Below are 288358 nucleotides of genomic sequence, written 5' to 3'. Positions count from 1 at the left end.
GTTATACAATAAATGTAAAAAAAAAAAAAAAATGAAACTTGTCATGTTAACATGTTTCATCTCTCTGTTCTTGTAGATGTTTTGGCAATAAAATTTTCATGTTAGAAATGAACTTCACCCTGAATGCACAGTATGTAATTTATCATCTGATAAACTTAAACTGATTGTCTTACTGTAAAATATAAAAGCTTTTTTCATTGTAAATTTGTACAAACTTAGTACAAGAATATGCATCTCACTTAATTATTAACAATTCATTAATTTTCTTTTCGGCTTAGTCCCTTTATTAATCTGGGTTGCCACAGCAGTATGAACCACCAACTTATTCAGCATATGTTTTAGGCAGAATATGCACTTCCAGCTGCAATTCGTCTCTGGGAAACATTCATACACACTCATTATGGAAAATTTAGCTTACCCTGTTCACCTGTACCGCGTGTCTTTGGACTGGGGGGGAAACCAGAGCACATGGAAGAAATCCATACGAATGCAAGGAGAACATGCAAACTCCACACAGAAACGCCAACTGACCCCACCGAGGCTCGAACCAGCGACCTTCTTGCTGTGAGGCGACAGCACTATACTGTGCCACTATGTCGCCAAGTAAATAAGTTGTACTTTTTAAATGTATTGTACTAGAAGCACACATGACATCATAATCCTATTTGTATTAGTGTCCCAAATTTAAAGTAAAAATTTAAGTTAAGTGTTCTTAGGAGCTTACCTTTTATAGACCTTTTATGCTCAGAAAAAAATGTATATGATACAACTGAATGTAAGAATAGAGCTGTGTTACATTGTTGTTTTACTTTCAACCCAAATAATAAACATTGGACATGTTATTTTTTGCACTAGACATTTTGTATATAAACTTATTTAATATTCTTTATACTACACAACCAACAAAATCACAGCATTTATGTGATATCCCTGAATTCATACAGACTTTTCTATTCCCCAAATATCTCTTTTTGATATCCAAATCCTGAGCTGCAGTAAGGACCCAAGTGCATTGGGGGTACTGTTGTGGGTGACATAAAATACACCAGCGCTCACTGCTAATCCTGCCACAAAACACAGCCATGACAGAGTCCACAGAGGAGTACAGGCCATTCGCAGCACAGCTGTCCAATGTTTACCTCACCATCCTGTCGCTCTTCTGCTTCAAACTTTTCGTTAGAATTACACTTAATCTCCTCACACATTTCTACATCATCAAAGGCAACCGCAAGGAGGCTGCCCGGATTTCAGCTGAGTTCTATGACAATGGTCAAGGGCACGGTAAGTAGAGCATGTGTGCACTTACATCACTGCCCAACACTCGCACAGCAGGAGTGTGGATTTAATGTTCAGTTGCCAATGTTTGGGCCTGTTTGCATGGATATACAGCTATCAAAAGAATTGGGAGACCGCTTGACAATTATCTGGATTTACTGGCTTGGTTAGGTGTGAGTTTTGATAAAATGTTAATGCTTGCTCTACAAAGGTCTGATAGTGTTTATTTAGTAAAGTAAAACAAAAATAGATTTAAAGGGCACCTATTTTACCCTTTTTCCAAGATTTAAGATAAGTCTTTTGTGTCTCCAAAAAACAAAACCCCCATCAGATTATTTATTATAGCTCTCAGAATATTGGAATGTTTTACTCTGAATACATTGTTTTTGTTGCCTGTGCCTTTAATTCTACCTTCCCACCATTCCCACGTGCCTGTCAGAGTGTACCAATCAGATCAGCTGCATCAGATAAACAGCACAGTGACAGACATGAAGAAAGCAGATCTCACTTATTGTTTGTGAGAAATACCACAGTAAGAACTTTCCCAATGATTATTTGATGTATTTGTTGTGGAGTTAATTCAAGCCTTTCTGCAACGATGAGTCACACACAATTTAATTACAAAGTTTGTGCAAACACACACACACACACATACACACACACACACACAGTGCGTGCATAACTTTTGCATGGCAAATGTGACAGAATACACATTAATATCCACTGCTGTATGGATATTTATGATAATATACAAAATTAACCTTATTTATCATCCACAAACTGGGATTGAAGCATTTTCTTTTAAAATTGTTCTGACATGCGGCTGTGGTGATAAAGAAAACATGCTAAAATTGCTATAATTCATTACAGACATGCTCTATTTTAAAAATGTTTTTAAACTTAGCTGAACAGCTGAACAGATCTTTTTTAATCCCAGTTGCTTTGTGCACATATTGTCTTACTGATATGATTATACGTGTTACTACAGAGACATGTCGATACGTGGCTGTCAATCAATTGCGGTGGGCCTCAAAATGGTAAGGATTTATTGTATTATATATTGTATTTATTTGGTAGAATAACTCTGATTTACAATCACAACAAATTAAAGTATTTGTTATTCTGACTAACTGTCATTTGCCAAAAAAGACAATATTTATATCTGAAATTTGGAGGAAGCATTACCACATCTTCATACAACAAAATAAATAGTAACATTTTCCATGGAAAAAAATGTTCCCATGCCATAATATATCCAATAAATTGACAAATGACTTTGTTTCTGAAAATAAAGGCTCGAAATGGCAATATTTTTATATAAAATTTGAAAGAAACATTATTACACCTTCATACAACAAAAAATATTAACATTTTCCTCAAACCAACATATAAAATCCAATAAATCCAGAGAAACAGAAATATTCAAGTGGCCTCTTCATTTCCCCCATAGCTGTATACTGTATATGGAGCATGGGGAATGCTATTACTGCACAATGGTTTTCCTGCAGCGTAACCATAATACCTGTCACTGCATGTGACAAGAACCACAACAGTGATTCCAATTCTGCTTCATACTATTTTAAACACACTTTCAGGACAGCTCTTCATATGCATTCCTAAAGCGTGCTCTTTAAGATTCACTTTTGTGTGTTTTGCATCACAGCAGGCATCCTACAATCATATTACCACACATACAACATCAAGCACACACACACTCTAAATATGCATGCATGCGACGCAAATCCAGGAATGGCTGCCAGGCTGCTGTTTACAGTGTTGTATAAATAGAATTGAGGCCATGCACCCCCTCCCCCTTTTTAACTATACAACAACAACAACAAAAATCACAGTCACCGTCAGTCTATCAAGCATTTGTGAAGGCAGACGCTCGTCTACAGGATCCTGAACGGTGCAGCCGGGCCTTATAAACAGCAGAGAAGGCTTTGGTGTAAACAAGTTGTCTCGCGGAGCATCTCAGAAAACAGCTTCTCCGAGTTTAAGATCAGGGCGAGAGGAACAGTCACAGGGGATTGCCATAGTCTGGCATTTACTAAGCAACTTAAGTAGGGCAGTGCAGATATAAAAAAAAACCCAGACAGCTTCAGTGACTCTTCTTTTAAGGCCTTTTTTTTTTTTTTTTTTGAAGAGAATGATATAAGGAGGAAACATTTTCCTGAAGGGACACAAGCTTTGTCAAAGTGGAAGTCTTGCTGAGCTGGTTAACCAGCCAAGGTTGGTGCTTTGATATGATTCGTGCGTACGTGGATTGACTTGCAATATCTTGAGTGTGGAAAAAAGAAGAAAAAAAGTGGATTCTTAGATTGATTGTTTTTGATTGCGAGGATAAAAACTAAGAAGGGACATTGAAAGGTGGAGGTTTGTAAAGTGGTTCTTCAGGGAAGTTTGTTCTGGTTGTGTTTTGAAGGTTTTACTGTAGTTTGTGATGAAGGGAGGTCACGATGATGATGATGATGTGTGGAACGCATCAGCTGTCATTCTGGATATTGACTCAGGTGTGTGCAAATATCAGCTTTTTGTGATGGTGGTGTATTGTGTGCATCCCGAATACAAAATACCATATACATCTTCAAAATAAATAACTATATACAAATGAAGTCAGAATTATTAGCCCCCCTGAATAATTAGCCCCATTTTTATTTTTTCCCCAATTTCTGTTTAATGAAGAGAAGATTTTTTCAACCATTTCTAAACATAATCGTTTTAATTACTCATTTCTAATAACTGATTTCTTTTATCTTTGCCATGATGACAGTACATAAAGTTTTATTTTCAAGGCACTTTTATATAGCTTTAAATGCCATTTAAAGGCTTAACTAGGTTAAGTTATAAGCAAGTTATTGTATAACGATGGTTTGTTCTGTAGACTATCGAAAAAACAAATAGCTTAAAAGGGCTAATAATTTTGACCTTAAAATAGTTTAAAAAATAGAAACTGCTTTTATTCTAGCCAAAATAAAATAAATAAGACTTTCTCTAGAAGAAAAAAAATATTTTCAGACACACTGTGGAAAATTTCATTTGGGAAACATCATTTGGGAATATATATATATAAATCCTTAGTTGTTATATATAAACACTCACCAGCCACTTTATTATTAGATACGCTTTATTAGGTACACCTTTCCAACTTCTTTATTTGGTATACATGTCCAATCACATGGCAGCATCCAATCATACTTGGTCAAGACAATCTGCTACAGTTCAGTTATATATATATGTATATGTATATATACATACAATTACATTTTGTTAATGTCTGATAAAACATTATAATGACTAAATGAATAACAAATATTTATTTAAACAAATTTAAATGGAAAACTCTAATGCTTTTAATATTGTATAATATTGTTTATATTAAGTAATTTTATAGCAAAGCATAAATGTATTAAATGAATAATAGATATATTATTCTAAAATACAGTATATAAAAATACTGTGTATTGTGTAGTAAAGTTATGAAAAATGCTTTTATATATTTAAACATTTCATATAGGCTATAAAATAGGGCATATTTTAGATTGTTTTATGATGAAAATACAATGTGATAGAAACAGTGAATGTCATAAAATAAGGTTTATATATATATATATATATATATATATATATATATATATATATATATATATATATATATATATATATATATATATATATATATATATATATATATATATATATATAATAATAATAAATTAACACCTGTAGGAACTTTCACTGTTTTTCTCAATCGCTAAAACACAAATCATGAAACAATTCACAATGTACTCACAACTACAGTATAGACAAAATCTCTACACCAACTTGTAAAAACCTTAAACTTCCAGCTCAAAAACAAATGTTTTCGTCAAAAATCTTTTCTCTTCAGTCAAAATCAAATGGGTCTCCGATGATGCACAAACCTGACAAATACACAGACTACTGCACTGCCTAGAAAACACCAGTGAGATCAGTTCAAACCACTCTTACCAAAACCTCTTACTGGAGGTCAGGAATCAGTAAAAGGCTTGTAAAATACAAGGAGATTGATTTAGAATTGTTAACATTTCTAGAATACAAACACTTTCCAAAAAAAAAGTAAAGTAATTGTGAAGTTACACAACTGTAAACTGAAATTGTAAAGAATTTATTATGCGCTGGATGGGCCGGTAGAAGATTTTGATCACATGATACCCTTGGATAAAAATATCACTGTATTAAGATATTGTTATTATTTCTCTAAAATAAATTGGATGTGTTATTTGAAGTGGTTCAGTGGTTAGCACTGTTGCTTCACAGCAAGAAGGTCGCTGGTTCGAGTCCTGGCTGGACCAGTTGGCATTTTTGTGTGGAGTTTGCATGTTCTCCCCGTGTTTGTGAGGATTTTCTCCAGATGCTCTGGTTTCCCCCACAGTTCAAAGACGTGTGCTATAGGTGAATTGGGTGAACAAAAATTTGTTGTTGTGTATGAGTGCATGTGAGAGTTAATAGTTGTTTCCCAGTGATGGGTTGTGGCTGGAAAGCCAACCGCTGCATAAAACACACGCTGGAAAAGTAAGCCGAAGAAAAATGAATGAATGTAATTTGACAGGAAAAGTAATAAAACAAAATATTTATTTATTATTTACTTTTAATATTTAATATAAAAAGTAAAGTACTGACATAAAAATAATCAATGACAAAAAACATTAAACAGAAGCATTTCCTCTTGATTTTCTTTAGATTTTTACACCAAATATTCTTTTAATTTCAATTCTTGATTTTCCTTTTTGATAAATGACTGTTTTTATTGTGTTTCAGGGTCTTGGGCAGACCGATCGGCTCTACATGATGCTGCAAGCCAAGGACGTCTGCTGGCCCTCAAGACCCTCATTGCTCAGGCAATCTCTCATTTAAATGACCTTTTCTTGAACCGTAAGATAAGACATCTGTAATATGCGCAGTATTAATAATATCATGCTCTCTGCTGGATGAGCAATGAAATACATATTTGGTGTAGAATTGAATGCTGCAGTCCATCATACATTAGTGAAGGAGCATTGCTGCCATCATGTGGAAAACAAAGATCCTGCACATCAGTGAGTAAATGAATATTATGTTAATGTGTCCTCAGGGCCACAGTGTGAATGTGCTGACGATAGACCACATTAGCCCTCTTCATGAGGCCTGCATAGGGGGCCATGTTGCCTGTGCCAGAGCGCTGGTAGATGCTGGAGCCAACGTTAGTCTCTGCACGGCTGATTGGTAACACTTTCATTTCACAGGTCTTGATTAGCAATGGCCTAGGCTTTTTTATTTGTAATTTATTTTTATTTTAGTTTCAATTTTTGTTTTGTTTTATTTTGAACATTTTAACAGTAAAAGGTGCACATTTGTTATTTGCTATATTAAAATATCTGTTCATTTATTTTCTTAAATTATATTTTAAATATGTTTTTAAATTTTTACACACTGAAAAAAACTATTGATTGAATTTACAAATTTTTGTAAGTGGTAAGTGATTGCAAACATTTTATATGGGCTGAATTCAAACATTCATTAATTTTCCTTCGGCTTAGTCCCTTTATTCATCAGGGGTCGCCACAGCAGAATGAACCACCAACTTATCCACCATATGTTTTATTCAGCTGATGCCCTTTCAGCTGCAACCCAGTACTGGGAAACACCCATACACTCTCATTCACACACTTATTCACTAAGGCCAGTTTACCTTATTCAATTCACGTATTCGGATCACCCTGAGGAAACCCACGTCAACACGAGGAGAACATGCAAACTCCAGACAGGACTCATCTGGCCCAGACAGGAACCAACGACCCTGCTGTGAGGCAACATTGCTAACCACTGAGCCACCATGTCGCCTGAATTTAAACATTAATTACTTAATTAATAACTTAATTTGTTTGTTTATTTTCAGCCCATGTAAATTGTTTGCTACCACTTACCTTAATAAAAATTTGTAAATCCAATCAATCATTTTTTTAGTGCAATGTAATAAAATAAAATAAGTTTTTTAATAATTATTAATAAATATATTTTCTAATTTATTTGATCTGTTGTATTTATTTGCTATAGCTTTTATAACAGTAAAACTGAAATATTTCCTTTGTCAGTGAAACTCTGTTTATTTATTTTTTTAGAGTTATGTTTGTTAATACATGATATTTTAAATCACAATAAAAAATATAGTATTTCAAATATAAAAGGACATATATTTCATGATAATTAATACATATATTTTAATAATTAATGTTACATACATTTAATGTTTTCATTTATTTCATCTATTTCTTTTTAAACCAAAAAAGAAAACCCAACATGTTGAAGTACAAATGCTAATTCAGAATTTTTTTACCTAAAAGTCAGATGTTTTAAATTATAAATAATTTATTTCTCAGTAAATTTTTCAGAATTCTGACTTTTCTCACATTCTACACAGTTTTTTTTCCTGTAACACGGGATGTCTGTAGGGTCTTAAAAAGTATTAGACGTTTATAAATCAATGTAGAGACATTTAAGGTCCTTAAAAAGTATTAAAAGTCTTAAATGCATTCAAATTTTAAATAATTTTTTATTATAAAATGTATAGTTGTATGCTAAAGTTTGCCTGAATTGAAACCGCGAATATCAGGATGCTGTGTAGTTTATGAAATCAATAAAATCCTGCTAGATTTGACATGCTGCTTTGTTTACTGCAGTAACTATAGGCGCCAACCTGCTGAATTAGGTAGATTTAATTGATTTTTATTCAGCATATGAATAATGTTTTAGTTTTTATTTGTTTCTTACATTAATGTATAGTAAATATACTTTAAGTTAAAATCTCGCCAGTGTTTCTGGTAGAAACCTAAAGTGGACATAAGGGGTTAAAATGTGTGGAAAGAGTCTTGAAAAAGGTGTTAAAATGTATTGAATTGTACTCTTTGTTTCCTGTATATTCCTGTATAGAAATAGGCTTCCATAAAATACTAATAATTTCTATTTTAAAAAGTCATAGATTTTTTAAGATTGTATCTTTTGCTTTTAAATATATTATATTATATTATATTATATTATATTATATTATATTATATTATATTATATTGTATTGTATTGTATTGTATTGTATTGTATTGTATTGTATTATATTTAAATGGTAAACAGTCCCCAGTTTTACCACATTCAATTTGATAATCTCTTATGCAGCATGAAATGTGAGATATACAACACTTTCTAAAAATTAATTTTCTTCTTGTCAGTTTTGTGTCAAATTTTGTGAGTCATGTTTTATTGTCAGTGTTTTATTTTCTATCTGTGTGTTCAGGTGAATGTGACAGCTATAGATGGAGTGACTCCATTGTTTCGTGCCTGTTCTGCTGGCAGTTTGGCATGTCTAGAGCTGCTTTTGCAGAGCGATGCCAGACCACAAGCCCTGGCCATATTCCAGCCTTCACCCATCCATGAGGCAGCCAGCAGGGGTAGGTATGAGACTGGCAGTGGAACCTTGCGAAGTTCTGCACAAATCACAATGAGCCTTAATGAGCTGCTTTCCTAATAGACACTCAAAAGTTTTTGAAGGAGACGTACAGTATTATGCCCCTTTTCATAAAATGTCAAATAAATCTCAGATGTCTCCAGAATTTGTCTGCACTGTAGAAAAAATTCTGGGTTCCACACAATGGCATCATGTTGTCCCAACACAAATCAATTAAGTTAACTTAATAATTTTTACAAATATTAGTGGATTGAAAATAAAATAATTAAGTTGTCCATAATAATTCAGTGTGTCAAAATTTTTTAAAAACTTGTTTTTAAAACTTAAAAAAAAACATGCAGCACTTGAGTGTGTGAAGTTTCAACTCAAAATTACCACAGATTTATTTATTTATTATATTTATTATAGCATGTCAAATTTACCCCTGAATACTGCAAAAACACTGCATTTTTGTGTGTCCTATTAAATGCAAACAAGGGTAAAATCTAAAAGGGATACAGCTGTGGATATTTTACATGTGCACATCAATATAACATAATGTTTGCGACAGTGTACAGCAATAATAACTATTTTTACATTACAGTGAGAGGTAGGTTTAGGGTTGGGGTTGACAATAATAAAATCAATGTTATAGATAATTTAATAAATAATATGAATAATTCTAATTGATTTCATATCAGAGTTGTATCCCTTTTAGCAACAATTGTGGATAAACTGCTGCTGCTTTCCAGAACAGTGACAGCCTGATCACAAGAGGAAACTATTTACATATTGTCAGAAAAAGTGGCTAATTACTATAAATTCATATGATTTAATACATATGAAAATGCACAATTTTTTAAACGAGGCGTGTCCCCAAAACCCACCCCTAAACCCATCCATCATCCACAAATGAGATTGGACAAATTCATATGAATTAGACTCTAAAATGTTACAATTTGCCATGGGATTATATTAACAGTGCATATACAATGCATTATAAATGTGCATTTATGAGTTACACAGACTGTGTTACAATAACCATGTACAGTAGCTCTGGTCTCTGTGAATCCAGTAAGTGAAAATTGGAAACATTCTCCGTATATAAACTGATAAAAAGTACTGCTCATTCTTCAGAAACAGTGTTAAACTGTATTAATCTGACCTTGGTGAAGCTGTTCAGTGAGCAGCATTAAATATATTCTGTCCATAGCAGTTTTTAAAAGCCAGTAGCGGCAAACATCCATTTGTTGCAGATCTGGTGGAATGATCGGTCCTTATATGAAGTTTTATTGCCAAAGCACAAAGGGCTGCTGAAATAGCACTATTTAAAATTTGATGGTTTAATCCCTGTGTTCCTGGTGTAATTTTGAAATGATAAAGCATTAGAGAGTGATAGAGCAAAGCAATGATGTGTCCATCCAGAAAGTCTATCATGGATCTTATAGGCTTTATTGTGCAGTCTAGCTATTAGCTCCAAGATATCATTTGTTGTGAGTGACCAACCAGGCAAACAGGATGACAAGGCGGACAAAATGATGGCATGAAGATAAGTTTCAGAAACAGAAAAAGACAAATATACATTTTACCAGCATTCTTCGGAACATTTCCTTTAAAAAAAATAAATAAATTTAATTCAATTGTAAGTGGATTCAGTTGTAATAAGAAAATGTTCAATTGTAATAAGACCCCCTTCGCGCATGATTAGGAGAGCCAAATCTAAAGAGTAAATTTGTCCTCATGCTTGCAGAGAAAGGCTCAAAATATATACCAAAATATATTTCTGTGTTGTTCTTTTTCACATTTTTTGGTTTGGTAGATGCACTGGAGACTTGATTATAGCACTTAATTTGACATGGTTTTATGGTCTCATTTAGGCCACAGCAAGTGTGTAGAGGTGCTGGTTTCATGGGGTGTGGATGTGGACTTTGAAATCCCTCACATGGGGACCCCTCTCTACACCGCCTGCCGATGTAAAGAGTTCCTATGTGCCCGCAAGCTGCTTGATGGAGGTAAACATGTCTGAGCACTTTTAAAATGATAATGTGTAATGAATTTTTTGGTTTCTACACAAACAAGTTTTAAGTGTAAGTATATGTTAATTTTGAGATGGCCTTTTCCTTGATAAATTGAGCTTCAGTAAATACGTCTGATGACAGTTACTGGTGATTCAGCAACTGTTATGACAGATTTGATAGAGTTGACATGGCCCAAAATTAACAGTTACAATATTTTCTGTTCTTTCTATTTTAGTTGATATGCAATGTGGTAATTAAAAAAATTTAATTAATTAAATAAATTAATTTCTTAGTTTATTGATGTTTCAACAACTTGCATCAAATCATGAAACATGTTTTATTTTGACATTGAAAATTATCATTAACTATTTAAGTTGTCATAATAAGTTACACATATCACTGTGAATGAATACAGTTTGAAGGAGCCAGTTGTTGCAAATTATTCTTTATATTTTTTATCTTATTACCAATAATCAATCGATCAATCAGACTAAACATTGTAAGTGCTTTACAGGTGTATACACCTCTGAAGAAAATACAGCACTGTAAAAAAATCCTGGTTCAAATTAACCTTATGAGTCCATTGAACTTATATTATGTTAACATGAATTAAGACAGCTTGCATAACTTATTAAATTAAGTTAGAACATGATTAACTTAGTTTAATAAGTTACAATGAACTAAAAACATGCTGTCATGACTAAATGCTTAAATAATTTTTTTACAGTGAAGTAAATGAAGACAATGCTAAAATTATTCAGAATAAAACAGCTTTTACAACTCTTACAATGGATTGAAACCAATAATGACATTATGATCAAGGAAAATGGAATTATATATAAAATAAACAAATACTTTGAAGACACTGCATGTTTTAGAAGATTTGTCATTTATATTTAAAAATATAAATATTTTGTATCTCTCACTTGCTCTAGGAGCTTAAAACCATTAAATCTTTTAGCTCTACAAATGTTAACAGCTACAAAAAAACTTACAGCTCTACAGTCTGATGCAAGACCAAGTAGTGCTTTATAAATTAATAAAATAATGTCGAAATCAGTTTCCTAAAATCAGCTATGAAACTTAAAGTGTATTGTGATTTTCTTGTGCTGTGGTGGTGGAGATCCATTGCTGAAGATAACAAATCATTAACTAAGGCTCCATAAAGTACTTATTTGCTGCTTATTACAGTTTTTCTCAGTCGCTTTGGTACATTTCTCACAACACTATTTACATTTGCACAACAGTTAATGCATTTCTCAAAACAATTAGTCATTTGTGCACATCCTGGTAGCAGTTTCTCATTCCTTCCAACACATTGCAGATGCGTTTGAACATGCATCAATTGCTTACAACTCTCTGCTGTTTATAACATTATCATTTGCTTATGTCAGTCAAAATTAACTAAACTTGTAAATGCTGAATAGTCATTCCATATAAAACTAATAGTCTTCATTTCATTACTTGAGTCATTACATACAAAAATGTTGAACTAGTTGTCAAAATCCTGCAAGCTAATTTTATAAAAAAATGTTTAAATCTTTATTTTACTGAAAATATCTTCTAAATTGAACAGTGTCATGAATGATTTACAGACCTGTGTATGTATGTTGGTTCAGTTCCAATATGTGCTGCAATATTGTTTACAGCTGTGCACAGTTCAACCCAAAGAAAGTTTATGTTTGTTGTAAATAAGGGTGTATTTATTCTTCTGCACACTGCTGTGAAAAAATTCAAATTGTAAAGAGCAAATGCAGATAAAATGTGAAACATACATATTCAGTGTCTTGTACTAGATACACTCACTAAATGCAGTAATGTCTAACTTTACTGTAGTTTTCTATTGGCTGTGCTAATAGTATATGGTACTATCTTGAGCATTTTCACGAAGTTTTATCAAAATCTGACTTTTTTGCATTAAAAAAAATTTACAGAGTAAACTGACATAATGAAAACATGACAATCTAATCTCAGCTAGGTTTTGCAGTTTGTACTAATTGTTTTGAGAAATGCATCAACTGTTGTGCAGAAATGCACTGGTGTTGTGAGAAACGCACCACAGCGACTGAGAAAAACTGTAATGTTTGTTGTAAATAAGAATATTTATTTATGTATTTATTCTTTTTCACAATGCTGTGAATAAATTAGAATTGCAAAGAGCATATGCAGTAAAAAAATGTGAAACATACATATTCAGTGTCTTGTACTCAGATACCTCACTAAATGCAGTGATGTCTGACTTTACTGTAGTTTTCAAATGGCTGTGCAAATAGTATCTAGTGCTTTCATGAGCATTTTCAAGAAGTGTCACCAACATCTTACTTTTTTGCATTGAAAAAATGTACAGAGTAAACTGTCATAATGAAAACATGACTAAGCCGTTTGACTATCTTGTTCATAAACAATGGTGTCAGGACTTTACATCTTGATGATACTGACACTTTGATTGACATGAATACTTGCTTTTGAGGAATGAACAATCCATTTTGAGCAAGTGACATGCTTTTGCACCAAAGCGACTAAGAAAAACTGTAATAGTTGTTAAGGCATGCCGAATCGTAACATATTTTATAAGTGCTATAAACAGAAAATATCTTAATAATTACCCAACAATAAGCCAGTATTTAATACTGGGAATTGTTATTAATATGTTATAATAAAAAAAAATATTCGAGTTAACAATTTTATCTCTGTATTTAATTTTTCTTTCTTTTTTTAATAACCTCTTCTGGATGAGCCAAAATCCTGGGCAGATTATTTCTAACTAACTTATTTCTATTTTTTTTTCTTTTTCTTTTTTTTATTGCTATTTTTTATAGATTTTTTTTTAGTTTTAGCTTGTTTGAAGGATAATTCACACATTAAAACATTAAAATTGTCTCTCTGGGAACTGTTTGAGCACCCCATGACTTACACTGGAATACCATTTTATTGCGTTTTCACCATCACAGGTGCAAATGTGCAGAGAGGTTCATATATGGAGACTCCTCTTCATGCGGCATCTCAGAAAGATTGTCTAAGCATTGTGAAACTCTTGCTGGAATTTGGGGCAGACGTAAATGCACGCAACCTGCAGTATAAACGGGCCGTTGAGGTTGCTCCTCCAGGGAGCCTTACAGAGGGTTTCCTATTGATTTATGAAGGTGAGTTAAAGGTACACCAACACTGGAGGCTTAAAGTCACCTATGTTTAGTTTTGACTTGTGATGTTTTACTGCATTCGCATTTATCAGTTGTGTCTGTTTTGCAGCGACACCTCGTTCTCTGAGTCAACTTTGCCGTCAGCAAATCAGGGAGAGGTTGGGACGTTCCCGACTGCATCTTCTACCTCATTTGCCTCTCCCTAAAGCAATGAAGAACTTTCTACAATACAGATAATGTCATTATGTTCACTGTTGTGGGTTAATAATACTATAATGAGGTTAAATCAGAAAAGCAGTTTTACCTTTTACATGTAACCACAACTACCTTATCTCTGTTGTCTGATTTTAAAAGAGAATGAGCCAATAAAATGTCCTTGATATTTAACTGTTCAAAAATTCAATAAACTTGACTAAAAAAAAATCGCATCTTGTTTTGCCTTGAAAATTTAAGAAACAGATGGATTATGAATGAATGGATGGATAGATGGATAGATAGATAGATAGATAGATAGATAGATAGATAGATAGATAGATAGATAGATAGATAGATAGATAGATAGATAGATAGATAGATAGATAGATAGATAGATAGATAGATAGATAGAGGTATTTATATGTGTATGGATAGATAGATAGATAGATAGATAGATAGATAGATAGATAGATAGATAGATAGATAGATAGATAGATAGATAGATAGATAGATAGATAGATAGATAGATAGATAGATAGATAGATAGATAGATAGATAGATAGAGAGGTATTTATATGTGTATGAATAGATAGATAGATAGATAGATAGATAGATAGATAGATAGATAGATAGATAGATAGATAGATAGATAGATAGATAGATAGATAGATAGATAGATAGATAGATAGATAGATAGATAGATAGATAGGTGGTGGATGGATGATGCACAGTGCTTGTTAACGAGATACATAGACAGACTAGAATGACTGTGCGGCATTATATTACATAAAATGTCGATAGACTGAACAATAATTGATGATCTGGCACCAGCAGGTGGCAGCACTTCAGCTCCCGAGTTGTTCTCACGCCTGTTTCTATGCAACTGTAAACAATGAAACAAGGGTTTGTTCTCTTCACCAAACTCGTTTTTCATAGCAAGAAATGGCCTATTCACTGTCGCCAAAGAAGGCTGGTCTGCCACGAGAGGTTTTGAAATGGCTGCAAAGTCTTGATTTATCGTTTTTCCCAAAAAACGTTCGCAGGTGAGTAACTTAAAGAAGATAACAGCGTCTCCTCACAAACCCATAAGCTGAAGACATTTACCCTCTATTTGTACTTGTATTAAAGTTTAAAGACGATATACACCTGGCTATTTTTACATTTTGACTCAATTTAGTCATTCGGTTCAGTTCTTTTCGGTAATTAGTTAATATATTTAATTTAACGTCACGTTTCAAGCGTGAATCAAAAATAAAAGTTTCAAACATAAACACCTGCAATGCTCTTTATTTTGTCCAAAAGAGACTTTTCCAATGGATACCTCGTGGCAGAAATATTTTCCTGGTACTTCCCAAGGGATTTTCAAATGCACTCCTTTGATAATGGAACTTCATTGGCTGCCAAACAATCAAATTGGTCCCAAATTGAGAAAGTGAGTGTGGTACCGTGCAGAAATAATCTCCAAGCGAAATAAATTGTTTCTTGTTGTCATTCATAAGTACATTTTATACAGATCTAACCTTAAGACCCTTTTATTTAATTGGTTATTCAAGTTTTTTGTGAAGCAAAACATCAGTCTGGTCAAGGAGATGATAGATGGCACAATCCACTGTAAACCTGGAGCTGCAGAGCTTCTTGTACAGGAGATTTACACCATCCTGACCAACAGAAGGTGAGGTTTTTTATGTACTTGCACTTTGCTAAACAGAGTTATGTAAATTTTATAGAACCAAAATATATTACCAAATCTTGCAGAAAATTCTGTTTTTGACTGAAAGCAAGTAGCTGACTTAGCTTGAAATATGTTGAGCTTTAAAAAAAACATTAACTGTATTTATAACTTAGTGTATTTCATTTTTGCAAGTTAAAAAAACCTCATCATCGTTCCCTGCAATGCCTACGTACCTTTTTTAAGTGTATAATATAAATATGCATCTGGCTTGCAGCTATGCTTTTCATAATGAGTCACACATATGCTTCAGTTAATTTCACACCTTGTCTTCATTTGTCTGATTTTATGCTTCCTGTAGTATCCAGGCCATCCAGAGGGTGGAGCAAGGCTTTACAGATAAACCTTACCAAGACCAGTTGCCTATGGTGGCCCGAGCCACAGCCTCAGTGTCCATAAAGAGCAACCTGAGTCTCACTGAGGTTAAAGCTGAACCAAACATCATCACCAATCAGCGCAAGGTCCTCGCCATCATACACAGGCACTTAGAGCAAAGAAAAGAGGAGAGAGTCCAAGACCCAAGTGAGTAACACTCAATTTTTGCTGTTTGACTTAAGGTGTGTGTTGTGTCTAAGGATGTATAAAAGTTCATTTCTGGCTCTTTTCTCACTTGTGTGATTTTTATATCTCACAGTTTATATTTCAGAACTGCTCGACAGACTAATGGCAGATGATAGAAATCAGATTTCTAAAAAAAAAAAAAAAAAGCAAAACGATAAGATTAAATAAAATTTTAATCTAGTTCATATTGAATTTTTTTTAATTTTGAGGGAAATAAGTGAAAATTACAGGATACATACTACTCAGAATTTCAAAATACATTTGCAGAATTGCAATATATAAATTTGTAATTGGGGCGGAACGGTGGCTCAGTGGTTAGCACTGTCGCCTCACTGCAAGAAGTTTGCTGGTTTGTGTCCAGGTTGGGTCAGTTGGCATTTTTTACTTTTTTTTTTTTTGTTTTTTTTTTGTTTTTTTTTTGGGTATTCACCTTTAATTGATAAGACAATAAGTTTAGACAGGAAAGCATAGGGAACAGAGAGAGAGGGGGAGGTCAGCATAGGACCTTGAGGCAGGAATCGAATTCAGGTCGCTGTGAACACAGGAGTGGCATGTGTCAATGCACTAACCACTACGCCATTGGCGACGACTGTCAGTTGGCATTTCTGTGTGGAGTTTGCATGTTCTCCCCGTGTTAGTGTGGGTTTCCTCCGGGTGCTCCAGTGTTCCCCACAGTCCAAAGACATGCGGTATAGGTGAATTGGATAAGCTAAATGGGTTGTAGTGTATGTGTTTGAATGAGTGTGTATGAGTGTTTCCCAGTACTGGGTTGCAGCTGGAAGGGCATCTGCTGTGTAAAAAATATGCTGGAAAAGTTGGCAGTACATTCCGCTGTGGCAACCCCTGATGAATAAAGGTACGAAACCGAAGGAAAACAAATGAATGAATAAATAAAATGTATAATTGGCCAAAAATAAACATTTTAGATCGTACATAACCTTAAAATTGTGAGAAGTAATTGTTCATTTGTCCAAATTGCAAACTAATAATTCAGAATTGCAAGAAAAATAAATTGCAATACAGTCTATAAATTTGGAATTGAGAGAATTTTAAGAAAAAAGTCAGAACTACAAATTTATGTACTCAAAGTGTGGGAAAATTCATTCATTAATTTTCTTTTCGGCTTAGTCCCTTTATTAATCAGGGGTTGCCACAGCGGAATGAACCACCAACTTATCCAGTCCTTCCATCCACAGCACAACACTAGGAAACACCGACAAACTTTTGCACACACTCACATACACTACGGCCAAATTAGCTTATTCAGTTTGCCTATACCACACGTCTTTGGTCTGTGGGGGAAACCGGAGCACCTGGAGGAAACCCATGCCAACACGGGGAGAACATGCAAACTTAACACAGAAACGCCAACTAACCCAGCCAGGCTCAAACCAGCAACCTTCTTGCTGTGAGGCGATTGTGCTACCCACTGCGCCACCGTGACGTCCCAATGTGGGAAAAGTAAGCTCAAAATTCTTAGAAAACATGACAAGTTAGAATTGAAAGACAGCTTATAAACTCCCTAGTACAACAAACAGCTCTAATTTTAAGAAAGAAGTCAGAATTGCAAAAAAATATGCACTCTGAATTGAGAGATATAAATATAAAGTTCAGAATATAAAGTTCTGAATTCTCATTTTACATCCCACAAGTGATGATTACAAGACTTTCAATCTAATAAAAAAAAAGTTGAGATACTGTAAGAAATGCAAGACATAAGCTCAGAAATTATATATAGAAACTCAGAATCAAAGCAAAAACAATTATTCTGAAGTCTGCATTTGTCTTGTAAGTCAGAATTATAAGTAGTTACAGTTCTGAAAAAATATACAATACTATATAATATTTTAAGAATTAAGAGGAAGAAAATCAGAACTGGAAAGCCACAATTGCTTTTTTATTTATTAATTTATTTAATCCTGTGATGGATTTGGTCTGCATTATTGTAGCTATGGATTATTGTAGAGTTCATGACGTTTTCAGTAAAACGTGCATTGAGTATTTTTCCTCCGCTTCTTCATAGAACGCTTCAATGTTAAGCCCACTCTTGGAGAACAGGCTGTCAGGTTGTTAGCCCACCAGCATGAGCCAAATCTACAGATGAACACCAGTCAAGCAGCTTGTTAAGTGCCTGCCTTCCCAACAAGAGGATGAGACATATGTAAGCCAGCAGTCTAAATAATCAATTGGAAGAAACCATGTTGCCTTTGTGTTTTATTCTGCCACAGAACAGTCACAAGTACCCTTTAGAGAAGCAGCTACTGTAGTTATCCTACAAGCTACACAAGGCAATATGTCAAACTGTATTATTAAGTCTTCTACTTAACTTAATCAATCAGGCACTAATCACATCTATATAGCATTGTCAATGTTTAACTGTATGGTATTTAGGGAATGCTTGTTTTTACTGTATGTGCAGGTTCAGTGGTGTCTGGAATCAGAAGCGAATGCATTGCAGATATTGGATGCAAATTGTGAGACCGTTTGAGGTAGATATCCAACAAAGGTCTTCAAAGCACATTTCAGAATAAGGCCCTTGAGTTTTGAGCATAAGGTTGATTACTGCAATAAAATATCTAGTTTAACAAACATACACGTCAGTGGGCTGCCTCTTTTGTTGTCATAAAGTATCTAGATAAAAATAATTCCATATTTATTTATATGGTTCTAAAAGTTTGTAGTTGAGTTTGAATGAACAAATCAGTTAGATTCGAATACTTTCTCTCGTAATTTTCTCATTAATATTCAAAATGTTTTATGTTTTTTCAGAAGAACCATTATTCAGTATTTTTTAAAGGAATTGCTCAAACATTGATTTGACTTGGACGTTAAACATTACTTTCAACATGAAAAATCAATCAAATAAAAAAATTAAATACAATTATTAGGCAAAGCAAATAATACAAGTCAATACAAAACAAGTTTCAACTCATACTGTACACTTGCTTATTTAATCCTACATGAGTCCACTCTACATCGATGATAAATAACAGTTGATTATTTTTCTCATCTCTCGTAAAATCACTTACAATTTGTTATTCCTAGTTCCAATCTCACACTGTGTCCTAACTACACACAATAAGGTAAGATTCCACTAACAAGCAGTTTGGCTGTCTGCCCCAAACGGACGTGACATGACAGAAACATTTAAATACCACTTATTTAAATACCAGACACTGCACTCCTGCTGAAATGGTAAGGGTTATAATCTAATTAATGCATCAAACATTTATAACATTATTAAAAGTACATACTGTAGGCTACTGGTTTGCACTGAGTCACAGTTCTAACTTTCATTTACAAACCGTTTTATTTTCAAGATCTGAGGTGAACTATCTGCTTCTGCTTTCAGTAGCATGGTAATAAATGTCACGTAAAACTCACATTTATGGCATTTAACACTGAATAAAGCACATGAGGTGTACCTGAGGGGATCATTGTCATTGTTTATGCTGTTCTGTTGCAACTTCACATAAATAGAAAGTATTTCTTAAATAGTAATTGTGCATGTCACTGCTGTGGATGGTTAGGAAACAAAACTCATTCTAACTTGGAAAAGATAGCTTTTATCATGTTACAGTGTCGCAACACATGTAGTTAGGACACGGTGTCATGGTTTAGAGCTGTTTTGTGTCATTTGTCTGTTTCTACATATTATAAGACTATGGAGGTTGGAAAAACAATTCATAAAAAGCTATCATTGAAGTTTTCAGCAGCGTTCTCAAGCTTCTTGAAAGTACTTATAAGTACTTGAATTTCAGACATGGATTAAAGGCCTGGAAAATACTTTAAACAAACACAGGTCCTTGGAGTTGCTTGAATTAAATTTAGTTTATAGTTTTTTTTTAACAAATAAATTGTTGTACTTAATTGTCAAATACAGAATGAAAGAAATGACAAATTCTTAAATAAACAATCTTTAGTTTAAGTCTTGTACAATAACACTGACAAATAAGGCACATCTGATCAATCTTTAATTTTCTAATATTTTAAACATTTAATAATATTTGAATATCACCAGCATTGAATTCAACAAATTGGATAATTTTTTTTTCATCAAGGCTTTTAAATGCTCTAACTTTTTAAAAAATATCTCAGACATTTTTAACGTAAATATTAAATGTAATTGAATTAAGTACAGTAAGGACCTAAATGGAGCTAGATAAGCTGGGGTATGAATTCCAAAGGTGCTTGATTTAAAAATTAATGGTGCATTAAAAGTCCTTGAATCTGGTGTCCATGAAAGCGTGGGAACCCTGTTTTAGACATTTTCAGAAGTTTTTCTTTCACAGAAATGTCAGAGGCACTACAATCTTACAGGCTCATTCATTTATTCATTCATTCATTTATTCATGTTCTTCTTGGCTTAGTCCCTTTATAATCAGGGGTCACCACAGTGGAATGAACCGGCAACTTATACAGCATATGCTTTATGCAGCCGATGCCCTTCCAGCTGCAACCCATCACTGGGAAACATCCATACACACTCATAAACACACATACACTACACCCAATTCAGTTTATTCAATTCACCTGTACCGCATATCTTTGGACTTGTGGCGGAAACCCACAAGTAATTGACAGTAATTGCTGGTCAGTAATTGCTAGAATCTAATAGGGATAGAGGATCTCTAGAGGACTGTATAAAACATATTTTATTATAAGCAACAAATCCAAAGCATGGAAAGAGCGTACTATTATAAACAGTGATATTTTGTGGTACTGTACATTAGGAATCAAGTGACTAAACAGACTAAACAGATAATTTTTTTTTCATGTTTAGGAAAAAACATTGGAGTTTGCATGTTCTCCCCATGTTCGCATGGGTTTCCTACGGGTGCTCCGGTTTCCCTCACAGTCCAAAGACATGCACTATAAGTAAATTGATTAAACTAAATTGTCCGTAGTGTATGACTAGTAAGTGTGAATTAGTTCCCAATACTGGGTTGCGGCTGGGCATCTGCTGTGTAAAACATAAGCTGGAATAGTTGGCAGCTCATTCCACTGTGGCAACCTGTGAAAGAGAGACTAGGCAAAGGAAAATGAAAAAAATGAATGAAAAAACATGATCTTTTTTCCAGTCAACACATGTTTGGATAGCATCTTCAAAAGCCCCTTTCCCATGATAAAAACAAAACTCGGTGTAGATAGAAAGTCAAAACAGAGTACCTTTTTAAATCTAAGCAGATACACCTATTATACTTAATGGAATAAAAATAAATCACATTGTTTTTAAATGCCATCTTTTTGTACCGAACTGGAGCTGGCATCATAAAATAGCAATTAAACAAGCATGATGTTTGATTGTCTTTTGGAAAAGCAATAAAAACTTCTCCAATCATAAATTCAGCATTTATTGGTTAACCCCAGCAGCTGTTGTTGAATCTGTGGTATCTCTCTGCATTGAGATGGCTGTGTTTTCTTTGAAAGGCGCAGCATGCTTCGCTCTTCCCAAGGCCTGCTGCAAATTAGACATTCATTTAGCGAACTCACTGTGAGACAGGCAGGTTTTCGGCAAGCTGCCCAAGTCCCTGTTTACCCCCTCTGCCTTTTTTACTCCGTTTTCTCTAGTACACACAGAAGCACATAGTATCACACAGTCTCATTCACTCTCACACAGTCGCTGCCACTGTCAGACATAAAGAGAGTAGCTGTTGTGTTTCCATGCATCTTTCAGACTCAATTCATAGCATAAGGTTGCCATGGATATCTAAAGCAAGCATACTGCTTTTCATGACCGTGCCCAGAAAATAACTTTTTCAGACCACCTCGTCTGTCTCACGCTCCCTCTTTTTTCCTTACCCTCCTCCCTATTACATGTTTTTTTTTTTTTTTTTACTAAATTGAATATTTGCAAAACCAAATAATAGGCTTTGTGTGGAACAAAATGCCATGAGGTGTGAATAGTATGACCCTCAATGCAGTCATCCAATCAATCAAGATGTTATTAAAATCGATGTTACCTGTTACTGATTTGACATATTTTTTTATGGTTAGTAATAAAAGGAAATAAAAGTAGAAAACTGCATTAATCTAAAGTGTCATTTACTTTTCTAAGGGATTTTTCTGAGGGATAATTCACCTCAAACCTGCATGACTTCTTTTTTTATGTGAAACAAAAGATATTTGGAAAATATATTACTTTGTGTACTTCAGAATAAATGAGGCCATACTGGTTTGTAACAACATGACGGTAAATGGAGCGCAGCAGTCAGGTTCCAGAAGAAAAACCCCATTCATTTTCTCCATTGAGAAATTTGTTTCATTTTAAACACAGACCTCCGGGGTAGTTAATTGATCAAATGTATTTTTTTTACCCATCTGAGTCCATTATTTGAACTTTACTTTTAAAACAATTATGTTTAATAGTGGAATTCATGCAGAAATAAAATCCACCAATAGTATATAAATATATGAATATACACTCACCGGCCACTTTATTACGTACAGCTTACTTGTAATGCTCTTTTGCCTTCAGAACTGCCTTAATCCTTCGTGGCATAGATTTAACAAGGTCCTGGAAATATTTCTCAGAGATTTTGGTCCATATTGACATGATAAGATCACGCAGTTGCTGCAAATTTGTCAGCTGCACATCCATAATGCAAATCTCTAGTTCCACCACATCCCAAAGGTGCTCTATTAGATTGAGGTCTGGTGATTGTGGAGGCCATTTGAGTACAGTGAACTGAGTTTCATGTTCAAGAAACCAGTCTGAGATGATTCGCGCTTTATAACATGGTGCATCATCCTGCTGGAAGTAGCCATCAGAAGATGGAACAATACCCAGGTAGGCTGTGGCTTTGACACAGAATTGTAGCCTCAGTTTCCTGTTGTTAGCTGACAGGAGTGGCACACGGTGTGGTCTCCTCTGCTGTAGATGTGTTGTGTGTTCAGAAATGCTCTTCTGCATACCTCAGTTGTAACAAGTGGTTATTTGAGTTACTGTCACCTTCTTATCAGTTTGAACCAGTCTGCCCATTCTCTTGTTACCTTCTAGCATCAACAGGGCATTTGCGCCCACAGATCTGCCGCTCACTGGATATTTTCTCTTTTTCAGAGCATTCTCTGTAAACCCTAGAGATGGTTGTGCATGAAAATCCCAGTAGATCAGCAGTTTCTAAAATACTCAGACCAGCCCGTCTGGCAGCAACAACCATGCCACATTTGAAGTCATCTAAATCACCTTTCTTCCCCATTCTGATGCTGTTTGAACTGCCACAGATTGTCTTGACCATGTCTAAATGCATTGAGTTGCTGCCATGTAATTGGCTGATTATACATTTGTGTTAACTAGCAGTTGGACGTGTACCTAATAAAGTGGCCAGTGAGTGTACAGTATAGTCGAAGGCACAAAAATCAGCCTTTAAGCAAAATATTAATGATTTATCAAATATTTAATAACTAATTTCTAAAAGATTTTTTGTCTTTACCATGATGTCAGCACATAATACACTCAAAAATGTAGTTTTCTGTTTGTTCAAACTTCTTATTAAAAATGAGCTGAAACAACATAATTCTTGAGTTATTTGGGGGGCAAATAACTTAATTGTTTTATGTTCAATCTACTTAAATTAGTAAAAAACTGATAAGTTAACTTATTTCCTTCATATTATTACAATACAAATCGATCAAATGGAACCCAGCATTTTTACACTATATTTTACTAGTTATATTGCAATATACTAGCTTAAATTGTGATTCATAAGTTTTATTTACTAGTTATTTTGCAAGATACTAGCTTAAATTGTGATTCATAAGTTTTATTTACTAGTTATTTTGCAAGATACTAGCTTAAATTGTGATTCATAAGTTTTATTTATTAGTTATTTTGCAAGATACTAGCTTAAATTGTGATTCATAAGTTTTATTTACTAGTTATTTTGCAAGATACTAGCTTAAATTGTGATTCATAAGTTTTATTTACTAGTTATTTTGCAAGATACTAGCTTAAATTGTGATTCATAAGTTTTATTTACTAGTTATTTTGCAAGATACTAGCTTAAATTGTGATTCATAAGTTTATTTACTAGTTATTTTGCAAGATACTAGCTTAAATTGTGATTCATAAGTTTTATTTACTAGTTATTTTGCCAGATACTTGCTTAAATTGTGATTTAAAGGCTTAACTAAAGCTGAATAAAAATATATTTGCCTTTAACTCTGTTTATACAGTATCAGCACATATTTATCTTTCATCGACAATCAGACTTGGATTATTTACAGATTATAGAGTGATAGAATTAGTTTCAGCCTCTCTGATATTCCCTTTAAACTATAGTTGACGTTTATTTGTTGTGTTCAAATATACCAGTGATGCACAGGTGCTGTACAGTTCAGCTATATTTAACAGAAAAAATCTGATATATTAACAGCTCAAAATTTGACATTGCTATGCACCACAGTTGTTTTCTCCCACATTGGACTGTAATGTAGAGTAATTCAGGCATTATCATACATTAAACTCCTTTAGAGTGATACAAGACCCTGCCGTGAAGCACACTATATCCCTGTGGAGGCTGATTTTGCCTGAACTTGCATATAAAACATGGCGTTCGCTGCTCTCTGCTCATTGTGTGCTCTGTGCATACAGTACATGTATGTGTGCTTGCGCTGCCGCCTCGACAGGCAACATCTAAAGCGAGTTTCCATGGCAACAAGTCAGCCGGAGCTACAATCGAGCAGGAGATGGCAGCGCCTCAGATTCACAATGCACCGAAACACATTTTGTGCAATGCTTTCCAGTGCCAACTAACTGCATGTAGACGGCTAGATGCCCTTGTAGAGGCCGCTATGCCATCTGTTGTGTGTTTTTTCATCTGGGCCTGCAGCGCAAAAACAGGGAGGATGCATGTATTGGAGGGCTGTTTGGATTCATGCATTTAATCCAGACAGGAACATGATTAGCCAGAAGGGGGATTGGGTGTTAAAGTATCGCTCATTAACTTTGGATTTCCCCTCCAAAAACCCATGCTCATTGCCTATGCATCACACATTAACACGTATGAACATATGAACACACACATACGCACACTTGGCGGTGGTCTGTCTCTCTCTTTCTCTCTCTTTTTCTCTCTCCCACCACCTTCCCAGAAAAGCATCATCATCATGAGGGATCAGGGTGTGGCTGTTTGTTTTTGCACAGACTCCATGACATGTGGCAATCACATGCAAAATTATTTTCCTTTAGTAAATGCCTGAAAAGATTTATTAGAATATAAACATTTGTATGGAGACATTTAGATATGTGAATATACTGTATGAATATAGAGTTTATTATATTAATGTTTCTCTTTTTTTCTGTGTCTGATAAGAATTTTAATAACAATACTAAACGAATGCACACACTTAGATACACAGGTTGGTATTATGAGGTTTATGAGCACTTGTAGGCTTAATGTATTTTATACCATAAAACTGCTCATATACGGCCCTACACCACCCTTTTCCTAAATCCCAACCAAGGACACCTGTGGCAAATTTAGAATTTCAGAAGACCTTTAAGGGTGATTTCTACTCATTTTGAATTATGACACATACATTATATGTATTTCAGTTCTTGTAAACCACCAAAACCAATGCACACACACAGAAAACAGATTCCTCTGGAAAGAAAATGTATTCTTTGAGTGAAAGAGAAATATTTACATATTAGATTTTCCATTTTTCAACTGAAGACCTGTTAAAATAGGTACATTTTGAATGCAAATTTTTTTCACCTAATTTGTCGATGGATTTTCAAGTGAAGATGTCTGAAATATGCAATATAAATACCCCTGACCCAACACTTAAAATAAAATAAAATAATTAAATAAATAAACTAAAAAAAATAATAATTTATTAGTAATCAAAGTATAGAAAATAAAAACATCAGTAATGATGATGATGATAATTTTATAGGTATTAAAAATGGAGTGTTTGTTTAAATTTGATCTGAAACAACCCAGCATTCTGTAATAATGACACATTAAATGAAGTTTTATAAACTGATTTCAAGAGGATCACGTACTATGATTGATCGCAGCTAGTCCTGCATCAACAATCATCGTTAAACCAATTAGATGAATCCAAGCCTACAATAAATATCCCATTTTGTCTTCCCTTATCTTCATTTTTGAAGAATGCCTCATTCCTCCTTTGCCAGTGAGAGCTCTCAAGACCTGATCTCGGATCCCCTTCTATGCTATATGACCAGGCGGTAGTATCTCAGAGTTCAAGGTTCTGTCCTGGGACAGCATGCCAAACCTGCAGTTAGTGTAAGTGTGAACTCTTGAAATATAGTTAAAGTGACTTCTAAAAAATGAGCTATAATTTATTCACATGTTTGAGCCATTGACTCTGACTGAGTATTTATTTTATGTATTTTTACTACAAAATTGGGGCAGTTATTGACCATTGACATGAACCAGGCTTTCCCGATCTTGTCCCAATTTTGGATGTCTGTCTTATATGGTCAACCCTTGTAATTTTTTAGAGTGAAGCATCAAACAGATGAGTCAAAATAAGAAACTGTATGTGTGAAACATTTGAGAAACAATGTCTGTGATAATAGAACACAACACATTGAATATTACTATAATTGATGTCAATTGTAAGTCTGCATTTGGTGTGTTGTGCCTGTGCAAGGATGCTGTTCCTGAAATAGAGCCCTATATATATGAGTACTCAGGGCAGGAATGTTAAACATGGGCCTGCAGTATCAACACACAAGGCAAATTGTTATTGTCAGAGCACATTTATTTGAGGGGTAGAGTTAGGGGTTGTTCAAACTGAATGTGTTCCATGCAAGTGGCCCCCAAGACGCTTTCAGGAACAACTGTGCCTTAATGACATTAATGCTATTCTTAGATTCTAAATAAAAGAGCAGGTCAGCTTTCACAATCATTTTAGAATTTAACCCTGTCTGTAGAAAGTAAATCAGCATTTTAGCTTGGAAATATTGATGTATCTTTCAAAATGTCTGCAAATCATAAGCAAACATTTCAAGAAATGGGTCAGAGAAAAGCATGGGTTTTTCTTCAGTATTAACCATTGTACACTTGTGATCAGATTGAGAAACTCACACTAACTATTGAAACAGACAGTTATTCTAGATTAAAGGTAATTTTCAAAATTTTTGCCTGGCATTGCTGTAGTAAAATCTATTTTAAAAGTTCTGTTTAAAACACATTATTTCGACATCCATTTTAGTCATACACACATTTTTTTGCGTTGTAACAAACCAGTGTTGAGTTGACAAACAATATCGTCCATGGACATAATTGGATGTCTTTATGCTGGTTAATAAATCTAAAATATTTCTACAATTAAATAATAACAATAATACAACTGTTCTTATTTTAATAGGTACATATTTTAATTTCTGAAGGCCAGTGTGCAAAAGAAAAAGGAAATTAATTATGATTTTAAAGTTTGAACGGCAATTTCAAACTAAATTACAGGTTCCTAACAAAAATATGTGCCTAATTAAGCAAAAGTCAACAAAACAAACAATAATTGTATGTTTCTGTCACCCCCTGAAATGAAACTGTGAATGTGTTTCCACACACACACATGCATAAAGTTTCACTTGAACCCACTAAATGATGTTATATTCATCATATGCCTCTATATTTCATATGAATCAGTCAATTTCAATGAATCTAAAACAAAAATCTCAGTGTCATCTTTCATGACCTTATATGTAGTACTATATAGTGTATATGCAAAGAGGGACAATGGAGAATCATTGGCGTAATCCCATGTACTTATAGTAGTCCATAAAACGGGTAATAACCCATTGGCTGATAATGAGTAAACCTATACCCAATATATTCATTCATTCATTTTCCATCGACTTAGTTCCTTATTTATCAGGGGTTGCCACAGAGGAATGAACTACCAACAATTATAGCATGTGTTTTACGCAGCAGCTGCCCTTTCAGCCCCAAGCCAGTACTGAGAAACACCCACACACACGCACACTACGCCCAATTTAGTTGATCCAATTCACATACACAACATGTCTTTGGACTGTTGGGGAAATCGGAGCACCCAGAGCAAACCCACGCAAACACAAGAAGAACATGGAAATTCCACACAGAAATACCAACTGACCCAGCCGAGGCTCAAACCAGTGACCTTATTGCTGTGTGCCACCATGATGCCTAGTTAATTTAAATAAACTATTAATTTCTTGGGTAGGTACAATGTAAGTTCACATACTTAACATACAGTGCAACCACAAATTCACTCCTAACTTTACTTAAACTCCTAATTTACTTCTTATTAATAGTAAGGTAGTAGACGCAGTAGTGGAGTTTAAGTATGGTATATGACAGATGTATAATGATATATAGCATGAGGAATTACTCTATTCTGTATACTCTAAGCATAAATAAACAACATGCAAGCTAATAAACAACAACTAAAAAGGGAGAATTATTTGTGATAGTAATGTGCAACCTGTAGCACTTCGCTCTGGGAAATAACTATAGAAAAGGGGGATTTGATTTTTAGCAAACTGGTACTTCTTACTAACAGAGGAACTACATTTAACGTGTTGATAAAATTATACCAGTCTGTCTAATTCTCACTTCAAATTTCTGTTTGGTGTTATTTACCTGCAATGATCCAAGTGTCTTGCTACTTTATCTTGAGCTCTCATTCACCAGGGATGTGTCTGCTCATTTTAGTCAATTTAGACGTCTACTTTGGCATGAAGCTTCAGTCTAAAGGCATGCAGGTGAGCCAAAACTCCTGGCCTGATCACTGAAATCATGTTAGTCAGATCCAGATATTAGCTCACAGTTTCAATGGCACCTGTGGATTTGGCAGAGAGGGAGGGCTAGAGTTCAATTTCCCAACTAGGGATGTGACATAATCTTCATGATCGTGTCCTTTTTATCAAAGTTCCCTTAAGGCAACTCGTGGGCCACCTTTGAAAGGCTACTCAGACATGCAATTGAGTGGGGAAACATCAATTTCTCCAAATTGTTTGCCCAACTTAGAATTGAATTTTATATTTCGAATCACCAATGAATTCTAGCATTAGAATCATGACAAAAAAAAACTGCTTTTGTTTTTTTATTTTACCAAAACACATTGTTCTGTTGTATTTATGAATGTAAACAATAAAAATTTACTTCCATTTACAGTTTTTAGATGACAAAAAGCTGCTATTTTTAGGACGATATTGCTAGGAACTTTACTCTCATTTTGGTGTAATAAGTCAAGGGAACTATGTCTGTAGCAGGCACAATGATATTATGCAGCACCTGAAAATAGCTACGTAGGTAACGTTTAATAATGGACAACTGGCTTACAAAGGGAGTGTATGCCAGTCATGCTATTATCTAATTTTGCCTGCTGCAGCCATGGCACGGCAGGAAAGTTCTTTGATTATTAAGCCAGAATGAGAATATAATTCCTATCTATAGTGCCCAAGCAACAAGCAATAGCAACTTTTTATTTTCTGTAAGTCTTAGGCTGCATCTGAAATCTCTTACTCGAGTATGTACAGTACTACATCTGAATTAGAATTTACTACACAACTGTTGGAAAAGCACGTTCTATATAGTACAGGGGTGCTCAAACCTGGTCCTGGTGGCACATTGTCCTGCATATTTTGCATAGTTTGAACCCAAATTAGACACACCTGAACCAGTTAATCAAGCTCTTTCTAGGTATACTATAAACTTCCAGGCAGGTGTGTTGAAGGAAGTTGGAGCTAAACTATGCAGGACACTAGCCATCCATGACTGAGTTTGGGCACCCCTCATATAGTATGAATTTGAAAAGTATGAATGGAATTCGAACGTACTACATCTACCATTTGTCATTATCATGTGACCTACCTGTGTTAGTTGTGTGGCTTCTCCCATTCATGAATTCTCTCGCGTGGCATTATGGGATAGCATAGCGTACTTTGGATGTGCACTTCAGAATCTTACCAGAAGTAGTAGGTCATCTACTTTTGACATACTGTTTTTTGAATACTACGAATTCAGACCTACTACTCTGCCTGCAAACTGTTACTATGTAGTATGGAAGTATGCAATTTAGGATGTAGACTTAGGGTGCTTTCACATCTGTGGTTCGGTTCATTTGGTCCAGACCAAGGGCAACAAATAATACATTGTTGCATTTTCTGTCGTCTTTTGGTCCTTTTCACACCAGACTGGTTGCTTTGGTCCAAACCAGTTCAAAAGAACCAAAATGCAGATATGTGATAAAATCTGCTTTTAGATGTTCTTGAATGTATTTCCTGAATTGCTTTTTTCAATTGGTCAGAATTAACGTTCAGGAAAGTGCCAATGGAACTCCCGCATGTAAATAAACCTACAGACACAAAATGTCGCTTTTGACTATGGATGGACGACTGCGCTGGCTGATTGTATCCCTGCTTAATGTATACTAAATAGTTTGCATACATCACTTTAGACAAACTATAGATTTCGGGAATAAAGCGCGGCTGCAGCTGGAAAACAATGTTTTGATGCATTGCAAATGGTGAAGGCACATCGCAAGTCACTTCAGGAGTTAATTAGCTAAAGTGAATTAATTTAGCTAAACTGCGACATGATCATCTTCTGTAAATATTACCAACAATCATTCGAGTAATGTTTTTCCAGTGTATTTAAGTACCATTTTAAAAGTATCAATTCAGCACCCGGTATCAAAATAATCCCAAACGAATCCCAACCCACCTTAGTACACAATGTCAATTCTTTTTTTAAAAAAGTGGAGTGTTGCTTTAATAACTTTTTAAATGGCAGAAACTGCCATAACAACTACTCAAGTCTCGACTCCCTCCTCTCTGAGAATGGTCAGTCCATAGCAATCGATTATGGGCTATTTACTAGAGGGCAGCAGGGCTTCCTACACTAGACCATCACATTTTTCCCATTCAAAACTATGTGAGTGACATGTGTTGACCTAGTCTCCCACCTTACCCAGCGAAGAAACAAACTTAGCTTCAAAAGGTAAAGATTTGTGTCGGAGGATGGTGTCATTCATATTTCAGCTAAAACAGGCAGCAATACAGTCACAGTTGTCAATACAGTTTGATTTTTCCCAGTGTTAAATAATCATACTTTGGCTAATCGGTCTTTAATTATTGTATTTAATCTTTACAAAAGCTAATTGAGAGTAATATGGATTGTTAAAATGTCAATCAGTAAAGTTTAATCCAATAGCTGTGTCACTTTCAATGCAAAAGCTGTTCTATTATCACCTTCGATAATGGACTGTTTCCAAAATCTGGATATGATTTTTTTTGCGTGCTAAAGCAAATCTGCAGTTTTAATTTTATCTTTTAAGCATGGGAATGCTTCTGGCTGCTTTGTGAATCTATCAACAGTAACTTGCGTACATTCAAAACTGAGCATTTGGCATGTGTGTGAAGTTTATTTGTTAATGTATTCTAGTAACAACGCCTCTGTGCTGAGTGGTTTACTGGCTGATAGATATTCATCTTTGCACAGACTAGCATAAATCTATCATTGACTTGGTTGTCTTACAATATAAGCATTGCCTGTGTTATTTTGGCAGCACTAGCACTGTGACAAACCATGATAATGTCTCACAAGAAAGCACAAGTGATTCTCTGGCTGACATCTTTTGAGGCCCATTTATCCTAAAGGGATAGTTCACCCAAAAATGAAAATTCTGTATTCTTATTTCTACCCTTGATCCAATTGTTTTGACTTCTTTCACCTTTTGAACAAAAATGAAGATATACTGAATGCTGCACTGTAAAAAAATCCTGGTTGCCTTAATTATTTAAGCTAAATCAAATTAACTTTGAATCCGTTGAACCTATATTATGTTAAACTGGCCTAAAACTGCTTACATAACTTAAAGAACCTGATTAACTTAGTTTAATAAGTTACATTAAATTAAAAACATATGCTGTCATGACTAATTGATCATATAACTTTTTACAGAGTGAAAAAAATAACCATCGACTTCCATAGTATTTTTTTCCTTTATGTATGTCAATGCCTGACTTTTCCAATATCCTTTTGAACATTTTTTTTTTTGTGTGTGTGTGTTCTACAGAATAAATAAATATGATATTTAGAACCATAAATCATAAGTTTAGAACCACTTGAGTGTGAGTAAATGATTAGGAAATTTAGATTTTTGGGAGAACTATCCCGTTAAGCTAGACTCTGACATATTTGAAGATTGGTTTGAATTGCAGTTTGGTTTGAGACATACCTTTTTCTGTTTTCTTTGTGCACTGATTCAGCAGCTTTTAAATACCTTTTGCATTTGTCAGTCCTGTTCCATGTTTTTCCCTTTGACTAACAATGTAGGATTAGTGATTGACAAATATGCATTTTAATTCTTAAAGTAACAGAAATAAATTTATTTCTGGGTTACAGAATAACTGTGTTTACCTGGCATTGCTGAATTAGTTAAAAAAAACTGTTTACGTTTTCTAGAGATTAACAATCCACAAATGATCAATTACATATTGAATATCAGTGTTACTTACATTTAGTTTATATACTTATTGTAATTTAGCACATTTTTTTTGGTAAAAAATAAATTCAAGTGCGTCACGGGGGCGCAGTGGGTAGCACAATCCCCTCACAGTAAGAAGGTTGCTGGTTCAAGCCCCGGCTGGGTCAGTTGACATTTATGTGTGGAGTTTGCATGTTTTGCCCGTGTTAATGTGTAAAACATATGCTGGATAAGTGGTGGTTCTTTCCACTGTGGCGACCCCAGATTAAATAAGGTACCAAGCCGAAAAGAAAATGAATGAATGAATAAATAAAAAAAACATTCAAAAATTTTTTTGAGTTGACATGAAGAACTTTTGGGTGGCACGGTGGATCAGTGCTTAGCAGTGTCGCCTCACAGCAAAAAGGCAGCTTGTTCAAATCCCAGTTGGGCCAGTTGGCATATCTGTATGTTTGTGTGGGTTTTCTTCAGGTGCTGTGGTTTCCCCCATAGCCCAAAGACATTTGGTATAGGTGAATTGGATTAACTAAATTGGCCGTAGTGTATGAGTGTTTAAGTGAATGTGAGAGTGTATAGGTGTTTCCCAGTACTACGATGCGGCTTAAAGGACATCTGCTGCGTAAAACATGCAGGAATAGTTGGCGATTCATTCTGCTCCCGTGACCCCTGATAAATGAGGGACTAAGCCGAAGAAAAATTAATGAATGAAAGAAGAACATTATTGACAAGTTGGAAGTCTTAGATTATGGATCATTAATTATTCTATACATTTCTGGTTGCATAAAAGAAGAATTACATTTTTTGTATACTTTGTATATCACGATTTGTATATTCTGAAGTGAAAAATGGATTTCTCACTGGGTTATATCGTACAATCCACCCAGGAGCAATCAAAAATAATTATTTTAAAATTATAGATAATTAGAGTGTCTGTGCAATAAATGATGTGGATCTTACTGAAACTGGGGGGGAAATTATTCCACAAAAGTTTGTAAAAGCTATTGTAGCTTTTATTATAAAGGTATTAACAGCTAATAATGATAATTTCTCCCAGAACCAAGATTTTTTTTCTGTTAATTTACCAAAACTGAACAGAATAATTAAGATTTTAAAGCTTGAATGGCACTTCTATAATAAATTGCAGGTTTTAACAAATAACGTGTGTCTGATTAAGAGAGCAAGGCTTGACAAAACAAAAATGACTCCTTTGTATGCCTTTTATGTTGTTGTCACTCCCTGAAATGACACAGTGAATATGTTTCATCACACACACAGACACACACACACACAGAGAATCACGTGAACCCACCATATGATGTTATATTCATCACATGCATTTATATTTCATCCATGTTGTGCACTGAAGCAGTCAAGCTGAAAAAAACCCACTCTAGATGCCATCATTACATTCCACCTCTTCAGATTTACAACATGCATACACAGTAATTATCAGAATAATCGAATATGTCTTGTTTTCATCCTTAATGCAGCAGAGATGCAACCAGCCGTCCCCATTCTTTCAGAGCAGGGGTGTAAAGTGGAGGCTTATACCATATTTCTGCTCGACTCCCCCAAAAACCCACCTCTGTCTTTCCACCCAGTGTGCCGACCCATGTTTTGGGTGGTTGTTGTTTTTTTTTGCATCCCACATTTGAGCTTTGTTACATTCTATAAACACAATATCTGTAAATGTCTTAACACTCAATGGTTTGCACAAGCCTGCACTGAGATGCCACACTGAACCTCCTCACACAAGGCAAGTGAACTGAAAAAAATGTGTGTTGACAGCAGCTCTTCTCTGTGAGGAACAGGGTAGTAGCAGGAGCGAGAGAGGGAGGAGGGAGTGAGAGAAAGAGAGAGCGAGAGAGAAAGAGAGAGAGAGACCAGCCTCAGCTTCTATTGTGGAAAGCAGGCAAGAGAAAGGCGTTCAAGGAGCGGACTTTAAACCCACAGGCACAACACTGGTCACCGCCGTCGAGACCCCCGAAATCACAGGACAAGGCAACATGGAGGAGGACATGGATGAGGGACAGACCCAGAAGGGTAAAGAAATCTTTTTTTGTTTCATCCTTCATTGTTTCCTCCCATCCATCTTTCTGTGTTGTTTACCTTTGTGCTTAATCCCTCGCTGCTTTTCATTGCGTCTGATCTTGTGGATTATAAAACGAGGCTAGGAAAAGAACCTGAATATGGGTTGGAACGCTGGATTATTTTCCCCCATTTTTATACAATTTAGTGTAAATCCAGTGATGCACTGCCTTTATTTTTTGTCTCTGGCAGTCAAAAATAGCAGATAAGCAAATGTGATCCCAAAAAAAACCCAAACAAACAATGAAAAACGGATGAATTTTAGATCGCACAATGATTTTGTTGAGGGGTGTGTGCAGGGGATGGATCCTGCATGAGTGTGTGTGTGTGTGCGTGTGTGTGTGTGAACAATCTGATGGGTCTGTCTTTGTTTGCCGCGCATTTCTGTCAGTCTGTCTGAGCTTGATAGGAGATCCGTCTTTTGCATGCATTGGGCATTTAAAGATGCACCCATCGTTCACCCAACTCAATTTTCCTGGTGTTTGTTCGTTTGACACAAAGCCTTTTATAACACCACCATTTGCTGGGGCTGAGGTTTCTCAATCGTTGTTTATATTTTTCTTTCTTTTGTTGTGTATATAGAAAATATTTGCATTTGACTGTGTAGATTGAATTGAAGGAATATTCAAAATATCAGCCTTCGGAACTCTTTCATCCTCCTTTAGCTCCATCTATGACGACTCTGTATTTCAGTGATTTTTTTTCCCTCCTCCTCCCTTCTGAAGCAGTGTGATAATAGCAGCCATGTCAGGTCTGCTGTGCTTAGACTGTCAGTGGGTTTGTGTGATATTTAGCACATGAAATGTATGAGAGGATCACTGGTTTATGCTCAACCTGCTGGGGGTGGGGGGTAGGGGGGGTGTTGCTGTTTATCATTCTTTTTAATGTTTATTTGATTTCTTGAAGCAATGGATGACATGATTGGTGGGATTTATTCATTTAATCTGAGAATCACCAATGCATATCGACACATAGCAATTTTGTTCTAGATTTTTAAGCTGTTTCGCAATTTAATGTTCCATAAAGTGTACCTGATGCATAACTATTTTATATATATATATATATATATATATATATATATATATATATATATATATATATATATATATATATATATATAAAAATTATTTATATATATATGTTTGTGTGTGTGTGTGTGTGTGTGTGTGTGTGTGTGTGTGTGTGTGTGTGTGTGTGTGTGTGTGTGTGTGTGTGTGTGTGTGTGTATAAATTCTTTCCCCATGTTTTTAAAAGCTGTTTTTTTATTTAACAAAAACATATAGATGTTTTTTAGACAGTGATCCTGTATACATTTCATTTAGAAGTTTTTTTTTTTTTTATCGCCCTTGTTTATAGTATTTTTTTTAATGTTTTGGTTTAGGTGAGAATAGCAAAGAATAGTGAATAGGTGAGAATTGCTCCTGAATATTGTTTATTTTTGGTAATTATTTTGGTTATTATTGTTTATTATTGGTTATTAAATCCAAAAATGTTCTTTCTATAAATATTAATAATAATAATAATAGTAATAGTAGTAGTAATAATACTAATAATAAACACATTTATTTAATAAATGTATTAAATAGTATTATTAAAAACAAAATATTACTACTAAACTATTATACTTCATTAAATCATTTTATTTAATAATATAATTTAATACATTCATTAAATAATATTATTAATTGAAATAAAGTATTACTACTAAAATATGATATTTTATTCAGTTATTTTTAGTAGTAATATTTTATTTATTTTATTTAATAATATTATTTTATGAATGTATTAAATTTTATTATTAAATAAACTATATTAATAAAGTATTACTACCAAGCTATTATACTTTTTTATTTTATTTTGTAATGGCAAAATAAGAATTGTAAAAATAATAACATTTGAGGTGATCATTATTTATCAGTTTGGCAGTCTTTTATCGAAAGCAATTTTGCATTTAAAATAAACTTAGTCTTTTTTTATAAGTCCTAAATTCCCTAGAAAAATGAACCCTTGACTTTTACTGTTTCTAGAATTTCGCTTTACTGTTAGAGCCTCAAGAGTACTGTACACTTATGGAAAAAAGACATTGTTATCATGCACAATTCCCAAATTCAGTGACCTAATGCATAATACTTACTAATTATACACTAACCAAATTTCCTGAGTCCGATAATCAGATGTAGTTTATTTACAGACGTGCATTGACCAGTGCGCTGACCCAGCTGCTGCACAATAGATGAAGTGGAGAACTAAGCGGCCTCATGGGAGAATGGACATTTCATTACCTCTCATGATTATTGGATTAGAGGACATTAGGCCGTTAACACACACAGATACCGTCCCACTCCTCATCTTTTATTTATGGCTTTTTTCTGCAAATATCTGTCATCTCTGCTGTTGACAGAGTAAAGTCTGTTGGATGGGCTCTTATCAGTGCCTATTGACTGTGCAACATCATCCACTGATAAGACTCTGATAAGAGATGTTCATAAAGTGAGCGTTCTGAATCAGACTCTTATAGGATCTCATGAAATGATAGAGTGTGATGGCATAACGGATGATTTGGCAGACAGATTATTTGCCCATTACCTCATAGATCTTTTACCTGCCAATTCAGCGCCCATTTTTTCTGCGCATGTTCTGACATAAAGGAGCAATTCTAAAAATCCATGTTAATATTTTCTTGCTGAATTTTGAGAGTGACCTGAATACCTGTACCTCACTGTAAGTTGTTATGCCTTTTGTGCTATATTTAGCATTTCAGCATGTAACAAACTCCTGTTTTATTATTAATATCCCAATGCAAGTTGCATTACGCAAGGATTAATAGCAGGGGTTGTATTTTTTGGATGAGTTTTCAAAATAAAAGTTCTTTGTTGGCACTAATCTTCACTTTTCATTCCACAAAATGTTATTTATAGTGGAATATTATTCATTCATCATTGCATTAATAAAATATTCTTCATATAAAGAAACTAATGGTAAAGAACTGTTCACTTAAAAGGTTGTGCGATGAACTCGAGATGTTTTTTCTTTCTTTTTTTATTTATTTAAATCTTTATTTTTAAAGTTGTGTGGTGTAAACATACTGTAGGTGTCTTGTTCTCTAAAAAGCACCGCATTGTCTTAGACTAGGATGTTGAAATGGAAACAAGTGTAATTGAATTATATACCTCTGCGGGATGCAAGCAATCTGGCAATCCCATTTCCTTCCTATTTTGTCAAATACACAACCTTGTGTGAGTCCCTCGAATATGGACACTCTTATTGTTCTTACACTCTGGTCAAACCTCTCAGGGACACTAAGTTTCACTAATTGTTCTCAAAACTGAGTCATGCCTTTTAATAGAAAGTGATCAGAGTGCACCATTGTTCTCCCCATTGTTTCAAACAGGCCAGACAAGCTTGAGAACATGCATGTTCTTCAGACGATGGAACATTTAACGAGAATGACATTTTCTCTACAATTGGTGCGTTTGAAAAGTACATAAAAATAAAGGATTTACGGTCAAAAGAACTGAAGTAGAAGCAATTTTCACTCTGAAACTGAATTTTAAGATGGAAAGAATACAATCAGTACTGTCCAACTCTCAGATTTTTTTCTGAATTGCAATGTTCAATTCAGTCTAAAAGAGTTCCTTTCTGCTGAGGGAAGATGCTCAAGCAAATCTTCTAGCAGCGAGGTTGGATGAAGTCATGTAGTCTTCGCTGTTCCTACTGTGTTCAGCGCTGGACTGTGTTTTTCCCCCCCTGTAATCCTTGTAAAAGTGTCTCCCATTCAGCCTGTTTGCCGCTGAATGTGTTGACACACGGCGCTGTAAGTGGGTCATGGAGCGCACAGGCCCGGCCCATTCTTAGGGCCCGCACCTCCACCACCGTCGCCATGGCAACCCTGCTGGTTGATTAAACATGCGCAGAGAAGCCGGTGATAAAAAGCCGCTCGCCTACAAGGGAGGGGTCAGCGATTGAGACACATCGCCTCTCATGCAGCCACTTGATGCGATGGAGTTCAATTGAATTTGAATTCTTTTCATCTGAGGAGAAAAACGCATTCGGGGCTAATGAAATGCTAATCACGTTAAATCGACAAATTATTCAAATCCGTTTGGATATTATTAAAACAAAGGGCGAATTGAGCTGGTTAAAAAATTACTATAGTGGTTAAAAAATCCTGCTGAAAAAACAATGGAAACCATCACAGACGATCTAATGGTTTCCACTACGAATACCATTAAACATTACAAATCATCCAATTTTAACCATTAAAGCTAGTTCATTTTAAAAATGTCTAGTTTATTTTGGAGAATAGCCTACAGCATTAGACCCAAAGGACCAATTTCATTCCCATTATAACCATTTAAACCTTTTATTGGAATCACGATAACCAAAACAGTATCTATTTTATCTCTCTCTTTCTTTGAGTCCTACTGTCTACTTCTTTCATCTGTCGCAATCTCTTATCCCTTTACTCTCCCTTTCTCTCTCCTCTGTGGTGCGGATTAGCGTTAGCAACTACAGCCTTTTGTTGCACTGTCTTTGAGAACCCTGTGAGAACGTTTCCCTTCCGAAATGCGTCTGGGTGACCAGTGGTTCACAGTGACCCCTCAGTGGCAGGGATTAATTGGAGGTTGGGGGTGGGGTGAGTGGGGCGAGGCAATGCAGGAGTGGCACTGTGGCTGTCAGACTGACAGATGGGCGTTGGGGTTGGGTTGGGTTGGGTGGGTGATCGAGCGACATTGGGGGAGGTATATGGGGGCGACAGGGTGGGAGTGGCTATTGCTTTATTATTAGAGAAGCCTTCAGGATAGTGCTTTTGTTTATGATTTGGGGGTTTCTGTCTTTTGTTTGCATTATTTTTGGTTTAACATTTGGAATCCACTGCCAAACACCAATTCATTTGATTTATTTACAGTCTAAAAACTTATTGTTTTTATATATTTAGATATATTTTATATTGTCATTTTCTGCCAATACATGATCTACATGATTTGAAAGTTTGAAGACAGGTTATTAGTGGTTTATATTTCAAAAAATGCATACTTTTATAATGTTCATTATTAATTTCATTATTAATAATCTAAATAATTATTTAAGTTTTGTTACAACACAGATTAATATTAATAGAATGATTATTCACTAGGGAAAATATTACTAATGATCATTTTAAATAAAACAATGTATTTATCAATCCAGTTTACAAAGAAAATCTAAAAGTTAAGTTTAACATCAAAACTAATGCTAAATGCATTAAACCAGGGATTCTTAACCGGTGGGCTGCAGCACACTAGTGGGCCTCAGCTATCCTGCAGGTGGGCCATGTTAATAAAATTAACTCTCAATATTATACTATAATTTTTGGATCTCATTAATAATATGCTTTATTTTAATGATTGAAGTGGACTTTCTCCTGTTTTTTGATTGATCACTTCAAACTCGTTGCAAAACAAATAATAAGTCTGAAAAAAAAAGAAATAAGTCTGAATAAAAAGAAATAAGTGTGTTCATTCACAAACTATGCGTGAAGTGAAGGTGAAAGTCTCTCTATATATTAGTGTATTTTTGTATGAACTGTTTAATATATCTGCAAAGTTGTCCAAATGAATGTCCTGTGAGTGTTTAATAATGGACATGTGCCCATACAGGAGGATCTAGCGAGGCTCAATGGGCTTTCTGCCTTAGGATGTAAAAAAAACTTGCATATAAGCTTCAGATTTGATCACTGTTCCTGTCAGTGATCTCCCAATAATATCCGGCTGCAAAATCAACCGCCATAAGATCCACACATTTCAACAGATTTAGGGTGTTTTACTGTATTTTACATTTGTCTGTATATTTTTAAATAGTAGATATTTAATAACAGATATTCAGTCAGTCTCATTGAAAGCAGAAGCTGGTCTTATGCAATCTCCACATTGACCCATGGTTCTCTTTGAATCTGTGTATGTTTTTTTTAAATAGTGTATATATAAAAAATCATTATAATAGTTTATATACAGTATATTTTATAGTTTTACTTTTATACATAATTAAATTTAAGTAAAATTGGTGGGCCTTCAAAAGTTGATCAGAGAAAGAAGTGGGCCACTAAGTGAAAAAGGTTGAGAAGCCCTGCATTAAACTGAAGTTCATCAGAAAAAGATTGACTTCTCAAATGTTAATGTTAAACTAATTAATTTTAATGTTAAACTTATAATTTTAATATACTAATCCCCTGTGTTTATGCAATCATAAAATTATTATTGTTTTATTATTGGCATAATATAAAATCTAAATGCATATGCAAAAATCAATGAGTAGTTGCACTGGTAAACCGTGTCAGTCCAGTCATACCCTAATTTTACAACAAGTGCCTTCAACAAAATGTGTTGTGTTGTGAATCTTGCCAGTGAGTGATAATGTGTGCTGTAAATAAGATTCAAGATCCTGTATTAACTAAGTGTGCATTTTGCATGCGTTTTTATTACCATCATGGTCTAACACCCTTCGAGTCATGAATATAAGGCTGCATTGTAATGTAATGCAATTTGGGGTGGCTTCAGAAAATGTGATTAATCTCAGCCAACCAGCAGGCATGCAGGGGTTTCAACAGCTCAAAGAATCTCATAACAGGATCAGAAGGGCAAGTTGTATTGTGTAAATGCTAATACCATTATGCAGTTCAGTAAAACTGCAGGCATACGAACATTTATTGGTCATTATAATAAGAACTTAAGGATAGTTCCATAAAATCAGTGCCTTTTTACATTTAAAAAAAAATGCAATATAAATTTTCTTAATATTTGAAATTTTTAAAAGCCACCAGGTTATTTATTATCTTATTTTATGTTTCTACTTCATGTTTAGCTGTTTATGTCATCCCTGTTACAGGAACTATTACTTTATTTTTATTCTATTAATACTATATTCTATGGTTTTAATCAGAACTTTGCAGTAGTTTTCACATGCTGTACATTAGCATTACGTCCCTGAATCTGAAATTTGAAGCAATCTCATATTTGTCATTCAGATTCCCTAATTTTGACTGGTGATTACATTTCAACTAAGAACAATACCAGTTTTTAAAATAGAAATATTTAAACAAGGGCCAATACAGTTAAATCTGGAGAGCCATATGAGGTATAATCTATATGTCATTTATATCATATAAATCTATATCATAAATACATGTCAAACAAAGTCATAGAACCATAGAACCCTAATATATATAATAAGTTACAAGTCATAGAACAAAGTAACACGCATGATAAATACTGTAAATAAAGTCAGTCAATCCTGTTACTTGCATGTCAACAGAAAAAAGATACAGTTATTTAAAAGAAACAGGGCTGACAGTAACATGTTTGACTATTTCAAGCTTATTTGCTAATTGTTAGCTAATAGGTTAAGTCGCAAAAGCACGTTGCACAGTTTGAAAAGATATTAGATATTTATTTCAGTTAACTTGAAATTGCATGATTCCAATCAACCCCCTCTCCCAAAATATTTCATGCAAAATCACTATTTTAAATCCAAAATAAAGCAAACCAGTAGATCGATCAAACCCTACAAAGAACAGTCTATATTTGCACTCATTGAAAAGCACAGCAGTTGCGATGGCAACAGGTTGATCCCTTGCCAACGCCGCTGTAAGTCCAGGTCTGAGGTTCATTACAGCATCATTACCATAGCCGTGTTTGACAGTATTCAATAATTCACATTCAAAGGCTTGAAACCGGAGCATTGGCCTCAACCAAACCGTGGTCATAACTCTCTCACAGTGTAAATCATGTAAGTTCCCGCACTCGTTTTATAAGGACTGGCAAACAAACACTGAGTGGGAACATATGCGAGCTCAATCAAAGTTTGTTCTTCCTCAGGAAGCACAAATGCCAAACTTCCCACACTGCTTAAAAAACACAGTTTGGAAAGATTCCGCAGAACACAGTAAAATACAGTTAATTAATGAACTGTAAGTGATGGAGAAGACAATGCATTTAAATGTAAAAGATGATGCATATATAAGTGCACCCCTCACATATCTATCTTTTAAATGAAGATTTTTAATAGGAAGCTATACAATATTATTTTTGTGCATATATATTAGATTAGTCAGCCAAATCTAGTGTTTATCTAACAAAATAACTTACGATAATGGTCCAAAAACTAGTGTACCCAAATTTATGTTTTAGGGACAAAATTAAATACAAATTTAAAAAGAGCAAAAATAAAAAGAAGCAATTTTTTTATTTAGTTGAAATTCTGTTGGTTGTAATTTTTTTTGCAATAATTTGCTTAAATTTAATTAGATTATCTTTAAATTTCTAAATATGTTTGGTGACAAAACTATTATATATCTGTTTAATAAATCTGTTTTGTTTAAATGTACTTTCCTAGTGATGGGTTGCAGCTGGAAGGGCATGCCCTGCGTAAAACATGTGCTGGATAAGTTGGCGGTTCATTCTGCTGAGACGACCCCAGATTAATAAAGAGCTAAAAAGAAAATGAAAGAATGAATGTTTAAATGCATCAAAATACATTGCCTATGTTCACTGAGAAATGGATAAAAATGTCATTTTCAAAATGGGGTCGACTCAACTATATGCTGAGCACTGTACATTTACTATACTATAGTACAGTGATTATGTATAACACATGAATTATTGCAGCATATTAGGTTTTTTAATTGTCATATTTACAATACAGTAAAACAGTGTTAATGCTTTGTTTTTGTCTAATGAAAAAAAATTAATCTATAGTGTTGCCAGATTTTCAGTTGTTTCAAAAGATAACTGAGTATTTAGAAAGTTCTAAGTGTATAAAAATAAACCCATTACTAAGTTACAGATAACTGAGTGCCAAGTAATACATAACCGAGTACTAACAATATTAAAATAGATCACAATTATCATTCATTCATTTTCCTTTGGCTTAGTCTCTTATTTATCAGTGGTTACCATAGCGGAATGAACCGCCAACTATTCCAACATATGTTTTATGCAGCGTGTCATCTTTAAATGCATTTATTGTTATAGTAAAACACCTGCTAATATTCCTACCTTATAAATCAGTAATAATTGTCATACTCTGCATTATTTTAATAGATAACTGAGTATTAAGTAAAAAACAGATACTAAATCAATTCTATTTAAGAAGGCACTTAAAACATGATCAACTTCAAGTGAATCAGAAGATTGTTTGTTCTGAACAACACGCACTGGTCACCACGCTTGCTGATTTGTGAAATCTAAAGTAATGAAGCTTTGAGATGAAACACACAAAGACAATCATTTGGAAAAACTCAATCAGAATGACTAAGTGTCAAAGTCCATTCTCGCATCCTCCCATCCATTTTGTTATTCATGAATCACAGTGTTATGATTCACTCTGATATATGTTGCCAAGGGCCGAATTTTAAATAGTCTGCCATGGGGACAATTTTGCAAACCATTGGAGAGTAACAAATACATGGACACACACACACACATACACAGACAGAATGAACTGGACCTCGCTGCGCTCACAATGAATGGACTGAGGATTTACTTCCAACCGTCTGGGTACTTGTTAGTCTTGTCAGGCAGAGGCTACACACCAAGAAGAGCGCAGAAGACCACTTACACTAGCTTTGCTTTCTGTGTAGGAATTCTGCTCTGGTAAAACTTAAAAACTACACAGCTGAAATAGAGCCCAACCACAGAATCAAATGTGATTAATAGAATCAAATATAAACACACAAAAGATCCTTATTAAAAGGCAAAGTTATCTCTCCAACTGCATCGTTCAGATTGATAACATTGACCTCTCTCTACTCTCAGGATCTATTATTTCGGTTATCTTTTGCTTAGTTAACCATTATCTGTTACTCGGTGCTTAGTTATCTGCTGCTAAGTGCTCAGTAATTTGTTAAGGCTCTGATACTCCAAACAAAGTTCTTTTTCATTCTTTGAGGGCAAAAAGAAGTTTAAAAAGGTAATATGATGGCATACTGTTTTTTAAAGGCAGGGATTTCAATGTTTCACTCACACTGATCATTATATTTAGATCAGTTGTCATGCTTCTTATGTGTACCCTCTAAACACAACAACGATTGTGGCTGTAAGAGGAACAGTTCATAAATGTCTGGCAAAAATATCTTTTCCAACTTGTCCTAGACAAGAAGAGCCATCTTGGTCCGCCACATCTTAACATTGGTTTCTATTTGCTCCCAGTAGACACTGAAGTGCACCACTGGTGTGTGTACAGTAAAAGAAAACAATGTTTAGAACGTATAAATATGTGACGCGACGTGGTGGTTTTCATTCAGTGTGTCACTTCATGTTGCGAACTTGGTGTTTTTTGTTTTGAATATTATTCTCCTGTCTGAGCTCAGTGGATATGACATATGAATCAAAGAAGAAAGCTCCGGAACACCGATTGTGTAATCGTCTTGGAGTAATGGTAGCTCAAAGGTGTTTAGGTGGCAAATCAAACTAATCAAAACAAAGTTTTCTTGGTTGAACTTTGTCTAAAATTGCCAAAACAAAATCAAAATGAACTTTGCTTTAGTTTCAAATTAGGTCATTTTAGTTCGTTATTTGTTTTAGTTTGAAGTACAGTAGTCGACATTTGAAGTGGTTTTAAAAAAAATTCTAAATCACCCTAAGACAAAAATGGATCTTGTTTAATAGTTTTAGGACAAATTTGGTGAAAAGTTTTGATCCCCTTCACTGTATATCGAGGCCTTTACTCAGTACTTCCATAGCTATCTTTTACTTAATACTTTTTAGTACACCAAAAAAAATAATGTTTCATTGAATTTACTAAATATTTTGAAGGTAAGTGGTTGCAAACTGTTTATATTGGCTGAATTTTAACAAACAAATTAAATTTAGTAATGTTCAACTTAATTTTTTTTTTTTTTTAATTCAGCCCATATCAATTGTTTGTAACACTTACCTAAAATGTATCCGTTATCTGTTACTCACTACATCTTAGTAATCGCATATCTGATACTAAGTACTCAGTGAAAAGAACTCAATATGATCAACAGAATCAAACCCAAACCCAAAAAGATCCTAATTAAAAAGCAACTTGTTCATTGACTAACATACTGTAGGTTCATTCTGAAAATGAAGCCCTATATACGTTTTTGGAGATCACGAATTATGTAGCCAGAAGTATGTATGGCTGCATTTCATCTTTAAAACGAACGCTACAGGGCGGTATGACGCTGTTTGTTTTCGTGCTCACCCGCTGACCGCTTACCTCCGGAAGAATGGCTTTCCTGCTGTAATTAGTCAGTCCAGTTAGCTTGCCATGTACGTCGGCGGACTTGAGATGCAGAGAAGGATCGACCATGACCATGGGGTTTGAGTTCGGCAAAGAATGGTTCCAGAAAGTGGGTAAGACGAAAACAGAAGCCAAAAAACTAAATTAGCCAGTAAATAACAGGGTGAGAATGGAGTAAAATCTGAAAACATGGTAAAAATCAGACGAGGGCTTTCCTTTTTGTCAATCGGTGCTTTAGAAAACACTATTGGTTGTGTTTAGGGAAGGAGGAGGATGGATCAATTGATCGGTCAGTCAGTCATTCACTCAGTTGACAGCGGCTTCTGTTGGATTTACGTGAGAACAGCAGGGACAAATGGCACTCTTTCAAGAGAAATTTGAGATCTGAAAAAGCTTACACAGCGGCCTCTGGTGGATTCGCGAAAATAAAAACAGAAAAACAACTTACCTCCTGGGACTTATTTGGTGCTCTCCAGAAATGTATACAGCGGTACGTTTTCAGAATGAGCCTGGGTTGTCATTGACATTGGTGTTTTCTTTTTTTTCTCTCAGGATGTATGAAGTACTTTCTTAGTATACAGTTATCTGCTATTTGCAAAGTATTTTGGTATCTGCTACTTAGTGCTCTCCTTTTTGTTACTTCGTACTATTTTGTATTCTGTCATCTGTTTCTAAATTCTTTTCTGATACTCAGTACTAACTTATGATCAACAGAATCAAAAAAACCCACAAAAAATTCTTGATTAAAAGCTTCTTGTTCTAATCAAGTGTATATTTTAGATGAGTATGGTGACGTGTGTGTTGTTTTCTCTTCTCTCAGGATGTATGGAGTGCTGTCTGAAATGTCTAGGAGGAATCCCTTACCCATCGCTGATTGCCACTATACTGCTGTATGCTGGAGTAGCTCTCTTCTGTGGATGTGGACACGAAGCTCTCTCTGGAACGGTCACCATCCTCCAGAACTACTTTGAGGTGATCAGGGGACCTGGAGATGGTCTGGATGTGTTTACCATGTAAGTGACAGCAGCACATTTAACTAGCTATTTTATATAGATCTTCAGATATATGCATTTTTAATACATAAATACCTTGCCGTAAAAGATCACATTTATAAGTTATAAACAGTGTTGGGGTAATGCATTACAAGTAATGTGAATTACGTAATAATACTACTTTTCCAAGTAACGGGTAAAGTAAGGCATTACTTTTAAAATGTTAAATAGTTATATTAGAGTTACTTTTTTAGAAATGCAATGTGAGTTACTTTTTAGTTCAGTTATTTTACTTATAAAAAAATAAATAGCTGAATCAAAATTAGGTTAGTCATGTTGAATCCAGCACTCAATGAGAGAATGCAGGATCAGACAGAATTGAAGATGGCTGAGCCTTACATTTCTGCAATGGAAAATTCACATTATTTTGAACATATTTAAGGAAAAGAGGATGTCGTAGAAAAAAAAAGAGAAAAAAAAGGATTGTCTTAGTGGACAGTGATTTTACTTTTCTCTGAAGATAACATTATCCCACATAGAAAAAGTAACTCAAAAGTATAACGCAGTACTTAATATAAATAGTAACTAAGTAACATAACTAGTTACTTTTTAGGGAGTAACTAAACATTGTAATGCATTACTTTCAGAAGTAACTTTCCCCAACACTTGTTCTAAACAAAGAGTATTGATGTAATTTTTACAAGCAAATAGTACTTTTAATAATCTCTATCTTCATGCATTGTACTGTAAATGCTGCACATAAAAGTCAGGCATCTTTTATTAAGCACTTAGCGATCTGGTTAATTACTACATTCTGAACAGTAAGTTATCTGTTAGTATTTAGTTATCTGTTATTTAGTAGCCAATTATTGATCACTCACTTATTTGTTTTTTTTTTTAAATGTTTTTAGTACTTTACTGCAATGTAAAAAATGCAGGGTTCCACATAACTCGTTCTTGTTGTCCCAATACAAATCGATTAAGTTAACATAATTGATTTTACAAATTTTAGCAGATCGGAGATAAAGCAATTAGCAATTAATTTGAATTTTAAAAACTCAAGAATTGTATTAATTTAGCTCTTTTTAAATTAGTTTGAACAAGCAGCAGCTCTTTTTTTGAGTGCAATTACTCACTTATCTTTTATTCACGATTGTCTTAATAGCTAATTATCAGTTATATGGCATCAAGAAAGCTGAATTTTGTGGCACTAAAGCAAAAACTCTACTTTCAGGTTTATTTATTAGTAAAGATTTAACTGGTTTATGAAAATACATTTTATCTTTGAATTTGGCACAGAAAGAATGAGTACATGAGTGTATAAGCATGTTCATATGCAGCTTAAACTTACAATTAGTCACTAATTAAGTACTTAATTAAATAAATGAACTAAATGTTCACTAGTTTCCGCTATGAAAAAAAATGTTCCACAATTTTTGCAAGTTTATGTGCATTTGGGACTTCATTTCTAAGCATTTTTCAGTTTTTATGTCTTCATGAGAGTCCACATAGACTCAAAAAATAACTTGTGCAGCTTGTTCAAACTACTTAATTAAAATGAGTTAAAACAAAACAATTCTTATGTTTTTGGGGGGCAACCTAATTGTTTTATGTTCAATCTACTTAAATTGTAAAAAAAAAAAAAACAATAAATTTAACTTAAACAATTTGTGTTGGAACAACATATAGAATTGTGTGGAACTCAACATTTTTTTCAGTGTACTGTACACTTGAAGCCACACTACAAAGGGAATTTAGGGGCAAAAATCCAAAGAAATCCAACAAGTACAACACCAAATGAAAACATAAATACACACTAAATGACTGAGGTCATTGTTTAAAATAATTTGCACACTATAAAAAAATAAGTGCAATAATTAAATGTTATTGACAGTGTAATTTTTGGACTTAATTTTTCTCCCACAGCATTGACATCATCAAGTATGTGATCTACGGCATTGCTTCAGCTTTCTTCGTCTACGGTATTCTTCTGATGGTGGAAGGCTTCTTCACCAGTGGAGCCATTAAGGACCTGTATGGAGACTTCAAGATCACCACCTGCGGACGCTGCGTCAGTGCATGGGTGAGAAATCACTGGCAGCTTCATGCATTGTAATTTAGAAAAGGGCAACTGCAAAGCCACTAAGAGTAACTGCCTCACATAAAGATGGCATCGCTTTATGGGCTATAAAAGATTACAGAGTGAATTCTGGGAGTTATTCTCCACTCGTTTGTCCCAAGGGAAACATGAAAGATATTGTGTGGTTGCAGCTATTGTAATTAATTTATAGCACTGATGGCTAAACTCTGCACAGTGAAGTTTTGTTAAAGAAAATGGGATTTGACAAGCATTCTTTGCCTTCAATTAACATTTATGGGAGGAGGGGGGGCAATGTGTTAAACCTAATAATGTATTAAAATCTTTACGATTATTTATTTATTGTATACGCTCAACTACTTCTCATTAATGGTTGAATGTGGTACAAAACGGATTTGAATGTTCACTTTTTACAGTATTGATATTTTATTTTGAATTATTATATCATTGCATTATGGGTGGTGCAGTGGATAGCACTATTGCCTTACCGAAAGATTTGGGTTTGAGCCCCGGCTGGGTCAGTTGGTATTTCTGTGTGGAGTTTGCATGTTCTCCCCGTGTTCTCATGGGGTTCCACCGAGTGCCTCGGTTTTCTCCACAAGTCCAAAGACATGCGCTATAGGTGAATTGGGTAAGCTAAATTGTCCTTAGTGCATGTGTGTATGTCCTGGTCCCCCAGGTTGGGGGTTGAGTGTTGGGCTAACGACCCACCTCGTAAAAAATAGATGTTATGAAACACCTACATGGTGCGGCTAAATATCAACTTCGATATAAACGGCCCTGAGATTAAGTATATCATTGCATTAAATCAATGAGAACATTTGAAAACATTGAATTAATGAAATGTAATGAAATTCATATCAATTTATAAAGCAGAATTACTCATTAACTGTCCAAATTTATGAAACATTTCTAACAAAACAATATAAAAATAACTAAATGACCCTAAAAAGGTTTCAAACATAATAAATGAATTTAAATTGCACAAACATTTAATTTCATATATGTATCTCCAAAATGAATAAAACACATTTTGTTTCATTAATGGTTACATAAATGTATACAAAATTGAACAGAAAAAAAAAACTGCTTACTTTCTTACTAAAATAAAGCTTTTTTATTACGCTGGAAAAAAGCTTTCATTCATCCAATAAAAAAATAGGGTAATTAGGGTAATGGTTCACATCTTAATTTTATATAACCTGGTACAAAGCATATTTGTCTTGTTGAAGAGAGTCAATTCATTTAAATTCTCTTTTTGTTCTAAAAAAGAAGATATAGCTTTAATCAAAACAATTCCCATAAAACGTTTATTTATCCAACTAAAAAAAAATAGGGTAATGGTTTTACATCTAAATTTAAACACTTGAGCCAATGAAAAATAAAGAATTTGCCTTAAGGAATATATTTAAGTCCATGAAAGTACAAAGCAAATTGAGCTTTTGTTTAATACGCAAGCACTGGCCTGTTTGAGTAACCTTCAAATTTTACATTGGACAAACCAAATATTTCCTAGTTGAGTTGAACTCTTGATCAAAAACATTTATATTCAACTATGTTTTGAACTTAAAATATATTAACTGAAAAATTATACAAATAATATGAAACTGAAACGAAAGACAGATTTTTAATCTTAAAAAAAAGTTCAACAAAGACTGTGACTCAATGATGACACTGATTTATTAACAATTTATTAAATCTGTTTTATTTTTCTGCTTTGCTTGGTACAGTAATCTGAGTTTGTCAAATAAGAACAGGTTAAGAATCCTTGTGAAGGTGGCAGGCAAAGTCATCGGTTTTAACCAAATTGGTCCAAAGGTAATTTACCATAATTATGTTTTAAAGAGAGCTCAGGGTAACCTCTGCACCCCCGGATCACCCATTGTGTATCAGCTGCTGCCATCAGGGCAGATAGAATTAGAAATTCCTTTATAATGGTGGCCATTAGGTCCTTAAATGAGTCCGGGGGGAGGGTGATGCACCTACAAAATGATGTATTGTATGTTGTGTGGTAATATTTTGTTAATGTGTACATGGAACTTCGCCTGTGTAAGGGCACCTTGCTGCAATTTTAGTTTCTCTAAATGAGATAATAAAGTTGAGTCTGAGATAAATTTTTAATTAAATGAAATACTGCTTGAAATTTTTTCTGTGTACCTTATATTAAACAAAAATGTCGGCACCAATAGCCTAGGGGTTAGTGCGTCGACACATAGCACCGAGGTGCTCACAGTGACCTGAGTTCGATTCCCAGCTCAAAGTCCTTTGTCGATCCTTCCCCTATCTCTGCTCCCCACTCTTTCCTTTCCGTAAATCTTCACTGTCCTATCAATAAAGATGATACAAAATAAATAAATAAATAAATAAGCATAAGTAAATAAATAAAACATGTTTTATTTATCCAGATCAAAATGGACTTGAATGTTTTATTAGGAATAAACAAAATTAACTACCTACTTCTACTATCAATCTATACTTAAATCATTATTATTTTAATGGCTTTGTTAAGTATACATAACATGATCGTGTATTAAAAATATTTACATTGCTCAGCATAATTGAGTACACATTTTGAAAATGAATATTTTTATCCATTACTCAGGTAATATAGGCAATGTATTTTGGTGCATTTATAGATTTATTCAACAGATATATTTATTAAAGTAATATTTTAGTCACCAAACATATTTAGAAATTGAAAAATTCTATTAAATTCAAGCTAAATAATGCAAAAAATCTAACATATGATAATATACTTAAAAGTAATATACTTTTTTATATATATTACTAGTTTTGGACATTTATTGTAAGTTATTTAGTTAGATAAGGTCCAGATTTGGCTTCAGTACTGACTAATCTAATGTATCTAATGCACAAATATAATATTGCATAGCTTCCTGTTAAAAATATGAACTTATAAGATTTGTGAGGGGTGTACTTATATATGCTGAGCACTGTATGCATTACATTTAAGTCATCATGAAAAGCAAACATATTCATTTCTTTATGCCTTTAATTGTGCTTTAAATTAAATTTGACTATATTGTAAATGATATTCTCATTTGATATTCTCATGCAATTTGTTTGATTTTGCAGTTCATCATGCTGACGTACATCTTCATGTTGGCTTGGCTTGGTGTGACAGCATTCACCTCTTTGCCTGTCTTCATATATTTCAACATCTGGACCATTTGCCAAAACACCACTGTTCTGCAGGGAGCGAGTTTATGTCTTGACCCGCGCCAGTTCGGTATGTTACATAATCAGAGAGTTTTCTCTGCCAGATGTTTATTTGTGTTCAGCTGTGCGTGGAAAGAAATTCCAGCGATTCATTTTAGTTGCTGTAATTAGATTCAGTCTTACTGGTAGTCCTGCATTCCTATAACCTCATATACTCCGAATGCTTTTGAGGACTGACAGAGACTGTTTATTTTAGGTGTTGTGCCCATCGGAGAGGAGAAGACTTTATGCGTAGGATCAGAAAACTTCTTCAAAATGTGTGAATCAAATGAGGTGAGCAAACAGAACATTATGAAGCTATTATAATTACATCTCTTTTTTGTTGTTAAAATGCTTGCTGGAACTTTTGACGCACGATATAATATTATCACAAATTTAAAATAAGCTGCAAAAATATTTAACACTTTTTTTAGCATATATATTTATTATTTAGTACGTTTGTATAAGATTTAGCAGTACCGTATTTTCCGCACTATAAAGCGCACCGGATTATAAGACGCAGTCTCAATTACGGGGTCTATTTCTGTACTTGACCCATACATAAGGCGCACCGTATTATAAGGCGCACGCTAAAATACACTGTCTGCAAAAAAAGGTAATGGAAGCAAAACAGTTAACATAGTTTAGTTGAACTTTATTGTACTATTTAACAATACACTCACATTATTATTTTTTTCAATCAGTCTTCTCCCAAAAATCCATCAAAGTCCTCATCTTCTGTGTCTGAATTGAACAGCTAGGCAGTTTCGTCATCAAACACGCCGGGTTCTCTCTCATCATTGTCGGAGTCAGTCTCATTGCCGGGTGGCTGTTCCGGCTTTTGCGAAAGCTCGGACAAAAGTTAAAGCAGACACCCTAGCCCAGGCATCCACAATCCATTCACATATGGTGGCGTAACTCGCCCGGCATGCTTACCAGTCTTAGTAAAAGTGTGTTCGCCGTCTGTCATCCATTGCTCCCACGCAGCTCGCAACTTCACTTTAAACGCCGTCTACACCAATATCCAGCGGTTGAAGTTCTTTTGTTAGTCCTCCCGGAATGACAGCAAGCTCCGAATTCATTTAAGTTGGTCTTCTAACTGTCCAGATTAGACAGATTTTTGAACTCCGTGCACACATAAAGCGCACCGGATTATTAGGCGCATGGCCGTTTTATAACAAAATTTAAGGCTTTTAGGTGCGCCTTATAGTGCGGAAAATACGGTAATATCTATAATGTAATTTGTATTTATATAGTGCATTTATCGTGTATGACCATACAGCCAAAGCACTTAACAGTCATGAGAGGGGGGCGGGGTCTCTCGACACCACCACCAGTCTGCAGCATCCACTTGGATGATGCGACGGCAGCCACAGGTCACAGCCACAGCTCTCCACGCACCAGCTATTGGTGAAGTGGAGAGACAGTGATAGAGCCAATTCGTTGGATGGGGATGATTGGGAGGCCATGATGGGTAAAGACAGATGGAGAGAATTTGGCCAGAACATCAGGGTTACACGCCTACTCTTTACGAGAAGTGCCATGGGATTTTTAATGGCCACAGAGAGTCAGGACCTTGGGTTAACGTCTCATCCGAAAGACGGCGCTCACTGACAGTATAGTGTCCCCTTCACTATACTGGGGCGTTAAGACTCACACAGACTGCAGGTTGAGTGCCCTCTGCTGGCCTAATTAACACCACTTCCAACAGCACTAACAAAATATATTAGACATTTGTTTATGTATAATATGAAAACATAGTATGCTTTTTGTTTGTTTTTCTTTAAATAGCAATAAATGAATTTAAATAGCAATAATTGTTACAGAAGTTATGTCGATGTTCTGATGATCTTTAAATGTATTAATTATTAGCTCTGTTGAATAAAACAGATGCACATTTTGATTTGAATGAGTTATTAAACAATACCTAAGAAATTAGCATCATAATGTAGTCATTTTCAGGATTAGCTTAGTGTAATTGGTAACACGTTATAGGTAATTGACTAATATGAACAAACAATGAATAATACAATCATAACAGTATTTCATGATCTTTAGGTAATGAAACTCATGTGGCAGTAACTAATTTTAACTTTCTATTATTAATGAATTAGTCAATGTAAACTATTATAATACCATACAAGTATTGTTTAATCTTAGTTCATGTTAGTAAATACTTAACTAACATTAGCTGATGGTTGTACAGTGTGACTGTTTAATTTATTAACTGTTCACAAACAGAACTTCAATCAATATCTATGATCAAGTGAAAATGTTTGTATTTCAAAGAATATCCTATTAACCCAGCAAGCATTTTTTGTTTTTCAAAAGATGTCTAATAGATGTCTAATAGGTGTCTAAACATATTCGTCTTGGCTAAAACAAGGCTAAATTTGAGCTGCCAGTGAAAATCTAATAGAGATCTAAAAATAGGCCAAAACTAGACTAGTCATCAAATAAACAGAAATGAATGACTACACATATAAAGTCTAATCTGTCTATTTGACGACTAGTCTAGTTTTGGCCAATTCTTAGATGTCAATTAGATTTTCAAAGTCTCAAGTTTAGCCTTGTTTTTGCCGAGCTGACTACATTAAATTATGTATTTCAGACGTCTATTAAACACAAAATTGTTTGCTGGGAAGTCTTCAAAAGGCACTCAAAACTTAAATAAGAAATACTCATTCACTAATATTTTGAAGTGCTCAAGATAACACAATGCATGTTGGTTATCACAATATACCCTACACTGTAAAAAAGTAAATGATTCAACAAAAAGTCTTGACAGCAAATATTTTTATATTACTTTAATACATTACTCAGGATTCAACTTTTTTTTGTTAAACAGTTTAATCTCATAACTTTAGTCAGTTTGATTGATGCAAGTTTAGATGTTTAGTTGATTCAACTAAATCATTTAGGCAGCAAAATAATTGTACAGTGTATAACTGAATATCAGCACATATGTACATGTGCAGAAGAAAAATACATTCACAAAAGACAATTTTTTCAAGTCATTATAAAGATCAAGCAGCACAAGATTCATTTTACTTTTTTTTTTTTCCTGAAAGCTGGACATGACCTTCCATCTGTTTGTGTGTGCGTTGGCTGGAGCCGGAGCAGCAGTCATTGCCATGGTGAGTTTGATTACTCCTTACAATTATAGACCCAGTATATTAGCTGTGAAGTTAGTTTTATTTAGGGGTAAAAAGCAGTTTGAATTGAAATGCCTGAGCTTTTCTCTCGCTCAGAAACATAATAAAAATCATAAACTAAAATGACCTCGGTGACATCTGATAATAGCGATGTGGATGTTTCGGAAATTTGGCCCTGGTCAAGACATCAACAATCATTTATACTGCTGTAGTTTTTTGAAGGAAGCAGCCTTGCTATATTAAACACAAAAACAGTGCCATTGTTGCTCTCACTTAGAATTACACTGTAGTTTCTGCTATAAAGCAGAAGTGTTTCTGTTTTTACTCTCGGGTGTCTGACTTTGGCAGACTGAATAGGAGAAATGAACTGAAGATGATTTAAAAGTCTCATGTTTACTTTCCGTAAGCTTGACTTTGGCAAGCTGTTTTGAGCTTCTGAAATTAACCTGAGTAATGCGAGAGTAGAATTTAGTTTGAAGTATACCTGCTCTTTATGCTGCAGAAGTTCACATTGAAGAAACACCAGGCGCCAATAACTTAATAATTAGGCAAATTTTGATTTAGAAATAATTATGTACCTTGTGTAACATTGATTTAATGACAAATTAATGCTAAAGAAAATTAAGTCTATTAACTATATAATATGGTACAATATTAAGCTGACATACAAAAGAAGAATGAACATACATTACTAATCATGTTTTTGAGTTAAAAAAAAAAGTTAATATTTGTTTTATTCTAAAAGATCTAACATTCTTGCAAAATTCAAGTGAAAAACAATGATTTAGTTTCTTTTAGGTTGTGATTGGAAATCAGTTTCATTAACTCTCCTAAGCTGGGAATTGTTTTGTCTAAAAATAATTGAACACATTTCTTTCACATACTTTTTTTGTAATTGTGTGGTAAAAATGACAACATTATTTTACACTTGGAAGAAATCATCAATAACTTACAGAATAAATAAAAATAAAAATGTAACTCTAACACAAGTACACTACCTGACAAAAGTATTCTAATCAATTCCAGTTGTAAGAGCAACAAATAATAACTTGACTTCTAGTTGATCATTCGGTAAAATGGCAAAAGGTTGATTTTTCTGATGAATATTTTCTTGAACTGCATCCCAATCATCATAATACTGCAGAAGACCTATTGGAACCCGCATGGACCCAAGATTCTCACAGATATTAGTCAAGTTTGGTGAAGGAAAATCATGGTTTGGGGTTACATTCCAAACCACAGGAGAGGGCAAATTCCACAGCATGATAGCACTCCTACTTATACTTCTGCCTCCACATCAAAGTTCCTGAAAGCAAAGAAGGTCAAGGTGCTTCAGGATTGGCCAGCCCAGTCACTGGACATGAACATTATTGAGCATATCTGGGGTAAGTTGAAGGAGAATTGCATTGAAGATGAATCCAAAGAATCTTGATGAACTCTGGAAGCCCTGCAAAAACACTCTTTGCCATTCCAGATTTGAGTCACTGCAGAGATATATGGATGCAGTCCTCCAAGCTCATTGGAGTCATACACAATATTAAATCTCTTTTCACTGCACTATGGCTTTATATTCTATACTGGATATTATTTCTGTTCAGTGACAAGACTTTTGTCTAAACAAAGTCAGACCTTACTGTCCTAATTAAATACTTCAAAATAAAGGCATGATCATATTTTATTTTGGTAAAACAAGCGTAATCTAGAGGCCTTTGCTTTTCATATAAGCCACTTTTGGTATCAAATGATCAACTAGAGGTCAAGTTATCATTTCCTGTTCCTAAAACTTGAATAGGCGGCAAGACTTTTGTCAGGTAGTGTATACACTTTAAATCTAGACAAATTTAGACTATTTTTGATTTTAATATTTTAAATTGTCTCTTTTTTTAAGTGATAAATTTGTTACAACAAATGATTCAGTTGCTTGCTTATTTGTGAAAAATGCACAATAATTGACACATAAAAAAAATAATGCAGTTCATTAAAAAATTTTCTTCAAAATAATTAAAATCGTTTTCACAAAAGTCCTGAAGCCGAAAAAAACCATTGAATTTCCCAGTTTTGAAGCTAGCAACAGTGTGTATATTTGTGTGACAAAGATGAAGATGTGAGCTGAATTAATGACATCACCTGCTTCAGCTCCTTCATGTGGATCAGGGTTAAAGTCATGAATCACTGTCACTGCTCTCCCAGGGCATTCTGGGGGGGGGAGAAAAAATTGAGCATTAGGGGCGTTGTCGACTCTTTCTCATTGGCTTTCCTTCTGTTGTTATTTAACATCATCCTTTTATCTTTGAGCTTGTTTTCGTTTTCCTCCCTCCCTTCTCTCTCTTTCTCTCATCTCGCACACACACACACACACACACTGAGAGACGCTGGGCATGTCGTTTTGTAGTCATGGAAACTGGAAGAAGAAAGGCCCTAGAGCTTGTACAAGCAGCGCTCAGTAATTTGCGAGGAACCATTTTCTGAAAAAGAGAATGTGGATGTTAGTCTGGGATGATGTAGCAAATTATAGAAAGAGCTTTTCCATTCCCTGCTGTGAATAGAGCAAATTTAACTCCATGTTAAACACAATGTGTCCTCAGACTTCAGCCTTCCTTTTGTTAGGAGAAAAAAAAAATAGGGTGTGGCCCTATTCAAATGAGCATGCATAATGTAGATCTCATTTGCATAATGGGGCATTGAAGCAGAGCTGCATGATTAATTGTTGAAATATCACAGACTTTAATCACAAATACATCATCAAATCTGCATTTGATTCAGAGAGAGCATTTGTCATTTATGGTTATGAAACCTCTTATAATCTTTTCGCTCACTTTTTTTAAGGTACAATTTTCAATCAGAATCAGCTTTCTTTGTCATTTCACCTGACTGCTCTGTTGACAGCAGAAAAGACTGGAAAGAAACACAAAATCAGAGTTGACTAAATAATGCAGCACCACACAAAATTGAGAAGAAATCTGAAACTGAATGATTTAGAAGCATTTTTGACATTAAGATGAAATGTTAAACTTTACATTGTTGAAAAAGAAACAGGAACTAAAAAATGTGCAATATTAAATGTGAAATATTTTTATTTGTGTATAAATAGTCAGTGAAACATTTATCAGAGTTTATTAAACTCATTTGCTCATTGTCTGTTTTCTTTTAAAGTCTTTACATTTGATATTAAACCTTGAAGGGCAAGTATTTAATTCATGGGGCATATAATTCAATAAAAATAGTTCAGAAGTTCATATAAAGCTTAAAATTCAATACATTTTACCATATTAGTTACAGAAAATGAACAGCTGCACTGGATAAAATTAGCACAACCTTGTATGCTTAATTTGAAAAAAAAAATTATTAATCCTATTCCTAAAGCATTTAATAAATGTTATAGAAAGCAAAATTTTTACTTTCTCAAGCATCAACATGTTGTTACAACACCAATTTTGATTGTTTTGTGATTGTATATGTTGCAAACTAATGCTTCAATTAATGACCTGCCAGATACCAGATAAGAAGGAACCTTATAATTCCAAGCGGAAAATGTCCTTTTTAGATAAGACGGTTCTATCTGCATTTGCCCTGTTTGTTTGACCCCAATTTGCAAATTTTATAGAATTTTGATAATTTACATTTAGAGAACATTTAGGGTCTCTGTCATGTTAATGTATGAAAAAGAAATGTTACACACATACTGTTTGCTATATGGAATGCAAAAACCTTTGAAGCTCAATATCTCAAAATCATTCCGAACGCAGATAGAACCTTATAATTCCAAGGTGATGAAATGGTCAGAGTTTCATTGAGAATTACCAAAACAAACTTCTTTCAAGTGTATTAATTTGCTAGGACAAATTGTTTACAAATTTACAAACTTAATACACTGGTTTTAAATTATTGTTATTTTTTAAATTTTGCACCCACTTCGAATGTTATCACTCAATTGAATGGACGTTATTAATCATCATCAGCTGATATGGGCCAGTAGGGGCCTTCTGCGCATACTGCTAGACGTCACCAATGTCCTCATATTTCACCTCCTTTTGGTAATACCTGTGTCATACCCATGTCATTATACAGATTTGTTTCCTGATATGTCACAAAAACATGTACACACACACACACACACACGTAAATCCTACGCTAAGTTACACAATGAAACGTAGAATAGGGGTTGATGGAGATATTTTTATATATTTTTGCAGTGAACAGCAGAGACTCGTCTGAGGAGTCTGGCTGCTTCACACTGCTGCCTCCTGCTGGTGTCACTGCTAATAATAGAGTGACAAACATGCGTCATCACAGTCTGCTGTGAACACACCGAGATCTGTCTCTCTTACTCCAAATACACCTGAGAACAATGTCTGTCTGTCTGTCTGTCCGTCCGTCCGTCTGTCCGTCCGTCCATCCATCCATCCATCTATCATCCATCCATCCATCCATCCATCCTCTGTCTGTCTTACTATCTGTCTGTCCACATATCTGTCTGTCTTCACCAAACTTGAAATAAATTGCTTCTATAGGTGCAAATGAATAGTTTCCTTTTTCTGTCATTTATAATTTGGTTGCAATTTGCAATGCTTCATGGGATTGTAGTTCTTTCCCTCGTTAAAGCTAAGCACAGTGTTGTTGTTTTACATTTGTTCCTCTGTCTGATTTTTATATAGTAATTTGCATTCAAAGATGGTAATTTAAATCCCTATTGGGAAAAAATAATGTGAGAAACATTTACAGAACCAGAACTGCTTAAAAAATGAACAGGCAATCAATGGCCTACATTCAGGTTAACAATAATATATTTTCTTAACATAATGCGGCTCTATATGCAGGGGAATTACAAGGGGGATTGACCCCCCTTATTAATGCTTGATTCTCTCCTGAAGGACGTCAGTACAAGATATATGGGGGGTTCAGCCCTTTAATTTTCAGAAATAGTTTCATCTGATCTGCATCTTAAGTAATTCATTCATTCATTCATTCATTTTCTTGTCGGCTTCTCTGGGAAACATCCACACACACACACACACACACTCATACACTACAGAAAATTTAGCCTACCCCAATTCACTTGTACCGCATGTCTATGGAATGCAGGGAGAACATGTAAACTCCACACAGAAACGCCAACTGAGCCAAGGCTCGAACCAGCGACCTTCTTGCTGTGAGGCGACAGCACTACCTACTGCGCCACTGCTTCGCCCTATCTTAAGTAATAATATTAATAATTAAAATAATGCATAATGTAAATCTACATTTGACCACCCCTATAACGGTTCATACCATTCTTAATGCATAATTGCACCAATCAGTCTATGCAGGAAAATATTCAAGTAGTTTGAAACTGGCAGGTGTAAAGCACCGATAGACATTGTGAGTGTTTATGAGACACTTTTATCATAAAATAGGTGTTTGTATCTACATAAAACATAAAAGTTGTCAAGTTAGATGCATAGTTAACCTCTGAAATAGCTAATCTGTAGGTCAGAATACGCTAAACATCCCTCAAAACACTGAAAACTTAAAATACATTTGATTAATATATTAAATAAATATATAAATTATTTTAAACATTACTAAAAAAGTTTGAACGCCAGTGTAAGATTTGCACCCTATATATTTAAATAATTATAATAAAAGACGTTTTATGAGTGTGTTTTATAAGAAGAGTTGTATTGCAGTAACATGAATGCAAATGATTACTTCATACTAATTCACAAATACTGTTTTTTTTTTTTCAGATCCACTACCTGATGGTTCTGTCTGCCAACTGGGCCTATGTGAAGGATGCGTGTAAAATGCAGAAATACGAGGACTGCAAGTCCAAGGAGGAGCAGGAGCTGCATGACATCCACTCCACACGCTCCAAGGAACGGCTCAATGCCTACACATAAGACAGGAAGCAGCAGCGAGGCGAGAGGACCCTCAGTGCTGTCACTTCCTGTTGAGGGAGTTTTGGCACTGGTAAAGTCCAGGTGGTGTGTCGTATGACCAACCCCATGGCCAACCCATTACCTCTCGCACAAACATTATTATTATTATTATTATTATTATGATTATTATTAGTGATAGAAGTAGTGTTGTAGTTTTTTCACATTGTTGTGTTTCATTTTTTTCAAGAATCTGTGCAGGTTCGGTTCCACGACATGTTGCAATTTTTTCAAAATATTTCTCTTTTTAAACTCTTTTTAAGCATCGATACATCAATCATTCTTATGTAGAGGGTCGGTTATTGGGGTGAAAAAAAGCACATTTTTCATGTGTGTCTGTCTCATTATTAAGGACTTAAAAGCATGAAAAAAAAGAAATTTTGGTAAAAATGAAATGAATAATTCTTTCTTTCTCTTTCTTTCTCTCTCTCTCTCTCTCTCTCTCTCTCTCTCTCTCTTTCTATCATTAATTTTTTTAATCATCAAAAGGTATAGAGCCTGATACCAGCAGATGACCTGCTCATTCTGCGTTATTTTGGTAAAAGAAAACTCAAAAAACTGAGGCAGAAAAGACAAAAAACAAAATTAAGATATAACAGATGTACCATAAAGTGTTTATTTATTATTTTTCTACAGATGTCATTGCATAGCTTATCAAGATGATTACAAGATGACAGAATGGTTATTATTTGCTTGCCGTGCTAATTCAGACACGCATAGTCCCAGTAGGTGGCATTGTAACTGCTCTGAGAGGGAGAGCAACCTTCTTACTACTTTTAGATAGATGGTGAAGTCCAAAGTATACAGAGTTTGTTTTGAACACATTTGTTAGAATGCAAAATTGCTGCCTTTCAAAGTGTACTCCATTTGACAGTGTACCCAAACACAGGTGCTTTATCACTGGTAAAATGAATTTGAACGCGTTTAAATTAGTGTGTATCTTCAGATGATACACTTGTCAACACTAGTGTCCATTGTTTTTGCAGTCTCAGTAGTTTGCTGGTGTTGTTTATTATGTATATCCCCTCTCACAAGCACTTGTCGATGTTGGCGTGAGTTGTTTATTCCGCCCTTCAGTAGTTTGCTGGGGTTTTTTTCTGACCGTGAATCAACGGCCCAGTTCAATGTTGACACCTTGTGGACAAACTAGGTAGTGCAAAATCAATTCAAAGCACATGTGAGTGCATTGTCACATTTGCTGTACATGTAAAAAGTGAAGTATACTTTGGGATTAAGCCCTTTTCTGCATTCTATTCCATCACAGCTTTCGAAGTATTAGCTACACTTGCGTCATCTCAAAACTACCATAATTTCGAGACTATGACATGCTATCCTGAGCTGTTCACACATTCACAGACTTGGAATTATGCATTTTTTATGACAGCTTTATTAAAGCCTAACCAAACTCAAATCTTTGGCATAGCGTGTTCGTTATAGCACTTAAGACATAAGCGCTTTCTTGTGAACTCGTTCTGTCTCTGCATTCGCCATCTGTGTGGTCAAACAAAAATAAAAGAGACAAAGTCATCTAATAATAAAAATGACATCACTTTGACTGGAAATGAAGATGGCTGAAGTATACTTTGGGCTTTAAGCATTAAATTAAGCCCAATCTCACTGGAAAACGTACCTATTTTACGTATTGCCAAAAAGGTGGCTAATTCGTACAATGTCCATTCTTTAAAAGGTACGATTTTTTTCCAAATAACGCTCACTCCTAACTACTAACTCATTAGGAGCGTGACTAAATTGTATTAAAACATACAAGTTGGCATTGTAAGAATTAGCCAGTAAAGTAAAATAGTTACGAATTGCTACAGAATTGCGCTGTTTATTTATTTAAATTGTACAATAGTATGAACGACCCCCTCTCTCTTCGGCAAACAATGCAACTCCCCCTTAACTGGAAGCAAGCGACACAAGCACAAGCCTACAGCGTTATAACCCCCTCTTTTTTATTTTCCTATACAAATAGATATAGACACAGGGTTTGTTTGTTTTTATTTGACGCGTTTTATTTCCAGCTTTTGTACATAGTCATTCTGTAAATGTATGTACTGTACGTTAGCACTTAAAAACTTCAGGTGAATTCGTAATGGATTAAAAAGAATAAAACACACATTCCATGATGGGATAGGATGGGAGGGGGGGGCGGAGGGAGGGTGTTCTTTTTAAAACCTAAGAAAAATAATGTTAAAAAAGACCAAGGAGAAGCGAGGCTATCGTGAACAGATCACTGGGCTGTTTTCTTTCCAAAGGAGGAAATGTGAGGATGAAAAGGAATATTTAAAGAGCTTATACTACTATTATCTCGATGACAGTTACTCGTTGTCTTGCTAACAAGTCATTATTATATCGGACGATGGAGACGTCTTCTCTTTCTTTTAATGCCTGGCAAGTCATGTTCTGTCAGTGTTTCTAAGAGCTAGTTTTGTGCACTTATTTGACCATTTTGTGAGCTCTTTCTTGGTGTAAGTGCATCGGGGCGCCGGCTTTGTCAAGTCAGACCCCTGTAATGTTAGGTAAAGACTGTGAACCTAAGTGTTATTTGTGGCATGGTCATGCATTCAATGGTAATCGTTTTACTGGATCAAAAAATAAATAAATAATAATGATGATAATAATAATAATGGAGAAAAAAAATCAAAAGAAGAAAAAAAAAACAAGATAAACAGTTTTCATTTCATCTTTTTATGAGTTTGTTCTATGCGACTGTCTTGCTGGGTCATCCCCTTCCTCATAACGTGCAGTAATTTGAATCCTACGCTGAAAAAACATTGCGCTGAAACTCCTACTCTTCGATGGTAGTGTTTGATTTGTGCCTGTTTACTTTGTGGTGATCTCTCTAACTCCTCCTCTCACCTTTCTATTACTATTGCTTGTTGAGCCCCTGACTTTAATGCTTTCTCTGAACCCTCACCTCTCTCTCTCTCTCTCTCTCTCTCTCTCTCTCTCTCTCTCTCTCTCTCTCTTACTCTGGCTCACTCTCCCTGTCCTCGTATACTAGTCTTTTTTGTACTCTCACTAAAGAATGCTTAGTAGCAAGCTGTACCATTAATTTGTTTTGTACATAAATGTGCCAACCGCTTGACAGTGGCTTTTCTGATCTGTAGGGACAAACTGCTTGCATAAATAAACTACACTGGTGTACTTGTTAATAAATACTCGACGGTGGTTGTTGTTCTTAATGGTCTGTGTAGCATGTTTGGTGTTATTCACTTCACTTCATACACGCTAAACTCTTTACGGCAGTTCACTTTAATAGAACAAAATGGGTTTGCGCAAGTAATAAGTAAAAAAGAGCTGTTTATGTTTTATTATATATTATGTGTCATTTTTTTCTGTATATGGCAAAACAACCATCATCTTCAGTGTCATATGATGCTTTGGAAATAATTTCAGCATGCCATTTTATTGATTATTTTAATTTATTTATTTTATGATAATTTATTTTTTAACTGTATTTTTTGATGAATAGAAAGTTCAGAAGAACTAATAAAAACAAAAGGGAATCAGATTGACTGTATGTATCCTTGTGGAACAATAAAATAATTAAATAAAAGCTTTTTTTTTACTTTACTGATGCCAAACTTTTGGCACTAGAATGTAACTACTGGCTGGTAATTTTCTTTTGAACCACATGGAGGCAATCTACTAAAGAACATCTCTCTTTGGAGCACTGAAACAAACTTGGTATGTAGTCCTTATCTACATGGCTTCAGTTGCTTAAACCTGAAATATGTCAATCCCATTAGAATTTATCTTTTTTTTTTCTTTTTTTGTAATGGAGATCAAGCTTGGAAAATAGCATGAAAAAGTCATAAAGAAAAGAAAATTATAAATAAATAAATATATATATATATATATATATATATATATATATATATATATATATATATATATATATATATATATATATATATATATATATATAATATATAATTAATAAATAATAATAAGCAGTTTCAAAATAATCTTATTATAAAAAATTATTCAATAATTATAATTAAATATATCAAAATATAACACAATAATATAATTAAATAACATTCAAATAAATGCATTCTGAATTATTTCTCTTTCCCTCTCACTATATGCAGTTAAAGTCAGAATTAATAGCCCCCCTTTTTCTTTTTTAAATATTTCCAAAATTATGTTTAACAGAGCAAGGACATTTTCACAGTATGTCTGATAATATTTTTTCTTCCAGAGAAAGTCTTTTTTTGTTTTATTTCGACTAGAATAAAAGCAGTTTTTATTTTTTTTTCCTTTTAAATTATGATCAAAATTATTAGCCCTGTTAAGCTAGATTTTGTTGATAGTTTACAGAACAAACCATCATTATACAATAACTTGTCTAATTACTCTATCCTGTCTAATAAACCTAATTAACCAAGCTGGGCCTTTAAATGTCACTTTAAGCTGTATGGAAGTGTCTTGAAAAGAATCTAGTAAAATATTATTTACTGACATCATGGCAAAGATAAAATAAATCAGTTATTATAGATGAGGTATTAAAACTATCATGTTTAGAAATGTGTTGAAAAAATCTTCTCTTTATTAAACAGAAATTGGGGGAAAAAATAAACGGGTGGGGTGGTGTGGGGGGGGCTAATAATGCAGGGGGTTTAATCCAATCTGATTGCAACTATATAAAATACAATTGGGTGTCAACTGACTGTATTCAGTGCCAGCCATCCAAAGGCAAAACAGTTGGCCACCTAGGGCCCCACCTTTCATGGGCCTCGTGGACACCTCTTCAACTAATTTATTGGGATCATGACGGTGTCAGAAGCAAAGAGCCAAATAGTATGTCTGAAATGTCAAAATAAATAAAAGTGTAATTTTGTGGAAACAAAAAGATACATAAATAAGAAATGAAATGTAAAATACTGTTATAAAAACTAATATATACACACATGCAACGTGGGGTTGGGGTTCTTCGTAGGGGTTGGACAATTTAATGCCTGGCTAAATTTGACCAGCCTGGTGGCCAATCTTCATTGATTGCAAATTCCACCAGTAAAGCTGCGGTCACTGTAGAGTTTGAGCTTGCGCAATTCTGTAGTATGAAGCTGCAAAAAGGAGCGGGAACAAGATGATTAGGCATTTAAAAAGTGCACGATTGGTCCATGTTTTAAATTCCTGTCCAGAGAGGTCATGTTTTAATCCTTGATTGGTCTCACACAGTCAAGTGATGCGATTTCACAGGTCAGAGTTCACCAAGCTTGAACTTTGCAACACAGCGAACTGCAAAATTTGTCGCACGAGCTTGCATTTCCAGTCTGACGCATTCACGTGCGTATGAATGGAAGTCTATGGGGAGAAAAGTGCAAATATGACCACAGCTTAAGAGCAGAGCATGAAGGTTTAATTATCTGAGTAATAGCAGTTTTGCTTAAAATATTGCAATGCACATAACATTATGGGTGTGTGACATATCAGAGTTCAAATAAGAACAAATTGTTTGTGCGCATCTCACTGGTGCATCTGAGACCAAGACAGTAAGTCATTGTGATGTAGCAATAGCCACAGTATCCAGGGTAATGTCAGCATACCACCAAGAAGGACGAACCGCATTGAACAAGATTAACTGTGCATGCAAGAGGAAGCTGTCTGAAAGGGATGTCCTGGTGCTAACACAGATTGCATCCAAAAAACACAAAACCACAGCAGCCCAGCCCAGTTATAGCTAAACCTTTGGTCACTTGTGCCAAGGGTAAATGTTGATAATGGTGCCAGCAGTGAAAATCTTGGGCTGTGGACAATCTGAAACATGTATTGTTCTCTGATGACTCTTCACTGTCTTTCCCACATCCAGGGGAGTTACGGTGTGGAGAACCCCCAAAAAAGCATAGCACCAAGACTGCTGCATGCCCAGAGTAAGGCATGAATCAGTGATGGTTTGGGCTGCATTTATCATTGCATTTCCTACGCCCAAAACTTGTGCTAGATGGGCATGTCACTACCAAAGGCTAAACCGAACAATTCTGGAGGATTATGTGCACCCAATGGTTCAAACATTGTATCTGGAAGGTGGTGTCATGCAAGATGATAATAGTGCACCAATACACAAAGCAAGACTGGTGATGGAGTGGTTTGAAAAACATGAAAGTGATGTTGAACATCTCCCAAGGCCTGCACAGTCACCAGATATAAATATGTTTGAGCCACTTTGGGGTGTAAATGAATGAGTCAGAGAAACGTTTTTCTTCATGGACAGGCCAATATTCTGCAAGACAAAATGTCTCAAATCCCTCTGGAAACTGTGCAGGACTCATTCCAAAGACGAACTGATGCTGTATTGGGTGCTACATCTTATTTATTGTGGTCTAAAACCAGGCGTTTAGTTTCATTGTTTAACCCTTATAATAATAATAATAATAATAATAATAATAATAATAATAATAATAATAATAAAAAAATAATAATAATAATTACATTTATTGCACATTAAAACATTTATTCACATATTTCTATATTAATCGGATTCAGATTTCCATAAACGGCTTGTCATAAAAATCAGTTCCGCGCAGGATGGAAAAGTGTCTAACAGCGGTCACGTGATGATGCCGAGAGAAACTTCTTCTTGTCATTAGCCGATTAGCGTGTGCCTGCAGAGCTTATCCTCCTCCTCCTCCAACTCTCTCACACACACACACACACATACACAAATAAACTCATACACACTTCCCATCCCACCCTGTTCAACTTTAGTGACCTACTCAGCCTTGAGAAATCCTCTTTCTAATCTCGGTTCCCCCTCCCGGTCCCCGCGCTGCTCAGCTTCCTGCGTCCCTCTCCTCTCACCTGTTAGCATGCTAGAGGTGATGCCTGCCGGTACGGGCTTTTCTTGCGTTTTTTCGTTCTCGTCCAGGACTGATAAAGGGTTTTTTGTCCACTGATGTTCGAGTGGGGTCTGATGTGTGTGAGTGCGAGGATCCGTGGCTGTGCTTCGGCTGACTGAAGGATGTATCGTCTGCTGGTGGCGCAGGTTCTGCTGGGCTGCTGGAGTGTGGCACAACCTTTCTGCCCTTCCCAGTGCACATGTGTCTACCACGGCCGCAGCGACGGCACTGGCAGCAGGTACAGTAAACGCACTACTACACAACAGCATGTAATAAAATTGTAATAAATACGAACAAAAGGGCAATAAAACTACAAATGTTAATAATAATAATTTAATAAAACTTCAACTTTTAATTTAATTTACATTCATTGTGTAAATCATGGTGGTGGTTCATTCCGCTGTGGCGACCCCTGATTAATAAAGGGACTAAGCCGAAAAGAAAATGAATGAATGAATGCATAAATTCAGGAATAAAATAGTAGACAAGCTATTAGATGGACATAAAGAAGAAATACAAGAGCTAAACAATATTTGAAAACTTTGTAGCTACAGATATTGCCCGTATATAGATACAATACATTAAAATAATATTTCCCCCATAAATATTAAACAAAATAACTAGACTAGATGTTGTTCAAAGATAAGAATGGGTAGACTACATTTCATATAGTTAGCTAGAGGTTTTAATTTTGCATGGTTCTTGACACTTAAGTTATATAATTTTGAGCAAAAAGCTTATATAAACATGTTCTTGCCTAATAGCCTTGTGCAGATAAATCTATTTATTTCCATTCACTCTTTACAGTTGTGTTTTATTTGTTAACTTTAATTATTGCATTTCTGTGCACTTATATTTAAATAGAATGTGACGGCATTTTAAAACGAAATTAAATGATCAAATGAAAGGTATTTAAAGCATTTAGCATTTAATGCATGATTAATTTTGATAATATCTGGTAATGTTAGGTAATACAAATGCTGAATTCCATGTTAGTTTACGGTGCATTAACTAATTCTCAGATTCTTGACCTTTAAATAAAGTGCACAGTATTATTACTGCGAACAATAATAGCTCTAGAAGTATTTTTGTAGATACTAATGTAGTTAATTAATGAAACCTTATTGTGGAGTTTTCCTTTTTTCCTGCGGACTACTTTACATAAAGTGTTACATTAATAGTTTTATATTCTCTTTATAATAACAACAACATTTTAAATAATACATACTTGAAAATAAATTAATTAGGGTAGAAGTCATCCACTGTAATAAAAAATAGATTTAAAACTATCACGTGGGGTATTAGCTTGTGTTTATCTTTAGAGCTTAGCCCTAGAGTGTGAACATACACGCTAGGAAGCCATTTTTAATCATTTAGTAATTGAATTGTAGTGCAAGCGTAAATTATACATGTAAAAAACAAACAATTCCCTTCCTTTTACTCAGTGTTGTTTCAGAGGCAGACATTCCTCACATAGACAACCAAAAGTACTTGTTCAAACTACTTGTTTAAAAAGAGCTAAAACAATACAATTGGAGTGTTGTTGTTTTTTTAATACTTTATTAATTTTATTTTCAATCCACTTAAGTTTGTAAAAGAAAATAGTAATAATATTAATAAAATAAGATAACTTAATCATTTTATGTTGAGACAAAATGAAGGAATTGTGCTTGTGTAACTACATTGTTAAAATTACTTTTGCTGTTTGTTCAAACTACTTATTGAAAATGAGTTGAAACAACACAATTCTTGAGTTTTTTGGGGACAACTCAATTTTTTATGCTCAATCAATTCAAACTTAATAGATTTGTGGTGGGGCAAAGTGAAGGAATTGGATGGAACCCTGCATGTTTTACAGTGTAGCTCTTGGGTTCCTTTTGAAATAACACAATTCAAATGAGTAGAAATGTGTGTCGTAATTAAATGGATTTACACCAATGATTTAAATTTTTGAGTGCGCTCAAACTGGCACTCAAAATTATTTTAAATAATAAGAGAGGTTATAAATATTGATGTAAAATACTGAGAATTTTTACTTCTGTTTTTTGTTTCTTTACTGTTTTTACTTCTGCACTGTAAACATTTATAAGTCAGTACAACAACAAAAAACATCATCCTTATTACCTTTCACTTTTTCTTGTTCACTTAACTTTTGAAAACATCAGCTGCACTGACCTAAAATTATTTGTCAGTAATACAAAAAACATTTAGTTGGGTTAACATAAGATTATTCGTTTTCTTGAGAGGTGAACTACTCTCTAACAAAACTTTTTAAGTTGTGCCAACTAAACATTCCTCGTCTACTGCATTGAAATGCCTGAAGTTGAATAAACCAAAAAAAACAACAACTTATAATCCTAATTTTCTTTCTTGTGTATTCAACTTTTTTTATCTTTATTCGAAAGGACAGTAGAGAGTAGAGAGGAAAGAGTGGGGAGAGAGGAAAGATCAGCATAGGACCTCGTGGCAGGGATCGAACTTGGGTCACCGTGAACACTGGAGTGCCATGTGTCGACACATCAATCATTACACCATTGGGGCCGTTATGTACTCAACTAAAGTTGAGTGAACAAGTAACAAACAAACATAGTTAAATAAAAAATAAAAAAATAAATAATAAAACGTTAACAAAACATTTATTAGACACAGAATTAGAAGCAGGACATGAGGTAAAACAACAACAACGGTAATAAAGACAAGGATCAAAATATGGCAGGACAAACAGGGAAAATGCCTTGTATAGCTTCACATGTGAAGCATGACTTCCCGTTTTTTTCCAATTGAACAATGTTTGTTTGTTCTGATAATGTATTATTTTTTTGTACCGATTTCCACCAGAGTTTTTTTGTTCACTCAACTTCCAATGGTGCCAATGGTGTAGTGGTTAGTGCATTGACACATGGTATTCCGGTGTTCATGGCGACCAGAGTTTGATTCCCGCCTCAACGTCCTATGCTGGTCCTTCCTATCTCTCCTCTCCACTTGCTTTCCGGTCTATACTCTCTACTATCCTATCAATTAATGGTGAAAAAAATATGTTGAGCACACCAGAAAAAATAAAAGAAAATAAGGTTATGAGGCATTCCAGTGCTGCAGACAAGAAATGTTTAGTTGGCACAACTTAAAAAGTTTTGCTACAGAGTAGTTCACCTCTCCAGAAAACTAATAATCTTATGTTGACCCAACAAAATGCTTTTTGTATTCCTGACAAATAATTTTAGGTCAGTGTAGCTGATGTGATGTTTTCAAAAGTTGAGTGAACTAGAAAAAGCGAAACGAAAGAAGGATTATTTCTTTTGTTGTAATAGCTTAAAAATTCTTACAATGGGTTTTACTTGAGTGTAAAGTTAAAATGCAATAAGATATTAATAATAATAACAATAATAATTTAAAATGGTAAACTCTGAAAATCTGCTGCAGGTCTGTTTTATGCAATGACCCTGACATGTCTGACATCCCCGTCAACGTTCCGTTGGACACAGTGAAGCTGCGGGTGGAGAAGACAGCAGTGCGTCGAGTGCCCACCGAGGCCTTCTACTACCTGTCCGAGCTACGCTACCTGTGGATAACCTACAACTCAATCACCTCTGTGGATCCGGGCAGTTTCTACAATCTGAAAGTTCTCCATGAGCTCCGGCTGGATGGGAACATGATTGCTACTTTCCCCTGGGAGTCCCTGAAAGAAATGCCCAGTCTGAAGACTTTGGATCTACATAACAATCGCTTGACTAGTGTTCCTGTGGAGGCAGCACCCTACCTGATTAACATCACCTACTTAGATATTTCTAGCAACAAATTAACTACTCTCCCGTCAGACCTGGTGGACATCTGGCCTCCGTTTTCAGGCATCCAGCCCAGTGCCAACACTTCACAGAAGACTGTTCTTGGTGGGTAAACAATGATGATTGAAGATTTTCTTTTAGTTCAGGCCATCCAAGGTTATGCATTAGAATAGTATCTATTGTAAAAGAAGAATTTGGGCTGACATCTTATCAAGAGCCATGAGTATTGATTTTCTTTTTAAACGTTTTTTACTCTTAAAGTGGTAGTAGTTATTGGTTATTCCTATGTCTCCTCAATTGTAAGTCGCTTTGGACAAAGTGTCTGCAAAATAACTAAATGTAAATGCAGTAGAAGTACTATTTCATATAATGAGTCATCTAGGACAACAGTTTCAGCTTGAATCTTCAATGTTCCGCAAAAAAAGTAACATTGGATGGCCATTGGGTGAGTAAATTGACAAGGGTGAATTAGAGTGAAGTTAAATGAGGATTGTCAAGTATGGTTACCCATACTTAAAATTGGTGCACGCACAAGTTAGAAGTGAGAACACACTCACACACACAGAGACAGTTAGCATTCATCTGGAGCATTGCTTCTAGGGCCCAGGGAGCAATTAGGGCTTAGGCCAGGGATGTCCTAACTCGGTCCTGAAGAGCCAGGCTGCGTCCGAAACCGCCTACTACTCAGTAGGTACTGCATTTGAATGTAAACGTACTACTCGGCCATTAGAAAAGTACGTTCTATACAGTATGAATGTGAAAAGTATGAATGAAATTCGGATTTACTATATCTGCCATTTTTTCATGGTCATGCGACCTACCTGCATCATTTGCGTCACTTCACTCCCATTCATGAATTCTCTCGCGGGGCATCATGGGATAGCGCAGCGTGCATGGGATGCGCACTCCAGAATCTCAACAGTACTTCTTGCATACTGATTTTTCTAATTCTATGAATTGGGACATACTACTCGACTTGCATACTGATTTTAGCAGTACTAAATAGTATGGAAGTATGCGGTTTCGGACGTAGCCCTCGTGTCCTGGAGAGTTTAGCTCCAACCCTAATCAAACACACCTGAACCAGCTTATCAGGCTCTTACTACTGTAGATATACTAGAAACCTTTTGGCAGTTGTGTTGAAGCAAGTTGGAGCTAAACTCAGGGCAAGACACCGCCCCACCAGGACTGAGTTTGGACACCCCTGGCTTGGCCCTTAATTTTTGTCTGGCTCAAATGCACTTCTGCTGAGTATCAAAGATGGAGAGAGGGTGTGGTTAGTTTCATTCACTCCCCCCATCTTTAATTCCTCCAATTCCTGATTACAAGTCAAACTCCTTAACCATTGGCTCACAACTGCCCCAAATACATTTAGATATGCTTTTAATAGTAAATTGTGACATTGCAAGAAGTCTTTTAAGATGTTGAATTACATTAACTTAATTTGTTGGCAAAAACTGTTCCAACAAAAAACTCACTATATTTTAATTGTAAAGATTAGTTGACCCAAAAATTAGGTGACACTTTATTAGTTGACCCATTTGAGTATTAGTAGACTGTCTGCTTAATATCTGTTGATTCTGCTCCTTCATCAGACATTTAACTGACTATAAGAAACTTTGCAAGTACATGTCAACTTACACTAAACCTAACCCCGACCCAACATCCTACTTATAATCTAATGAGAATTAGTTGTGATGTAACTTAAATTCAACAAACGGACCATCAAAATAAAGTTTGACCACAATGACAATTTTTTAATTAATTACCCTTAAGTCATTCCTACACCCTGAGACCTTTGTTCATCTTCAGAAGATATTTTAAATGAAATCTGAGAGCTCTCTGACCCTCCATAGACAGCAATGATACCGAGATGTTCAAAGTCTAGAAAAATGAGCCAAAACACTGTCAAAACATTCCTAACAGGATTTCTAAACACAAATTAAGATATATTACATAAAATCTTAAAGCTCTCTGACTTTTTAAATACAGCAACTTTTGTGTCGATAAAAGTCCAGAAAAGAAACTAAAAGCATTGGCAAAACATTGCATATGTTGTCAGAGGTTCAACTGTAACCACACACAGCTCCAAGAACACTTTTGTGCTCTAAAAAACTTGAAAAACAACCAGTGTTTTTTCTTCCACATTTGGTTTCGCATTTACATTAGAGTACATTAGAGTATTTAATTGCTTTTATTAAATGCGCACTCAGACCTGATGTGAAATACATTTACAAACAAAACTTATAACAAAAGTATTCTTAGAACTTTGTCTGATTACAGTTGAACCACTGAAGTCACATCCATTGTTTTTAGTTCCTTTTCTGGACCGCTAATCACATGATCCTTGTTATTTATGGAGAGTAGGAGAGCTCTCAGATTTCATCTAAAAATTCTTGAGCTTGTGTTCAGAAGATGAATAAAGGTCTCAGGTTTTTAGAACAACATGGACATGAGTAATTAATACTTTTTTTGAGGGTTGGGGGTGTACTAATTCTTTAAAAATATCCTTAATTTGATGAGTTGACTAACATACTACATGTTAAGTACTTGATTATAATTCAAACTATTATTCAATATTGCATCTAAATTTAATCTGTTTTACATGTCCATAATCTCAATTTTACAAGTACCCTTGTGTAACTAGAATATGCAGTTAAATGAATTGTGGCATCATCAAATTTGACACATTTGAGTTTCTTCAGTTGAACTCAACAGAACATAAGGTAGCCATTGATTTCCATAACATCACCTTTTTTTTCAGAATTTTGCCTAAATTCCATATGAAATGCATAAATGTTTGAAACTATAGAGAGCTATACCTATAAATATCCAGCTGTTTATGGAAAAAAGTTCTAAAGTATTTTATTTTTGTAGTAAGTACTCTTTTAGGCTAAAGTTGACTTGATTTTTCAGAAGGATTGGTTATTCTTAAGCCTTACATGCAAAGATCCTGGATAGATGCATGTGAAATAGTCAAGAATATCCCGCTCTTCTTTTTATAGTAAGTCCAAGCGTGATCTTTAAATAAATCTAAATCTAGCCTGTGTCTTCACGGGCTCTCCCAAGTTAAGTACAAGCTAATCTTCTAATGGGGCTTTCTGTGAGTGAGGCTCTGAGATTTAAGTTTCTTTGAAGCGCTCATCTGGGAAGAGGATGATTCATGTGTCTGCTACCAGATCCCTGCTCAAGAAAAAGTTAATAATGTCATACATTTTTTGGGCATCTTTTGAATGTATACAATTTAAAAGGGTGACTTGATATAATATAAAGTCTTCTCGTTCAAATTCAGTTTTAGACTACAACACTGATCCCGTGAAAGTGGATTTTACACCAGTTCTTTCTGCGGATCAAAATTAGGAAAACAGCTGACTTTATGAATGAGTCGCTTGAATTTAAAAAAAAAACGTCAACTGGCATTATTTAATGGGACCGCAGTGTCTAAAGTTCACTCCTTCGATCCCATAAAGCATCACAATTTCAAATGTCAAACCAACATACACTCAATATCCATAATGTACTTTGTCATTTGTCATGCTGAATGTATTATGTTGGTCTAGAGGGGCGACACGGTGGCTTAGTGGTTAGCACTGTCGCCTCACATTAAGAAGGTTGCTGGTTTGAGTCCCGGCTGGGCCAGTTGGCATTTCTGTGTGTAGTTTGCATGTTCTCCCAGTCTTGGCATGGGTTTCCTTGTGGGTGCTCTAGTTTCCCCAACAGTCCAAACAAATGTGCTATAGGTGAATAGAATAAAACTAAATTGGCCATAGTGTATGTGTGTGAATGTGAGAGTGTTGGTGAATGTATTGGTGTTTCCCAGTACTGGGTTGCAGCTGGAAGGGAATCCACTGCATAAAACATAACTGGAGGAGTTGGCAGATCATTCTCTTAATAAATAAAGGAACAAACCCGAAGGAAAATGAATGAATGAACTGCTGGTCCAGTATATACTTTATACACACACATATACGTGCATGTCGGTATTTTTAGGGACTGTCCATAACTTTAACACAGAAAACATGTGGTAAAATATCAAAAGACACTGTTATGTATGATTTTTAAGCATTTAGAATTACAAGGACATCAGACATGTTCTCATAAACCACTGCAATAGACTACAACTTGGTCACAAAAATCTGTACCACACCAGTACACACTGCACAATGAATATTTCTATTTGGAAATAGTTTATCATTGTTTATCAATAGTTTATATGCTTGTTAAGTGTGACTCTATGCAAAGTAGCTTCCGGGTCCTAGCGCTCTATTAAACTGTATGGTGAGACTCATCAAATGTTAATAATAAACGTTTACAAAGTGATTTAATACTTTTGAAAATCACAACCGCAATATTACTTATATATGTACACTATGATTTGGTATAAGATTCACTTTAATAATGTGTAATATGAGGCCGTAAATGAATATTTTCTCAATTCAAATGAGTAGTGGCTTGGACCCGGGAACAGTATTCCATACGTCAACGATACATCCAGCGAACTTATCCACACGGCACTTATCCAGCATATGTCTTACACAGTGGATGCCCCTCCAGCTGCAACCCATGGATTCCCAATGGGAAACATCCATACACACCCATAAACTGAGGACAATTTAGCATACCCAATTCACCTGTACCGCATGTCTTTGGACTTGTGGGGGAAACCTACGCAAACACGGTAAAAATGCAAACTCCACACAGAAACGCCAACTGACCCAGCAGGGGCTCGTACCAGAAACCTTCTTGCTGTGAGGCGATTGTGCTACCCACTGCGCCACTGTGCTGGCTAAGTGACTCAAAACAGTGACATAAGCTAACTCCTGGACGCAGCTACGATAACTGCTACTCAGCGTTAGCACATTCAATTATCCCCAACTGCACATCCTAAAAGAACATTTACACTGTCCAACTTTCATGAATCTGCATTGTCTGCTCGGAGTGCACGCCACACTTCCTCCTTGCAACTGCCGCTCCATTCATAAAGACAGCTCATAACAGGAAATGACTGTATTTCACCAATTTTGCTCCATTACAGTAATTACTATAAAGTTTATGGCCATTACACAAATACACACACACATAGTTGGGTGTAATTAGTTAATTAAATTACTTCTACACCAAAAAAGTAAAGTAAGGGATTACCTTTAATTTTAGGTCATTTCATTAAAACTACTAACAATATTCGTGCCTTAAATACTGTACCTAAATTTGAGAGTTCTGCAAAAATCAATTCAGAGAAGCAGAATAATTGAATATTTTTCGTGTTATATTAATATATTTTGCAAAATAATTCCACTTTCAACTATAAAGAAGGGTACAGAGAAGCTGAGTAACTAAGTGTGTGCACATATGTGTGTATATTTATTAACTGTTTTGATTTGTTGCTATCGATTTATCTCATTTAGTGCAACAGCTCATCTGCTTATGAGACTGCAGGAATTGAACTGCGTGTTTTATACTTCCACCAGGTGCTTTACAAGTGTAAAGATGAGCCCAAATGCAGAATCTGAGCCAGTGTCATCAGGATATTAACAGTTGCTTCCATCCAGCTGTTGAGTTGCATCAGTGGAGCGTTTAATTCCTAGTTTACTGTCAACCGATCTTCATCCTGCCGTAGACAGAATTATGGCTGGACTGTGGTGTTAATGTCCAACACCGTTGCATGCAATACAGACAAGACATCCTGGCTTTAGGATTTATGTCAAGATTTACAACTCACTGATTTGATGGGAGTAAACTGGTTTACAATGTAGAGCGGAATATGAAATCCTGGGGTCTTTGTTTCAGTTTAAGCCGTTCATTGAGTAAAACATTAATGAATCTGGCAGATGCTTTTATTTAAAGTGACTTGTATTACATCGAAGGTTTGCAGGTTATTCGTTTATGCATTTCCAGGGAATCAAACGTGATTGTGTTTTCTTTAAGTTTGGTAGGAAAGGATTAAAGGTATGGATTTGAATGTTTGTAGACCTCACAGTAGATAAATGAATGGGTCAAAGACAAGGTGTTCAGTTTTGGTGTCCACATCGAATTAAATGAACAAAATAGATTTTTTACACTATACATGAAAAACATATTAATAATCATTTGGTGTAACGTATTTATGTAAAAACTGAAATAATTATTAAAATATAGAAAAGAATGCATGATCATACTAATTTGTAATATATTTTAAATGATTAAAGCATTTTTACTGATTAATGGGGCCAAATATGGGGTTTTAGGGTCTATTATTTTATTTGAGGAAAAAAAAACTTTATTATTATTATTATTATTATTATTATTACAAATTAACACAATAAATAGCGACATTTTATTAAAATAGTTTTGAAGAAGCAATAAATAAAAATAAATTAAGCAAAAAATTGAAAAATAAATTAATTAATTAATAAATATTAAATTAAGATAATATAACTGTAATAATTATATAAGATTGATTTAAAAGTGTTTTATTTGTATCTACAAATAATCTACTATTATTTGTTTAAAATAAATGACAATTTGATTAAATAGATGATTAAAGATAATACAACTTTAAGCAAACACATACAAATTGAATAAAATAAAATAAATAAATAAAAATAATAATACAATTGTGCTTATAAGCAAGTAAATAATAAATTAATTAATACGTACTTTACTACAGAGTCTGTGGAAATTTTTTTTGATTAATTTTATAAAAAAATAAAAAATAAACAAATATTTTGGATGATTCAGTTTTATCAAATTATAAAGTATAATGTTTATGCAAAAATAAAATAGATCACATGTTAGACATGGGGCGATTACCAGTTTCAAAGTTTATATCGGTTTGGAAAAGTCAAGATTTTCAAACCGCTAAAAAATTTTTACCGCTAAAAGGACAGGGCAATTAATTGCAAAATAATCGAAATCGACATTCAAAACCTATAATTGACCCAATTTTTCAAGGACGGTTTTTTCATTTATTTTCCCTCCACATGTGGAGTCACATGACCGCACTGTTAAAGGCAGAGGCTGATTTCTGCAGACTTTTTTCAGCCACATCTGATGAACCTATTCTTGAGTCTTACTTTATACTACACTGACGATGATTGGAAGCCACACCAGAGATGCCTTGAGATGGCATATTTGCATTACATTAAAACTATTATTCACATTAAAATATTTGTTTACAGAAAAAGCAAAAAATGCACAGTTAAAATATTATTTACAAGTTATACAAGAGTTATTTTATTTAGAAGAGATACTGTTTATTTTCTACTTTTAATATGAAAACACAGAAAATTATTTACATTTAGGCAATGTGTGCTTTAATTTCAGTTGTTCAACGTTGATGTTCAATAATTAATCATAGATAATAGATAGTGAGTACGTTTCTTTCAATTATTTTTAAATTAAGCAATGCACCGTTTATTCGAAAACTTCTCACTTGTAATTTGTGGGCATATTTAATGTACAAAACTTGCCAGTGAACTGTGAGCTCAAAAAAAAAAAAAAAATTTAAATAAATAAATAAATAAATAAATCGTTCATAAATCATAATCAAGTTAAAATGTACAAGAAATCGATCAAATCGGTCAAATCGCCCAGCCCACCATTCCTAATGTATATGTCAGGGTTTTTTCATATATCAGTTCTTGTTTTTTCCCAGACATTTAAAAAGAACCTATCTGAGAGTAGTAATACCATGACATCGTGAAACCGTGATATTTTTATCCAAGGTTATCATACCATCAGAAACTTATACTGGCCCATGCCTTCTGCACATGATCATATTTTGGGTTAGCATCTAAAACAGGGGTGCCCAAACTCAGTCCCGGATGGCCAGTGTCCTGCATAGATTAGCTCCAACTTTTTTCAACATACCTAATTGGAAATTCTACCTAGTATACCTAGAAGTGTGGTTTATCTATAAACTAATTTCGAGAGGATCACATGCTTATGATCAACACGGCAGGCACCTCATTAGCTCTGTAATCTGCCCGATTCGATGATTATGAAAGCATTATAAATAACCAGAGTTTTTCACTCCAGTTATCTTCGTCTAGAAGTTTTCCCCCCTTCCACCCCTACCTTCCACCCTTTTTTCCGATAGGGCAAAACGGTGGCCCAGTGGCTAGCACTGTTGCCTCGCAGCAAGAACACGGCTGATCCAACCTCCTATCAGGCCAGTTGGCATTTCTGTGCGGAGTTTCCATTTTCTCCCTGTGTTCGCATGGGATTCCCCCGGGTTTCCCGATTTCCTCCCTCTGTCCTAAAACATACACCATAGCCAATCGACTAAACCAAATTATCACCCAAGACAACCTTAGTTTACACTTTTCACACGGCCACAAGCAGAGGAGTTCTCGAGACCCACCTGAGCTCGAACTCCCCTCTCGCCCTTCTAACGGGAGGGAGCCCTGGGCTCGAGGATATTATGAGCTCAGGGCTCTCTCCCAGGACAGCATGCCAATTACGCTTTATTAATTATCAGCTAATTGTGGACTCTTGATAGAGCTTGACTAGCTAGATCAGGTGTGTCCTATTGGGTTTGAAACAAAACCTCCAGTTTGGGCACATCTAATCTAAAAGAATGAAAATGCCTGTTTTAAACGATAGTGGTAAAGATTTTGAATAAATTACATTTTATTTGGAGTCATTGTAAAGCATGATCAAAATGTATGATAGATATTATTTTATTTATTTTATATAATTTTTTTCTCTGAAAAAAAAACCTGACTATTTATATATGTTCTGTATTTAAGAAACAAATTCTAATGAAATATGTTGATGTTTGCAGGTCTGCAGGACAATCCCTGGTACTGTGACTGCCGGATTTCCAAGCTGATCGAGCTGTCGAAGATGGCCAGCATACCGGTGGTGCTGATGGATCAGGTCTTGACATGCAGCGGTCCAGAGCATTTATCTGGAGTTCTGTTCCAGCGAGCTGAACTGGATCAGTGCGTGAAGCCGACAGTCATGACTTCAGCCACAAAGATCACTTCACCGCTGGGAAGTAATGTGCTTCTGCGCTGCGACGCCAATGGTTACCCTACACCAACCCTACTGTGGACCACAGCTGATGGATCTGTGGTCAACAACACAGGTATGGGCCATTAGAGAAGGTTTAGGTGGATGCCGCACACTGGTGGTGATGAGGAGAGACCACTTAATGTGATTGTAAAGCTCTTTAGGTGTATGGCAAAACACAGTAAATGCACTACATAAATGCATTCATTCGTTAAGTTTGTTAGTGTTTTACTGTATGTGGCATTTTTTTTTTTTGTGTGTATTTGAATCACAGATTTAAGTTCACTGAGGGAAAATTATGTAATTCCATGCATCAATTACATAATTCGATGTAGTTTTTAAAATGCTGAACCATTTTTTCACATCTGTGTTTAAACATGTAGTTGTTGGGGACCGATTAAAGGGGCAGTTTTCATTATAGTAAAAAAAGGGGGAGCAGTAATTTCCTGTTAATGGTAGTCCTCCTTCATTCATTCATTTTCTTTTGACTTAGTCCCTTTATTTATCAGGGGTTGCCACAGCAGAATGAACCGCCACTCCTCCTTAATGCATCCAAAATAAATGTACAAGTAGAGCATGTTTTGGTTGAAACTGTTGTCCTTGGTGATGCATTAAAAGCAAATCAATAGATTCAAGTCCTTACAGGTCAAATAAAATTAATATCTGTGGCTCCTCATCATTCATTGAGGTCTTGTAAGCTTGATCAGTCAAACTGAACTGCATTTACAACATTATTACATTTTGTTTTGACAGTACTGAAGGAAAAAAGTCACTTACAATTTGAATTATCTAAGAATGAAAAAAATCAACATTACATTTTTATTTTGGGATGAACTTTCCCTTTTACATGTATACATTCTGACATTTTCAAAGTATTTTATTTCTTTAAAGTATTTCTTTAAAGTACTTCTGCTGTATTCATAGTTGATATTGAATTGTTCATGTGCATCTCCCAAAATTTATCTGTTACAGATATCTCTTTATATTTAAAAGTTGTTATAAATAGACATCTTGAATTTTTCTGAGCCTGTTAACAAAAACAAAACACAAGCACATACAGCTGGGAATTTATTTTATTTTCTTACTTCAATGATAGAAACTTGAATTTTTCTTTACCCAAAACCATTTACAAATTGCAGTTCAGGTATAGTAAAATCTTCTAAAGTGTTCATCTGCTGCATGCAAAATATTGCAGTATATATATATATATATCGTGACAATGTTCAGCAATATTCAGTAATCAATATTAAAGTTTGCATTCAATTTGTTTACAATATTTATTTTACTAGTGCACATTGTTAGTCTTAAAGGGGTTGTTCATTCAAAGAATCTGTAAACTTTTACTCACCCCTCACTTGTTTCATACCAGTTTGTGCTTTTGTGCACAAAAGAAGATATTTTGAAGAATGTTGGAAACTGGTAACCACTGACAAACATAGTGACAAATACTGAGGAAGTCAAGTGTTACTGGTTTCTGTTTTGTAGCATGTCAAGAGTGGGTAATTGATGACAAACTTTTCTGTCTTTTTTCTTTACTTTACGTTTGTGTGAACTATTTTTTAAGTGATCAATGAATCAATGCAAGTTAATCCACTGAAGAAAAAAACAAACAAGCAAAAACGTTTGATATGGTAATCTGTATTCAATATCTAATAATTTGTTTTCCATCTGCTCTGAAATGGTAGACCTTCACTGATGGTGTCAGTTTGACAGCTTGGGCTAGATATGCTTAGCCGAACCCTTTCAACCGTTACTGTATTGTGATTGAAAGATCGGAGGAGTGCAATAATTAAACCCTGCCCCTTACACAATAATATTCCCTTTCATTTGGAAATACATCATCCTACTGGAACTAAAGTGTGCAGCAACTTCCAGTTCACACAGACTGTAATATTGGTTTATCCCTAGTGTTATAGTACTTCCAATTGAAAAAAAATATTGAGTAGGGGGCGGGGCTTTCTTTTTGTGTATCATTCCTTAGTAGCAAACTAATGGTAAGAGCGGCGTGGTTAAAAATATTGTGGCTGAAGCTTTCAAGCTCATGTCACCAGAGAAGGACAGTCACTCCAAACGTGAAACCAAATGATAATAATTCCTCACATTTTTATAGCGCTTTTCTGGACACTCAAAGCACTTTACACATTTTTTTTCGGAGGCGGGGGGATCTCCTCATCCACCACCAGTGTGCAGCATTCAACTGGATAATGTGACGGCAGCCATATTGTGCCAGACCACACGCCACACACCAACTGATGAAGTGAAGAGGAGACAGAGTGATGAAGCCAATTATGATATGATGATGGTTAGGAGGCCAAGATAGACAGAGGCCAGTGGGCAAATTTGGCCAGGATGCCTGGGATTAACCTCTACTCTTTTTTTTTTCTGACATCCTGGGATTTTTAATGACCACAGAGAGTCAGGACCTTGGTTTAACGTCTCATTCAAAAAACAGCGTTCACTGAGCAGTATAGAGTCCCCATCAATATACTTGGGCGTTAGGACCCACACAGACCAGGTTGAGTGCCCTCCACTGGTCTCACCACTTCCATCAGCAACCTAGCTTTCCCATGTGGTCTCCCATCCAGGTATTGATCAGGCTCAGCCCTGCTTAGCTTCAGTGGGTGACCATATGAGAGTAGGGAGTAGGGATTGATTAGTTTTTATTACCAAAACAATCTTTTTGTGTGTGTGTGTAGATTAACTTGCTCACTGAAAGAATAAGAATGTGCGCTAGCAAAATAAACATTATACATTTTGAAATCACACTGACTTTTAGCACTTTTATTGTTATTTATTTTCTCCTTATTTCATGTCTCTGTATAGTTGTACAGGAATCTCCAGGCGAAGGCGTACGCTGGTCCATCCTCAGCTTGCACAGCATCGTGTTTAAAGACGCAGGCGACTATCGTTGCAAAGCCAAGAACGTTGCGGGCAACGCAGAGGCCTACATCACCCTGTCTGTGGACGGGGTTCAGCCCACGACACCATTCCCACCCATAAACATCACCAAGCAGCCCGAAGACCAGCCCACGACTACTTTCACACCCACTAAGATGCCATTGTTTACCTCCTTAAGCCCAATCACAATCACAACCAGACCCGTCATGACCACAATGCCACCGCTAACAACCAGAAAGAGTCCGATCCCGGGCGGAGGAGTCCAGAGGTCCCCACCTGCCGGAGACAAACCTGCTAAAGTCCAGCAAAGCAAGAACGGGAAGGGCTCAATAAAGAAGTCGGACATCAGAGACATCGAGGTAGTAGAGGAGACCACTGAAACGGCGGTCTTATTGTGGAGCGCCGAAGGTTTGCCAAGCGACACGCCACTAACAGTGGTTTACTTCCCATATGACGCCAAAGACGATAAGGAGACGGTGGATACAGAAGTTGGTCAAGGGAAGCTGCTTTTGGAGTATTTGATGCCTAATCAGGTCTACACTGTGTGTTTGGTTACTAAGAGTTCTGGGAAAGAGCAGTGTGTGGATTTCAGTACTTTGGAAATTGGTGGAGAAGAAGGCCAGAATAAAGTCTTGATGATCGCTAGCGCGATTGCATGCGCTATCACGGTGCCGCTCATCGTGGTGTTGCTTTACAAGATATTGTGTCTTTATTGCAAAGGAAACAGTAGCAGGAATAACGGACCAGATGAAGACCTTTCCAAAGACACCTACGTGAAGTTCGAGACGCTCACCATGAAGCAGAGGACTCTAAACGGGCAGGCCAATGATCTGTGGGCACGAAGACAGACTCAAGAGTCGGAGAGGATGTTACTGTGTTCGCGTTCGAGCATCGACTCGCAGATGACATACAAAAGTGACAGCTCTAGATCTGAGTATCTGTGCTAATGTATTGACCATCGGCTTTGTGTGTTATCTTTCCACACTTGGTGTTAGTCAGGCTGTGGTAAAATTAGTTATAAAAGATTAGCACTTGGTGTGCAATCAAACTCATTGCCTTACAAAGACTCATCTTGAGCCCACATTGTATTATCTTTTTATTCATTTATTTTTTTAAGAGCCATATTCTTCACCCAATCTCGCACAGTTCTGTATTTCTTTCTATTTTTTTGGTGAAATGCAGTGTACAAAAATGAAAAAGGTTTTTGTGTATGCCAATGTATGATGAAGTAGTATTATTTAGAGTTGTGATAAATGTTATTAAACATTTTTATTACCTAAAATGTTTTTTCTCATTAGTAAAAGGTCTAACATTTAGGGCTCTATTTTAACAATCTAGGTGCAAAGTCTAAAGCGCATAGCACAAAAGCGTTAAGGACCTGTCCGAATCCACTTTTGCTATATTAAGGTTGGAAAAAAAAAACTGTGACACAGCACATGGTTTAACAGGGTTGTGCTTATTCTTAACTAGTTCTGTTTGTGTTTTGAGCATAACATGCTTTAAACCATTCAGAGTCTCATCCTCAATTCCCTTATAGAGTCAGTTGCGTTATGCCCTGGTGCATTTGTTATTTACATGGTGGAATTTGTAAGTGGAAAAACTGAATGGTTCACTAGTGAGAAATAAAGTTAAACAGACCGTGTGCAGCGTGAGGATAAAAAACAAGGCTCCTCCATTTGGCCGCTTTACTTTGTCTTACTCTTTACTCTTACTATTAACTTTACTTCTTTACTTTAGTGGATAAGGAAACGATGTTGTACGCACTCCACTAAAAACATCCATTAGCCCACAATTATTGTGCTTTATTGCGTGGGGTATTTGATAGGGCCCTCAGTCTTTCTGTTACAAGTCAGAGATGCAAATTAAGACTCTTAATATTTGCTCTTAATATTTTAGTATATTTTTAATGTCAAAAAACAGAATACATATACAAAAACACTGGTTCATGATTGTAAAAAAACAAAGTACAAATTGTGACATTTAGGTAATTTTGGTCATTTTAGTTCAATTTGATGACATTTTTGCAACAAGCTCTCATTAACTATACATTAAATGCAACAGGTGTTTGAAGTTTCTTTCCAGTTCTCAAATTGTGTATATTTCTATCTTTCGAGCTCTCTGTCTTAGCATGTGTTTAATTTTATATTTCTATGCACTGTTAGTGAGAGCATGTGTGTTTTCGGTGTTATATTTTGTGTGTGTTATGCATGGGAATGAACATATTCCCACTTTAATGCCAAACCTGACTCTAAACCTTTGAACCTATAAAGCAATTATTATTCAGATTAATCTTTCGTTACCTTCAGGTCAGAAATGCAACATAGGATCCTTTGTCTGTGAAAAAAATAGTCTAAAATGTAAATAGTAATATATCAATTCACAACAATAAAAAAGAAATGTATGAAATTGGAGTTATCAAGAAAAACGTTGGTGCCACTTTATATTTAGTGGCCTTAACTAATATGTACTTACACTGAAATAAATCCTTTGTCACAATCAACTTACTGTGCAAATGCATGACCTTACATTGCACTTATGATTAATTAAATACATGCATGTAATTACATCTTTAATTACACAGTTGACCATCCCTTACACCTTTACCCGGCTTTAAACCTATCCATACCACCAAACCTTTGCCTAACCTTACCTATATGCCACCTCAAGAGCACCAGATGTGTTCTGCAATATACACTATGAATACAGGAAGTACATTGTATTTATTTTTTGGTGTAGTTAAGGCCACTTAATATAAAGTGGGACCAAAAAATGTATATCTATTTTTAATTTACATACCTGTATTGCAATTTTTCCCTCTGAATCTTTCCTTCCCAAATGCAGGTTTATAATATGCATATATTTTTTTCATAATTTGTATTTAAATTCTTTAAAAAACTGAGTTTAAATTGTCCATTTCTTTCTTTCTCAGAAAATTGTCAACATTGAAACAACATTCTATGATACAAACTTTAAACTGAAAGGAAAAAGTCAGAATTTATATCTTGCAATTTTGACATAAAAAGACAACAAAAATGCAACTTGACCCATAAACTCATGTTTAAGAATTTTTATTTTTTTAAGATTTATTTTTGGCCTATTCGCCTTTATTAGATAGGACAGTGTTGAGACTGAAAGCGAGGTTGGAGAGAGAGAGGGATAGGGAAATGTCCTCAAGCCGGGATTCAAACTCGGGACACCCTGACATGTTACTGCACCATATGTGAGCGTGCTAACCACTAGGCTATTGCGCCAACCATTTGAGAATTTTTAAATAAAAAATATACCAAACATATGTAAAACACATGCCAAAATAGTTGGTGGTTCATTCTGCTGTGGCGATCTCTGAAATAGATACTAAACCAAAGGAAAATGAACGAATGAATTACCATGCTAACTTATGAAATACAAATTCTTAAAAAACAAATCCAAAAAAAGGATGGTATTTATTCCATAAAGGACCAGCTTCCATATTTATTTCAGCGTGTCTATAACAACTTTAATTATCAGCTCATTCACACTCATACAGTGAATTCTGTAGCTTCGTATCCTGTGTGTGTGTATCAGAGCCGACATTATACCGCATTTCCTCCACCAACACTGAATCAATTGTCCCAGCACTGCTGCATTTTTCCCAGAGCAATACCACTAATTCTTGCCACAATATGACAGTCATTGGCATAATAAGATTGCGTTCGGCGGGGTTAATAGCAAACATTACAAGCCCCACCTTCATCGCCAACTCCATTCACTCACAGAGACTATGCAGACACAACAACACTAGTTTAATAGCTTTTGTGTGAGGGAACATCCCATTACTCATGAACAGCACACACACACAGACAAAAAAAACCTAAAGAGAGAGAGATAGACCAAGAGGTTGAACCTAGGGTGACTTTTTAAATTGCAGAAGTGTAGTTTTTGTTCAGCCTCAAAGTCCTACACCAGGGTAAGCTCTTTTCTGAGCTCTCACCATGTGTCAAATTTACCATGGGACTGTCAGGAATTTCATACTTTGCTTCCAAAACAGCTAGAGAGCAGAAGGAGAGGAGAGATTGAGACTTTCTCTGTGTGTGTGTTTGTGTGTGTGTGTGTAGGGATCTGAACCAAACCGAAAGGACACCTCTTTTTTTCTGCTTCTTTTTTTTGGAGTCTTTTCACCCAGGTTTTCATTAGGCTGGAGTGGCGTGTGTAAGATGTTTGGGGGTTATGGTTGTATGGTGTGGTGCAGCGATCGAGGAAATACCTAAGAGGAGAGGCCTGTGGACATTGAGATAAGATTATGTGCTGGAGGACGATAGCGCTCACTTTTGGATTGTGGTCGTGGATGGTGAGTATGGACCCCCCACGAGCTTCAGGCCCTGCCGAGGAGGCTTTATGTTGGGGTGGACGAGCCTGGGCTGCTGGAAACTTCAACTGTGTGGGTAAGTGCATCTGAGATGTTTAGAAATGTTGAGGATGTAACGTTAAATGTGTTTAGGGGTGTCGTTTTGCTGAGTAGAATGCAATACTGGATTTCATTTCATGCATTATGTTAATCTATTCCCAGTACTGGGTTGTAGCTGGAAGTGCGTCCGCTATGTAAAACATATGCTGGATAAGTCGGCGGTTCATTCCGCTGTGGCATTCCCTGATGAACAAAGGGACTAAGCTGAAGGAAAATGAATGAATGTACTATGTTAATCCTGGAACATCATTCCTGTTTGAAAATGTAATCCATACCTATACTCAATTTCCAAACCTAACTATAAATTATTCCCCAAAACAAGGGACATTAATAGTTAATAAACTAAAAGCTTATTGAATGGCCTTTCCCTACCTCTACCACTAAACCCAACCTGTGGCAAAATCTAAATGTCCAAAGACCCTTTTAAGTATTATAGTACTATTTTTAAGCCTTTTAAATTATGAGGACGGAACATGTCCTCATAAACCAGCTTACATTTTCAGTTGTACACTTGTAAACCACATAAACTAGAACACACACACACAGACACACACACAGGGTTGGACAAAAAAAAAAAAAAAAACATTAAAATGTATTTTAAAATAAAATACTAAATACCTTAATTTTAGGTGTATCAAAATAAACTACAAAATACATCATCAAAATATATCAAAAATAAATGACTATTTAAAAAGTACTACAAAATTCTTTTACAAAGGAGCATGACATTTCTTTGCAAATCTTCCATCAATTAGACTTATTCGATTAATCCCTTCCCCGTTAAACTGACTTAGTGGAGTAAGCAATGTTTGATAGCGAATGTGGCCAGTAAAATTGCCATCATTTCTGTACAATTATTTTTGGACCTCTTAATATTTTAAACGGGTGTTAAATAAAGACTTAATTGAATTTTTTTGTTTACACAGAATTTTTCAGAAAGCTGTTTTTTTTTTTGCTATTGAACTCTTCAAAACTCAATTTAAACACTATTATGAGTTTTGGATTATTAAATATTAGTGTTTCATATGTTGTGACATCTTAAGGCTTACATCTTTCCTCTTCATTAACTGTAGAGTGGACCTACTGATCAACTACTGGCATTTAAAACAGCCAATGAAGTATTGTAGGAATCGCCGCTCTAGGACTTACTTTTATGTTGTTTGCTTTAACAACAAACATTTGGCATTAGCAATCCATCTAAAACTACTATTATTGGTACAGTAAACTCTGTCTTCTGAGATTTTTTTCAATTTATTTTTTAAATGGAAGAGTCAATAACATCCAAAGCACAAGTCATAGGGTGCATTTATGTGATGTAGATTACTTACAAAGTATTTTAAAAATATAAAAATACAAGACACTAAAGTATTTTGATCCAAAGCATTAAGCCATGCTCATCAGTCCTATCAAATACAAATTACAAAATACTATTTTGTATTTAAAATACGTATTTGAAATACATGTATCATAAATACTGCTCATCACTGGTAACACACTCTCAGAAATAAAGGTACGTGAGCTGTCACTGGGGTGGTACCTTTTCAAAAGGTACACATTTGAAGGGTTCATATTGGTATCTCAAAAGTACATATTAATACCTTAAAATTTTAAGACAAACACGTTTGTACCTTTAAGGTACTAATGTGTACCCTTGAGGTATTAATATGGACCTTTTTGGGGCAAATTTGTACCTTTTGAATACCACCCCAGTGTAGCTCACGTGCCTTTATTTCTGAGAGTGCACACATTGAAACTGTCATAAAAATGGATTACAGAATTGCTCAGTTGTCCTAATATTGATCAGGGAACTGTTAAAATGCAAAAATGAGATCGCATGTTTACATCTATTAGCTCAAAAACCTCAAATGAGATTTAGGAATTCTGAAAAGAGAATATTTGCAAAACTTATCAAACTGTGTACATGCTCATTGCAAGCTCAGTGGTCACATTTACTGTTCAATTTAGTGAAAAAGCTAAATAAAAATAAAAAGTGTTTCCCAAAGCCATGCATATAGCAATATAATGATGAGCACAAGAACTTTGAATGAGTTTGGGTAAATTGTTATATAAAAAGATGGTCATTTGATGTCTGTTAAGAGATAAAATCTTATTTAGAGATAAATAATTATACGAACTACTCATTAGTTCTGCTAGTAAGAAAAAAATGACCCTCCCTTCATGAATCATAATCATAACATTTACTGAATATGCAGATGAATATAAATCTCCTAAATCTCTATTACATGACAGTGTATTTTGAATATGAATAAAAAAAAAAAAGATGTAATGTTTTCATATGTTACTGTAACATACTCATACAATCTGTTGTTAATTAGTGTCGGATTGTTCATCTCTGTATTTTTCATTATTTTTCTCATCTCATCCAAGCAACATGTCTGTGTGTTTGTGCAATGCTCTGTATTGGTGTGTGTAGGTTGCTAGGATACAGTTGCTTTAGTTCTCCAGGCATCTGTGAGATGGATGTGTGAGTCTCTCCCCATTAAAGCATGAAAAGACCCGTCACAAAGCCACACCAATTCACGTTCCAAGTGACATTATAGCTGATAACACGGGTAGGGCAGAAAAGGAAAATAATTAGCAATTTTATGAGCATGGAAGAATGCATTTGTTAGCTGACAGGCCTCGTTTATCAAACAGCATTGGTTTAGGGTCACACCATTAGGTTTCATGGAGGTTTCATGTTAATGCTATTTGATTTCATTTAGTGAATACAGCCTCTGACATGCAATAAAATCAGCGTAAAGCTTTCTTCCTCAAAACAATATATTGCACTTCTTCTCTTATATGAAAAAAGAGAGCAAAAAAGTGTGAGAATCAGTTAAATATTAAATACTTCAGAATGGAAATTTAATGAGAATAATATTTCTGCTGAAATCTGTTTATTGCATTAACACAAACGCACATACACACAATGTTTATGAACATCAAACCTTTTTTTTTAATATAAAGTGTTCAGAGGCAAAAACCTCTAAATGTCATTTGAAATCTTCTACTAAAATGAGCATTTTTCTCAGCCTCATATGGTTATGTTCAAGTATTTCACTCGAAAGGCAATAAAAAAAAACTTATTTGTAAATATAAAAGTAAAATTACTGAGCCTCCACACAGGAGTCAGAGAAAAATGCAAATTTTTAGAAAGAATATCAAGTGGCTTTTAGAGGTTTTTGCATCTAAACTCTTCAACTTTAAAATTGCAGATGAACATCTGAAAATAAAAGTATCCCAGTTATGATTAATCTGTTCAATATAACAAAAACACTAAGCAAAATGTTAAAAAAAGAAAAATAAATGAATAATATTTCTCTCACTCTCTACAGAAAATATAAAAATATATCATTTGTATGGTAATATGATAATTATATATACTATTACATAATTATTATATTAAAGAGCAACAACAATAGTATATATACACACACAAAATTATTAGCCCCCGTTTATTTATTTATTTAGTTATTTTAAATATTTCCCAAATTATATTTAACAGAGCAAGGACATTTTACAGTATGTCTAATAATATTTGTTCTTCTGGAGAAAGTCTTATTTGTTTTATTTCGGCTGGAATAAAAGTCGTTATTAATATTTTACACACTGTTTTAAGGTCAAAATTATTAGCCCCTTTAAGCAATTTTTTTTTTACTTTAATAGTCTGCAGAACAAACTATCATTATACAATAACTTGTCTAATTACCCTAACCTGTCTTAACCTAATTAACCCAGTTAAGCCTTTAAATATCACTTTAAGCTGAATTGTCTTAAAAAAATATCTAGTCAAATATTATTTACTTTTATCATGGCAAAGATAAAACAAATCAGTTATTAGAAATGAGTTATGAAAACTATTATGTTTAGAAATGTGTTGAAAAAATCTCTCTGTTAAACAGAAATTGGAGAAAAATAAACAGGGGCTCTAATAATTCTGTAGTAGTTTTAAAAATGTATACTTTTACTTTCACTTGAGTACATTTTTAGTGCTGTAGCAACCTGCAGCACTGCTTTTTTCCTTGTCTATAGTGATTGGCTAGTAGAGAAGAAGTAGAATTGAAGTCAGAATTATTAAACCCCCCGAATTATTTGCCCCCGTTTATTGTTTTCCCAATTTCTGTTTAACGGAGAGATGATTTTTCAACACATTTCTAAACATGATAGTTTTAATAACTCATTTCTAATAAATGATTTATTTTATCTTTGCCATGATAGTTCATAATATTTTACCAGATATTTTACAACACACTTCTATACAGCTTAAAGTGACATTTAAAGGCTTAACTAGGTTAATTAGGTTAACTAGGCAGGTTAGAGTAATTAAGCAAGTTATTGTATATCGATGGTTTGTTCTGTAGATTATAGAAAAAAAAATAGCTTAAAGGGGCTAAAAATTTTGAGCTTAAAATGGGTTTCAAAAAAATTAAAAACTACTTTTATTCTAGCCAAAATAAAACAACTAAGACTTTCTCCTGAAGAAAAAAATATTATCAGACATGCTGTGAAAATTTCCTTGCCATGTTAAACATCATTTGGAAAATATTTAAAAAAGAAAAAAATTCAAAGGGGGGCTAATAATAATAACAATAATAATAATAATAATAATAATAATATATATATATATATATATATATATATATATATATATATATATATATATATATATATATATATATATATATACTCCTTTTATTATGAAACAACATTTTTACCATCCAACCAATCAAGCCTTGACAACCACGCCCCACAATTTAAAGCACTTTGTAACTGGCTGACAGAAATTTTAAATTTTACTCCAGGAAAGATGAAATACTGTCTGTAAGCTCGAATAACTTACCGTGTTTTATGGTCTAATAATTAGTCAGCTATATTTTCAGGATTTGTTGCAGTGCAGTTTAATTTAAGTTGTTTTAGAATCAGTGTGATTTTAATTGAGTTTTTTTGTCATTTTGACAGTTTATCAAAGATTATTATTATTATTTTTAAGAACCTGAGCCATATCTAATAGTCGGCCTCGGAAATAGCATCCAGAGAATGAACCTCGACGGAGGGGACCGGAGAAGAATCGTTTCCAGGGCGGGAAGGTCCATTTTGTTGGACTTTCACTTAAGTGAGTGGACGATGTTTTGGGCGGACACACAAACAGGACAAATCAGAAGAGCAGGACTAGATGGAACACGGAGACAGGTAACGTTACATATTTAACGTTACATATGTTACCTGTGTGTTTGTATGTAACTTATGTATGCGTGTATGTAGGTGGTGTGTAACGTTAGTGCTTTTCATAAAAAAACGTTTTCAATATTTTTGTCATTTAATGAAGTATGATGTCCCCTGCTAATGTTTCGTTTGCTTCATTTATGCCTTATGTTAACACCACACCCTTTCTTTTAAATATTTTTGTCAAATGGGAGAACAAATGTATAATAGGTCCAAAATAATATAGTAGATAATTGTGTTAAAAAGAGCTTTATTTAAAGTTTGGAACCTCTTTTCTTCCTTTCCTTCAGAAGCTTCTCTCCTCAGTGAAGGGAATCACGGGTCTGGTTGTGGACTGGATTGAAAACTCAGTCCTCTGGAGCAATGCAGATGAAGGAACAATACAGAGAATGGACACTGATGGCAGGAACGACAGAGTTGTCTTGAGAAATCTGTCTCAGCCTAGTGGTGTTGTTGTTGATCCAAATGAAAGGTAAGTGTAATTAATATCTTTGAGAAAAAGGAAAATTTCAAGCCCTCATTAAAATTAAAATAATAATACTAATGGTAATATTAGAAGACCACTTCAAAATTCTCTGGATTTTCTATGTGTGGTTTTGATTAAAATATAAATATTTTTAAGTAATTTATAAAATATAAGAAATGTAGACAAAAGTTATTATGAATACGTCTACATGAAAGTACATGGACTTCAATGCTGGCAATGAAAAAAGAGTTGTCATTACATTGAGACATGGCCTGTGGTGCAGTAGGTCAGACGTGTAACCCGCAACAACATGTTTGACATTTTTTACTCTGTTCTCTCAGTTTGTTGAGTGTAGGGGAGAATCAGGATGACTAAAGGCTTTGTCATTTTCACAGTTCTTCTCATGACTGTGTTGCTCCACTCCTAGTTTGCTCTCTAGCTATAAATGCTGGAGCTTTCAGATGGACACATTCTTCGAACATGGCTGGCACATAAGTGTAGATCTGACCGAGTGTCTCAAACAGCACGATATAGATGAACACTGGTCAGACTTATCTTTCTGAGGACTGGTCTGTGAAGAGAAAATCAAACTTGAGTTTAAACAGCAGCCAGTTTAGTGTTAGTATAAATATATCTATGTTAGGATATATTCCTTGAGGAATGTGGATAGAAATTAGTTTCAGTAAATATTAAAATATTTATATTGTAAAATTAACCATTTAACTAATATCTTATAATTGTAAATACAACAATAAATATATATAATACATATTTATAAATAAATATGTTGAAACAAATAAACAGAGCAAACATTTTTGCAATGTTACCTTAATTAAATTCATTACAAAATTGTAATGTACAGTGTGAAAAAACAGATTCAGTGACTAAAAAAAAATCGGCTAAATTTAAAAAAGCAAGTTAAGTTGAACATTACTAATTTTATTTGTCTGTTTAAATTCAGCCAATATAAACCGTTACCTTAAAAAAATGTAGTAAATACAATTCATTTTTTTAGTCAGTGTAGAAAGCAAACATCTTTATGCAAATTAAACTTTTTTGGTCAGTTTTAATGGGCTCGTTTTACTTATTTACTTATTCAGCAAGGAATATTGAAATAAAAATATTGAAATGAAATAGAATGTACAGTAAATGACAGTACAGATATTTATCATATTAAAAAGCTTTCTATTTTAAATAAATGCATTTCTATTAACTGGATATTTACACATACATTCACCACACACACACACACACACACACACACACACACACACACACACACACACACACACACACACACACACACACACACACACACACACACACACACACACAAATACACACAACAAATGTGTATTTATGTTTATGTTTAACATTTATAATATTTAATACACCATAATGTTTATATCTATATTTAAAATAGTATAATTAAAATTCTTTTTACATTTGTTTTGATACTATTGTTGGGCGTGAAAATATTTTCTCGAAATGAATGCTTCAAAATCTTGTCGAGTTTTTTTAGGGTAACAGAAATGAATAAAATTGCTGTCACAACTTTTTTCCAGATATATTTTCTGGTTGTCAGATGGAGCGACTTCCAGCATCCAGCGATCAGACATGACAGGTAAAATGATGAGCACAGTGCTGAAAGTAGCGGACAGACTGAAGGTTCTGGCTGTTGACCACCGGGACAGGAGACTTTTCTGGGTTCAGCAAGGCCAAAGAGGACACACTGCTATGGGCTCCTGCAACTATGATGGAAACATTATCAATGTCTTTAATCAGCAATTCAGGTATAACTGAGATCTATAATTCATTTAAGGCTAACATTATTTTGTTATAAAAACAACGAGTGAAGTTAACATCAAGAAAATTATGCAAAAATGTGTACGCAATTAAAATAAATGAAAAAATGTTTATACAATTAAATATTATTCAGAAATGTTTACGCAATTAAAATATATGCAAAAATGTTTATGCAATTAAAATTATGCAAAAATGTTTATGCAATTAAAATTATGCAAAAATGTGTATGAAATTCAAATATATGCAAAAATGTATGCAATTAAAATTATGCAAAAATGTTTAGAATATAGAATGTGATGATTGACCAATCAGACTCAAGTATTACGGTCATGCATGTAATTTTTTATTTGATTGTTAAATAAAGGTTATCTTAAAATAAAAAAAAAATTAAAAATAAATAAAATAAAATAATAATTAAATATCCAATCCTATCTACGGATATAATTAATTTTAAGCAGCAATATTAAGCAATATTTTGTGCCTATTTTATATTTGTAGTATCTATTATTGTTGCCATTATGCTATAATTGTAAAGACAGAAGTGTTTTGTGGTTTAAACGTCCTCTGTGTTTTACTTCTAGACCTCAATCTCTGAGAATGACGATTTTCTTGGATTATGTGTATCTGTCAGACTCAAAGTCAAAAACAATAACTCGATTGAACAAGTACACAGGGGGTCGACAAGAGAATGTCAGTTCTCAAAGGATGCCACATTCCCCTGCTGATGTTAAAGTGGTGCATCCCATCAATCAACCGGTGGTGGAAACTCCTTTTACACCCGGTTAGTTATATGATTATACATAACTGTCTTGATAATATATGCTGTATTAAGTATTTCAATTCAGATCATCTAAACAAAACATTTGAATAAGTCATTTTTAATTATTTGTCACAGTTATTTATGTTGCTCCTATTATTTCACCCCTCTACTATGTATAACCAATCTGTGGCAGTCATTTAATAATTTACTTACAGTAAGCATTAAATTACAGCAATATAAATCTTCATTGACTATAATTAATTAACCTTCACTATCTGCTAATATAGTATTAAAAAAATTATTTATTATTTTCATTTATTTGTGTATATATTAACTTTTTTATATTGAATGCAATTAAGTTATTAAAATTATCTTAAAGCAGTCAATAAATTATTGTGGAATAATTACAGTCAAAAAATCTAAACAAAATATAATGCAATATTTATCTGAATTATTTATTAATTATTTATATCCAGAAAAAAATAATAATTATAAAACAAGTGTATAGTTCATAGCCAATAAGTGATAAAGCCATAAGTTTCTGATGTGGCAATAAATAAACAATCAAAACATAAATGTGTATAACATACAAAAACTGCAATTAAGTATTTACATCCACAATATGTAAACAAAACATTAAAAAATCCATATTGTAATTACTATTTATATATATAAATTATATAAAATATATATTTTAATTATTATTATTTAGCTTTTATAATAATAATAATATTTATAATAATAATAATAATAATAATATTTCCCAGGGATGGGTAGCAGCTGAAAGGGCATCCGCTGCGTAAAACATACAGTATGCTGGATAAGTTGGTGGTTCATTCTGTTGTGGTGACCCCAGATTAATAAAAGGACTAAGCTGAAAAGAAAATGAACAAATGAATGATTGTAATAATTTTAAATACAAAATATATCATTAAAAAGGAAATAATGATCATTTTAATTATTATTACTATTATTTATCTACAATGATAATAATTTAGAACAATACATTGTATCTCCCTAATGTATTGTAATAAAAAACATGATTAATTGCTCCAATAAAATGAGTATTTACACTCAAAATATCTAAACAAATCATAAATTAGATCAAGATTATAGCGCATCACAGGATTGTGCATTGGATGAGATGCTATTTGCTTTTGTTCAGGCTGCAGTCGACACACAGGAGAGTGTGTGAAAGTGTGCTCCAGTCACACTGACACTGGTCTCTGCGGCTGCAAGGATGGATTTACCCTCAGTAAACATGGAAACATCTGTGAAGGTACAGCCTCGGTTTCTCTTATAAATCAGAGTGTAGAAATTTATAGCTTTCATATTCATTTGTTCAAACCTCTGGTTGGATTTTAGATGTCAATGAATGTTCCCTATGGAATCACGGCTGCTCTCTGGGATGCGAGAACGTTCCGGGCTCTTACTTCTGCACCTGTCCTGAGGGTTACCTGTTACTGCCCGATTTAAAGACCTGCCAAGGTAGGACTGAAGAAAATGGAATGAATAATGAAACACTAGTGCTTCAGCATACAAACAGAAGTTATGGGTCAGCGAGAGAGATAAATCATTATAAAGGGGGACATATCATATACAACTTTTTCTTCTTTAAGTGCTGTAATTAGGTCCTTTTATCTATCAACCCAGAAAAAAAGGACAACCCAGTTCCTTTGTTTTGGTAAGACCCTTTATGCCCTAAAAGATATTAAAAGATATTATATAGGTATTTATATAAAGGTATTATATAAAAGGTATATATGTTCGGCTAATCTCCTCCGTCCGGGAGATGTTACGTAATTTGTAACAAACACAGGAAAGGTGATGTGACGCTCTCCACATGTAGCGAAACCATAGAGCGAAACAGACAGCAAAATGGGATAATGTAAGTTTGCGTACTCCTGGTTGGTGAAAGATGACTTTAAACAATGGCTGAAGCCTGTTGCTGAAAACAACCATGCAATATTAACAACTGTTTATTATGGTAGAGGTTTGATACTGATTCAAACTAAAAGTGGTGATGAGGTCTTAAAATATTCTAAGAATGTCTTTAAAAAGTCTTAAAAGGGCATTGAAATTACCTTTAGGATTCCTGCATATACCCTGTTAAAAATTATTATTATTTTTTTTAATTTAATTTTATTTATTTATTTATTTATTTTGAGGCCAAAAAGAAGTTTGAAAAAGTAATGTGATAGTATACCGTTTTCCAACCTTCCAACACCACAAAGTGGCAGTATGCGGGATTATAAATGCACCACATTGCTTGAGTGGACTCCAAAACACGACAACAATGGCAGCTGTGAAACAATAACAGTTTCATATGAGGCAAACAGCCTTCTCCAATGAGAAGCACCACTGCGGCACGCTATTCGTCATGGCCTCTGAGTGGAATCAAGTTGAGAACTTTATCAAACTATGTGGTTGTACTTCTCAGCTGGTGTGTGATGCTTTAAAATCGCTCAGCGTGTGATAGTACAGGTGTGGATACAGCTCTGCTACTCGACCCTCCAGTATATTCATGTTGAGTGTTACTGTGTTGAATGTTTTTTTTTTGTCTGACTCTTAACTGTGTCAATACAATGCACATTAAAGAAGGCAGCTTCCCAGGACACGCCTACCTATTGTGTAATCACCACGGACCAAAGGCAGCTTAAAGGTGTTTAGGACCAAAATGAACTTTCCCACAAAGTTTGCTTTAGTGAGCTGTTTCGAACTTCTGAAACTAAATGTAATGTAATGTGTATTTATATAGCGCATTTATCATGTATGGCCAGACACCCAAAGCGCTTCACAATCATGAGGGGGGTTTCTCCACACAGGATACAGGACAACGACATGTGCTCACCACACACCAGCTATTTGGTGAAGTAGAGAGACAGAGATAGAGCCAATTTTGTAGGGGAAGATTGGGAGGCCATGATCAGTAGGGGCCAAGTGAGGGAAATTGGTCAGGACACCAAGGTTAGACCCCTACTCTTCATGAGAATTGCCATGAGATTTTTAATGACCACAGAGGACCCTATCATACACCCGGCGCAGTGTGGCGCAAGACGCAGCGCAATAGTCTCTTGGTAGTTTCAGCTTGGTGCAAGAGTCGTTTTGAGGCGTTGCGCTACGCTGTTTAAATAGTAAATGCATTAGCGTTCATTTGTGCGCCCATAGGCGTTCTGGTCTAAAAAGGAAGGCGTTCTGAGGCGGACCGCTGGCGCGTTGCTGTTTTGAGAAACTACAATAGATTTTTCATTAGACCAAAACTAACCCGGTCTAAACTCCGGCGCAGAGTTGCGCCTCGCTTACGCACTGCTTAATACGCACAAGTGAGCAATAGGCAAATATCTTTACATATGAAAAAAAATAAATATTAAAGATATATATATAGGATATAATAAGAATAGATATAGGATATAAATATAAAGGATTAAAATATTACAAAACATTATTTTTTAGCCTACATAAATATGAAAAATCACTGCTTTTTTGTCTTCTTCATCTCGGGAGGCTTTTTCAGTTCATTTATAACAATTTGCTTTTGTATAATGTTATTATTATTAGCAGCATTATTTAATATATCCATATTTATATTTGTTTTATTAAAAACAAGCTTAGATTTGCCCACCTGTCAGGTTTTAGACCATATGGGGCATGGCAGGTGTATTTGGAAATAACTCAGTATTTTGACCACACTTGGTCATTATTGTTCATTTATTCGTTTTCTAGAAATTATAACTGAATTTAGAAATAGTTTTGAAACAAATATTTGCGGTTAACAAACAAAATTAATTATCTATAGGCTAATTGATGTCTGTGCGTAAAGGTTTCCCTATCCAAGAGCGAAAGTGAAAGTAGATCATTTATCTCTCATTCTCACGCAGATGCTCTGTTTAACAGTTTTCTGTTAAAAACTTTCAACTGTTAACTGTTTGCTTGTGAAATGCTCATTTTTTCCACTTAGACTTACTTTGCGTCCTGTAAATAGTGAATGCGCTCTTGGCGCGACACAGCTGGGTCTTAAAGGGAATGGGAGATGAGACTAATTAGTTTATTCTCTAAACACACCTATAACTCATTAAGAAAATAAACTCCACACTTTTAGCTCATGCGCCTTGGTGCAAAGCGCATTTTCCCGTCCGTAAATTAGCAAAAATGCGCTCTGACACGCCCTGAAAGCGTTTGTGCCCTGCGTTTTGCGCTCTGCGCATGGACCGTCAAAATAGAGTATGAGAGTCAGGACCACGCTTTAACGTCTCATCTGAAAGACAAAATTAAAACAAACTTTATTTTTGCCAGATTTAGTTCAAATGACATTTCAGTTCTTTTTTTTATTTCATTTGAAGTATATCAGGGCCTCCTGATCACAAGTGAGTGCACACTCATGGGCAAACAGAGAGTGCATCGAAAAATATGTTGCTTCAACCAGATGGAAGTCAGATAAAATATATGAGAAAGGCGAAAGTAAATGAATCTTGCTTTTAGGCATGGTGCTGCACTTGTATCCAGTGTGTGGCTCGCTCATGTGGCGTTATCGCAATGCACATTTACCCAAGCCTGCTTGAACTACTGTATGTAGGTTATGTGTGTGTTGTATCAATCACAAAACGTTTAACTCATGACACAGATGTTATCATAAGCGTACTCTCTCTCTCTCACACACACACACACACACACACACACACACACGCTCTAAGTGGCATAATTTCCATCAAACAACACAGGGAACTTAGTATTTACTTTTAAAGCGTTGTTCAATGTTAATCTAGACTAAACATGACAGAAAGAAATTTGCTCTGATTTTCATTTAGTATATCATTTTAGTCTAAGACAGGCTTTTAATGGTCCAATCTAATATACAGTGGTCCCATATTATTCGTGGGAGTTACGCTCTAAAAATAACCTGCAACAGGTGAAATCCGCAAAGTAGTCAGCTTTATTTTTTACAATTATTATAGATGTTTTATAATATTTAGTAATATTTAGTGTTTCTCAGACAGCCATTAACATTTACACACATTTCTCTCTTGTTTAATCAATCTCAAAATTCAAACATTTGTAGAAAAATAAGCCCAGTATTACAGAATGAAACCAAAGATCAAAACCATTTGATCTTCATTTATTCATTCCGCAATGGCGCCCTATAACTTCCACCTTTAGCCTGTGCAGAAGTCTATCTTTTTGTGTGATGGTTAGCATCTTTCTCTGCCTTTTCTGGTGTCTTTGATGGTGCAGAGCATTTTGTCAACATCATGGGGTGAAAACTTGCAAACATACAGTTCAGCACTACAGAGTCACACTGCTAGCAATCAAAGATTTATGTTAATTTGGCTAGCTGAACGCATTTTGCACTGTACAGAAGACACGGCACGAAGGAGGTTGATTGACAATGGTCTGCAGCCAGTCAGGATGCAGAACAAAATGTGCTAATCAGGACGCAGAACACAATGAGCTAATTTGGATGCAGAACACAATGTGTTGTAGACAAAAAAAAGCATACCAAATTGCACTAAAAACTTGAATAGAAAATTGGAGAATGCAAAGGAACTATATTTACATAATAGTATATAAGACTAGTATAGAATAGAATGCATATAAATATAATTTATTAATTAAATTAAATTATATTTAAAAGGATTTCAATTTTGAGATACAATGCTGTGAAGTCATTTTAGTTAGCAAGAAATCTGAAAATCCTTCTGCAGTCTAGAAGTGGTCACCTCTTCTTCTTTATCATTGTTTTGAATATGTGATGCTACACTTTAATATTGGTAATTCCTGCCATGTTGTGGTGGGAGATTCCCTTGTTCGTTTTTTCTGGAGTGTCAGAGCAGTGTGTAAAGTCTCTGCCCTCTTTTGGAAAGCAGCTCATTTGCATTTAAAGGGCCACACACAAAAACTCCTACATAGGGGTAAACTTGACAAGCTGTAATAAATGACCAGTGGTATATTTTAAACTGAAACTTTATCGGAGACCTCAGAGATTTATTTAAAATCTTATGAAAAAGGGTTTAAATGTTTCCTTTGAGGAAAAATGCTAGCAAGAGACAGGCTCCATTGTTTGTGGTGTAATTTTGCAGTGAGGCAGAGGCAGACTGCGCAGCGCGATAGGATAATGAGGTGACATCAGTAATAAGGAACATATTTAGTCAGCAGCTTTGCCTGGCTAAGCAGGTCAAGAGCAAAGCAACAGCGAGATTAACCCTCACTACAGTTCTCACACCTGCAGACACTTACACATACACACGCAATCAAGCTTGTCGTCATGTTTTCTGACTGTCAAAATGATTCGTGATGGGGAAATAACTAAAAAAGGAAGACAGATTATGATAAAATAAATTAAGCAATATCTTTTTGTATTTATTTTTTGATATTAATGAATAATGGATAAATAAACACAGTACATGGACAATTAATTTAAGTCTATTTATTTTTCAATTTATTTCCAGATTCCATAATTTATCAAAAAACTAATTTTTACCAGTAAAACATTGAAGAACGCTCTTAAAAATACATTATTGTTACTACAAGAAGTGCATATTGCAGTAATATGTGATACAATGAATGCATTACTTGTTCATTTTCATTTAGATTAATCTCTGATTTATCAGAGGTCGACACAGCGGAATGAACTTCCAACTATTCCACCATATGTTTTAGGCAGTGGATGCGCTCCACCCACAACCCAGTACAGGGAAACAGCCACACATGCTCGCATTCACACACACACACACTCATACATATTTAGTTCAATCAATTCACTTATAGCGCAGGTTTCCTCCGGGTGCTCCGGTTTTCCCTCACAAAGACATGCGGTACAGGTGAATTGGGTAGGCTAAATTGTCCGTAGTGTATGAATGTGTGTGTGAATATGTGTGTGGATGTTTCCCAGAGATGGGTTGCGGCTGGAAGGGTAAAAACTGTAAAAAAAAAAAAAAAAGTAAAAACTTGCTGTATAAGTTGGCAGTTCATTCTGCTGTGGCGACCCCGGATTAATAAAGGGACTAAGCCGACAAGAAAATGAATGAATGAATGAGTAGGTAGTGCTGTTCTACAGGATGCATCAATGTCAGGGCGAGGCAGTGGCGCAGTAGGTAGTGCTGTCGCCTCACAGCAGGAAGGTCGCTGGTTCGAACCTCGGGTCAGTTGGCGTTTCTGTGTGGCATGCATGTGTTTGCATGTTCTCCCTGCGTTCGCATGAATTTCCTCCGGATGCTTTGGTTTCCCCCACGGTCCAAAGAGATGCGGTAGAGGAATTGGGTAGTATAAATTGTCCGTAGTGAATGAGTGTGTGTGGATGAATGTTTCCCAGAGATGGGTTGCGGCTGGAAGGGCACCCGCTGTGTAAAAACCTGCTGGATAAGTTGGCGGATTAATAAAGGGAATAAGCCGAAAAGAAAATGAATGAATGAATGCATCAATGTCGTTCTGCAGGTTTATCGGAGACATTCATAAATTTTCCTAGCAAATCTAATAAATGTTGGAGACATATTCATTACATAAATGTACTAAATCGCACTTCAGCAGTGTTTATTTAAGAGCGCACAAGAAAATCTGCGCTTGAGCATGCAAGAAGTTTTGTCCACAGAAAGAGGAAATTGGTGTGCAAGCACAGAGATTTGCATATTACATGAATGCATTCCTGACTTGTAACACTGCGCTCAAGACATTTGTCATTGAAATAACGCCATAGCTAGTTGGAAAATCTGTGTAAAAGGCACATCACAGCTTGAAAAAATCCCGAAGGAAACACTGTAGCTTAAAATTAGCAAATAGTTGTTGAAACTAAAACGTTTTTATCTTTACTTTGGGTGTACCTTTTTAAGAACTACCTAATTAACTAATTAGATTTTACAATCTTTATTTTCTACATTGCAGAAATCATGGGTTGCTTTGTAATTAGTGTCACCAGTGTGTATTACATAAACTTAACCCAGCACTTATTGTTCATGCATGCACATATGCACATATACCATACAAGACACTGAATGTGATTCACAGCCCAGCTATACCTACAGCAGTTATCTTTGTTCAAAAGCAAAGCAAATGCCACCAACATTGCTCAGTGTCTTTCAGATGAACATATAAATACAGGTGAAGTCAGTATTATTAGCCCCCCTGAATTATTAGAGCCCCTATTTATTTTTCCCCAATTTCTGTTTAACGGAGAGAAGGTTTCTACAACACATTTCTAAACATAATAGTTTTAAAAACTCATTTCTAATAACTGATTTATTTTATCTTTGCCATGATGACAGTAAATAATATTTTACTAGATATTTTTCATGACACTTCTATACAGATAAAGTGACATTTAAAGGCTTAACTATGTTAATTCGGTTAACTAGGCAGGTTGGGGTAATTAGGCAAGTTATTGTATAACGATGGTTTGTTTTGTAGACTATCAAAAAAAATAGCTTAAAGGGGCTAATAATATTGCTGTATAAGTTGGGGTAATTAGGCAAGTTATTGTATAACGATGGTTTGTTTTGTAGACTATCAAAAAAAATAGCTTAAAGGGGCTAATAATATTGTCTTTAAAATAGTGTTAAAAAAATAATAACTGCTTTTGTTCTAGCCGAAATAAAACAAGACCTTCTCCAGAAGAAAAAATATTATCAGACATACAGTACTGTAAAAAATGTCTTTGCCCTGTTAAACATAATTTGGGAAATATTTAAACAATTAAAAAAAATCAAAGGGGGCTAATAATTCTGACTTCAACTGTATGTACTGCATTCTTTCCTCTCAATAACATAATTAAATGACAGCAATGAAAAAAACGGCAGTTAAGAAAGCATCTAATCACAGTGATTTGGACATATTTGCACAAGCTCTGTAATTTACGAGCATCATTTCAACAGATGAGGTTATTAAAATTACACTTATAGGAGTTTTATTCTAAAATATTTTATTTAAGACTCAACAGATCTGGCTATATGAGTATATAGTTTAATAACTGAACACTTTTGTATGACACTTTGACTGTACAGAACACTGAAATTTTGGTAATGTGACAACCCTACTTTCACATTATAGTACACAATGGTGTTTCTGCATTATCCTAAACTAATTTGTTTCTTGGGTCTTATATAATTGAAGAGAGGTTTTTAAGATCATGTGTAAATGTCAGACACATTTGATGTTCCTGGCAAAAACATACTCCATTAGTCCTTCCCATAAAATCAGTGTAAAGCCTTTACATAGGTAACATAGGAATGTTGAAGAAGGTCTAATTCTCTAAGTTTCATTACATTTATTTCTTATATTTCTAATATTAATGCAAATAATGCACAAAAATCTAAATGTACAATGTAAATGTACACAACAAAAATAATTATTTTAAGATGGTTTCGAGAGCGAAATGTGATGTAATCCTAACTAATGCTTCACTCCAGGACCCCTTGTGCACTTTCACCTCTGCGGGTGGGATTATGGTCCTGACATCATAACGGGATTGTAGAGAGTGTCCCGTTAAGAAGGTTGAGTCCCACCATATGGCTACCTCAAACTCAATCATCAGCACTGGTGATGGAAGGGTTCACATTTCAACATAAAAACACTTCTTTTTTTTGGAGGTGTCTGGATTTAGGTCTATATTCATATCTTCTTTATGTAGTGTAATTAATTTGATGCGAATCAAAGCACTATAATTGTTGTTATCCATCTGAGTAAACCTGTTGTAGACAGTCTTAATTGATTTCAGTGCTAGTGTTTTGTAAATATAGGATGATTGGATTTGGGATTATTGGGTGTCAGAATAAGGACTGTCTAACAGGCACATGGCCACGACAAAGAGGTGTTCATGGAAAAACTGAGGTGACTATTGATCATGTGAGGACAGGGCGTTTGGAAATGAAAGATTGAGGCCGTTGGCTTGAGACTTTAGACCTGTTTGCGTTATCTGGTCATCCGGCATCAGGCTGTTCAGCCAGCATTTCACAATCTCCTGAAATGACCATACCATCCTGTTAATGCTTGGTTTAAGGAGGATACTGACCCTGAACGTCGTCAGCAAAAACAGACATGTTGTTAAATTGTCATTGAGATACTGTTAAAGACTTTCATACAGTGCTACTAATTCACAAGCATACAATATTTTATATTGCAAGAAAATATATACAGTCAAGCCCAAATTGATTCATACTACAACTGATGAAATTTAATAAAGCATCCTCTTAAACCATCTTTAATTTCCTCATTGTTGTATTAATTTTTGACATTTTCACAACATAATAGTTATGGAATATAAATTCTATTTACTTTATTGTAATTAAATTAAATTAAAGTAAATAATATTTTTTTCTTGTATTTTAATTAATTTTATTTTTTATTTATTTTATTTTATTATCTAAATTTATTTTATTTTATATTATTATTTATTTTATTTTAATTTATTATTTAATGTATTTTAATTAATTTTATTTCAATTTATTATTTAATCTATTTAATTTATTATATTTTATTATTTAATTTAATTTAATTTAATTTAATTTAATTTAATTTAGTTTAGTTTAGTTTAGTTTAATTTAATTTAAACAAATGTAAGTCAGTGGTTACAGGTTTTCAACATTTTTCTAATTAACTTATTTTGGGTTTAACAGAAGAATGAAAATAATAGTAAATAATGTAAATAATGTAAATAATTTAATAATAGTAAATAATAACATAATTTCTATTTTTGGATTCAATATACCTTTTAGTAAATATTGTTTTGTTTAAACTTTTAAATTATAAAATACAACAAAAATGCTTTAAGGGGTATCAAAAAAAGGAAATAAACTACAACATAATACATTTTGGTGAGTTTGTTTGTGTCAGAACAAATGGCCTGTCTTAATTTTTATCTGCATGTGTCTACAGAGAACAAGCCTTGTGTGGGGAAAGCTGTGGATTGTAATCATGCATGTGTTCACACAGCACAAGGAGATATGTGTGTGTGTCCTGAAGGATCTCTACTCAATCCTGATGGCCAATCTTGTACAGGTGTGTTTTTTTCTTCTTTATAAAATATGCTGCAATCCACATACTGTACTGTGACATGACAGTTTCCTTAACATCATCTGTGTGTTTCAGGCTGTTTGTCTGCAGATCGTGGCGGCTGCAGTCAGATGTGTGTGACTTTATATCCAGGCCGGTGGGTTTGTGAATGCCATCCTGGATACCAAATACAGCCTGATGGAAAACACTGCGCTGCCACTGGTGAGTCCTAGTCCTACAAACTTACTATCAGAGATCTTGATTTTTTTATGACCGTGTCCGATTGCAGATTTTTTACAAGCAAATTGTTGAATACTGTTTTAAATTTTTTATATAGCTTAAAATGAGTATATGAACAAAACAAAACAAAACTTTATGTTTGGCTGAACTTTCAGCAGTGAGTACATACATTAGTTTTGAGCTTAAATTAGATTGTACACTTTCAAAGTAATGCAAAGTCTTGATGATCTAACTTTACCTTTGTGAAATTATGCCATAGGGCTGCACAATATATCGTTTCAGCATTGATATCGCAATGTGAACATCTGCAATAGTCACATTGCAAGCGTGTGCAATGTTGATTTTATATGTTGGAATTATAGTTGAGCAAGAACCACAGTTCAGAACACATGAGATTTGTGGAGTTTAACCACAAAAGAGTGAAAGTGTATTATCTCTCTGTGTTTTTAAGGCCTGTGACTGTAAACATTCAGGCACAAGAAAGTCTAAAGAATTCAAGTATAAGAAATTGTACAGTTTATACCTTTAAATGAAGAGTTATTTTACTGAATTATTTATACAATAAAAACCTTATATGATTATTTTCCATTTAATTATTAATGTTGTATTTGAATACTGTTAGACTCCCCAGAAAAGCTCTGTTTTTCACTTTCATTTTTGCCCTATTGTATTTATCTATGCTTTTCATCCTAACCATGACTTACTTTTTTGCTTGCTTACATGCTACTTTTAATTTATTTATTTACATGCCATGCATAATCAATCTGTTGAATTAACTCCAAACAGAACTATTAAAGACATCTAGTGAAATTGTATCATAATAAATATATTGCAGAAAAACTAAATATCGCAATTCTAGATTTTTTTTAACATCATGCTGCACTATTATGCCAAATGCTGTGAAACATGCCTGCACAGAGCAAAAAGAGTAGACATGCTTGATAATAATGCAAATTTGCTCCCACCAAAACAAAAACAGTAGACAGGCTAAATAATAATGCTGATTTACTCACTACAAACAAAACAGCAGGAATATTGGTGTTTCCTTGGTTAATGCTTGTCAATCATATTGAGCTGTGCTGGTTTTTAACATGCGTTAAATGGAGAATCCCAAAAGAATACAATAAATACTTTCTAAAGAGATTTTTATAGATACCTTTTTAAAACCTCAAAAAAGTTTAGGATTTCCTCCAGTATTTTATGCATTGGGAACAGTTTGAGCTGTTCTGACCATCATAGCTGATAATTATTGATGCTTCAATTCAACTAAATAATCCACACGATATAAAAGATAAAGATAAAGAATAAAGAAGATAAAATTAGCAAATGAACAATTAAATCAAATAGAGACCATGTAAAGTAAGTTTAGACATTTTAAATAATTAATTCAATAAAACTGCCCAAACACAGAAGTGCTGAAATATGAAATAAGCAATGGCTAATATTTGTTACATCTTTCAAATCTGCTGCCACTTTCAGTCTTCAACGTCTTGTAGAAATCTGATTCATAGAAATATATGTAAATTCAAAAAATCAAAATATGCACTCATATGTCATATATATATATATATACATATATGACATATGAGTGCATATTTTGATTTTTTACATGTATAAAATGTCATATTTAAAACATATATATCACAATATTACAAAAATGACTATTGAAATTTTAAATATTTTTGCTAGAATATGTTTATATTTGGTTGTATGTGAACATATATAACATTATTACTAATATATATGAACATATACTTGTAATTCTAATAGTTGAAAAAATATATGAAAGTGGCAATCTTGGCATCTTCTGAAAAATTTGGAAAGACTTTATATTCATGATCCTTACTGCGCATTTTGTTGACTAGGCCTGTCATGATATTTATTTTTGGTGGTACGATATATATATATATAGCAACAATATTTATTGCGATAAACAAAATCATTGTCTTTAGCATTGGATTCAGAATGTGAGAACGGATACCCTAAACAAATAAATAATTATAATTAATGTTAACATAAATGTCCAAGGTAAAAAGAACTAAAAAAGTAACACAATCTAATTTAACTCATGAGGCACCCACATGAAAATATACTATTGCAATTTTTAGTAAATAGTATAGTGTTTTTTTTTGTTTTTTTTACCATACTGACACTGACACCTCAAATAGAGATAAAGAGGCTGCGCCATCAGCTAAAATGTGGTAAGATCTGTTTTTTTTTTTTTATGTATGGGCGATATACATTACATCACCAAAAATTATTAGGACATGTACATGTGTTGTGCGATAAGTCGATATATTGATTATTGTGAAACTTTGCTAGTACATGTCAACTTACTAACCCTAACCACAAGATTCTTCTTATAACATAATGCGAGTTAGTTGGCATGTAGATGCAAAGTGCATTTAAGTGACCATCAAAATAAAGTGATACATAAAATTTGCATAAAAAGTCCTATATCATATATGTGAGGCATCTCTGGCATTGTTTTGTAGTATAAAAATATTGCAGTGTTCTGTAAGTGTGCTAATCGAGAAACAGATCAACCAATTTAAAAACCAAAAACAGCCAATTCTGATTTCCAGCCGGTGCGTCTTTGTTTTTGTTGTGACGACTCTTCTGCCAGGGTGCCTGTTTGTCTCCCACATTTGGGCAGCTCGAGTTATTGGGTTAAGCATGTAGTTAATCAGTATTTAAGTGCATTTGCTTGCATTGACCTAGAACGTCTGGAATCTCTTTATTTTGAGCAGGACCTCCAGCAGACCTGTTGTTTGCCAATATAGTGGATTTAAGGAAGATTAACACGGATGGCAAACTGAGCATAAAACTGCTGGAAAAACCAGGAGGCAATATTACAGCAGTGGACTATGATCCAGTGACGAACAAGGTAAAACACCACAAATGCTCAATCAAATACATGACTGAAAGATTTTATGGATGGCTGCTAGTTATTATGATGTGTTTAAAACTGCCATCTAGTGGACATAAGATGTAAATAGACATGATGTTAGGAAATGGGTCTTTCAGTGGCTCATGTTGAAAACGTTTAAAAGTGTATCTGCTGCTATCTAGTGGGCAAAATATATACGAGCAGGAGGATACAATTTTATTTTCATGAACATTTTGTTCAATATATATTCTGGGGATTTCTTGTGCATTCACAGGGTTTACGCTGGCATGCGGAAAAGTCTTAAACTGTTTAAAATTTTAAATAGTAAATAGTCCTTAAAAACTCTTAAATTCACTTACATATTGCCTTATAGGATTTAAATCTTTTTAAATGTCTTTTATTAGTTTTCCTCTCTCTATGTAAGACTATCCAGTCACCAACAATCCATCTAAAAAATTCAATACATTCAACCAAAGTCTGTTTATACAGTGGTGCCTTCAGAAAATTTTCTTAGGGGTGGCCAAAAGAGGCCGCACCAAATCTTTGAGTGGCACACACACACACAAAATTATGAATTCAGTGTAATGTTATATTTTTGTTTCTGGTAGATAAAATAATGTGGTTTTAATTAATTTAATTAATTAATTACTCTTGAAGGGATTTAGCCGAAAAAAATGGATGAATGAATATATACTCTTAAAATATCAAAATTAATTCCTAAAAAAATCAGTAAATTAAAAAAAAAAATCAATGTTTAGTTAAAAAAAACTTTATTATTTTTCACATACTTTTATTGTACAGCATACGGTATATGCCATGTCTAAAATAATGAAGAATTTTTGGATAGGGCAAATAAACCTCTGTTCAGCAGGACTAAAAGAAAAAAAATGTAGTATTTAGCTCTGTATAGGTCTGAAATTTCATTTAATAATGGCTTAAAAAGGTCTTTAAAAGTCTAAAATTTGAGTTTGTGAAACATGCAGAAAACCTGATTCAGGATTTCTCTGTCTTAAGCTTAATAAGTGTGAAAGACAAAATGTGCTAATGTAATAATAAATGAATCTATTAATAAATAAATCCATAACAAGTAAAAATTTAAATAATATTTATGGGGATAATATATACTGGTAAATCCACAAAAAGATATAAAAATAATTCAATAAATAGATACATAAAGCCAAAATAACGCAGTAAAATAGAGTTAAATAATTTAGTAAATTCAAAACATAGTTGATTTATAATTCTGTATTTCTATATTTCTGTATTTTAGTATACAGTGCTCAGCATAAATAAGCACACCCCTCACAAATCTTTTAAATTCATATTTTTTAATAGTAAGCTATACAATATTATATTTGTGCATATACATTAAATCTGGAGCCTAACAAAATAACTTACGATAACAGTCCAAAAACTAGTACACCCAAATTAATGTTATATAAAAATATTAAATACAGATTTTAAAAAGGGTGACACAGTAGTTCTCCCTGCGTTCGCATTGGTTTTCTCCGGGTGCTCCGGTTTCCCCCACAGTACAGGCATGCAGTACAGGTGAATTGGGTAGGCTAAATTGTCCGTAGTGTGTGAGTGTGAATGAGTGTGTATGGATGTTTCCCAGAGTTGGGTTGCAGCTGGAAGGGCATCCGCTGCATAAAAAATATGCTGGATAAGTTGGCGGTTCATTCCGCTGTGGCAAACCCATATTAATAAAGGGACTAAGCCGAAAAGAAAATGAATTAATTGAAAAATCAAGAGAAGCAAAAAATTTTAAATTTAGATTTTTGTTGTTTGTAATTTTTGTTTTTTGCAATATTTTTCTTGAATTTAATTGGATTGTTTCAATTTCTAAAAATACTTAGTGACCAAAATATAATTTTAATAAATATATCTGTTTACTAAATTGCCTATATATTCACTGAGAAATGGATAAAAATATTAATTTCTAAAATGGGGTGTACTCAATTATGCTGAGCACTGTACAGTTTATATATTATTTTTAATTAATTGTATTAACTCTAAATTATTCCTTATATTTAAAATATATTTTATTTATTTATTTAATTGATTTCTATATGTAGTTTAATTTTTGATACATCTTGCAAATTGCAAAACAATCGGTTAAAAATACAGAATTTTACAAATCAGAACAAATGCTTAGGTTTAATAAAAAAAAAATTATTTGGTCTATTAACATATCCTTATCTTTTTACATGGTTTTCTGTATTATTTGAAATTGTGATCAAGTAATGGTAATGTTGGTGTGTGTTTGTTTGGGTTTAGGTGTATTTTGCAGATAAAGGCCTGAAGCACATTGAGAGAGCTTCTCTGGATGGAGGATTCAGAGAGCTGCTCGTCTCTACTAGACTGAACTCCCCTGAGGCTCTGGCTGTAGACTGGATTCACCACAAGCTCTACTGGACTGATAGTGGGTGAGCCACACACACATACACACACTTCCTCAAAACTGTAACTTACTTGCAGAACTGAATTCAACATTCTGTGTTTCAGATTGTCCTCGATTTCCCGCAGCAGCTTAAATGGTCTTGACAGAGAGATCTTTATTAATGAAAACATCCAGAAACCCAGAGGCATCGCTCTTCATCCTCAGGCACAGTAAGACTTATCAAACTGTATGTTCATCGCTTTCTCTGCAGTCTGTCTAGTTCTTAATTCGTGACTAAAGAAAATCAGTCATATTAGTGTAGAATTATTCATTTATTTTGCTTCGACTTATTTATCAGGGGTCTCCACAGTGGAATGTACCTCCAATGATTCTAGCATATGTTTTACGCAGCGGATGCCCTTCCAGCTGCTACCCAGTAGTGGAAAACACTTATACACTCTCGCATTCACACACCCACAATCAAACATTATGGTCATTTTAGTTTATTCAATTCACCTATAGCGCATATGTTTGTACTGTAAATAAAAATAAATAAAATAAACCTGCCTTACTGTGGGAGAAACCAGAGCACATAGAGGAAACCCACACGAAAATCGAGGAGAACATGCAAACTCCATACAGAAATGCCAAGTAGACCAGCTGGTACTTGAACTCTTGCTGTGAGGCGACAGTGCTAACCACTAAGACACCATGCTGTCTAGAGTACAATTAACATTTTATCATTATTTGTCATTTTTTATGAATATTGTAAAAATAATCTGGTAGACCTAAATATTGTAAAATAAATATTCTAATACTGTAGTTGACTACACAAAGTATTTTTTTATTATTTAAATTTTATGCAGAAAAAGGAATAAAAATATAAGTGTGAAACAAGCTGACAAAAATATTGAGGCTTTTACAATAAATCATATTTATAACTGACATACTTGAATTATGTTTCTCATTTCTCTTGTATTCGGCACAAATCCAAAGCCTTGTAAACACCTGGTATTACAATGCTTTTGGTTGAGCTCTCTTTTGACCAGTTTTGCCCTTTTTGGCTATTCAAACTCATTTGAAGATATGGGAACAATCCAGTCAAATGTTGTTTTGACCCTGTTTAGACCTGGCACCAGGATATGTTTTTGTTGATCAAGTTCAGTGAACAAAAAGCATTACTTTTCTTTGTCATTTTTTTTGCACATACTGTGTAGCATAGCATATATGGATAACATTGACAAATTGTGTTTTTATAGCTGTTACGAATTAAATAAAAATCTTTAAATCAAAAAGAGGTTTAACCAAAACTTAACAAAATAACAGGGATTAAAAATATCATCGCTGGTGCCCCCGCGCTCTCTTTCCCCAAAACATAAACCAAAAACACAACCACTGAGAATTAACAAGAAAATATAATTTATTTAGAGAAATTAGCAAAAATAACTTAGGTAGGGGTTCAGCCAAAATAAATGACAATAAACCAAGCTAATTAAGTTAGATCAAACTTCCATAGAAAACGGATAATAAAATAAAATACAGAAAACTTACCTCCCTACTAACAAACACAGAAGAAAACGAAAATTACAAATAGAAGGCACCAAACCTCCCTACAATGCTCCAAGCCAGACAGAGAGACAGAAAACCGGGTTTTTCCGGTTAGAATTAAAAACGTCACATCGGCATCTCACAAAACGCCACAAAAGAGATATAAGCAACAAATACTCATTTGATCACTTAAACACTACTCTCCACTGAGCATACGCGGGGAATCGAGAGAGAGCAAGGAGCCATCGAATCCATGCTCTCGGAAGGGGTAAATACAGCCGCTGCCAATCCAAGCGCCAATCATGATCCGACCCAACGTGATCCGCTGCACCTGCGAATACTTTGAAGTGAGAGAGAGAGAAAGAAAGAGAGAGGGAAAGAAACACCACACACAAGCCTACACTTCACTACAAATGCTTGTAACATAGCATTTAATATGAACTTTTTTTCACTTGACAGCATTGGGCAGAGTGTAAATATTGTATAAAATTATTATATAATATAAAATATAATACATAATGAATGAAGATACGCCATATGTATCTCAATTCAGAAAAGAAAATACAGATTTATTGGCCATATCACACAGCTCTAATTCACTCAACCAAATGGCATCTTGTAAAAAGAGTCCTTCACTATTTCTGGAAGTCATGCATTGCATAAGTAAATTTTGAAGTTGCTGCTCTTTTTAAATGCTAAAAAAGTGATGTATATTTGGCACATTTTTGTGAGTATTTCCTCTGTGATGAATTGCTTGATGTCTTCCTCATTCTACATAAAAGCATCTGCTAAATGACAAAATATAAATGTAAAATATAGCATTTGATTTTTATCATGCCATTTCAAGCAGCTCTGTTCACATACTGTATATATGAAATATCATGGATCTTGTACTATAATCATGAAGCTCTCCTCTGTGTGTCTGGAGGAAGATATATTGGACAGATATGGGTGATCGTCCTGCAGTGGAGCGGTCAGGTCTGGACAAAGACCTGCGTGAAGCAGTGGTCAGCACCGGTCTGGTGTCTCCCAGTGGACTGGCTGTGGATCACGGCTCTCAGCGTCTGTACTGGTGTGACATGAGCACAAGTGTGATTGAGTCAGCCAACCTGGATGGTTCTCATCGCCGTGTAATAAGCCAGAACCAAGTAGGTGAGGCTCCTCTGTCAAAACCCACTCACACACACACAAACACACACACACACATATTGGTATTGGTGGTTTGTGAGGACTCTCCATAAGCAAAATGTATTTTATATAGTTAAAAACACTTTTTATATGGCCCTACACTACTCCACCGCTAACTCTAAACACAACCCTCATGGGAAGCATATGGCAAATTTTGACTACTAAAAGACAGAGTGTTAATTAGGGCTGCAAAATATATTGTTTTAGCATCAGCATAGCAATGTCTATATCTCTGCATGAAGACTATACCGTGTTAATATGCAGTGTATATTACATTTGATTATTCAATTTCTGTACCTGAACTCTTACAAATAGATCTATTTTAAGTCATCTGGTGAAATTGTATTCATATTGCAAATAAATATTGCAGAAAAGCAATCAACCCATCGTCAGATTTTTCCAATATCGTGCTGTTCTGCCGTTAATTATGATTTTGAACAGTATTGAATTGCGAGGACACAAGGCTTTTTCTCACGCACCAACTTAATAGAGCTCAACTGGGTCATACGTATGCCATTATACACAGTTCTGTCCTTGTAAACCACCAAAAACAGTACACACACACACACACACACACATATGTTGTGTCTTCATCCTTCATGGGGACCTCCCATAGCCATAATGGGCTCTATTTTGACGGTTTATGCGCAGAGCGAAAAAAACGCAGGGCGCAAACGCTTTCAGGGCGTGTCAGAACGCGTTTTTGCTAATTTAAGGACGGGAAAACCTGCTTTGCGCCATGGCGCATGGTCTAAAAGGGTTGAGTTTATTTTCTTAATGAGTTATAGGTGTGTTTTAGGAATAAAAACAATAAATAATGTTTTGAGTCTCATCTCCCATTCCCTTTAAGAGCCAGCTGTGTCGTGCCAAGAGCGCATTCACTATTTACAGGACGCAAAGTAAGTCTAAGTGGAAAAAATGAGCATTTCACTACCAAACAGTTAACAGTTGACAGTTTTTTAACAGAAAACTGTTAAACAGAGCATCTACTGCGTGAGAATGAGAGATAATGGATCACTTTCACATTCTCTCTTGGATAGGGAAACCTTTATGCACAGACATCAATTAGTCTATAAATAAATAATTTTGTTTGTTAACCGCAAATATTTGTTTCAAAACTGTTTCTAAATTCAGTTCTAATTTCCAGCAAACGAATAAATGAACAATAATAACGAAGTGTGCTCAAAAACCTGAGATATATCCTAAAACACATGCTGTGCCCCATATGGTCTAAAACCTGACAGGTGGGCAAATCTAAGCTTGTTTTTAATAAAACAAATATAAATATGGATATAATAAATAATACTGCTAATAATAATAACATTATACAAAAGCAAATTGTTATGAATGAACTGAAAAAGCCTCCCGAGATGAAGAAGACATAAAAGCAGTGATTTTTCATATTTATGTAGGCTAGAAAATAATATGTTTTGTAATATTTTAATCCTTTATATTTATATCCTATATCTATTCTTATTATATCCTATATATATCCTTAATATTTAATTTTTTTCATATGTAAAGATATTTGCCTATTGCTCTCTTGTGCGTATTAAGCAGTGCGTAAGCGAGGCGCAACTCTGTGCCGGAGTTTAGACCGGGTTTGTTTTGGTCTAATGAAAAATCTATTATAGTTTCTCAAAATAGCAACGCGCCAGCGGTCTGCCTCAGAACGCCTTCCTTTTTAGACCAGAACGCCTATGGGCGCACAAATGAGCGCTAATGCATTTGCTATTAAAACAGCGTAGCGCAACGCCTCAAAACGACTCTTGCGCCATGGGGAAACTACCAAAAGACTATTGCACCGTGCCTTGCGCCACACTGCGCCGGGTGTATGATAGGGTCCAATGAGTTTTTAACTGAACAAACTCTCACAGAAAATATTCTGCAGTTTATTCTGTATGAATTATAAGCTGTTTTACTTATGGGGACCAAAAAATAAAGAAAGAAATTTCACTCATGGCACTAGTATTGCTATACTGGTGGGGACATTTGTTCCCCACAATTTGATAAATACCAGAACAACACACACATACACAATTTCAGTACACTAACATATACCGTATGCATGCATGCATGAAAATGTTACATGAATGAACTCTGTGTAATATGTCCTGCGTTTGTAAATTTGTCTCAGATCGTCCATTTGATATCGCAGTATTTGAGAACGTGCTCTGGGTCAGTGATCTGGAGAATCACCTGATCTTCCGGCTGGACATGAGATCTGGTCAAAACCCTGAGCGTCTACTTGTTGACTCCATTCAACCAGCTGCTCTGGTTGTTGTCCATCCTCTTGCCAAACCAGGTACAGATGCTGTTTTCTATTATCATCCTATTGTCTTGGTGTTTTCTAATGTTTACAATCTTAAGAGGCTCAGAACCCAACAGGAATGAGTTGACTGCAGTGCACTGCATGTTTCTTTCTCTTAGGAGCAGATGTTTGTCTGGATGGAAATGGAGGATGTGCTCAAGTGTGTGCGAGCAGACTGGGACTCCCTCACTGCTCCTGTCACACCAATCACGTTCTTTCAGCTGATGGCAAGGGATGTCGAATGATTAATGCATCATTCAGTGGTCAGTGTTGTGGGAATGAAACTAAAGTATAAAATCTGTTGTTCACATTAAAGCTTCAAAAAAGTTCAGAAATCATCTCATTAAAAATAGTTGCGTTTTCCACATAGAGTCCAGTGAAGGTGGATCAAATGATGGTCTAAGAAACAAAACCCTGAATGATGAGAGCACACCACTGGCAATGCTTTACACAGAGAAGATGGTTTCAGGTACAACATCTATAGAAATCTTTTTTATCATATATTTACATGATAAAAGACCATATAGACCAGGGGTGCTCAATCCTGTTCCTGGAGATCTACTTTCCTGCAGATTTCAGTTGCTACCCATATCAAACATACCTGCCTGTAATTATCATGTAGTGTTCAGGTCCTAATTAATTGGTTCAGGTGTGTTTGATATGGGTAGCAACTGAAATCTGCAGGAAGGTAAATCTCCAGGAACAGGATTGAGCACCCCTGATATAGACCATATATTTGTTTCTCATTTTAATTATGATGTTACAAAGGGAGAAATGCGCTCCTTAAGAATAGTGTGCATTTACATTTAAATTGCTATAGGCATACATGAAAACTTTTTTTCAAATTCACTGATACTACATTGTAGTTTCAGTCAGTATACAATGCCAAATTGTAAAAATTATGTTACATTGTGCAATATAGAAATATAATTCAGTGTTTATAACTGGATTCTGCAATTATGTCCATATATACTACATTATAAAATCCATAATGCCCGACATGCATCTTACTTATTGGAAATCCTATGATTTTTTGGTGAAACCTTTTGTCCCTTTACACCATCAGTTGGCTAAAAGTAGCTTTGCAACCATAGATATATACACTAGATGTCGCCTGGCCTATTGTTGTCTATTGGACGGAATGCTTCAATAGCGCCGCCATCTTGCTACAGGGTAGCGCTCCTTTGAAAAGAATGCGGGACCAAGGTACAGTGGAGGACTGTAGTCATGCAAAGCCAGAGATATACACATATACACATATATCTGTGATCGGGAGTTTTCCTGGATGTTAGTATGTATTTTTTTTGTCTAATTACGAAAATTATAATTTTACATCACTTTTTTACATTGATGGATTAGTGACCGCACGGGCATTCCTGACAAAAAGCTTGCGTTTGTGTGTGTACAGAAATTTACTATTCACCCTCCCTGTTAAATTTAATCTAATCCGTGTCCTGAAACACAGCTCCTCTCCTGCTTTCACTTCTCATACTGACAGAGAGAGAGCGATTCGTTTGTGAATGAATCCACCGAACAACTCTTTCACTAACGCTAGTAATACAAGTTTCTGGCAGCGCAGCATCTCGTTGTCATATTTCTTTTGCATTGTTTGCTGATTTTATTCAACAAAACTAGCATAAGCCGAGTGTTTAGTGCGAGTTGGAGCTGCTTTGCCGTATGGTGAATGCAGTAAGTGACTGTTATCCTCAATAACGTTACCTGATTAGCACAAAAGTTCAGAACATACAAAAAAAGAAAAAACTTAATATTACCTATGAAATGTTCTGCCTTTGTGCTTTGTTTTCCTTGTTTGCTCAAAACTACACCCGTAGACAGCGCTAAAGTCCCGCATCTTCACGTAATAACACTGTCTTGACTAGTGCGGTTGAATGACATTTGTCCTGGGAGCACTGTACCAATGTGGCGGCGCTATTGACGCATGCTCAGGGTCCCTATGCGATATCTAGTGTATATATCTATGCTTTGCAACTACATGTCCACTAGCATTCTTTAAAGTATTAGTAGACTGTCTACTTAATATCTGCTATCACTGCATCACCAACAGACATTCTACTGATAAGTAATGTTGCAATAAATTACACTAACCCTAACCCAAAAGCCAGATCATACTCTAAAGTTAGATGTACTTTTAAGTGTTACTTAAAAGTGTTACTTTTTTAACCACAGATTACTGTAATTGTTCATATTGAAGTGTCAGAATGCTAAATTGTGATTTTTGTCTCATTCAGATCAGGATGACTGCTTCTCTCTCAGCTGTGTTGTGAACGCTCAGTGTTTTCTGCAGGAGGGCCGGGCTGTGTGTCAATGTGTGAGGGGTTTCACTGGTGATGGGGAGTTATGTGTGGGTAAGTGTCAAGTCACATCAAGCCAATGTTCTTTCTATAGCATGTTTACACAGGTTAAAGTGTAGATGCCTGGCGTAATCGTAACAAAATATATGTTTTATGAAAACGCAGTACTGTAAACGTCACCTCAGTTCCACAGAATGCTGGTTTTGTTCTATTCAGTTCAATGATAATTTAGTTCAATATGAATGTCATTGTTGAATGTCATGTGATTCACTAAAGTGCAGCTCTACTCAAAAACAAATAGAACAACTTTAGAGATCAAGGCAATAAGCATGTCATGATTTTGCGATCCTGTATTAACACCTATGTTGATCCTAGAACATAATTTTTGTTAGAAAATGTAATCCATACCTGTTCCCTACCCCTAAACCCAACCATAACTGTAAATTATTCCAAAAAGTCAGATGGGAACAATAGTTAGAAAACAATCATATAGAAGTGCATAAACTTAAACTTAAGCCTAAACTTAACAACTAAACATGTGCCTTAATTCTGATTGGCTGATTGGAATGTTGTTCCAGGAACAACATAAATGTTAATACTGGAACCTGTCCTACTTGGTGAAAGCAGGTTAGGGAAGGCAATAAATATGAATATTAGGCATTATTATACAGTATAAGTAAGACTCCACTATTTGGAAATAGGGTCATTTTAGAAGTCACCTAGAGAATATATATATATATATATATATATATATATATATATATGAGCGATATCACACTCATAGCAGTGCGATATGGCTGTATATCGGCACTGGTGGGAGGCGTGCATTGCCATGCCTTAGTGCTCCCACCAGTGCCGATATACAGCCATATCGCACTGCTACGAGTGTGATATTGCATTTATACAACAGTTTGTCGACATAATTGTGTATATAAAAACAAAATCTAACACAGAAAGTCTCAAAAACAACTTTTGTATGAGGAATTACTTTCTTCCGCGTTAGATTCAAATCATAAGCTGACAGTTAAACAGCTGAACAAGCATCTTTTAAACTAGATCTGTAATTTTAGATCTTACCTAAATATATTACGGCTATCAGCCAATCAGATTCGAGAACCAGACAGAACTGTTGTATATATAATTTGCATATCTCTAGTACAAAAGTGTTAACATTGAACGAAGTCAGGGTCAAAATTTCTTGTCTCATTTTTTGGATATACTAACTGAAGTCAAAGGTTGTTATAGAGTTTGTGTATGTTCTTTTATCATTTACTTTTTCTGAAAATATTGTGAACAGCCGCCAGAAAAAAAAAAAAAAAAAACATAAAACTTTACAATGAGGTTCCATTTGGTAATGTTAAAGGTTTTGTGGAGTGCTTTAAAATGTGCATTTTTTTACCCAGTGTTTGACTCAACTGAAAAATGAGAAAGGGTGGGACATAAGTAGCTCCTCCACATCCAATAGCATTTCATTTTTGTATCACAGCTCTGCCAGCAATTGTGGTTGAGATCAAGCACATCAAATGAAAAGCAAATGAAAAGCAACTTGAACTGACACTGCAGACTGTGGATGTTTATATCAGTTTCATATTTTGTAAATGTGAATTTTGTCACTGTTTTGGAGCACACCAGCTATTAGATTTCCTAACAGAACTAGCTACTAGATATCCTAATAAAATCTACCAGACTGAAAGTTTCATTTAAAATATTTTATTTTAATTTCACAGGACCTTAATGTTAATGTATTTGCTAATATGAACAAACAATGAACAAAACTCACAGTGTACCAACTAATGTTAACTAGTACAACTTTGAATATTATTAATACATTAATTAAAGGTCCCATAAAATTAAAATAACGTTTTTTAGATGTTTGCATCAGTATTGTTAGTTTTTTAAGAGATCTACAAGCTGGTCTGCTCCAAAACAGGGACAAAACTCATGTTTAGAAGATGTACACTGATATAAACATGTAAAGTTTGTCACTTCTGCCTAAACGGATCTACAGTTTTATTTACATCACCTCATACTTCAGTTTCTCATCAAATCATAACCAATCAAATGCTCTCTAGTGTCTGACATGCCCCGCCCCCTTCAAGACGCTTCTCATTTGCTTTTCATTTGATGCACTTGAGCTTAACCTCTCTCATTTGCACAGCAGTGATAAAACAAAATGCTATTGGCTGTTTTTAAAAAGGGGGAGGAGCTACACTATGTCCCACTCTTCGTGTTTTGGTTGAGATTATGTCAAACATTGAATAAAAATGCATATTTCAAAGCACTTCACAGGATGTTTAAGGTTGAAATTAACATTAACTACCATTAATAAATCCTGTAATATTGTTCAATCTTAGTTCTCAGTTCATGTTAGTAAATACAGGATATAATGAAACCTTATTGTGAAATGTGGCCTAAAAAAAAAAGATCTCAAAATCTGAATGCCAAAAGCGAAAGTGGCAAGTAGCTAAAACTTCACAAACTGATGGAAATAAAGAAACCAGGCTCAGTTAAGGGACCATTTGTCCTCTGGCCAAACAAATGAAGAGGTAGAACTGCTGTCTAATCAGCATCAACATCCTTCTTGTTATTGGTGCAGGTCCCAGACATCCCAGACAGGTTGTGTTCAAGAGGGCCTCATGGATCTGTGTTGAGGACTTGAGTGTTTACTCTTGAGGCCTTTATGTGCATGTCTGTGTGTGTTTGCACTACATGTCAGATGGTTTTGATTCCACATAGACTCAAGCAGTTGGTTGCTGATGTATGTGTGAAACTGAATTTGAGTGTATGGATATTGATATGTGTGTGGGTGCAGTATGCTCCTGTTATTGGATGCATTGATCGGCCTTTATGTAAATTTGGGCTTGTTTGCATGAGTGCATACAGTATTGACAATATGTGCGTGTGTGTGTGTGTGTGTGTGTGTGTGTGTGTGTGTGTGTGTGTGTGTGTGTGTGTATTTGTTTACACAGACGTTGATGAATGCAAAGCAGGCCTGGCAGATTGTAGTGTTTCTGAGGCTGAATGTGTGAACACAGCGGGCGGATATTTCTGTCAGTGCAAAAATGGATTCAGCGGAGATGGCCATCACTGTGTTGGTATGACAAAACGCATTCATTTAAACACTATTTTACGAAACTAATTAGTAGGGCTGCATGTTTTAGAAAGATTGAACATTGCAATATTGTTATTCTGCAATATATGTGGCGTCACAGTGGCGCAGTGGGTAGCACAATCACCTCACAGCAATAAGGTCACTGGTTTGAGCCCTGGCTGGGTCAGTTGGCATTTCTGTGTGGAGATTGCATGTTCTTTCCGTGTTTGCGTGGGTTTCCTCTGGGTGCTCCGGTTTCCCCAACAGTCTAAAGACTTGTGCTATAGGTACAGTGAATAAGCTAAACTTGCTGTAGTGTATGAGTGTGAATGCAAGTGTATGGATGTTTCCCAGTCTTGGGTTGCTGCTGGAAGGGCATCAGCTGCGTAAAACATATGCTGGATAGGTTGGCGGTTCATTCCGCTGTGGTGATCCCTGATTCATAAGGACTAACCCGAAAAGAAAACGAATGAATGAATGAATGTTGCAATATGAATACAATTTCACCAGATGACTTAAATATCTCTGTTTGGAAAGAATTTATCATTTTAAACTGATTTGGAAGATTCTGTAAGGTAGTGCATCTGTATAAAACATAATAAACAATTTACAGGCATAGAAAAATACAATAAAGGAAAATGTACAAATCAAATAAACAATAAACAACTATTTTGAGGTATACAGCAATTGAATAATCAAATGTCAAAAATATGGCATAGTCTTTGTTGTATAAACCATTCAATAATTATAATCATTATTCAAGTTACAAATGTTACAATTTCCTATGCCTGAATGCTTTTAAAATCTTCATACAAATCACACACCTAAAAAAACACATGCAAATATTCAATTACAATCCAGACTTAACACTGCATATCCTCCCAGCAAGCATTTTTTGTTTTTAAAAGATGTCTAATAGATGTCTAACAGATGTCTAAACATAGTCGTCGTCTTGGCTAAAACAAGGCTAAATTTGGGCTGTCTAGACTAGTCATCAAATAAACAGAAATGAATGACTACACATATAAAGTGTCTAATCTGTCTATTTGATATATTGGGCTATTCTTAGATTTCTATTGGATTTTTACTGACACCCCAAGTTTAGCCTTGTTTTAGCCAAGACGACTACATTTAGATGTCTGTTAGACGTCTATTAAACACAAAATTGTTTGCCGAGCTGTGATGTAACTATTGCGAATGATCACATTTCGGTATTGAGACTGAAACGATATACAGTATTGTGCAGCCCTAGTTCCCATCGCTACTAGCACTGTTAATTGCTTTTTTTGCTTTTAATTGACACTGCAAAAAAAATACATTTATTTTATTGAAAAACATGTTTTCGTTTCTATGAAAAAGCAACATTTTAAAATATAGTGAAATAGAACATTTTTATTTAAATTGTACTAATATGCCTCAATATTACACAGTTTTTCTGTGGCTTTTAATTTTAGTTTTTTATTATTAGTTATACTTTTTCATATTTTTGTTGTCCGTTTTGAATTTCAACTTTATTTTTGCACTTTTATTTTAATTTTATTCGTTTTACTAGTTATTTTTAAAATTAGATTAAGTTATTTAAAGTTTAAGATAAATCCAATAAAAATGAAATATATGTTGTATATTTGTATTGTTGCAGATATAGATGAGTGTCGACTAGATTTGCATGACTGCGATGTAAACGCTGAATGTTTAAATGCCGTAGGAGAATATCAATGTAGATGCCGATCTGGCTTCACAGGCACTGGTTTCAGCTGTCAAGGTAAGATTTAATTATTAAACTGAAAAACCACCTTCTTAATAACCATTATAGCATTCACATTATCTGTAATTATGGGTTAAACTTGATACAATCTTCTAATCTGAATTTGTGCAAGATTAAATGCACTAACAAGAACACACTAACAGTAAATGTACTAACATTTAGCAGTACTGTATGGTACAACATAACTGACCTGATTTTCATGCTCTGTTTCCTGTTTCAGCAGAGTTTAATGGCACCTCCTTGTGGCCGAGTACTGCTAGTCCTCCTGATGTCACTTCAACATTGCAACACAAAAAAGGCGTGCAGAGCTGCCCCTCTACACACGACTCGTATTGTCTGTATGATGGAGTCTGCTTCTATTTTCCTGAGATGGAGTCTTACGCCTGCAAGCAAGTGTTTACCCCTAGAGTTTTTGTCATGCAGAAACATCAGACCGATCCTCATAGTCCTTATTTTTGCATTTTCCCTATTTCCCTTAAGCTCTAAAGCCAATTTTGAAAATACAGCTTTCTGAAATAAGCAGTAGATGGCAGTCTTGTACTGAGAATCATTTAGCTTTTTGTTGAACGTTTGCCCTTGACAAAAAGGACACACGTTAATCATATTCCTCAGTGCAATTTTATTCTTCAGTTCGGATCTCTTTGTCCCCTGACAGATATGATGAATATTGCATTTAATGATGCTCTCTTTGTGTGTGTGTGATGCAGCTGTGTGCTAGGTTACATGGGGGAGCGCTGTCAGTTCAGTGATCTTGAATGGTGGGAGTTGCAGCAGGCTGAAGAGGAGAAGAGGAGGAATATGGTTATAGCCGTGTGTATTGTGCTCCTCATCACCATTCTCTCCATCGCTGCCTGCATCACCTTCTGCTATAGGTGAGAGTCAGAGCAAAGCTAATATGTTAATAGCACACTAATAATTTCTGTTAATGGGTGTTAAGAGTGAAAGATGAATGATCTGCAATAATATATAATATTTTATGTTCAAACAAATATGTAATCTACATGACCAACAGTAAGGAGTATTGACACCTAAAGTATTACAATTCAATTTTAAATTCCATTTCAATTCCTGAATTTGAATGAAACTGGATTGAAGGTCATGCAAAGGATGCACAATTTAAATCTTATATAGTTATAAAGTAAGGCATATACATAGAAAACAAGTTTGGCCAGTAATAATAATACATTTGGCTTGACAAAATCTTGTTCATTCATTCATTCATTTTCATTAGGCTTAGTCCCATATTTGTCAGGGGTCACCACAGTGGAATGAACCGCCAACTATTCCGGCATATATTTTATGCTAGATAGATAGATAGATAGATAGATAGATAGATAGATAGATAGATAGATAGATAGATAGATAGATAGATAGATAGATTGATTGATTGATTGATTGATTGATTGATTAATAGACAGATGGAAGGATAGATATATATATAGATAGATAGATAGATAGATAGATAGATAGATAGATAGATAGATAGATAGATAGATAGATAGATAGATAGATAGATAGATAGATAGATTGATTGATAGACAGATGGAAGGATAGATGGATAGATAGATAGATAGATAGATAGATAGATAGATAGATAGATAGATAGATAGATAGATAGATAGATAGATAGATAGATAGATAGATAGATTGATTGATTGATTGATAGATAGACAGATGGAAGGATAGATGGATAGATAGATAGATAGATAGATAGATAGATAGATAGATAGATAGATAGATAGATAGATAGATAGATAGATAGATAGATAGATAGATAGATAGATAGATAGAAAGAAAGATAGATATCCAATTGAAAAAAGCTCAAAACGAGAGCATCTAACACATTTTTAGATGTAATTGTGCCTCTGATTTGTAGTGGATTCAAGAGACAAGATGAAAATAGAGACTGTGACAAAAATAATGGCTCAAAAACAACTTTTTTTCATTTCATCCAAGAGCGGTAATGGTTCGATCGCTGCTGGTCTGGGTTCATTTCCCTGCTTTAGCGGGTGAACAGCGTGTAAAAGTGGCATTAAATTGTTTATTAGGAGAGGAGGCCTGAGCCAAGGCCAGTGAAAGATTTAAAGATGATTTCATCCCATTGAGCATGTGTCAGTAGACTTCAAACACACACACACATACACACACATCAAAACAGCTGGGTGACATTTTCCTCGCCCTGGTAAAGTATCTAATTCTCTATGCCTGTGTTTGGAGGGTTTAGTGACATTGAGCCATGATGTTGTGTTTTCTTCAGCATACTTATGTGTGGTTCCTCAAGCCTCTGCACCTCAATGCTGCAATTGCACGCTTTCAATTACATGCTTGGTTTAGCTTGTACTACAGCAATTACACATCAAAATAGGTCATTCCTGCTGCCTAAAATGGACCCAGCGATCTATAACCTTATTTAAAAGCTACATGGGTGGCGATTTTTCTGTCAAAAATTGCATTTTTTCACTTGGTTACTCATTTTCCATTTTATTTTTCTTCCAATTTTTTTTAATCTAGATCAGCTGTCACCGCACACACATACAAACATGATACTGGTTTGGTTTATCCCGAAGCCCATTATTGCCCCAGGTGTAGGGGTGAGACACCCACATATCAAATACACGTTTGTAATAATGCTACTTATCATACCTTCATGTCTCACTGCAGGTCTCCAGATTTCATTCTCACTCAACAGGATGCAGAGATTGGTTTTGGCCTCGGTGTCAGTTAGCAGACTGTCGGGAAAAAATCAAAACACCTCAGATTACTATTTACATAGATATGATACGTATATGATATAATACATTTCCTAGGAGCCAGTTCAATGAGTTTGACATTCAACCTTTCAGAAACTAACAAAGGAAATACATTCAAAGGTCACTGAACCTACAGACTTCATAACTCAAGCACACAAGGCTTCATCAGTAAAATGGAAAGATTTGTCATATGAAAAAATATGTTTTTTCTTTGGTATGGGATTCATTCATTCATTCACCTTAGTCCCTATATTCATCAGGGGTCGCCACAGCGGAATGAACCGCCAACTTATCCAGCGTATGTTTTAGACAGCGGATGCCCTGCCAGTTGCAACCTAGTACAATTTAGCTTACTCTATTCACCTAAATTCATAAAATAACGGATATTAAATTACAGAAATTTAGAAAAATTCAAAATTTCTGTAAATTAAACAACCATTATTTTACTTTTTTTCCGGCTGCCGTGAATAAACTGTAAAATTACAGATTTTTTATTTTTTTTTACAGTTTAATAAACCTTAAAATTACAGATTTATTTTACAGTGCTCGCTTTATTTTTAAGATTTACTTTTGCCCTTTTTGCCTTATAAGACAGTATTGAGACAGGAAGTAATGTTGGAGAGAGAGAGGGGGTAGGGAAATGTCCTCGAGTCGGTACTCGAACTCGGGACGCCCTGAAGTGCTACTGCATGTCGGCGCTCTAACCACTAGGCTATTGCGCCAACAGAGCTAGCTTTTTTAACGTCTAATCATGTTGTTTAATCCTGCCCCTTTTCGCAGCACCGTACAACAGATTTTCGCACGCACAAACTCTAGTGTGACCGCATTGTTATTGTTATTAATATTATTGTTAGTGTTTTGTGGCCATAAACTAATGCACAAACAGTGCAACCTCTATGATCGTCTTGCTAAAATGGTGAAAAAGTGCGTTCCAAAGAGAAGCTTTTTTTGACCCCTACACCCTCCATCTCTTTGAAGCTGTCACTCCGCAGGGTAAACCCTTCTAAGGGAGAGTCATAGGCATAAGGATGAGCTCTTCCGAATGGAGCGCAGTGTAGATTCTAGAGATTTATTCATATCAGCACCAAGTTTGGTCAGTGTAATCCAAAGGCATCAGTTGAATCACAAAGATCTAGAATTTCGTTAAAGGGCATACAGTATCTGTAGCTGACAAACTTTCACCATTTCATAAAAAAGTTATAATTCAGGCATACAAAGTTCGATCTGCCTATAGAGCTCATGTTAGACAAAAGTCTTGACCTGAACATATATACTTGCATATATACTGGCAACAGGAAACCACATGTTTTGCTCTGTAACAAGATATTTTAGAGATTTAATTATATTAGCACCAGCTTTTGTCAGTGTACTCTTAAGGTATTTGTGATATCAAATCAAGAAGATCTAGCTTTTTAACACACAATTTTCCAATTTTCTCTTTGTATTCCGTACAGTATAGTAAGTTCAACATGTACATGTTGCTGTTGAATTTTTTTGAGGTTATTCATGGTCTGCAAAATATAATTTTCTAATTAGAATAGGTTGAATTTTGACATGTGATGGAAAAACTGAGGAGATTAATGCCATCTCAATGTAACTATTTTTTTTTCATGTAAAACAACATGGGGTGTTGGAAAAAAGTGAATAAGAGTGTTTTGTTGTTTATCAGGCCTAAAAGAAATTTTGGAGGGTGTCCCTCAGAGGACAGTGTAGGAGAAATGAGTGCGAGTGAAGACAGTTTCACTGAGACCACAACAGCCACTCCAGAGGTAAGAGGATTCCTAGGAACTTTTTAATTGTTTGTTTTTGTTGGGGATTTTGTGCATTGACACATTATGTGTATGCAGGTCTATGTAGTTTTGGACACTTCTACTTGCACTGCTGATAAGGTCCTTCATGTACAGTGTTCCACATCAACAATATGCTCCTCTTGCCCTACACAAACAGGTATGAATCTTCAGTCATAGATTACATCACAGTTTGTTTCAGTTGATAGAATAATTTATAAATTGATATTTCAGTACATGTATATTTTGTGCTCATTCAGATAAAGCAAATTAATAAACTACATTTGTTTAATTTTTGGCACTTCACAAAACAAAATAACATTAAAAAAATCTGGTGAACAGTTATAAAACAGAAAACATGTCGGAAAAAAATAACTCAAAGTAACCTTATTAAAACTATAAAAAAATTATAATAACCATAACTAAAAAACTTTTTAATATTTGTTTTTTAACCATTTTTTTATTGGGAAATTATGAAATTATATAGGTCTAATATATTAAGCCAATATATTGTATATGTACAGTAAATATTTGAATTTTGAGTGTGCTGTTTTATAAATTAATATAGGTTTTACCCTACTTCTGCAGTTTTGAGGACACTGAAAGACGATGTTGTTCATGATGAAATAACATCTGACTGAATGGGTCATTCTGTTCTTCTTCTCAACTTCTTCTCATTGAAGTGATGTTGGATATACATATTTACAACCAAACTGTAAATACAAACATGATAAAATAAAACAAGATCTTCAGCCATAGATTGCACCACACTTTTGTTATAGTTCATAGAATAATTTCTAAGTTTATATTTACTGTATACAGTACATACAGTATATGGTTTGTGCTTATTCAGATGGAACAAATTAATTAACTACATGTGTTTCATTTTTGGCACTGGAAAAAAATAACGCATTTTATTTTAAAAAAATGTAGTGAACATGTCTAAAACAGAAAATATGTCTAAAAAACTCAAAGTAACCTTATTAAAACATTTTTGAAGTGTGTTCTAAATCTACTTTGGTTATTTGAATTTATGCATTGCAATATTTTTATTTTTTGTTTAAGTTTTTGTTAAAGCTACAAAATGCAATAATTCCTTGTGCCCAAATGCTTTAAACAGTCACAGGCCTTAAAACACACACAACTAATAAACTTTCACGTTTTTATGGTTGCACTGAAATGACTCCATAATTGTACCTGGTCAACTATAATCCTGACTCCACATTACAGATCCTGCGGTCTGTATATTGCGCATTCACACATTGGAATATCAGTGCTAAAACAATATATTGTGCAGCCCTAATTTATACAGTAAATATTTGAATTTTGATATTGTTTACATATACAAGAAAAAATAAACATGTCAATGACTCATTTTTTTTATTTCTTTGAATAATTCTAATTCTTCTATATCTAATATCTAATAAATGTATTCTTATATATTGTGGTTGTTTTCTTTTTAAACCAGGAGACAGATTTTCTTCAGAAGAGGCTGGGAAGCTACAAAGAGATGGTTGTAGCCTGGCTGTTGCCATCTGCTCCGTATCCTGCGATATTCCCAAAATACTGCTCACAGAGAAAACCACTGATAATCTAATCTCCTTAGAGGATGCTCAGAGTCCGACATCATCCCAGTGATTCACCACAAATAGTCTGACCCATGAACTGCTAATGTAAATATGTTCAAGATTAAAGTCATACAGTGTTACGATACATTACCGTACATTTTTTTTTACAAGATTCCACATACAGTAGATGTGGTTATCTGTCAGCAGATTTTATACAAAAGTAGGTCACGTCATATTTGCGGAAGTCAAGAGATGAGCCATGCAGCGATCCGTAAAAACCATAAAATATGTTGAGACTATTTCATTTAATCTAAAGAAAATCTTGTTTGTAAGATTGCCATTTCTTTTCACTATTGAGCCATAATTAGATCTAAAATCCAAAGCCTTTCTCCACAAATGTTGCTTTGTAAATAGTAAAGATGCCTCGTTTTGTGTCGAGACATTGGGTAGGGTCTTATATTGAATCTTTTGTATTATAGTTATGAAAAACCGTCACTGTTTTAGTAATGGAAAACTGCTGAAGAGGAAAATCAGACACACATCCTGCTTTGTGAGCAGAAAATAACATGCACTTGGCCTATTTTGCTTCAGGTGTTTGAGAATAACATTTCAGTGGCGTATCTGGACCTGCTGACATCAATTCACAAAGAGACACATTCAATGCTGAAATCTCACGTATCAAAACATTATTAAACAGATTTATGTCTCGGTATCCAAAATATATAAACAGATATAAAAACATGAAATTTAAACAGATTAAAGTCTCAGGTTAGTGATTGAATCATGCGTAAATTATTCAAGTTAGTAGGTCAGAATCCGCTCTGCTTTCTTGGTCAAACGTTTCACAAGTCTTATAAATTATACACAATATTTGGGCATATCTATATATCAGTGTTACTAACATACAGTGTATATGCTGGGATTATAGGGTTTTAACCTAGTTCTGCTGTTTTGAGGATACTAAAGGACCATGTTATTCAAGATGAAATAACATCTGACTGAATGGGTTTTGTTTTCATTCTCTTCAGCTTTTTCTTCTCATTGATGTGACGTTGGATATCCATATTTACAACCAAACTGTGAATACATTGTAACATGCCAAAATAAAACAAAATCATCTGAAGCTCTAAATGTACCAAGATTCATTTAAAAGGAATAGCAAAAATCTAGCATTGTGAAGAACAAAAACTGTATACTAAAGCATGCAGATTATATTCGGTTTAAATTTTACATATCACTTTATATTAAGTGGCCTTAAGTAATACTTACACTTAAATTAATAATTTGTTACAATTTACTTATTGTGTAAATACATGTTTTACATTGTACTTATGCTTGATTAAATACCTGCATGCCATTACATCTGTAATTATTTTTGGAATTATATTTCTAATTGCGCTGTTGATCATCTCTTATACCTTAACCCATCTTTAAACAAACCCATGCCTCAAACTTGTCCCTTACCCTACCCATATCCCACCTCAATAGCACCCGAAGTGTTCTGCAATACATTATGAACACAATAAGTGCATTGTATTTATATTTTGTTGTAAGTACATAGTAGTTAGGGTGAATTAATATAAAGTGAAACCAAAGTTTACTCTATAAACTGCATTAGTATCTGTTTTCATGCTACTAGTACTTATTTTTAGCTACTAGTATCTTTTCTTTTAAGAACTGCTTATTTGTTGGCTATTATTTGCTGTTATTATGTTTTTTAAAATATTGTTTTTAAAATATATACTAGTTCTCAATATTAGATACTGCTGCTAGCACACATTAGGCTCGGAGACAGAATTGTGGCAAGGCAAAGATCTGGAAAAGGTTACAAAAAATTCTGCAGTACTATAGGTTCCTAAGAGCACAGTGACCTTCATAATCCTTAAATGGACGATGTTTGGGATGACCAGAACTTTTCCTAGAGATGGCCGTCTGGTCAAACTGAGCTATCGGGTGAGAGGGGTAAAGAAGAACCCAAAGATCACTGAGCTCCAGAGATGGGAGAAAACTATAGAAATTCAACCATCACTGCAGCTTTCCACCAGTTGGGGCTTTATGGCAAAGTGGGCCTACACAAGCCCACATGGAGTTTGCTAAAATGGCGAAAAATACAGTTTTTTGGTCTGATGAGACCAAGATGGAACTTTTTGGCCTTAATTCTTAGCTGTATGTGTGGAGAAAACCAGGCACTACTTATCACCTGTCCAATACAGTCCCAACAGTAAAGTATGTTGGTGGCAGCATTATGCTGTGGGGGTGTTTTTTAGCTGAAGGGACAGGACAACTGGTTCCAATCAAGAGAAAGATCAATGCGGCTAAGTACAGGGATATCCTGGATGAAATCCTTCTCCAGAGTGCTCAGGACCTCAGACTGGGCCAAAGGTTTACCTTCCAACAAGACAATGACCCTAAGAACACAGCTAAAATTAAAAAGCAGTGGCTTCACAACAACTCTGTGACTGTTCTTGAATTACCCTACCAGAACCCTGACTTAAACCCAATTGAGCATCTCTGGAGACACCTAAAAATGGCTGTCGACCAATGTTTACCATTCAACCTGACAGATCTGGAGAGGATCTGCACAGAGAAATCGTAGAAGATCCCCAAATCCAGGTGTGAAAAGCTTGTTGCATATTTCCCATGGTTGTATTAGATCAAAAGGGTGCTTCAACTAAATAGTGAGCAAAAGGTCTGATGTGATTTTTCTTATTTAATAAATCTGTAAAAATGTCAAGAATTCTGTGTTTTTTTTTCTGTCAATATTGGGGTGCTGTGTGTACAATAATGAGGAAAAAATAAACTTAAATGAATTTAGCCAATGGCTGCGATATAACAAAGAGTGAAAATTTTAAGGGGGTCTGAATACTTTCCGTACCCACTGCAGACACTAATTTTATTGTAGCATTAATTTCCTCGTCTTTTAAATTTAAAATGTATTCATTTACACAACTGTATACTAAGCCACTTAAAAATGAGAATACAAGTGAAGCAATTAAAGAAAGAATAAAATACAAGTAGCTCTTTCATATGTTTCTATTTTACAGCAGACTGAAAAACGACTACTATCAGCAACATCTGACCTCTTGACTAAGGTCAACTGTTAGCTAGCTGTTTGTTTGCAGAAAGAACAACCCACACACTTTGTAAGCACATACACATAGACACACACACACTCTCTCTCTCTTTTAATCTCTTTATTTTTGCCGTCACTGGCCCACATATGTATTGATTTTTAGAGAGGGTCCACTTATCTATATATTGCTCTCTGACTCGATGAACACTGGAGTCCAGGTTGCACTCCAAACTGGGGGGAATGGAGCCTGTAATAAAAATGAAATTGAACCCACATCAATTTCTCTGATAATACGTCTCTCAACAGCCAAGAGACTCCAAAATGACTGGACACGTTTTTTTTTTTTTTTAATGTCAAAGCATTTTGTCATCTTCAATTTCCAGTGGTCACAACACATAATTTCTGGGCCATATTTGTGTCAATATAATTATTTGCACCGCTAATTTACTGTAAAAAAATGTTGGGACAGTGAACAGATTTAGTCTATGTAGCTTTATTTTATAACTCTTAAGGATGTACATTTTACATGTCTGTCTGTCTGTCCATCCATCTATCTATATTACCATCCATCCACCCACCCACCTAACCGTCCGTCTGTCCGTTCATCCATCCATCCATTAGTTGTCTGTCTGTCTATCTATTATCTGTCTGTATGTCTATTTGTTTCTGTCTGTCTATCTGTCTCTCTGTCTGTCTATATATCCATCCATCCATCCATCTATCCATATATGCATGTATCCATCTATCCATCCATCCATCTATCCATCAATGATAACTGACAATTCCACCAATCTGACATGGTATTTTCTTAATTATTATCCCACATTGGTTATTTAATTAAAATCATAAATATATTAGGGTATTTATATGAAGTATTATGTTTAAAATGTCACCACTACAAACGAAAATGATAGAAAAAACAATGCTGATCGAATAATTGTATGAAATGTACCTGAAACTGTATAACATCTCATAACACACTGTTTCTAATGTTTCTAAGTGGATTGAACATAAAACATACTACAAATTTAAGTGGATTAAACATAAAACAATTAAGTTGTCCAAAAAAAACCTCAAGAATTGTGTTGTTTCAGCTCGTTTTAAGTAAGTAATTTGAACAAGTAAACTCTTTTTTTTTTTTTTTTTAGTGCAAAACAGTTTTTTCTATTTTTGTAAGAAATATCTCCTCCTAACACTGATTTCATTATGTCCTGCAACAACCTACATTTCCACACTTTTTCCGACTGACAATATGTGAATTAGGATCTGAAACAATCTGGCCACACTCCCTCTCTCAGCTGTAGAGAATTAAAATGGGGGGATCAAAGGATGAGAGAGCTAATCCACCTGAGAGTGAAAGAGAAAGAAGGCGACAGAGAGAGAGAGGAAAGAGGAAAAGTGTGTGAACAAAGGTGTTTGCGCTTGGCCTGTGACAACGGATCAGTGTCTCTCTTTCTGCGTTCAGTTTTTCCCCCCATACTTTCCACTCCCATCAGACAGAGAGCAGTTGGTCTGTGGAGATTCCAAAAGGTGCACAGATGAGGAGACTAAATAAGGCATTAGATGCCCACTCAAAGGCTTTGTTGTTGATCCTCCAGGTCAGCGCAGAGCCCTTGTGGCCTGTGACCTGCCCAGAGCTGTGCTGCTTTGCTAGGCTTTGAGTAGATTTAGAGCAAGGGATAATGCATGAATTTGGGCACAGGCACATGCGCTTAAGGCTCAATTCTATCGACAAGGATGCTCATCAGTCTCCTAATAGAGCTGTTAGATCAGAAAGCACTGCAGTGTACTGGAGACTCATGATAGATGTCATGTTGTGTTAGAACTTTTTAATGGCTTATGGGAAATGCTCTAGTGTGTCTATAAATGACAACAGGATAATTTGCTTTAGGTTCCCTCAAGATTTTTCATTTATGAAAAAAAATAAAATATATATATATATATATATATGTATGCATATATATGTTTTTGGTAAACATAATGATATAGACTGAAAAATCAAATTAATAAACCCCATAAGGATATCTCAGAATATTGGCAAATTGTTCTTCTGGTTCTTCTGGTAATGTCATTGCAGCACCACTCTACACTCTCAGAAATAAAGGTACGCGAGCTGACACTGGGGTAGTACCTTTTCAAAAGGTACACGTTTGTACTTAAAGAGTCCTTATTGGTACCTCAAAAGTATATACCTAAAAAATTTAAGAGGAACATTTTTGTACTTGTTAAGTACAAAGGTATTGTGTACTTTGAGGTATTACAGTTTTTCTGTTGCTTTCATGCATTTCTCACAACACTTTACATTTGCACAACAGTTAATGCATTTCTCAAAACATTTAGTACAAACTGCAAAATTTAGTTTATAACCTGTAAAAGCATGTCACTTGACCAATTATCAACGTCATTTGATGTCATTATTGGACATCAAAATAACATCCTTAGACGCTGACTAGACATTGAATTTTGGTCACCTGACATTACAACCTTAATCTAATGTCTTATGACGTTGTGTGCCTGCTGGGCAATAGCTCGATAGACTACAGAATGTTACGTTTACACACACACATGGACACATTACATGTAAATGGATCAGCTTTTAAAAGCGTAATACTCACTACACACTACTCTTATGTTGAGTTCTTTTGAAAGGTCGTTTTACTCATACTTTTGAGTAATATTCACAACAGACACTTTTACTCTACTTGCACTACATTTTTAGGCAAGTAATGGTACTTTTACTTGAGTATGATTTTTCAGAACTCTTTCTACCTCTGTGAAGTAGGCAAGACCTTGATACGTACAGCATTCGTTGTGAAAATACCAAAATCTCTAAAACTGCTTTCTCCACTCACATTTAAACAATATTTTAATTCAGTAACTAAATAAATAACATAAACTGTCTTATATGTTCTTTTTATTAAATCGCTTATATTTTGGCAAACCAATGCGCATGTGCAGTCATAAGCGCGCGCAGCCAGCGCACTGACTGATTCAAATCTGTCAACGGCAGCACATGCCTGACTTTACTATAAACGTAAACTATGGTGAAGCGAAAGAAAACACAACTTGAAAAGATAAACAACACAATTTCTCTGGTATGTATGTATGTATGTAACTTACCTGTAGTGTTTGGAATTTTTTCATTCATCACAGTGTTTCGCAAACGATATAAACGATGTAGCAAGTAACCTTACTGATAAAGTAAGTACGTTAACGATAGTATTGAAATTAGTCATGTGATCATAACACGTCTTCCCTCATTAGGCGACATATTTTATTTAGGTTAACCTGGGCCAGCACTGTGGGTATAGCTGTCGCCTAAAGTAAGAAGGTCGCTGGTTCGAGCTCCGGCTGGGTCAGTTAGCGTTTCTGTGGAGTTTGCAGTTGATAAAAGTCCCCCACAAGCTATAGCTAAATTGTCCGTAGTGTATGTGTGTTTGTCCTGTCCTGGACCTCCAGGTTAGGGGTTGAGCGATGGGCTAAGGACACGTCTCCTAAAAATTAAGTTAGATGTTACGAAACACCAACATGGTGTGGCTAAATATCAACTTCGATAGCTCTGGGAGTAAGTAAAGTAATTTGCAAAAGTATTAAATAAAGTAAATAAAAAAAGTAATTGAAATGTATTTGCAAACAAAAATATTTAAGTTAAGTCTTTTCATTTCTGGCAATTTTAACTCACCAGGACACGTATTATTTGTGACATCGCATTAAAATAATGAAAAATGGTCTATACAATGGAAATTTATAATTTTGTAACGTTTTTTATGTTTAAGAAGCCATATAGCTTATAAATGTGATGACATTCAATTTATTCTTATAATTCCTATAGCCTGTACAGTTAACAGACACATTTAACATTTATTTTCAGATTAATTTCTGCATTTGTGTCTTGACTTCATACCCTTGTGTCTTGACTTGAACCTTGTAAATGGATAAATCCAGCAGTAAAGCAGTAGTAATGAAAAGTACTTTCAAATTAATCTTGCGTGAGTTTCACCTGTCCAGCAGGTGGCGATGTCAAACAGCAATTAGAGAAGGCCGCAATCTCGAGAATGCAGGTGTTTACTGTCCTCGTTGAGCATCGACGAGCACGAGGAACAGGTAGGATACAGTATTTGAAACAGCAGTTTGTTAAATGTATTGTTTTCTCATGTCTTTAACTCGTACTGATTGACACTTAACTTAAAGGACGTGTATTGAGCTGGTTTTTAATACAGAAACACGCAATTTTACACAACACGTGTGATGCTGATTGCTGGCCAAGCTTGACGTTTATTTTGTTCTTGATTTCAATGATAATTGTTTGCACAAAGGTTTTTTGTGTGGCCTAATGTTAAAATCCCATTTTGATGTGGAGTCTTTTCAGGATGTATTGTCTACAACCAATGTTAATGGGGTTAATAGAATCAAATGTAATTTATATAATCAGATGACTTTTTTCAAGTAACTATTAGGTAAAACATTACTTTGTAATTAAAAAAAAGGGGAAAATCAGAAACTTCTCATTTATTGACTGACATATTCCCTGTACCCTGTTTAGAGAATTCAGGAACAAGTGCAGATGTCATGTATGATGAGTAAACCTGAGACTACACTGTAAATGTGCATGATCAAACGTGCTTAAAACAGATTCGTTATTCCCTTAAATCAACACAAAGTTTCATTTCATTTGATTCAGCCTGCTGCTTATTCACTTAACGTTTCTTGCTGTATATTTTTAAAAATATATTATTATTCATTCATTTATAATTTTTCCTTCAGCTTAGTCTCTTTATTCATCAGGGGTTCCCACAGTGGAATGAACCGCCAAATTATCCAGCATATGAATATTATTATTGTCATCATGGCAAAGATAAAATAAATCAGTTATCAGAAATGAGTTATTAAAACAATTATGTTCAGAAATGTGTTGAAAAAAACTTCTCTCCGCTAAACAGAAATTGGGGTGGGGTTGGGGGGCTAATAATTCAATGGATTTAATAATTCTGACTTCAACTGTATGGCGATGCAGTAAGTAGTGCTGTTGCCTCACAGCAAGAAGGTCGCTGATTCGAGCCTCGGCTGGGTCAGTTGGCTTTTCTCTAAGGATTTTGCGTGTTCTCCCTGTGTTCGCATGGGTTTCCTCTGGGTGCTCCGGTTTCCCCAGACGTGGTTAGGTGAATTGGTTGGGCTAAATTGTCCGTAGTGTATGAGTGTGTATGGATTTTTCCCTGAGAAGGGTTGTGGCTTAAAGGGCATCCGCTGCGTGAAACATGTGCTGGATTAGTTGGCTGTTCATTCCGCTGTGGCGACCCTGGATTAGTAAAGGGACTAAGCCGAAAAGAAAATGAATGAATAAATACATATATAATTTTTTTCTACCACACAAGCCAGATGAAAACGTAACACAGAAGAAACTGTTTTCAATAATTCATCACTTTCCCTAAAAAGTAACTAAATACCACATTTATTTACTTTTTAAGCTGTAGCGCGACATTGTTATATTTTTACCTTTAAACGTAACTTTCCCTAACACTTACTATAACCAGCTGGAGATGAATAAAAATTTGAGCATGTATAAGAGGCAGTTTAGTTTATTGAGTTTGCTGTTTTACCTGGATGAATATATAGACCTTTTTTATCTTAGATTTTTATAGTTATAAAGTTTACCAGAGTACTTAGTAAAATTATTTGCTCTGTTGTTGTAGTACATGTAATTGTGTACTGCATCTGTAATTGCATTTAGGCATGGGCCTGTATATAATTCTGACAGGATGATAACCTTGTATAAAAATATCACGGTTTCATGGTATCAAGATTATTACTGCCCTAAAATATATTTGATTTAAATGTCTGGGTAAAAAACAAAAGCTTTTTTCTTTGTTGAACGCAGTATATTTTAATTTGGGTAATATTGCAAATATTTTAAAACCGTATATTACAATAATTCAAATCAATCATTGACTTCTGCTGTCTTCATTAGTTTCAAAAACACGGATATCTTTACAATTTTCTACTGCTACGATTTCTTTTAATATCTTTTCTGCTGGAGATACTGTTGTCCTAAAAAACAAACAAACAAAAAAACATAAAAAAAAAATCTTACATAAACCATAGAAATGATATAATAGAAAACGTTGGTGGTTTTAAAACCTTGACTTTTCGTGGTTTACTTTGAAAATGGTTATCGTCCCATGCCTAATTGCATTCTAACCTACTTGTATAGTAGGTGAAAAACTATTTTTTATTTTAAACTTAATTTTCTGAAGTAAATATGTACCAGTATGACAACATGGCAGATACAATACATCAAGATGATATGCATACCATAAACACATTAATATTAGGCTGGATAGCCTAGTTTTTAGTGCTTGTGGAGAAAGCTACTACCTACTCAAAACAGTTTGTGATTTCATATGCAACTAAACACTTTTATACATAGCAAAAATTGTAATGAGTTATCTTTCCCACAATCCATTGTGATTAATATGACTTGCCATTTCCTTTGTGATTTAGCCAGACATAATATTAGCTGTTTTCCCTGAGATGGGTTGTGGCTGGAAGGGCATCCGCTGCATAAAAACTTGCTGGATAAGTTGGCGGTTCATTCCGCTGTGGCGACCCCGGATTAATAAAGGGACTAAGCCGACAAGAAAATGAATAAATAATACTAGCTGCAATTTGAAACATTATTTGGTCAGACTGCCAAATGTTAATGGTGGTTGAAACTATTAAAACATATTAATAAATAGAAACCTAAGAGCATGTCACTGTCTACGTTAATCTTGATAGTCAAATCATGTGGCATTGAAACAAAATACTTAATCTGTTATTTAGGAATAATATCCTTTGCTTTACCTATTTATTAAGTTGTTAACAATAACTGTGTAGTATTCCATCCTGACCATATCTAGCATAGTACTCAACACTGTTTGGTCTCATATGTTTTCATTAATTCCAGTAATGTATTAATACATATGCATGGATTTCTGGAAGCAGTAGTTTCAAACCCGTAGCAGTCCCGACTGACATGCTGTACTGTCTGCAGAGTCTTTGACCTTTCAAAATGATAACTGATTTTTTTTGTGAGCTAGACAGAGCATGGCATATCTGACCTAAGGCTTTTTGTGGCATTTCTCCATAGGCCAGTGAGTAAGCCAAATCAAGTGTATTGCTGTACATGTGATTGTAATGCAAACAAAACAATGGAATATATATCTTCAAAGAAATCTATTGAGAGCATTGAATAAGAAAGTGGATACAATGGCTGAACAGGATTTAACATCTTGCATGTTTTTTTGTAGCTTGGTGCTGAATAAGTAATTCTCATTGAATGAGTGTAGACAGTCTTTAAAAAAAAAAACTATCATGTCAGCCACTTTCACATCACTGTTTTTTTTTGTTTCAGAAGCAATGGGTATGTAAGGCAAAACTGTGAAGGACCCGATTGTTCTCATATAGAACAATTATTTACAATTACAACCACGTTTCATTATATGTACTTGTAGAATTAAAGTGGCATGTAATTCCAAATCATTTTACATCTGCACTGATGCACATTTCATACACAGGTGGCATTAAATGGTGCTTCTGATGTGGCATTTAATGGTCTTTGCACAGATTGTTTAATGGTTCTCAGAAGTGCTATAAAAGCACTACACAGAAAATCAACTGTGTACTATTATTCTAAAGGCTAAGGCAGATCAGAGGCTAAATTTAATGTGGCTTTTATGCTGCAATGCGTCTTTACACAGAATTTTGAGCAAGCACAGAGTAACCTTAACTTGGCTGTGTGTAAATATCTTTTTAGTTTACCAAAATATCCACCTTTTTATAACTGGAATTGTTACTTGAATGGTTTCTCAACATGAGGCATTCTGTATGACATGGGTAAAATAGATTTTTTTAAAAGTGTATTTTATTGTTATTTGATCATATGTGCTGAGCACTGTATGTTTTTAGTCTGTCAGTTTTTCTCACACAATTGCTTGTACATATACAACATGCTGGGCAGTATGGCTTTAGAAACCAGGACAGTCTGAACTTATGTCTTATGTCATTGTTGCTGAGGCAATAGTGCTCCCATCTGGCATGTCGCTGAGCGTGTTCACTGCAACAGTGAATTTCAGAATTGAGTGCACTAGACACAGTATTTCCCACATAGCCTTAACAAAGTAAACAGGGAGAAACAGAATAAAAAATGCAGAGACTATATTATTTCAGCACTCTTGGCTCTTTGTTAAAATCGTCTATAGGTGCTTTACATGTATACAGTGCAAATGCACACGAGCACAATGGACACCATTCAGTGACAGATTATTCAGATTTGTTACAGTGAATATAGACATTTTATGCAAGTATGCTTGACTTTATGGTCTGTTAGACAGGGCTAGTTTGGCTCTCATTGCCGGCTGTCTTTGGAAAAAATGATGACCTTAAGCCATGGGTAGAAGGCCATGCCTTTCAGAGGTCAAAACAACCACAGATTCAGAGAGAGCAGATGATTCATACTCTACAAGAGCCTCAGGTGGTCTGATGATCATTTGACCCAAATGTCCTTCATTGATCTTGTTTTCATTCCCTTTTTTTGTGCATCCAATGGCATTAACATGTCATTGCCCTTTTTGTTTTGTTTTCATTTCTCTTTTCTAAAATGATATGAACATCACATGGACAACTTTTAAGACCTGAGAGAATTTTGGTGCTGTGACTATGAACACAGAACACAGTCAACACACTGTGGCATTTTTAGCTCAACAATGACCAATCATCCATTGACATGGCTTTCATAGAAAACTACCGAAAACACTCTAGTGTCTAATTAATAAAAATAAAAATGCAAGAGCAACATTTAATGTTTGGACATAATCACACAATAATAATTTGATCCATATAATTTTTCTTTGATTTTTTTTCTTCTTTTTTTCAAAATGTCCCAGTCCATTTCAACTTCAACTTGAATTTTTCTTTCATCCTTTTTAATCTATACAATTTTTAACACATTGAATCGCATTGGGCACATAAACATCACATAAAGACACATTTTTTTTCTCCAACTGATATAATCATATTGATTCCTCAGTGCAGCTCAATAGAGCCCCCTACTGGTGTGGAGGTTTATCTCTATACATTAGTAGTACAGTATGCTTTGATAGTAGCCCCTCATGGTCTTTGCTTTTTACTTCTGCAAGTCCATAAGCCCTAACCACAAAAGCTCATCCGTCTGCTATCCATACATTGGTCCACTTTGTTTTCCTCCCCACTTCTCCTAGTGAAAAATAATTTTCTCATTTATTGGCTTTTCTTGGCTGCGTTGGATTTCCTCTTGGTGATGTAGGCTTCAAAGAAGAACTGGCAGAACAGCACAAAGTAGCTGAGGTACATGAGCGATGACCACACAATGTTCTGCACATGGGACGGGCACTCTTGGCCTTGTTGCATCCATAAATACACCAGATAGTTGACGACGCAGCCCATCACCATCTGGGTGATCTGTGTCAGGGTGATGAACATGGCGAACTTGCGAGAGATTTTAAAGCCGGCTGCCCGAAGAGCATAGTAGGAATACATGACGGCGTGAACCAGATAGTTCATGGTCATGAACCAGCCCCCGCCGGCCACCATGTCCTTGTAGGAGTACCAGGAGTAGAGCAACACTGTGATGTGATGATACCAGTGCAGGAAGATCAGCTTCTGCTTGCGTAACACGATGAACAGTGTGTCACCTGAAAGCATAACAACACAGGATTGTGTGAGAGAGAGATAGAGGTGGAGAATTGACAGAGTAGATTTTACAGTTCTTTAATGAAAAAATGAAGGGTTTGTTGAAGGTTCTTGACAAAATCTGAACACATCTGAAGTTTGGTCACAAGAAATAACTTTAAAGGCGTTCAACAGGTGAAAATGGTAATGTGTCTCGACTGAGAACTTTAGATCTCTGAAAATACACATTAAATGGATAGTTCAGGCAAGACTATCAATTAATCAATTGGTACCAGGCCGCACATGAAGTCATTAATTATTTTAGTTTTATTTATTATCTGAGTCTGAATGATCTTTTATTTTGAAAATCGTTATTTTGAAAAATGACCGTATTCTCTTGCTTACATCTTGGTCACTTGTGCACCCAAATTTACCCTACAAGTAGTAAAATGAGTAAGAAACAAATGGCTTGTTATTTGCTAAGGGGAAATGACCCAGTGAAGGACTTGCGAACTGCCAAGGACTAGATCTGCAACTCATTTGTCAACAAATCAGGTTAATCCAACATATGTCTCTGCAAGAAGATCTATTGCTGGAGATCGCAAATGACGGCGGCCTTTTAGGAGTTTGTTTGCATATCACAACTTTTCTAAAGTTCTTTTTAGAGAAGGGTCTGGCTGCAGAGTTGCACTTACCAAAGCAGGCTACTACTAACATTCATATAAGCAAAGCTTATTATTTATTTATATCAACTAACAGGTCTAAATATAGACAGAAGGTATTCTTCCAAAGTTATGAATAAAAAACACCAAATTTGCAAAATTTGAATTTTAGTTTTTATTTTAAACATTTCAAGGAGTTGTAGTATTACAACTAACAGATACACATTATGGACTTAAAGCAATGATTCTTGAACGACTTGGGAAACTATTTTTTTATAACTATTCTTGATAAGTTAGCATGTCTGCGTGGGAGTGCATTCATATGAAATTACATGATCCTCTACATGTTCCCCGCCCAGTTTTACAGGTCCTCCAAACATAATGTCGAGATCGACTCGATAAGGGAACGTCTCAACTCGCTTAATGGAAAGAAAGCGACACAGAGGATGTGTAACATTACTGTAGAGCTGTTGTAAGGCAAGCATTCGCGTTTGTAACGATCTGTTTACTAAACTATAGCAACTGTGGCACCCGTTGCCGTATGTTGCCAAAAACTACAGTGAAAAGCTTAGAAAAAAAGGCACTTGTAAGGGTGACAGATAAAAACTTTTTGCAACGATCTTAATGAAATTCGTTACCTCAGAGATTTTTCCACCTCAGGACCTTAAATTAAATTACCGTAGAATTTTATGCAAGCGGCCACAGGTGGCGATTGTAAATGATGTCACTTGCAGAGGAAGCGCGGTTACCTGAGCGTGCAAGCCTGGAGGTGCAAGTGCAAATCTGCAGCCAGACTCTATTGTCTTTTTCCATGAGTCACGTGACAAGAACTGACTTCACCATCCCCCTAAACCCAGCCATGTTGGCCAATCAGAGAGGAGAAAACAGTGCGCAAGCTGACGTCATGAGGCTAAAACTCCGTTTTTAGCATTTACAAGACATTTTTAGAAAATCTTCACCCTGGCTGGAGTTTCAAAAAGTTGTGCTTTCAGTTAACTGACACTGCGTTTTTGTGTGGACAAACAGCGAAACTACATAGAAAAAAGTGTGGTTTTAAAAATACCTGTGTGCATGTGGACAGGACCTTAATATCCCTTCACTGGTTACAAACCTGTTTGATTTTCTTAAAGATAGTTTTATAAAGATATACGTAGAACCACTTGAGAATGAGTAAATGATAAAAATTAAATAATAATATGAAAATTATTTAAAAATATAGTTGTCAAGTAAATTTTCATTTTTGCATGAACTATCCCTTTATTGTAAGGTGGAAACAGTGCCTGATGTAGTTTGACTCTGAACAGTTTAGTTTGAACATCATGGTATATGATGTAGTGAGGTGAGGTAAATGTACTACATGTAAATAGATAAAGGTACTTTTATGCTTTAGACCAAGAGTTCTCAAACTCGGTCCTAGGGGGCCAATGTCCTGCAGATTTTAGCTCCAACTTGCCTCAACACATCTGCAAGGATGTTTCTAGAAAGCCTAGTAAGAACTTGATTAGCTAGCCTCGGTGTGTCTGATTGGGGTTGGAGCTAAAATCTGCAGAACATCGGGCCTTCATTACTGAGATCGAAAACCCCTGCTTTAGACTTTAGTTATGTTGAATACCTAACTGAGGCAAGGTTTGAAAATGCTTTCAGTATAAAATAAAATTAGGTCAAGTATAATAAATTTGTGTTCCCAACATCAGGTGTCAGCCTTAAAAAGCAACCTAACATGACAGTATTTGTTGATTTGTTTCATCTGCTTGAACAGATGTGCAAGTAATTGAATGTCAATCAGAGAGACTTCCCTGGTTGCAGCAATTTTGTTAATTACTCCATAAGCATTCTTTGTGCCAGTTTCACAATAAGTAAATATTTTGTTCTCTTGTCTTGACCATATATAATAGAAATTATGCTTTATTCACCAAAGTCATGTGGGATAATAACATTTGTTAAATGTTTTGATGAATAAAAAGCATTGTTTAAAATTAAAATTCCCCTCTTGAGCATTTACTCATTGCTTTAGTTTAAGTTTTCCATTTGTTGGTATCAGAAGACAAGTGGATGTTTTCAGCTTGTCAAAAGTCTATATATGTGGTTGTCTCTCTATATGCCTTCTGGCCTTAGGAGGCATGTGAAGGGTCCTCACATTGTCCTCTTTTTGTCTCAACAATAGGCCTGGTAGACCACTAACCGTCAGGACATGGCAAACACAATAGGCCCAGGCAGGTGGAAAATAGAACCACTATCCCAGCTTTCGAGACTTGGGGTTATGCTGCAAGGTTCATGCTAACAAATTCTGTTACGCTTTCACAACCAATTATATTCATGCAGATGAACACTAGGCTTCTCTGCAGTTCTTTGTCAGTGGAGCAGGCTAGATTGTAGAGCACTGAATTACATTTTTCTGTGTTGTTTTAAATCAAGATGAGGTTTTGGGGAATTTTGGGAATGTGGCTACACCGGTTATACATTACAATAGTCATAACTTTACATAAATGTATTATATATATAGTGTATTTACTACATGCTAATGTAACTTTACAACAAAAAACAATAGTCTGGTTACTACTGAACTGTTTAATTTCATAAGGATTTGTTGAGAAATAATTTAATCTGATTTTACTCTCTTATGCAGGTTTTTAGTCTAAGTATGCTGGGTACAATTTAAATGTAAAATACATACAGTACATATATTTACAGTATGTCAACATCTAAAGTGGATCAAAAAAGTTTCCCAAAATTGTTCAAACACAGGAATGGGTGTTGTTGAATGGTTTAGGGCAACTTTGAAATGTTTTGATCCCTGTCAAAGAATGACTATCATAGACTCACCTAGTTCAGGTGCTTTGCTGAGGACAAAAGCATAAGCCCAGAACTTGCTGACTGGCCCGTTGTAGAAACTCTGATCGCACACTGACTGCTTTAGGCCTTTGGTCATCAAAATGTTTACCATATAGCCCCCAGTTCTGATGGCACCAAATATACTGAAGAAAACAATAAACATTACAAATCAGAAATTCAAAATGAAATATATGAATGTAAACTTCGTTGAATGTTATAACTGATGGTGTACCATTGCTGATTTAGATAATGCATTATTCTTATTGGGCAGATTTATTTATTGGCTTTTGCCTGTGTGGCTGCACAGTTACTTAGCACTCAGGTTGCAGTTTTAGGTTTCTTATGATAGCTGCCAATGGCTGGATCATGTGAAAATCCTGGAAAAGCAAGCCAGTCCATGTCATTGTCTTTCTACAGACACAGTTGACTTGATGCCCACACAGAAGAGTGTGATATGTTATATTATTTACCTCAACCAAGCTAACAAATACATGCTCTAGAACATATGAGCTAATGTTCCTAATTCTTAATAATTCATGAAAATATTATTTCTGAATATCTGTATAATTTTCCTAATTAATTATAATAATTATTCTTAGTACTAAATGTTTTTTAGAAATGTTGGTCATATTCCAATTTGTGGTTGGAATATGATCCGTACTAAAACAGGTCCAACCGCAAAAAGTACTGCGCCTTTCAGACTAATTCAGCTGCGGTAGGCCGATGCGCTGTGCATTATGGGATATGGAGAAAAAATACTTGTTGACAGCGCTTTACCATCAGAGAGAGAGAGAGAGAGAGAGAGGGAAAAACATTACCTGATGGATCGTTGGTAATATTTTCGCAAGATGACCATGTCACAGTTTAGCTAAATTAATTCACGCCTACTCCTGACGAGCGATGCATTAATACAATGTTTTCCAGCCGGAGCCGCGCTTCATTCTCGAAATGTATAGTTTGTCTAAAGCAGGGATACAATCAGTCAGCGCAGTCGTCCCTTCATACTAAAAAGCGACATTTTGTGTCTGCCGGTTCTTTTTACCTGCAGGAGTTCATTGGCATTTTCCCGCACGTGAATTCTGACCAATCAATAAGCAGTTTAGGAAATATGTTCAACAACATCTGGCCAATAAGAGATGTGGATTTTATCAGATAAGTGCATTTTGGTTCATTTCAACTGGTTCGGACCAAAGACAGCAGAAGATGCAACAATGTATCATTTATTACCCTTGGTGCGGACCAAATGAAGCGAACTACAGATATGAAAGCACCCTAAGACACTAAATATAAGAAATAAGACTCTGATTGTTTGTTTTAAACATAACTTTTTGCATGCTTTTTAAAGACTGGAATCTGTTTTTTTACTGTGACCCAATAGCTACAGAGGGTTTCAAAAAGCTCATAATAATAGAAAATGTAGCCTTTTTCTTCTAAATTGTTGTTATTATTTTTTAAAGTAAAATATAGGTAATGTTATAAGTGAACCACATAGTTTTGTTATGCAGTTCTTGACCTCTTTAACATCGCTTGAAGAATGTTTGCTCATAACTTTGAGACAACCTTGCCAAAATTCTGAGAATGTTTCTTGCTAGCTGGGAAGTAAGATGTCATGAGGAGGTGCAAGCTTTATACAAAATCATATATGCTGGCCTCTTACAGTTGAAGTCAGATTTATTAGCCCTTCTCAATTATTAGGTCCATCTATACCTTTTCCCATAATTTCTGTTTAACGGAGATAATTTTTTAAACACATTTCTGAACGTAATAGTTTTGATAACTAATTTCTAATAACTGGCTTCTTTTATCTTTTCCATGATGACTGTACATAATAATTTACTAAATATTTTTCAAGCAACTAGTATTCAGCTTAAAGTGTCATTTAAAGGCTTAACTAGGTTAATTACGCAAGTTATGCTAATTAGGCGAGTCATTGTATAACAATAGTTTGTTCTGTAATTAATCTTAACATTTGAAAACTGTGTTCATTGCAGTGTTGTTTTGTAATGTGCAAAGTACATCACATTAAAAAATCTTAGTGCACATCACAGAAATTTGGTGTCTTAAAGTTTTGCTTCTTGCAAAGTATAATCTTTTGGCAAATTTAAGATCATGGCACACAGATTCTACTTTTTATTTATCTTTACAGCAGTAGAATTATGATGTCTGCACCTGTGATGCACAATATATCATTCATAAATCTGTTAGTTGGCAGTTACTACTTTATATATTCATTTACATATTACGTTTGTATTTCCATTACTAACGTCATAGCGATGCGTTAAATAGGCAAATATGTTTTTACTGTTAACAGGTGCTGGAGGCAAAAGGGCAAATACCTGTGGCACACCCTCACAAACATTTGCAGCACACTTTATGACCTAATTACAGATAGACATATTTACCTGAAGGCGGCAAGTGTTAAAGACCATAATACTAAAGGTTTCCTCAGCTCAAACTTTTCCCTTTGTTTCATTACGTGCCGCCCACCGAGTATGCAGGCAGCGTAGAGCGCAGAGAAGAGGAAAGACTTCTTCCTGTAAGAAGGAAAATTAGAAAATTAGTTTTATTTTGTGAAACTTTATAATGCATCTGTCAAAAACATATTATTAGTCATTTTGATTGTTTTGATTCTGCTTCAGGTTCAAATTTGAAGCATTTTTATTTTTTTCAATGAAAACTATATACCATGCTAAACGCTTATATAAACAGCTTATCCAAAAAGCTTATAGTTGGGCTGGGCGATATGGCAAAAATGCAATCTCAATAATTTATTTTGCGTACTGACCGATAATGATATATATTTTGATATAAGTTGTTAATGCTTCCATATTTAAGAGTATCCCAACAAAGACTGAAGCCACAAAAATTAAAGGGTCCATTAAATGGCATAACATATTTTTGGCCTAAAATATGGTACATCTTTAATATCAACACACTTTTACAACACATGTCCAGAGCTTGTCATTGTTTGTGACATAAATTTTATCGCTATTCGATATAATATCATTTATCAGCCCAGCCCTATATAGTCATATACATGTACAGTACGTTAGTAAAAATGTATGGATTTTATAATTACCATAACTGCATGTACTTGATCTAAAATATGGTAAAATACTAATATATTAGTGATTTATATTATTATTATTATTATTATTACTAATATTTTCAGTCTTCAGAGTCAGATGATTCTTTAGAAGCCAGTCTAATATGATCATTTGCTTCTCAAATATTATCAGTGTTGATAAGACTGACATGGTTAATGTATACTGCCACTTTTCATCAATTTCATGCAGAGAAGCTCTTAATTTCTTAAACTGACCCCATGCATTTGTTTGCATGAAAGTACACACTCATCTTCTGCAGATAAAAATATTACGTTTACAACAACTGCATTTTTTTTCATTAAACATTCTCACATTTCATATGGTCACACACATACTTCATGTAGTCAAATTTGTAGATTTTGCAATATATAAAGCATCCGCCTTCAAAACTGGCCTTGTTACTGTTACAACTATGTTATAATGTGGTTATGTAGCTGTTAAAAAAGCAAGAGCCAGCGCTTGCAATTCCAGTCTTAAATGATTTACATACTGGCCAACACACATTGTGTACTGTTTACAAAGCATTCATAGGTTTGGATGGGTTTCTTTTATATCTCATTAAATCCTGAACTGCTAATGTAATCTATTTGCCACAACAAATTTGTCCTAATGCATTAAATATATATAAATATGTCATTGTTTCTGAAATCCTATATTCATCACTTAGTTTTTGCCAAAATGAAATAAACTCTTGTAGGAGCTTTTCATCACAAACAGCTTAATGGGCTTATTTTGACAGCTTGTGTTGCTTTTAGGATCTCATAATATCTGGCAAAGCCGTACTGCATTTATCTGGAAGCTGGAAATATTCACAGTGCAGTTTAATTCAATTTTGAGGACAATGTGATCCCCTGAAATCTGATTTGCAATAAATTTGTTTCCTTTAGGTCCCATCCGGGCCCTCTATAAAGAATGCTGAGGTAGTAGCTGGAAACCAGTGTTCTGGTTTCCTGTGACATCATTAATTTTTACATATGAGCAATTCCAGCGTTATGGATGTGACATTTGCAGTAAAACTCAAAACATAAATTCACATAGAAAGTATATGTTAACATTATTGTAAAACTTTTGTTTATATTTTCCAGAACAACTGACCACAGAGTTAAGGGACCAGAAACATATCAATCTGTAAACACATTTTGTACTTTAAATAAGGAAAATAAGCAATTTATGGATGTGACTAAGTCTGCAGGTTTACAGTACACAACATACTAAGTAGAAATTCTGTGAATTAAACTACACATCCCAAAAAAAACATTGCTAATCAAAAGGAGAAGAGTTGGATCTCTATAAAACAAAAAAATAATTTATTTTATTTTATATTTTCACATTTATGAGAAAAAAAGTATCATTATGGATGTGACGCCTCTTTATTATGGATGTGACAGATGTGAAATTGCCACTTGTGTGACTTTGGTAAATCAAATATAATAGTTTAAAAACATTCACAGGTGCATTTTTGAGTATTTCTATAGTGCTGTAAAATACTTGCTTACCCAAAAAACCCAGAAATAGTTTCCATATTTTGATGCAAACTTAATTTTTTTTATGGCAAGATTGACATTTGCATTGAATTGGTCATATACATACACGTCAGTTTTATCTTTAATAGCGGTAGCATTAAAACTAAATTTCAGTACCAACTTGAGCAAATGTCATGATTATGTGCCAATCTATGTTTATACTTTAAATTAAAACAATGGCAAGTAGCCATGAAAATGACAAGGTTGTACCATATTTGTTTAGGTACTTGGAGTAGTCCTGTTATGATTTTTATAATTTACTTTAGTAGGGCTGGGCCGATAAACGAAATTATATCAAACAGCGATAAAATTTATGTCAATAACAATGATAACCTCTGGACTTATTTTTAATCTTTATTGATCTAAGAGCAAATTACACAGCAGAAATGTGCAATAAGAGGCATCTAAAACTGTGTTGATATTAGAGATTTTCAAGAAAATCTCAAAAATTTCAGAAATTTTCAGCCACCAAAATTTTTTTGTCCAAAGATGTTATGTCCTTTAATGGACCCTCTATTTTTGTGGCTTCTGCCATTGTTGGGGTACTTTTTTTAAATCTAGAAGCATTAACAACTTACACCAAAATATACATCATTATCTTCAATATGGAATATAATTAAGATTACAATTTTGCCAAATTGCCATATCATATACAGTTTTGCAATATCTTTTAGTTTGAGCTTGACAAAAATCTGCAAATTACTAAGCACACTTCAAAGCAAGCCAGGCTCTAAATCAGTAACCACTGTTCTTGAACTCTTTCAAACTATTTTGACTAAGTTGTAGATCTCTGAGATGTTTAAATATCCGAATTTCAATAATAAAACCTGGTTGAGTTGTATTAAGAGACACTTGTTTCACAGATCATCTAATATACATAATTTTAATCCCTAAACCTTTACATTCAAAGACATTTTAACATTTTGTAGCTTTTTTTCTGCTTTTTTATTTGACCACTCACATGAAAGAACTTGTTTACTTGCATAATGTGACGTTTGACAGCCTTCTTTCTGTTTGTTCTCTTTGTGCTCAACTCTATTAGGAGTTTAATCTGACATGGCATTGAAGTGCATACATATGTTTTGCTTGTCGTTGCTGGAGTATGCAAGGCACAAAGGATTGTCAGATCTTTGTAACATACCCACACAGTTCCTAATCAAACTAGTCCAGTTGATTCCCCTTATGTGAAATCTTATCTGCAAATTACACTCAAAGTATTTTAGTTACACTGAAAACTATGAAATTGGCAAGACTGAGACTGACCTCTTCTGAAACTATGATAGACAGTGGATCTCTAAATAAATCATTGTTTATATAGACTGCTATATTAAGGCGAAAGTCAAACATAAATTAATATTGTAATCATTTACTCATTCTCAAGTCACTTTAAACCGGTTTGAGTTTCTTTCAGGAGAATGTTGGAAACCGTAATCCTTTTTCTTCCATTGTATTTGATTTCCTACTACGGATGTCAACGATTTCCAACATTCTTCAAATATTTATTTTGTGTTCAGTAGAAAGAAAAAAACCCTCACAAATGTGTGAAACTGATTGAGGGCGAGCAAATTGTGAAGTTTAAATTTTATAAATTCTCTTTAAATTCTTATTCTGTGCTTCCTGATTTTGGCTGTTGTATTTTTTATAAAACCATAAGCATGCATTATTGATGGTGGCTTTTTTTGTTAATGGCAGAAATTAACCAGATGGGAGCTTTGCCAGTCCAGCATCCAGCTGGCATTTTAAGCCAAAACTGGGACACGTCTCTCTCTGCCAGTATCATCTCTCTTAGATAATTTATTTTTTATTCTGCTTCCAAAAACTACAAATAGGTGAACATAGAGGCCAAAAAGTTCGTCATGGTTTTAATTGCCCATTTATGTAGAATGGATAAAGCCGAAGCAACTCAATGAAAAAACGTCAAAGAATATACTGAATTAAGTAAAAAAATTGTAATGAATTCAATCCCAGAAGTCTGCCATGTTAAGCAATCTGTCAATGTTTTTGACATGACCTCAATAGACACTGCGTGAAGATGAGCAGGGTGTAGGCTGAGAAAAGAACGCTGCGAATCATTTTGATTTCTCTGCCCACTGGATGCGAGAAACACTGACCTCTCTCAGTTCAGAACAGTGAGTCCATTCTATGCATACAGCCCCCTCCAACCTTGACTTGTCATTGCATTGTTCTTTGTGGACAAAGGGAGGCTGCAGTGGTATTTACAAATTTTATAGAACCAATTTATCAGGGTTATTGGAAGATTGTAGTCTTTTTACTGGTTGCTACTGAGTTAAATGCATTGGCAGTGCTTGCTCACTCTTACTGACACATTCTCTTTGTAGTGCCAGCTAGCAAGCTTCTACTTAAGAAAACAGCTGGCAAGATGCTTCTAATGATAATCCATTACAAACTATGTTTGAATGTCATTGTGTTCTGCCAGAACCAAACAATAGATGCAGCTAGGACTGTTTATTTATTTAGTATTCCTTATACCAACCAGAATCAGACATGAAAAGCAGCTAGGTTGGGCTGAAATATGATATATTAATAATTATATAAATAAAGTGTATTAATATTATTTATTTATTAGAATGGCCACCATTTTAACCAAGATTATGTAACTGTTTAATCAATGTAGGAAAATCTAGTAAAAGTTTTCCTGACATAATAAACTATAAATATTTAATTTATATTTACATAGAAATTAGGCTTGGGACAATAACCATTTTCAAGGTATACCGCGGTTTGGTAAAGTCAAGTTTTTAAAACCGTCAACATTTTCTGCAATACCATTCCTAAGGTATGTGTATGATTTTTTTTTTTTTTTAATTTATGTTTTTTTGTTTTTGTTTTGTTTTTTTAGGACAATAGTATCTTCAGAAGAAAAGATATCAAAAGATGCCGTTTTAAATTGTAAAGAAAAATCTGTTTTTAATGTAGACAACAGAAGTCAATAATTAATTTAGCCTGACATGCTTACTGCTCCAAAATATTTTAAATGTTTCTCAAAATAAAATATATTGTGTTCAAAAGGGAAAAAAGTTTTTGATTTTACCCAGACATTTAAAAATAATATATTTTAGAGCAGTAATCACAATCACTGTGAAACCGTGATATTTTCATCCAAGGTTAACATAACGTCAGAATCTTATATCAGCCCATGCCTAATAGAAATATATTTATATGATGTTTAAGATTTTATGCTGCATATTTGATTTACGAAAATGCAGTAAAATAGTAATATTATTTTATAAAATTTTCCCTTTTTTAATATGTATTAAACTATCATTTATTCATGCAAGGACCAAGCTGAATTTCAGCATCCATTACTATTTTTGTGTACTGACATTTTAACAGATTCTCTGATGTATAGAATTGTACTTATTTATTTTTGTACAGTTTGTTTAATTTAATGTGTCCTTATATTAGCTTCACATATATTTTAATATGTCTCGTGTGGACTTTTGAGTAATAAACAGTTCCATCAGACTAAAATGAATCAAACTTATCCATTTGAACAACCTGATCTTGATGTACTGTAGTACTTGCCAAGTGAAAGGTGTGTTAAATAATTGTGCTCACATTGTTACTTAATTTCAAATTTCTGGCTAAATTATCTCAAATATTCAACATATTGTCCAGCAAAAAAATGAAGAATTTGCCTGTACAGAACAGGCATGGTTATTTATTTTAAGAAGATGGATGTTCAGATGGATTTTTACTGAGCTGTGAGTGTCATATGCCAGCAGAGCCCTGCTTCATTCAAATTGAATTGAGAGAATATTCCCATCAGGCCTTGTTACTGTGTTTAAAAAGCAGAGTTCTAGGAGCTTCAAGAAAAAGGATGTAGCACAGAAATAACCTAAACAACAAATATTTTATATACACCTAACAGATTTAGGTCCTGCGTCATCAACTCCCAGTAAGTAGGTCTATATATTGCAAGACCATCAAGTCCTTGACTTCTTCATCTGTGTTTTTGTCTATGTTCTCGTTTTTTCAGCTGAGAGCAGCAGACCTGTAGCAGACAAAGATTGAAGGTGATGCTATACCTGTAAGGGATCACATCTGGCCCAAGCAGTTTGCTATAGAACTGCTTCTCAAGTCATTTAGAGTCGCTAAATAAACCGAATCTGCAGCCTAATAGCAGTTTTAGACTAATGACGATGGCAGAATCTGTTGTGCTTGATTCAGTGTTTTTTTTTTACTGAACACAGCACAATGTTGGAAAAGTGCATATTAGTAGAATGCACTGTATAAGCACAGAAAAGATTTTCTGTCAGAGCAAACCTTCACAGCAAGGACAACAAAAGTATAGTCTTTTTTTATTTAAATTGCATGTTAATCTCCAAAATATAGTTGTGTTCTTGCTGTACAGTTTTTTGGCTAGCATGCCTAATTGCTATTGCATTTACCATGCAAGGCTAAGGCTAAACAAACCAATGGCTGATGTTATAATTTGTGACATGGTTGAAAGGGCTTTAGCCAGGGGTGTGTTTTTCTCTACCACCCTTTGCAAGCATCAAATGCAATCTCTTCTTCAGGGCAACTCACAATGAAAATACACAAGGTGACTGCTTTCAGAGGTCATTTTCTTATTTTTTTTATTCTTTTTGCTGCTGTGGATGGTGGTAGTCTACATGTTGTTACAAGAAGCTTTTTTAATTTAAAGAGTTATTTCATAAACAAATAAAAATTGTAATCATTTATCCACCCTAATATTATTACAAACTCAAAATCTTATCTTCATTATCAGTATCTTCAGAACACAAATGAAGATATTTTATGGACTCTGAGAAATTTCTGTCCCTCCATGGGAAGTCTGTTCCCCCAAAACTTTAAGTTTGGAGCTGGGTGATATAGCCACAATTTGAACATGTTTTGGTTGAAGTGTGATTGTATGGCATCTTCATAAGGTTTTCTGCTTATTTATAATGAACAAGTCTGTATTTGTTTTACCTCAACTTCTTTTTTTTGTGCAGTGTTGTTCATTGAAACTTTATATTGAAGTAGAGGAGCACAATATATTGTTAGAGCATGGATATCACAATGTGTGTGTGCGCAGTCGTCACATTGCAGGATTAGATTGTTTATTAAATAGTAAAACATTAAGATATTATTATTTTTTTGTTGAATTGTTCATACGATGATGACCATGTCATTTTAGGTTTGATTGTTCAATTTATGTATCTGAAAGTTGGAAAAGAAAATATCGCAATGTCTGATTTTTCCAATATCGTGCAGCCCTATATGGAAGTATATAGAAACAAATATAGTGACTGCAACCATGTAGTCTACAGTACAGCTCACATTATGTGCAAAAACTGCTAAATTCACATGCCTTTCTAACATTGTAAAATTACAAATAAAATAAAAATAATTATTTAATACTGTTTAAAGTGAACATGTTGATGACCCCATTACAATAATTACATTTTATCATAAACATCCTTTTAGGTTTAAAAGTCTACATATTACACATTTATTATTGTCTAACAACCAACATTTTAGAGAAATGAGCATTGTGTCACTTGGATAAACTTCTCAGTTTATATTTCATTTCAAATATATTAATTTATGTTCTACTGATGAACACATTTCTCATGAGCAGTAAATGATGCAAACTCTTTTAGAGTCAAATATAAAATCTAGGAAAGGCAAAGTGTGTTCATCTCTTGATGCCAGTGGTGGTGTTTTTATTTTTTATTTTTATTTTTTAGACTAAATCCCACAGTGTGTAGTAGTAAAGTGGCTGTCTGCATTCATAAGACTATATTAAGTGACATGCACTGCAGGGGACATCAGTTTGATGGTGCCAGGAAACCCTACTATGTGTCTCATTATGTAAGGCTGGCAGTCTGTGTGGAATTCAGTCCACTTTATTGTATCCTCTTTGTTTCTGTGCCTCCTGTCTGCTTGTGTCTTTATTTTGAGAGCTCATTAAAGAAACTTTTGGGCAGCGCAGTGTAGTGAGGATAGAGGGTTAAAAATACACCCAGATTAGAGATGACCTGTGGCTATCCTCACAACCTGAAGCTAATTCTCTCTGGTCAAGCCAGACCAACACGAAACATGGCACATTGCACAAGCCATGGCAGCTTGGTATCATTGATCTATGCTGGGAATAGAAAACAAATATTAGTGGCCCCATATTTATGTAAGATTCTGTTTTGTAATCTATATTAAAGTTAAGTGTTTTTTTCATTTGAATTTATAATAAAATTTATTTGCATGCAGATAATGTTTTTTATAAAGCTGGATTTTATAATAATTTTTTTTATATAATTCAGTTTAAGTTGATTAATTCTAAATGTATATATAAATTATCTTTAAATTAGAAGTACACATGGCCCACAGCCACACAGGTATGACACAGCACTTTCAAATATTAATGCAATTTTACAAGTCATGCTTTACATAACCCACACATAGTCTTGTACTGTAATCGCACGTACACACATTTATTGCTACATATTGTACCTTTATGACGACAGACAGGTTAGGAAATACCATTTGGAGTGAGACTCTAGTCTAAATACAGGTCTATGGGAAATATTTAATCATTTATTTTAGTGTTTCTGTAGAATGAGTAATCAAATGAATGAATTGCTTGATTATCTTTTTTTTAACACAATTGCTTCTGAAATTATGATTGACTTATTGACTATATATTGATATTCTGGCATTGTTTGCATTTATTAGTAGGGATGCTTCGATCTAGGGCTGGATGATATAGCCTAAGTTCAAAATCTTGAAAAATGTAACATTTTAACTCAATTAATAAACAATTATTTTATTTATTTTATTTTTGCTTCCACAGTTTACTGACAGGTTTTGTACAGTAAATATGCTCACAAGTCAGAGATTTTTGAATGAAGGGTGGATTACTTGATTTAAATATAACTGAAGGAAACATACACTATCTACTCTCTATGATAATTTATTGAACATCAACGTTGAACAACTGAAATTAAAACACACATTGCCTAAAACAAACCGTCACGTTTTTCTTATAAAAAAGTAAAAACAAATAACTTGCAGTTTTGGAAACAAAATTAATTATTTTCAATGTCTTCAAAAGTAGATAATAAGCAGTATCTCTTCTAAATAAAATAACTTGTATATTCTGTAAATACTATTTTAAACTGCATTTTATTTTAATAGAAAATATGCCGTCATATCTGGCACAGCTTTCAATCATCATCAATGTAGTGCAAACGAGTGACGTGCAGTTACATTTCTCAAGAGGTTTATGGCTATACGACCACAGGAAGGCTGCGCCAGACCATACTTGTACTTTTGACACAGTATAAATCAGCCTTAAAAGAGCAGTGTTACGTGACTCCACATACGGTGGGGAAAGTAATTGACAAAAATAGAAGAATTAAATTGCTTATAGGATCTGAATGTCGATTTCGATTTTCGATTAATCACCCAGCCCTACTCCAATCGATCTGCCAAAGATCAGTATTGGCCGATAATGACATTTCATGACTTGATCAGTACTCTCCAATCTCACCGATCTCATGAAGCGATTGCAGGTGTTTGTTTAGGAGTTTACAAGCAGAGGAAGATGCACGTGCGCTCTGTTATATTATACTGGTCTACAGCAGCCACAACACGTGAGGAGGTAAATGATGCGTGGGCCGTGATCGATCGATTTGCTTACGTCACAACAGCTTAAATTTATACAGATGCTGTGAGACCTGCTATACCGTCTAAAGCTGCTTCTGGCCATATCATGTTCACACCTAAATGGTTATAAGGTATTTTATGCAGTTTAGGTATTAAGGTATGTTAAGGTATTATATTAAGGTATGTTAAGGTATTATATGCAGCATCCTTAATTTATTTTCTTAGGTAAAGTGAAATCTACTCTTAAGGATTCATACTTAGAGGGAAAATGAGCTTAATGCATTATAAAGCTTGAAGCATTAGAATCTGTACTTGGTATCGGCTGATCAGCATGACAAGGAATCGGTACTCGGTATCGGCTGAAAAAAATCCTGACCGCAGCATCCTTATTAAATACTGCCATTTGTGACTAATGCTGAAACATTTAAATAGTCATTAACATAGTTGTGTATGCGAAGAATAATGCCTATGAAACACATGCTGCTTCCAACATTCAGGTGGTAATTAATCCAAATTGAAATGTAAATTACAGCCATATATTTATATACTTGAAGATCTTTTCTTCTCACAACGTCAGAAAATTCTAGCCTATGTTGAAGCTCCTGTGCTTGTCTTGCATAAATAATGCAGGAATTGTTTGTCAAAGCTGACATTCTGTTTCCCTGATCATCAGGAAGATGCACGAAAGGATCCTGTGGTGTTGCAGTCATTCATCACAGGGGATTAATAAAGCAGAGACATGCACCTCACAGCTGGTTTTTAAATCAGAACAGCAAGAGGGTTCTGAAAAATGCTTCTCAAGCAAATCTTTACTCTCTGTATCATGCTCCAAAGCAAAAGGCAATTACACAATGTGATCTCTAGGCTTTAAAATGCTGAGTAATGGTACAGCTAATTGGTATTTAACCCCTTTCCTCATCCCCTCACTCTGAATGACCTTTGCCAAAGACTTGCACATACAGTAGTATATAAATGTATTGATACTAAATGCTGTTTATCTTGATTACAGATTGTTATAGTCTTGATTAGACTTCTCTTGTAGCTTGTTAACATTTATAGTTTTAAATCTAGATGTTGTGCAGCACTATTTATTTTTTCTGTCAAGTACAAAATCAAAGAAATACTGATAGGGAAATTATAAATAAATATATTTTATAGTAGTCGAGACAGGATCATGAAACTAGATAAAAGCAGCAAGGGTGTTTTAAGTGCATTTGTGGACGTGTTTTGTTTTGCTGTAATTAGTCACTCATATGTAAATACTTACTCCTGTGTTGTCTATTTATGATTTTACAACATTACATTTTAAAATGTTATTGACTAGCATTGCTTTTCCTCTTTGCAGTAAAAGCGTGAAGTAACCAAGTTTGTCAATGTGCCTTAAATATAGTTTGGACATAGTTTAAATTAAATACATTTTATTTTCATAGGTATTTAGAGTGAATAATGAAATATAGAATAATATTTGGATGAAATATCCCATTATATCTGCATTTCTGAGTCATTCAAGCAGCACAATGTTCTTCCCATCATTGTTTTAGCTTTCCCACATGTTTGAGGTAATCAAAAAATATGCTTAAATGCATAGAAAATTTAATATTTAGCAGAATAAACCTGAAAAACAAGACAGTGTTGTTCTTCACACGGGAGGATACAAGACGATGGATGTGATGCAAGCTACCCGAAGAAGTCGGCACAGTGACGCGGAACCGTGATTGGTCAGATGTGTGTCAGCAGACATCAACATCCGCATGCTATTGGTCAGCTTATCTGAATACTAAACCTGCCTTACGTCTGTCCTCAAACGCTACAGAATTACAAAAGCGTGAAATTGATCTACAATGAGTAATCGCTTCAACGTAACCATGTGCCGGATGCTTAACAAGCGACACAGTTGAATGATCAGTGCAATAAACAGCTATGATGGCGAACCGGTACAGAATCAAGAACATATGTCGATAGGTTTATGAAGAGCATGCATAAAGCGAATGTTCACTTGCACTTATTTCGTATTATGAACATCATTTTGCTACAGAGATTCTGGACTAGGCTTGATTTTGAGTCATTAAACATTACTGCTTGCATGTTAGCATTTCCTGTAAGTGCCCATTAGTCTAGTAATTAACTCCAGTCAGTCTTGGCTGATTGATAAATGGATCGACTCTACATTCATGTGTAAAGCATTTTCAACTGTTTTTTTTAACCGGTTCACCCGATTAGGGGAAGGATTCGACTCTAAAGAACGATTCTGTCACGAATCGGACGTCGCTGCTTTGTGAGAGCTATTTAAGACCTGATGAACCGGTTTAACCTTAAACGATTTAATGCTCGTTTAAAGATTTGTTTACGAAAAATAAATGCGCTTCACGTATGTTTTTAAATATATACTAAAACCAGTTCAGATTGTCTCGAAGGACACACGCAGAGCATCACCTTGAATAGGCTTTGAATCTGATTAGTGCGCTACGATGCTTCAAATAGCCTATAGCATCGCTCATTCCACGCAGATCAGCGGAGATGCTGAATAAAACGCTAGACTCAGACAATATTGATGAGTCTCGAGGGGGGAAATCACACTGTGCATCCATCATGGTCTGGATAATATACCTGCCAGTGACTTTCAAGAGTCCCTGACGATTTTTAGGCTTAATTCATGCTTAACATGTTTAATACGCTGGTCAGAACAAAAGAGGAAAGTCTATACGACGGCATCTGTGGTCATTAGTGCGGTCTTGCACATTTATCATGCATCAGAGCTACTGTACCAGTTCTCCTGCATCCACCGAATCGCCTCATCTTCATTGAACTGCCTCTCGAATTCGTATTCTTGCAAAGCCAGCACCGACATGGTCTCTGGTGGTCCTCTGAACGCTTACTGAAGAACGTGAGCCTGAGCGAGCGAGTGAGTTGTGATTAAGGGATTTCTGGCTATGTCTCGCGGGCTCAGCTCCAGCCGTGGCCTCGCATCTCTCTCTCCTCCTCCAGCACACTCGGTGAGTTGTTCTCGAATGTCAGTTGATTTGACTCTCCGTGCCGGCACACGCCCTCCTTTTTCTGACTGCGAGGAAGAGGAACGCCAGGTCCTAATGCCGCAGAACTGATGCATCCTCCTCTTAAACGAGCTGTCGTCATCCACAATGAGGTGACCTTTGGCATACATTCACGAGAGATGCGCTTTTCATCATTTTCGGACGCTGTCCAGACAGTATGAGCTCAGTATTTGTGATTAGTCAATATTTGTGAACGGTCTCGTCTGTTTGCATGAAATATATTTGTCATGTAAACAAATGCAATCCATATAGCGAGGGCCTTGACTGACCTGCATCCAAAGTCTCATCCAGCCTGTCATGGACTTGGATTTGTTTTTTGGATTTGTTAATGATTTTTTTAATGAATAAAGTGCATTAGCCTAGTGATAAACAGATCACTTATGCGCTGCTGTTAAAAACAATGATGCTTTTTGTTGTATGATTTATGTTTGAGTTTAACTACTGAAGAGGTTTCTTCCTAATTTAAAAAGAAATGTTGCCATTTAGTGCACCTCTTCCATAAAATAACAAATATGTGGCATATTTCTGTTGATCTATTAAAGCAATTTGGTGAAAATTATTCTTCCTTTCTTGATTGCTTTTCTTTTTTTCACAGGGGTAGTTCACAAACACCGAAATTAAAATTCTGTCATTTGCACACTTCACTTTTTTTTTGAGTTTCTTTTGTTGAATACAGCTGAAGATATTTAGAAAAATGCTGGTTGCGTAAACTTCCATTGTGATTTTTTAATTACTTCTATGGAAGATGATTCGCCCCAGCATTCGTCAAAATATCTTCTATTGTTCTATTTTTTTTTTAAATAAAATTAAATAGTTTTTAAAACCACAAGAGCAAACTGGTCATTTTCATTTATTTTTTATTTTTGAGGGAATTTTCCATTTAAATGTCATCCCACTTTTTGAGTTCACACTTGAAAATGATATGTGATATATAGTTCGTCAATAATCTGTGAAAATGGTGAAAGTGAAGTTAATTTCCTTGTCCTCCTGATGCTTGTGGTATCTCATGGGACAAAGCTGAAACACATTGCATTGTTTTAAAATGAATGTCATTTATATTTTTATAGACAAATGATTTATCTTTTTTTTTGTCATAATAAGTTTTTGTACCTGTGCTAATTTAGTAGGATTTTTATTACATTTTTATTATATACAGTATGATGTTTAATATTTATATTGAATAATACATTAAAATATGAAATACAGTTAAAAATTAATACAATGTATTAGTCTTAATAATTTAGGTATTCATCATTATAGTATGTTGAGTTAAACTAAATAAGCTGAAATATTTCCTTTGCTATTTTATTATGCACTGCTATACAAATAATTATCATTTTTGTTATATAATTTATGATTGTTTGAGTATAATTACTGAAGAGGTTTCTTGCAACTTTTTAAATAAATGTTGCCATTTACTGCATTCCCCAAATAACAAAAAGTTGTTTGTTGCATGTTTCTGTTAATCTACTCCCCAGTTCAAGGAATGCAGCCTGTTTTATGTTTTCGGGGGGATTTTATGGTACTAAAATATCCAAAAAATCATATCAAGATATTTTAGTACCATGTCATGACTAGCCTAATTCAGAGTGATTTCCATATAGACGATAGATTATTATTCTTGATTGAATTATAAAGATGCTGCCAGATATGATGATTTGTTGCTTTTTTTAATTTCTTTAAAAGAAACAATACTGGAAGTTTGATGACAGGGCCACACGATTAGTAGACTAAATATAATGGATACAATCCAACATGGATGAAGCTTTATCTAATGAGGTCTGAAATAATATTTATATATATATATATATATATATATATATATATATATATATATATATATATATATATATATATATATATATATATATATATATATATATATATATATATATATATATATATATATATATATATATATATATATATAAATATATATATATATATATATATATATATATATATATATATATATATATATATATATATATATATAAATATATATATATATATATATATATATATATATATATATATATATATATATATATATATATATATATATATATATATATATATATATATATATATATATATATATATATATATATATATATATATATATATATATATATATATGTTTTTTTTTGCAGTACAAGTGAATGACTTTATGGCACATGTTTGCACGTAGTTCTTTTGAACTGTGAATTGTGATGTATTTTTCTGATGTAAAACTAAGTGAATAGAAATGTTATAATAAAAAAAATAAGCGAGTCACACTTGTACACTAGTTTTGTTCAACTTTGTTGAGTCTTTTGGTTTGTACCAAAAAATAAAATGATAAATTTAGTGACACTGTTATCAGTTTGTATACATATTTATTCATTCATTCATTTTCTTGTCGGCGTAGTCCCTTTATTAATCCGGGGTCACCACAGTGGAATGAATCGCTGACTTATTCAACAAGTTTTTTTACGCAGCGGATGCCCTTTCAGCCACAACCCATCTCTGGGAAAAGTTTGTATACATATTTTCTCAAAAATATATATTTTTCTCCTCTACTCATCCATAAATCTGTATCCATAAATACACTCTCATCAGACTTAACAGTTTAAAGTCTGTTTTCTAAAGGTTTTTACTGTAGATTTGTACGTAATTTATCTGATTGAATACAACCATCCACATTGTTTTCTGAAAATCCTCTGTGTTTATTTATCAGCAGTCGCCAGATTACACAGCAGAATGAACCGCCAGCATGTGTTTAACGCATAGGAAAGACCTATACACTCTTGCGTTCACACCCACACATACACTACAGCCAATATAGCTTATTCAATTCACTTATATTGTATGTCTTTGGACTGTGGGGGAAACCGGAGCACCCGACTGAAAAACCCACGTGAACACTTGGAGAACATGCAAACTCCACACAAAAATGCCAACTGAGCCAGCTGGGGCCAGCAACCTTCTTGTTGTTAGGCAACAGTGTTACCCACTGCACCACCATGTCACCCCATGTAAAAACCTTTGACTTTAATACCTTTGATATGTAAAAAATCAATTAAACTATTTATAACCTAACCTCATCCAACCCTCAGATATTTGTGCAAGCATACATGAAAAACTTTTGACATTATTTAAAGTTGTAATTAAAAGTAATTACTACTTGGAATGACCTAACTTGTATTACACATAATTTACATGCTTAATGATATTCAGTGTACTTTAAACATATACATATTGACTTCAGATTCAATAAGCCTCTTACTTAAAAACAAATAACACAGGAGGATCGTATTACAGAGAAATATAAAACCTCAAAAAAGTACAGAGCATGCCAAAATGCCCTGCATCTCCCGTATCTTTCTGCTGTGGTTTGATAATTTCCCCATATGAGACAGTGGCTCTTAGCAGCCCTTCATTAACCTTATCACGACTTCTCTAAGGAGCTCCAGCTATATTTCAGCAGATTTCAACTCTGGGGACACTACAGTAGTTTTATTGATTCTTAGGACCACAGTTGATTCAACCTGGAACATCATGTGCTTTGTATAGGTGAAGAAGTCTGAGAGCAAGTTCAGAAAACATACTTGGAAGCAGTGCTTCAATAATGCTTGGGGGGGAAATATAATACTGTTACAGTAAAAGTAGTTTTGGGAAAGTCAGAAGGTGTGGTTAAGTGAGAAACCATGAGTCATAATGGAGAGAGGAACTTAGTCAATTATACTTATCCAGATGTATTATCAGGTATTATCAGATGGCATTTTGTATTGTGATGCCAATTTATCTGTCAGGACGTGCTGCTATTATATCTTTTACCTAAAACATTCTTTTTTTGCTTCCATGGTGAGTGAAGGTTTAATGATGGGTGAAGTCCAATTAGTGGAAAAAGTCTAAATTGATTAAATTTGGTGAAAGTTGCTTAATCTTTCTTTATGTTGTTAACTATTTTGCTCAGCCAGGCTTTATTTAATTAAACAAATCTAAAATAACATTTTTTTTTGTGGCTCATAGCTAAATTTTCAGCATCATTACTTCATTTTAATTGCCACATGATCTGTTAGAGGTCATTGTAATAAAATTTCAAGTAGAGATTTTTAATGTTACAAATGAGTTTTTCAAATGCTGTTATTTTACATGTTCTCTTTGTCAAATATTCAGAAAAGTAAAATGCATCAGTTTTACACAAGCATATCAGACAGAAAAAAAGTGTTTTAATACTACTAATAATTAGAGACATTATTATTGCTCACATATTGATAACAAAACAGTTATCAACTCTACCCATCCCTTCCACAGTCTCTTTCTGCTCCTGCCATCAGGAAGAAGGTTTTGAAGTAATAGAGCCTGTTTGGCTAGACTACTCAACAGCTTCCTCCCACAGGCTGTTAGAGCCTTCAACTCCTGTCAATTTACCCCCGCTCCCCATGCATTACTGAGTATGTCCCATACAGTTGAGTGGGCTTAACAAACCACCTGTAGAAAAGACGGCCTCTCATCTCTCTGACTCTTGCACCAGGTTTCACATTTGCACTGGTATACACTCTCTTAATCACTGTCTCTTGGAAATAATGTGCATTTCAAATTGTGCTTCACATAGGTGAGTGGGCTTGACAAACCACCTGTAGAAACTCTCTTCTCTCTCTTATGCATCTGACACTTTATCTAAACTAAATCTACAAGAACTCAATGAAAGCGATGTTAACTATAAATATGCCACAATCATGTTGCACTGCTTGCTTCTACCTTAAATAATTCTTTTGCACAATTTAAATGCAAAATACAAATAAAGCTCAACTTGACTTGAAACTCATGATTGAGCAAGTCAACCTTTGAGAAAGATTTCTAAAGTATCGTGTGACGGTCAAAAAAGGAGAGTAGATGCTGAAATTGCATTAAATGTTTTTTTAAATTATGTACATATAAGACTGCTTTTAAAATGTAATAGCATATTATTTATATATATTTTAATGCTTTTTATCTAATAATGCATTATTGATGAGCATAAGAGGTTTAAAAAAACTTTTGACTGTTTATATGCAATTATTGATTTAAAATATTATCAATAATATAAAGAGGTATTCAGTTTTTTTATTTTAGTTTTATTTATTGGAAATAATGCCTTGTTGATTCACTTTTCAAATCTTGGTTCATAACTATATCATTATTGTGGATTGTTTTTCTTTTAAAAATAGTTTTTCAATGCTCAAATGTCATCCTCAGATCAAACATGTCAGGTCCTGTAGGACGTTAAGATAAAGTTGTTTGATGGCAATCCAAATGGCTATGTTTTTGTGTGTTAATCATATAAGTGGTTATATAATGATTATTTAACTTGCATTTAGTAAGAGATATTCAAGTATTATACTGTATGATAATTTCAGAGGGGGAATGTGCAATTTGGAGAAAATTATTCTTCCTTTCTTGTTTGCTTTTCTTTCTTTTTAAAGGAGTAGTTCACACACACCAAAAAAAAAAGATGTTGTCATTTGCACTTTCACTTTTTTGAGTTGCTTTCTTTTGTTGAATACAGCTGAAGATATTTTGGAAAATGCTGGTTGCAGAAACTTCCATAGTCATTTTTTATACTTCTATAGAAGATGATTCACCCCAGCATTCGTCAAAATGTCTTCTATTGTGTTCAACAGAAAAAAAAAATCAATTTTAAAAACCCTTTGAGCAATCAATGGTCATTTTAATTGTCTTCATTTATTATTTTTGAGGGAATTATCCCTTTAACTGTCATCACACTTCTTGAGTTCACACTTGAAAATTATATGTGATGTATAGTTTGTCACTAACAATTCAGACTATGTAACTGTAAAAATGTCCTATCTTTGAGATGGTGAAAAGGGAGTTAAATTTCCTGAAGCTTGTGGTATCTTGGGACAAAGCTCAAACCACATAAATTGTTTTAAAATGATTGTAATATCATTTATATTTTCAGACAAAGGATTTATCTTTTTTTTTGTCACAATATATATTTCTACCTGTACTAATTTAGTATATTACTGGTTATACTATTGGATTTTTATTAAATATCTATTCTTTTTTTATTGACCTTTATTTTTTGTAATATTTGATGTTTAATTTTCATATTTTTCCCAGTGATGGAAGGGCATCCACTGTGTAAAACATGTTCTGGATAAGTTGGCGGTTCATTCCACTGTGGCGATCCCAGATTAATAAGTCAAAAAGAAAATGAATGAATGAATATTCATATTTATTAACAAATTAAAATTTTAAACAGTTGAAAAGCAATAAAAATGTCTTAATTTAGGTATTCATTATAGTATGTTGAGTTAAACTAAATAAGCAGAAATGTTTCCTTTGCTATTTTATTATTATTATTATTATTATTATTATTATTATTATAGTTATATTATTATTATTATTATTATTATTATTTTGTTATTATTATTTTTTATTATTTTTATATATAATTTTATAATTATTTCACTAGTTTCAGTTGTATGGTTGTAGCTGTAGTTATCTGTAAAAACCATTATTTGTACAACACACTTCTCTTATTCCTTCACTAAGTGTTTCTCCATCTAGTGTTCACATATCGCAACAACAGTTTTATTCAAAATTTCCATCAATGCTGTTTATTATCGTTTTTCTGAATTATTTGCTGCTGTTAATTTTCATCATGTTCAATGTTCATTATCAACAATGACATGTCTGCATTATTTTTAAAAATATTTTATTTCAAATATATATTGGCTGTTTTCCAGTCACCCTTTTTCTTACAGTAAGCAGCTATTGTGACAGTTTCAACCTGTTGTGAACATATCCTGAGGAGCAATAGTGCAATTAAGTATTATAATGTTAATGAGAATTAATTTGGTTAGAAATGCTATTGTGTCCCAAATAAAAGATGTGCGCGTGGGCGTTTAAATGGCTGAATACTCTGGATTATGGAAATCTGCAGTTAATGTAGTTAAGTTTTACTGCCCCCTGTTGGACCCAAATGTATATGACACCAGATTTGCAAACACTTGAAAATGCGCTTTAGGTTTTGATTTGGTGGGACATTCGATGATGTTTTAGTAATGGTGTTTTTATATAAACAAATTAGACAATTTATTTTCCCATTTACTAAAAAGTGATTGACACCTACTATTTTTTTCTTTCTAAGCTTATACTCATCTTATAAATATGCACAGTAACTTTTACATTCCCTTGTAACATCAGACTGACACTGAAAGTAACTTTGTATTTCTTTGAAACATTGTAACTGTATTTAGAACCATCGCCCTGGTGACCCCTTTTATGGTATTAAAATGATACTTTGTTTAAGAGTTTAGGGTTCCTTATTTTCAGCCTTTTTATTTTTCAAACCTGTAATTTCAAATCACTTCATTACCAATTTCTGGAACTAAACCATTAATGCTGACGGTGTCAACCCTCTCAAGTATTTATTTTTATCCTCAGTCTTAAAATGTTTATAGATTTCAACTTTATAATTGTAACCTGTTTCTAAACGGTCATGTCTTTTTTTCTCTATTTCAGTTTAGCATAATGAGTGAACAGTCATTACTACTATTCAGTTGAGGATACCTCTTCTTCACTGGGTAAGTCTTGCTATTTGATTTAGGCTATATTTGAATAAGTGTGAATAATCAGGCCCGTAGCCAGCCTGGTGAAAGGGTGGTTCTTTCTCAAAAAGTGGGCCTTTTTGCAGCTATTTGTCTCATGTTCTATTTAATTATGAGATTTAAATACAGCAAATTAGTGACATTTTAAGCACAATTTTTAACTTTTTTTATTAGCTGAATTGGTTTGTTGGATGGTCATCACAACACTTTTTGATGTACTAAATATTTCCTAAACATTTAGAATAAAGAAATGTGAACAAAATACTTATTTTTAAAATACAAATTAATTACACCATGTATCGTTAAGAAAAATAGGAATCTGTTAAAGTTTTAAATTAAGAAGTGTAGCCTATTGTCATTTATTAGGCAATCGACAAACTGGCCAGCATGTTCAATTTTTCTCAGTCAGAATTTGATAATTTCAATAAAAAATAATCAAAAGATTTATCATAAGTTACTTGTTTGCTCTATTTAAAAACAATACAGTGGCGAAAGATGACTTATTTTATATGTCAGATTGTGTATTTTCTTGCACAGCTGGATGTTGGATTCATGAAAAATATTTGTTAGCATTGGCCAAAACTAATTAGCTGAAGTCACACAGAAGCTACACCCAACAGAGGATTCCAATTGGTCTTAAAGCCTTTTCGATGGGTTATTTTCACTATATATTATGGCATAGCAGTCAAAATGAGCACATTATGCGACAAATTCTGGACCTTTGTCAGTGAGGGGTTGGTCTTCTATACCACATGATCCCCCCTGGCAACAGGCCTGATTATATTAGAGCTATCCCTTGATTATACTTGTCAGCACAGTAATAGGCTTACTCACTGTTTTGTTTTGCTACTTTTGATATGTCGATTGTTGTCATCTGCTGAAAGAAACTGTCAATCATAATGAACCGAAATGCATCATAGAGATTGTGAAGATATTTCACTGGAACATTGCATCTATCTTCTGTTTCTGTTTTGTATTTTATTTCTTGTTAATTTTCATTTGTAAATGTCATTTTTGTACAAGTTCACCTCAATTAAAAATAGAACCCAACTGCATGCTTTTCAAAAAAGTGTTTAAACTAAAAATCCACAGTACAATGACGGGGGGCGCTTGGCAATTTCCAAAAATCTAATTCAATAGAATTACTATATTTTATCCATAACCTACTAAAGAACAAAATAGTAGTTAATAGTAACAATGTTAACATGTTAATAATTAACATTAAAAAACAACATGCAAATAAAAAGCCATCAGCCTTTCCATTTTTAAACATACATTACAGGCCCGTAGCCAGCCTATTAATTTTTTTTTTTTAATTAATCTTTTTGCAGTTATTTGCCTTATTTTCTATTCAATTATAAGGTTCAGAAATTGCATTTTTGTGACATTTTATCCACTCATTTTTGCATTATCTTGTCAGATAGTTAATATAAAAAAATAAAAAATAAAAACTTTTTTTTTAAATGCTAAGTTATTATCATCCATCATTAAAACAATAGGGAATCTGTTAAAACTTGTTTTTAATTAAAAACTGTAGCCTATAGACATAACAAACTGGCCTGCTAATTATCTCAGTCAGAATTTGTCCATTTAAATGATCATTAATAATTAAATTTGTCTCTTCTATCGTTTTTTTTCCCCACAATTTGTGATGGCATACTGTCAAACGTCGGACAAATGAGCACTCGTATATGGGCCATATTCTGGACTTTTTCAGTAGGGGGGTGGGTCTTTCGAACAACTGATCATGGATGATAATCTCAGAATGGCGTTCTCTGAAATTAAATGATGAATAGACCTGGGTCTATTGGTATGTGTTCTCCGTAGTGTGCAAGGTTTATATATTTTTAACCCCCTCTGAGAATATTGGGGGGTCACTGACATTGTTATTTTGGGGGTCGTGGACTGAAATGTTTGAAAACCCCTGCTATAAGTGACCATAAAAAATAGTTTTTTTTTTCAAAACAAAAGGGGTTTTGTTATTGTTTCAAGCTAAAAAAAACTAATTTGGTACTCTTTAGAATTGCACAGATTTCCCATAGTGAAATTTCCACAGCATCATCTCTAAAGTAAAACTGCACCTACTGCAGTAAGAAGTTCAAAAAAGAAAGGAAGTCAGTTGACAATCAAAGCATTACATCGACAAATAACACAACAGAGCTGAAGGACAGAGTCAACGTTCTTCTATACTTTCCTCTTAAACTCTCTGCCCTGTGTTCTTGCACTTCTGCATCTACAGATCCATTAATGTCGATCAGCTCACGTCATCTTTCCACTGAGATTAGCAGGATTTTCGAGCGCAAACTGTGGCACGTAATGAGGAGGATGTTTGAAAAAGAATCGCAGCAGATTGCTTTCACTGCTTTATTAGGCCGCCTGTGGGTTCAAACATGTCTCCCCTTATGAAAGATTAAACGTCAAATGAAGACAGTGGTGTATGCATTAACATACAACATCCAGGCAGGGTCTCCGAACATCTTGCATCTGAGCTTGGCGCTTTATGTTCTCAGAGCATGATTTGTTTATTACAACTGGCATTTTGAATATTCTCTCATTCAGTATAGCACCTAGTCAGTTAGTCAGTGGTGTAGTAACAGTGTTGTCTTGCTTGAGGCTTAATGCTCTTGACCTTTTCACATTTGATGTGTAAAGGCTTAAGCGAATGATGATGTCATATTTGTGAAAGGTGATGAGGTTGAGAGAGCTGCAGTTTCTTGTTACTGTTAACACTGCTACACAATGCTGTCATTCATCCTCTTCATACCTTTCGCTTAATTCTTTAGGCACTCACAATTCAAAAACCCCTGTACAGTGTTTGTCAGATTTGTGTGTGTGTGTGTGTGTGTGTGTGTGTGTGTGTGTGTGTGTGTGTTTGCATGCAGCTGCTTTTCAAAAGTTAAAGTTTGCATGGTAAACGCTATTTGACAGGTCAATAGAGAAGAGTGCATATTTATATTTTTTGTCAGTTTTAGGGTGTGTTCTTCCTATGACTCTCTAGTTCCTTTTGAATTGTTTATGAGAGAATAGACAACAGGTATTCTTTATTAAACTGTTTTTTTCCTATTCTTAGAAATCAGAAATCGAAGTACAAAGTATACATCGTTTGATAGTGTGCATGAACATTTTTTGCTTTAGAAAGATACATCCTCTTCCAGTGACTGTTTTCTCTCTTCAGAAGTTCTTAGTCGCAAAAATGTTGCTGTACTTGTTTAAAAAAAGAGTTAAGTGACGTTTAATCCTTTCATACAAGTGTCTCGTGTTTTTGCTGTCTTCGGTAGTTTGTTGTCTTTGTTTTCTCTTTAGTTTTCTTGCTTTCGTTCCAGTTGTGAAGCAACAGCCTGATTCAGTGCTAACTCTTTGTGGACTAACTGAGTGGTGCAAAAAACAGTTCTTTTGCAAGTTGTCTGTCCATTGCTTGCTAAAAGCTAAAGTATACGTCATATGTGTGCATTTTATTAATGCATCTACTTGTTTTTTTCCAACTGGGAAGCGGTCATCAGCTATGTTTCCATCTAAAAATGGCAATATGGCATAAAAGACGTGCAAATAAAGCAGCGTTTCCATCCAACGAGTCAAAGAGAACAAAATCATCAATTCCTGATTAGCTGGTGCCAAATATCAAGTAGCTGCATGAATATATTCCTTATTTAATAAGTGACTTGCTCCTCAGAAGATGATGCCGACACGCAATGAACGCGTGGTGGCGTTTGAAGGTGTGAGATGTGGCGCACAAAAGCTCTTGACAGTTCTGGAGGTAATTAATAATTTAACCCTAATACTGAGATGGTTAAGGCATTTTAGAATGACTAAAACAACATTTCAGATATTTTACAGTGTGCTCAGCCTTCTGGTTTGTCCATTCAGGCACATTTTTACCATTACATGATTCCTATAACAAAAATCACATGACCTTTTTTAAATGCGCGTACTGGAATTTGTTCAATAAAAGTGTTTGCGATGTAGTTTTTGTGCATTTTTTCTTATTGAATAAAACGTTTATCCTACTCAGTTTTGCGCATTTTAAATGCACATTTTCGAAAAGTATGCTCATCTTGACGTTTCCATCAACTTTTTTTTATGCCAATGTCCAAAATGCACATTAAAATATGTGGATGGAAATGTAGCTAGTGTTGACACCTTGTTGACACACTGTATGTATTAGGGCTGCACAATATATCGTTGTAGCATGGATATTGCAATGTGCACGTTTACAATAGTCACATCGCAAAGATATGCAATGTCCATGCAGTCTGAATTATAGTTGACCAGGAGCCACAGAATTGTATTTAATTGATGTATTTATATGGAAGTTATATGATTTATGCAAAAACATTTCTTACTAAAATGTTTGTCTTGATTCTAGTCCAAATATCTACATCAAAGTGAAAACTAAATTATTTCACTTACTCCACTTGCAAATAATTTTCCTAAAACAAGCAAAAAAAAAAAAAAAAAAAAAACTCTTAATATACACTTATTCCTTTTGACAATAAAAACTTTTTATTTTTGCTGGGTTTGTTAATTTTTTTTTGATATTTGAACTAGAAACGTGTTAAAGCAAAGTAAGAATTTTTTTTGCAGTGTGATATTCAGTTTCTGTACATGAATACTGTTAGTCTCAGAAAACCGTCAAATAGAGCTATTCAAACCATCTTGTCAAACTATTCATATCACAATATTTATCACAAAAAAAATATCTTAATATTCGATTTTATCGTGCAGCCCTAGTATGCATGGTTGCAAAAAACAAACTAACAAAAAACAAATAAGAAAACACGCAGTTAGTTGGGAAATGCATATTGCTGGTGACATTTAAACTGTGTGCTGTATATAGACTATTATTTATTATTTTATGCAAATAATGTGCTGATGATGAAACTTAACCACTTTACATACCGAACTGCAGCTTAGCATACATGCATCACTGTATTTCAAGCTCAATCGATCAGTGCACTAATGTAATGTCATTTTCAGTTATCATGCTGAACACCACAGTAAAATTTTCCATTCAGTGTTCAGTCACTCGAGAGCAGATACATTGTAGATATTGTAATTCTAATGAAAAGTAGTTACTATATGTATATTGGGGTCTTACATTGGGCTTATTTGTCTCGAAATGTTTTGTTAAAGCATATCCACAATCATTACATTCTCCTCACAATATCATTAGAGCAGAATCCCGACTGTTATTTGAGGAAAATGTTCTGTATCTCTTTGCATCAAAAAGCTTCTTGCAGTCTGGACAGCTTATAGGCTTTAAGCACTGCATTACATCATCAGTCCTCCGTCACTCTCTTCCCATTGCAAAACAATAGAGAAAGGTTGCAGCAGGGCCTCTTCACTGATACTATCTTTGTTAATTCCACACACATCCGCGCATCTGCTATTTCATGCTACTCACTGTGAGCAATTCCTAATCGATTTTCGAGTCAAAACATTTACGATGTTTCTTTTTAATATAAGTTGAGAGAGCAGGAAGTGTCTGAGTCATGGAAGTTTACTCCATGTCTGATCGTTCACACGCTCCCACATAGCACACGCCTGCGGCCAGAGAAGCTGTCCCGGCGTCACACTCAGCTCATCAAAGGCAGGGCCGTGTCAGAGACACACACACACACACACACACACCTGAATGCATAAAAAAAACAAACTCAAGCATGTCAAGGGATGGGATATATACACGGATACACACAAGCTCTGGCACATCCTAAGAGAGGTAGACACACACTTTGACCAGCAAAATACAAGCACATCAGATGAAAGCATAGACATGTAGGTTAGCAATATTCCAGCATGATTTCCAAACACACAAAAGAACAAATATTCACACAAAGAACCAGAATGTGTGAAATGAAAGGCACATCTTATGCAGGTACAGACACATAGTTGCCTTATAGACGAAGTATAATCATGACAGTTTACCTAAGGGATAGTTTATGTAAAGAACACTCTGAAATTTGTAGACTTGTAGGAGTTTATTTCTTCAGTGGAAAACAAAATTGAATATTCTCCTTTTGTACATATGGAGTGAATGAAGTCAGTGCCATTTTAATTTTACAGATCAAAAATTCTTTAAATTGTTGTCATTTCTCATTTGTGCCTTTAAATGGGAAGCAACACCTGAGGTTTTCCATACACGCCTCCACACCCATAATCCTCCCATACATTTTTCTCCAACAATTCAAGCTTACCCTGTCCAGTGTTTGCTTACTAACTTGCACACACAATGACTGTCTGGAGGGTCTATAGATTCACTTTAGGCCTGTACCAGCTTAGTTTCTGCAAATGTGAACGCCTGATTTAACAGGGAGACACGTTTCAGATGCTATTAATTGAGACATCTTGCTTTTAAATAACTTTGTAATGGTTGTGTAATAGTAGTAGCATTTTGTAATTGTTTTCAGTAGTGAGTTTCCAATAGCCAGTGCCAATGCTGAGAGTGTGGTGGCTAATGGCCAATATAATCCAGTTTTAAGACTGCAAATGAGATGTGCAAGTTTGAATGAAGATTGTTTTCTGTACTTAAGGAAAATGGAAAGTTCATAATCAAATTAAGCTACATTTTGGAACTGACACACAAACCTTTACATAAATTATGTGGACAGCTGTTTTGGACAAGGTCAGTAATCATCCCAAAAGAGGCCAGTGCCAGTTCTATATAAATACAAAAAATATATTTAAAATTATTTGTAATTACTTATTGTAAAAAAAGAAAATATTTCTTAATCCGCCTATTGAAATATATAAATTGATTAATTCTTTTCGGCTCTGAATATTTTGCAGGTCAGTCAGTGCAGGTTTTTATGGTGAACTATAGGTAAGCTCTGCGCGAGAATGTGCGAGGTCATTCCTCCCCGACCTTGCGCTTAAATCTCTTTCATCTGATTGGACAGACTGTGCTTTTGCCAAGATGGGTGGCAACAACATCGCAGTCCAGTTTATCAATGTAATAAAGCTGGCTTGTTGACGAGTGATCTTTGGCCACTATCACAAAGTTTGAAGATATGAGCAAATTAAAACCTACATACTATTGATTATCTTTTCAGTTATTATTATTATTATTTTTTTTTTTGCAATTTTGGTAAACAGATGTTTACATGGGCCTGTTACTTAATACCTAACATTGTCCGATGTGTTTTCATCAGTAATGGACTGTTAAATAGGCTATTTAATCCATTCATTCAAACCTTTAATTGCTGGAAAAACTTAATATATGATTTCAGTCAAGTTTTGATTGACTAAATTATTCAGAAATGTCCCGAATTATTATACACCTTGGTGAATTTTATCAAGTATGGGGGATTTTACGAATTTTGTGAAGACGAAGATAGTTTTTGGTGTTATTTGGTGCATCCTGTTGATCATTTATCAAAAAGAAATGCCGCTGAAATAATACTATTTGTTTATTTGTATTGTTAAATACTATTTCCCGAAATGAAATATGCGTATAAGTGACATATAATAATAATAATAATAATTTAAGTGACAATGTTTTTGTAAAGGCTGCGACACACAATGCAAATAAGCAACCATTTACAGTTTGAATAACAAATCTGCGCATTATTATGCAAATCAGAATTTAAACCATTATCTAATACAGTAGTAAGTGGAAAGACTATCGGCTTGAATATAGCCTATGGGTAGCCTATTATTTAAAGAAGTCTGTTTGGTCAAAAAGACAGATTTTTGTGTTATTTGAAAGAAAAAAAAAACAAGCGTTGAAATTAGTAAAAGTGGATATATTAATTATATATTTAAAAAAAACGTAGTCGGCCACAACACGCATAATATAAAACAAAGTTCTCTAACAATGCTTACTTGTATGTTATATCGAACACGAATTCAAGGTGGAATTGAAGACATTTTTCAGGTCAGTGCACATTTTAAAATATTTTAAGGTGGAGAAATAACTAAAGTAGTCTTAAAGCAGACATGGAACAAGACTACTCCGTTTATAAAAGAACCAAGAAGTCAGCCAGCCAAAACTCTGCGTGAAAGTCTTTAGCATAAAGAAAACTAGTTATATGCATGCAAACTTTTGGCGCTTCTCTTCGTCATGCAAGGGCATGTTTTTAGTTTTATGCTGATAATGCGCATTAAAATGCCTTACCTTTCTGCAGTCTTCTAGAAAATTGAGGCAACAGCTTTCCCCGCTGTGTTTAGGCCGAATGAAGGGTTCCTCTCTGAATCTGCCATGTATTGCTCCCGTGGGCCCCCCGCTCACAGTGTTTATTGAGATGTGTATTGGGACCCCAGACCGTCATGTTGCAGGGAATGAATAATTTAGGCCTGGTTAGATTGAGAGCTCTTCACTGAGAGAACCAGGAGCATGTACACCTGAAAACGGATGATTTGCGATCTGTGGATTTTAGACAAGCATTTGTTGTTTTAACGGAGACGCTATAAATTAGCGAAGGCGTTTTAGTTTTCATTCAATAACAGCACGCTATTATTTCGAATAAATGTAATTGTAGCATTCAATTTTACTGTTTTCTCCACCCTTGTTCTGTCTGCTCCATTAATCATCACTATATGAGAGTATTCATGTTTAACAGCACGCTTGTGTTGTTCCAACCACACTACTCAAAGTACATGTTCTTCTCTCATCCTGTTCTGTACGCGCTGTGACATGAATTTCATGGATAGAATCACACTCATACAAACGCCTGTCTATGTGGCATACCTGCCTTTGTTTTGATTGGCTTTCAATGAATGTCATTGTCCGTTCTATTAAGTACTTTATCCGCTATACTTCAGCGAAGTTAATGATGGACAACAGAGGGCGGCTAACAATAGTGCAGTATAAGGATTTCCCGTGAAAGACAATAAGTTATTATTGAGCTGGAGTTAAATAACTGTACCAATCACTAACGCAGTTATGTTCTATTAGGGCGACACATTTCCCTTAATCCTCTTAACTCTATTTTAAAACCGTTTCCATACAGTAATTTGACGCTGTGAGATTTCTTTGTTTACAAACAGCCAGTCAATTGACACTCATTGTCGCGATCACTTGTAATTACACGCGCCTACTGCGAGTCTGCTAAAAATGCAGTTTTGTTTGCACAGTGGGATGGCGGTTTATATATTATTCTAAGTAATTCATAATTCATATGACACATGAGCCTTGTTTTCAACTTGCACACGTTCTATTGAGCTTAATACTGGACAATCATGTATCACTTCATATTAATTTTTTTAAAGGAGTTCAGCTGGCAGATGGTCCAGTGATGTGTGGTCCATCCTGGCCTGATCTTATTGCTGTTATTTCAAGCGTCGCTGATCACTGGAGGCCCAGCCTCTAGTCAGTCTTGTATATTCGACTCCTAATCTGCTCGGGACATCTCGCCCTCTTCACCGGACTCATGTCAAGCTGATGTGTATTAGATACTTTTTCCTTCCCTCTGAGTCTTTATAAACCGTAGAAATGCCACAATTGTGTGCCACATACAACCATCAATAATTGAATTCAATAATTGTGAAGAAAACGTTCTGAAATGTTTTAGAACAATATATTTACTTCCATTAAATAAAACACAATAGTTTATTTTTGGGATGTTGAAAAACGAAACAAAAATTCCGTACCAAATATTATACACAGAGCAAAAACCAAGTTCATTTCGCAGAAACATTTGCGTATTATTACCCAGGGTTGCTATTCTAGATCTATATTCACACAGACATTTAATAATAAATTTATAATATCACACACGACTGGTGCGTTTAGTATGTACATTCCCTTGATCGCAAGCAAGACATGATTCCTGTAAGTTTTCCACATGCTGTGTTGAACTGAATTCTTGAAAATGCTTAAGAGTTAGAGCTTTCGCTTCTACAAATTGGAGATGATATTAAGATATATGTATAGCCTATATACAACCGTTCAGTCAATTACTGTCCAAAATTGAAACGTCAAAATAAATGAGATTTTTCTTGTTGTTAAATATTGTGGTATCCTAATCTCTTCACTGGCTAGTGTGCACTTGCTAGTGTAGAGAACAAATCTTATTAGCAATGGAGCCTTTGCCTTCCGTTCCCGCTTGACATTCCATCACAGGATTGGACGCGTTTCAGTGGTTTATTCTTCTAGTGCCATTGAAACAAAAAGTGAAGTCTCTTGTTCCTGGGATTCGGATTGTAAATTCTACAGTCGTCTCTTACACCGGTCTATCCACTGCGTACTGGCAGGCGCTGAGATTGGAGGCCGGATTCTGCACGCTCGCGTATCCAAAACTCGAGTGTTGCTTGGCTTTCAGTCTCAGACTGGCAAGACTGGAGTTACAAGTGTCCCGGTAAACATACGGAGGCGTCGGTGGGGCGTAAGGGCACGCCGGCGTGGGAACCCCCGAATTTAGAGAGGGGTTGCTGAGGTTATTCAAGTTATTGAGGCTGTTTAAACTTGATCCTGGTACACCGGTGACAGCAGACGGAACCATACTGGAGGACATGCTCATTGAAGAGATAGAGTTAGGTGGAGAGAACATGGTCTGGGACGACAGCGGATTGACATTCATGGAATTGAAAAAGGGAAAGCTTTTGGTAGACAGAGAGGCCGACGTGAGTCCCTTTGCAGCCCAGTTGTTGTACGTATAGCTGGGATACATGTCATCGTAGGGCTGCATAAGTCCGTTGAATTGAGGGCCGAAACCGTTTTTACACAGCTCAGCCTGTTGATTCCTCTCCCTTTTTCTCCATTTTGCCCGTCGATTCTTGAACCACACCTGCAACAATTGTAGAAAAGAATTAGCCTACATAATTAATTAGTCTATCTAAAGCAATGCAAGACTGTCATCGAGTTAGAACAACACGGACTGCTCAGTTTGTTTTAGGTAGGCTAGATAAATGATATGGGTGGTGGTGTCAAACTCAGTTAGGTTCCCTAATTAAGTCACTTTTTATCAGTCACCCGGAATCTTGTCTGATCCCGGGAATCCCAATACACATTCAGACTTTTAGCGCCCGACGCTTTAAATGTGTATTCTCGCTAAGCAGGCGGAGACACACTAACCCTAAGTATATACAACACGAGAATGACAATCACAAAATAAAAGCTTTGCACCTCTTAAAAGGCGACTGTGTGACTCCATTAAAGTCAGTCATCGTTTGGGCGTCAGTCTTTATTTCGTGTTGATTGCAAACAATTTGACTCACCTATAATTAGCCTCTTAACATACAAAGACAGATTTTTTATTTAAACAATTAAACAAAATCATATTTAGTATGCAACCCAATTAACGTTATGGAAAATTAGCAAGCATAGAATGCAGCGCCTGCATATTAGACTAGCTAAAAAGTAAGTTAATGTATGAACAAAAATATTTACATGTAAAACACATACAACAACGCAAAAAATATATATATTTCAGAAATATATCTTTATTTTTATTGTTAGTGGATCTATGAAATATGCACTAAAATTACGTTACGTTTAATTCAGCATTAAGCTAATAGGCTATGTTGAATTTTAATAGTAAATAATAGATTTAATTCAAACACACACACACACACACACACACACACACACACACACACACACACAAAGAAAAACTATAAAAATATTAAGGGTTATATCACATATTATTTTCTTGTCATTTTATTTATCAAACTTACTCGGACTCTGGCCTCTGTTAAATTTGTCCAAACGGCGATCTCCTCTCTAGTCGACATGTCCGGATAGCGATTCCTCTGAAAAGTGGCCTCCAGTTCCTGTAACTGCTGGCTAGTAAAATGCGTTCGTTGCCGCCTTTGTCTCTTCTTTTTCGACGGGTCATCGTTCGAATCTTCGTTTTTACTTTGTCCCTTTTCTTTCTCTGTAATGCAAAAGGAAACACTCTTTTTAAACAAATATTTAATTGCAGAGGAACAAGCTTCAGGCACGGTTTTGACACATTAGAGAAGTGTGCGTGAGGGAGACAAATCTCTAATTCCTTTTTATTGAATTGAAGATATTTGACATCATGGTAACATAACAAGTTGGTTCCCTGGTAACAATTTAACGGGCGAAATTTAATTAATGATGTTCCTGAATTAAATTTATTATAACGCTCGTTTTAACATCCTAACATCCTTTTTTCTGGCAAAGCCAACAGTACCGGTAAAAACCCAATGTTCAAATGCTAATGCAGGATTTAGAAAATATTTTAACCGCCATAAATGCAGCATGCATTTTTTTATCACACGAAAGCAATGACATTGTAGTTTGGGAATGTTTGCTCTATTCTGTACAAAGCGCAGTTGCCACTGTGTAAACATTCGTGAAGCCCACATTTTCACAAACAATTTAAGTAAATAAAGTCCTGTCAAAGGGTATGACTTATGTAGCTCATTTCAATAGCCCTACGAATCAACTGCCTGTTCCACCTCTTGATATATTTACATGGCTCGCTCTGTCGGCTAACCCACTCTGTTTTCACACCGAGCGAAGTTTTAAAATGTTTCTTTCTCGAGAAGAACACTTAATGATAACTGACACCAAAACCAAAAACACTCAAGTTAAAAATCTCCTCAGGTCTTACCTACGGACTCTGGACTGGAGGTGTCTGAAACCGTGTGCACATCCAGCCTGTGTTTCGAGTCCACAGACCGCTGAAGCGGTTGCAGACTAGAGGCCATCGAAAGCGGCGCGTGTTTACTCCCGGTAACGTGGTGATTGTGATGATAGTGGTCCAAACTCAACGGGTCCTTCATAGAGGTCATGGATAAGACAAGCGATTTACCGACGGCTCGCAAGCAGCTATAACTTCCTCAGCGCAGGTCACAAATACAGATAAATAAATAAATAAAAGAAATAAAAGAAAGAAAGAAACGAATGTGTCCAGCAGTGAAGTATCGGCAAGCGTTGCCAGTGCTCCTTTCTCATTTAAACCACTAAAAGCGACACTCCTGAAACGGCTTTAATAATAAAAAAATATGATTAAACAAGCCCAGTGTTAAGGAAAGATTTTTTTCCCGTTTCGACTGGGTAAAAGATATCTCGGTTTCAGCCGAGAGCAAGGAGAGCCAGAGTGACAGGGACAGGTATGTGATATTATATCCACTTGCATACACACACACTCTCCTGCACATCACAGCCCTCGCTCTTCATTTCAGCTGTCCCTCTATCTGTCCAACCGAGCTGCTCTATGCGTCCTGACGTCACAAACTCCGCCCTCAATCTGACGGAACATTAAACCCTATACATGTCAGCTTTTATGGCAAACCGACTATGAATCGGCCCAAGAAATGAGAAAATGCAGCCTATGCAGTTTGAGATGTTTTTCTATCTCTCTAAAAACATGTAAATAAAAAAAAACGTGCATTCACTTGATTTAACATCACTTAACATTTATCATGGTACACCTGACGCTCAAAACCCAGGTTAGGTTTTCTCAGCAGCTATTATAACAAAATAAAGCGTATTATTAGCGTTGTAACTTTAGAGAGTTCTGTCGTCAATAAAACAATTTCACCAGACTTAACAAACACAGACTAAACAACTGCACAAAATCTTTTATTTATTATTATTATTATCTATTATTATTCATTAGCTTGAATTGACAGTGTCAAATACTTTTGTTTTTGTTTGTTTGTTTGTTTTTCTTTCTTTCTTTCTTTCTTTCTTTCTTTCTTTCTTTCTTTCTTTCTTTCTTTCTTTCTTTCTTTCTTTCTTTCTTTCTTTCTTTCTTTTCAAGTAAACCTGTCCCATATAAAAGTTTAATCATAAATGATAAACAGAGGCCTAATAAAAAAAATCATATTAGGAAAAAAATATTCAAGTTAAAGTTAAGTTTATTCAGGCTTGTATTCATTTTATATAATTTAATATAAGGATTAAAAGCACTTTGGCGAGGTATATTACTTTGGCGAGGTATACACTTTCGGCCCGTGATTATTTCGCGGGAGAGAAAGCACCCACTTTTCTTTTACTGAGTAGGCTACATTTAATCTGATAAGACGCTCATCTGCTTAAGAATTTTAAATGAGCATCTTTAATGACTTCCAGCTCCTTCACCTTGTGTCAAGTTTCTTCAAAACATCGCCATCGTCATTTACATGCCAAATCATATAAAACTGCGCATTTTATTTAAATGCCAAACATTTATTTATGTTACAACTTTAATTTATTTATAATTTTCCCGATCTTCATTTTTAAATAAAATTGTGTATATTTTGAATTGTTAGTTTTACAGGTTAGGTGTTTTTTGAGATGAGAAGGAAAAATCCTTTCTCGTTGCGTTACTTAGGATTGTATTTTTTTGTAGTCATTCGACTGAAAATATCAAAGCAAATGGGTTATATATATATATATATATATATATATATATATATATATATATATATATATATATATATATATATATATATATATATATATATATATAGTAAACTTGGATAAACCGATCTCAATCTTGAAAACTGCTAAATTAAAGCTTTTGTGATTAAAGTTAAATTAACAATCAAATAATTACTTTAATTGTATCTTGGCGATCCACAGAAAGTTTTTTTTGTGTGTGTGTGTGTCCTGCAAAATCAAGTCCATACTAAGGGGGGAAAGGGTACTCAACTGCTTACGAAAACGACCCGGGCTGCGTTTCCCGATAACGATTGATCTTAGCACTTAAGAGCGTTTTCTACGAGTCATTTTGCGAACGTTCGTTATTGTTTCACGTGCATTTCCCAAAAATGCACTTAACACAATTGCACGTAGCCCAGCTTTAAGTGCAACTTAGGAGTCGCTATCCGTTTGTTAAGTGCTGAAATGTCACGCTATAGAATGGCTCGTTATTGTTGCACATGTTATAGCAATCCATATAATTCTTCTTCTACTTGTGTGAATGTATATTCAACTCGAATAACATAAAAAAAAAATATTTTTGAGCCAGTTTAAAAACATAAATTAACTGGAAATGTCGTACTGTAAAAACACTGTCTTGCTCCAATCTCGCATAAAACTAATTCTAACAGTCCTTGCCGGAAATGACATCAGCATCATTTTCGATATTTATATGAAACCTTAATTAAGTAGAATTATTTATCAATTTCTTTATCAAAAATTGCTTATCTCACATCAAAATAAATAAATAAGTAAATAAATAAATAAGCTCTTACATTTATTTTTGAAAAGTTTAGCCTAATTATTAATTATTATTATTTGTATATTGAATTGTGTAATGTGTAGAAAATATAAATGAATAGAGATATACGTACAAATAAAATGAATAATGACTTTGAAGAGAAGTAAATTGTAGGTGCAATTTGCCGGTTGTCCAGCAGGTGCCCTCATAACTCTGTCTCCTTACGATGCACTTAAGGCTTTACGATTACTCCAGAGCACTCGTAGATCCACGAAGATTTTCAAGTGCTACTTAAGTTACGATGCTTTTGGGAAACAGACCGTAATATTAAGATCAGTCGTACGATCATTTCTACGAACTTCTTAGGCTTACGATGGTTTTGGGAAACGCAGCCCCGACCGACTTATCTACGACATTTTTTCAGTTCACATTTTTCGTACTGGATATTATTTAATATGGAGAATATATAGAACCAACAAATCTTGTATGTACAGGTGTTTTAGATGTGACCTCGTATTCATTGCACTAGTGCTTAGACACAGAACATTATTAAAAAATATTTTTCAGCCTGTTTTTAACACTTGCTATTCATTTTATCATTGCCATTTATTCCCCTTTTTGAAAGTAAAAAGTCTATCGCTATTCGCAAGGGAATCTATTTTTATTCATTTTAAACCGATTGTACTACCATCTGAAAACACAAACTATTCATGTAAAATCATAATTACATCCACTAAAATGTGCTTATAATGACAGGTGTTACGCATTTTTTACTCACAGAAATTCTATTGAAAATGGCACAAGTGCATTTTTGTTAAACGCATTGAAATATGTGGACTAGATTATTGCTCTGTATTTATTGTGGACCCTCAAAATGCTTCAGAGCGCTCTCACTGCCTGCTGTGGATTATTGGCCATGGCGCACCACAGAGCCATTAATTACCAATTCAGTCAATATAAGGGAGACGACAAAGCCTTTTCCATAGGATTAAGAGGACATTAGATTCTTCCATTAGTATATTCCTCCTCACGAGGAGGCTTTCATTACACATTTACTTTTCCCCCGAGTCTATCTAACAAGCGTTGCATATATTACCGCACAAGAGACGAGATTGTCGGTAATCAAGTCTCTCGAATGCCTTTTCCCCTTACTTTGCTGTTTGCATTTTGATGCTCATTTTCTACTTTTATCTTGTGTATCAGCAAAGTGAGAAGCAGAAAAGAAAGGCAAACAAATGCGACTAAGTAGATTTTGTGGTTTATTCTTATTTGCTTTAATTAGCTTAATAAAGATGCCAGATGATATAGAAGCCGTACACGCATTGCGTATCAACCTTTTATTAGCCCTTAATTTTGTCTGAGTTTCTGTAAAAATTGTTCTGATGCGACAAATTCTTAAACTGCTAGAGGAGGCGGGTTATTCAATTTATTTTTATTGTTATGCTAATTTAATTGTATTGTTTTTTTTTACACTTGATACACGTATATTACACCTATTTATAATTCAATTAAATCTGTATTTTAATTAGCATATTAATGAACATTTGAAAGATGAGATGAATGTTTTTCAAATTTTATCGAGGACCCACATGATTACTCCAGTGCAATGGACTACGTTTTAGGCTATAACCGAGCATTTTGTCTTATAATTTTCAAGATAATTTAGAGAACATTTAAAATCAGAGGCTTTACAATCCCAAAATAATCTGAAGAAGCTGCTACGCGGCATTACGAAGACCTTTCCACATACCCTTGTATGATCCTGTCCTACCAGCAGATGTCCATCTTTGACTATAAACGTCTAATGGTTCCGCTTTTCCCAATGAAAAGTCATATCAAACACCAAAGGTGTTTTACACCCTCATGAGCGCGTTTTCTACCTCAGATAATTTTATGTAAAGGCCAAACAAATCCAATCAATTTTGATAATAAATTAAATTTTTTTCTGAAGGCCTAGCAAGGAGATGGAGTTGTCATTCACCAATATCTTACCTAATTGAGCACACGTTGATGCAAGTTTGCGGCAGTGGGAGTCCATTTAGTAGGTTATATGTTGTTTACCTGTGAAATAAAGAGAAAAGCTTATTTTAAGTGTTAGGCACGTGTATCAAATATATACAGTGTTTATAGTATGTCAACAGTAATAGTGTAGGTCAGCTTTTGTTTGAGTACGTTTGGTTTATAAACAAAAAAGATTGTTTATTGGCATTGAAGTTCAATGAAGAACATTTAACATCAACGAAATCTTACAGTTCCACATAGGTTGTTAACAACGGAACATTCTCTTTGTATTTTTAAATACTGTTCACACTAAAAAGAGTGTCTCTTTTAGCAACGTTTCTCGGGGGAACTGAGGTTCTTCTGATCTTCAAAATCTCCTGTATTACAACCTTTATTTTTAAATGTGTGTCTGACCGGATGGGCCACTCAGTGATGATTTATTTCAAATCTACTGTGATATATTGGATAGTTCCTATCTGTAATAGGATGAGCACATTCCTCATCATTTGTTTTGAAATCCCTTAGCGCTTGCTCGAGTCCCTCCTAATTAAGACTCGTGTCTCCAAACGCGCATGAAAACAACGCACAAAGAGGAGAGACAGTGCGCCGTGTGTGTGTGTTTCAGGGTGAGAGAGCAGTTTGAGCGCTAGAAGTTGAGTGATTCCGCGGTAAAATCAAGGGATTAGTGTCTGATTGAGATGTCTGTCGGTTGGATATTACAAAATTCATTATCGCAGCTCTATACTAACCCGATATGAAGTAACACAGATGGGCCTTTATTAGCCCAGGCTTCATCTGTTTGCTTATGATAATTTCAGTCGGAAATTTGCATGCAATCCTGCTGTTAACCGTTTTCCTTCTCCATTTTTCTCTCTCCGAATGCAACGCTTTACCTCAACCCTCCCTTTATTTCACCTGCCTCGCATCTGTGCCTTTAGTCAAAGACTTGAGAGTCTGGAAATTAAATTTGTGCCTTTTTTTTGGATGTACGCAGTAGTGCGCATTTTGTGTGAAGTCAAAAGTTATTGCTTTAAATATTATTTTGACATACTAGTACCAATTACTAAATTATTTTACATAAGTGTCTAAATTTACAATCCAGAGTAGCCTAAAAGGTGAAGGTTTTGTTTTCGTTATGAGTGTGTTGATTATGCCATCCGTTCGGTTTTGATTTAGGCCTCTAAATCAGACTCGATAACTTTGAAGGTGTGTAATTTTAAGCGAATTTTATACAAATGCCTAAATAAAATGTGTGAATAAAATTCCGTTAAAACAAAAAAGGTAAGACACAATATTACACTTGTTTTGACACAATAAAATTTTATATTTGACTACATCAATGCAATTTCAGTAATAAAGCGCATTAACAGAGAAAAACATGCAAAATGTGTGTGTAGATTTTTGGAATGTATTTTTCTATTAGAAATTTATTTGAGTCTATTTAAATAGAACAAAAGCAGAGCTTGCCATTATACTAATATCTTTTTTTTTTATTTGTTCTAGAGATTAATTGAAGAAAATATTTAGAAAATAGGTTTTGTTTTCGTTTTTTCTTTAAAATTTGATTTATAGTTACTCTGTTCGTTTAATATTAGGGATAGAACCATGATTATCTCCAAGTCTTGCGTGTATACGGATTTCTTAATAATGTTATTTATTTTCGTGTTACCTAGGCCTATGTTTTTTAGCTGAGGTGAATGAAATTTAGATTATTGATGTATTAATTTTATAAACTGTTATGGTACTTTTTAAATCAATATTTTACAATATGACAAGATGTTCTTATCTTCAGATGGTCAATTTAAATGTTTATACTTGTAAATTGCATTAGCCTAACTGAAGATAGTAAAATAATATAATTATTAAATACTTGGGCTTTAAATGCTCTTTAAATAAATACATATTTAAATGCAAATCTTAAAACAAAATTACATTACTTTCCGGGACTTTACACGATTATTTTAAAAGTATTTATATTGTATTTCAATAAAATTTGTTAGTTTTGAAAGCAAATTTCGTTGCCATGATTTATTTCCTGCTTATAATACAAGTGTTAATGTACATTACACGCTCTAACTGTAAAGTTGTCCTTGTCCCGTTTGTCTCAGTGTTAACGATATATTATTATCAACTGCAAAGTCAAGGTGGGACCTGCCAGAGCATCACTTATCATGCCTCTCCATCTAACTGCACTAAAGCTGAAGTTCACCCATGGCTTGCAACCCCGAGGTGGAACGAATTCCTTCACTTGCATTATCTCACATTCAAGATAGGGTGTCATGTGCACTTACCAGTGGTTGTTGAAAAGCGTTGCTTTGCAGCCGTGCCAGTCTTGATTTTCTCTCTTTAAAAAAGATAAATTCCACACCTCTGAAAAAGTTTATCTTTGCCCTTGATGATGTCCGGGTACATAAACTCTTGCTGCCAGGTCCAAAAGGAGCGTAACCTCTTCTTCCTCAACGGGAACGTTAAGGGATATCTCTGGGTTCTTTTAAACAACACTAAAACATGAATATATTATCTTCAACCCAGAGTGTTTGCAGTTACAACCTAACAAGTTGCTTTAGTAACTCATTTTTTGCAGAGCCTACACGACTGGAACTTTTTTTCCGCGCAAAGACGCAGAGAGTGGTGCATTTCCCCCTCTCACGAGCTTTGACTGTCAGCGCGTGGGCGTGAGTGAGAGTTTGTGTGTATAAGCGCGTGCGTGTGCATGCGTGCCACAGTGGGTGTGTTTGTATGCACAACCAACACGTAGAGTGTGTGTAAGGGGTGAACTTTGTGATGCGAAACGGTAGGCTAAATTAGATAACAAATTAGCAATCGAAACACTGTAATACGTTAATTCAAAGAACAAATTCAAACAGATGAACCATATAAATGCCATGGCTAAATATGGATCAAATCAGGACATTTTATTTGTAACTGGCTGCCAATAAACGATCATTGTTATTAGACGCTAACAAAAATGCCTATAGACACAGCCTAAATTTAAATGAGATTAAATATAAGTGCAGTTAATGTTTCATTCTCTCTCCCCTTTCCATTGTCAATTCTCTCTTGCCTTACCTTTATGTTGGTCAGATAATTACGAACACGTTATAAAAGTGTATATATATATATATATATATATATATATATATATATATATATATATATATATATATATATATATATATATATATATATATATATATATATATTGCATTACATATGTTGTTTACATTTTGTTTGGAAGGACTAACACAAGACAAAATTCTCAATATCGTAACGTGGTAAATGCAACTATAATATTAATAACAACAATAATAATGTAGAATAATATTTAAAATCATTGTAATTTGTTTATTAGGATACGATCAGTTGTGACATTCTAGACTTTTATTTAAATATGAAAAGGCCTATATGCAAATATGATGTTAATCATCAGCTGACAACAGAATGGGTAGGGTTGTCCTATTTAATTTTGTTTAGACGATTAATTTTTAAATCAAACATGGCTTTAATTTAAAATAGCAACTTATGTTGAAAAGTGCATGTGCTCAAACTGTGTCGGTCAGGTTTAGAGATGAATTGAACAGCTGGCTTGGATGCAAATGATCTTTAAAGATCCGCGTGCACCGGACTGATTTCCATGCGCATCTCACACGAGCAAAGCAGACCGGACGGAGGTTTCACGCGCATAATCCGTTTTTTACATTGTGGGTCATACACCCATTAAGCAAGTAATTAATGCGCTCGGCCATGGGGGAATTCCCAAGCCTGTATTGAAATATCCCAGTCTCTCTACCAGAGCTTTAATAGGCCTGGGAGCCTAAAAATGACATGCACATTTGTCCATAATTTTGCGCGTTGACGGAAATTATGTACTGCATTACGCGATAGAAATAAATTAAACAAAACGCATTTATTTTGTTTGGTGCAAATAAAAAAGCGCATTGACCCTAAAATCGACGCTCACAACTTCAGTATACAAATTATTACTTCATAATGCTAAAATATTTAAGAATTCTTAAATATTGCCTTTTTCATTATTTTCGTTTTAATAAAGATTAATAAGTAGGATAATATGATCAATTCACCGCCCAATTTCCGTAAATAAATATATCTTAAAGATTTTAAATACACATGTATTATTTTCTTTAGAAAATCATCCCTAATGTTTTAAAGACATCAAGAATTATCGATCAAAAGGTAATCTGACAACCCTACACAAATATACTATATAGACTAAACCTCTTAAATCTCCACAGATCCAAATATCCGTTTAGACATCCAAATTAAATGACATAAGGATTTTTGTATAAACCTGAGGTGATTTAAAGTATCGGAAAAGCACGTATTTATATCTATTTTTGATTGAATCACCCGCCTCATCCATTCTGTGGGAGAGACGCGTCCTTGCATCGTTTTTACCTTCATCTGGCAGCAGCTGGAGCCTTTGCTTTCTCACGCTGAAAAAGCCTGCAAAGGAATGCCCTAAGTTCAGAAAAAGGGGTCGCTCGAAGATCTTTATGCCTCGGGGGCAGACCGGCGGCTTCTTTTCATTTCTGCCTCGTTATCGATTCGCTGTTGTCATCTTTGGCGTCGTAGAAGGACACTTGAAAGAATATCTTATAGGGCTCTGATGTGTGGGCTGAAATGACCCGAGCAAAACTCTGTTCAAAGACTTTTTACAACCACACAGACCTCTTTAGAATAAGACACCGATGTGCTGTGCATCTAATCATTTTAATGATAACCATATGAGAGGAGATATATTAAAATTGTGAATATCAAGGTTAATTTGAAGGTAAACAATTAAGTGACATTAGCATGCTTTAATTGGCCAATATATGTTACAAGCAGAAGCCAATTAGTTAAAATGACAATCAGATTCCCATTTAATTCAGGATCTAAATTTAAGCATTTCAGTAAGTAAATTATTTTCAGACCAATCACAGCACAATCTTGTGTATGTTATTTAAGTAACATTTATCATGTCCTCTTGAAACAGTTATTTTACTCTCTTTCAATATCTATCATTCAACATATTTTATGTAACTGAGCAATGATTTTAAGTAGACGGAAGGTGTGAAAGATCTATTTCTATAACAGTTTAGATGTCTGACGTTCTAGTTAATTACTGCCGCATAACAAATTATTTTTTTGCTTTTGTTCAGTTTGGATTCATTAATGGTGAACCGAGTTTCACACAAGGAATCAATTAAATATGACTTAAGTATGTCAGGCTGTGGGCACAAGAAGTAATTGTATGTTTCATGATGCCATTCAACACACAAGAAGCTCTGTTTCTCAACCAGAAAACTGCCATAGTTTGACAGATTATTGATTTAGGTCAGATTAAAATCGAAGTACTGCTTCATAGATTATATTCAAACAATTAGTTTAAACAGTGGTTGTCACACACTACTGTCTATACTTGCACAGAGATTTTATGATATTTCCAGAGTTGCTTGTCAAAGTAGCGCACGCAAAGCCACAAACCATTAAACAAATCAGTTTATGTACTGCTAATATGTTAGACCAGCAAGAAAAAGACTTTATTGTGGGTGAAGTGTTTTTTTTTTACCATGACTACTTTTTAAATATAAGGAAGATGAGGAAGTGAGCAATGGGAAAAGTGCCAGATAAGCCGAATCAAGGAAGGAGGAGTCTCAGTCTTTGAAAAAACAACTACATTGTTCATTTCCATTTGCCAAGTTGATTTGTAAGATTAAATGATAAGCTCAAGAGCCCTTAATTAGCCTGATGACTGCTGTAGACAGACACTTCTTAAAATGGTAAAATAGGCTTCAAAATGAGTGTCCAGAGTGTGAGAATTTTCTGCAATGCAGTGCCATCACATATAGAGTATAGACTGTGGTTAACATTTACTGTCATGACCAGGCCTACCAAGAACTTAAATGCAAGCAGTAGAAGTCTGTACCTACACATGCACACACCACTGAAGCCAGCAACGCTGTAGTATATATTTAAAAAACACTCAACTGTTTGTCTTGGGCCGATCTGCTATTAACATCTCATTTACCATGGTAACAAAAACTTTCACTGATGTAATGTGGTTTTGAATGGTCAATGATTTAATATCTTTAAGTTTATTGAAACGGGAAAGGCAGATTTACTTCAGGTTAAACTAGTCTTTCTATAACTCTAATTTATTATGTTCCTTACTGTAAAAATCACAGACAGATAAAATAATTAAAATAAACAATAAATAAATGTATAACTTCTCTTTTTTCATATCATAATGAATCTATATTGATTTGTATAAAATATTTTTTCATTATCCTATTTGTCTGTCTGTCTATCGAAAAACATTATACTCACTAATATAACTAAATTAAGTTGCTCAAGCATCTTATTTCAAGCTATGTGTAGAAAATATACATGTGAGCACACAGTGGTTAATTACCGATGCAGGGGGACCAATAAACAGCAGGAGTGAGCGAGTGAGAGTGGTTAGTTGCCGTGATGCCCCCGGGCTGCTGGAGGGAAAATTGTCCAAGAATGAAATGGAGGTAATGAGACAAACATGATGGACGCCAGCACCCGGTCATCAGCAAAAGAGATCAGATGGTTACTGAACCATTGACGACAACAGCTCAGGTGCACCTCACACCTCCACTAGAGTCAGCTTAGCATTTAATTAGTCCACCATGGCACAGACAGACAGAGACATAAAGTGAGAAGAAAAGGTCATACTATCAATATTGACAGTGCAAGCATCGTTTCTGCTTTTACCTTGTTGTTGAGAGTATTTCGTAAGACTTAACTTGAGCATCGCTTGTCAGTGTGTTGTTACTGGTATGGCTGTTCCATTTGGGGGAAAATACCTAATTGCGAAATATTTATTTATTTATATTTTGACAGATATTGCGATTTTGATAAGCTTTAGCTCTATATTCTGTAAAATCTGTAGCTTTTTAGACTTAGTTAAAAGGAACTGAAAGCATACTAACTTACTTAAACATTCATTCAAATTAGTTTTTTAAATATTCAGAAATGAAACGCAAACTGTTCTCTAGAGCAAACAGTAAACACAAATGGCTGAAACTACTCTGAAATTGTACTTTGCTGTTGTTTGCTACTAGATTGTCACTGGCAATACTTTCAGTTGACTTTTTAGCAAGACACTCCTTTATATAGCCACCACATTTAGCCACTTGTGATGCTTTGTAGCTGCTGGTTGTTGCATTTCCTCATGCTTTGGCAACAATTCTTACAAATTACCTGTTTTTGTTCAGTGTCTGTGACTTTGAGACCAAAATATTCACATATTATCGATGTCCTATGTATTTGATTAAGCACAAAGCCCTAGTTACTAGCAACACTCTTTATCCTCAAATGTGTTGCAGGAAAGGCTTAATTTTGCACTTTATTTGTATTGTTTTTGTTTAACGATTGTCTTTGTATTGTATTGTTATAACATCGTCTTTCCATTTGTCATAATTAGGCCCACACGGAATCTGCGTGCGCAGAAATTCACAGATTTTGAGCCCATCATTGAGTCTATTTATTGTGTGTAAATTTATATGCATTCAGTTTTAAATTAATGTCTGTCATTTTATTGACTAATATGAACATTTTCCTATGATTGTTTTGTAAAGTAAGATTTTCTGTCTTTTAGTAGATATATTATATGGGAGACTTGCTTTGTTTACCAAATAATTGGATCTAATTGGATATGCTTTGTAAACATTTAATTAAAACATTTAAAAAGGTATTATTTTTTTATTTCATATAGTACGTTTTTAGTTACGACACTCCCAAAATAATTCTGCATAAATCTGCAGGTTTTTACACTATTCTCAGCAGAAATGGCAAAAAATGGCAGCAGATTATGTCTGGATTTAGTCATAAGTTATACATGAGTGAACTGTTAGGATTTCTGTAATTTCATTGTACACTGTAAAAGCTGAAAAATTGGTTGCTGTTTCTGCCAGTTTTTTCATTGTTAAAAATACAGCACAAACTGTAAAAGTAATTTTACATTTTTATGGTAAACTACCGTATTTTTTCATTTATAGTATACTAACATCTACACATCATATCTTTTGTTACACAAACATGCATGTTATCACAGACATGTTAACACATCCACAAACATATGGTAATGAGAAAGTCAAGTGTAACAAACCATTGCTCACCACAAACATCTTTTTCCACAAGCAGAGAAACATGCTAATTCATAAAAGCTGCTCAGTGTCATTTAAACAATGACAAAACACCATCATGGCAACAAACATGAAATAAATGTAATGGAATAAACATTATTTTTCAACATTAGATTAGAACATACTGTAAAACTCTAATATACACCAATGATGGGAGAACAAGAACCATAGTAATGTCAACAAAAGGCATATAAAGTGAAGTGCCATGCAGGCTGTGAAAGTCAATTAATGGTTATTCACTGTTAACCAGATTACGGATATTTACTGTAGCATTTTTAACTGTAACACAGACTTTTATAGTTATACATTTAGCACATAAAAAAAATCAGCTCAGATTTACTACTTGGTTGTGTGTTAATCCTCGGGTGAGACATGGTGTGAGTGTTTGTGTACTAAGACGAGTGAGACAGTCTCTTTGTGGGGGGTTGCTTAATCCAGTCCCAATGTGAAACTGTTGACATTTGTGCCTTTTTTTCCTCCTTCATTATGTGCCTGTGCCTGTTTTCTGCTGGATTAGCCCCAAATCTCCTATGCAACACATTCAGCATGCTACTACTTTAACTTCATCAATAATGGATGAAGAGATTGTAATGTGAAAAAAAAAAAAAGTGTGACAGAGGGACAGTTGCTTTTCAATGGCACAGTTTTTATTTCACGTTTACCTCTAAATGGATGAAAGCGAGTACAATCATTTCTTTGGAGTAGGTCGTTTTTTTTGCCGATCGATACTTGCAATATGGCAATGGAAGTGGCTGTGGATGGAGGCGGTGGGTGGCTGGAATGGGGGTGTGTTCATATGTGTGTTCATGTTTGTCAGAGTGTGTATCTTGCCTGTGTGTGCTGTACTGTTTCTCATTGATTGTGTTTACTCAAGCTTCTCATTGCTGCCTAATACTGAAGACACCAAGACACGCCCTGCCCTGATGTGAGGATAAAAGAGATTAACACACACTCACACACATAGATAGATCAGTTTTTACCCTCAAATGACACATGCTTGATTTGTGTGATATGTTTCTAAAATGTCCCAGAAATGAACACTGAGAATTTCAAGAAAAGCTTCATATCATATTATTAAGTATTTTAGTTTTACTTTTTGTTGTAATAAAATATAGAACTTCACTTATGGGGATTAATGATTTTATTCCATAAAGTGTCATAGGACAAGTGTTTTAAAAAACTGTTCTGACATTACCGATTCTCGGTAATTGCATTTGATTCTACTTACAGTAAGTAAATACTTCTTCCTCTGTTTCGTTTAGTTTAACAGAAAGCAGAGAAGGAAAAGTGGAATTTTTACTCTCTTTAGTTTCCACAGACCTTTGCATAAACTCTTCAAGATGTATTTCAGGTAGTGAAGGTCATAAGTTGAAACAATTTGGGGAATTTAAGACAATGATAATATTACATCTGGAGCTCAGTGCTTAAAATATAGTATGCATTAAAATATGCTTTCTTATTGAGTTTTTTTTTGAACATTTTAGAATTAATTTTTATAGAAAATAAATCAATAATTTTATATTAATACTTTTAAATGAATTAGATTGGGGGCAGCATAATAACAGTGATTAGCACTGTTGCCTCACAGCAAGAAGGTCGCTGGTTTGAGTTCTGGTTAGGCCAGTTGGCATTTCTATGTAGAGTTTGCATGTTCTCACCGTGTTCGCATGCAGGGTTTCCTCGTGGTGCTCCAGTTTCCCCCACAGTCCAAGCACATGCCCTAAAAGTGAATTGGAATAGCTAAATTGGCCGTGGTGAATGAGTGAGTGAGTGTGATTTAGTGTGTGATTCAGCTGGAAGGACATCCTCTGCCTAAAACATTTGCAGGAATAGTTAATGGTTCATTCTGTTGTGGCAACCCTTGATAAATAAAGGACTAAGCCGAAGCAAAATGAATGAATGAATGAATGAATGAATAAATTAAATTAATCAAAAATGACTTTTATTAATTTAAAAAAGAAGCTAGAATGCACTAGTGTTGTAAAAACATTATTTCAATGCTTGATTCTAAAGTATTTGAAGCTATACAATATAATTAGTTTTATCCTGCATGCTACATTTCTCTTTCATGTGTTTTGTGTTAAAATTTATAAATATAACTGCATTTGTGAGCGGATTTGACAAATTGTACATGTCTAGTCTTAAGTGAGTATGAAATTTATTTATTTTTTATAGGGTCTTAAATTGGGCATTAAATTGACTGCAACCTGATGTAAATATTACTGTCTATGTTAAACAACAGAAGACAAGTAGATCATCACTGTTAGCTGCAGTTACACTAGACTTTTCATCTGATAGTCATCCATTCATATGCATGCGAATGTGGCAGATAAAAAATGCAAGCTTGAGCGACAAGTTTTGCAGTTCGTTGCATTGCAAAGTTCAAACTTGGTGTACTCTGACCTGCGAAATTGCATCACATGATTGCGTGAGACCAATTGAAGATCAAAACTTGACCTCTCTTGACAGAAATTTAAATTATGAACCAATTGCTGCTTTTCTAAAATGTCTAATCATCTTGTTTAATCCAGCCCCTTTTCGCAGTGCCATACGACAGAGTTTTGCATGCTCAAACTCGAGTTTGACCATGGCACTAGACCTGCAAACCAATAGGCATTGTTTTATTTAGTGTTTTTGCTCTATTGTATTATAAAGTTAATAGTTTTTTCTTTAATAACAAAATTGGTCTAAAAAACGATGAATTCACTGATATTAATTATATTGTTTGCTTGTAAGAATATGATGTTATACTAGTCTAAGGAATGAAAACTACAACTATTTTTATTATTTTTTTTATCAGTCATTTGCCAATTCCTGTATTAGGAATAATCATATGTTTTGGCCATTATAATAATCTATTTTTTGTCTCACTAAATTGTAAATGTGATGAAACTAAGACAATGTCACAACAAAAAAAAGTGCACTAGCTAAACTTGTTGAAATATTATGTTAAAATCAATCATATTTGAAATAGCATGTCCTTAACTCTGTGACAATATTTACTGGTTTAAAAATGATATATAATTTTCATATTATGTATCAAAAATATCAAATTGTTAGAAAAATTGTAGAATTTTCTATATCAGAAAGAAAATGAATTTAAAACCTATTAAAACATATTGTTTGACTACATGGTTGATTGAAATACATTCTGCCTTAGTAAGCTTAGTGTTTTTCATTTGTGATGGAAGGAAAATAATTTAACATTGTTTATGTCTAAAATAGACACGCACATACAATAATACACAAATCACATAAACAGCACTCAGAAATATGCACAGTAGCATACAAATCACAACTTTTAATAATATACATATCACTAATTTATCAAACCCAGCCTTCGCTATTGCCTTTGGATATGAGCCCAATTGTATAAAGTATCTCTGAGTAAGACACTGTAACTCTAAGACGCTTAGTACAAATAAGCATTGCTCGCTAAGATTAGATGAGGTTGTGATGATTCCACAAGGCTCCTGTACCTCAGCCATCAAAGCCACTTTACTGTGGATCAAAGCCTTTGTGCGGGTGTATGGGTGCGTGCGTTGTGTGCGCGCGAGAGAGCTAAAGTCCCGTTCATTTCAGCAGAGGCCAGGGTTAAGCATCATTCAGACTTTAATCTAGCATGGCCTGCTCCTCTGAGCCTGTTCATTGTTGGTATGATGTTTCACTCACAAGCATCGCTGCTATGCGTTTGAAGTGTCTGACCCACTTATGTGCTCGTGCTTGAATTGTTTTTGACTTTGCTTAATGGTGGAAGGATGTTTCAATAACATTGGCTATGCGTAGGCATATTTGGGGGGAAAACGACTGGTGTGTTTACTGCTACTTCTAGGTGTAGCGAATGAGTTGAAATAGCAAGGTTATTTTATAATCTTTTTGTCTTTAGATAACTGCACTGGAATCCCTCGAAGTCACTGTAATTATCCAAGCTGAAGATGTTTTTCTTGGCACATGCGCAGGGTACTGCTTGCTAAAGACACAAGCTTGTTGGCAGTGTGCATTTAGGTTTTGTAACATGTTCCTGTCTAATTTTAAAAAACGCCGTCAATGCTTGATTCACCTCAATGCTTTGCACTGACGGAGAAGAAAAGCTGTTGAATTTTGACTCAATGTTTGTGTTTGAAGGTCTGATCTGATTGCTGCAAACTAAATGACTAATTTAATTGTTAGTCAATTTCCAGTGGCATACCTTATTAATTGAATTAAAATTCTGCCGCTCTTAACAACCTACCCATCAGACACACCATGTCATAAGACGTTAATATTAGGTTAGATTTAGGCAACCAGTGTCCAAGAATGTTATTTTGTTATTTTATTTTGACGTCCAATAACAATTGATATTTTGTTGATTTTAGTTTGTGATGGAAGGTAAGCAAAATCCAACGTCAAGCCAACATCTTAAACCAATGTCATATTGACGTCAAATACTGACATTTATTCGTCAGGTTTGGCAACCAAAATCCAATGTCTAATCAAATCAACATAATATTGGTAATGTCCACACACCGTCAAGCTGTAACCTCGTTAGACGTTGACGTTTTATTGTTTTTAGGTTGTGTTTAAAGTAACCAATATGCAATGTCTGTCTGACGTTGGATATTGACGTCGGCCTGACGTTGGGTCAACCTGATTTTCATTTCCAAACAAAATGCAACGTCCTACGATGTTGGGGTTCATGTTGACGTCCCTGTTGAGTATGGTGTAACATGCTGTATTTCATGTTAGTCATTTAAACTGCATTTTGTTAATATTCATCACAGCAAATCATGCTTTAAAAAACACCAAATAAGATTAATCAAAAAGTAAACAAAATCGACATTCAGAACCTATAATCGATCTAGTTTTTAATTTTAAATAAAAGGAAAATAAGACAATGAATCTAGTAGTACAAGAGTGAAGTGTTTGTTTTTCCATGTAAAACGTACACTATCTTAAATCTACAAAATTAAAATCTGGCATAATAAAACCTACAATATTAAATCGTTTGGTACTGCATTTATTGTACTTTTTTTTTTTTTATTGATGTGGCTCAACACATTTTGCAGTTTAAATAATATCACTACATTAACAATCATAAAGAATAGGTTTTAAAACAGACTTGCCACACTGGTAAGTTATACTCTATATCTTCTTGATTTTAGGTTTTATGTTTCAGCATGGTCGTAAAGGTCAACCATCAACGATCTAAAAATGTTAAAGCCACACTAGTGTCATTTAATGCACGGCCACTGCATTCAAAGTTTATAGCTGTAATGCATGGAGGGCGACGGGCATCATAAATCGCACTCTGACTGTCTGTGATTTGTTGAGTGCTACATAGTTCTGAATAAATGCCTAATGGGCCGAGCTTAAGCGTTATCATAATTTACTTTGATGGCAGGTGCTGACCTCGTAAATTTTGCTTAAAATAAAATGTTTCCAAGCGATCTTGATGGCACCTTGCTCTCCCGCATGGCAAGTAACCCCTGGTATGTACCAAATGCAGCCAAACATCAGGGGGGCTTTCCGAAGCTGGAATACAAACTCTACCCCCTCCTTGAATTCATTTGCTAGAGTAAGTTTTCAGTTGCCTTTAACTCCAGAATTATTTTTAAGTGTGTCTATCTGAACACAGAACGACACATGTTGTATTAAGAGCTCCTAATCAGGTTGCAAATTTTTGTTGTAGTTGCCTACATACTTTTTATTAAATAATTGTAAGCAACTTGTACGTCAACTTACTAACCTACCAGTCAATACTCTAGTATGATACTAATGGGAGTTCTATTCAATCATTCTTCATCTTTCAAAACAATAATGTGACATTCTTTGAGTAAAGTGAACTTTTGCTCACTTCAAAGCCACATCTGCCTTTCTCTAAGTGCACTGGAGAACGTTGCCAAGCGTAGCTTTGCTCTTATTGGTGTATAGCAATACAACGCTCAAGGCTACTTTGAGTATTTCAGTCTCTGCTCCTTGTGTGTGGCAATACCTCAGTTTGAGTTGTCACGCCACTACTTGGCTAACAGGAAGAGTTTTACTTCTGTCCAAGTGCCCTTCAAAGATGACATACAATTCAAGGTGTGTGGAACCGCACTTACCAAATGCGCCTTTTTTGTCGGTGCTGCTAAAATTATAAAGACAAGAGCCTGTCTGATTGTGTGCCCCAAACTTCACACACATGCTTACACACCACTGATTTACTAAAGGGCCTTTAGACTTATCACCTTTTCAAAGGCTTTCGAAAGCTTCACACGTGTAGTTGCTCTAGCCAGAATTCAGCTTCATCAAATTAGGCATGAATTCTCTGTTTTAGGTCCATCTGTGTAGAAAATGACTTCATTTTGCATGTCTGGAAGAGGGCGAAAGGTTTTGGCTCTGACCACAGTCACCCCCAGTGGGACTTTCTCGGGTGTCCATGATAAATTGGTACCCTGACAAGAATGAAATTTCATTATTGTCATTATTTGTTCTTATTGCCTTGCATTCCTGTGGCATGAGTCTGTACAGCCAGACAAGCCTTTGAAATCACCTTGTGTATCTTGATAGAGTTATCTGGACTCTGACAATGAGGGGTATTTGAGAGGAGGATGCTCTGTGATATTTCTGGCCTCATCTTGCTGTACTTAAATTGCAGATGAATAGCTCTCGAATGATTTTAAGAGGGGGGAGTCTAATTTTCACCATAACCCAACCTCAGGGTTGTAATCTAAATGTCTGTCCAATTCTTTTCTCCGTTTCTCAGTGTACACGATGAGAATGAGAATATATTGCACATTACAATACAAATCAAAGGGTTACAACATGTAATTACATCATTTTTCTCCCCAATATATGAAGTAGAAAGTTTTTGTAAGACTGACCAAATTAAAATAAGTTGGAAATGTATGGGTGAAGTTCCAAGAAATGTAATATTGTTGGTTTAAAATGGTTGTATGAACTATTTTTTGAGAATGTTTGAGAAAAGTGGACTAACTATGGTGTATTTTAAGACATAACTTCTAATTCACACATTAAACTGATGCAAATATAAAAATTTTTTAAAACCTAACTAACCTTGCCTTCACACACTTCAAACAAGTGGATCTTCAGAGGTACCATCTTTGATATGCTGCCCTAGATGTAATTTTTCATATCTACGGTTTCTAGTTTTGATAAACTGTCTGATAAAAAAAGACCTTCATCTTATTGACTAACACTCATTGACTTATTGACTAATTTTAGCTCATGAACCTGGTTTAGTGACATATATGCCAAAATCCTATGGGTTGTGGTGGGTTTAGTTGTGTTGCTGAACACTGGATGCTGGATGACCCCTGACTCCTCTTTCAGGGGTTGATTACTGAAGGATGGAGGCCATTTGTGACACCATTGGGGTCACTTTGGAGCCCTGATCCAGCTGCCTCAGCACAATCCCATCCAAGCCAATCGATCCAGTGTCTATAGACGTCACTAAAAAAGATCATTGCCCTTCAACCAAGCAAGTGAACTTGACTGATTATGAAATCTTTAATGTGCATAAAAAGGAATCTGAAATGGCTAATTGTATTGCATTGATCAAATCAATCAGACCTTAACTCAATGATTGTCTACTTTGGTCTCTCAACACTTTCTTTCTTTAAGTTTTGCCATGTTTTTCCAAGCCCCCACTTCATCTGCTTTTTTTTGCTGACCCAATGAACAGGCCGGGCAGTAGTGGCGCCATGGCAACATGCTGATGAACTTGGGGGGGAGGGGGTGGGGGGGCTGGCTGGCACCTGTTGGACCCACTGCCTTCCTCCATTTCCATTGCTCTTTCATGCAACACACTCCTCTCAAAGTGCTTTACAAGGTGCGAAGAGCCTGAACCACAACAATTGAAATGTGAGCTGAACGGTCAGCTGCAGTCATCAATCATCTTTCAATCAATCACTGTCACCCCCGCTGCTTCGCCACCCAGCCTACGGCACCTTGAGCGCTAGAAAACGTGACTTTCAGTTACACTGTATTTTGAGGGTCCCCCAGTAGACACTCTGCTGAATGTAAGTAACTTTGCAACACGTCAAACACCAGTCATTAGTAGACTACCTTCTTAATATCTTGTAATGCTTGTAATTAGTTAGAGTCAGCATAGTGACATTATTTCCTGTTCTTGATTAGATGCTTTGTTGTTGTATTTCATTCATTCGTATTTCAGTTTAATAATCCTGTTTGACTTACTGTATGTATGAAGGCAAAACAGAACAAAGTTTTTTGATGTTAACCAGGATTTGGATGGCAATGTTCACACTTATTTAGTGAACTGCACTAACAGAGCAATCACACCAATGTTTGTTTTAATTGAGCCAAACACGAGAACACACATGAAGTGTTACCAGATTTTTCTCCAATGGCAAATTGATGGTTGTCTTTGTTTATTTGGTGGAAATCAGGATTTGGTCTAGACTTTTATGTTGGAGTGTGTTAAAGTAACAAGAATGCTTGAAAGAATGTAAAATGACACATGGCTATTTTCCTGTAAGGAAAATGGACTGATAGTTAGACTGAAGAATCTCTTGATTGGAAATTCTTGGTGCTTCATCACATCCACAACACCAAAATATGTATCTTGAGGAGGAATCATAAAACAGTCTGTGACCTCAGTCTTTCAAAAGGGTGGGAATCCCTAATGAAAATGAGTCTGAGCATCTGAGCGGGAGTGATCCATCGAAAGTGGCTTTACTTCCAGCACCTTGGAAACTTTCATCTAAAATCATATCTGAAAATATCTGAGGCTTGTGTGCTTGGTTTAATTTGTGCTGCGGTTGGTGATTGTAAGAGATCTCTGTGCTTGCCGACAAGCAGATACTTTTGAAAAGGACACCAGATGAAATGAACAGTAATCCTTAGTGCTGAAAAAATCGTCCACACAGCAAATGGGAATTCCATCAGAAATTTCAGGATCATTTATTATTTATTGTGTCCCTGTGATGACTTGAGTATAGGTGATGTGGGACCAAAATGTTGGAAATGGAAGTATATCACAAGAGATTAGATTCAAATCTTGTCAGACTTGGTCAAGTAGAAATACAAGGTTTAGAAAATGTGCGTGCTTATGTGCCTAGCGTAATTAAAACAGAAAAACAGAAAATATTTAAACATGTATTTTACCTGTAGATTGAAAAAGAACACTCTTCACAATAAAATTGCTCAGTCACAGCAGCATCAGTGGCATTTAAAGGCTTTGCTTTACACATTTATAATGTCTTTAGCGATATGAAACTTAAATTTGAAAGCTTTTCTAAAGAGATGAGATGAAAATATAGTCCTTTGATCTACCTCTCTTTGCAGAGATGCCACTGAAGAGGAAGTGTTTGATTTGTATATGCCTTTCCAATGCTGTGCTTGGATATCAGCCAAACATTTCCTTGCATTGTGAATTACTCTGTTTTTGGTAAACTGTGATTGATAGTTTTATCATGTCAAACCTCTTTTTTAAATACAAAAACTGTACAAAAGAAATCCACTGGTATAAAAATAGCAACCCCAACAATATCAGAAAATAAAAATAAAAGAATTAAATTAAAGTAAATAAATAACAAACAAGTGGAGGTATTTACCCAAAATAAATAGCTTTTAAGAACATAAGCAATGAATTGTACTATATTGAGATCCACAGTATGGAAAAAAAAAAACACTAAAGCATTTCAAATTATTGGGGTGAAGTATCCCTTACCCATTTGGAGAAAATTTTGCACTGGTTGCAATACACTTTTTTTCAACAAGATAACTGATTTATTAAAAGTTTTTTTGCCAGTTCATTACTTCATTACTACTTTTGGGTGCCTACAATGCTTATGCTAATGAATAAAACTAGGGTAAATGTGAGCCTATAAAAATGTTTCCATTATCATCTCTGTGTAAAATGTTGATGTGCTTTACAACCAAAACGACAATGGGGGACAACAGGACCATACGTATGCAGGTATGTGTTTTCTCTTAACAAAAAAAGACATCGCCAGCTACTGACCTGGCATGTGTAATACACAGATAAACTCAAAACGACTACTTAAAGTGTTTTTGTTTTTAGTAAATTGATGTCAATTAATATGCTTTTATTTTATTTTATTTTATTTCATTTTTTATTTTATTTTATTTAGTTTAGTTTTGTTTTGTTTAATTTAATTAAATGTAATGATATTTTTGAGGAACTACCTCAGTATAGTGGTTTTGTTAAAGTGCGAATGAGGATTCTGTCTGGTTCTTCAACTTCACAAACCTATGGTATTCATCACTCAGCTTTTCTGGGCCATCTCTGCCAGCCAGTCCAACTCACTCCGCAGGAATGTGCTGTCCTCCACTCTTTTCCTCTCCATATCTTCTTTTGCTCTGTGGCAAGACAGCACATGCTTCTTTTAACTTCAGACATTCATTTTTTTTTTTATCATTATTAAATTAAAACGCAAATGAAAATAACCCCCATCTTATCTGTCATTTTTGTCATTCTCCAGTTTATTCTCCTCTCCGGGCCGTCTGCTCTAAAAGGTGGATGGGACTCATTTCAAGGAAGCACATTTGATTACCAGACATTCGCCTCTCTGGAACCTATTAAGAAAGTATATTAAGTGTGTTCCCACACAGCGTGATTTGTAGTAGGATCTTTAACCCCTAACTAGTATTGAGGCTTTTGTAGATGCGGAGCCCTGACAGGAAACTGATAGCTTGGATTGAGATAGTTCATGTTAATGTTATTGTTTTTGGCATCATCCAAACGGGTTTCCTGCCCCCTCATGGCGATAGCCTTATTCTCTGTAGCTTTGAGAAGTACGGCTTGCACTGCGAAACCTCTGCAGATGCTACAGTCAGACATTTCCAGCCTTTTGCCCAACAAAAGAATATCTGTTGAGCAATCTACTTGAAATTCATCAACTCGGGGCATACAGCCAAACATATTACAGGGATCTCCGTGCTTTTCTGACAAAGACGCTGAAAAGCTACAGTCGTGAAATTGCTCTGGAAGTAAATGATACCTCATGTCAGGGAGGGGCCTGCAGACCCACAGAGTTACACCAAGATACACAAGGCTTTGCATCAGAGGGATGTGTGTGTGTATTGTGACAGGCGGCTGCTTTGTGAGCATAAACAGAGGCTGGGTTTGCGGGTAGAAGAGCTTTAGGCCCAGTCAAGTGTTGACGCCTCCAGCTGTCTACGGTGTGAAGTGGAGATCCGACACTGTGGAGAAGACACCAGCAGGGCAGGGGGCCAAAAGACTGGTGAAGAGATACCGTACCCCCTCATTTCTTTCCATCTACAGACTTTCTCTCATCTCCGTTTTCTTTGTCTCGTCCTGACCCTCTTCTACATGCTTGATGTTGACCTATTATCCGTCGTCTCTGCCAAATCAAACTGTGGAGGTCAGAGAGGCACTGGCAGACTCTCCTCCCTCTTTTTCAGCAGCCGTCACTGATGATCGCTCTCCTCTTTTTCCTCCTCCACTCCACTCTTGAGTGCTCCTCGCCTCTCTTAGCTGGGCTGACAGCTTTAGGGAAGTTATAAAAAGTGTTGATTGTGCGGAAAGGGAAAAGGAGTGATGCTGTGGCTGAAGGACTTGGCCAGGGGAATATGTTAGTGTCTGCTTTTTATTATTTTCCATATCTGAGATCACAACCCCAGTTGCTGCTGCTCAACCTTTACATCCCAGAAGACCAACAGTTTTAATATGAAGCCTGAATGCTTGTTTGATGATTCTACTTTTAGTTTGTTGGGGCAGTAAAAACATGTTAAAAACTAGGGATTGGGATCATATATCATGCAATTTTCCTGGTTTATTGTTAGGGATGCACCGATATGGATTTTTTTGACCAATATCGATAACCAATAACTCTTAAGATTTGGGATATACTATAGCCGAAAAATATAAATATTTCAAAATGTTTTTTATTTTTATTTTTTATTTATACAGTGAATGACTAATTTTATAAAAAAATAAAATAAAAATAAAAAACTTAATAAAAGTTTGATCTGATCATATGAACTGAATAGCCTACTCAAAGCAAAAAGCCATAATTTCAAAATTGAAAGGTGTGGGACAGTCAAACTGCTTTACACATGGTAGGGAATCTCCTCATTCTCCACCAGTGTGCAGCATCCACCTGGATGATGTGGCGGTAGCCATATTGCGCCAGACTGCACACCATATACCAGCTGATTGGTGGAAAGGAGACAAGATTGATGTAGCTAATTATGGAATGGGAATATTTAGGAGGCCAGTGGGCAAATTTGGTTAAAGCTCTGCTCTTTTCGAAGGACATCCTAGAATTTTTTTTACGACCAAATATCTCATCCAAAAGACAGTGCTCTAACAGTATATTGACTACTCCTCTATACTGGGGTGTTAGGAACCATGGAGACCACAGGTTGAGCGCCCCCTGTTGGCCTCACTAACACCACTTCCAGCTGCAACCTAGTTGTCCCATGTGGTCTCCCATCTAGGTACTGACAGGGCGCAGTCCTGCTTAGCTTCAGTAGGCGACCATATGAGAGTTGCAGAGAGCTAGCTGCCGGCTACAAACAAGTAATATAAATATACTTTAGGTAAAATAAAAAAGAAAGAACTAACAACTGATACCAGTTCAAATGTTCTTGAATAAAATGGGTTTAAGTAATGTACATATGTAGAAATATGTCTGAAAAAGCGTTCAGTGGATTGAGCAAAGATGACATTATGACAAACACAGTGCATAATATAAAGACAGAGGCTGTTTCTCAATTCCAAGAACGCAGAGAGCGGACTTGCATTCTTGTGGAGACCGGTCTTGCCAGGTGTCTTCGGAAGAACGAACTCAGGAGACCGCGAGGGCAGATAATGCGTCCTTTGAGAAATGGGATGCTGCGTTCTTCCTGATGGTCATGTGACCTTCACACGTTTTACATGGAAATAATTTAAACATTACAGCACTCATACAACGATTTATTGTTTCCCCCCTCTTCAAAATATCTATTTTGCATAAAAACATTATAAATATACTCTACTATACAATATAAATAAAACAAATTTTAATATGAGTTTCAGCAAACAAACAACCCTGTTTGTAAAATGTGTTTATTCCTTTATTAAGATATTCATGTTGATGTTTACTTTCACCGCTTCATTCAGGGAAACTCCTGAGGTAAATAAGTGATATCTCTGAACTTTAATAATAAATCTAAATAAAATGCTGCGCTTCCCACCTCCAGTCGCAATGACTTTTGGGACTTCCAGAGCGAGTTCGGTGCTCAAGTCTGCATCAGTGCGTCCTCGATATCAAGATCACATCCGGGAAGTTTCACGCGTCCTCTGTACTTGCGGTCTTGAGTATTGGAACTGAACTTTTGGAACTGAACTTTGGCAGCTGATGATGACGTTACACGAGAACACGAGGAAGCAAGACCGCTGAAGAACGCATATTGAGAAACAGCCAGAATGTGGCAGAAGGTTATGCTGGATTCAGTGTCTAGCACTTGTCTCCCCTGCTGTTTGGGCTGCTTTGAAGGCTCTGTCAGCTCACTATGTGTGTGTGTGTGCTGATAGCCATCACATGCACTCATTATAATCATTATAAATATGCAGATCAAACTGAATACAATAACAAATGGCAAATAACGCATTTATAATAACAAATAATCATATTAGATTACAAACAACCCAAGGAGTTTAGCATGTGTGCATCACTGCCATTGTTTACACATGTAATATTTTTACTGAGGCAATTTAAACCAAAATACAGGGTTTTTTAGCTACATTAATTTACATTTTATAGAATTCCAAAGGAAAGAAAAACTCTTTAACTGTGCATTTCATATAAAGTCATTATGTAATTTTACTTGTAGACGCTTCATTGATAAATGCAAGCAATATGCTTGATTGATTAAAAACAATTATTTGTTGGAGATTCCCAATTGCGTTGTATTTTTTGATTACTAGACAACCTTTCAGGATCAGGCTACAATAGTATCATTGTTTCATGTTTTTGATTCACTAATAACAGGTTCAGACTACACAATATTTTAGTCTGTTATGATAGTCACTGTGTCAGGTTACTGTTAGGATTTTAAATCCCGGATTCTTGACATGTCTTGTGGCGCAATCATGTCCTCCTGGGAGGTTCATATTTGCAAGTTGACAAGTCTTAAGTATGATGTCAGGTGCTTTAAAGTCACTTTGGTGAGTCAAGATTGCAAGGTTGTGACATACCTTTTAATGACATACTTTAACTTTTTTACTTTACATGTATAAAATGATCAAGCAAATGACTTTTTTAGCTTTAAAAAGGTAAGTTGTAAAATCAATTGTCATTGCAATGGCACAAACATTTCTAGATGCTTTGAAATTTCACAATGAATAAAATAACAATAATACATTTTATTTATAATGCTTTTTTTAATACCCAAAGCGCTTTCAAACAGTAAAAAAACAACAAAGCACAATAAAACAATAAAGAATTCAGTAAAAAACAGTGAGATAAAAAAAAGATGACAAATAAAAACAATCCTAAAAATATGTTTTAAATAGCTTCTTTAAACAGTCCAATGAACCAGAATTCCTAATGTTTGTGGGAAGAGCATTCCAAATAATTCGGAATAATGTCCATTCAGATGATAAAGATGCTTCACTGATTTCGTCACTGAAGGTTCCTCATACTTATAACTTTTGTCATTGCATTCATGTGCATGTAACTCAACAAATATATTCTCTTTATGACATAATTTGAACCCACCATTGGTTACGAAACTACACAATGCTTCCTAATCATCAATTGCCATTTATAATATGTGCATAAATTGAAAATGGAACTAGTGGATGACTTCCAGACAAAAGCTTGGCTAATAAAAAAGTGCCGTGTTTTGCACTGACAGTGTTGGCAAGAATGCTCCCAGAAAGCAAAGAAAAACATGATAGTAGTTCCACCTAATAATACTAATGCTCCTGTTTTTCTTTTGCGTGCCATGTTTTTTGAGTATTTACATTTTTCTCGCTAATATCTTCTCTCATATTAGGCTACAGTTTTTTATTCAACAGAAATGCTGCTTGCCATGAAATCACTAAAAGTAAGTTAACAAGATTTTTCAAATCAGTTTTACAAGCAACATCTTGTGCAGACTTGTTCCCCGCTTAGAACTGCCAATGTAAATTGGTAAAAATTGAGCATGTAAAACATAAAAGGAGCAGAAAATTTCAGCCATAAATTTGCTGCTGAAAGATGCCAGCTTTCTTCAAATTGTTTCTCAGTCTGTTAGTGGACAAAGAAGTTCCCAGACATGGCTCAATCAGAAATGCTCATACGCAATTAATTTGTAGAGCGTCTGCAAAAGTGCAGCGGGATGCAGTTTGCCGGCTGAGCGGGAGAGAGCTGTGGCATTTTTAAACTTGAGATGTCTGTAATCTTAGCCCACAGCCTGTGCTCTGCAGACCAGAAGCCTTCGTCATTTGAAATAAGCTTCAGTGTCTCGCCAGGAAACATTTTCGTTTTCTCATGAAGAGGTGCTCGTACATGCTTATAGATGTTTTAGTCTATGATTGTTTTGAAATTACTTAAGATTTCCAAGTTAAAATGCATTAAAAGCAGTGGACACATTAGCTTGCTTTTTTACTATAAGAACTGCTATGATTTTTACAAGCTGGCAGCTGCAGATGGTCTGTGTTTAAGTATGATGATTACATGGTCTTTTTTCTGAGCAAATAACTCAATAAATTACAGAATAACTGACATTATCTTATAGTTTAACAATAGTTTATATACTAAAACAATCTTTTTAGGTATATTCATAACAAGAATCATTTCATGACGTCGCCTCGTGGTTCCATCCCAAAGAGGGAAGAAATCGCTTTCCTGAACTCTCGCATTTAATCTACCCTGTTGGTGGAATGAACTCCCTAACTGCATTAGAACGGCAGAGTCACTCGCTGTCTTCAAACGACTAAAAACTCAACTATTTAGTCTCCACTTTCCTTCCTAATCTGCAATTGCCTCTCTGGCTCCACCGCTAACTGTATTACAGGAAAAAAATTATTATAAAAAATATATAAAAATTACTAATGTTCTTACACTTTACATACCTGAAATTTGCCTACAGCACTTATTCATTGTGGCTCTTATAGTTGTGTAAATTGCTTCTTTGTCCTCATTTGTAAGTCGCTTTGGATAAAAGTGTCTGCTAAACGACTAAATGTAAATGTAAATATAAAATACTTAAAGTGAGGATCATTCGAAATATTTCCTTTGCCACTATCCTTCAAACCACTAAGTTTGACAAATTTGTCAGTAGAAGGACTTTAATCAATTGAAATACACTACAAATTCCCCAAGTCCGAATAAATCTACTAATAAAAATATGCAACTGAAAAGTTTTAAATAGTTTTAAGATTTTAAAATAATTGCAAATTGTTTACAGGCACTCTTAAACCAACATCAAAGCTGGTCTTGACAAACTTTTTTTTAAGCTGTATTGAATTATGGTTGTTTCACCCGCTCTATTTCTGCATCTTCTATTTTTACAGACTGTATGGGTAAAAGTGTTTCACAAGGCATTCATTGACTGCTGACTGAGTCACTTTCACTTTTATTGCAGTGAAATGTTGCATCGCTCCCACAAAGTAGTCTCCAGTGCAGCCCTGGAAGTTTGGTGTGTGCAAGGACTGCCCTCAGATGTCGTTTTGGGCAAAATGCTGATACTGCAGTAAACGATTGCAGTCGAACGCAGTCTTAAAAAAAGAAAAGAAAAGAAAATCCATACAACAATAATAGGCAGTGGTGGTTCACGGCCAGATTTCTGCGGTCAATCAACAACCCGACGTGTCAGAGTTGTAGAAACTGTTCCAAGAATCCTGCTGTTCTCCTCCTCCTTAATGTTTCCTCTCTCCGCTGGTCTTAGCTGTTCTTTTGTAGATCCCTCGTTTCTTTCCTTTCTCTGGGACTTGGTCTATTTTGAGCAGAATTAGGTCAGGCTGAGGGGAAAAATTCTGTGTGTGCAGTTTGCATTACATAAGCTTTCCCTTTGTCCTCATCAGTGTCAAACATAGTGACACTGACCCTGTGCATTAACACTTTGCTTTCTAGGAACTACAGCTCACTGTGCAAAAGCTCTTTCTGGTCTAACGCCTCCCTTCCTAAACTCTTTAGTGATATCTGCAGAGTGCATGCTTATGATGTGTTCACACCTCACCGGTTTGGTTAGATTAAAATGAACTCTGGTACGATTGTTCTGTTCGTGCAGAGTTCATTTGAATGCTGCCATCTGAACATTGGAGTGCACAGGGTGTCTTAAAAACTTAAAATGTCTTTCATTTATTCCTTTTCTTTTTGGCTTAGTTCCTTTATTAGTCAAGGGTCGCCACAGCGGAATGAACCGCCAACTTTTCCAGCACATGTTTTATGCAGCGGATGCCCTTAGGGGTGCAACCCATCACTGGAAAACACCCATACACTCTCATTTACACACATACACTACGGCCAAGCTTACCCAATTTACCTGTAAGGCATGCCAACTGGCCCAGCCGAGGCTTGAACCAGCAACCTTCTTGCTATGAGGCGAAAGCAATACCCACTGTGCCACCGTGCTGCCCCCAAAATATAATTTTGTACCCAAAATTGATTGAAATATTGTGTTGCATGTATCTTAAATAATTTTAAACAGATCTTTATTTTCCTATGTTCATATAAAGCTACCTCAATCTAGCCAACACCTATCCAATCACCAACAATCAAACCTTTAACAAATGTTTTATTCAGTAACTCTGTTAAACAATATGGTTTCATTATCATGGCGAGAGCATCAAAGTTGTCGGAAGTCATTCATTTTCAATGGCTTTTCATTGTTTAGACTTCAGCAGTGAAATAGTCATGGGCTGATATAAGATTCTGACGTATCAGGTTTCACCGTATCACGTTATTTTGATTACTGCTCCAAAATAAGTTTTTTTCGATGTCTGGATAAAAAACCTACAACTTTTCCTGCCATTAAACACACTGTATTTTAATTTGAGAAACATTTAAAATATTTTGGACCAGTATGTCGACATTCCTTTTCTGCGGGAGATATTGTTGCCCTAAAAACTAAATAGAATAGTTGTGAAAAAAACAAACCAACAAACTTGCATATACTTTAGGAATGGTATAACAGAAAGCTTTGGTGGTTTTAAAACCTTGACTTCTCCAAACCGTGTTAAACCTTGGAACCGGTTATCGTCCTATGCCTACAGTGAAAATTAAACCACACTAAAATGAATTTCATCTCAAACTCTATTGACACAGTTTCAATGTACTAGAACTTTGATGTTAAGCTGCTTTGACACAATCTACATTGTAAATGCTTTATTGAAAAACAGAAGAATTGAATTGAGAGTTGAAATCAAGTCAACTTTATGGTAATGAGTTATGATGAATAATGAAATGAAACCACACCACATCCAACAACTTGATCTTCCAATGAATTTGGTAAAAAGCTTGCAACATTTTCATGCTAGAAAGTATGTTTTTATGCGGTAATGTAACTGATTTGCTGATATGTTGCAATGACCTTATTAAATACAAGATCAATGTAGCGAATTTTGGCGCTCTTGCTGGCGGAGCAGTAAAGGGGGCCAGAGCTAACTTTGACGTTGTTGTCGCCTTCGGTGTGAACGCACAATTAGTGCAGTTCTTTTTATAACTGTAAATGCTGCTATCTAAACACTGGCGCACACCAAATAACACTTCTGAAAAAGTGGGTCTCATTCCTCTTCTAACCAAATGCTGCTGTCTTACTGAGGGTGTGTTTACATTTGTAATTTCTTATTTTGGCTCAGTCCAAAAAAAAAAAAAAGCGTTTAGTCCGGGTTTAGTGTCGTTTTTAAGACCACAGATCAAGATATACAGCTATGGGAAAATGTAAGAGTCCACTTGAAAACTATAATAAATATTATAATTTTTTGTTGTATTTTGTAAATGTCTAATAAAATTTCTTTCAAATTTAAAATCTAAATACTAATTTAGAGCATATGTTTATCTATTTGTTTATTTTTGCTTAACAAATTGTATTGGAACTCTCCAAGCAGCTAAAACGATGCTGTGTGCTGGGCTAAACACGCTCGTTGTGGTATTTTTATTGATGGTATTTTTATTAGTTGAGAACTCGTGAAGAGCTTATAAAATGTGTAAAGGAGTCAAAACAGAGCCAGAAAATCCACTGTCACACAAAAATGAAGATATGCTGCAGGAGACACATTCCCAACAGCTGTATTGAAATACAGAAGGCAACACTGCTGCTGTGTTGATAAAAAAATATGGTATCCTATTTACTGCTGAATTTTGTGATGTCACATTTTGGGTCTCTTTAGATGTCTTTATAGCCTGTGTTGCATTAATATTTCAGTTTAACCACATAAGAGTTTGTTTGGAAGTGGAACGAGACCCATCTTTTTGGTGGTCTTGCTTTGTTTGGTGCGCATCTGGGTTCAGATGGCAGCATTCACACTTTAGATGAACCGCACTAAAAGATCAGTGCACTAGATTTCACTTTAATTAAAGCAAACATGCCAAGTGTGAACACACCCTAAATTATTAATGTGATACAGACCGAAGACATGAACACAAGCATCAGAAATGCAACAGAAAGAGAAAACCAGAATCTCCCTAGTAAAGAAAGAAGACAAATTCTATAAAACTTTTCAGAGATTATTTTAAATACATAAATAAACCCTTTTCAAAAGCCTGTTTTGGCTCATTTAACGGTCATCAGCATCTTAAATGCTTAAAAGTTTTTTTTTATTATTATTATATGCATTTTTTAAGAAAGTGTGAACATTCATATGCATTTATGCATGTATTATATCATTTTTGCTTCAATTTACAAAAAGAAAAAAATGTTTTTAATGTAGTAGTACAGGAAAGTAAGTTTGATATTATTCTCTCTTCTGTCTAAGGTTTCAGTCTCGCACAATTTTTTTTTCCTTTTTCTGAAAGTCTTTATAACATCATTGTGGAGTTTTTTTTAATTATTTTAGCAAATAAGATTGTAAAAAAAAAATTTTGTACTCTCCCATTCACTGCACTCTTAAGTAAAATCAAAATTATTAACCCCCCTTTGATTTTTTTTTTTCTTCTTTTTTTAAATATTTCCCAAATGATGTTTAAGGAATTTTCACAGCATGTCTGATGATTTGTTTTCTTTTGGAAAAAAAGTCTTATTTGTTTTATTTCGACTAGAATAAAAGCAGCTTAATTTTTTTAAGATCCATTTAAGGTCAAAATTATTAGCCCCTTTAAGCTATATTTTTTTCGATTAGTCTACAGAACAAACCATCGTTATACAATAACTTGTCTAATTACCCTAACCTGCCTAGTTAACCTAATTAACTTAGTTAAGCCTTTAAATGTCACGCTAAGATATAGAAGTGTCTTGAAAAATATCTAGTAAAATATTATTTAATGTCATCATGGCAAAGATAAAATAAATAAGTTAATATAGATGAGGTATTAAAACTATTATGTTTAGAAATGTGTTGAAAAAAATCTTTCCATTAAACAGAAATTGGAGAAAAAATAAACAGGGGGGCTTATAATTCAGGGGTTTTAATAATAATTTTGACGCTACTAAGAAACTTGGAAGTGTGAAAAGGGTCTTTTACACGAAATGGTTAATTTGAAGAGGTTTAGACTAATTTATATTAAAACTGAAGGTCAGAATTTTTTTTATATTATATTTTTATTATTATTTATTTATTTTATTTGTCTAATATCATTTTACTTTCTTCTGTATTGTTTGTATATTGCAGGTGTGCCCAAATTTTTTCTTATGAGGGCCAAAAACAACTTGATTGAGGCCAGTGGGCTGAAGATGAATATAGTTGTCATGGGTAATTTCCTAATTTATTTTATAATATTTTAAAATAACTAGAAATCATTGCTTTTTATTAGCTAATATGCTTTTTTACATGTTATAATGATCTTATGTATTTGATGTATTTGCTGTAATTTGCTTGCTGATGTCTTCTGCATAGTCCGCTATCCGTCAAGTGACAGTATTTACGTTTTTAGAAACCGGTTTCATTTACGACATTTAATTGAAACCTTTTTTTTTTGTAGCAATAAAACAAACTTATAAAATAAAATGTTATGTCAAATTAAACATGACGAAAGGCATTCTACCCAATCCTCTTCATCATTCACACTCTTTTCAGATGGGATGGTGGGCCAAGACAAAGGTTCAGAGGAATTGCTATTTAATACCTTCTAACATTTTATACTTGCTTCTTCAGTTCTCAATTTCAAAATATACAATTACAAAAACACAGTCACTCATATAGCATTGGTTTTGGATGACTGTAAGCTGTTTTTTGGGAGGGAAGTTTGGAATAAACATAAAAAATCACAATGTGAACACAATAAGCAAACTATGAGTATAATTAGTCTTTTTTTTTTGTTAAGAATGAATGAACTAAGAGAACCAAACTACAAGTTTAAACACACCATTAGATCACTCAAAGGATTGTTTGGCTGGACAGCTTTTGTGATGGCACGGTGTGACCCCACTAAGTTTTATGAGAGCTGGAGAGGAAGATTCTTTCTGAGTAAGGTGGTGTGTTGAACAGGAGCAGAGGGCCAACAGCCAGACTAAGAGAGTGTTTATGAGAACTAGTTATTCTCTGTCTTAATAAAGGGTTGTTAGCAACCCAGTGGCTAAACATTCAGCATTGCCTATACATAATCATCTATCAACGCTTTTTAAATGATTTAAAACCAATCGATATGATCACCTGAAAATCTGCCAGTCCCAACAGTTTTTGCTCTTTGTGCTTTAATAGCTAAAGTACATTATCCTCACGAATGTAAGGTTTATATTAGCTGCACCCTTTTGACATATCTCCAAAATCCAATGCAAACCAGATGTGATGTATACGATCTGTAATATTTCAGCTTTATTAGTTATTAACCTTAAACACACACCTACTGAATGGCAAACCTAACAAATTCTGGAGAAAACGGCAGCGCTACGGAAAGCTATATATTTAGTCTGTTTATGTACGTGTAGTAAGAGGTGGAGTTTAATAGTGCGGGTTGCCAGGTCTCCAGTATTCCTCCTGTCTCAGCAGGGTTTGTGTTTTTTGGAGTCGTGCCTGTCCAGATGTTTCTTTTTGAGCCACTGTAAGCGATACCTCCTAACGCTGTGTAGTTTTTCAGAGCCAGACTCAACACCCACACAACACCTTGTTTCTATAAGCAGAATCAATATGGATTTGAAGTAATATTCTGTCTTTTATGATTCATTGAATGCCTCACTCCATCAACTACTGTCACAAATTAGGCCAAGCAGTATATGTAATATATTTGTGCGGGGAGGAGCAAGTTTGTATAGTCAAAACATCACTAGCGTTAGACGGACTAATTATTTTGTTTAGTTTAATGCATATTAGGTGCAGTTCAGCTGCCATGTGTGAATTTTTGTAAAATGAACCCTGAATGTAAACTTTGAACCGCTGAATGAACTCTGACTCATGCTGAACAGCTGACTTTTTTGGGGAGATACTATCTTATCTGCTATATTACTTTTGAAGTCATAGGGTTAAAGGGGTCCCTTGGGATTTTCATATTATTATTGTTATTATTATTGTTGCTGTATAAAGAAATTTTTTGAGGTACATTTTAGAGTTTATTTTAATTTCTATGAGGGCTGCATGATTACGGAGACCCGGAAAGTAAGTGATGGTGGGAAAAAAATTGATGGAAGAAAAAAAAACTGGGTTGGAGAAAAAAAAAAACAGAGCAATAGAAAAACATATTTTAAAGTTTTTTTGCGTTGCCTCACCACGATGTTTTGCGATCTCTCGCAAAGATGTTTTGTGTTATCTCGCAAAACTGTTTCTCGCTTTCTTTACATTAAATGGCGTTTACAGAAGCTGATCTGGGATCAGTTTATTGTACGAAGCGCTTCTGTCAATCATCGGTTATACATGCATTCACTGGTTCAGAGGTTTCGTATGAAAGGCGACGATCGACGCACAGCTTTAATGTAAAAAAAGTGGGATAGAATGGTAAAACACAAAACATCTTTGCGAGGGAAAGCAAAAACCTTAGTAATATGTTCTCCTATCACTCAGTTTTTTTTTCTACCACACAGTTTTTTTTATCCACCCCCCTCCCCCCTTACGTGCCTTCCGGGTCTCTGTACATTATTCTGGCAAAAATGAGAATCACTTTTTTTTTTTTTTTTTTGCTTAAAGTCAAGATCACAATTTTCTCACAATTCTGTAGATGTAAAATAAAGGTTAATAAGAGTAGACTATAATTGCTGTTAATTCTCAAAAAGTAAAGCAGCAATGATAATATTAAGTCTATGTAGGTCTACTGTTGGTTAAAATGCAAGATTTTGTACAGACTTGGAATGGTGGACTTGAATAGACTTTAAATTTGTCCTGGTCGTTAATACACAGTAAAGTAATTATATCACAATGCAACTATTCAAAATTCTGAAGTTATTATGGTTGACACATATAGGCTGTGTTTACCCTGCAGATCTTGATGGTCAATTACGATTTTGTTTAATATTAGTTTAATATTAGCGACAGTTTAATATTAGTTTATATTGGTTATAAACTTTTATAAAAGTCATTCTCTAAGGTTTTTATTGATGCACGATTCACATTGAAAATCTGATCTATACCTGCTTACACTGCAGAAATGAGGCACAGATTCATATTGGATAAATTTTTACAATTGAACAAGGCCTGAATCTGATTTGAGTAAATCTAAGGGGAATATTTATTTACCTTCATGCATTATTTATTTATTTATTTATTTATTTATTTATTTATTTATTTATTTATTTATCTCTGTTGTTTATCTATTTGTAGGTTGATCTGTCTGTCTCTGTCGGTTGTTTATTTACTGTTTTTAATGACATTTTATTATTTTAGAACCTGACTTTGTTTATTTTAATTATTATTATTATTATTATTATTATTATTATTTTATATTATATGCTTACATGTTTGTGTGAATGCAATATTGGAGCTTTTTACACTTCTATAAAAATAATCAACGTAGTCAGTTGAATATCTGCTTATCTGTTAAATGGCAGAGAGGGAGGGAAAGGACAGTGGACAAAAACAATGTATATGAGAAGTGGAAACAAATGGTTAGGTGTCCCACTGCGTCCTAGTGAAAATGTGGCTGCTTGTAAGAATGACCATTTGAGGACCTGTGGAATAGTTTGTATAAGCGGCTAAAAATAGGTGGCACGGATAGCTTTAAAACAATGCAGCACAAGTGGCTCCTATTTTGCTTGTTGTCTGGACGAGGTTTCATTCAGCCATCAATAATTGTCATGACACTCAGAGAGAGGTAGTCCCTCTGCCATTAAAAACATGCCAATGCCATGACAGCCCAAAATTATGAGTCTCCTAATGGGTCAATCTCTATGTCGTAATAAATAAGGGAGCTTTTTGTTTGAATATTTGCCAAAGTTTCTTTGCGATTAATTTATGTCCATCTCAAGTTTCGAGCTCGACATATGCATACTTGGAGACGCACGTGCTAAAAAAAGAAGAAAAACATCAAAGAAAATCAAGAAAGTGGGGAATTAAATCGATTAGTTTACATATAGAAAATCAGGATTGCTTTTGCCAGCTCTTATTTGTTCAGTTTGGGATCAGGAGCCTTGGAAGCATTTTTTTTGGCAGTTGCTGGAGATCATGAGCGAACCCCAGCATTGTTCGGCATGGATGCTTTGGTCTTTTAATAGTCATCTGTTGTAATCCAGCCATTGTTCCAACAGCGGACAGTCACATCACCAAACATACAGAGAGTCAAGTGCGCTCATGTGTTTCCAGCAGCGGGACAGGGATGAGTCATCTCACTGCAGGGGGCTGACGACGACCCGTTTAGGGTTTCAGAGTCACAGTGTCCCATAAAAAACTAATCAATGTCAAAGAGGCTTCTAAACAAATGGGGAGAGTGAGGAGGACAAAAATATCATGTGCATTCATTGTAGCACTATTTATATAGGCCTAGTATGAATATATATAATTCATAGTATTAAATTGAAGTCAGAATTATAAGCCCCCCTGAATTATTAGCCCCCCTTATTTATTTTTTACATAATAGTTTTAATACCTATTTTCTAATAACTGATTTATTTTATCTTTGCCATGATGAAAGTTCATTATATTTTATCAGATATTTTTCTAGACACTTCTATACAGCTTAAAGTGACATTTAAAGGCTAACTAGGGTAATTAGGTTAACTAGGCAGGTTAGGGTAATTAGACAAGTTATTGTATAACGATGGTTTGTTCTGTAGACTAATCGGAAAACAAATAAGCCTAAAGGGGCTAATAATTTTGTCCTTAAAATGGTGTTTAAAATTTTAAAAACTGCTTTTATTTTAGCCGAAATAAAACAAATTAGACTTTCTCCAGAAGAAAAAATAGAAAAAATATTGTCAGACATACTGTGAAAATTTCTTTGCTCTGTTAAATATCATTTGGGAAATATTTAAAAAAAAGAGAAAAAAAAATTCAAAGGGGGGCTAATAATTCTGACTTCAACTGTATATATATATATATATATATATATATATATATATATATATATATATATATATATATATATATATATATATAGTCTTACTAATGATATTCAAATTACTATTATGAGAATTATTTGTTATTATTTTTATTATTATTAACAATAATTAAAAAATAAATAAAATATTCAGTTTAAATAAAGATGCTACATTGATGCTATTTTAATGTGCTGTACAATGTATTACATGCCACATATCAGTTACACTGCCAGATAGATCAGTTTCATCCCCTGGTATTCCAAAAACTATTTGACTTGGATTTATTTCTCTTTTTTATGTAATAACTATACAACACTTGTAGTGAACTTGTTTGTGTCATTAATGAAGCTTGATATGAGCTCTTATGAGCTCATTAAATAAGTGTAAATGAAAGCGGGAAGCTCATCTTTTTATGAGGGGACTTCCACTCATCCTCATGTTCAGGGCCTGGTCTGATGCGGCATATGAAGTTTCCATAGTCTTGCTCCAGCGTCTCTATTGCAGGTGGGTTTTAACGAGCCCACTTCACCGCCATACTATGGCATCCCGCCTCAGCAACAACAGGTGGGTGAGACGGGCTCTCTTTTCTTTTTTATGAGGTCTCTACTCTCTGTCTGGGAGGCAACACGAGACGTCAAACGTGCCCTTTGCACTAGCAATAAATAGAGGTGGAGCAAGTGAGGCAAGAGGCGCCCGCATACCGTGAGCTTTTGGGTCTGTTTAGTTTTTTTACCACAGAGTGATGAAATATTATCTACACTACAAATAGCCTGTGCCTCACTATAAATGAAGTATTTGATGTGCTCAATATAGAATTACGTAACTAAAGATTTCCTGCGAGGTGTGTTCAGGAAACTTGGATGTCTAGCACTGATGTGAAATCGTTTACAGTCTAATTGTAGGTTCAGTTTGAAACTGTACAACACTTTTTATTGTTAAAGTGGACATGAAATGAAACTCTGACTTTTTCAGTGTTTAAGTGCAATAACCAGGTGCCAAGTGCATCTAAATCCAGTAAATGATGGACAACCCATTAATGTTTTAATAAAACTTTTTTGTAACAAAGTGTGAAACAAATGTGTTTCTAGTGTTTATATTTTGCTCCACTATGATTTAGAAAAAGGATCTTCCTACAATCTGAACGTTTCCATTCTCAGTGTCACTGCAGCACTACATCATTTCTGTTTACTTGCAGTGTGTGTGCACCAGAAAAAAATAGAAATAAAACATTTCAAATATTCTGTATGTAATGTACAGTTGAAGAATTATTAGCCCCCTTTGAATTTTTTTTTTCTTTTTAAATATATTCCAAATGATGTTTAACAGAGCAAGGATATTTTCATGGTATGTCTGATAATATTTTTTTCTTCTAGTCTACAGTATAAACCACTGTTAAACAATAACTTGCCTAATTACCCTAGCCTGTCTAGTTAACTTAATTAACCTAGTTAAGCCTTTAAATGTCACTTTAAGCTGTATAGAAGTGTCTTGAAAAATATCTAGTCAAATATTATTTACTGTCATCTTGGCAAAGAAAAAGTAAATCATTTATTAGAAATGAGTTATTAAAACTATAATGCTTAGAAATGTGTTGAAAAAAATCTTCTTTCTGTTAAACAGAAATTTGGGGAAAATAAATGGGGTCTAATAATTCTGACTTTAACTGTATTCGATCATATAGTCTCCATACAGGCTCCTAACATTCAAGCCACTGAGGACATTGTGGTTGAATTTAACTATTTGGGGAAATGTACTAAGGAATGTCTGTAAAATGTTTCAAATTTAAACCGAATGTATGTTATGATTTTACTACTTTACCAATGAGGGTCGGCTTTTAAAGGATTGATCAGTACCAACATTTAATGCGTCAAGTTAACATACAAAACAAATGCTATTTTCAAAAGCTTTCTGAATGTGCTTAACATGCTATGCAGCTAATGTAAATGTTGTCTCTGACTGTTTACAGAGGCCCAAGCCATGTTGTTCTTTTATCTGAAAACTGCTTCTATTATAAACCGTATAGTCAGTTGACTGACTTTTTATGTTTTCTTTAACAACTCCTCACAGGGTGTCTGTTTGGTCTTAAAGTCTTTAAAAAAATTAGGTTTTAAAAGGTCTTAAAGGAACTGAAATTTACTATTGTTGGTCTTAAATTATTGTAATCAGGTCTTAATTTGACTTGGTCCATTAAAAACTATCCAATCATGCTAACATGCATTCAATCACCTACAATCCATCTTAAAAGAACTTTTAACCAAACTGTATTTACCAATTTGGCTTAATTATCATCCTTACAATGATGTTTGTTTAAAAGTTCTGAAAAAGCCTGTGTGCTCTCTGTATATTTATAGTCCATATATGGTGAGGGCACTCACCTGGACAGACTGTTTTGCATACATTTAATGTATTATAGTTTTTAAAAATTTGTATGTGAAATGTGTATGAATTCAACTAGGGTTTGCTTGTTTTGACAATTTTTTTTAAAACTTGTGGCTAAGAAATATCTTATTACAATATAATATATAATAAAAAAGGTCTGTATAAGTTTGAAATTTGATTCATAATGGTCTTAAAAAGTCTTAAATTTGACTTTGTGAAACCTGCTAAGATCATGCCTCAACAAGAGCTTAAATATATTCACTAATTGTTTAGAAAGTCTTGGTGCAAAACCTGCTACAGGTCATTTCTGACATTTTAACATTCACATGTTTTGTTGTTTCTGGAGTGTCAGAATATGCTTAAATGCTTCGCCCTCTTCGGGAAGGCAGCAGCTCATTTGCACTGCAACTGTGTTTTTGCTTACAAGCAAATAGCTTCAAATTGGACAAGGCCGATATTTTCAGCTGAGACTTTTCTTCACACTTTCTGGGGATTTATTTGACATCTTATGAAAAGCAACATAAAATGTCCCCTTTAAATGAAGTCCAGGCTTATCAGTTTAAACATTCGATCGGTTCTCAAATGCGATCTGTTCTAAAGCTAGGCCTAAATGAAGCTACATGATCCATATCTTTCAGACTGTTTTGGAGTTTCATGCTGCCTCTGTAAAACGGTGGTAGACGGCAAAGATGAAGAAGAGTTATTGCAGCGAGAGAGAAAAAAGGCAGACAGCCTTCACATCTCCGCCATCCTTTTCATGGCAAAAAATAATAAAGTCACCAGATACAGCTCTGTCAGATGTTTGCCAGCATTTTCTGTGGAATGTGAAGCATTCTTTTTTTTCACAGCAATGAACAGTTTCATCAGGCAGCAGTAAGCAATGTAACGGTCGTCATGGAAGGCAACAACTGGCTTGAATTATTCTGAAATCTCCCTTATTAACACATTGGATATCAGACGAGAAGCAGCGGCCAAGAAGAGAGAAAGTTGAAGGAGGAGTTGCTGTGGAAAAGCGAGGGGACGTTTAGCTGCTAAATGACGGATACTTTACGCCCGGCCACAAGACGTCTCGGCACAGTCAGCCCGTGGAAGGTGGGCAACGGCTGAGTGAGCGTCCAAAGCCCAGGTAATCCCCTCCAAACTGGACGGAAAATCAAACCCTGCCCCTGAGAATTTCCACTCCAGAAGATGGCAAAAAATAACCTGACCTGAAGATGGATCATTCCCTTGATGTCTCACCACCCTTGCACCAATATATATGTGCAGAAAAACTGAAAGGGAAAACTGACATCCTAGGAAAATACACAACAGAAAAAAATAGGCAAAAATAAAGCATTTTGATGAGTGTAGTTTATGGGAACTAAACTTAACCACTGCATGTGTTTAAAGCACATTTACGGGTTACTACAAAAAGCAAAATAAATGACTTTAGAATGATTTTAGACCACAAAAATGTGGTCACACTGTGATGCATAATAAATGTATACTTAATAGGGTTGCACGGTTTACTGGTACTATGGTAGTATTGCAATACTATGGCTCCAAAATACTGGTGGTGCCACTGTAGTTTGTAAACTGTTGCATAGTCATTAACCTCTATCTACAATAGATAATGTTGGATGTGGAGGAGTCACTAAAATGCTTACATGTTTGTGCAACAGTAGATCATTTTAATTTTATAGTCTGTGAAGCCCTTTAAGGTTGCATGTTTTCTGACGTTTCAAACTCGCATCTGAATCGGTTCATTTCTGTTCCTCTCAATATGATTTAGTAACAACAATCGCGGCAATCTCTTAAAAATAACAACTCACAAAGTGAAATTTTTAATTGCTTTAGCTTGTTACCTTTCTAAAAAAAAAAAAAAAAACAATAGATGAAAAACCCAAAATAGCAACAGGAAACATTGAAACAATTTTTGACCACTTCATAGAGCCTGATTTTGTGGGGACACTGCTATATTTGTAACGTTATTAATTATTAACGTAATTATTACGTTATTAATTTGTATCGTTGTTTTAATGTATGTTTTGTTGTTCAGTTATTTACAAAATAAGCAAAAATAATCAATACATTTTAGGTGAAGTGACGTGCAAATAATATTTATTTCAATAATAGGGGAATTCTGAAATTAATTTAAGACTTGTTATAACATGTAAAATGTAGTATTTCTGACAAATTTCTTTATAATTTGAGTTATGAAATACAGTATCGCTATACTACTTGGATATTGTGATTCTTCAGCTGGTATAGAATCGTAAGATGAATTAATGGTATTGTGACAGCCCTAATACTAATATTCAACATTGTTTTCATATAATTATAATTATATATATATATATATATATATATATATATATATATATATATATATATATATATATATATATATATATATATATATATCGTACACAAATAGATATCAAATATGAGAATATATGTATCCAAACATACAGATTTTCATGTTGATAAAATGTTAGTTTCATATCTCATTGAAATGTAAATTAATTTCTCAATGTTTAAAACAAAACAAGGAACTCAAAATAAAATAAATAAATATACATAATTATTAAGACAATGTTATCAGTGAAATATTATCTTTAATGGTCACATACCATTGGACCCTATACTGTATCACTTGTTACTAATGTTCTCTGAATGACTGAATTACTATTTGAGATAATTCATATCAGTATCAGCTCCCATCGAAGCACATTCTGTCATCTGTGATGAGCAGGACATCTGTCTTTGGCAGTGAAAGTCAATCCATCTCTCCATAACATTTCACAAAGTTTCCATATAGTTAAAATTTTCCTTTGCTTTGACTGACACAAAATGTTAGAGGTGCATCACATCGCATCCACTTTAGCAATTACATTATCACACAAATGTGCTAATCATTTTTTCTGCATGAAGGCCAACTTTTAATTAGCCCGAAGCGGGCCGCGTTCTCTGGAGGCACATTTTACCCTCTCTGCTATTCAGAGCCTTGGCTCACAGACTCGCAGCCTTTTTGAGCCTGATTGGAGCTTAGCGCCTGTTTTCCCCCTGTCGGAGAGAGCAGAGGGTGAGATACGGATGAGTAAACATCCCTCGTTTTTATTTAGGGGTTCAAATCCCCTTCGCAGGATAAGTGGATGTGCTTTAGCTATTTTAAGGTGGTGTGTTTGTGTGTGCAGTGAGATGCTAAAGAGCACAGTGCTTGTTACCGTCTTGTTCTGGGGCCTAAAAATAAAAGACCTTTTCTTCTGCCCATTGGCCTATATATTTCGGGCATATCTTAGCTGTTAAATTGAATACTTGGACAAGTATGTTAGTATTTATTTCTCTAAGGAAGAGTGAGCCTGGGGTGCAATATATCAGTATTGATGACATGTACAGGGCTCAACATATGAGTATAACCCTCAGAAATCTCTTATTGAGATTAATATTTTCTATAGGAAGCTTTACAATCTGATCTTTGCGCATATGCATTAGATTAGTCGGTACTGAAGCCGGGAGCTAGTTTAACAAAATAACTTATGATAACGGTCCAAAATCAGTACACCCAAATTTAAATGTTAGGGGAAAAAATTAAATAATAAAAAATAAATAAATAAGAGCAAAATTCAAGAAAAACAAACAAAAAAATGTATAAAATTTTGTAGAATTTTTTTAGTTTATTTTTTCTCCAATATTTCACATGAATCCAATTGCATTATCTTTCTATTTATAAGGATGTTTTGTGACTTAAATATTATTTGAATAAATATATTTGTTTATTAAATCTGTTTTGTTCAAATGCACCAAAATATATGACCTATATTCACTAATAAAATTAATAAAAATCAAAATTTTCTAAATGGGGTGTACTCATTAATATTCAGCACTGTATATGGCGTAAATATATATATATATATATATATATATATATATATATATATATATATATATATATATATATATATATATATATATTTATAATAATATAAATAATCGAGCATGTACTCGGGTTCAGTTATTGAGCTTTAATCTCTAGCATGCAATTTGTTTAATTCATACTTGAGGCCAGAGGGCACCCTCTCACACAAAGTCCACAAGGGATGTTCAGAGGAGTAATAACACTAAAAATTCAATCTCTAATAGAATGCATTAGTGCCTTTTCACTTTACCAGATGTCATATTTTAGTCTTTCTTAATTATTATTGCTAGTTTTAGTCTAGTTTTAATCAATAAAAAGTCTGATTTAGTCAATGAACATTTGACATTAGTCTTAAAATTATTATAAAAAAACCTTACAGTCAATCTTCTCTGTTCAAAACTGCATTCTTTTTTCCCACAAAAATGGTTAATCTCTTTTAAGATTTATCTGTTCATTAATGGGTTCGTCAGCAGCAGTGGTTAGAGTACTATACAACTGACTATTAGGGTGCTTTCACATGTAAATTTTTGTTTCAGAACCTTTTGCCTAGTTAGCGTGGCAAAACTGTCAGTGAGGAAGACAGCTCTGGGGAAAAAACTGTTCCTTAGTCTGGTGGTTTTTGTCCGGGGAAGCCTGAAGCGCCTGCCTGAAGGCAGCAGTGAAAACAGTCTGTGAGCAGGGTGAGAGGTGTCCTTAAGAATACTACGTGCTTGGCACAGACAGTGGCTGGCAGTGTGGTCCCTGCGATGCATTGGGCAATTTTCACCACCCGCTGCAGTGGCTTACGTTCAGCAACTGAGCAGCTTCCATACCAGACTGTGACGCAGTAGGTCAGGATGCTTTCTATAGTGCAGCGGTAGAAGTTCACCAAGACGGCTGATGAAAGCTGGTTCTTCCTTAAGAAAAATAGGTGCTGGTGAGCCTTCTTGACAGGCTGGAGGTGTTGGTGGTCCAGGAAAGGTCCTTTGAGATGTGGGTACAGGAACTTGAAGGATGAGACAGGCTCAACGGCCATCCCATTGATGTGGATGGGATCATGTGAGCCTGTTCGTCCCTTTCTGAAGTCCACAATGAGCTCCTTGGTCTTGTTGGTGTTAAGGAGCAGATTATTGTCTGTGCACCAAGTGGCCAGATGTTGTATCTCCTCTCTGTATGCAGTCTTATCATTATTGCCGATTAGACCAATCACTGTGGTGTTTTCTGCAAATTTGATAATGGTGTTGGATCTGTTCACAGGCCTACAGTCGATGGTAAAAAGGTAGTAGAGGAAAGGGCTCAGCACACAGCCCTGTGGTACACCAGTGTTGAGTGTGACGGTGGTGGAGCAGATGTGGCCTGATCTAACATTCTGGGGTCTGTTAGTCAGAAAGTCCATAACCCAGTTGCAGAGAGACGTGTCGATATCATATTATAATATTTTGTATTAGGCCTATTGTCTTGTTCATTTTTACACCGACACCTCAAAAGAAAGATCAGCATTGATCTGCTTCATGATCTGACTGCAGTCTCAGTTCATCTGTTATTTCTACCTATATTTTAAGTCTATAATGCATAATTCTACCCAATGTGTTTAAATAGATTGATTGATTCAATAGTAGATTTTTTACAACACTCTTGACAACTAAAATGAGGCTATGTGTGAGAAAGTCTTACCTCTCTGATTTATATTTAGTGACCATGTCGATGGGGGTCTAAATTAAAGTGCACCTTTTCGCTTAAACTGTCTTATTGCTTATCTCCATAAATTAAAATAACGACACATGACAGCTGTGTGTGAATCTGTGAGACCCCAAAACTCGCATGTGGCTTATTGGAAAGATTTTGGTCCGTTTAGAAACTTTGCAGTGTGAAAGCAAACCGCACCATAAACAAATATAAACATTGTAACAATTTGAATCCCTGTTTCTGAACAAAAGAATCAATCTACATGTGTGAAAGCACCTTTAAACATCAATTGTTTAACTTTTTTGTTGTACCCAAGTTGATATTTTTTTTACTTTTAAACATGCTCATGTTGTATTTGATCCTGCATCACCATATAAGTTCATTGTGAGATCCCTATAGGTTTTTTCTATGAACATATTGGAACGTGTTGTATTTTATATATAGTGTAATACATTATTATCATGAGTTTTTTGGCAACAGTAATTGTGCTGTGAAAACTCTGAAATCGTAACAACCCTAGTGTGTATGTAGTGGTTTGTGGTTGTTTGTCTGCAAGCATTTATGTATGTTCACATGTGCTAAAGTGTATGTGTGTGTGTGTGTGTGCAGTCAGGGTCTCGGCCCAGTTTGAGACAGCTGTAAGGCTTGTGGATTGTGAAGGTTATGATCACAGTGCTCTCATAAGGGCTTTATTTCAGCTCTGTCCAGCCCCCCTCAGCCGACAGACAGGTGGACCTTGGGTTTAGTTTCAGAACTTTCCCCCTCCCCCTTTCCTTTTTTTGTTTCTTTTTTTTTTGTTTCTTTTCTTTTTTCATTAATCCGCCAGTGCAGAGGCCGATGGTAGTGATTGCCGGGGTGGCCCGGTCAGCCGAGACCCTGCTGTGATGGGTAGTAGGTGGGCCGGCATGTCAATCATTTGACATTTCCTCTGGGGTAAATCAACACGCTCGTCCTGTCACCATCACTGTTCTGCTGAAACACTGTACAGGACGTTCATGATTTAAATAGTGCACCGTGTGTGTACACATGCCAGCGTTTGTTTGTGTGTGGAGACGCGTGTTTTCACTCGAGCCTCTGCATTTCATTTGCAGACGGTGTGTGTGTGTGTGTGTGTGTGTGTATGTGGAGGGTATGTCCTGGGTTTAGTGTCATTGATCTTCTCCCAGATCTCCCCTTGAGTGAAATTAAAGCAGGCAGACTTTTTAGGAAGGGTATGTGTGTCCAAAAAGACTGTACAATAGTAGTATTTTTTTTCAGTGTGATGTCTTTGAGTGTGTGTTATATTTTTAGCCTTTTATCTTCGATTGAATGGTGTGAGAGTAGACAGAAAAACAATGGGAAAAAAGGAAGTAGACCAGATTAAGGACGGACCTCAAATGTTTTCCATAATGCTATAAATCCAGTTTGTTTTTATGTTGATGTCTGTCTTTTGTCCCAATAAAAATGAAACAACCCAAACGGAACTTTTATGTTTTAGGCACATTGATAAATGATGCATTTTCATTTTTGTGTCAGTATTATAAATATTATGCAAAAATAAAAGGTGCTTTGTAACAATTTGGTACTTATTGTTTCATAATTTATGACATGTTTTTTTGTTTTTATATGCTTATATAATTGCATTTATGGGACCATGATTTAAACTCCGCAAAAATATATCTCTGCAATGGCTTTGTTGACATTTTCTTGTAGTTTATATCAGCATAGTGTCTGGATTTTTTATTTTTACATATTTACATATTTTGCAGTTTTACATAATTACATTTTTTACATTTTTACTAGCACTGTCAAAATGAGTGTGTTAACGCATGCGATTAATTTAAAATATTTACCTCGTAAAAAAATGAATACAATTAACGCAGTTACAGTTTGTCTTTTTTTCCCTGTTGTGGCCGATGTGTGATCAACATGCAAAGAAATATGGATAAAACCAAGGAAGCACCTTTTGAAGGCAAGTTTCAATATAAGACAATTAATGTCGCATGACCAGGCTATCCAGCGTTTCCTCCAGAGTTTTATGCAATTTCAAGTGATTCATTTTTAACTTTCGACTTTTGTTTTAATGGAATTTGATACCGCATGGCGAACACATTTCATGACTCGGTGGTCCTTTAAGGCAATCAAAATTGCTGTGGTAGACTCTTAATAAGAGTATTATCTTAATCATATTAAAATCGGAGTATTGGTGTTCATGTAAATGCACTCAGAAAGTGCCAGATGAAGTCGCGAGCTGTCAAAGACAGCGCATTCCTCTGCCTTTCAGCATCCTTGTGAAATACAGCCATACATTAGAACGCTTAGTTTAAGCAAATTTGATGAACTCAATCATGCGTGTTGAATCTGAAGGGAGTCGCTCCGGCTGCCCTGTCCTGCGCTCGTTCTGCGTGTGTGTGTATGTGTGTGCGTGCGCATTTCTTAGCAACAAACCTGCCTAAACCAAACCTGCCTAAACGTCATTGTCCGTAGCAAAATCAAAAAGTTACGAATTGTCGTGAGATTGCGTTAAACTCACATCACTCAAAAAAAAGGTCCACATTGTCCCCAGATAATGTCAACAGACTGGACTGTTTTAGAAACTGGCTGAATGTAAAGGAGGACTAAGCAAAATTGTTTCTACTTTATAATTAATGTTCTCAACTCACAGCAATACAATTTTTCAATGAGTAAAATTGTTTGTATTGAATACTTTATTGTTATTATAATTTTTCATTTTCCATATTTGAAATGACTGTAATTTGACAATTTTTTGCAGTCCACTTTGAATCCAACTTGAAAATCAATGTTTGCTTTTTTGGCATTGATTGTTTTAAAATTCAAATGGCATTAACATCCCTGTGTTTTTATTTCTGTAATAAATATGGATGTAAAGACAGGATCTTGATGGTTTATTGTGGGTATGTTGTTTACATAAAGAAATCTGTGTTACAAGTTAAACAAAAATTCTAATAAACAATTATATTTTGAATTTAAATAGTTTTTGTTGTGCGCTTACATTAATTTTACATTTAAATAGCCAAAATTACAAGTTTCAGTCTTTCAAATGTGATTAATCGCGATTAATCACATAATTTATATATATATATATATATATATATATATATATATATATATATATATATATATATATATATATATATATATATATATATAATCTTTTTCTTTATACTAGGTAAAACCCATTGAGATCAAGATCTCATTACATGACTTATGAAAAATAATAATAAATAAAAAGTATAGATAATATAAAATTACAGTTTAGTTTGCAATATTGCAATATGTTAAAAACCCATACATTGAAAAATAGACTGTTGTTTGTTATTAGGGATAGAGCGAAATTGATTGGGATGAGCTCAGATATTTTTGGTTCGGACTGAAGAGTATTCCAGGATGACGGGGCGACATGACTAAAGACTCGCCTCCGCATTTCAATTTAAACCTGGGGAACAGTCAAATGATGATTCACTTGAATGTAAGGCATAATGGCTTTTTGACTATGATGTTGCAGACACGAATGTTTACAAGCTTTAAGAGAAAAGCAGGATGCATTTCGATAGTAAAAGCCAAGCTTAACTCTCAATTTGAGAACCAAATTTGCTACGTGTGCTTTGAAGAAAAGCTTCTGATTAAGTAATAAGCCTAAATACTTATAGCTGGACACAAAATGTATTTGTTCACCTTGGGCAGTGGTAATTAATTAATGTTTGATTCAGCAAACGGGTGAAACAATCAGTAAATATCATTAAGTGGCTCAATGGGTAGCAATGTTGCCTTAAAGCAAGAAGGTCGCTGGTTCGGACCTCAGCTGGGTCAGTTGGCATTTCTGTGTGGAGTTTGTGTGTTCTCCCTGTGTTTGCGTGGGTTCCCTCTGGGTGCTTCGGTTTCCCCCACAGTCCAAAGACATGCGGTACAGGTGAATTGGATAAGCTAAATTGGTCATAGTGTATGTGTGAATGAGAGTGTATGGGTGTTTCCAAGTGATGGATTGCAGCTGGAAGGGCATCCACTGCATAAAACAAATGGTGGATAAGTTGGCGGTTCATTCCACTGTGGTGACCTCTAATTAATAAAGGGACAAAGCCGAAAAGAAAATGAATGAATAAATGAATGAATATTAATAATAATAATAATAATAATAATAATAATAATAATAATAATAATTATTATTATTATTATTATTATTATTATTATTATTATTATTATTATTATTATTATTATTATATTATTATTGTTATTATTGTTGTTATTGTTATTATTATTATTATGTTATAACAAAACATTGTTATGATTTCAGATTTCTGAATTCAGTTTTTAATATTGCTAATAATAACAGATATACAGTACTTTTAACAGAAACATACACTTTTTTAATTAAGTATTGAAGTTTTTTTATTCTTACACTAATACATATTAACTACAAATTAAATTCTACCTTTTTTTTTGCTTTCTCTTTTTTTTTTAATAAATGTGAGAGAAATTCAATGAGCTACTGTGCCATTCTCTAATGGAAATAAGATGTCTTTAATATGCAAGAGCAGAGCACAGCAGTCCTTAATGAAAAGCTTGTCAACCATCAGGTCACAGGATGTTGTTAAATGTCAGCCGTGGTGAATGTGACTTCAAGAGGATCCTAATTTAATTTTAAAACCCTCTACGCTGAAGTGCCTCCATTGTTTAAAAAAAAAAAAAATCAGTGTTGTACAACTAAGCAAGAAGTTTCACACCTTTTTATTAATATTATTACATTGAAATTAAGTTTGCAGAATTCCTCTCTCTCACAATGAAAGTCCAGCCCCGGTGGTCTTGCCAATGACATTGCTTGTCATCTCTCAAGTAATTAATCTGTGAGGTGTGTTGAAAACTGTTAAACCAAATGGCCTTGCAGCAAAAATAATCAAACTAGGAAGTTCTCTGAGCTGATACAGTTCTACTTTCTTCCAATTTTTAAAACACATTCATGTGCTGGCGCATGTGTCTCTTGCTAAGTTTGTGTGTATGCATGCAAAGTTTCCTCCGCGTTATTCATGTGCATCCCACTTTGGGATGTAGAAGATTTGAGATGTACAATCTCGATGATTAAAGCCTTGTGATTTATTTTCCATCAATTGACAACAGGCAGGGTTCAAGCATTAATCTGTTCTCTCATTCCCCTTATTGTGCTGGCGCAGCGCTGGGTTTGACATTTCAGCGCTGAATGCTTAAATGTGTTTCTCATTGGAGCGGGACTCTGAGCCACACAGAGTTTCACGCATGCTTCCCTTTGAAATTGGGAGCACGTCTGCGCAAAAAAACACAAACAAATGTTCGCCACCAAGCACGTTCAAGTTGTTGCCGACAAACCGCCGATGCACATGACGTGCATAAATATCTCGCATGCGACATGTTTTTGGAATTAAAATATTAGAATGCATCTCAGAAAAAGATCTACTCATAAACATGGATCCTTTTTTTTGGCATCGCCCTCTGAAAAGCGACATCTAGCGCACCGTTGCCTGTTATAGATGTGCGTACTGAAATGTGTTAGCAGTAAAATGTTGCTTCCAGAAGAACACATGGAAGTAGCACAGAAAAGTTACAGCCTTAGAAAAGCTAACAGGCTCGGTAACCAGTTTTTGGCACAGCATATGCTAGGGTTTGGTTTCTCAGCTTTCCTTCTTGAGGCCTTTAAAACTTTTTCTCTCTTGGTTTTACTAGCTCTCTGTTTTCCCTCTGCTATGTAAAATGTTTCATTAGTACCTCACGGATTCAAAGAGGGCGCAGATTTAGACCAGTCGTTGCTGTGGTTGTGAAGCAGTGCTGCTAATCCCTTTCACAAACACACATTAGAGATCACCGCACACTTTGAATCTGATATTTACAGCTATTTTGCTTCTCTTTTTTTAGTCAGACAGCCTTTTCTGGTATTATTTTGACTCTCGGCTTGGATCAAAAAACAAAACAAAAGTATAAGAAGGCAGACAAAATGAAAAGGCTTTCCTGGTATCAATCATGATTGTTTTGAGCAACATCTGCTGGTAGCACAACCTGCTAATTTGTCACAGGTTGAAGCAGAGAATGCTATAGACATGCTAGCAGTAGACGACTGGGTCTGTGCATTGACTGCTTTGCTACACCCCTTTCCTGTCTGTTATATAGCCCACTGCTAACCTGCACACTTAACCCCACTAACACTTTTTCACGACCCCCTAGGCCACAGACCTAAAGCGTTTGTGTCAAGTCAGATTAAGTTAACATTTTGTCAGCTCTATAGCCTAAACAGAGGTTATGAACACTATACCGCTTGTTCCACGCAAAGATTCCAAACTTGCAACTTGATAAGTTGGATATGGTCAGCAGTAAGGTCAACAGAAATGGCCGTGTAATGTTTAGAAATGTGATCTGAAGTAATGCTTATAAGGAATATCATGCTATTTTTGGTATACAGTGGAGATCAATATTATAGAATAGCTCCACTAATCCTCATTTCGTTTAAAATCCCAAAAACCTTTGTTTGTTTTGGAAACATAAATTAAAGGGCACCTATGATGAAAATCCTTTTTTTTGAAGCTGTTTGGATAGAACTATGTGTGGGTATTGTGTGTCCACAGTCATACTGAGGTGATATTAAGACAATAACTCCTTTCCTGACAATAACTTAATTTCCTGACGTTAAAATAGGATCGAAATCCCTCCTATTTTGAGGCCTACCACAATGTGACATAGAACTGCGGTTTTCCTGCACACCAGTTTGATTGACAGCTGCATAATCAAATGTCTCTATAGTAAGGCATATAATCATATTAACGAGACAGAGCATACACAAAGCAACTAGAAATAAAAGATCATTTCGGCTCTCTGTGATCATCAAACATCATCAAATGTGATCAAGAATGAGTTTTACAAATTTAAAATGTTTTTCAAACAGTGCATGTGTGTAATGAGTTACAGCAATTTTACATTTTTTATCACCACAGCCGCATATCAGTACAATTATAAAAGATGAGTCAATCCCGGTTTGTCAACTTTATACATTAACATAACGAAAATCCATACAGCGGTGGATATTAACGTGAATCCTGTCACATTTGCCATGCAAAAACAGTGCAAAGTTAAATGCGCCCGCTGTGTGTGTGTGTGTGTTTGTGTGTGACTCATTGAAAGGCTTAAATGAACTCCACAACTAATCAAAGCAATTAAATATTCATTGGGAAAGTTCTTACTGTAGTATTTCTCACAAACGTTACATGATATCTGCTTCATGTCTGTCTGTTTATCTGATACAGCCGAGGCGGAGATTGAGGCACACTCTGACAGGCATGTGGGAACAGTGGGTGGAGGGAACTAGCATTAAAGGGCCATGAAACCCCCTCGTTTCAGCAGTGTGTTTTCACACCTCTACTTTGGAAAAAGTCAGAAAAGTGGGCGTGTCCAGCTCTGTTTAGGGGGGAGTGTCGGAGGAAGAAAAGAGGCTTGGTGTGGGAGTGTCTATTTGGGCGCGCTAAATTTCAAAGTCAAAACACACACCCACAGCGGACAATGTGACTGTGTTTACATGTACATCTGTAGTCGAATTATTTGCCAAATGATTAAATGGTGGACTTTAACTGCAGTTTGGCTCTTTCATTCAGGGAATTCATTAATGTCCCTCCCGACAAACGTGATATTTGATTCGAGGCGCTGCTCTAAGCGTGTATTTTTCATGCAATGTTTGATACCGCACGGCGAATGAGAGAAAAAAAAACTCAGCTTTTCCCGGAAACTTAGATACACACGGCAGGTAGCGTCAGAAAGCTGCGTGTGTTATTCCGGTCACAAAATCCTACACGAGGTTATAGTTTGGTTGTAACTGTTAGTGCTAACTATTGCACTCGGTGCAATAGTTTGTTTGATACGAATAAAATACGAACTGAATAAACAAAGAGCACTGGTCGCTCACTTACCAAATCTGTAGAGACAGGACAATCACCAGCAACTAGAGCCGCGTCTTTATTTAGAGGATACTACAAGCGAATCTGGATCTCAGTGTTTGCAGATGAGAACAGCTCTCAGGTAAACAATAATCCTCCTTAGACACGTAAGTTATTGTTGTCGAGCGTCGCGTACACTGTAATCCACACGTGAGTCTGAGCTCTCACAGAGAGAAAATGAAAACAAAACTTAACTGCAGCAAACTATAAAAGCAACACTTCACACTTGTTTTGCCAACACAACGTGGCGTCTTTGCCGTCTAAACTCTGACAGTAATGAATATTAATGAAGTTGCACAATAGAGCGCGCTGATTGATTTGAACCAAGCCTTACTCATGCATTAATGCAACACACTGTAAGACGTAATAAGACTCACTCTGGCACAGACGTCCAGTCTGCACGCTGGAATACAACGCTATTATGTCATGACCGTGACGCAGCTTCAAAAATTCGTTTTAAACCGGAAGTACGAATTTGCTTGAAATAAAGCAAAAACAACCAATTTACACTTTTTAGTGAAATATAGGTGTCCTAATAGTGTTTTTAGCAGTGTGGGACACATATACGACTGTCAACAGCTCAAAAAATGTGTTCTGGTGTTTCGTGACCCTTTAAAGACACAGACAACAAAAACAGCTACATTGTGTTCAGAGCAGAAAATTCCAATATTCTGAAAGGTATAATAAATAATCTAATGGGTTTTTTTTTTGTGCTGAGACTTTACAGACACAATCTGAAGACACAAAAGACTTATCTTAAATAACAGGTGCCCTTTAAGATATTTTAGATGAAATCTGACGGCTTTCTCATTTTCTAGTGACAACAATGGTCAAAATGCTCTTCTTCTTCCATCATCAAAATGCTCCAACAAAATCTCTTTCAAAATGCAGAAAAATACCCAAAACATCTTCAAACAGACCATATGCCGTAAGTGGTGCAATTTGAATATTATGAAGCTGCGAGAACACCTTTGTGTGCACATAAATAACTTTATTCATGTTTCTTCTCCTCAGTGTCGGTATAGAGCACAATATTTTTTACAGACTTTGAAAGTATAAAGGATAAAAATAGTTTAAAATGTGGACAAACCCAAACACTTGGTTACATTTTTAAATAAAATATTTAACCCAACAACTTGGTTTAAAACGGCAAAATAACTCATTATCATTTTGATTCATCATTATCATTTTGATTCAATACCTTTGTCACAGAATCATCAATTGATTATTTATTTATTTATTTGCAAATTCAACATAGTCTTTTTAAAAAAATTTTTTTTTACTTTTTTTAATAAGTGGCTAATTCATATTGATGGTTGGATTAAGGGTTGAGGTTTAGCCATGCCTCTTGTTGAAACTTTTAAGTAGGTCTGGGTGATATGGCAAAAATGCTATCTCGTTAATCATTTTCCATTTTGAACGATAACGATATATATTTTGATATAAGTTGTTAATGCTTCCAGATTTAAAAGAGTACCCCAACAATGACTGAAGCCACAAAAACCCAAAGGGTCCATTGAATGGCATAACATGTTTTCGGCCGATAAATTTTTAATGGCCAAAAATTCGGTACATCTCTAAAAAACACACTTTTAGATTTCCATTGTTGAACATTTCTGATGCGTTATTGGCTCTTAGATCAATATAAAGTAAAAAAAAAAAGTCCAGAGCCTATTATTGTTATTGATATAAATGTTATCGCGATTTGTTACAATATTGTTTATTGGCCCAGTCCTAGTTTGAGGATTGTGAGAATTCACAGGAATTAGCCACTTTTCTGACAATATGTAAAATAGTTTTGTTTTCTTGTGAAATCAGGCTGTGGAAATCAAACACACAGCTTTGATCACAAGCTTTTGACAGGTATAAATCCAATCTTGCAAGAGAGAATTCTAACTTATGTTATTAAATCACTTGTTGGCTGAAAAGTAGTATGTTGTCAAGGCAAAGATATCAATAATTTATCCTTTTGATATGTTGTGCAATGTGTGACCAACTGTCACCAATTCATCATGTAGTGTGCACACATCAGCAGCTACACTTATTCATTCATTCATTTTCCTTCAGCTTAGTCCCTTATTTATCAGGTGTCAACACAGTGGAATGAACTAACAACTATTCCGGCGTATGTTTTACGCAGGGGTTGCTCTGCCAGCCACAACCCAATACTAGGAAACACCCATACACTCTCACATTTACACACGCAGTCATACACTATGGCCAATTTGTCGAATAATTGAATTTATCTATAGCACATGTCTTTAGACTGTGGGGGAAACTGGACCATCCAAAAGAAGCCCACACAAACACGAGGAGAACATGCCAACAGGACCAGCCAGGACTCAAACCAGCACCTTCTTGCTGTAAGATGTAAGTGCGACCCACTGAGCCACCTCGGCCCCACAGCCACACTCCATTTAGCGAATTGATAACTTGTGCAGTATTTTTCTGCCATTAAATGTTCCCAGAATAACATTAATCTTATAGGTTTCAAAGAGTTTTCATTGCAATATCACTACAGCACGCATGCAGTGGCACACTATTTACCATTTCTGACTCATGCCAGTGTCGAGCATGTGATTCTTGTCTGTCTAGCTGAGTGTACTGGTAATGGCTGTACTATGTTTTAGATTAGCTATAACCTTCAGAAGTGAATCTGTGTGTGGGATGGAACGAATTAAATGGTATTGGTAGGATGGCTTTACAAAGACAGCTTGACATGAACTATCACTGAAAAGATGGCTTTGTAAAAACTTAACTGGGCAGGTTTATAAGACAGTTTGGAAGCTCCAAGAAAGGTTTTTTTTTTAATGTAAGTTGTCTTGATTGTTTGAACAGACATCAAGACAAAGTAATATCAAGAGACAGACAGACAAATGAACAACAGGGTGTTGTGGGGCTCTTTTTGAGGGAATGCACCGCAGAGAAACAATCCCCCCCAAACCTCTATTTATCACCCACCCTTTTCGCCAATCCACTTCATCTAACTAGAGAAAGATGTGTGGCCCTTAAACCCAGGGTATTCTTCAATGCACACCGTTGAAAGCACAGCCTTTCAAAGTGTTCTCCATTTGATAAGAGTATGCATACACATTGATGAAAGTAGTTAATTGGATTTAGTTTTTTTTAAAGGTAAGTGGTTGCAAACAATTTATATGGGCCGAATTTAAGTTCATTTGAACATTACTAAATTTAATTTGCTTGTTTAAATTCAGCCCATATTAATTATTTGTAACCACTTACCTTAAAAATTGTCATCCTGATCTTACGAGAAAACAAGTATTTTACGTTTTGTCAGTTTAGTGGCTAATTTGTGCAAATTCATATAAAAATGTATGATTTTAAAAAGTAGGCTTGGCACCCAACCCCGCCTTTAAACCCATTCGTCATTGGGTGATGAGCAAATCATACTAATTTTTATGAATTAGATTGTACAAATTCATACGAATTAGCCACTTAATCAAACAGTTTTTATTGCCGTGAGATTGCTATGAAAATGTAGTAAATCCAATGAACACATTTTTTGTGCACTAGATATATTAATCTCTGTCCAGTTTCTGCATTTGTTTCTTCAAAAGTTATGACTGACAAAACACTTTATATTTGGTTAAAATTTAATTTTGATAATATTTAATCCCTTGTTATATGGCCATGTTTTTTTTTTGTTGTTTTTTGACCATGAAAGAACCGTCTTGTTCAGTGTTTTACATTGTGGACAAAGGATTGTAAAAACAATCCAAAGTGAATATGGGAGTATATTGCTCTAAATTGAGCATAGAGCTGTGTGCCTTTAGTAGATTTTTTTTTGACCAGCATCCATGCCAGATACTCACATTTGAATCCCACTTGGGGTCATGTAAAAAAAAAAAAAACTGTGAACTTATATTAGTGCCGTGACCCGAATGATGAGGTGAGTGTAACTAGGGCCAGCAATGCGCATCATACTTGCACTACTGTGTATGGAAGCTAGTTGGTGCCTAAAGCAACATAAGCTCATTCTAAAAATGTAGCCCTAGAGTATATACATTTCTGGAGATCGGGAATTATATAGCCAGAAGTATGTATGGCTGCATTTTATTTTTTAAATGAATGCTGCGGGGTGGTATGATGCTGTTCCTCTTCACGCTTACCAGCTGACAACTTACCTGCGCATGGACTGCTTTTCGGATGTTACCAGTTTGTCTAGTAGCTTACCATGTACGTCATTGGATTTTGCAATGCAGAGAGGAGATGACCATGACAATAGACTGATTTCACGCGGCCGCCATTTTCAAAAGCGAAATCGAGGCTGCGGTGGGAAGAAACCCGTAATTGTCATTGGGAGTTACATAGGAATGTTGTGTAACTGGCTATATATCTTATCAGCGAAGAGAAAGTGACACAAATTTATAATTTCTCCGCCTTCCGGGTGACCCGAAGGTCCGTTCTGAATGAATGGTGAATGTAAAAAGGGATATCAGACCTCATTTTCAGCTAAGTTAAGGGAAATAGCACCAGTTAGCAAACGTTTTCTTTCCCAAACACACGTTTTAGATGCTATTCATCAAACTCGAGTTAATAAACTGATTCTTTCACTATATTAGACTTGTCACGATACTGAATTAAAAGAAAGACCGGCAATTTCGCGCTAACATTTAAGGCAATGTTGATGGCTTTCCTGAAACAGCGCTGATTTGCCATTGTGTTCACGTGGTTAACAGAAATGCTTGTGATTGTCCGAGAAGGTCATCAGTTCACCCACCGCTGTATACTGAGCACAAACACAGACGAGCCGAGCGATCTGCTTGATGACTCGACTGATCTTGACGGCTGCTCCGCACTCCAGTCCGTGTATCTGTGCTTGCACTGGGTGAAGAGCGGTAAACTGAGCGCAAACCAAACACAAATACACGGAGACTGAAGCGCGAAGCCGTGAAGATCAGGCCAGTCATCCGCGCTGCAGCGGCGCTTCCATGTTAGCGGGAAATAGCCGGGTTTAAAACTTCAGTACCGGGACAACACTATTAAAGACAACACGAGGGTGTGTTGCAGAGGACTGCATTGTTTTATCACTCACCGGGTTACATAGGCTGAAGCAGGAAAGCGTCCTCACGGTGTTTAACTAGTGCCATGAGCTGAAGCCTAGGAGGACACTTAAGCGTATCACTGAGATTGTGATCTTGTTTGATGCTAAATTGCTTTTAATTGTTTAAAATAAACTTACTGAATAATATTAAAGTGATGGTTACACCATTTCTGCATTTTGAAATCTCTGCAACAGCTGGAGGTTTATAGTACACGGCATGTTACTGCAATGTTTACAGTGCTGGACCTATACTTCCGGGTTTCTTCCCACTGCAGCCTCACTTTGATTCTTCAAAATGGCGGCCGCGTGAAATAAGCGTATGGGGATCGAGTTGGGTGAAGAACAGTTCCAGAAACTGGGTAAGACAAAAACAGAAGTTAAAAAATAAAATAAACAAGTAAATAACAGGGTGAGAAAAACATGGTAAAATCAGATGATAGCTTTTCTTTTTCTGAATTGCTTTTTAAATTTGTCGGTTGGGTTTAGGGAAGTGGGTGGGCGCAGCAATCTGTTTTAAATACTATTGGTTGGGTTTTGGGAAGAGGGAGGTTGGTTCAGTCGATCTGTCATTCAGTCAGTCAAACAGTCAGTCGACATTGGCCCTTTGGTGGACTTACGAAAGAACAACAGACGCGAATGGCACTCACAAGAATAATTTTAGATGTAAAAAAGCATACACAGCGGCCTCTCGTGGATTCGCAAAAACAAAAACTGCAAAAAAACTTAGCTCTTGGGATGTATTTGATGGTCTGCAGAAATTTATATAGAGGTACGTTTTCAGAATGAGCCTAGATTGGCCAAAAATCTTGACTTGCACCATTGCATATACAAGTCTTAAAATGCAGTTGTTTCAACACATACAATTTGATAGTGCTAATGCTAACATACCTTTGTCACATATGCTATTTTTAGTCTAATATTGCAGTGCCATTTGCTGTTGTGCTTGCTGATGTAATGACATGTTCAAACAGTGTTGGCATAATGAAATGTATATGTATGCATTTTATCTGAAGTAAACTTTGGGGAGTAAATGGATAGTTCACACATAAATGAAAATTCTGTAATAATTAACTTAAAGAATATTTAATTATTGGTAAATAAATGATAAATTATGGCCATAGATTTCTAAAGTATTTTTTTTTCAATAGAAGCCAGTGGGTAACATCAACTGCCTAGTTAACAACATGCTTTAAATATATTCGTTTGTATGTGTTTGTCACAAAAAAAGCGGGAAACCAACTGATTTAGAACATCTTGAGAGTAAATTCTGGGTAAATGTTCATATTTGGGTTAACTAACCTTTCTAGTGGGAGACTTTGAGCTTGCTTTGTCCAGTCTGAAATATCAAACTATGAGATAAAAGTAAAGGCAAATTAGAGGCAAATTCCATTTTTATTTACACAATTATTTGCAACCAATGACATCAAAGCTTTCCACTCAGGCTGATGAAAACAGAAAAATGTGCTACTTTTTTTCTGGAGATTGAAGAGGCTTCTCAGATGGAGGATGGTAATGGGGGACAGGCTGTGGAGTAAATTGAATTAGGCAGGGTGAGATGACTTGTAGTAAGAAATGAAATGTCATCCTCGCAGAGGCTGGAAATGTAAAACATGTGAATGTTAAACAGTGCGGTTCTAGCGTCACCCCTCTTTTTTTTTCCCTCTTCTTTTTTCACCATCTTCAAAACGCTGACTCCACTCACACTTTCAAGTGTGCCTTGCATAAATCACAGCCTGCGGAGGGAGATGATTCCACTCCATCCAAAACGCACACACTCACAAACATTCTGACTCACTTTTGAATCTTTGTCTGAAATTTTGCCGCTTTCACTTTTGAACATAGTAGTGGTGTAATGGTTCATATTTCTCCCAATTCGCTGTGTATCAAGGTTTTGTGGTCACAGTTTCAGTTGGTACGTCGCTATTAGTGGGGCACCAATTTAGGAAATTTAAAGCTGATACTGATATGAAGTATTTTTACACTGTGATCCAGAGGGTGCAAACCAATTGCTGATATTATTTCTCAAAATAGCCCATTTTAGCAGACTTACTAAGCAGACCATACTAAGATTACAGACTATCTACATTTTTTTGTGAAATATCTATGGCATTACAATATGTTTTGAAACTACTACATTTTTAAAGATAAATTAATACTGCTTATCAACAAATGTACATTTAAACGTCCAAAGTGACAGTAAAAACATTTATAATGTTACAAAATATCATTGTTTTTCAACCTTTAATTCATCAAAATGTAATAAAAATAGATCAGATTTCCACAACAGCAAGCTAGTTTTTAACTTGATTCATTAATTTGAATGTTTTTGCTGTTATTTTTTCTGTTTAATTTTAAAGTTTGCCATTCTTTGTCACTTTGTTTGTTTCTTTGTTGTATTACTTGGTTGTATTCTCTCAAGTATTACTGTTTATGTGTTAATTTGGAAAAGGGGCTGAAGGTAGATTTTTCAGATAAATCTACATCCCAATCATCACAAATACTGCAGAATACCTTTTGGAACCTGCATGGACTCAATATTCTTAGAATTAGTCAAGCTTGGTGAGGTAAAAATCATGGTTTAGGGTTGCATTCACTATGACGGCATGTGAAACATGCAAAGAATCTTGATGAACTTTGGGAATCTTGCAAAAACACTCTCTTTGCCATTCCAGATGACTATTTATAAGTTATTTGTGTTATTATAGAGATGTATGAATGCAGTCGGCCAAGCTCATGGGAGTCATACACAATATTTGTTCTTTTCCACTGGTCCACGACTTTATATTCTATACTGTACATTATTTCTGTAAAGTGACAAGACTTTTGTCTCAGCAAAGTCAGACCTTACTGTTCTAATAAAAAAAAAAAAAAATCTAAGCATGATCATACTTCATTTTGGTAAAATAAGCTTAATCTAAAGGCTTTTGCCTTTCATATAAGCCACTTTTGATACCAAATGTTCAACTAGAAGTCAAGTTATTATTTGCTGTTTCTAAAACATGGATAGACAAGACTTATGTCAGGTAGTGCACAGTGTATTAGTATATATGCATTAGTCAGCTACAGATAAGTATTCACCGTTCATTGTGCAGTTACTTTTTTCTTGTCAATGCATAATTTATCGATGTGGAAAATTACCAAAATGACTCCTACAACTGGACACTTAACATTTCAGTCACTCTCCGAGTCATCGTATGCGTTCATACTGAATGGTTGCTGTTGAACGGTTGGGCTCCACCCATACACTCGGCAGTGTAAAAATGCATTTAGTTATGTCCCAGCACACATGTATTCACACTCGCACACACCCTCGCTCCTTAATGCGCACATTAAACCACTGAATGAACACTGTGTGTGCATTATGGTGACAAAAAAAGTCATCAATCAGTAATGGCTCATTTGGGAGGGACTATCAGCTTTTCAAACAAGCACTAACTGAAGAATGATCCCTTGTGTTGCAGGAAGCCGAGCGCCACAAGTCTTGTCTTTGGCAATCATCCCGTTCGTTTAACGTCGTGGGTGTCTTTGCTCCTCTGGAATTGTGATGCACATTGTCATCATTCTCACAACTGCACATGCAAACCTGTATGGTTATTAAAGAGATAGTTCAGCTAAAAACGAAAACTGACGTTAGCTTACACACCCATACAGTTAATGTTTCTTTTTTTTTCTTTGTGTGTGTGTGTGTGTTCAGTTTTGTTTTTAGCTGAAACTATAGATCTTGGTGGTTCATAAAATGCAAATTAATAGCTTGTGGAACTCACACAGGATTCTACACAATTATTTCATGTGCAATGAACATTAAACAATTAAGTTGTCCCTAAAAATCATCTCGAATTGTGTTGTTTCGGGTCATTTTACATAAGTAGTTTGAACAACCAGCGAAAGTGTGTGGTGATACATAGAGGTCTTTGCACATTCTGCACAAGAAAATGCTTATTGTTTACAAATGGTCTGCAATGTGTGAGTATGAATAAGGAGACGTGAGATGACATTGTTTACAACAGAAATAATATAACTGAATAATAAACAGATGTTATGGATTAAAGGTAATTATGTTGTTAATAATGTTACAAATACTGTATAATAATATCATACATTCACACATAAAAGAGAAGTGTTTTTCTGCTATCACATAGATTTTTTTCATCATGAAATCCTTAATTTGAAAGATTTTAACCTTTTGAATTAGTCTGTTTACATAATCCCATTGTTGTGGATTTTTCATATTATTGGTTTCGCATAGGTCTGGTTAGAGACAATATTTATTCTGATGCATTAAAGTTATTATTAATATTATATTAGTATATTATTATTATTATTATTATAAATAATAATAATTTAATATTATTATTATTATTATTATTATTAATAATAATATATTTTGAAAACATCAACCTCTCAAACCCATACAAAATTCTCAGTATAAACAATTTCCAGTATCTGTGCCAGAACACCCACATTATTCGAAAGTTTAATTAACTTGACTTGCAGTAGAAATTGGTGTTGAAATGTTGCTAGTTAATTTTATTTTTAATGGTTGAAATTGTGAAGCCTTAGCAACAGAATGAGCATATTTACCCTGTTCTCACGAGGAAATGTAACTATTTTGTGTTTTGTCAGTTTGGTGGCTAAAATGTACATTTTTAAAAAGGAGGCTTGGAACCCAACCCTAATTGGGGGATAAGCAAATCATACTAAATTGTACAAATGAGATCTTACAAATTCATACAAATTAGCCACTAAATCAGAAGATTATGAATTACTGTTAAATTGTGTTGGCTTATTAGCAAAGATCTTTTATTATTATTATTATTATGATTTTTTTTTTACATTTATATGAAATAATGTAGTTAAAAGTATGTTCACCTACATCTAAATTAATTAAATCGACAGCAAATTCAGTAAAAAATTATTTAATGAACTGTCCCTTTAATAGCAAACAGCTCCTCAAGGGACAAACCTATAAAAAAATCAACGTCGGAATTTAACTTCTGTGTTGTATTTTTTCGTTTTCGCTCAACTTGTTTTTCCTGGTACCTATTTTACGCAACGTTTCCTTCTGACTCACTTCTGGATTGTCACGTTACCATGGGTCTCAAACAACACCATTACACTGACTGCTTTCTAAATACACACGGCTAACTGCCATCACCCCCTCTCTCTAATGGAGGCAGTAAAAGTAAAAATGATTAGCTCTGGGATCCAAGCGCACAGACAGGGTGAATAATCCCTCAGTAAATGTGAAATCTTTGTTATGCTTCAAGGCGCAGTGTTGAGCAGCCCGAGAGCCGGATCGAGTTTCTCTGAGGCGTGAGGAAGGCCGGATTCAATCAAAAAGTTGGAAACGCTCAACCCAGACCGCAATCTTTAACACACAGCACATTATTTTTAATGCGTATAACTTTCATTTGATCATGTCGGTCAGCTGAACTGGGAAGTTTGCGTAAACTTCAGCTTCAAAACATAAGCACATCGTCGTTCAAAACAAGGATTGTCATTGAGGGCACTGGCTCAGCCACACACTAATCTGACTCGCCACAGGATTGTCCAGTCCACATCACACTGGTCTGCGCAACTACATCCTCTGTCAGCAAACGAGAGCCCTGTGATTTGTGTTTCCACAGTGAACAATCAGTCCAATTCATTTACCTCATAACTGCTTTGTCAGTTCGATTTCCGTAGCAAACACTGACATCATCTGTACACGTATTTTACATTTTCTGTTGTATATATTTTTTTCCAATTTGTACGTTCATTCATTTATGCATTCATGTATTCATTTTTCACATTAATTGTATTTATTTGTACTGTTTTCTTTCTTATTGTTTATGTATTGTTTGTTAAAGTTAATTAACTTGGCCGGCACAGTCACCTCAAACTAAATTGAATTGAACAAACTAAATTGGCCATAGTGTATGAGTGCGTGTGTAAATGCAAGAGTCTATGGGTGTTTTCCAGTTCTTGGTTGTGGCTGGAAGGGCATCCACTGTATAAAACTCGCTGGAATAGTTGGCGGTTCATTCCACTGTGGCGACCTTTGGTGGATAAAGGGACTAAGTGGAAGGAAAATGAATGTACGTTCGATCCATTCGTTTGTCTGTCTGTCCGTCTGTTTGTTTCTTTTCATTCCATTCGTTTGTCCGTCCGTTCGTTTCGTTTTCGTTTGTTCATTCATCATGTTTATTGCATTTGTTTCTTTGTATTGTTTTTTCGTTCTTATTGGTTATGTATTATTTGTTAAAGTTTATTAACTTGGCTGGCACAGTGGTTCAGTGGTTAGCACGGTCACCTCACAGCAAGAATGTTGCTGGTTTAAGTCCTGGCTTTGAATAAACTAAATTGAATTGAATAAACTTAATTGGCCATAGTGTATGAGTGCAAGGGTAAATACAAAAGTGTATGGGTTTTTCCCAGTTGTGGGTTGTGGCTGGAAGGGCATCCACTATGTAAAACACGCTGGAATAGTTGGAGGTTTATTCTGCTGTGGCGACCCTTTAATAAATAAAGGGACTAAGCCGAAGGAAAATGAATGAATGAATGAATGTACGCCCATTCATTCGTTAGTTCGTTTGTTCCATTCATCCGTCCATCTGTTCGCCCCTTTGTTTAATTTCGTTTTGTTTTGTTTGTTCTTTCCATTTAGTTTGTTCCATTCTGTTCTGTTCCGTTTTGTTTGTTCGTTTTATCGTTCATTCATTCATAATGTTTAATGCATTTATCTTTATTGTTTTCTTTCTTATTGGTTATGTACTATTTGTTAAAGTTTATTAACTTTAAAGACTCCCAGTATACCTATTTTGATTGTCTTCACTTCCTGGGTTCTACATTCAGCTTTAGTTATCTTGAAAAAAGTATATTTTTAATATTTTTTTATGAGTTTTTACTAAGTTAAATAAACATTTGCACGAAACATATTTTCTATATTTGTAATTTTAGTTTTAAATAATATATTTTGTTTTTGTATCTATGTTTTGGTCAACTCTTATGCCGGTTATAAAAAGGCAAGACAATTTTTAAAGCACTGATAAAAAAAAGCATTTTCTCATTCACTTTTTAAAAACAATAATATGATGAAAGTGCATAAACTTATGTTTTAGACATATGTGGTATGTGTATTGAGGTTAGCGTATTAAGCTAAAGCACAAAATTGGGGAAAATGTCCACTCTGTTAGTTGTTTGAAAAGTTACAAGTTAAACAACAATTATTAACACAATTAAATGTTCCCTATCCCATTTAAGCATTTTGCAATTTTTACATTAATAATTTTTAATTTACTGTAAATGATACATTTATACATCTAGTTAAAGTAACATTTAAATGTACTTGCTGTTCTGGAATAAGTCTTGTACTATATATTTAGTAATTGTGTGTTTTTGTTGTTGTTGTTAAAACTTGGCATTACATATTACAAAAGAATGTGAGTTCGCTAAAACAGTGACTAAATAGCTCTTTGACTATTGGCTAAAATCATCCAATAGTCTGCTCGGCCAACAAGATGTCAGCAGAAAAGGAAAAGTTGTTTTAGAGGGAGAGCATGTTACATTTTAATGAAATATTGTTAAGACAGAGATTTTTCTTCATCTTTGGAATAACACTCGCTGATAAATCGTTCACAATAAGTCCAGGAACATGCATTAAGAAAATAGATAGGGTCAATTTCGATTTCATGTTGACTCAAGAAATATTGTCCTCCAGAACTTTTTATATCTTCTCAGTTATTCTCTGTTTTTGATGCGAGCGCACACACACCCACTCTCTCCCTCTGTGTTTCATATGTGTGAGCACATTGACACAGTGTGCTACACATGCATGCAGGTGATGATATGCTTGAGAGTTGGAGATCCATCATTGTCCCTGGGTGATGTTCTGGTGCTCATACACACACACATTTTCACCCCTCCGACTTGTGTCTAGCCGGACATCCATTCTAAGCACAGAGGGAGAGCACATAGAGACTGACATGATCATCTGTCCCCACAGCGGGAAATTTAGACATTGTGCACACATTTACAGAACAAACTCCCATACACGCATACATGTTCCTAATCGCTTACATGCACCATAAAAAACGTCTTGTCAATTCAGATGAAAAACCAATACCACCCCTGCAAACCTCATCCAGAGAAGTTTGAGTCGTTCCAAAGCCTGCTGTAGAAGGCAGCCATGATTTTTTTTTCCATTGCATGAGCAAAAAAAAACAAAAAAAAAACTTCCCACCCAACGGGAGCAGGAGGGCTTTTTCATTTAACCAATGAAGGGGAAGACTGTGGCTTTCAAAGCAAACCATTTTGATAGTTAACACGAAGCCACTTTAAAGCACAGCTGCGCCACTGACGTGAATAATACTATTTAATTTGTCTAATCTTAGCCCAAATGCCGGGTGGTTGCGAGGGGGTGCGTGTGTTTGAATGTGTGTGTGTTTGTTACCATGTCTTCCATTCATCTGTTTGGCATTTGCGTTTTGTAGCCAAAATTGCATCGTAGTCACATCTGCAACCGAATAGCACCACTTTCATACTGATAATATACATGTATCATATTGAATGCATGTCAAAACTCGGTAACACTTTATTTTGATGGTCCCCTTTAGACATTCTGATGACTATAAGTTATTTTGCAATGTCAAGTTTCTGTCATTGAGGTATTAGTAGTTTGTCTGCTTAAAATGACATTGTGGTCTTAATTTACTCACTCTGTGCTCTCTAAGATGTAGGTGACTCTTTTTTTTCTGTAAAGCATTGTGAAGAAAGTTTTTAACTTTTGAAAACTTTAACTTTAGCTGTAAGTTTAAAGAAAATGTTCTTTTTTTCTTCTTTTTTTGTGAACTCTCTATTAAAGTCATTAATAAGTAGTATTTGCTCATCTAAAGAGTATAACATAAAACTTTAAAATTATCTTTAGCAGGTTAGCACTCCTCATACTTCTGCCTCCGCATCAGTTCCTGAAAGCAAAGAAGGTCAAGGTTTGCCAGGATTGGCCAGCCCAGTCATCAGACATGAACATTATTAAGCAAATCTAGGGTAAGATAGAGGAGGCATTGCAGATGAATCCAAAGAATCTTGATGTACTCTGGGAGACTTGCAAGATTGCTTTCTTTGCTTTTTCAGATGACTTTTAATGAGTTATTTGAGTCATTGCAGAGATGTAGATGCAGTCGTTCAAGCTCATGTTAAGTGACACGACTCCTGTCACCACTGGCTTGCATGGTTTTAGGATCGGTAGAGCATTGATGAATTTGCTCTTCAGTGTTTGGACTCTCAGTAATGATTTTAAACCACACTGAACTGAGCTAAACTGAACTGAACTTAAACACTAAAAACTGAACTACCCTGATCCAGTTACTATGACCATTTATGTAAAGCTGCTTTGACACAATTGACATTGTAAAAGCGCTATACAAATAAAGCTGAATTGAACTTTTGTCGTAGCAAAGTCAGACCTTACTGTCCAAGATACAAATATATTTTATTTTTCTAAAATAAGTGTAATCTAGAGGCCTTTGCCTTTCATATAAGCCAGTTTTGATACCAAATGATCAACAAGATTATTGGTTGTTCCTAAAACTTGGTTAGGACTTGGTTAGGCAGCAAGACTTTTGTCAGGTAGTGTAGAACAAAATAAAATAATCAGCAAAAATAAAATGGCTCAAAGGGTTTTCATGCAGAGCAACTAATGTACACAATTAAAAATAAGTGTATTTTGATGGTGGCTTTGGAGAATACAATGTCAGTGATCAAAATTTTAATTTTGAAGTTGTTTGCAACTGTATGTTTGCTAAAATGGATAAGATTGCAAATAGAGCCAGATGCTAGGGTATTTCTGGGGTAGTGTTCTTACAATCACAATATGGTATAATATTCTGTTCACCTTCACCCTTTAAGGTGCACTCCCTGAAAATACATTTTTGGCCCGCATCTTGGATTGAGTATTATGCTGACACAACTCTGATAAATAGTAATAAAGCAATTAAAATAATAATGATAACATATGAATAAAAGGTCAACCAGGGGGTTTTGTTGCCTGTTAAACCTTTCAAATTTCAAAAGGATAACAAAATATACTTTATTGTAACCTTTTTGCACTTTTTATGCTTTCGCAGCTTTACAAGTTTAATACATGATAGATAAATATAGGTCCGGGTCACTAAAGACCCAATTATGTAATAATGAGCATAAAATAAATTGTAGATATTATAATTTGCTAACACTTTATTTAAATTCCTTCTACTGAGTTGAAATAAATCTGTAAGCACAACAATCCTTTATTCTAGCCTTAAACCGAACAGCTGGCTAATACTCTAATAAAAGTTAGTTCACATGTAATTGCAAAGTTGCTTATAGTCAACAGAATGTTAGTTTGTGCAGTTGTTTGACTGTGAATGTGTGTGGTTTCAGATTTTGTGGCCCAGTGCAGTATGAAGTCTCCAAAAGCAAAAAGAGTGGTGTTGTTTTATGCCTCTCTGCTGTTTCATTTATGTCAGATCTGTTGTTCACATGCTGTGTTCGCTGACGGCAGAGAAGGGGGCTCGAGTAAGAGAGAGACTTGTGGAGTTAAAAGGCCAAGTTTTGGCACACGCAGAGTCAAACTGATGGAGGAGATGATTTTTGGTTTCTTTTTCAAGGCCACTGTAATTTACTCGAGCTCTATAAATCTCTTTGAATAATAAAAGAGAGAAATGCTTACATATATGTATTTCGGAAACTATTTGCCAACGCCAGAGCCTGTAAAGTTCGGCTTCCCTATATGCACACTGCATTGATAGACACTTTGAAGGTTTCATTACTAATGCTTTTAGAACATTAACACAGCCTTTAACTGGTTCTGGAGCAATGACATGTTTGGGTAAAAGAGTGACGTATGGTATTTTCTGTTTCTCATTTGCTGTAGCCTTTTATTTTTTGTGTGTTTTAGTCGGCTGAGGTACTTTTGATGCATTTCTCATGCATTTACAACATTTTTATGGCTTTTCTCTTTCCTTCTTTTACAAATTGTGGAAGTCTGTCCAATTTTTTTTCTTTTTCCCCTTTCAGTTTCAGTGGCCGCAGCCAGTTTGGCAGCACATCGACTGCACAGTTTGTATTGCTTTTTTGTTACCAACAAGCTGAAAAATCATAAAACCAAACGGGAGATGTTTTTAGATGCTCACTAGAAAGCGGGAATGTTTAGGGTGTTTTTGGAGATGATTCCTCATGCTGAGAGGTCAGCGAAGTTTTGACTGCTCTGCTCTGGATTTCATTAGCACAGGAAATGTCCCATGTAGACATGCTGGGCGTTTATGCCTGGAGAATGAACTCACATTCACTCTGTTAATCGCTCGAGGAGACTGTTTGAAAATGTTTGAGGAAAGAGAAGCAATAGCTGATGTTGTCAGAGCAGCAGGCCAGTGATGACTGAACTATATACACACCAACAGGTGTGCGCTAAAGATGAACTACTAAAAAAAAAACATTATGAGTTGTCTGTCCATTTGTAACAATTTTTTTTCTGGCTAACAAACTGTGGACGTTTGTGTGTGAAAGTTTAGCAGGAGTAGTAAAGAAATAATTCATAAAATAATTATCTCTATTTAGTCTCTCTGCTTTGTTTCTGAATGACACAAAAGGGAGGAAAAACTGTCTTTGTCTGATTCTTCTGAATGAATCAAAAATAAAGTCTCGCCATTTACCAAGTAAAAGTTCAATTTGTGAAAGGAAACTAACAATAAAAAAGTCATTCATCATTTACACACACTGGCGTTGTTTCAATGACATATACTCTTTTTTTCCCCCCCAGACTCCAAAAGGAGAACAAAAAAAGTGAATAGCACTCAGCATCATGTTTTAAAAATTATTGAATGATCCCATGTGACAGATGCTAAACATTCTGATATGCAAATTGAAAATGTGAATACACAAAAAATTATCTGTTATTAACAGTTTCCATACTTTGTGATTTATTTTCTGTTTATTTACGTTTTGAATTGCATTATGGGATGTTGAACTCTGCTCTGTCGACTTTTTGATGTTGAAAATTCTACTGTTTAACAAAGTGGCTTTTATTGACATTTTAATAGTTTGAAATATTGTAAAAAAAAAAAATAAAGAGAAAAGTCTGTACAATAAAAGAAAATGTACTGGCATTTAATTACAAGGCGTTTGTAGCGTAATATACAACACCAACTCACACAATGTATCACTTTAAACTATTAAAAATACATATAAAAGTCACTTCTTCCAACTTTTCAAGGTTAACAGTTGTTGGAAAAAAGATCAAGGTCCCATAATGTGATTCAAATGCATAAATAAAAGGGGAAGAATAAATAACAAAAATAACAAACTACGTAAAACTGCTATGCGGATCTTTTTACAGTGCAGTATTTAATGGACAGCTTGTACAACTGTGCACTCCTGAAATTGTTAATGCATCAGTTCACTTTTGCCTAGAAAAACATACAAGTGGACCATTGTGATAAATCAAGGTCAAACAAAAAGTAATAACACGTATGGTTTTATTGCTGAGTTAAATCTTTCTGGACTGCTATCAGATGCCAGTTATCAGATGATGGTCAGATTAACAGCTGACAGATGAATGCAATAGCTTGATGCGACAAACACAACAGCTAAATTAGTCTTATAGGGATAGTTCACGCTAAAATAAAATAAAAAAAAATTCTCATCATTGACCCTCATGTGGTTCCAACCCTTTATGAGTTTCTTTTTTCTTTTGAACACTAAAGAAGATATTTTAAAGAAGTTTGAAAGCTGCTAACTATTGACATCCTTAGGAAAAACAAATACCAGGGAAGTCAATTATTACCATTTTTACCAATTACCAATTATTACAAATTCTCTAATATCTTCTTTTGTGTTCAACAGAGGAAGAAACAGGACAAGTAAAGCTTGAGTAAATGATGACAGCATTTATAGGGTGAACTATCCCTTTAACTTATGTTTCTATTAATCTTGATTTCTCACAAATTGTGTAGTTTTTCTGGGTCAATTAAGAAGACCACGAAGACCAAGAATTAAAACATCAGTTTTATCAGTTTTACATATTACATTGTTTATTATAAACAACAATGTCAGACAACAGGACCAAATGTCTGCAGACACACAGTGTTTTATTTTTTTACAAAGTTCAGTGCCAACTATTGGCAACTTTTAAAGAACACCAAAGAGAAATGTGTATATTATATTTTAGTACACCGTTGTCATGTAAACATGCTCTCATTGTTGGTAAAAAATAGGAAAGTTATCATGTTTTTATCATAATCTCATGGAAAAAATGACAGCCACATTATTTGTCCTGTTGAAGAAACTAAGCTTTTTTTTAAAACAGGTTTTGAACAGCATGAGGGTGAGTAAACGATGACAGATGAATTATTGTGTAAATGCTTTTAATTCCAAACCTTTAGTCACAGTATTGTGTTGATTGCAGCCATTCATGACACTACAATGCTGTCAGGAGACGTTCCTGTCATGTTGGCTTTCTTTATACTAAAATTTTTAGGTCTTTTACATACAAGTCATTAAGGTTGAACTTTATTTTGATCTTCCCTTTTATGCATTGTGTTGATTATAAGTAGCTTTGCAACTACTACCAAATAACTCTCGTTGGATTATTTATAGACTTCCAGGGTTAGGGTTAGTAGAATGAGATGACATACTTTGCAAGGTAATTTATAGTCAGTAGAAAGACAGTTTGTAGACCATCAAAAGAAAGTATTAAGCAGATATTAAGCAGACCATCTAGCATGACTGCTACTTGACATGTTGCAGCGCCACCATCAAAATAAAGAGTTACTGTAATTTCACAAACCAAAAGGATGTTATAATAGTGAAATTCAGAATAGATAAAATACACGTTTATAATTAGCATGAAAATTGGAGTTAAACATCAGGCTTGATTTCATTTCACACTATCACGCTGCACTTGGATACACTCTCCTGCACTTGTAATGATATTCTCGCGCACTCAAAACACACTCAAATGCTCAGTCACCCAGAGCATGCTGTTCTTTGCCCCATGATCGGCTCTGCTATGCTTCAGTGGCAAGAACTGATCTTTTATACTAATTTTGGATTAATGGATTAATTCGTCCCTCAATGCAGACACTCACAGCCACATTTAAAATAACAAATGGGCCTGCAGAAACCCTCCAACACACACATACTCACACACACACACACACACACACACACACACACACGTGCACACACAGACACTTCTCTCTTTCCCTCTGTCTTTTTCTCTTTCGCTCTTTCAAAACCTTTAGATGAATAGGGGGTCTGCAACAGTGCATAACAGTGAATGTGTTCAGGTCCTGCCACAGCCAGCCCAACTTTAATCCCACTTAATGCTCAGAGTCAACTTACGCTCCCAATCACAGTCTAACTTTAATCTCTGCTCAATCTGGACAAAACCCCCTCCAACCACCCCTAAACCACTCCAGAGAGAGCAGAGAAGACAAAGGAGAAGATGAGGATGCTGTTTATGAAGGCGTATTTTGATTTAGTTTTAACGATTCAGACGTTTACTATCACATTACTGGCCTGTGGAAACACTGTGGTATACTAGTGTGATGTATAGCAAATTCCCATCTTTATTCAAATCAAATTTCTGTTCATTTTCTCAACCTCAGGTTTCAAACTCATTAGATCTTTGTTCATCTACAGATCAAATACGAATAATTGTTTTTTGTATTCTGTGATATTTCTGTCTGACCATGTAAAGCCCGTTCAACAAACAAATCCAATGCTTTAAAACATTTGTGAAGCGAATAAAACATTAACAGTTTATTTTCATCAGATATTAATATATAAACAATGATCATCCAACATAAACCCAAGATCAACCATTCTAGCTTGATGAACAAGAACAAACATCATTGGATGCAAACATGCTTGAGATTTCATGACCAAATCTGGATGTGCCAGTGCAAACCTGGTCTAACAATGACCCCAAGCTGGGAAAATAGCCTTGGATCTTAAACTAGGCCAAAATCAAGCTGCATTTCCATTGTTGGACCATTTATATTTGTGTTTTAGCTCCACAGCTGAAATCCAAAGTTTTACAGTCAAATAAAACAGACTATACAATATGTCATTTATGACCATGCAAATGCATTAAGTCATAAACGCTCAGGAAAGAAATGAATGCTAAATATAAGAGTTGTAATCATGTATTTTATTGTTCAGACAATCACAGTGATTTTTTTGTTATGGCAGTTGTTAGGATAAGTAGCCTTTAGCGTCACATATTATAAATAGGTCTCTTCCTCATTCAGTGATCAGAATAATGCCAAGCCCCGGAAGTGACAGTGGAAATGTGACCAGCCCTGGCACGCACTGGTAAACTTGTTTTTAGCCTGACAGCAAAAGCAGTTAACGTTTAAATGTGATTGAAAGCTTCTAATCTCACATCACCATGAAGTGACTATCTCTCTTTAGCAGTCTGCTCTGTTTGTATGGAACGTTTTTTTCTTCTCTGTATGAACAATCCAAATCATCAGAGTTTTGTTTGACTTTTAATAGATGCACCAGAAAAGTTTTACTCATTATTGTTGCTTAGCCATATGCAAATGTTCAATAATTAAATATATCTGAACATGCACATTAATAATATTAATAATAATAATATCGTGTGTACTCGAAAAGATCAGGAATAATTAAAAATTGTTATTAAACTTTATAGAGGTATTGTAATTAAGGGCTTCTGGGAGAGAGAACACAATACAATTATTGATTAGGAGACTGTCTGGAGAACTGTTTTGTTACTTCAAAAAACCCAGCTCACCAAATGATTCATTATAAATTATTTTTTAAGGCTACACCCTGAGGGTTTTTAAAAAAAAATTTTTTTTTAATGCAAAAAAAAAAAAAAACAGACCCTTTTGTCACTGTAACAACTCTACACAAAGTACTTATATGTTCTGGGAATGTCCCCAAATAGCTTTATTCTGGACCAAGGTAAAAGACCTACCATCAGATCTAATGGAAACTTAGATCCAATCCAACCCATTGCTTTTTCTCGTGCTGGACGACTCATCACTCTCTTTATCCATTAACCCAAAAAGGATTTTATCAGTTGTTCTGACTGCTGCTGCTTCAAAAAAAAAAAAAAAAAAGAAGAAGAAAAAAAATCCTGAAAATATGGCTGGATCCATTTGCTCCGGCTGATCTATCCTGGAGGCTCTATCTACTGGACAACAATAGTTTGGAATAGACCACAGCCAAAATAAATGGTGTCAGTAAGAACACTGTACATGTTTCAATCCTGATTTTGTACATATTATTGAAGTATTGCTGTTTTGATTTTATTTTCTTTTTTTGTCGAGTAGATCTCAGGCTTTATTCAAAATAAAAAATATTCAATGAAAAGATAATTAAAAAAAGATTTTAAAAAAGGGTTAAGATCATATTTGTAATTTGCTTAATAGTTGTAATCATTTCATAATTGGAGTTTAAAAAAAACACAAAACATTTTGAGTTGTATTTTTAATATTATCAAATAAAGTTATAAATCTCTCCTCACTGTTTAGTTGTTTAGTTGTTGGTTGAAACATTTGTTTACTCTAAACATTAAGCACTAAGTATTTTTGTTATTATACCTGTTAAATTAACCTTTTTTTTACAGCTCAAATCAAGATCATCATAGTATAATGTGATAAAAGAAAATTTGATACGATAATAAGTATACATGGGTGTAATGATTAACCATGAGAACGGTAGAATATCGATTCAAATATGAATATTCAAACCAAGAATTGAGGGGTTGCTGTGTTTACAGGTGCAAACTCACTTTACCTGCACTTCAGCAGTGAGCAAGAGGTTAGGCAGCAGACTATAATGACAGCGGTGAAGTGTGCCAGACAATCACAAACTGCAAATACTGCAAAAAAGTTTACTTACACTAACAAAACAACAAAAACTACTCCCACAGATGTCTACATGCAGAAAAACTATTAATAAGCTAAACCATGCTGAGTGGATGATTTGCAGCTTCGCTGCACGGTGCATCAGTTTTTTCATAACAAATATGTGAAGATTGAAAGAGAAAGTTCTGTTACAGAACCAGACATTATATTATTTTACTCTCTTCTTTTCGTATTAGTTTATGCATATTTGAATAATTTACTTATTATTATTATTGAATATTTTAAAATCTTCAAGATTTTGTCTTTCTGAAGTGTATAACACTGACAGTTATACTAATTAATTATTTAAGTAATCTTAATAATTCACCTTCATAATCATGTTCAACTCCTGTCTCTATATCCTCCTATATAATTACAAATTTTTAAAATCAGTTTAAATGCCAGTGGCCAGTCACCTGGATCAGAGGTACTATCCACCAAATCTGTACACAATGGTTTAGGAAAGGCTTTCCTCTTCACAACAACCATGTGAGTCCCTAGTGTTTTTTTTTTTTTTTTATCAGCAGGAGACATTGTAAATGTGGGATGACCCCAGCGTGTGCCGAAAAACAAATGCTGATATTTCATTTTTTTAAAATGTAAAATGCCAGCACAGTCACAGTTTTACTTTGTTTATATTATTAAAGTCTTCTTTAATTTGTAAATTCTTTTTTGTTTTTAAAATAGCAATTTGATTTTAGCAGAAAATATATTCTAATAATTTTGTTTAAAATACGTGACTAAATCGTGAATTGTGACATTAGTATCGAGAATCATATCAAATCGTGAGTCAGGTGAATTGTTACGTCCCTAGTAATAAGTCTGTTGTTGCTAATGTACAAGCACAATCATTTGATTAATTTTCTAAAGAGAATTAAAATCATGAGGACTGTACAACAAACTCTCTTTTCTGTTCATCTGAAGTACTCATCTCTTTTTTTTGCAATGTCTGCAAAGTTGACTTTCGCTCTGACTTTCCCCCCAGAGTCTCTAATATAACTCAGTACAAAAGTGCGCTTTGCTGCAGATTGTATTTCTTGTTTTCTTCTTCTGTACGGCTGGAGCCTCAGCGATCTACCTGAGGAGAGGTTTTCTCTGACCTGGCTTCCAGCGATACTTTGTGCTTTTTAAATGTAGCCGAGCTTTTCTTCAGCGTGTCCCTTAAGTCTCAGCATTTGGGCGCTCTTCACAGTCTCCCTCCATATCCTTTATGAGCTGTGAAGTGACCACAAGCCTAAGCCCCCGTGCTTAATATGCTGCTTCTCTCTCTTTTTTTGGCTCACCTATTTTTTCAGTTTCCTTTCACAAGCCTCTGGGAAAAAAATGTATGACTGAAAAGGGGCTGCAGAGAGAGACAGAAAGCGAAAAGAAGAAAAAAAAATCTTTGACAACTTTAAAAGGGAAAATCCCTTAATGCATCTCCAACCTTATCTCAAACACCTCAGTATCTGTCTCCAGCGCCAGGCCTTTGAAAGGATATTTCAGAGCTGGAAAGAGCCAGGAGGAGACTGGGTCTAAGGCAGGCTTGGGAATGAGTTATAGGCCCTTTAGAGTCTGGGAATCTCAGCGTTCTGACCAGGGCTTTGACCTGCTGCCTGAACCACACGTACAGCAGCTGAACAACTCATACACGAGATACACGATAATAGCACAGTGAACAGAATGGAGAATTTTACACACACCTTTTATTCAAACACACCTTTTTTACATTTTTTTTGTGCTATGTGTTAAGTATAAAGTTTTGACAGGTGTTAAGTTTTTTTTGTACAAAGAATGCATCAAATTGGTAAAAGACATCAACTATAATCATCATCCTCATTATTTTTATTATTTATTATTATTATTATTTTATTATTATTTTTTTTAGAAATGTGTTTTGTCAATTGAATGCTGTTCTTTTAAAAATCTGATGAAAGATCTTAACTTTTATTAAGATCACACCTATTTTTTATTAGGGATTTGAATATAAGTTTTACTAAGAAGAATTTTTCACTTTAAATATATCCTTATTTTATTATATATATATATATATATATATATATATATATATATATATATATATATATATATATATATATATATATATATATATATATATATATATATATTTAGTGTGCCAATACTGTAGTGGTTAGTGTGTCGATATTTACAATCTGATGCTCACGGTGACCCGAGTTTGATTCCTGATTCAAGGTCCTATGCTAAACCTTTAAATAATATATTAAATAAATATTAATATTTATCTCCAAATAAATAAATAAATAAAATAAATTAATAATTATTTACTTACAAAGGTCACCCCTTTAAGCATACAAAATATGTAATGTTTATTTTCAGAAATATATTTTATTTAGTACTGTTTTTATTTTATTTTATAAAAGAGTAAATATATAATATAAATAATATTTTATTAAAATATTTACTATTTTTGTTTTAATATAAATACAGCACTTCAATCCTAAAAAATCTTACCAGCTCCAAATATTTAAACATTACAGTACATAAATATTATGAAATACATACATTTATTTCATAAACCTATATATACCCCAATTATTCAAGTGAAAGCCTTATGACATCTTTTTATTATTCCTCTCATCCTCTATCCTCTGGCTCACTCTCGCACACACTAATTACCCGTTCCCTCATTGCAGATAATTAATTCACCCACTTGCTCTTCTCCACTGGTTTACTTGCTCAGTCATTGGCGATCACCCCCGGCCCCCGTCTGTTCCGGCGACTTTAACAGGCTCGGTCCAGCGCAGGCCGATAAATCTCCAGCTGAGGATAAAGTTCAAGTAGATAAAATCAAACAGATGTCGGTAGGGAGGTTCACTCTCCGTGACCCATAAAAGTGCTCTCATCAAAGCCTGGAATCATTTGTTTTGAATTATGACTGTGTTTTGGGAGGGGGAGGGGAGGGGAGGGCAGCGGGAACTGTTTGCAGTGTAATAGGAACTGTTTATCTGAAAACAGTGCAGGGATGCCAGCACACAGCCCAACGCTGGGAAACTTACCAGTGACAGACGCCTGATTGACAGCTGTCTGGAGGAGACTTTTAGATGTGTCTATCCAGACAGGATAATTTATTCATAAATGTGTGTTCACATTATGCATTTATGCATTTTTTTATTATCAGAAACTCTATGGAAGTTTATTATTATTTTAATAATATTTAAAATGACTGTCTCCTTATTCACAATTCTAAGTTTAGAGATGCGATAAACAGTTTAAGTCCAGAATTGTTGCCCAGTAAATGCTATTTGTTGCTATTCTGCATCTGTAAAATAACAAACTGCAAACTAATAAGTTTGTGAAATGAATTATTTATCTATAAATTCAAATTCAAACTGATTAAATTAATTAATAATAATGAAATAATTTAAATAATTAATTAAGTTTATATCTCACATTTCATAACTTTTTCTCAGACTTCCAAATGTTTCATAATTCTGGTTGTTTTTGTATACTTTTATTTATTTATTTAATAATAAACAAATAAAAATAAGAATAATAACACATCGAAACTTCAATAACAGTTGAATGGTCACATATTTACTGACAGGTCACATTAACAAAAACATATAAAGATCAGTTTAAACTGTGTAAAGGCATAAGTACAATTAATTTTTCCCAATTTTGCTGGTATTTGTCTGTTTGTAGTCTTAAAAAAAGTCATCCTCTCCATGTTTGATGTTTTGAATCCATCCATTGACATTCTGTAGGGGGTTTGAGTTGTAGCCACTTTTGAGTCACAGTTTTCTTACTGGTTGCTAGAAGTATTTTTAATAAATACTTGTCTTTTGACATTAAGTTGGCTGCAATATTTTCCAGGTAAATTGTTGTAAAATAGAAGTCTGGTTCTTTTATTTGATTAAAGGCAATCCCACTTGTCAACTTTATTTCACGAAAAACAAGTTCAACATTTGTCTTGGAAATTTGAAATATGACACTTGAAGTTCTGACATTTTCTCAGGATTGCAATTTATTTTTCAATTTCACATTCATAGTTAAAGTCAGAATAATTAGCCCCCTGTTTATTTTTCCACCAATTTCTGTTTAATGGAAAAAAGATTTTTCAACACATTTCTAAACATAATAGTTTTAAAAACTCAATTCTAATAACTGATTTACTTTAACTTTACCATGATGACAGTAAATAATATTTGACTAGATATTTTTCAAGACACATACAGCTTAAAGTGACATTTAAAGGCTTGACTAGGTTAATTAGGTTAACTAGGCAGGATAGGTTAATAAGGGAAGTTATTGTATAATGATCGTTTGTTCTGTAGACTGTCAAAAAATATTATTGCTTGAAGAGGCTAATAACTTTGACCTTAAAATGTTTAAAAAAAAAATTAAAAACAGCTTTTATTCTTGCTGAAATAAAACAAAAAAGACTTTCTCAAGAAGAAAAAATATTATCAGACATACTTTGAAACTTTCCTTCCTCTGTTAAACATAATTTGAGAAACATGAAAAAAAATTCTAAGAGGTTTTAATAATTTTTATTTCAGGTTTTTTCAATTTTTATTTTATTTAGGTGGTCTTGCAAGGTTGTCTTTTTATCTTACAACTGGGAGTTCTGAGAGTTTCTTACCTCAGAATTGCAAGATTCCAACTTAATTTACTCATTTTAATATATTGAAATAGCAAAATACAAACTTCAGTTAAAAATCTTCTTATAATTATTTCTGATAACTATTTCTTGCACTGAATTTAATTCTTGCAAGTTGTGAGATTAAACATTTCCAATTCTCTCTTTAAAAAAATCATCAAATTTTGACTGTGCAGTTAATTTTGATATCCACAATAATGCATAGACAGTTGACTGATAAATCGGGTGACAAAAATGAGACGTTTGAGAAGTCCCCCCTCCAAGACAATATTTACTATCTGTAAGTGTTTAGGATCAGGATAGGTGATAAGATCTTAGGCAAACCCAAATAACAAGCTTATGAATTTGAGCAAATGTTTGCTTTCCCTGGCTCATCGGACGCACGTGATATTTTCTTTCCCGTCGCTGTTTTATTCTCGACCTCTGTGAGATAGTGCCATATGAGGGCTGTATTTTCAGTGGGAGTTCAAGTCGGGGTTAAATAGTTGCTTTATCAGAGTGATCTGGCCCCCAGTGCTGGTTAAGTGAGGGCCACGACTACAGAACGCTTACCTACTGAGAGTCTGCCCTTCAGCCCTCGGTGATGTATGTTTTTACAGAGAGAAGAAATACAGTCCATTTGGCTTCATGCTTGAGACAACGGATTTCCAACTGTCGTCATAATTCAGGCACTGAGTGTGTTGTCTTTCTCCGGCCTGATAATAAACTCGCCTTTAATGTGTCTGTGACATCGGAAGCCGCAGGTCAGCGTGTGAGAGAAAATAGAAAGCGAGGAGGCCGAAAGAAAAAGATTCGCCGGATTTAGAGTGTCCTCGGAGTTTGCATGCAACCGTGTTTTCTGTTTTCTTTGTGCGATTACCAAGATTTTTCCTTTCATCTGCATGCAATCGCACAGTGGTTTTAACTCTTAACGTTTTGGATCTTGCGATTTTCTGCTTAATACAGTGGATGGCAAGCGACGGATGGAGGCGAGAGAAGAGTTCTGTTTCTCTCTTCTTCTCCTCTTTTTTTTTCAGCCCCATTTTTATTAGCCTCCTGCTCTTGACCTTGTTAGTCAGTCACGGAAGCGTGTAAATCTATCTGACTATACAACTGCATGTTGAAAAGTTACAGCTTCTCTGGGAATTTCACCTTGACTTCTTTATTCATTGTTGTGAAGGAAAGCATTTCTGGACGGCCGGCCGGCGTTCAGCTGGCCTCATATCTGCTGCTCTCAGCTGCTTATGAGGGAGTTGAAAGAGATGGTCAGATAGGGAGAGAGCAGTACATCATCATTTAGATGCATCTCTTAATTTTTGTCAAGATTTCATGGGTTTGTGCTGAAGATAACTGCGATAACTCTAGCAACCGGCTCATATGTTTACAGCTTCAAGTGATTTGGCTGTCCACAATAAATATGTGGTGAAAAAATGACAAAAAAATAATAATATTTGAGTACATAATATATTTAATTTATACTTGAGTCACTGTTTTCAATTTTTTTCAGGGGCTAAATACTTAAAAATATTATTATTATTATTATTATTATTATTATTGTTGTTGTTGTTGTTATTTTTGTTGTTGTTGTTGCTATTGTTTTTATTATTATTATTTAAAATATTGCAAAACTTGGTATAGGTTTCAGCACTTGCCATGTAAAAAAAAATAAATTGTAATGCCATTAAAACAAATAATGCAACTTATTTAGACGATTTGCTTAACTTGTTTTGGCACAGTTTTAGAATGTAATGTTTTAGAAATTCATCAAATATGAAACCATAAAATATGTTTGTCCTTTTTTTTATCTAATAAGAGTGTTCTTTAAAATAGGTCACACTTAAGTCTGCACTCTTAAGCTTTATGATTTTCATAATTTCAACAATTTAAGTCACAAGTTTCATGTTTAATAAGTGGTTGACCAAACAAAAACGATAGACGTGCCCCCCCCCCAAAAAAAAAATTTGCAAACAAATAATGCAATGCATTTTCATATTTCATAATATAATTTATCATAACTGCTGCATAAATATTAATGTGTTCAGATACCAAGTGCTAAAAAACTTGCAATTTTCTGGTTTTGTTTGGATGGTGGACACAAATATATTTCTTAAAATTCAAATTAAATTTAAAATACTACATTTTAGTTCAGTAATGCTGCTGTATTATTATTATTATTTTTTTGTGGATATTTTTGTATTTTTAGGATACACTTTTTCATTCAAAAGCCTTTTTAGTACACACAAAAATGGCTGCACTGAAAACAAATGACAAACGAACTTTATTAAATCCTATCGAGCGCAACAACGTTTATTCATTCTAAATGTGCTTAAAAATGGTTGACATTTAATACTGTAAATAGATTTTAGATTTGCATAATTATTTAGTATATTTAAAAAAAATGCCCCAAATTCCAAAAGAAAATGTGACCACTGGTAAAGTTTATCGTTAAAAATATTATGAAAAAATAAACCAGCAGTAGAGTTTATTGACCCAAATTTTGGTTGAAACATGCTAGTTTTTTAAAGTGTACTTTATGCTATTTAGTACAATTTATGTTTATGTTTTATAAAGTAAACCATACAATTCAATGCCAAATGTTAATCTACTGAACTTTAATCTACTGTATATTTTGACTTTACTTAATAAAAAATATTTTTGACCATGACACAAGGTATCAGAAGGTTAAATGGGAACTGTACAATCAAAATAGCTCTAGAAACTTTCTCTTTGCTGCATTAATGTAACAAAACATATTAAAAGCACCAAAGCAAAAACTCCATGATGTAAATGTACACTTTGTTTGTGTTTCTGTTCGTCTGTCATTACCAATTTAGGTACTTCATAGTCACTCTCTCCAGGGGGCAGCAACAATGACAGCTGGAGTGTTGAGCAGAATGAAACACAAATGATGCGTATAAGTGCGTATTATAGAAGTATTTGAACATTTCTCAAAGCTGCAACACTGATATTGTAAGTGTCAAGAAAGCACTGTACATTTCTAAACACAAAGCTCTAAAGATTAAAAGCTCCATTAGAATCTCACACTGTAATTAAACACTGTCTGTGAGCTCAGTTGACCCAGCGAGGGCTGTTTTCTTAAGTAGCTTACTTGGTTTTGAAGCACACAAAAGCCCAACAAAGGGTGGAATTGGAGTAGATTGTAATCAGGAATCATAACGTCAGCCTGGAGATTTAGGTTTTATGTTAGCAGCTTCTTTTTTTTCTAGATCTTTAACCATTAAAGTTGTTACAAATGTTTACCAAGCTCTAGGTAAAACTTTTTTAAATTTTCAAACCATATAAATATTTATATATTTTTTATATTAAAGACAAAACAAACCTTTAATATATGGGTCAAAAACAAAAAGGGTTTTCAAGCAGCAAAATAATAACATTTACAGCTATAATTTGTTTAAAAACATTTTACTGCATGTCCAATTTAATTTAACTTAACTTAAAAATCATGTCAGGAAAGTTTTTTTTTTTCTGTATTTAGGAAAATAATCTTCAATAAAAAGTCACATTCATAATAATCATCAGAGAGATTTTTAATAATCTAAAATCTAATATTTATGATCACTTAATCTTTTCTATATTTTACTAAGTACAGGTGACATTAAACATTGTATTTTTCTTTTCTGTTGCACTGAATGATGAAACATAATCTCACCCATATTTTGACATTTCACTTTGACCAATGTTATATGAACCATAAAAATCCCCCCCTTTATTTGCATTTAATATTTTAAAATGTTAAAATATTTGTTTAAAGGGAAGGCATTGCAAATGATCTTTCAAAATAACACAACAAAAAGGCTTGGCCGCACCTGGAAAGTCCAAGGTAGTGTTGTGTTAGATGTGGGAATGTCAGAGTGACATTTAACTGTAACTGGTGACAGAAGAGGGACGGCCTTCACATGCTTTATATTATTAAGCCTTTGCTTTCGTCCGCCACTGTGACTCTGAGACTAGACTGCTGATTCATGCCATGCACTTCAAGAGCCTAATTTCCTCGCATATCCCAGAACAGACACACAGCTTTTTATTGACATAAGTGACAGGAAGTCATTTCACATGCACACACATACATACAAATGTAAAAACTTGGCAGTAAAACTGACTTGAGAGGATCCTGCAAAACCAAAATGATGGTATGTTATATATCTCATATGTAGGCCCACACGGAATATGCGCGTGCAGAATTCCGCAGATTTCCACAGATTTTTAGCCAATCATTAATTCTGTAAATGTGTGTAAATTTGTATTTATTCAGTTTTTAAATTATTTAATTAATATTATTGATTAATATAAAAATTTTCAAATTATTATTTTACAAAACAGTTTGTAAAATAATATTTTCTGTCTTTTACAAGATAAATTATATGAGACTGGTTTTGTTTACCAAATAAAGTTGATCTATTTGGATTTGCATTGTAAACATTAAATGTATTTTTTTATATTATTATTATTATTTTTATTTATTATATTATTTTATTATTTATTATTATTTATTTATCATATTATTATATTATTTTCTACATATATTAAGTTTTTAGTAATGATTCTCCCAAAACCATTCCGCATAAATCCACAAATTTTTAACAAAATTCTCAGCAGAAATAGCAAAAATGCCCGCAGATTTCGTCTGGCACTACTCGTATGTTATGTTATACATTTTTCTTTGGTCTTTTAATGCACATAAACCGTCATAAACAAATAAACATGTTTAATTTAAAGGGTTAGTTCATCCAAAAATGTAAATTCTGTTATTGTTTAGTCACCTTTCTTGTTCCAAACCTTTCTTCTGTTGAACACAAAAGAAGATATTTTAAAGAAAGCTTAAAACCTGTATCCCCTGACTTCCGTTGTATTAATTTTTGTCCTGCTGTGGAATTCAATGGTTACAGGTTTTCAGCTTTCTTCAGAATATCTTCTTTTTGTTAAACAGAAGTAAGAAAGTCATAATGGTTTGGAACCACTTGTGGGAGGGTAAATAGTCTGTATATTTTCATTTTTGGGTGAACTATCCTTTAACATACAGTTTTAGGAAAGGATTACACTATTTATGGTGTATATTGTACTTTTAGTGCCAGTTTCTCTCGTTCAAGCCTTTATGGAAATCACATCTTCTTTAATATAAAATTGAGTTTCATTTAAGACAGTGTCTTTTCCATTTGTGTGAAAGCAATTATAATTATGAAGATTAAATTAATGGATATTTTATAATTTTTGTCATTTACCGTTTTTAAAAAATGTAACAAATTGTAGTGATAAACCAAGTAAGAGCTTTCACTTTTTTTTGGAGTGGTGGACATTTGGTAGGGGCAATTTTGAAAGTAAAAATATGTAGACATTTTAAGAAAGGAAACCATTTACCTGTTCAGGGAGTGTTAACAGCATGTGTTGTTGATGCTTGTGCTCCATAAATGTTGTTATTTTACATTTATTTTACTCTAAACAATGTTTCATCCTAAAGGTTTCTTCAGAATGATATGGTCCTAAATACTGTTGTTAGTGTTTGTAAACAACCCTTTTTTATAGTGTACTAGCTCCAGAAAATCAGGAATGAGGTGTTTGGTCAGTGACAGTTTTGAAAAACAAAAAGGCGGGTAATAAAGAATTTTAAACAGAAAATTTTCAACATAAAGAACCCTGAAATATAACTCAAAGGTTTGTCAGAGCAATAAGGTTTGAAGAGTAAAATGTTACTGTGTGTTAGAAACCTCTAAAAACCTAAACCTTAAACCTGTTTTTGCATGTGATTTTATTGTGTGTATGTGTGTGTATGTACAGTATGTGTTTTTGTGATATATCAGGACACATATCTGTATAATGCCATAGGTATTGTACAGGTATTACAAAATGGTGGTGAAATGTGAGGACAGTACTGATTTCCTCATTTCTCAAAAAGCATATAAATCTCACAGAATGAGTTTTTTCAGAAAGTAAAACTGCACATTGCACACAGTTTCCTGCATGAGGGTTGGGTTTAGTGGTAGGGTGGGTTTAGGGCAATAGAAAATACAGTTTGTACAGTATAAAAACAATGGGAACATATGTAATATCCCCACAATTCACAAAAACAAATGTGTGCGTGCATGTGTGTGTGTGTGAATATGTGTGCCTCGTACTTGCCTGTCTAATTGTAAATCTGACGTCTGTCTTATGATAGGAGAATGCTCTGATCTCTGACCTGCGTGACCTTAGTCTATTGGCCTCAACCTGGGTGCGTCTGCCACTGCTGCGCTGCTATAAAACAGCTACCCAATTTGGTTTCCATTAGAGAGTTTGCTATAGTTCTGCTGACACTATCGACCCACAGACTCATCCATGTCTTAATGTCCTATTGAATTGAACTGAATGGTGGTTAAGACTGAGTCTAGACGCTCTCTGAAAGTGAAAGAAGTGCACTGCAGTGACAGCACCAGAGTCCGCAACTTCTTTAGTTTTTGTAATAATTTTTTGCATTTGTTATTATTTTATCATTTGTGAATTCATTTGATACTCAAGACTTGAGGATAAATAAATTCACTTTGATTTACTACATTTTCAGTTTGTAGGACAATTTTAAAAAGGTATATTTTACCATATATTTTAATGTGGATGCATCTGGATGTTAAACAGCTGACAGAAGTTGGATCATTGGTACTGTGTTGTTTAATCCTAAACATACATGTCTAAAAACATCCCACCTTTTTTGTTTTATGCAAAAAATCTACATGACAACATTTTCATCCTAAACTGTTCTGTAAAAAATGTTTTATTCAATCAAACACAAAACTATAAATCATAAACTGTCAAATTTTCAAGTGTGCAATATAGGCAGTCACTTAGGGCCCTGTGTTTCTTGGAGAGCCCCACGAATAGTGCTATTGTATATTTAGTTAATGTAAGAGCAAAGACGAGCCTATACGTATAAATCATGGCCAATGCATACTGTAAACCCCATTAAACATGATACAATTCACAACTACGGGGAAAAAACTCCACATTTCATTCAGCTCTGTATAATTTATACATGACAAATGGCTGAAAACGATAATAAATACACAACAACAATCTAAAAGATGGTCAATTAAGGGGGAGGAGAGTAACATTATTTTTGAATTAAACACATAAGCAAACATACAATATCAACAAGTGAGGGACAAAATATTACGACTAACTAAATGCAATAAAGAGAGTTTTATTTAGTTTTATTACCATGACATATCAACTATTTGGTTGAGGCTGATATTTTAGAAATTATGGGATGTTTTGGTGGGGAAAAAATGCATTGAGTGTTTTATCTAGCAGCAATAGGAGTTAAGAAATGCAATCCAAAAATTTTTTTTTGTGGGGCAGTTAAAGGGTTAAAGTCTTAAGTCATATAATGCCACAAGTGTCCAATCTGTGCCCTTGTCATTTATTTTTTTGCTTATTTGTATTTTATTTCATTTACTTTGTTTCGTCTAATTTTTTTTTACAACACACTTGCACTTTCATTTGCAATACTTTACAACTTGCAAACTTATTTTTTTTAATCTAAGTAAATATTTTTATAAACATGTATTATAGGTTCAATATGCTTCAGTTTATTAAAAATGGATACACTTAAATATTAAAATAGTATTTTTTGTGCTATTTTGCTGTTTTTACACTAGTGGGCCCAACACTTGCTCCTTTGGTACACTAAAAAAAAAAGGATTCACTGGATTTACTCATTTTTTTTTAAAGTAAGTGGTTGGAAACTATTTATATGGGCTGAAACAAATAAAAATTAGTAATGTTTAACTTAGTTTGCTTGTTTAAATTCAGCCCATATAAATCATTTGCAACAGTTTGCAAATAATCATTTTTTTCAGTGTAGGTCTACAGTGATTAATCACATTAAAATCTAATAGGTCCTTTAATTTGACATGTCGGTTGTCATATTACAATGGTTCATCAAAGTAGTTAGTTCCTGAGCTGTGGCTAGATTATTATGATCATAAGCCTCAAACAGCAGAAAAATAAAGCCGAAATTGTTAATTCTTGTCATTTTAAATAGTATATTGTTGGCTGATCAAATAAAATCATAAGAAACCTATTAAATAATATTTCTTATTTGTATGTGTATGTATATATATAAATATATATATATATATATATATATATATATATATATATATATATATATATATATATATATATATATATATATATATATATATGTGTGTTGTTTATATGCAAAACTTGCAGTGTTTTGTATTGCGCTGAGAACGCACAATGCTTTCAGGTGACCCTTTAAAATGCCTCAATGTGAATCAATATTCGAAATTATTTGGAGCCTAGAGGAACAACAAAAGTTCCTTGTCAGATTTCATATCCTCTGAATTATAATCACAGACATGGGAAGATGAAAGGTCATCAAAAAAAAAAAAAAAAGAAAAGAAAAAAAGAAACCTCCCCCCAGCCCCTGTGTTGCACATTCATCCTTCTTATTACTACAATGGAGCTTCACCTTCTCTTTTTAATCATGGCTGCAGATATTAAACTGCACCGTCGGCTGAGGCTTGTATGGCATAGGGATTTATGGGAGGATTTGCATCTTCCTGTTCTTCCAGTTCAAATATCTGTGTCTTCACCGATCAAATTATCATAACCATAGTAGAGCAGAACTCTCCTCCAAAAACACCAGAAAATAGAAAGGTAGGGGAGGTCGAGAATACATGGAGAAAAAAAAAGATGATGTTTGACGGAACTTGACGTGTAAAACTGCACTGTTTCTTTTGAAAAGCTGTGTTTTTTGAGCTTTTAAATGAAATATAAAAGAGTAAGATTTTTAGTTTGTTAATTAAAAACAAAAAAGTCAAATTGAAGAAATATATAGTGATAGTGTTAGTGAAAGCAATACGTAAAATACATAAATACTTTAAAAGTAAAATAAGATTTGTTTTTGTACTAGTGTTAGAAAAAGAGGCAAAATCAGATTTGTATGTATACTTCTGGAGAAAGAGGCTCAATTAATGTTTGTATGATTGTACGTCAAGTTAATGATTGACTTGTATGGCATAGGGATTTGCATCTTCCTCTTCTTCCAGTTCAAATACTTCACCGGTCTTCACCGATCAAATGATCACAACCAAAGTAGAGCAAAACTCTCCTCCACAAACACCAGTAAATTGAAAGGTAGAGAAGGTCAATAATTAATGGAGAAAAAAAAGATGATGTTTAGCGAAACTTGACGTGTGAAGCTGCACTGCAGGTTAGGTGGTTGTAAACATTTTATTTTGCAGACATAATTTTTTTCAGTGTATATTGTATAGTAAAAATACTTGAATAGATTAAAAGTAAAGTAGCATTTCTTGTGCTAATAGTGCTGGAAAAAGAGGCAAAGTCTGATTTTTCATATGCTTCTGGTGAAAGAGGCTCAATTAAATTAGAACAAATTGCTGTTTAAATAAATGATAAATTTAGGAGTGAAATACTGTTTTTCCCACATTGATTAAAATAATCGGACACAACAACATTATAATAATTAGCATTACATTTAACAAAAGAGTAATTTCGACATGTTTAAAACTGCTTGCAATGGACAGAATAGGTTAAAAGCTGTTTAAAATGTTCCCGAAAATGACTCAAATGTTTATTTTCACAACTTCTACCTAAAGTATCAATTGAAAACACACTAGTGAATAAAGTTCAAAGGAGCCGGATATAAGTCAGTCGCTCTTCTGAACTTCCAGCAACAAACACAGATACAGTAGTGTTGGCTCATAATAACTCATCCAGGGCCACGTCCAGCTGCATTGCGTGACTGGACTGAACGTGTGAGGCCTCGCTGCGCAGCGACTCTGAGCTTTTTCTTAATTATTATTATTTGTTTAATTTTGCGTCTGTAAGCTGAGCCTTGAGGTGGACTCCGCAGCACAGGGTTTGGATTGTTCAACACCTCACGCACTTATTGCCCGGCAGTGTGTTGGAAATGCACACACCTATAGGGGCATCGCTGTATATCCAGCCTTAAAAACAGACAGCCTGGAGAGTGTGGGAAAGCAGGCTTTTTTTTCTGTCTCTGTCTCTCTCTGTGTCTTTCTCCGCCGGGCTGCAAGAGCAGGTCAAATCCTCATCTCGCTGCCCGAGGCTGTTTTCCCCAGCTCTCTCTTTTAGCAGCGCACCTCTATACCAATTGAGCCAAATCCCAGTAAAGCTGGAAAAAAACAGAGCTACCCTTCTGCTTCCACTTTGGAGTTTGTTTAACCCTCTGGGGCTGAAATTATTAAGATCAATACATAAATACATTTATATGAAAGTTCGACCTCTTGCTTTTTTCTTTTTTTTTAATTACAATTCTGTATGAGGTAATTATGGCAGCAGATCTAGTGTGAGGTGAGAGAGACCAAATTAAATTCCAATTTGTTTTAAAATGACACTTTAGATAATTAGAATGGCTAGAAAAACATTTTGTATTTGTTAATAGTTCTGTAAAAAGATGAAGAAAACAAAACAAAACTGGGCCATAGAAAGAAAGGCAAAAAAAATGTAGTTTGCTTATAGGGTTGTAGAATTAGGGAATTTAAAAAAAATTATTTGCTAATAGTGCTGTACTAAGCAATAGGGCTGCATGATTGATCGGAAAAGGATCCTGATCTTGATTTGACCGCCCACACGATCTTAATCCAACATCTCAAAATTCAGCCAATTATATTTTCAAGTTCAGGAGAGAAACAAAAGGCGGTCGCACAAGTCTTCAAATTGTTTTATATACATTACTCTGCAACATGGACACCTACTATATCCGTTGAATATAATGCAAGGGAATATTGACATGTCTAATTTTACCAGTAAAATAATGGTCTAATAAGTGAGTAGTTGCAGGCCCGTATAGGCAGCCTGGTGAAAGGGGTGGATCTTTTTTCTCAAAAATTTTACTTTTTTGCAGTTATTCATTTTCTTTTGACATTGTTTTTTTTCTGAATTAGCTTGTCAGGTGGGCATCATACCCATAATTTTAAAGTACCAAAAACATTTACTAATTATTTAAAATAAATAAATAATAACAAAATTATAATTTCATATCATTAGAAAAAAATGTATCTGTTAAAGTTTTAAATGAAATATTGTGGTCTATTGTTATTTGTTAGGAAAATAAAAAACTGGCTAGTACATTTAACTTTTCTCAGTGTAAATTTGGCCATTTAAATAATAATAAATAAAACATAATAATAATATTTTAATATTTTTCCTAATTTTTGTATTTTCTCTTGTAAAATAGTACATTTGTAAATTCATTGTTAACAGCAATAACCTAATTAGTATTAAAATAATTAGTATTAAAATGAACACTAATATGTTTCAGAATTACCTTTGGGTGCTTCACTTCTTTTTATTCGCCACTTTTTTATTCACGAATAAGGTTCAGGATTTAGAATAAAAGTTACTTGTAACCTGTATTCATTATTTAACAACATTACAGTAGGTCAGTAGTGAAAGATGACTTCACTTCTGTCAGATTTTGCTTGGTTTTAAATCCTTATGAGTTATTTTCATAATTTATGATGACATAGCAGTCAAAATAGGACAAATGAGCTCAAGTATGGGACAAATTTTTATAATCACTTTAATGTACATTAACAACCAGGACAAATATAAAGTTTTCAGTTTTATTCAAGTTATTAAAGTTTTATTCAAGTCTACCATTCCAAGTCTATGTAAAATTTTGCATATTGACTAAAAATAGACCTGCACATATTATTATTATTGTTGTTTTACTATATATTTGAGAAATAACAATAATAATAGCCTGCTCTTATTAACCTTTATTTGACATCAGAATCATGAGAAAATCGTGATCCTTATTTTAAGCAAAAAAAGCATGATTCTCCTCCTTAAAGCCAGAGTTGTGCAGCCCTACACTCTCAGAAATAATGGTACGGAATCTATCACTAGCGGTACCTTTTTAAAAGTTACATTTTCCTATCCGTTCTTTAAAAGGTACTTATTGATACCTAAAAAGTACAAATACCTCACAGTAACTTAAAGGGGCAAAAGTCAACCTTAAAAGTACAAAAGTGAACCTTAAAGATACAAAAGTCTACCCTGAAGATACTAATGTCCACCAGTATGGTACAAAAGTGTACTTTTTAAAAAGGAACCACCCTAGTGACAGATTTTGTACCTTTATTTCTGAGAGTGTACTAAAAAGCAGTGTGTATTTGGATTTGCTTATAGTGTAGAAAAACACAAACATGTTTATTTGCTAATAGTGCTGTATAAAGATCTATAAAATAAAAAAAAAACAATAGTTCTGAAACAAGACGCAAAACTTTTACTTTTTACTTGCTAATAGTGCTGTAAAGTAATCTAAAAAGATGGAAAAAACTAACTAAGCACTGTAGAAAAAAAGGCAAAGAAATAAGAAATATTTCTATTTGCCGACAGAACTCTAGATTGTGGGATTTAAAAAAATACAATTTACTAATAGCGGTGTATAAAGGACAAAATGTATTCCATGAAAGAGTCAATATATGTATCTTATTTGCTACAAGTGTAGAAAAGCAAACATGTTTATTTGCTAAAAGTTTTGTATAAAGATAAAAAAATAATATAGTTCTGAAACAAGACACAAACCTTTACTGTTAATTTGCTAATTGTGCTGTAAAGCAGGGGTTCCCAAACTTTTCAGCACGCGACCCCCAAAATAACAATGCCAGTGACTCCCCACTATTTTCTGGTTATATATCCAAACATTGCGCATACAACAATAGGCCTAAATAAACATGAGGATGTTAACAACAGAAAAAAAGTTCAAGAGTCTAACAACCATATAATTTTTATAGTCATTTATTAATTAGTTTAATTTAATATTAACCACACCTGCTGCAGGTGATGTTATTGCTGTGTTGTTAATCTAATGTAAGCAGACCAATTCTATGGCAAAAAAATTAAAGGCTGACTGTTGCTATTTTTACACTATAAACTATTAACTTCTATTTTTATCTTCTGTGGGTTATGGATAGAATATGATAATTCTAATAGTATAATAAAATGTATTTGACTTTTGGAAATCATCAAGCGACCCCCCCCCCAACTCCCTCCCCCCAGGGTAATAAATATACTTTTATTTGGCAATTGTTATGTAAAAAAAAAACATATTGTTATTAGTCAGTAGTCCTGAAACAGGAGGCAAAGTATAATTTTATTTGATAGTACTTTTAAATGGTAGATTTTAAATATATTTTTCTTTGTCTAACATTTAATTCAGATAGATAGAGATGGAAGATAAAGCAGAGCTACCTTTGTACTCTCTTTTTATAGTTTGTTTAAACCTAAGGGTCCAAAATAATGAATATATATAATGAAAGTTCAACCTCCTGCTATGTTTGCAGTTTTGTTTGAGGTAATTAGAGTTTCCGATCTAGATTGTTTATATTTATCTTTTTTTTTAAACCGATTTAAGCTTTATTGAGACTAGATCATGTGACACGTCATGCTGGGTCTTAGATTACAAGGAATGGCAACAGGATTTGTATTTGGACTTCTGTGAAAGAATTAGGGATTTGTGTAAAACCTAATCAATACAACACAGCCTACATATACTGTTTGGGATGTTTTAATGAAAGGATCTTATTTAGATCAGATAAAAGGATCACAACAAAGAAACATAGTTGCATAAAAGGTAAAATACAGTTCTATTGCTCAGTCATTCGGCTGCTAGAATTTGAGCATCAGCGTCCTCCGTAAAAGCAATCCTGGATTATCTGTTCTACAACTGAGGGATTTCGCTGACATTCCTTTGCAAATACAGTGGAATAATTCTTATATTTCGTCGATTGCCAGTATACCTTCACTGGTTTAATTCTCAAGGCTCATTTGAGAAACAGCAGTGTATTTTCATGTACTGTAATCCTGAGGGGGTGGAAAAAACAATCATATATAAGACACATACAAACAAGATGTTTCATTATTAGGGTATTAAAATGCCAGGTAGAATATTTTCCTTTTTCTTTATTTTAAAGTCAGATCATCCCACCAGTTTAAGTAGTTTCATGCAAGCCATTATTTAAACATAAATGTGGAAATAGCTCTCAAGTCTTTCAAAATGTTCACATTTTATGAAGAGTCAATAATATGCAAAACAATGTAAAGATTTACAGCTTTCTGCATTAGTTTCCCTCCTAAATTTGGCAGCTCTTGCTTGATAATTATTTCAGCATGTCTCATAAAACAGCCCTTCCTACATTCTTTCAATAATAGCAAGAGAAACAGCTATAAATTCATTGTTTCTTATTACTTGAGCAAATTGAGAGCATTTCAAAGCAGGAATGGATGATTTTACTATTATTTTTTTATGCAAGAGTCAAATCAGCAATTGACATAGATTACAGTAAATATCAGACCACAGTATTGTTTCAAATTCAAACAAAGTGAATGATGCAGGATTTATAAGTCAATTCAGTTTCATACAGGACTTATTGTTTCTAAAAAGTATATTTGTGTATATTCTTATATATGGTGTACACCATGGTTATTTTAGTAAAATTGAGACAATATTGCACTTTTGTTAATAGTTAGAATTTTGGCTAATGAACATAAATGAAACCCAAAAAGAGCAAAATACTACATTGAAAAAAATAAACATGTCTTGCCATATTGAAATCGTTAAATATTTATTAGTTAACTACCTAATATTATTTATTAACATTAACTTTATTAGGCAGTTAACTTTATTAACTAATAAAGATTTAACGATTTTAATACTGCAAGACAGATTTTTAACACTGAATAAAACAACACTGTGCCACAACAGTAAACTTTTAATTGCAGCCTTTTATGCAATTAATCCCTGACTTACATCACTTCAGTTGTAATTTCTAGACCCAAATCATTTGTTTATAGTTTGTTTGTATATATACCAACTTTATTATTGAAGCAGTACAAGCGGCACAAGATTTTGCCAGCAGGCAGACATGAACATTTGCACATCTGCATGTGTGTGGCTTCTGAAGTCTTCAAAATCCCAATGCCAAGATGCCAGACTCAGAGCTTTACCGTGTGGGATGGCAGAAATGCTTCAGTCAATCACTGCTGTCACAAGCATGATGTCTTCCATCACCCTGTTTTAATCATTGTACCAGAAATGAAAGATGAAAATGGCAAATAAATAAAAGAAAGAAAAGTCAGAAAACAATGGGTTTATATACGTATTTGAGGTAGTTTGAGACTTGTATGAAAAAAAGTTTATCTGAACAATGGTAGATGAAAATACATTTTCTAACTTGGTAAACACTTGGCAATCATTAATTCTAACCTAGTAAACATAAACCTAACTTATATTACAGGGCTGATGAATGCTTGATTCTGCTTGGCTGATGAATATTATAAGGTGTGCAGTTGTTTAAAGAGCCCATATTATACATGAAATAGGGTCATATCTTGGTTGTAAGGGTCTCCAACAACAGTCTAATATGCATGCAAGGTCAAAAAACACTTTCATGGTCTTATAATCTGCATTTATTTTTACCTAATTATCCCAGCGACTCCTGTATGAATCGTCCAGTGATTCATTTGTTCCAAAACCCCTCCTTAGCGCGAAGCTAATCTGCGCTGATTGGACCGATGACAGTCTGTCGCGATTGGTCGACTGCCTTCAGTCAGAGAGTGAAATGCCAAACAGCTAATCAGCAATATAAAAGTAATCACAGTTCATACACGCTCGATAGTGTAGGCGTGGACTTTAGCTGCCACACACACACCTCCGGACGTCAACGCTCCCGCTTCCGCCCGCACCCGCCAGGTTTAGCCTGAACCCGACCGCTCCCGCTTATATGAAGAATTTGTTGTCCCGGTGCCCGACCCGGCCCGTTTTCTGCCTGCCGCACCCGATCCCGCTAAAGAGCGGGGGAGAACAAAACCAAAAATCACCCAGCTATACAGTCCAGACAGCCAAGCTGTCTGTATAAACACACACACAGCACCAAGCACACACACACAGACAAAGTTCTCTCTCTCTCTCTCTCTCATACGCGCGCACTAACACACACACACACAAGCACCAAGCAGACACACAAGCAAAGCTCTCTTTCTCATTCGCATAGCAATATCCGTGATAGTGCCAGACAGCCCTCTCCCGTCCCAAATTAAACCCGTTACCGACCGCTCCCGCGATTTATTCGGAAATTTATTCCCGCGCCGCAGAAATCTGGCGTGGGGACAGCCGCGGGAATGCAGACCTCTACCACGGAGCTCCATAAACAAAGCAACTAGTGTCGCATTTTTAACGTGACTTTGCACGCGATAAGAGAATATAGCCAGTTAACTTGATACAGTACACGCGGTTACAAGTAACAAATCACAACTAAACACATTTGCAAGCTAGAGTCAACGAGGCAACAGCTTTAATCGCACGTACTTACACTTGAGAAATGAAGGAAGAAACCCATCCTGACGTCCATCAGTAAGTTAACTTACTCTTTACTGATCCTTCCTTTAACAAACGCAGATGATGTATTCTTTGTAGCATGTAGTTTCCAGAAGTTTCCAGTAGTTTCCAACTGCTTGGTTATAATGCTGATGGTACATCTTTAGGTAGACCCTCGATAATATCCATCTGCAGTGTGACTTCAATCGACCGGCATGTTTGTGTGCATGTGTTTGTGGGTGTGTGTGTGTGTCTGGGTTTCTGCGTCAGATGGCGGGGCCTCAGGTTTGAAATCTCCCGGGTTTGCGCGTGCACGTGAATAACTTGGTTTTGTTCGTACGTCATGGCGAAACACCTAATGACTCGGTATCAAGGCGACTCGTTTGAAGCACTATGAGTCGACTCTTTTATAGATGAATCAACAGTTTTAAACACTGTATTCTTACAGATTTAAGCCTTAGCTGGATACTTCACTTCACTTAGAGCTGTGTTACACACTACATGGAGGGGAATTTTCAAAAACCCATAATATGGGCTCTTTAAGATAAACAAAGAATTAAAATAGTCACAGGAAGGTGTTGACTGCATTAACTGAAAAAAAATAATAATAAAAACTTCCTATTTTAGTTGAATTTACTTTAAAAAAATGTCCAGGTAATACATTTACTTAAGTAACTTGACTATTATTTCCTGGTTAAGTCAACATAAGTTGTCGGCTAAGAAAAAAATGTTTACTGGGATCATTGTGCAATTTAAACAAAAGCAAACTCCACTGCCTTAATCTTAAAACAACAAATAATAATAATAATTTATTTTTTTATTATGAATTTAAGAATTGCAAAATATCAACACATATTACAACAATTATTTCAGAAGATATTGTTTATACATACACCTGCCAACACTCCTGTTTTTCCTGGGAGTCTGCTGTATTTCAGACCCATCTCCCGCCACCCTCCCGTTTTGTTATTTCTCCCGGAAAACTCCCGTAATTTCAACCCCCCCTTCCCCGATTCACGCTTCATAGTAGTTACGGACACCACAGTACACAGTAGCCGGTTCTCAACATTGTTATTCAGACACCTCACATCCGAATCTAACCCCCTCCACGGTCTCCTGAATTTTCAGGGACAAATGTTGGCAGGTATGTGTATACAGGATGAGCTCAGCAAGGGCCTGATAACTAATTACCCTTTAATTTTGTCACATCAAGACCACAGGGACTATTTTACATTTCATACTTGCAGTTCCATATTACTACGTTTAATGATTTCAGTTACTTCACAGTTTACTAAGTCAAAACGAAAGGCATTAGTTGAGTTGGGTAAAGGAAGCCATATCTTTTACAATTCTATACATTTTTCTTTTCTACAAGTGTTCACACAAAACACTTGGGCATTTCAGTGTCTGTCTTTGGCACCCAGATACGACCCCGAGTGCTGTTTATATTCCTGCCATACTACAAAGTATTATCTGAAGTCCTGTATTAAATATCATTATTACAGAGTATAGAATATTTGCATCCAGTGTATGATACCTCAAGTTGTCATAGACGCCGTATGAACCTTCGCTTCTCATTTGGTGTGACTGGCTTAACAAACTGGTTCTACAAATAGGAGCTGTTTGAGGCCTAAAACCTGACAAATGTCCTGAAATTTAAAAGTTTTTATAATGTCTTTATAGGTGTGGTAACTATGCAATTATTCTTTATTGTTTAAGCAGAATAATTGATTATAGACCATTGAGTTTCTAGATTATAATGCACACCCAAGGTGTAAGTCGCACTAACAACTTGATGGTAGTTCATTTTATTCACATTTGAGGTTGTTACCATTTTTTTTTTTTTTTGCAGACACTTCTTGCTCAATCGTGACCAGCAGGCAGATTTTAAAGAGCATAGACACTGCATCTCTTCCATATGTTACACATGCAAGGTTATGACATTCACAGAGATTATGTGCATTTACATGGTGCACCATATTTATCAAAGCAAACCACTAGGTGGGCAGCTCTTTGCTAAAGCATTTATAAGCATCTGTATATGTTATAGTCTCAGTAATCCAGAGGATGTGTGTGAACACTCAAAGGAACATTCTCACATAAGCTGCATCTTTACATGTATTCTGAGAATATTAATAGTGGAGTGCAAAAGCACATCTAATAAATACTTACAGTAAGACTAGTGGCTTTTTATGCATCACAAACAGAGGTCTATGATAATGCTAGAATATTACTCTGTGTGTGTGTGTATGTATTTTTGTACTCACCAGACACTTTATTAGGTACACCTTATTATTAGCAGGTTAGATCCATTTTTTGCATTCCTTAATTCTTCAAGACAATGTTTCAACAAGGAGCTGGTAACATTCCTTAGAGAGTTTAGTCTATATTGACATAACGGCATTATAGTTGCTTCAAGTTTGTTGGCTGAATATACATGATGCAAATCTCCAGTTATTTCCAAGGTTCTCCATTGGATTGAGATCTAAAAACTTTGGATCCATTTTAGTCTGGTGACCTCAACATTATATCCAAGAAACCATGTTTGATGTTTTGAGCTCTCTGACATATAAGATGTAGAAACATTAATGGGAAAATTTTGACAAAAAAGCAGGAAATTCATATAGAATGTGAGGATCAAAGTATTAGTTGCCCATTTGTATTTGTACTAAAAAACTTTTTATAACAAATATAGAAATTGTTAGACTATTTTTACTATAGTATTGATGCTGTTATGCAGTACTACTTACAGTAATATATAAACATTAGATAAGGCTGTTAAATTTTTTTATACCGTTCTTTCTTAATGAATGTAAATGTACAACTGAAATTCATGCTACTCTCATGCTACTCTATGCATGACGTTGTGCCATCTGATTCCTTTTTTCACTTATTTGCAGTAACAAGCAGTTAAACAGATGTGCCTAATAAAGTGACCAGTGGGTTTATACATATACAGCTTGTTACACATGCCACAATGCACTTGCATATGACACACAGTATGTGTCCTTTAACTCATTTATGTTTGCAAATCCCTTATAAACTTACACTTTTTATCCTTAAAATCAATATATTCATGTGCTGTTTTACTCAATTGTAAATATGTGTTGCTTTAAAAATAGTTGTATGGGTGGGATATTGTTTGCTCAACTGTATTCATTTCCACAAGATGATGCAGATGACACTTTTCAGGCACGTGCTTCAGCAAAAAATACCTCATAAATTTGAATCAAAAAGGCGCCACTTGTTCGCAATGACTGTGAGAGCCAAATATAAAGCACTCAGATTCATAAATAAGCATAACTCCAAATAAACACACTCACAAGTCTATTGATGTTTGTGTGTATGGTTTGTCTGTTCTTAGAAGTAGACCATTGAGTCATTGCTCTAGTTGTCTTTTATAGTGGATCTGGCTAGGTGTTGTTTTTTTTTTTTTTTTTTTTGGCATGGAGATTTGGCTTCTGGTGTGGTGATGGGGAGTTGGACTTAGACTATGGAAGCAGGGTTATTGGGAGGCCAGCCAGATTCATTGTTATGAAACAGACACACATATAGTCCAGTTTCTGGAGAGTAATGGTGGAAGACACCATAAACATACTGTATGGAATTATATTTGACTTGCTTATAATTATAGTTCTATTTATTTATTTTTGTAATAATAGTAAATGTCATTGTAATTGATTTTGTTGTGATATTTAAGTTTAAAATGTATATTTAAAATGTCATACAAGATATCTGATTTAAAACAAAAATCCTCATATTAGGGTTGGGTCGATAGATGATTCCATCGTTCATTGGCGATGGCCGATAGACATCATGATGCTGAGCCAGCATCGCAATCCTCCGCCCACACCCGTCGCAGCATCAACCTACTCATGAAAAATACACACTCAGGCCCTGTTTACACTAATATGTCTTAGAATGTAAAATGGAATTTTAGCAAAAAAAAAAGATCTACGTCCACACTAGCGTTTCACCTAGCATTTCCGAAAAGCTCTCCTTCCACACTATACAACTGAAAACGCACATCACATGACCACATACACACACTCTGTCATGCGCTGCAGCTTATGCGTTCGTCTGAGCTCCAGCAGTCAGCAGGTGCTTTGGACTCATAACCCGAAAGAGCAGTGCACGTTGGACAGTTTATCAAGGATGTACCGCTGGATCGATATAGTTGTTAAACGAGATATTTAAATAATCTTGTCTCTCTCTAATGACTTTTCAGTCTTTTGAATCTATCAAGTAATGTGTCATAGTGTCTGTACACTGCTTCAATCTTTCGCTTTCATGCTTGTACTTAGTAATTTTAGCAAAAACCTCAAATACTGCTGGTTGGTTGCTGTTGGTTGTGCACCTTTTTTTACCAACCGAGTTTGTCAACACCATTACAACGACACAGATCACTCTGCCTATTCATGCCAGAGTAAAACAAAGACCTTGTGGTTCAGGCTACAAATAATTAATTTGTTGTGAATTAATTAATTATTCACAAATAATTAATTTACCGCCACCTACGATGACGATGCCATCGTCCATCATGATGCTTCACATTAGACATCGTACCATGCCAAACTGGTCGACGTCACCCAACCCTACCTTATATTATTATATGATATTTACACACCAAAAACAAATAACAACAACAACAACGTAATTTTTTATTACTTTATTATTATTATTATTATTATTGTCATCATCATTATTATGTTATTTATAAGTCATTATGAGTTATAAGTCATTAAAAATACAAATATTAGAATTGTCATTTTTTTAGTTTGTTTTCATAGCATGGTGATAGTTCAAATGATATTAATTAATTTGTTCATTCATTCATTCAGAAGTACTTGTACGCCATATGATTGTTGTAAAATAATAATAATAATTAAAATGGGCTACTCATGTATATTTACATTTTTTGTATACTTTTATATATATATATTATTAATTAAATTATTTTCTGGTGCTTATTTTATGTTATGATAATAACATATTAATAGTCAAAATAAATTCTGGCATAAACAAACAAATAAACAAAAAAAAAAAAAACCTTAGCATAAATTCATAGCTTTACCCTTTTTCCCTCTTTTAAAATAAAAATCCCTGTTTTTCACAACCGGTCCCCAATTTTGAGTACGAAAAAAGACAGGCTTAAGGTGCTTGTGGTGTTTGGTGTCCCATGCTAAATGCCCTGCTAGATAAGCCCACTGCCCTGGCTGGCTGTCCTTATGGTAAAATGAAAGAAATGAAAGGTAAGTAAAAGTAAATGGATTTTCCCTATTGAATGTTATTGCTTGAGGATTGGTGCAGATGGTTATTGATCTGGTGCATGCATTGCCATTACCGCAGGGATGACAATCAGCGGCCAGACCCATCGCCAGTAAACAAGGCTGGGAAAAAGGAGTGCAGCAGAAGAGAGGAAAAAGCGCAGGGTTTGTCTTCTCTACCGCTCGCCTTCATATCGATCTAACCTGCTCTGTTTACTCTTTAGCAGCAATAACAATATGAGTCTGCTGGAGAAAGTGTTCACAGTAACATTTACTAGATGTGCACACACAACACACACATATTGATGCTTACTTACCACACATGTAGAAGGAATAAAGGTGAGGTAGTGATATTATTATGCATTTTATACTGATAAAAGTCGTATTTAATCACACGAGCAAAGGGGCTCACGAGGCCATTAAAGACTTAAAGAAAATATTAAGACATAAACTGAAACCTGTGTGTGTGTGTGTGTGTGTGTGTGTGTGTGTTCTTGTTTTTATATCCCGGTGGGGACTTAAACCTGAATGCACACCGCCTCATGGGGACTCATGTCACCGTGGGGACCTAAATTGAGGTCCCCACGGGCAAAGCCTCACTAGCCCCTCCCAAATGGTGTTAGAACACACCCCATGCATTTTCTCCAATGTCCTCTTGGGGATCATTTTCAAGAGAATATTCTGTGTGACTGTGTATCTATGCGCCCCTGGGGGTCACACAGAATATTGCAGTCCCCACCACGTCATTGTTCTGGAAAAGTGTGTCACTTTGTCTCCACTCTATAGCGCCCCCTTACTTGTCTTCAATTATTACATTAACTGTTGATGGACCAGCATAAAAACTATTTAATACATTACATTACAAGGCATCAACTGATTAGAATATATTAGATATGTTAAAAAATTATGCTCTTTATGCAATTTATTGTAGATCTAACAACAGATTCCAAATATCCATTATGTGTTCAGGATATAAATATCCATTATTGATAAATAAATCAAAAGGAGCATAGCCAGTATTTCACTCTTGCATTAATACATTACCAGTTTAGGTTAAAATATTTTAGTGTGGTTTATTGTAATACTCAGTTCATATGCAATGGTATTACTGTATGCATCTATATTTAAAAAACTAAAGTTTGGCTTTGCCTAGATTAGCCTACATTTTATTAAAATAAACACAGGGTTTATTTCTTCCTTCAGACTTTAATGAGAAAATCACTATTGATTGTAAATGAGAACACAGAGAACAGACTTGTGTCCTTATGGAGACCTATAGCCAGGTTAGCTTGGAAGAATGAATGATGCGAGAACACAGAACATAAACAGAATATACCTGGCCCGGCTGAACCATGTTACTAATAAACATGGGTCAAAAAATTAAGTTTTGACCTACTGTTAGGTTGAATTGGTCGGCTACAGTAGGCTACATCTGTCTTTGTGAAGTTTAAGCATGTGAACAATGTGAAATAAATAGATCTGAATAAAGTTTAAAAACCTGTTCCAGCATCAAGACAGGGCTGCTATAGGGAATGAGCAAGTATAGGGGCAATGGCTGATTCAAGCATGCTATAGTGTCTGCGTTACACAAGGAGCAGCAAAAAGGCCAAAGTGCAGGACCGGTCATCACAGTACACAAGTTTTAGCTTAGTTCTTTTAGCAGAGCTGTTAATGGATATAGCATCTGCTTCAAGAGGGCCAGTACTTCTTACATCAGGTGCCTGGACACGATGGGCTTCTGCCATAAACAGAGCAGCACATTGACTTCTGTGATTCCAAATGTTAAATGTCTACAGGGACCAAATCGTTATGGTTTTTTACCCTCACAAGGGTTACATAAATCCTGGAAATAATGAACAATGTCTCTTTATCACAATAGTCTATGGGAATTTACATGTACAGTAGATTTACATACATAAAACATTTTATTTCTAAGTTAAGGATTTCTGTATATTCTTTCAAGAATTATGGGAGTATTAAATTATGGAAGACACTTTTATGCCATCCTAAAGGTGGATCTAGCTTAAGAGAAGGCAGTAGCAACAGAAGTGCTGACATGGTTTCAGACCTTGTCTAGAACATTACAACTAAGTGTGAAAAGAGAGATAGTTTGCTTTTATTTTAAGGATGCCGTTAATGAGCTTCAAAATTAATACAGACTGTTTCTCAGGACATCAAGGAGAACAACAGCTCTGAATCACTTTCTGTTCTGTTTTACACCTTTCATTTCAATCACTTCTAAGTATCTAAGTAAACTGTGCATTTAAATAACACATTAATAACAGTAAACAACTTCAGTTACTTCTGGTGTTGTGTTGAAATAATTTGAAACTAGCAGGAAGAATCAGGTTCATGGACCTACAGTATGAGGCCATCTTTAGATGTCAGCTCTCTCCCTCCACACAGTAAAGTGTAGATAGGATACAAGGCCGGCCGGAACTGCAAATACACATCAATACAGAAGCATTTTTTATGACACTGTATAACAATAATTTATATTTTTACAGTACTGTGACGGTTAGGGTGGTTGTAGACATTAATGAAATACTATTTATTGGGTAATTTAATAGATAATATATATCATATTCGTTAACTTCCGGCCACAAACGTATCTGATCCAGCAACAACCCCTCCACACTCTTGCTTCACTCGCTCTGCTGCTAGACTCTCTTTAAGAGCAGTGTAGGTGCTGTGAGGCTCTCTGGAGCTACCATCACGTAAGCTATTATACCTGCTCAGGATTATTCCCACAAACCATTTCATTTTGCCACACTTTCTATTAGATAG

General features: G+C 34.8%; 7 protein-coding genes and 1 non-coding gene across 37 annotated transcripts; 6 read left to right on the top strand and 2 right to left on the bottom strand.

Annotated features, from left to right (window-relative positions):
- The first annotated feature begins 1064 nt into the window (after positions 1-1064).
- Positions 1065-14306, top strand: asb5a (ankyrin repeat and SOCS box containing 5a). 2 transcript variants are annotated; one of them, XM_087280483.1, is made up of 9 exons: positions 3131-3338; positions 3422-3507; positions 3701-3788; positions 6076-6155; positions 6389-6496; positions 8579-8732; positions 10606-10740; positions 13698-13889; positions 13996-14131. In XM_087280483.1, exons 3-9 carry the CDS (start codon positions 3719-3721, stop codon positions 14121-14123), a joined length of 867 nt encoding a protein of 288 aa, XP_087136609.1. In that variant the 5' UTR covers positions 3131-3338; positions 3422-3507; positions 3701-3718; the 3' UTR covers positions 14124-14131.
- Positions 14307-14939: 633 nt separating this feature from the next.
- spata4 (spermatogenesis associated 4) lies at positions 14940-18964 on the top strand. The gene is given in 6 exon segments (NM_001004013.3): positions 14940-15124; positions 15384-15513; positions 15635-15753; positions 16112-16332; positions 18395-18532; positions 18791-18964. Coding segments are annotated over 5 exon segments (675 nt in total). The 5' UTR covers positions 14940-15023; the 3' UTR covers positions 18499-18532; positions 18791-18964.
- A 15767-nt stretch (positions 18965-34731) lies between these two features.
- Positions 34732-64722, top strand: gpm6aa (glycoprotein M6Aa). 2 transcript variants are annotated; one of them, NM_213200.1, is given in 7 exon segments: positions 34732-34866; positions 46976-47168; positions 49074-49230; positions 52342-52495; positions 52682-52758; positions 55536-55601; positions 61346-64696. In NM_213200.1, coding segments are annotated over 7 exon segments (837 nt in total). In that variant the 5' UTR covers positions 34732-34829; the 3' UTR covers positions 61499-64696.
- Positions 64723-68223: 3501 nt separating this feature from the next.
- lrit3a (info leucine-rich repeat, immunoglobulin-like and transmembrane domains 3a) lies at positions 68224-85027 on the top strand. The gene is given in 4 exon segments (NM_001128694.1): positions 68224-68620; positions 71803-72269; positions 80929-81234; positions 83982-85027. Coding segments are annotated over 4 exon segments (1911 nt in total). The 5' UTR covers positions 68224-68504; the 3' UTR covers positions 85004-85027.
- A 3197-nt stretch (positions 85028-88224) lies between these two features.
- Positions 88225-134299, top strand: egf (epidermal growth factor). 13 transcript variants are annotated; one of them, XR_015506677.1, is made up of 25 exons: positions 88225-88477; positions 93494-93693; positions 94017-94198; positions 95758-95985; positions 96580-96779; positions 97924-98037; positions 98124-98246; positions 107616-107738; positions 107829-107954; positions 110723-110859; positions 113143-113291; positions 113371-113475; positions 115722-115945; positions 118119-118286; positions 118412-118555; positions 118663-118761; positions 120542-120658; positions 123574-123699; positions 125335-125457; positions 125684-125849; positions 126168-126332; positions 129880-129979; positions 130058-130157; positions 130586-130712; positions 131466-132696. XR_015506677.1 is itself a non-coding variant. In NM_001444238.1 (24 exon segments), coding segments are annotated over 24 exon segments (3531 nt in total). In that variant the 5' UTR covers positions 88225-88335; the 3' UTR covers positions 131636-134299.
- A 3094-nt stretch (positions 134300-137393) lies between these two features.
- LOC147834000 (uncharacterized) lies at positions 137394-283637 on the top strand. Of its 15 annotated transcripts, none has more exons than XR_015507793.1 (6): positions 137394-137733; positions 138647-138742; positions 170644-170705; positions 238824-238853; positions 239658-239730; positions 245887-246470. It is a non-coding gene; the product is annotated as an uncharacterized LOC147834000 (transcript). The 15 variants fall into 15 exon arrangements; XR_015507792.1 differs by lacking the exons at positions 238824-238853; positions 239658-239730; positions 245887-246470 and adding exons at positions 203272-203419; positions 203624-203960; positions 204441-205119; XR_015507795.1 differs by lacking the exons at positions 238824-238853; positions 239658-239730; positions 245887-246470 and adding exons at positions 216689-216769; positions 224703-225704.
- elovl6 (ELOVL fatty acid elongase 6) lies at positions 143540-163056 on the bottom strand. Its single transcript, NM_199532.1, is given in 4 exon segments — positions 143540-144345; positions 147808-147959; positions 150219-150350; positions 162844-163056. Coding segments are annotated over 4 exon segments (801 nt in total). The 5' UTR covers positions 162927-163056; the 3' UTR covers positions 143540-143911.
- pitx2 (paired-like homeodomain 2) lies at positions 180228-190444 on the bottom strand. Of its 2 annotated transcripts, XM_087280086.1 has the most exons (4): positions 190075-190444; positions 187775-187843; positions 182340-182539; positions 180228-181450 (listed from the first exon to the last, which is right to left on the bottom strand). In XM_087280086.1, exons 2-4 carry the CDS (start codon positions 187818-187820, stop codon positions 180887-180889), a joined length of 810 nt encoding a protein of 269 aa, XP_087136212.1. In that variant the 5' UTR covers positions 187821-187843; positions 190075-190444; the 3' UTR covers positions 180228-180886.
- Positions 283638-288358: the final 4721 nt, after the last annotated feature.

Source organism: Danio rerio, chromosome 14 (assembly GCF_052040795.2).
Source record: "Danio rerio strain M-AB ecotype USA chromosome 14, GRCz13ab, whole genome shotgun sequence".
NCBI classification, from domain to species: Eukaryota; Metazoa; Chordata; class Actinopteri; order Cypriniformes; family Danionidae; genus Danio; species Danio rerio.
Note: the sequence above shows the minus strand (reverse complement) of the source record. Positions and strands in the feature narration are given on the sequence as shown.

Coding starts and splice junctions, on each gene's coding strand:
- asb5a (XM_087280483.1), top strand. CDS start 3,719: ATGAAGGGAGGTCACGATGATGATGATGATGTGTGGAACGCATCAGCT. Junction 3,789..6,075: donor CATTCTGGATATTGACTCAG/GTGTGTGCAAAT, acceptor ATTGTGTTTCAG/GGTCTTGGGCAGACCGATCG. Junction 13,890..13,995: donor TTTCCTATTGATTTATGAAG/GTGAGTTAAAGG, acceptor TCTGTTTTGCAG/CGACACCTCGTTCTCTGAGT.
- egf (XM_087280339.1), top strand. CDS start 93,541: ATGAACCTCGACGGAGGGGACCGGAGAAGAATCGTTTCCAGGGCGGGA. Junction 94,199..95,757: donor GTTGTTGATCCAAATGAAAG/GTAAGTGTAATT, acceptor ACTTTTTTCCAG/ATATATTTTCTGGTTGTCAG. Junction 118,287..118,411: donor CCATCCTCTTGCCAAACCAG/GTACAGATGCTG, acceptor TCTTTCTCTTAG/GAGCAGATGTTTGTCTGGAT.
- pitx2 (XM_087280086.1), bottom strand. CDS start 187,820: ATGGACTCCCACTGCCGCAAACTTGCATCAACGTGTGCTCAATTAG. Junction 182,540..187,774: donor ATCAACGTGTGCTCAATTAG/GTAAGATATTGG, acceptor TTTGCATTACAG/AGAAAGAAAAGGGACAAAGT. Junction 181,451..182,339: donor TAACAGAGGCCAGAGTCCGA/GTAAGTTTGATA, acceptor CAATTGTTGCAG/GTGTGGTTCAAGAATCGACG.
- gpm6aa (XM_087280260.1), top strand. CDS start 46,936: ATGAGTATGGTGACGTGTGTGTTGTTTTCTCTTCTCTCAGGATGTATG. Junction 52,496..52,681: donor TCTTGACCCGCGCCAGTTCG/GTATGTTACATA, acceptor TGTTTATTTTAG/GTGTTGTGCCCATCGGAGAG. Junction 52,759..55,535: donor AAATGTGTGAATCAAATGAG/GTGAGCAAACAG, acceptor TTTTCCTGAAAG/CTGGACATGACCTTCCATCT.